The following is a 286,598-nucleotide window of genomic DNA, read 5'->3' as shown; positions in this document are numbered from 1 at the left end:
TCAACGTTTGTGCTCTCCTGCAAAATGAGTTACTGCCAACAGCTGCGCAGACAACAAGTGACCATTTACCAGAAACTCACACTGAACTGCAGACAGGAAGTCAACGCAAAACAATGGGCCCTAATAAGTGACATCACAAATACTTTGATGGCTCGACCTTCACAAACCAAAGGCAAATCCGTAATAGCTTCCGTTTGTGAAAGAACCAAGCGACTAGAACTTCTCTTACCTCGATTCATCGGTTTAGGGTGCGGCCTAAAAATTTAGGCCTGAGCATCTCAAGGAATCTTTGGCGACAACAAAAAAAATCGACACCTCAGCACTGATTCAGAGGTGAAGAAATCCAAAAATCAGTTAAGAAATTAGCCATTTGTGGCCATGCCATTGAGGAGCTTGAATCCTGCACCATCCCACGTGGCCAGTGAGCAGAGAGCGAGGGTGTCCTCCTCCTGACAGCTCCCCCTAGGGCCCTGGAATACATTAACCACTGAGGTCCACAGGGGTGTTGGGGACAATTACTCACTGCCGCCATGTGACACCCTCGATGAATTAAATTCCCCCTTTAAGTTATAAAGGCAATGGCATATTGTGGCCATCACTTAGCGGATGGGGTATGTCCGTGCCTGCGCATAATTTGATGTAACAATGCGTTGCCACAACTTGGTAACTCGACCCAGCAGCTGATTGCAGATGAGTGAGCAATGTGGCAATGAGGTCGGAGGGCAAAGAGGAAGTGTGGAGAAAAATTGCATTAAAAAGCTCTGTGTATGTGTCTTCATAATTAATAACTTCTAGTCCATCAAGCTGTAATCTAATTATGAAGTATGCCCTCATCTGCCATGAATCATTTCTGCACTTTGTTAGCTAAATTAGTGGAAAGCGTCCAGACACATCGCTGAGCTTTGAATGATTTTTTCTTTGTGAAAAGCACAAAAAAAGTTACTGGCCCAATACAAAATGATTGCTAAACCCCATTCTGCTAATAGCTTTAAAGAAAATGTAATTATGATTTGATAATTGACAAATTAAGCCTGTGGAGCTTACATTTTTTTTTGGCAATGGCCATGATCCATAAAATCAGTTTTTTCTAACAGCTGCATGTCTAAAAGAGGTAATTACATTCTCTGTAAACACATAAAACCTGAGCAAATACACCCAGCAGACGGCTGCGGATTAGGGGTGAGATGGAGATGTCATCCCGTCCTCACGATGGCACATCTGGAAGATAACTCTGGAAAAATATAGCTGGTGATAGGTTCTTTCAATAAAAACTCTCTAAATAAATTCCCACCGTGCGGATTTTACTACGGCTGTGACAACCCAAAGGCTCACGGAGCTGTGCCGAGGAACGTCAACACCTCTACCCAACAAATAAACGCCGACCTCAAAAACTAATTAGGTGTCATACTGAGTTTATATTGAGATTACGTGCTTCAGTATAATATCGTTTTATTTATGGAACACTCCAGAAACAAGGAAAGTCGCCTTTTTTTTGCAGCCAGTGTGGATTGTTTTTGTTTTTGCAGCCGACAAGTACAATGCAGAAAGGTTTGTGAACATCCGTGACGTTTTTCTTACGGCGTAGAAAGATATTTTGCCCAACCCTCTCCCCTCCTCCCCGGTCCTTTCAGGAACCTGGCAATTCCCGTCTTATTAGACTCCTCGGAGCCAAGGTCCTGTCGTTACACGAAAAGACCACCGGCTTCAAGTTGAGTGAAACTTTATACTTCCTCCGTGCTGTTTTCAGCATTAACTAATGATCTCGATGAGCAACACGTCGGCCGGGGAGACAGAGGGAGAGGGCGAAAAAAGGGAGACGCGGAGCAGATATAGAAACCAAATGTAATTTGTGAGTGTGTAACGTGATTAGTTGGGTCCCCAGCCGAGGCCTTCAGTCAGAGGCAGCGGCGGTAAAGATCATAAGACACATTAAGAGACACTCCGTCATGATGTGAAAGAACATCTGAGTTCTCAGCTGCCTCCATTCATTTTCCAAATGACAGCCGATGCGGTTGAAAGCGGTGGGATGTCTGAATGGCATTACGCTTTCAACTTTGATTAGGTGACTTGCAGAAGATGAAGGGAAGTCATTTAGAGGAGGATAAGTGTGTCAGGAGATAATGCCTCCACAGGTTGAACGTGACCAAGAGACACTGGCTCCGACAGAAGCTGATGAAACACAGCAACAACCTAAGAAATGGAGGTGCGTGCATGTTTATCTGCGTTTGCATGAGCTCGGCATGCAAATTTGTGTGAATCGGGATCTGCATTCAGACGCATGCTCTTAGCAACGCAGGTTTTTATGTGTGCGAGAGGCGTGTGCGCGGATGTGCGTACCCGCAAAAAGAAGTTACTTTCTTTGTGTTTCATGTCAGGCATCCGGTTGACAGCCTTTCACGTCGAAGTGGCACGTATTGGAAAAACAAAACTAAGAGGGCTGTACGTCTCTTGGTCACAGAATATTTAGCTAAATGAATGTTAAAAATGAATCACCGATTGCTCATATGCAAAATTGTCAGCCTTTCAAGCTCAAAACGAATTCTCCTACACATACAAATCTGTTAAACGTCATCGCATTGTTAAGCACAGACCCAGAAACACAATTTGAGGGACGGCGTGCACCACCTGGAGATTTACATTTTAGCTGTGAAAGTACTAAATCCTTCAAAATGTCTTTTCAAACTTTAAGAATGTTCTCTGTGCCCTGACCAAAACAAAACACGATGACAGGTGCCAGTTTACGACAACATCCGTCTCTTTATCTCTGAGTCTCCTCAATTTCCCCCGACGGAGAGAAAAAAGACAGAGAGGGAGAGAGAGGAAGAGAGAGAGAGAGGGGGGGGGGGGGGGGCGCACGGGACCTGAAGTGTGTTTAGGAGGAAGATGGCTGTCAGTAGCTGTCAATCGTCGGCTTTTTGATGCCATCGTCTCGGCACAGGCCTGTCTGTCTCCCAGTGTAGCAGCTATCAAAGGCTCGCTCACAGCAGAGACAGGCGCCAGGGCGGAAACACCAGGATATCCACACGTTCCCTCATTTGCACCTGGCACATAAACTTTGGGAAATCTGGGCCTGTGAATCACGACGGAGCCCATCGTTCCCACCTGGCCTTGAAGCAACAAACGTCTTGAAGTTTTTGTTAGTCAAGTTGCTGCATGGGGTGTAATTGTTGGTAAATGTATGGAAAGAGATTTTGACTGCGAGTTTTTTTTGGGCTTTTGGTTACGTGGTGCGGCATTCTAATAATGCGTGCTTTATAAAATGTCGAAAACATAACAGATGGTGAAAGAAACATTAGATACGTATTAAAATTAGGTCCATTTCCTCTTTCTAGTTTGTATTTGTAGCACTTCACCTTTGTTATTAGTAAGTTACTTATAATCTAAGAGATAATAAATCACTAAATACTAATATGCGGTTATGAATCTATAAGTGTATAAATGTACAAAGGATGTTTCCATGAAAAAAACAATGTATCCACAATAGTTTCAAATCAAATTTTCCAAGAAATGTGAGCAAAACAAATATTTTATAAAATGTATTATAGGTTTTCATTTTATCCAAAACAAGGTGGTGGAGTTAACAAATAAAACAATTTGGAATACATATTTTTCACATTACATATGATTTTACTGCCATTATTTACAACCATATGCACAGCATTTAGGAATCCTTCTAGAGTGCGCACTTGATCATCAGTTAGCCATGCATCGAGCACAACAGCAGGTGAAACATTTCAATAGAAAGCAGCGCGGTTGCTCATTTCAAATGGTCCATTGATCAGTGATCTAAAGAATCGCAGAACCTTTTAAATGAAAATGTGACTACACGCTGGTGAAAACATCGATGTATCCTATTGTCCTAGGATGACTGTCTACTTTTTGTTTTGTCTGAGGACAGTTCCCGTACTGCACCTCTGGACTGTGTCCAGGTGGCCGGATGATAACACAGAAGGAGGAGGAGGAGGAGTTGTTGACCTCTCTTCTCCGGTGGGTTTCTCCACTCCGTCCATTTGGCAGGGACGCGTTCAGTCGTCGATGGTGGGATCCCTGCTCAAGAACGCCACTCAATCTCCGTCCTGTGGCTGCGGCGTTTATCCGCCGTCAGGACGTCCTGTCAGCGCTTACCATTTGGCCTTGAACCTGTGCTAAACTATTGAGTTTACCATGCATAAAACATTAAAGATGTGCATCTGAAAAGCTTTGGCTGCCTGTTTATTGGCACTCACAGCTCCATAAACCATTTCCATCGCTTGCCGGATGAGACGCACATGCTCCGCAGTCCTATTGACGGCGTTTAACACAGAATATAAACCATAAAACACAATAATAAACATAAGCGGAGCAAATAAATCTGATTCATAATAACCCCGAGGCGGGATTTATGTAAGCAAAGATAGAGTCTTTGAGCAAATTGATGGTACAAGGTCTATCAAAGCACCAGTGAGACACTAATACAGTCTTATAAACACACCAGCAACACTCTAAAGCAGCTTCATTGCTCCTCTTTGGCTGGCCTAAGTGCTTAAGTAATGTATCGCTTTCATAAGTGTGCAACTTCGTGGCACTTTCTTTCGGTGGAAATATGTCTCCATCCTCTGGGTGGTGTGATTAAGAATAAAATACAAACAGCCTTACTTTGGGATAAATTTAAGCAGTGACATAAAGCAGGGAAAGTGTTAGCCAGTCTGAGGCCGAGCTGCAGCAGTTCTCGCTCCCTGAGAGGCCGCCGTGACAACAGCAGGGAGCCCTGGAGGTATCCATCACCGGCACACAGTGTCCCCCTGGCATCCCAGCTAATGTATCACCTCTGGATTACAGTAATATCTGTCTGATGGATGTTTTCGGAGTGGAGCGGGCCCCCACGTGTTACCACAGACAGAAGCCTCAGTCGCCCGGTGTAGCTCTGAGGAGACGGGGGGGGGGGGGGGGCCTTTGCTCCTGGAGGTCCGATTTACTCCCCCTCCCCCCCACCCTCCATCTCCTGAACGCAACGCCTCCTCCCGGTCATTTCGTCCCACCGTCTTTCCCCATTCTTCAGCTATTTGTGTGTATGCGAGCGCCTGCTCACACGTGTTAGTCACAGGTCTCCGCTGAGAGGCCCAGCCGCCGTCCCGGGGCGATGCCCGGCTTCCTCCAGTCAACTTTACTGCCTTCATTTGGCCTGATGAATGGTTCGCTGCCTTATCAGTCCCTCTGCCAGCAATCTCAAGTGGATCCCTGGAGCCCAACAGCGCCTGCAGCACCGGTCGCTCTCCCCAGCACGCGCTCGTTCTGCTGCTTTCACACACACACACACACACAGACGCACAATTACATACTGATAATACTATTGCAGATGTACAGTTTAGAAAACTACATGCACATAAAGAACAACAATGCACCAATTGTAGAAGCCAGAAACTCTCCGGAGCCGTAACACACACACACACACACACACACACGGCTCACAAGCATACGCACACGTCAGCTAGCGAATCCATCATCTTTATTTCTTCCCCAATGTGCTCCCACTTTTCTTCTGGCTGTACCATTCTCACAAAAATATTTATTTTTGCTGATTTTTTTTTTTTTTTTTTTCTTTCATGAGGAAACACAAAAGAAATCACACCTCTCTTCCTCCCTGGCTCATGCCAAAATAATCAATGCTTTCCAGAGAGGGACTTGTGGCGCGACATGCGTGGAGGGAAGGCAGAAGGATGCAGACATAGCTCCAGGGCTCTGGTTGTAGATAATAAGTGAGGAGCAGTCCTTGGGTATGCTTTACAGCTATCAAACCTCATCATATTTGACATGCATTCTGGTGTTTACACAGTATCCTCCGTAAAATCCTCTCCAGCTATAGAAGGGAACAGGGTGGAGGGAGCACACACAACGCAGCACGTACACACACACACACACACACACACACACACACTGAGAAAAGAGGAGCCAGTTGTTGCCTTCGCTTTCTCTTTCTTTCCCTCCATCGCCCCCTTTTCTCCGTGTCCCATCTCTTATCCACGGCACAATTGGCGGCGTTAGCACCTGTCAGCTGACTGACTTCTTGTTCCCGGTGGCTTATGAAAAAATCATGGCTGCTGGGCTTCAGAGGCTGCTTTCCCATCAATATGAATTCACCACGGTCTTCATGCAACATTAGGCCAGGCCCTGTTTTCGTACAGCGAGCCACACGCTCCTCCGTCTGTAATACACAAGAGGAAATGAAAAGAGTAAATAGTCCTTTTAGAATGTTGCATTCGATCACGAGTGGAACCAAGTCGTCTATGAAAGGGAGCAGTATACTTTGCTCTTAAAAGCACATTTGCTTTCCATCCCCAGATATCACGGTACTGTGCTTTGTACACCTTATTAGGGTGACCTGTTTTAGTTGAAATAAAACAGTACAATTCTCAGTGAAACCCAGCCATGCTTGTCCCCCGTTGTTATACGTATTTCCACATTTAGATGGATAAATCTGTTTATGTACTTTTGGTTTTAGCGCTACAGCCTCTTGTCATGTATTAGGGTTATTCAAAACCAAATGAACCAACGCATCTTTAGTAAAATGACATTGGAGAGATGGATACGGAATTATTATGTTAATTTGCAATCATATAACCCTAATTTAATTTTCAGCTGTTACCAACTTCCACAGGCACACCCATCACAAGGGGACTTGTGATATCTCTTCTTCACATAATTTGCTTCTTCTTTTCTAATAGTGAATAACAAATAAATAAATGGGGATGTGTACGATACCAAAATGATGCTATACGTTGAGGAATAAAAATATATGTCTGTTTAACAAAAATAGCCACACTTCTCAAGGGTCAAAGGTCAAAGGTTTGAACACTACCAGAAAACTTGACTTCTATTTAATTCTAAAGTTCTATTTATACCTAAAACTACAATACCAAGAATAAGTACACAACAAATCTGACCCGACTTTTGCCAAAACTGTGGCAAGAGTATTAGCGTTTCACACAGCGCAGTAGTCACAAGGCCTTGGAAGTAGACGATATCCGTTTGCATTAAAGGGTCACAAGCAAAAGAGTAACCGACTGCTCTGAGCCAAATATTAATGGTCAAAATCACTCGGAAATGTGGATTTCAAGGAGCTAATAAAGCACCCAGTCATTTGGCTTTCAATTTACATCTTTCTTTCTTGGACCTGCTGCAAACCTTCCGCTCTCCTTCGTCTCTCCGTCTCTCTCAGCCCTTTAAACATGGTGAAAGTCAATTAACTACACCACTTCTCCCTGACATCATCGCGCTAACACAAGCTGCTCTTGACCTTATGTTTGTGTGTCTTGAGCGTATGGGAGCGCCGTGCGTCTCCCTGATTGGATTAACTTCAGATGTGGTCTGTGTCCGGGTCTATTACAGAGGCAGTGTTGTGATTTCAAAGCCCCCCCCCAGCAACCCCCCCAACTCCCCTCCCCCCCTTCAGCGCCACTGTCCCACCGCTCTCCTCCCTTACACCCCCCTGAAGGCCTGTTCTCCCAACACGCCATCTCCCAACAACCCACACATGGAGGATTGTCTCTCACACACACACACACACACACACACACACACACACACACACACACACACACACACACACATACATGTCTGCTCATGCCTCCAAACAGTCATATCCCATGTGTCTCCTGCACAGTGATGGGATGCCTGGAGAAAGCGGCCATCCCTGCAACCGCACCCTCCGTCTCTCTCTGTTCCCGTTTTCCAAGTCCGGAGGGGTCATCTCAGACAGAGGGGCTTCTAATCAACTCAATTAAGCGAGTCTGATTGCCACGGCAAATTGGTCTGGGTTATAAAATTACCATTAGCGCCTCGAGTGCGATCACAACGGGACGCGGCAGTCAGATGAGAGTGAGACTAATAGGAAGGGAGGATGAAGTGACTCTGGACACAAACTGAGGCAGAGATTGAGTTGGTCTCTGTTAGGGGGGGGGGGGGGGGGGGGCGAATACAAATGTGACTTTCTGCACACGAAACATCGGAGGAAGTAGATTGTTGAAGGGAAATAGGGCAGTTGTATATAAGTAAATATAATATCGAATGTAAGTATTCACTCCTGCAGACGAGGCATTTTTCCTGTGAAACTGACTGACAGCCACTGCGAGCTGATGTGGGAGCAGCTTTTACTGTGTACACAATGATGTAGCTGGCAGACCTGCTGGCTTAAGAACCAGTGGCTCACCCAGTAATGGTTTCTGAGGATGCGACATTTGTCTCTACTCGTGGCTCGCTCACTGTGTCAACACCTTTCATATAGCCACGATTTCCTCAGTGTGGCTCACGTGCCCCGAAGCAGCCCGTTTGATCTTCTGGAGGACTGTCAACCTATTGTGCGACTCCGTGGAAATTGAATTATGTATTTATTTACACGCCAGGTTAATAGAAAAGATGCCTAGGTGATTTGAAAGTCAAACAACCACACCTGCCATTCATTTCCGTTTTTTTTCCCCCTGAAGCAGATCCTCTGTTTTGTTCGGATACACAAAGAGAGGATGATAATGAATTGAATGACTTATCCTCCACATTCGTGCTTCAAAGTACTTTGTGGTTTAATACTGCAGCGATAAATCCAGATTTCCATGATTGAAAAGCAGTTCGGCGGGAATATTGTGCCACATCCTCATCTATATTCTGCAACTCTCCAAGTGGCCTACATAAACTGATGCTCTTTGTGTGCATGTTTGTGCATGTGAAACACTCGTTTGGGGTCTTGCACAGCAGCACAGTGGCCCAGTTTGAGCAAAATCAGTGTCACTGCATCTCAAACAGGGGCGCGCCGGTGCCTGCGCACGTCGCGCGGGCCTCCTCCGGAAAGCTTTTAAACAGGCTTGTCATGACGGGAGACGCCGCTGTCAAACAGAGGACAAAATCTGAGGGCGTCAATTGAATGCCGAGAAACGCCTGTCAGTCGTTTTGACGTGGGTCTCTCTACTGTGATTAGCATCACTTAATATTCACGCGCGCGTATCCGCCTGCCGAGGCGGGGTGCCAAAGTGACTGCTGTGATTAGAGTGCATCACAAGCAGCCTCCCCATTCGCAAACAAACAGAGGATGTAACAGCCGGGTGACATTACAAGCGTCGTCGATACGCGTCGCTCGCTGCAGTCTGCGATGGTGTCACAGGTCAATTCAACAAGCGGAAAGTGATATCGCTCCTCAGGCGGCGGCGGCGGGGAGGCCCCGGCTCTCTTTGTGCCGCCGGGCCTTCCGACGTGGAAAACGCTGTGGGTTAGCTGAACAACACTGCCACTTGCTGGTCACCTTTAGGTACTGAACCACAACAAAGTACATGGGAAGGCAGTTTGAATAAACTCTGGTGTTGAAAGGCCTTTTTTGGGGGGGGGGGGGGAGGATAGGAGTTAGGAGCAGGAGTTTTGTTCCCTCTGGGTAAGGCTTAAAAAACAAAAATACACGGCAGACAGACCTGGTTTTAAATCTACCGCATAGATATTTCTTCTCTGCGCGTTTGAGAGGTACAGTGTCTTTCCTCCCCGGCGCTAAATGCATCAAAACAGGAACCTCTTGAATTATTTCTTTTCATATTAGCAGTTGTATGTGTCAGTTTTGTTTTTCTTGTTTCTCTAACACATACTTTTTTTTTTTTCCCCACCTCCGAGAGTGTGTGTGTGTGTGTGAATGCGTATCATTGTGGCACTCTGACAGTCACGGCCAGGGGGGGCGGGGGGGGGGGGAGGAAAAGGGGTAACGCTCGCTGCAGATGGCAGCACACATTTTTTCATTCCTTAAACAGACACAAAAAGCAGCTGAGGGACCAGGGCCTGTCTGTAGAATGTGCCGGGGAAGAGTAGGTACTTGGCACAAGTAGCAGAAACAATTAGCGTCACATAAGCAGAGGCCTGAAGCAGCTGGAGAGAGAGAGAGAGAGAGAGAGAGAGAGAGAGAGAGAAGGGAGTGGAGGTGGGGGTGTGGGGGGGGCATCTAATTTTTACCACAAGCAGAACTGTGTGCAGAACTGTGTGCAGAGACCCCCCCCCCGCCACCCCTTTTATTTTCTTTGTCCCAACTTAAACATTATCTTTTAAAGACAGTTCATGTCTCAGATCATTTAGTTGACGGGTTCTTTGTTGCCGGCGTTGTTTTTGTTTGTACCAGCGCATTCTTAATTGGGGAAAAGACAGAGGAAGCTCTGGGTCCTTGGAGAGACCTCACATCCCACTCACATCCCCAAAAATCCCTTTTTCAACAACCCTGGCTACCGTCTTTCCCCTTTTGAAGTTGGGGAGAATCTGTCGGGATGTGAAGTGTGGCTCGTGACGACACCACGCCGCACCGTGTGCTCATTAAACCCACGTTACAGATACGCACAAAGGAAATGGGTTTTTCTTTTGGAAAATCAAAGTTGATACATACTTCCTGGAAAGCATTTAAAAAAAATAAAAAATCTAAGTCTGAAGGAGTGGGGTTTTTCTTAATTCTGTAACACTGATAGCTCTGTTTTTATGAAAGTATAGCTGCTGCACTCACTCTGACAGGCTGAAGTGTCCACGTTGACCTCTCCCTCTGCAGCTGTGTGTCCAGTTTCTATATATATCAAACATAAGCAGTGTCTATGAAAGCATAGCTAGCACCATAAATGGAATACTTATCAAGTACACTAATTAATGGATGTCAGTTATAGGGGCAATATCTAAAGTCCACTAACACCAACATTAGTCACGTTATGCTACCGGGTCATAATGTCTCTTTTTAAAGCCTCTTTCTGCATTTGGGAACTAAAATGTATTTTTACAGGTAACACCTGAAGTAATGAAAGCACAAACAAATGTAAACTTTAATTGAATGTTTAATTGGACCGCTTTGTCAAACATTTCTTCATACTTTTAATTTTCTTTTTTACACTATTACTATGCTTTTTTATAAATAACAACTTTATCTTTGCTTCTTGAACACTCACAAACAACAACTGTAATGTTTGGGGGCGCAGGGATCCTAGGACCTTTGAAACGGATTGTAATCTTTGTGCTTAGCTGTGGAATGTCACGACCTTTATAGAATAAAGCAAGAACATTTGTATACAGAGAAACCTACTGGACAAAGGTAAGGTAAAGGATCTCTTGATAGAACGAAGGATTGGACCAGGAAATAAAGGAATAAACCCTTCCGCCACTAAGAGGCAGTATTGTACGACAGTGATACAACTTTTAACTGAAATATTCAAGAGTGGTTGGACTCTCTTTGTAGACTCCAATACTTTTATGAACTTTAGATTGAAATGTAAAACTACTCACATCAGAATTTCCACAGAGGATGTTGTTTTGTGAAATACACAAGTCGACATTTCCAATGTTACGAATGAATCGCAGTGTTCACAGTGTTGCGTAAGAGTGTACATTCAGGCAGACCTTGAACAACAAACCAACTTAAAACAGGCCAAAGTATGCGTGTGTGCTTGTTTGAACTAAACATTAACTGAAGGATCAATTTCCAGTGTCCAGCTTCAGGATTTAAAAAAGAGCAAACTCGTCAAATACTAAAGATTATTTGCATTTATTTAATAAAAATATACCTTTTTCTTGAGACTCTCTTTTCATTTGCAGTGATTTAATATTGTATTTCCTTTTAAACTTTTACATATTTTTACCGAAACTTTCCTAATTGCACAATATACTGAAAGAAAATCAATAAGTTGAGACTCCCACTGAAAAGGTTAAGCAAAACAAACAGATTAGTGTTTAAATAGGACCGGCTGAGAGATCCAGTGGATGAAGCTGTTCAACCTTTCTTTAACAAAGCCCAGAACCCCACCGCCCCCCAAAAAAGAAGGAAAATGGCTAAAGCTATCAACATGATTTGTTGCATGGGTCTGGCTGCTGTACTAACCGGTAGGATGTGATGTTTTCTGTGTGTAATGTGGCAGACGACAGAGATTTATTGCCTCGGTAATACCGTGTCTGATGGCGTGCTCTTTCTCGTCGCTCAGGTGTGGGAGCGTCTGCCTTTTCGGGGAAGAGCCACAGCGGAGGGAAGAACAACACTGTGCTGCAGTACGTCGTTAACAACTCCCTGAGGGAGCACCCTGTGCTCACCAAACTCAGACTGGTAAGAGAACCAACATGAACTAGTGTCTCATCCTGGGATAGAGATTCATTTATTTTTTGTGTCAATGTGGTTCAGTATGATGCGGGTCGGGCCTCTGGATCAAACCTCCTTGTTACATCCAAGTCAATATCGTTAAATGGGTTCCTTATGAGATTCAGGATCCTTTCGATCGCCTTTAACTCAGCATTGGTAGGCGCCTGCTAACATTCATCAAAATGCTGAAGAGCCACCAGCTGGTTGATGGTGGCTTTGACGTTGTTGCTGAACTTTGGATTCAAGTTTAGAACTGGAGGGATTTAGCTGAAGACTTATCTTTTCCCATTTTCAGTTCCATCTTAATTCTATTATTTTCTACCAAACAATACATTTTAAATGAACTCAGTGATTTATTTTTTATCTTTTCAGAGAACTCTTGAAGACCCATGGAGTAGAATGATGGTTGCCAGTGAACAAGCCCAGTTCATGGCAAATCTCATTAGACTGATAAATGGGACCAAAGCTATTGAAATTGGTAAGATGGTGTGAGATTAAATAGAAGACTAAGCAAAACGGGTCATGATACTGTGACCTTAAACCGCAGCAGAATTGAATTTTCAAAATGAATGCGGTTTGCTTTGTAAAAACATGTTTCCACCCTGAAAACCATCAATATAATATATAAGGACAGATGTGGTGGATTCAAGTCTGGCTCATTTGATTTTTAAGTTTGATTTTTTTCATGTTAAATTTCAAAATGTTAACCAATCAATGTTATTTCAAAAGTGACCAATTGAATTTGAGCAACATTAATATGGTGTCTCATCGGTCTAAAGCAGAAAAGAAAAACACATTCAAAAGCTTTTGAAAGTACACAAACTGAAATTTCCCGATGGGAATTTTACATTTTCAAACCATATCAACTTCATTGATGGTTTTCCCCTGACTTTAATTTAGCGGTGTGCTTATTACCGCAGTAAGGTTCTCATAAACAGGAGTTTCATTGCATGTCTTTTCTTTACTCCCATGTAAGAAATGTGATTATTTAGTGTTCCAGCTAACATGTTTTTGCTTTTCTGCAGGAATGTACACAGGGTACAACGCACTGAGCATGGCTTTGGCCATGCCCCAGAACGGAAGAGTTGTAGCTTGTGAAATAGAAGACACCTATGTGGACATTGCCAAGCCCTTTTTTAAAGAGGTGAGCAAGTGTCTTATTGAACAGCATGACTCCGTTAGTCTACAAAGTGAAAGAGAATACTGTAAAAAGTAAAAACTTGAATGCGTACCATGACCCAACCTGGCCGTTGTGTAGCATTTCAGCTTCTGTCAGAGCAGAATTGTGCGGCAGACAGCACTCTGTAGATCGTGCACATCTACCCCCCGTCAGTCCACAAAATGCTGTCGCCTGGGGAGAAGAAAAAAAAAAGTGTCTGCTCAGGCAACTGTTTCAAATTGAGATGCAAAATCAATTCCTGTTTTAGCTTTCCCTTACAGTGGGTTTAAAAGACAAATGATGATCCCCGCCCATCTCTCATGCAGTTGAACCTTTTCTCTAGGCTGGAGTTGAAGATAAGATAGATGTACGCCATGAAATAGCCATGAAGACACTGAGTAAGTGCTTTGAGAATTCTCCCGAGTGCTCATAAAGATGGACAGTCCTTTTTGTATCTTGACTTTTACCTCGGTTTCATCAGATGAACTGATAGCAGCCGGGGAAGCTGGAACATATGACTTTGTGTTCATCGATGCGGATAAGTTCAACTATGACAGATACTACGAAAAGTCCCTCGAGCTCATACGAGCAGGGGGCATCATTGCAGTTGACAATGTAAGTACACGTCTCACGGGCAGGATCAGAAACGTTGTGGCAGTGAGGCGTACAGCGTGAATCGGAAGACAATAAAACAGCTCTGTCCTTGTTCTATTGGAAAGGTGCTGTGGAGTGGGAAGGTCGTGAATCCTGCTCCCGATGACCTCACCTCCCAGGCTCTGGATGCCCTCAATAAGAAGCTACACAGCGACCAGAGGATTGACCTGAGCATGCTCATGGTGGGCGACGGGCTGTCGATTTGCATTAAACGCTAAAATCCTATGTTGAAAAGTTAGATATTTGTTATGTTGTACTTTGGCTATGATATTAAACACACATGAATGCATTGTCTTCTGTATCCTTTAGCTGCAACCATACTCTGCTTAATTATTTTTCCACACCATTATAAAACTTTACAACTTAATCTCTGGGTTTAATGCTTTTACCAGGAAAGCATTCATGAAACAGCTATAAATGAAACAAAAATGCAGCTTTGTCAAAATGACAATTCCAAAATCAATACCTGCGACAGCTCGAGGATTTAAATGAACATAAAACAGAGGAGGTCTTTGAAACCAAACATGAAGCATCAGATTTGTTTGATGCGGTTATATAAATGGCTATATTTGTACCTACAGTACATGAAACTGGGACAGCTCCCAAATCAAAATACTGTTATGCAAAGGAAAAATAAATCTTTTAAATAAGCTTCACTTAAACTCTGAGATAAACACAGTTCTCCATCCATAAATAAAAAGTTGCTAAGTTAACAGAATATATTTTTTTCTATTGATGCGTTTAAAATGGTCAAACTTAAACTATGCGAACTGTGAAACATTGCTAACCGAGGCAGAACTCCATTACTTAAAAAACTAAAAAATAGAAAGTAGAAATGTAGAACACAAACAAGGAGGGCATTATTCAAGTCTATAAAGGCCTGAGGGGTTAATGGTAAGATTTGGTGTTTTTAATATACCAGCAAAATAAGAAATAAAAATGAAAAGAATGAATGTGAAGAAAATCTTAACATATTGAATATTTCTGTTCAAATAGTGAAGTCTTTCAAATACAAACCTGAAATACCTCAACGTTGTTCCTATAGGCTACATGCTGCCACACAAAATGAATATGTCCAGAACCTCTGCTTCAGGCTTCTCTTATCAAGATAGTTCTTCTAGCAGGTTAGTTCGGAGATCACGGGGATTTATATTAATGGAGTTAAAACAAGTTAAACGCTCTGACACCACTGTACCAGGATTTGATTGATGTTTTTGTTTGGGGGACTGACATCAACAGTTCATCCGCAGAGTTGGCGCTCATTACACCGTCAGCTGACGCGACACCTTTTCAGCACCGCGGACAGCTCCGTGCTGCACACCGCGCACATGGCGACGGCTTTAAAGAGAGACCGCCCCGCTGCACCGGAGATTCACCCGCACAGCCCGACCCACAGCATGGCGAGCAGGTACTCCTCCCATCACGGTACCACTCGAGGTCTACAACGCGAGCCCTCGGGCAGGAGCCCGATCGGCCCGCCGTCCGGGAGGCGTGACGAGAAACAATTGATGCGCGGCTTGAATGACCGTCTGGCGGCATTCGTCGAGAAGGTGCACCACCTGGAGTACCAGAATCACCTGCTGGAGAGAGAAATCGGGGAGATCAGAGGCAAAGCCAAGCCCGCCTCTGTATTGGAGGAGGAGTACGGAGCGGAGCTCGGGAAACTGAGACAGCTGGTTCGCGATATCACCCATCAGAAGCACCGGATCGAGCTCGAGCATCGGCATTTGGAGGAAGACGTGTCCATCTTGCGAGGGCAGCATGAGCGGGAGGCGCGTGGCCGATCGGAAGCAGAGAGCCACGTCGCGGTCCTCAAAAGGGACATCAACGACGCGTATCGGGCGAAGCTCCAGCTGGACAAGAAAGCGCAGGCTCTGGTGGAGGAAATCCACTTCCTGAAGGAGAACCACGAGGCCGAGGTGTCCGAGATGTTTGACCAAATCCAGAAGCCGCGAGTGACCGCGAAGCACCTGGAATTTGGCGACCCTGGCGTCACTGCGGCACTCCGGGACCTCCGGGCACAGCTGGAAGGTCAAAACGTGTCCGGCGTCCAGCAGATGGGAGAAAGCTTCAAATCGCAGTTTGCGAGATTGACGGAAGCGGCTGAGCGCAAGAGAGAAGCGTTGAAAGCGACCCAGCGGGAGATTCAGGAGAACAGGAGGAACCTGCAGGCCAAGGACGTGGAACTGGACTGCGCAAGAGGCACCCGGGAAGCCCTGGAGAACCGACTGCATGACATCGAGGATCGCCACCAGGAAGAAATGATTCATTACCAGGTGCGTTTTCTCTCGATCTAATAACGCCATGTTCAGTGTTCCCATGGTAACCCATGTTCTCCCTTCCCTCGTTGCAGAACGCAATCAAAGACCTTGAAAATGAGCTCATCAATTGCAAATTTGACATGTCCGGTTACCTGCGAGAATACCACGACCTGTTGAATATGAAGATCGCTTTGGATGTGGAAATAATGTCTTACAGGTATGTTGTGCTGATAACTCAAACACTGCATATTTAAAGACACATGCATTTGATACCATCTCTGATATTTCTCATTAATGACGATTACGTTGTTCAATGAATATTAACATTGCTACCTTGCAGGAAACTTCTGTGTAGTGAGGAGGCTCGGCTGTCCATGATGCCAGACACCCACGTGTCCCTTCCGTACATCTATCACCAGTCCCCCGTCTACACCCTGCCCTGCCTCAGCCGACCGGGAGGCCCGCACGGACGGGCCGAGCCCCGGTACAAGTTCGTGGAGGAGATCATAACGGAGACCACCAGGGAAATTGAGATGTCAGAATTTGAGGAGACCGGATCAGAGGATACAGAGGTGGAAAAAGATGAGCAGGTGTGTAGCAAAAGCGAGAAAGGGGGCAGTGAGGAAGAGAACGATAATAAAGACCACGGAGAGGAAGAAAGTGAGCAGGTGCCTGATAGTGAGCAGAATCAAGTAGCATCAGGAGTGAAAGTAGTGAACGGAGAATCTGGCAAGTTGGATAATGGTGAAAAAGGTCAAATGAGTCAAGAGTCAGAGGAGACTGAAGCGGTTGTTAATGAGGATCCGTCTCATTTTGGCTTAGATCAAAACAATCAAAAAGAAGTTCTGTTAAGTGAGAGCCTTCATCACGAAGAAAATGAGCAGCATCAAATTATAGCGGAGAACGCAGAAGAGAACCAAGGTGCAGTGACAATAGTCACACCTGAGAAAGAGCTCCATTTAAAACCAGAAGCCTCTGCGGGGGATACACTTTTGAAAGAAACAGATTGTAAAAAAGCAGATGCAGAGGAAGAGGGTTCGACCTCAGCTCACATGAATAAACCCGATGACGAGACCCTTGCCAAAGGGTCTCAAGAACCAGACACAACTGCAGAGCTCGGCACTATTCAAGTGCAAGATGAGGTTCGTGCTTCAGAGACAGTGGAGAAAACAGATTTCACAGAAGAGACAAAGAGCACTCTGTCTGTAAAGACAGACCAGATCTCAGAAAAAGCTCAAGTATCCTCCAGTGCAACATGGGAGAGGGAGGAAGAGGAAAGGAGTCACGCAGACACAAAGGGAATCAGTAAATCTGACGCTGCACAAACAGAGGATGAGGTGGCAAAAGGCGTTCGAGAGGGTAGCAATAAAAATCAAGACGAGGCATCTTCCCCTAAATCCGATGGGAAAAGTCTTCCTGATGCGGCGGATCAGAAGCCCGACAACGGGAATGAAACCCAAACAGTCCAAGCGGTGTTGCAGAGGGAGCAGACAACAGACAATTCAGGAATCAAAGCGCTGCATCGGGGTACAGCAAAGGGCAGCCGGGCTCAGGTATCAGAGTGGTCTGAAGGTTCAGAGAAAAGAACAGATCCTCAAGAATGAGGACAGTAGCAAGGCAGAGAAATTAGGGTGAGAAAAAGCTAAAAGGTGAGGGATTTACACATTTCCACCTTAAGTTTAACGAGTCAGTTGACAGGCAATTATCAGGGACAGCAACGCTAAAAATAGAGCATGTCTTAACGACTGATTTCTAATTCAAAGAATGAACGGAGCAAAGCAAAGACAAGGCTGTCGTTTGTCTTCCGTATGACTATTATAAAAAGGAGCATGATTCTTCTGATGACACACTGCTTTGGCTTTGGACATTAAATGTGATGCAATAGTTTTGACTCACCACTTCAATTATTGAATCATGAATGTAAAAATTGTTACTAGTATTTGCTTTGGTGTGTGAGGAAAATAAACATCAATCCACAGAATATCGCTGACCTCTTCTATTGCGTGTGCTCACACAGATACGCTGCTTCTGATTGATCCACTGCTCCGTCACCTGCAACTGTTGGGTTTCCCCTTCTCTGGCAAAACACCTTACTACAGCCTTGCTGCTAAGCCATTGACACCAAATGCTAAGGAGTGTTGTCAAAATGAGTGCCGTTGTCAGAGCTATTTACCTAAAGACCTTTTAAAAAAAAAAAAAGTTTTACGCAAGCAGTTAACAAAAATAAATGTGACGAATAGTTTAAGGCTACTTTTACTTTAAACCAATGCTCATCAACATCACATAAACGATACATTTGTGGAGTTCAAAGACTTTATTGATAATGTAGACATACACGTAAGGACCTCCCAGACTTCCTGCGGGCTCTGTCACTGCCCAGAACAGGAGAGCACATTCCAGGAGTGCACAAGGGCAACTTTGTTACACCTCTTCCAGACAACGATGATTTGGCATTACTGTGAACATTGCTCATGTACTCTTTAGCTGTCTGTTACTAGAGAGGAAAAAAATAAATCTAACTCTGCATAGTCGGCCAAGTGTACAGTTTCCTTCAAACTATCAGACCAAGTTTAAGGGAAGGTCACATGTGCAGCTTTAACAGATCACAAACCCCGAAGGCCGGCGCAGAACATTACAGAGCTTAAGTTTGTCCTTGTGTGCAGGAACAGGAAGGGTGCCGCACTATTTAGGTAGAAAGACACTAGTGTACTTAACAAGGTTTGGAAATTAAAACCGAAGACAAAGGAATATCAGATGACAAGGATGGTAAAATCAGAAAAGTGTGGTGAGCATTATCATACCTAACAGTCAAATGATGTAGACCCCTAGGGACTAATCACAAGAAAGCTGCGCAGAGTAGATGACAGGCAAAGGAATTCTATTGGATTATTATGGCAGTGATGGACAGAAAAAAAAAAGACACGTTTCATAAATAATATGCCAATAAACTGTCTCCTGAATAGATGCAACTACAAAGTAAAAAGCCACAAAGGTAAAATATACCAATGACAGAAGCACCAACTTGAAGAGGTACTTAACAAGTTGAGTTTGTTGTTGAAGCCTTTAAACCAATCTCTCCAAGACATCCCCTTGAGTTGGACATACATTTAAGGCCAGACTTTTCTGATATTCCAGAGTCCCTTGCAGCATGTTGACAGCTTAGGCTTCCAGTTCCAGGCCCAGACCCAGCTTGTGGCCTCCTGCGTTGATGTTCTTACCATCGACCAGGCCAGACAGGGTGAGTTTCACACCTGCACGGGAGGACAAGAGGACCAACATTAGCCTTTAAATTACTCTTCTCAAACATGGGTTGGGAATTGTTTCAAGTGCATTTGCTCAAAAATGATAAGCCGTGTACTCAAATTCAAATGCATTTGCCATCAACATTTTTTGTAAATATCTTGCAGCTGGCCATGAACCTGCAGAAAAACCACCTTACCTGGTCTAAGAGTCTGGGTGTAGCCAACACCAACCAGGCTATTGTTATTCACTTTAGCCTATGGAGAAAAGTAAAAAGAGAAAGTCAGTTCTGCAAATAAACAACCACATTTTCAATGAGCTCATTCTAAAAAGCCTCTTCTCCACTACTCACGCTGACGGAGGCGTCCTTGTCCAGCTGGTATTTGGCGGCGATACCGAAGCGTGTGTTGTTGCTGCCAGCGGTCCAGGCCAGGTTGACCGACGTCTCCAATTGGTCGCTCACCTTCTGGTAGATGGAGCCTCCAAACTCTGCGCCGTCATTGCTTCAAAGACCGTAAACATACGAGAAAGCTCATAAAACAGAAAGTAGTATGTATTTCTTCCCACACACACACGTATACTTATGAATATTCTTGCAGGTATGCTGATGATTGGCCGTCACTGGTCGGGAGGACGCAGGTACAGAAATGAACCCGACCTTCGACCATTTAATAGGACTGATGATCTGGTGGTGATCTGGTTTATAGCCAAATATTTTTGATTGAAATATAACTAAGAAGGCTCATTCAGTTTATGGAATGAGAATACAGACAGGTGGTCTTTCAGTCTATTATTATAAATAGTGTTTTACACCCCTCTGACTAATCAATTGTTTGAACAGTAGCTGGAATTTTGAAAGTTGAAAATACAAATCGTACCTTTCTATATAACTTCACTTCCATACATCATATAACCAAGCCCATAAAAACCGTATACAAGGAAATCCCGACCTTGTGTAAACAGTCTACTTACACATTGGTGTGCAACTGGAAGTCTCCCGTCTTGTAGCCAATTGCAAAGTTGTTCTGGGTCATCTTGGATTTGGCCGTGTCGAAGCTCATCTGGTAACCGGCGAGCCATCCCTCGTAGCCGACGACGGCAGCGCCGTGGATGGTGGGGCCGGCGAAGTCAAAGTCGACGTCGCAGCCCACGTTAACGTACTCGCGCTTGTAGGCGGTCTTAACTTTGCCACTCTTCTTGCTGTTGATGAGAAACAACTTTAAACGGACGTCAAGTCAGATAAGACATCAATCAAAACATAAGTGCCTTGGGTTACCTTTTCTGCACCGTGTTTAGTCAATTTGACACAATAAAATAGAAATCCTGTTAAATCAGACCGTGGCAATACGCAAACTTCAAGAGCCGACAAATGTGACAAGGCAGAAATCCTAGTGATCATTCAAGAGCAAGATCATTAACTGCGTAGACACTACTTATTGTGACTGCATTGCGGCTAAAAAGGAGTTGGCCCAGAAAACTTGTTTCTTCTGGGATATACAGGTTATATTTTTTTTTATATTTGAGGAAGAAACGATGTTGTTAAACAATTACTTATAAAAAATTATGAGACTGCAGCCTTGATTGTAAGAGCAGGTGGGCACAGTGGTAAACATTGCATACGTGCAATACACCAATCACAGTAACGTGATACAATAGACATGTTCCATATTGGGACTGAGGTCACATGGACGACCACCACGCTCGTCAGAAGCATGTATATCAGGTTGCCAAAATTACTTTGGTTGTAGGCAGAGGAAAAATCATAGTAAATTACCGTTTCATGAATTATACATTTACATACTAGAACCATCATCTTACCCAGTATTTGGTGAGAAGGTGGTGTCAAAAGTCAACTTCAGTCCCTTGGCAATCTGTGAGAAACAACAGAAAACCATTTGCCATTAAAATAAATTGATGTTGACGTGGTTATTGGGTAGAGTCTTGTTAAATAACAACTGAACAATGCAGGACTATTTTCCTGACCTGATCTTCAATAGTGATTTCTGTTCCCAAGGTGTTGTCAGTGTTCCACTTCTCAGTGAAGGTAAGGCCATATTCAGCCCTCTTGTACTTAGTTTCCAGGTTGCCCGCAACTTTGCTGGTATCAGTGTTGGAGGAACCGGTGGTTTTGAATTCCTGCAAGTGACAAATTTGAAGACATTCAAAAGAAAAACAGTGGCTGAAAAACCTGGAAGTCATAAAACAATCATTCAATTAGGCAGTGTGTAATCTAGACAACTGAAATATGGCCGTTTTGATTGAACAACTTTGTAGATTTCATGTTCACATTTCCAGTGAAGTATTCTTTAACCAGAGCAATAAACCGGTGTAATAAATATCAATTGCATTAACTTTCAAACTGCAAAATCTACTTTAGCCTATGCCACTTTAATTTGCCAATACATCACAATGGTCTCTATGAAGTATATTATAGTTTCTATTATTAATGCAAAAGGAAATGAGCTTACCACTCCACTGGCTGATTTCGTCTTCACATCAAGCTTTACCAAACCAAATCCTGAAAAAAAAACAATTCAAGTTTGTTCAACTTATTTCAAAGCTTAGAATATCAATTAGATTTGGGATTTTTACATCGATGCCACTGGTTTTAACTGTGTCAAACCTTACCATAGCCTTTGTTAAAGATGTCCTTGGCAGATTTGCCCAGGTCAGCATAGCAAGGAGGCACAGCCATCGTAACTGTAGACAAGATAAATACATTTTGTTCTCCTACACGAGTATAGTTTAACCCACCAGCTTGTAGAAATGCTATCTTTAATTTCATGATGGATTTTGCGATTCAATTTGTGCATAAGGAGTGGGACATAATGACTTGACTGCTGCAAAATGAATAAAAAATAAATAAAAATCAAGATCCGTAAACGACATAAAGGGCGTTTGGCATTAAATGCTGGAATTTCGGTCTAATGAATCTACCAATCGTGTACGGTGAGGTTATAGTTTGAGCCATGGTGGAGTAGACAGTGATATATATAAAATATGGTAAAGATGATGCATTTATTCTTAAAGAAAAGAGGCCTGATTAACACAAAAATGTATATTACCAGTGTTGTTCCTGTGGTTAGTACACTGGTCGAGTGGAAAGCTAGCTTTACATTAGTGTGCATTCATAACCAAACCATTGCCATCTTTTTAATAAGAAGCACGAGTGTGTCGTCACAGACTACTGCATTGCATAGGACTGCCTGATGTAGCATTATTCTTTTAACTTGCAAACTTTAGAGTTCGTGCGCTAATATCTATACTTTCGCTTTCACAAAGTTGGTGCCACGTAAAATTCACCGAAGCGAAAGGATACCAGTTCTACAGGTAGTCTCAGCAGGACAAGAACAAGTGCTTGACGGCCGATGGGCAAGGTTACTGAGCCAGGACGAAGCCATTTTACCGTACTGAGGTGCCTATTTCAAGCGTGGCTCTTATAACACTAACGTAACTCCTGGAAGGGAATTTGGGCATGGACACGTAAGCGTGGGACGGCACATGTCGGTGCCAATTAGTGGGACGAGTAATTAACCGGTCGACTGGAGTTATCTTCCAGCTAACTCACTACCGCTAACTAGGCCCGAGGGGAGGGAGGTTAACAATACGATTTCTTTACTTTAATAAGTTGTCAAAAGTTAATATAATGAAGTAGCTACGCAGAATACAAACAGCGTTATCAGCAGCATGACAATGTGCGGCTAGCTGACATGTTACGCGCTGCCTTAACCTGTCATGTGTCAGACGCAGCATGCCGAGTGCGGCTAGCTTAGCGTTAGCTAACTTTGCTAGCTTGCAGAGTGCCGGTTTGCGTGAAGCGAGTCTAAACACTAACGTTATTCTCGCTTGTCATAGAGTTGAATAACAATGTCAGGCAGAATATACACACATATAGAGAGAGCTCTCTTACCAGTAGAGGGTGAGGCGAGTCGTTAACTAGAGGGACTTTATCAGAGATGTTTCTGCACGGCCGAAGCAGGCGTCACCGGTAGAAGGGCGAGCTGAAGGAGACTGTACCGCAACGTGATCCAGACCTATCACAGACCGGCTCAGGACCCACGGCAGCCGCACAGGTGCCTGTCTAGAAATGGTTACACCTCGTGGTGGCGTCGAGGCTTAAATCTTCTTATTTACTATCAACGACCAACCCAGTATACGTAGGTTTGTGGCGAATCAAGGGCATTTTCTAGAAAGTACTGAGGTTAAAAAAAAAGAGGAAGGAGAGTGCCGCTAGTGGCCACAGGACTACCACCAGCAGCCGCAGCGTGCTGTCAGTCAGATTTCAGCTGTCACTGCATGGGGGGGCTTTACAGCAACTAAATAATGTCAATGTGGGGTACCTGGTTCACTTATGTCTCAGTTATGACTAACAATAATAATAAAAGGGGCAGTCCCGTGACAACTAATGGATCAGGCAACTTGAGACACTTACTTACAACTAAGTCTGAACTGCGGTCAACTCAGCAGACATCCGGGTTTCCGTGGACAACTTCGCAGACATTTACATTTTAGTGAACTTTAAATTGACGGTAAACGCATTCAAACGTTCCTGATCGTGAGCGATTACAGAAAGAGGAAGGTTTATGAAGTTACTTACATCTCGTCATTAAGAAAGACAATTCAACTTAAATGCGCCATAATAAAACACAATAACACCAAAAAAGAAAACAAAATATTTTTACTGTACCAATTGAGAGATTTCACAATGTAAATTCTTTATTTGTAAAGATATGATAAAAGCTTTTTAATCAATAATGCCTGGCAATTCCTCTGGTATTTGTGTTACACAAATACACAAGTATCCAACAAAGCAAATTTCTCTTTTAGGTCCTATGAAAGCAGTTTTCTTTCTGTCTAAAATACAATATAATAAAATCTAATTTCCATATTATGCAGTAAACACACTCAGTTGACATTGACATTTTGAGACCCAGATGTTGGCTGATGATGTTCAGATCTTGGCATTTCAATAAGTTTACTGTGAATGTCAGTATAAAGGTGCACTAAAATTCAAGTGTCTGCTGAGGTGACCGCAGTGAATGTAAGCAGAGGAAGAGTTAGGAATAACCACTTAATTTGAAATAACACACGCAAATAAAAATGTTCTTTTTTCTTTAAAATTACTTTAAAAGGAATACATTGCAAAGAGTGCATCATGTTCCTTTTTTTCAAAACTAGCTCAATAATTGATAGATGTATGAGAAAAAAACATTACAACATGGCTGCTCTAAGGACATATAAAGAAAACAGGTGGCTCAGGTCTTAACAACTGATTCTGAAGAGAGTTTAAAACTGCATTAAGGGACTTACCTCTGGTGACTGAAAGGTAAGTATTCATTAATCTCCACAGCACATCCGTGATCAGTGTCTTTATTGATCAGATCATTTGCAGCCACAGTAAACATTCTGTGAATTTTATCATCAGAGATTGAAAACCTTTGTTATCATTGGTTTGTTTTAACTGCACAAACCTTACACACGTATTTGACATGCATGGTTTACATATTTTGAGCCAGAGAGACACAGAATAAAGATTGGATCTCCAGCCTGATGATGCTTCACAATAGCTTGGTTGCATAAACAAGATGACAATATATACTCTTACAGTGATTTTTGTGTTTTAGCTGTTTAGGTTATAGACATAGAAGTAAAGGTAAACTGCTGTGTCAATGAGGAAGCTGTCATTTGTTTGCATTTGTTAGAGACTTGTCTCCTACTAAGCAGGCAGTTGCATCACATTGGCTGATGAAATAAATATTACATGCAGTCACAAGGTATTTTGTAAGCATTTTAAATAGTTAGTTAATCTGGTGAGTGGATATTCCCTGCCAAACACTGGAGGCACTGAAAAGACTGATATAAATATGAAAATGTATAAACAAACACAAATGTACAAACACCCGGCACAGGCTTTGATGAGTGGAGTTGGGTAATGGTTTAAACTGGAATAAGGATGTCCGGTCAAATTGTGTTGTTGTTTTTAAAAAAACAGCTTCTTCTTCTGACTCAACATGTGTAGCAAGTATATTTCCCCCTTTCATCTGTTATCTCATTTGTTCACAGCCTGCAAAATGTTGATTAGCAGCAGTGTCGCCAGAACATTTCTGCAAATAGGAAATTATTGGTCTTTTAAGGACACCAGAAAAAAGTTGAAAGTATTGTGGGCCATGATTAGCATTGTTGTCGGCTAATAATTAGCAATTGTTGTCGGCTAATTCTTTGCAGTCAACTATTTTCTCCTATATTCTCGAACTCGTTGACTTTATCTGCCTTACCGAGGAGGAACTCTTAGTAAAACACATCCACAGAACACACTGGAGATTCGGACTTTTCAATCCACAGAGATTTATTGGAGCAACAGAGACTTGAATAAACCGAGCTCTCTCTCAGACATTAACGAGGCAATGATACAACACGTTAGTTTGTAAGTTTACACATTTGTTTCAACATTGAGTGAAACTCTCCCTCTCTGTCCTAACCGCGCAACTCTCCTTCTGATGTTTTCCCATCATCCCCCTCCCTCGTCCTTCACTAGACCACCCGCCCTTTCTGGCATGTCGATGGCGGCCTGGCTTCCTCATTCTTGTCCGTTGACGCCATCTCTCGCTGCCGCCCCCCCCCTCCTCCGTTCTCTCTCCTAGAGCCTACACACACACACACACTGATGAGACCTGTGCCCCACTGCTAGTGGCCCTACACTATCTCTTACTGGGGTTTTCAGTAAGCTTTAGTGTGGACACGACACTTCGGGCTCCATATCTCTACACCCTTGCATGCTTGGAGTCTTATTATGTCTGTCTGTGATCAGACATGCCATTTAAACGTCAACCAACTATAATACTGTTGGAAATGAGAAAGAAAGATGCATGATTGGATCTTTAAAAGAAGCAAAACCAAAATGTTTACTCATATCTTAGCCGAAAAACAGCTATGAGTAAACATTTTTTTTAACGTTACATTTTCTTTTAGAATGTAAGACAACTTCTCATTTCACACATTTCCCTTTTGCACATGACGATCAAGAGTCAGGTTGCTCTTCGCTCTCTGTGTTAGAATAATGCTTAATGCTTTATAGCTTTAATGCTATTGAATAATGATACAACAGTTACACCCAAGAGTTGTGTTCTCAAATGTATACTGAAAAACGTTGCAAACAAACAGGGAAAGGCTTCTTTCTAAACATACGCAGAACATTATAAGTAGGAACAAGGTGGAACAAACAGGGTTTACGTGTGCTCAGCAGAACTAGTGAAAAGCCAATGTGCTGTATGTGACATTGTTGTCATTTGCTTCAACCTGTTGGGAAAACAAGAAAAAATGGAAGAAAGAAAAGACTCATTCAGCAAAGAAAGTTTGAAAATCTAGAGAGACCAATAATAAAATGAACAACTCAACATTATATTTACCTTTTGGACCTTTTGTTGCCTCATTGAAACCACAGTGCTATACGTCACATCCACATTCTGCTCAACACATGACCGCTGGGTAAAAGAAGCGAATGATATGGGGGAGAGGAAAAAACATGTTCTGTTTTTAATTAACTTCACATAGTTTTGTTTACTTGCAATTGTGAATGGTATATGATTCATGATCATCTCTGCTGTCATGGATTACCTCGCTTAGAAGCTTCTTCGAGGGCTTCACAACACTGTATGTTACTTCCTCTTCAGCCTGCGCAGAAAAAGAACAAACCACAACTCAGATAGTCCTTAATATGTTCATAAATGTCCCGTGAATTTACTTTACCACAGATTCAATGAGACATCACTTTCAACAAAAAATCATTGCCAAGAAAATAATCAGCCACTCTCAAATATTAAAAATAATATAAAACAGGTTGGGACACAGCTCATTTAATCTGATAATGTTTACTGTGATATCTATTTCATCCCATCAACATATTAGGTAGGTACACCTGTAAAGATATAGTATTGTTCTGTGAAACCTCTGCAAAGTCAAAGTATAATTTTTTTCACTTAAATTATCACCCTATCAAGGCAGTGTATTGATCACTCTCAGACTTTATTCTTTAATTCCTTTGTCTTTTTGGTAAAAATACATTTATTCATCTTACCTCTTTCATTGCTGGAGATGCTGATTTATTCTGCTCTAAATGTGAAACAGTAAAGACTCTGATTACTGTCAATGCAAATAAAAAATATAAAGAAAATAATAAAATGATTGAATTGTATTCATTAAAGTTCAGCTGCTTACTGTGTCTTTTCAACATGAAGCAGAAGAACAAGGCGGCCATTAGAGTGAAGATCAGTGCGCTCGTAAGGATCAGGCTTTCCATTAGGCCAAATGGAGCATTTCTACGTGAATAAAAACATAAAATGCCAAGGAATTAAATAGAATTCATCAACCGTATTACACACTACAACATGATTTATTACCAACCAGTCTTCAAATGTATACCATATATTCCATTTAAATACATATTGATTTCCCTTCATAACTGTTATATTCACCATTAAATGGACACAGTTCTCGAAATACTGAATGCCAATTCAAAGCCTTCTAACCTGTTTGGTCCCTCTGGAACTGTCGGAGGTGTCGTTCTAGCTGAAGCGGAGGAGCGTCTCACTGTATTTGGTGCTTTAAAAAAAAGAAAGAAGACAAGAATAAGCTAAACAAAAATATTTATTTCACTTGTCTAACATGTTTCTTTTGGAAGGATCTACAAATGTTTGGACAAAGATATTCATGACCTTTTTTAATTATGTTATTATTATTATTAAATTGTAGTACTTACTTGTGGTAGGTTGCTCAGTAACAGATAGGTGCACAGGGACCTGGAACTCTCCACTGACACATAAATACCAGCCGCTGCTCTCCAACCTCAGACTACTCATAGTCACGCTGAAAACGTTGGGGACACTTGCATTGATGGTCACTGTTGTTCCATCAATGATTCCAGACGGTGCAGTCACGCAGGATCTGCCCACCCTGCACCAGCTAAATTCTCCAAGGTTATGCCAATAGTGGCAATTGATGGTTATATCACCTCCTTGAAATGCTTTTTTCTGTTGATCATCCACGTAGAAACTGTGTTGACCTTCAAGGAAAAATGGTGGGGGGTCCCAAAACAAACATTGACCAAGGCCAATAATGACACTCCTTAATTTTTTGTGATTGTAAAGGACTCAAAGTGCTTGTATGTGCTTTAAGAGTCTTACCTGTGGTGACTGCCAGGTGAAAATAATTTCTGACATCTGCTCCATAAATCTCCACAGCACACCAGTAATCTGAGTCGTACTTTGTCAGATCATTAATAGTCACAGTGAAGATTCTTTTGATTTTATCATCAGAGATCGAAAACTTTGTTGAGTTCTTTTGGTCGGTTCTAACTTTGTAATTGCAAGAGCTAAAATAATATCCTTTACACAAGTACTTCACATGGTTTGTATATTGTGGGAGGTAACAACACGGGATAGAGATTGAACCTGCGGCCTTCACTGACACTTCACTGACTGTTTTGCTGTGAAATCCTGCAACGAGAAAATATACAGCCATTTACTGCGTATGTAGCAAACAACATTTATCTTTCACCTAACAGAAATCCTCATTCCAACATACCTTTCCAGTAAGCCTGACTTAACAGACAAATAGAAATACCCTGTGACTGACCTGTGAGTCCAGTGAGGATGAGAAGAACTCCGAGAGGAACATCCATGTCGGTTAGTGAGTCCAGAAAGACAAAAAACATCATGGGCTGCTGCATTGACTAATTTGCTACTTCCTGAATTTCCTAAACACCAAGCAATTGCAACTGTAAAATCTCTCTTCCTCTTCCTTTTTAGATACGCTTAGCCGGAGTAAAGTAGTTTACATTGACGGAAAACAAGTTAAACACAAAATAAAAAATACGAATGAAAATAATATACTGATTTCTTTTTTTTCCATTTTCCTTTTTTATTTGCACAATAATAAAGAGCAAGACCTATTACATTGTCTATTTTAATTTCTTTGAGTCTGACATTTCATGAATATAGATGTTAAATATGAATGTAAATGTTAAATGTAACATTTGAAATGTGAAATTTAAATATTAAACGTTCAGTCTAAATGTCCGACTTGACGACTAAATATTACAATACTTACGGTAATTGACTCAGAAAGACAAGATGGCAAGTCCGAATGAATTAGCTCTTGTTATAGAGCAGGGGTGTCAACTCATTTTAGGTAGGGGGCCTCATACTGACCACTTTAATTTCACGCAGGTCGGACTAGTCAAACATTTACATTTACATGAAACATTTACATTTATTTATATATTTACAACTTGGAAAAGTTATTGCATGAATTTACATGAATTTCTCTCTGAATGTTGAAAGATACTCCAAATTGAGAGTACAGCAGAATGACTTCATCAGCTCGGCCCTCACATGCTCTTGGTCTGTAGTGTGCTGTAGATCACACTTCTTTCTACTGGTTCGGTCTGAGGGAAGACAACAAGCACAGAGAGGAAAATAGTGAATCATTACTAAATAATCCTAAAGACAACATTAATTTTCATGTGTTATCAAAAGTCATTGTAATGAATCCTGTCCTTTGTCGCATGCTATGCTTGATTTACCATAAACACAGTAATAATATACTGTAAAACACTTGTAAACATGAATTTAAATGAATCCCATGCCATTTGTTGTGCGCCGTCCTTCGTTACAATGGTGCTGTACGTCACACTTCCTTCTGGTTCGGTCTAAGGGAAGACAACAAGCACAGAGCGTGGAACAGTGAATCATTACTGACTAATCCTAAAGACTACTCTAATAAATATGTGTAATCATAAAATCGTTTTAATGAATCTCATACCTTCATTACAATGGTGCTGTATGTCACACTCCCTTCCGGTATATTTTTCTGCTTGATAAAATGTGCAGTCAGTGATACGATTTAAGCAGATTCGTTTTCAGCTGCTGCTCTCTTTCATACTGTGTTAAAAAAAACAAGTTCTCATCTGGTTTACCTGGTGCTGCGCTGCTGCATGTTGAGTATCATCAATGGTAGCGTAATGTGTGTCAGCATCACTCCCAATTTGTGAGCCCTGTCGGGGATGAATTAGAAATTTGACACTACTACCATTACATATTATGTCCTGTTAGAGTTACTTGCTTTTCTTGTCTAACAGCACACTCGTCTGGCTCATTTGAATCGTCGTTTTGAATATTTTCTCTGTTGGAGTGTCGCCTGTTGCATTATTTATATGAACAAGAGAATGAACAAGAGAATTCATACAAAATATGTTATTTCTGCTATGGGTTCACAAGTTAAACAGTTGTTTTTCATACATGGTTTATAGACAACACAAACTTATTTCATGTTATATCTGACATACAGTAAATAGTTTAATTTAATAATAGGAAAAGCATGGCTACGTCTTACCAGAGTCCTGTCAGACCGCTCAGGCTTGGTCTCTAAAATTCATAAATGATAGTTACAAATGAAAAATAATAACCACAATAATAAGCTTTTAAAATAATGTATAATAAAATAATAATGTTTTTTTTTAGCAGTTTATAACAGACTTACTAGATATCCTTATCATTGTCCTCCATCCAAAAAAGGCCATGAGAAAAACCAACAGCAGTAAAATGAGGGTGGTGGTGATAATCATAACCTTGGTAAAACTAAGAGAGATAAGCAAATCAGACATACATTTAACTAAATAAATGCTAAATGGTGTCTGAAATACATTGTTTTATCATAGATTTGAATAATAAAACAAAAAACATTTACATTGCAAATAATCATAGAGTTAGTAAACAGGAATCATAAAAAAAAATATGTACAGTAAGTACGTGCAGTAAATACAGTAAATAGGATATACTGTAATATGTTAAACTGTTCAAAGTCAAAGAAAGGCATACAGACCTTGTGTGTTCTCCCAATGTGCCATTCAGGGTGGAGTTTGTGGGATGAGCTGTGTGTGGCTTTGCACTCGTACACAGAGAGGAATGCTGCGTAGTAGTTGGAGACGTTCCTGAATAAATAAATGTGAAAAATTTGATATTTGTTGCGTACGTTGTGTCCACTTGATGGCTCAATTCTTTATAACAGGGCGCTAATTTATGAAAAGAATTGGTTAATGTCTCACTTGCTGTTTTGGGGCTGATTGTGGTTGCAGTAGTAGCAGGTAACTCATGAACAGTCACTCGCACTGGCATCGCAAAGTTTTCGTTGACACAAAAATACCAGCCGCTGTTCTTGGTCCTCAGTCCACTCATAGACACACTGAAAACATTGGAGACACTTGCATTGATGGTCACTGTTGTTCCATCAATGGATCCAGGCCCATCGGTCACACACGTCCCGTTCAGCTTGCACCACTGTATTTTGGAGGGATTTTCACAGCGGCATCTGACAGTCACACTTCCTCTTTCAAATGTGCTGATTTCCTGCTGGTCCACATATAGGCTCGGCACACCTTGAAAAACAAACATTTTGGTTTTTCCTAAACCCAAAATTATTTAAGACAAAGGATTTCAACTGTGCTTTATACAGTCAATGCATTTTACCTGTGGTGGTGACGGAAAGCTGAAGTTCTTTTTTTACATCATAAGACCTCTTCTCCACTGCGCACCAGTATTGACTCTGAATGTCCTCATCCGTCAGGTTGTTGATAGTCACAGTAAAGATCTTTTGGTTTGCGTCGTCAGAGATTGAGAACCTTCCTGAAGTTATGTTCTTTTTTTCTTTTGTTGTCTCAACTTTTATAGAGCAGGACCAGAATTTCCAACCTTTACACAAGTATTTCACATGGTTTTTGTAGATCTGATCATAGAGACATGGGATGGAGATGGATCCTCCGGCCTTGACTGACACTTCCCCCACTGTCACAATTTCGCTGTGAATTCCTGACAAAAAACATGAACTGTTATTTTACAGCGGTGAGATCAAATGCATTTTAATAACCATTAGTTAGAAGATAGAGTTTAAAAAAATAAAAACACCATATTAATGATACATATCTGTGTCTTTTTATAAATTAAAATTCAGGACTCACACAGCAATATAGCAACAACATCTTAATAACTATAAACAGGGCCCAGATATAAGTATCGCATTTCAAATAAAGTTTAGCACTTACCCATGAGTGCAGCAAGTATTAGGTGAAAAACATACTGAGAAGTCATGCTTGCATCAATCTTCAGAAAGAAATGACACTTCTGTATTTTGGTGGTTGATACCAACTGTGTTGCTTCCTGATTTCATGCTTTTATTCTTCGTCCTGTATTCAATTCGTCATATTTGTTTGTTTAAATATTTGAATATGGGTGGGGAAAACACACAGAGGTTACGTCACCACCAAAATAAATTGTTACCACTGACTCATCATGTGTTTGAGAGCAATACTGATATAAAGGTCTTTATATACATGTATATCGTATCATATATGGTATCATGCAGGTGTCGTTAAGTCGCGAGCTCTCATTGGTTCAAGGCGGTTGAGTTGTCATTGTCGACTTTTGATGACGTAGTTATGTAACTTCTGGCGACGGCGCGAAATACTAACGTTGTCGAACAGAAGGATATCTCTGTTCCCGGGTTGACTTTAGTGAGCTGGTGAGCTTTCGCTGACCGACTCCACCTCCTCAGTGATGGAGTACGGAAAGGAGCGAGTGGTGGCGTTAGTAGACATGGACTGTTTCTACGTCCAGGTGGAGCAGAGACTCGATCCAGCTCTGAGGAACACTCCCTGTGTGGTGGCACAGTACAAGACGTGGAAAGGAGGCGGGTACGGACGTTTATCTTCATGAGCAACGAAAATGAAATTGCTTTGTGGGAGACTGTCTTAAGATCAAGATTTGTTGTGCCCTCCGGAGGACATCAGAAAGTAAAACGGTGTTGTCTTGGTATCACACTGATGCAAACATCAGCCCTGTCTCTCTTAAATGGTCCTACCGTTATGAACATGGGCATTCTGAGGCACCTCATGAAAACCTCAGTTATCAAAGATTTCTCTGTTGTTGTCATAGGACCGATATAGGGAACTGAGAGTAAATCATTACCCTCGACGGGTCTCTGAGAGGGTCTCTTTTCATGGACCATTTAGATTGCTGTTCATCTCCCACAGATTATCCACCCCCTCCCCCCGTGACTTTACTATGGACATAATCTGACAGCTTTTTAGCATCCGTTTGTCAACTTAACGTCCGCCCTTGTCAGTATCATAGCTGTGAGCTACGAGGCCAGGGCCCATGGTGTCACCAGGAACATGTGGGTGGACGACGCAAAGAAACTTTGCCCAGATCTCCAAGTGGCACGAGTGCGCGAGTCTCACGGCAAGGCAGACCTGACGCAGTAAGTGCGGACGGCCTACTGCAGATCCACATCACCGATCCTGTGACCTGAACGGTATAAAACCTACTCACCCCCGTGCAGCTACAGGGACGCGAGTGTGGAGGTGATCGAGGTGATGTCTCGCTTCGGCATGATCGAGCGAGCCAGCATCGATGAGGCCTACGTGGATCTCACTGCTGCGGTCCAGCAGCGGCTGAAAAACGTGAATGACAAACCTGTTGAGCCTCACCAGCTGAGGGCGACGTACATCCAGGGGTACCCGCAAACTTTACCTGAACATGAGGCATCTGCAGAGGACGCTGCCCCGGACAAAGGTGGGTCGTGATCAAAGTAAGGATTTCTCCACTCTTTGCACTGGAAGGGTTTCCCCTGGACGCGGGAAGCTGTTTAGGGTGGAATCGCCTTAACGACATTGTGTTTGTCCTCAGAGGAGCTGAGGTCCAGAGGTCTTCAGCAGTGGCTAGCGTCCTTGCCTTACCCTCTGCCAGGGGAGCAGAGCACCGCGGAACTGAATCTGACCGTGGGGGCACTCATCATCGAGGAAATGAGGGCAGCCGTGGAGAAAGACACAGGGTACCGCTGTTCAGCAGGGATATCACACAATAAGGTACAGTGTTTTGATCCCCACATAGTACTGGTGTGACGCTGTAATTATTATAACAACAGTAGTTATCTTTGCCACAGTCATAGTTTACCGCCCACCTCTTTCAGGTTTTGTCCAAATTAGCTTGCGGTCTGAACAAACCGGATCGACAAACCGTCCTGCCCTTGGACTCGGTGATGGAACTTTTCAACTCTTTACCTGTCAGCAAGATGTGAGTTCAATGTACTATTGCCATAAAGAAAGAAAGTGTAAAACAAAAGTTTAATTAAGAGTACTGATCAACCTGTATTTCACCTGTGCAGCCGGAACCTGGGCGGTAAGCTGGGTGCCTCCATTACAGAAACTCTGGGAATAGCGAATATGGGAGATCTGACCCGCTTCTCTCAGGCTCAACTGGTCCAACACTTTGGAGAAAAGACGGGGTAAGACGAGCCAATAATTTCCATTTTATAAAAGTCGAATGTTTGTTTTGTGTGTTGATAACAATCAGATTCCTCTCTGCTTTCAGCCAGTGGCTGTACGACTTGTGTCGGGGGATTGATTTTGAAGCAGTGAAACCCAGACAACTTCCCAAGTCCATCGGCTGCAGTAAAAACTTCCCCGGGAAGACATCGCTGGCTACAAAAGAGCAGGTACTGACTACCAGTCCCGGGTTTCCCTGTGTTAAAACAAGTAAATGTGAAACTGTTGATGGGACGTGATGAAACTTTGGAAGTACATTGATCCATCTAGATGTGCCGCATGAACAATCTTTTAGAACGTTCCCTTTTTTGGTGAATGATTTGCCGGGTCACTTCTCTAACTTCTGCATAGGTCCAGTATTGGCTCCATCAACTGGCCCTGGAGCTGGACGAGAGGCTTACCAAGGACAGAGAAGTGGCGAGTGATTAACTTGTTTACTACGTTCCATTATTACGACACCACTACCTCTTTCTGGATTTCACACTGCTGTTTTATGGTGTAAATGTAACACTTTTATTCGTGTTACTTCCCTTCGTCTTACACAGAATGGCCGGGTGGCTAAGTTGCTGACTGTTGGTGTCCGTCAGCTCGGGGACAAGAAGACGAGCAGCTTCTCTCGCTGCTGCGCTTTAGTGCGCTACGAAGCGACCAAACTGTCCGATGACAGCTTCGCCATCATCAAGAGTCTCAACACGGCGGGAAACCACCAGGCAGCATGGTAATCACAGACGTAACAACTATAAAAAAAAATATAAATACAAATATAAAAAAATATTATACAAGCCAGGTGGTGGTGGGGGAGGGGGCGTGTGACTGATGGTACTCTTGTGTCGCTTCGTGTGTGCCCCAGGACTCCGCCCCTCACCCTGCTGCACCTTTCGGCGAGCAAATTCAGCGACGCTCCATCAGCGGGCGGCATCGCCGGCTTTCTTTCCGGTGAAGCCGCTTCGAGCCAGAGTCTTTTCTCCCCCACTCAGCCCTTCGGCCACCGGCCACCCTCTGAACCCAAAAATGACCCGGCCTGCAAACAGCCCGGCACCATCCGGTCCTTCTTTCAGAAGGCCGCCGAGAAACAAAGACACGAGGCGACAAAAGACGTGGACGAGGAGGACTTGGATTTCGGCTCCACACCGTCTTCCTCCTCTCAGAAAACCTCTCTTCCTGATAGTCAGTTGGAGGCAAATACTAATTGCCCCGTTTCGTCCCTCTCTAAAAGTGGTCCAGCCTGCAGCCAAGCTGGCATTTCCTCTTTCTTCCACAAGAAGAGAGTTGAAAGAAGCGCCGAGGTCCCGGCCTCGACGTTCAAAGAGTCCGAGAGGGGCTGTAAGCCCAGACCCGACGAAGAAGACTTCGAAGACGCCGTCGCTGCTGCGTCGGGCCGCCGGGGCAAACCGTCGCCGTGTGAGGAGTTAAAGGATGAAGCTGGCATCGACGCGGAGATAAACGGCCATCCTGCTGCTGTAGCCAGAGAAGACCTGTTGAGCTGTGAACACTGCGGCAAGGAAGTGTTGGTCTGGGAAATGCCTGAACACAACGACTATCACTTCGCCCTGGATCTCCAGAACTCCCTCTCCTCGTCCACAGCTTCGGCGCCCGTCTCCTCCTCCTCCTCCTCCTCCTCCTCTGCGTCCACTGTTTCACTTACTCCTCTCAGAGCCCAGTCCTCACGGGGGAAGACAAAAACCGGAAGCCAGTCGGGACCTCAACCGAAAAGGCATCGATCCCAAGGGGGAAGCTCGGGCCCTCTGGATTCTTTCTTTAAGAGGAGCTGAAGGTGTGCTCTCGAGCTGCATTTGAAAGTAGAATAAAGTACAAGCTACCGTACATGCATATTCAGTATATCACAAAGTTCATGCGTTTGTGAAAGAATGGAAACACTTGTAACAGGACTTGCTTTAAATAGTGTATATTTATGCAATTTGTCGCATAACCCTTTTTATTAAAAAGAGAATGATAGTACTTTGAATAAATGGTTTTGCAGAATATGTTAATGAAACTTTTTACACCACGTAGTTGTATAAATAATGTTGTTGTACCGCGATGTGCCAGCAGATGCCACTAACAAGTTGTTTGTAGCTGGAATCCTCACTCCAGAGTCGATATCACGTTTTCCAGTGAGCTCAAATCACAGACGTTTGTCTCCTGCAAGATGAGAGGAAACTTATTTGATTTTTTTTTCATGGGACATGTGATTGCTCACAGGATGAGACCAGTTGTACATTAAGAGGTGGTTTGGTTCATCCTTCGGCACCACGGTGCTCTGGAAGTGCGTAGAAGCAGCTCAGCTATGTGTAAGTATATGAATATGCGCTGCGGGGCGAGGGCTTCCATTACCTTTGTTATTTCTTTACATGTGTTTGCATTCCTGATCAGCTGGGGAGCCGATATTAAACAATAAAAAGATAACAGCCAACTCGCTTTGTGTATTGAGTCATGGCTTTGTGACATCCAAGCCAGTAGAGGAAAGGCTGTGTGTATGAAGACATGGCTGAAAAACTTTTGCAATCCTTTACTTTAAAGAAAAATTAAATACTTGCGAACGAGACAATAAAACTTTAATTCATGTACAACATGATACACAAATTAGATCTGTACATAAAGATTGCAGTTCACCCATAAAAGATACAAAAAATACACTAACAGAAACTGTATTAAATGGGATTTCAAAAATGTGAAAGCGTGTTTGTGTCATTAAGAACATGAAAGCGTTTTGATTACATTGTAAAATCTGGAACTACAAAAGATCTATAAAATACTTCTCAGATGCAAAGGAACAAACCTGATTTTTATAAAGGCTATATACATTTTGGTTGGTACATGTGTTCTCTTTTTTTCCCTCTTGAGTGCACACAAAATGTGCGTAACAACAACACTGGTGCAACAAAACATGCCCCACACTGTCCTCACTGCTGTTAGTGGAACCACAGGCTATAATAAGACAAGAACACAGAAGTAGCAATTAACATTCATTTCAAACTTGTCCTCTAAATATCAAAAGCTGTTTTTGAGGAAAAGCACCCAGCACTGTTTGTGTAGTAAGTCGTACAACTCTGGGGTGTAATGGTACTCAAACAGTAGTTTAGGCACTGAGTAAAACCTCCTCAAACTTACTGACATCAGTAACTGGAACAAAGAGGCGACAAACATAAGAGAAAGCTGCATCAGTAAGCAGCTTCCCATGCTATATGAGCCGGGTTTAAACATCTCTTTGGGAGAAACACAGTCCCCTCCGCCCCCCCCCCCCCATACGTATTAGTCTGTCACGCTTTCTAAACTGACCTGAGTAACTAAAGCACTTGAAGACACTGGCGGCAAGAGCATTACCATCTCACTGCATTATTGGGAGGCATTATTTGTTATTTAAAAAAAAAACAATTAAAGAAAACATTATTCTGACTGGCATTTGTGACACAACGAAACCACTTAGCCCGTTTCCGCAATTTGAGTCATCCTGACAGGCCGACGGACAAACTGGGTCTAGTTCCAGTACCCTCCTCGTTCACTGACTGCGCCGGTGAGCTTTAAAATGACCTGAAACGAGGAGATTCACCATTACCTCACATCACTTGTGGTTACTTGGACCAGGGTAGCGCTTTGAAACACAGCGAGGCTTACACTTAGCCGTCAGGCACTGGGCTGGTCGGCGGGCTGCGGCAACCAAAGACGATGGCGGCACAACGTGATGTCCGAGGACCGCGCGCGCGCACCTGTTTGTAAACGATTGTCTGCCGAGGGTACGTCGACACTGGCATGTTGTTGTGTTTCAGTGCGAGTGCGCGCGCGCGTTAGGAGTGCGTTTAGGTGTGAACGGGAAGCGGCACTTCAACGTAGCGGCGATCGAGCTACTTCTTAGTTTTGTGTTTGTGTGTGTGTTGTTGACACTCGATCTATCACTTCTTCGTGTTGCTGGGGGAATGTGTTACAGAGGTGGCTGGAGGGTAAAACGAGGAGGAGGATGCTGACAACAAAGGCTGGAGAAAACGGTGCATGAAACAACGTTCTTCTGTGACAAGAATTCACTGTGCAGGGAGCAGGACCTTCGGAGCAAGCGGTATATGTTTATAAAGCACCAGGTATTTGGGGACGGCACGGCGTTTTGGGCCTTCTCCAAGACACTTCAGGCCTCGTCATCCTCGCTTTGGGATAGCCGGTAGTGGGCTTTGGGCTGCAACTTGGTGACGTGGCCGATACCTTTGGTAACGCCCTCTCTGAAGAGCACCTTAGCGCCCACCTTCAGGTATTCTGGGTGCTTGATGAACTTGAAGAGAACCACTGCTTTCTCCCCCGTCCTCAGCTCCTCCTGTGGTTCGGCCATGTATTGTAAGAAAAGAAAGAAAGAACTTAATTAGCTGTGTGTAACATATTGATAGATATGATGAGTCCAGGTTTTGGAGGTAGAAGGACATCCTTCAGATGGGAACAGTTGTAAATGTAGGGTGGACCAACCTTGCCGTATACAGCTTCCACTGTGGCGGTCTGTCTCACATTGCCAATGTGCACAGTAACCTGGAAGCCCTTGTGGAAGGTCTTAGCATGGAAGAGCAGCACAATCTCAGCCTCAAACATCCAGCAGATGGTGGGATCCATCTCTGGACTCACCATCACCATGCCCTATGAGCGGAAAATACAATGAACCCCCAGTGCTACTAAAGACATTATGAGAACGAAACAAAGGAACAACGTGTCTGACCTTGCGTAGTAGGGAGCGATCAAAGCTTCCCAGGGCCAAGGTGGCGGCCTGGCCGGCCCGGAGTACCCTGCACCCCGAGCGGTTCCTTTGGATGCTCCCGATGGTCAAAATATTGAATTGGCCTGAGTCTGTTGGCCCCACGACAAGATGATCCCCTTCACGGCAAATACCACTGCACATTCAAAGAAGACGCGGGGTCAGACGGAGTCCATGCCAAACAACAAAACCAGGCGATAGGACGAAGACGAAGTACGCGATTCACACACTGACCTGTACAGAGTGCCTCCCACCACAGTCCCCACCTCTGGCACCGTGTAGATCTCGTCCACCTGTATTGTCGCACACTCACGTCAATCGTATCATAAGTCCTGTGCGTGTTTTATGTGTGTGCGTGTGTATTGGCAGTGCCTCTGAAACAATGTGTGCGTGGCGGCAGACGCACCTGAAACTCAGTTAGCTGTTGCATCAGCTCCTCCTGCTCTTTGCTGTTGCTGAGGGGAGGGATGATGTTGAAGAAGACCTTGAGCAAGTCAAGACTCTCGCCGGACACACTGGACAAGGTGAAGATTGGCGTGATGCTGCCACAGAGAACACAAGCATGTCAGGACAATCGCACACACACAACATTGGCTAGTCTCGATCTTGTACTTTTAATTATTACACACACACACATCTGTGTAAAATGGTAACCAATTCACGTACAGATGGAAATATGTGTGCGGTTGTTTCATACCTTGGTGACTGTGCAAACTGCTGTGCTGCTGTGACGGCATCGTCCGTGCTGCTAACAACCATTGGCACCTTGTTACAGCCCGGCTGCTTCAGGACACGCTCCAGCTGCCGCACAGTGCGCTCCACTGTGGCGCGCGTGCAGAGGTCCACCTTGCTGATGACGATGAAAATGGGCACCTTCAGGGCCATGGCGAGTCCGAGATGCTCCCGTGTCGTTCCAGCTGGGAAATAGGAAGGCGGAAGCAGGTCGAGTGGGACGGCTCAGTGACGTTTCATCCGCTTTTGTTCATTGCGGGTGTCGTGCATCACATTTTTGTACTGATACATTTGCATTGGATCAACAGTCATAGATCCATCCTCCTCTGAAAACACCTCTTTTGACACCCGAGGAATTCCACACACTCGTGGGAAAGGACAGTTGTGATGATGCTGCTAATCTGCAGGTTATTACTGTCGGGGTCAAGAGAGCTTGTTTGCAAACTGATGAGACCGGGGGGGGGTTTACCACGATGGCTGTTACGCCACAGTGGAAATAGATCAGTAAAAGTCAACTTCAAAGACCAGAGTCACCCCTTTGGCTGAGCAGCAAGTTGTTTTGCCAGCTCTGTGCTATTTTCAGTCCATCGAAAGTTGAGGCGCATAGCAAAAAACGAAAGCCCATCATCCCTCATGGAGGTGCCAGGATATTTAGAGATGCATCACAGAATGATACAAGAGCCTTTGGCTTTCTGGCTTGCAGCAGATAAAACTTTAGATGAGCCCTGTGCGTTACACCGATCCGTTTCATGGTTAAAGAGGTTGCTCTCGGGTTGCAGACAGTGTGTCCCCGTTCTGTCTCATTGGTGGTCATCACCTATTTCTCCCAGTATGCCCTTTTTTAAAAAATCAAGACACCTGCACAAACACATCAAATCATTCATCCCTTTCATTATTTAAATACAAAAAAAGTCATAGAACCACTTGTTGGTTAACTTTGTTTTGAATGAAGAATACACTTGACACCAGACGTTTTGAGTGAGTATTACTTCTTTTGCTGATAACCTTTAGCAAATTTAGTGAAATCATGTTAAAAAGTCATAAAAAACACCATGTAAAATGCCAGCCGAACAATCACAACAGCTGAATATAGTCAGTGATGCCAGGAATGCGTTACTAATCTGACCACCGTTTTCAGTAACGGGTAATCTAACGCGTTAGTATGTCCAAACCAGGAATCAGATTAAAGTTACTTGTCCAAATCACTGTGCGTTACTATTTTGTCATTAATAGTCAAATATATATTTTATTTTTTGCGTCTCTGGGAGTGAAGCCACGTAGATGCGACAATTAAGTCACGTTTTCAGCATGAGGGTCCCATCACGTGTTTATACACAGACCTACCACGCAGCGACACAAACAAATATGGAGGAGAGAGAGAGAGATGCGCATTTTCGAGTTGGAAATACAACCACAATATGTCCGTGAATGTGCACACGCGTACCAGCGGACATCCATCCGCCCCGCCGGCGGAGTGCGTACGGCCCGTCGGGTGACAGCTGCGCCGTCCACGACCCGTCCGCCGTACCGAGAGCCCGCCCCCCACCCCCCCCGACTAGACTAGATAAAGTGAGTGTTTGCATAACCAGTTGTCATTTTTATGTTGAGGAGGAGGGTGTTGTCGGCAGCTGCTGAATGTATCTAATAAAGTAACTTGTAGTCTGTAAAGTAACTACGTTACTTTTTAAAAGGAGTAATCACTAGTCAGTAATCCGATTACTTTTTCAAAGTAACTGTGGCAACACTGAATATACCTTCACCTTATAACTCCAGCACGCTAAGAGCTAAAGTTATACGTATTAAGTGCTGCATCGAAGGCTCAGGTGTCTTCTACATGCCGCCTTGCCATTTGCATGGTGTTAACAACATGCTCGTTGCTAAGCCAACTTGCTGTGCCCGACGAAGCCCGAACCCGCCCCAGTCATATGAGAGATGGGACTCCGTCAGCATGGCCAGGCGGTTGAGGACGCTACGTTAATTTGATACCATCTTACTAATTATACATTAGCTTACAAACTTAAAACACATCCCTCATTCATTTTCAATTGCACGCAAGCAAATATTTTGGCAACTAGTATTGTGGGATTCCAGCTGTTTTGAAACTAACCAGATATAAAAAGAGAAAAAACGTTAAACTTTATGCAGTGAAGAGTGAGCCCAGAGCTACATTAGAATGGATGGTATTTGAGATATCCAAGTAGTGCGAGGCGGGGGGGGGAAGAAGTGTGGCTAAAGCGGCGGTGGTAGGAATGGTCTGTTACATAAGCTCAGATAACGCATGATTGCAAAGTCACAGCTGGCAGAGCCTGCAAGTGTACACAAACATAGGCTCTCGGTCAGACCAGCCCCACAAGTGTCCATTACCGGTCTGTGACCCTGTGACAGATCCACTTACAGCTCGTCTTATCAGTGTAGTATAGCGACTGGAAAGAGTGCACACGAAGCAGACACGTTCGGTACGTTTGAATTGATCAACACTTACCAATGCCGGTATTTGCGCTGACGACCAGCATAGCGAAATCCGGGCAGTAGCTGGTGAGGCCGAAGATGGTGGTCTTAAGGTACTTGTGGTGACCGGCCAGATCAATGAATGTGATCATTTTAGAGGCACTTTCACAAATCTCCTCTGCTGTCCGAGACTCGCTGTAATTCACAACCTAGGAAAAAAAGAAAGAAGAAAAGCATTAAAGTTTGGAGTGTCATCATACAAAATCTCATGACAATATATTCCTGTTATTTTTTGAGAGTATAATTCCGTTTGGATATCAGTTAAGTTAACATTTCATGCTGTTACACAACATTAGTATTCCATTGTAAGAAAAAAGAAAATGTTTTTCTCCGCAGCATTTTACCAAAAGCCTTTTGACCGATCTGTTTGTATCGATTTAGTAAATCAAAAGGATACCGTTTTCTATTCTATGGCTTTGGACCTTTTCTCACCTCTCCTTTACTATTAAAGCCAAGGATCTCAAAGCTAATGCTTGAAGTGCGTCCAGTCTGAATCTCATGTAGATGTCTGAAGAGGTTTAGTCTCGTTCTCCCTCGTCCATTGTCCAGCTCGCCCTGCGTCAAAACCCCCAACAGAGTGGACTTGCCCGAGTCCACATTACCCAGTACAGCTACTCGCAAGTCCAAGAACTGCAGGAAAGACACAAAGGAGAAATGAGAAGGGATAATCGGAAAATATGAACAGATGAACAACAAACAAACAAATTAGCTGTACTGACCTGCTGATCATCCGGTACTTTACGAATGAGAACTTCAGCAATCTTTCGAGGCACATCGGAGTCATAGTCCACCGCTTGTTCTCGGAGAATAGTGATGTCGGCGCCAACCCTTGTACACAAAAGAAACACAATTATATAGGTAATTACTAAATTATTACTTTTTATTTATAGTAGGAATATGTGAATTTTACAATGGCTTTGGTTGTGTTTTTAATGCCACATATATCGCACTAGGGTAAAAATAAAAAGTCTTCTTGATATCCTGACATACTTCTCTGCCAGCTTATGCAGCGTCATCAGTGATGTCCTCAAGTCCTCCTCTGAAAGCCCCGCCAGCATTCCATTATCCTCAACGCCGATTTGATAGACAGCTTCTCCTCGACCCTCCTGCAGCCGCCATTTCATTTGTGTAGCCAGGTGCTCTAAGCGGTACTGCGTGGGGTTCACCAGCTTCAGCTGGACACGGGAAAGAACACGCTCATCAGTGCTGAATAGTGTAAAGCCAATCAGTCGTTAATAATTCACGTGTAAATAACAAGAACTAGGGAGTTGAGGGCATATACATTTGAAAAAGGCGCTGTTAGTTCAGTACACATATCAGGGGAGGCAAATGTGGTGTATGTTTTCTCTGATAAACCATGTGAGAACGCACTTGTGGCCCCCTCTCAGCATCTGACCTACACCCAATGAGAAACGTACTATACAGCTTATTATAATGATGATTGACCTTTACTCATGAACTCCATGCTTGAGTCTTGATGTGGTTTAAACTCACCACGATCTGCTTATTGTTACGGTGTTGTTTTAAAAACAAAGCGTATTTGCTTACCTTGTACTCTATGTTTCCCTCTTCAGCCTAAGAGAGACACAAAGAGAGGTAGACAGAGACAGAACGGGAACAACAGAGGTCAGACTGCAGAGAAGTGAGACAACAGGCTATTGATTTACTAAAAGACACAAAGAGGAGCAATACGCTGAATAGAATATGGTCACGTAGAGCTTTACAAAGTGACTGCCTGCTTAGGCCTGAATAAAGGCTACTTATCATGGTTTTTTGCACAATACGCAAACGTGTGTCAAAGGCGTTGTATGTTTAATATTCCAATTAATTAATTGGTCAATATTCCTCGACCTGGGACTAAAATGTTTGCTACTGTGATCACAGCAGTGAGAGAGGAGCCGGTCACAGGAAGCCATGGGATATGTTGAGACTTGCCCCCTTTGTTTATGACCACGGATGCTGTGAAGACACCACTCATCTCTTGAAAAGGAAAACTAACGTTACTAACAACGAGGTTGAGGGTTTCTTAGAAAATGATAGATTCAGTCAAAGTTGAGGTTATTAAAATGATAATGAGGCGACCGAAGTAATCCAACTAGTAGTCATTAGCACAGTCCTTGGCTGGGGGAAGATAATAATAACATTAGCTGGATATAGTTCGACCGAGCAACACGCCCCCCCCCTCGGTTATTTACAAACACAGCTGTTCCTCTTCTGCTAGCTAGCCAGATGCTAGCCTACGGAGTCAAGCTAACTTACTTTAAACAACACAAGCACGATGACCTCCGTAAAGCTAATGCGGGCGACATGTTGTGGGTTTCATTGCCATGTCAGCATTTAGTTTCACTTTGAAGTAAACGCTACGTTAACGTTACGTGTCAATAGTGTCGACGCGTCGGGAGGGAGGGGGGGGGGGTGAACGTTAGTGGGAACCAGAGGGAAGGGAACGCCACCGGATATACACGGTTATTATTGTTTACATATAACAAAATCACATTGTTGTGGCTCTTAAATAGCATTGACATTAGCTAAACTGTGCTAACGTTAGCGGCACGGTTGTGCGCGCGAGTCCTGCCTTACCTCCGGAGGTAGATATGGGGCGTTATTGTTGGGTTTGAAGTTGCGTGAGAATCGAGCCTTGGATATCTTTTTGTTCTTTACGCAAGCTTTTTTGTGTGCCACGCCGTAGTCATTTCCTTGCTTGACGTTGGACGCACCGCCGTGAGATCCATTTCCTGAGTCAAATAACTCCGATACCCGCGCATCCATCGGCTTATTTGGGACCTTAACTTGTTAGCCTACCACTACATAAAAAACACCGCTCCGTTATTAAAATGAACCTCGGTCCGGGCATGCAGGGGGTGGTATTTGAGGTGGAATTAGCCAAAGAGTGGTAGCTTACTAGCCCTCCAAAATAAAAATAAAAACAAAAACAAAAGCACCGACCGCCCGCAAACTATTCAAACCGAACAATAACAGCACCGTCCGAAACCAGCGATCAGACTGTGCGGTTTTCAACGTCACAGTCTCACGTATGAGAGGGTGTGCTTGATTTGCTCAACCGGAGAGTGCAAGTGAGCGGTTTTTTGATATAGACAATATTAAACTCCGCCCGCCCGGCTAAGTCTGTTTAAACAGCGAGCACACACTTACAGTTGCACCGTTTTGCAAAGCTTTGCATCAGACGAAAAATGAAAACATTGTATGGTAACTTGCTTGTAAAGGATGATGCAACGTGTCTACTATCACAGTGGAGTATACATATTTATAGCTATCATTTTTTTCTTCTTTAAAAACAAAAAGTTCCAACAAACAAAGGGGAGAGGACCAATGGTTGCAATGCAACATTTAGTTATGTTGACTATCTTGATCAATAGTTTTTCATACCAAATGACTATGTGTGCAGTATGACAATCACTCTGTTCTACCAATTACTTATAAGGTAGACTATGTGAAAATATTTCTAAGAAACAATTTGGTTACATTTATTTAACAAATTTGATTAGCACATTTCTAGAATAGAAGAAGAGTCCCGATGCAGAGTCTGCTCTTCAAGTACAACATTATTTGTCGTTTTTCAACAAATTATTTTGCATTCACGTACATTCCCTTTCAATCACATGAAAACTGAATGTAATTTAGAGAGATAATTAAGAAATACGCAGCTCAACATGAATGCTTAGAGCATGGGACATTTCATTATGTTCAAAAATGTGGAGCTTATTCAAGGACCCATTGAAACACTTTTTTTACAGAGTTTCAGGAACTGTGATTGCAAAGAGACTGCTATTTGAGAAAAGTCAGCCAACTCCCTTGAAATCCACAGTGTGGCATTTCTGAAACTCAACTCTGATTGGTCCGGGAACATCTGGTGTAAGAGCTCAGCCCATTTTCTCCTGACTGAGAGAACTGTTTTGGAATTTTTACAGCTTGAAGTTCCATTAAACTCCCAAATCCGCACCCGCATGCACACACCACACTTTCATAGTTCTGCTCTTCGTTGGTCAGCATGAATTATTCACTGGGATTTCTGCTCTGTGTGGCACTTCTGCACCAGACTGCGAAGGCCGTCCATATGGATAAACTAGCAGATAACAAGATCTGTGGAGATGCAGAATGCTCACGTAAGTCAAAGGAGAATCATGATGCAATGTGTATTCTGAAAACTGAAACATGATAAAACAATAAAGCAATAAAATGCATACTTTTTTTCACTCATTTCCCTTTCCTCTTTGTTTTTCTGACCTTTATAAGATGTTCTCTCCATGGCCACAGCCTTAGATGACTTCACAGCTCCTGACTGCAGGTTTATCAACATTAAGATGGGTCAGAAGGTCTATGTGTATTCTAAACTCATTCCAGAGGAGGGCGCCGGAGTCTTCTGGTCTGGGAGTGTACGTGACTGTTGTTACATGTCTTTCTTTTTAATCAGGAGTGTAGCTTAGAATCAGTTGCAAATACAAGGCACGATGTGCGGCAGCCATGACAAACACATCAGATTTCTCCATTTGGTTGAATATTCAATGCATATTAAATTGCTTAGTTATTTGTACTGGCAGGTTTACAGCGAGCGGTATATGCACCAGATGGGCGTGATTGGATACTTTCCTGCAACAGTGGTAAAGGAGACACAGACGTTTACAGAAGACGAGGTTAAGATTCCCACAACTGTGAGTATGATACCTGAAGTGAATACTCTCATTTTCTGAAAGACAACAGGTTGTTGACGACATTTCTCTCATGTTAAAAGACTTCTCCGTTTTGCTATTTTTTCAGAACATGGACTTCTACTGTGAATAAGACACGGCAGACTGAAGTGTGGCTTTTTGTGGCAAAGTGTCAGGTAGCCAGGTAGTCACACCACGTATCAGTACATCCCGTGGTGTTGTCTCCAACTGGAACAAAAGCCTGACCACTCTCAGCCCCCCCCCCCCCCCCGTAGACCCACAGTCTGACTGCGAGAATAACAATATATAAGACACAATAAACACTTTTATCCATGTCGATACAAAATGTGTATTATTATGGAGAAGATAAAAGGGTAATGGCAGTTGTATTTTACATTTCTGCTGCCCCATCGAGTTACTTTGATACTGCGAATATACTCGTTATCAAATTCAAGTCTTGAATTGGCAGCAGGGAGAGATGTTGGCTGCCTATCTTCTCTTTTTCAAAAGACATGTGGTGCTTTGAAGAAATAATTGCACGTGAAAACGCTTCATCACACATAGCCAATTATTCATGCTAGCTTGTGTTTAACGGGTGATTATTTTAAGTATTTAGTTTTTACTACCAATTAATATGCAACGGTCCCATCCAAAATCAACAGGAGTATCTTAATGTGCAGTAAAAAACATTCTGATCTGTGTGAACACAGTATGTGTTTTTTCACCCAGACTCAAATCATCGCACTCTCTCTACTTTCCAGTTTATTGACATGACTTTGCATGCAGCAAAGGTAAATCAAAAAAATCTAGAAGTCACAAGGCTTCCACGGTGTTCAGTGTGTTTTCTTTAGTTATGCTTCTTTTTTTGTCTGTATATTAACGACGCGGTGAAGTATTGTTGGGTGGGTCACACAAATACTGTTAACCCATTATTTCAGGTTATGTCAATTAAAGTATCACAATCTCCATTGCTCTGCAAATACTGTTACAAAGGATAAGGTTGAATGGCCACTCAGTGGCTATTAACAAACAGCAGCTATATATATCCCCTAATTATGACAAGGTTAAGCATTATTGGAGGCCATTTCACCTGTAACTTTGCTTAAAGCTCTGTTTGATGATTGATGTTTCTTTGAAATATCATCACTGCATGTCAGGCCTTCTTAAAAGCTCGCACAGGCTTCGAACTGCCACGCAGGGTAATATGAGCGCAACGCTCTACTTCTAGCTACCATGAAGTTACTTCACCCTTTCTAAAGGCCTGTAAATCTATGTTGGTCTTTCCGTGTCATACAAAGACACTGCTTGGAGAGAATGATTGTGATTAAATATGGCATGACATATCGTCAGTTATATAATCTTTCCAAAGAAAGATTTTAATCTCTTTTTGATTGGTTCTGATTCATCAGTATCGCCTCTTTGTGCGTCATAGCAATCACCCAGAAACAGTGGTGAATGTAACATTTCAATCAAATGTTCTCCTATCTATCTATCAGATCCAAAGATGTTTCATTTCAATTAATACAGACTTCTAAATTTCGGGGACATTCCTCTGAGTTGCTGTTTCATTTGCCCTCCGTTACATGACAGCATGCATTGATTTGTCGGGTCCTTTTCATTAGTTAATTTCTGTCTGACCTGAGACCTTTTTAGAGAGGCCTCCTTTTGAGTTTAGGAAATAGGTCTGTCACACATTACGATCAATGGCCCGTCCCCTTCTAAGCCCAAATCAATATGAACCTGTCTCGAACGGGGACATCTACCACTAAACTTCACTCAACCAAAACAAACCCGGGGCACGTTTGTGGGGTCTGTTACACCAGGTGGAGGAGAGGGAAATACACGACTGACATATTTAAAGCATTTCTGTAAGTGATTTCGGTTCAGGAAAAAAAAGCATCCGTCTCAATATGCGTTGGTATTGGAATTAAATTGGCATCATTACACGGTACGGAACTGGATGCGAAATTGTTAATTACCAACCATCGTCCCAAAGCTCCTCAAAATGTCCTCAACATACACAAATCAGAATAAGTTACTCCTGTCGATCATCAATCTGCCATCAGACAGCTGTACTTTTATGGTGTTACCATGGTGACTGGCAGGGATATCGTGACGGAAGAAATTGATGCATGTGCAGATGAGTGTGTGTGTGTGTGTGTATATATGTGAGCTTAAAGGAGCAGCTGCCTGCCAAACAGAGGCCACAGTGGGAGCGATTTTTTTTTTTTTCTCGGTGTCAAACCCACAGCTCCAAGCCCAGCAGCACAGTGCCACGTGAGGCTGAGAAAGCTTCAGCTCCGGTCAGCATCTGGGTGGGACATTTAAGACTAAGGAGTCCACTCCTTTCTTTTGACATTCTTTTTTCTTCTTTTGACCAAAAACTCAAAGAAAAACGTCCTCCTACAGTCAACTTTCTTCTTGATTTCTAACAACTGTCCCGGATTATTTTTCAAATAATACGATGTAATTATAACAATGCAAAACAAATCCACTCCAGGGCAGTGTGCTGGAGTGAAGGGTGTTTACTCTGGATTTATTTAACATCCTCTATGGGATGGAAGACTTTGTGTCATGCACGACTGCAGGAAAGTGCATGCAGGCAGGTGTTTGTTGTGACTGACCTAAGCAGCAGTGCTTCCGCGGTGCTCGAAGGGTTAGGGTTTGTCGGGGCAGGTTGGCTTCAAGTATGCCAGAAAATGCCAGCTGGCTGCTTGTTTGAGCTAAATCGATCAATCAGTCCGCACGAATCAATCCCTGCTGCCGCCCGGGGATCAGCGGCGTCCTTTCTCACTCCAATCAGTATCCTCTGAATTTGAAAATGTAGTTGTCGATCCAGCTTTGTGTCAACAAATGTGTGCCACGTCACGTTTAACCACGTCATGACGCGAGATACGACAATTGTAACAAGATGACAAGTAGTGTTTGGACGAGAAGAAAGTGCAGCTTCAATTCTCTTTGCTCGACTATCTTTCCCCCGTTGTTCCCTTTTCTCTCTGTTTCTGTCATATAGCTGACTCATGCACAAGCTGGTGTACTTTCACTCATTTTCTCTTTCAGAGAATCAGACAAAAGGAACCATTCATTTCATTTCTTGTGTGTTCAACCCTCGAAATTCAGAACACAACGTTATTTCTGTTCTGGAGGAAAAGTGGCTTTCGAGAAGACATTTAAAACCTGTATTTCTGAAATGAAAGGAACACCATAGTCCTCCCAAAAAAAACAAAAAGAGGTGTGAGAGCGGATTGGCTCACCGGGGATGGTGGAGTTGGAAAAAGTTTAAGAACGCCATTCCTCAGTGTAAGTGAGTGAGATATGGCTCAATGCTCCAATTTTCCTCTGCATTGTTATCGCACATGAAAAAACCCTCTCCCTCTATTCCCCAGACAATAAAATCAACTTCCTGCTTTTCTTCCCCCCCCCTCACCCCCCCTCTGTTTTGCCTGTCGCCTAGGTTACCAAAAGGATTGTCGATCAATGTGTTTTAACTACAAATACTACAAATAGTGCACTCTATTCCATTTCCCCCTCTAATCAGTAAAACATTAATATAATATTCCATGTAAGAAGTCGCCTGCAATTAATCCCAAAAATACTGACATTCAGGCTTAGTCATGTTAAAAGGTGTATTGCAGATATAGATGTTAAACTAAATACTATAAAAAGAATTGTGCAAGGCTACCTCAACAACCTGTAGGTCTTGGCGCCCTCGTTGTGAACGTCTGTTGTTAATAACGCACTTAAGGGGGATATTTTACAGTATATAGTTTACGGTTCCTTTGAAACATATCCACGTGTTACATAAACAATGAGTCAATGTCGGCGGGCTGTTGGCAGACGACGTTCTGTATTCCTCCCGTCATGCATGATTGTGACTCAGAGGAAACATTACACATTTCCATTTTTTTATTATGAAACAAAAATAATTGTTTGTTCACTTCTTTGAAACGTTGCCCTTCAGTATTCAAACAGCGACAGAGACATAATGCTCTCTCTATGACACACGTTTTTCAGGACTTTAAACATAACAAAAGCTACTCAAAGCCGGGGTCCATTTTGCCCGAGGAGTCTCTCTTTGAATCACGCTGACCGATTATCTGCAGCTTTTGGAGTCGCAGAAAGCTTTGATAAATAACCTTTTTGTCTTCAAATAATTTTTCTTTTGCTTAGAACCCCACAGCTATGAATAGACCGAGTGTTTGTCATGACAACCAATTACCCATTACAAAAGCAGTGAGGCTAAGTAAGGCAATTAAGTGTTGAAACTAAATTGCGTGTTGCAGGGTTCCTCGGCGTGCTTCCGCTCACATCTGAGAGTGAGATGCTCCAATGTGACGTGTTGTATGGTTACACGTGCTTTGCTCCATACCCTTTCCTAGTAGTTCATCCGGAAGCTGAATTTCGCTCACATCCTTTTGATACGTTTCGTGTTTTTTGAAGTAGCAATCAAACAGCTATGTCCTAAAAATCGAGTGCTGCGCGTTGTTATTTTAATCAAGCAGCGGGAAGAATCGCCTTGCGGTTCATTACTTTGAGAGAATGAATTGTCAGCGTATCACTCAAAATTAGAGATATACTTAAATCACTAGTGATTGAATAACAATATGCAAGCTCTCGTTCGTGGTCTACTACGGTGTCGGCACATGCTGCGCGTGGCTGCAGTTTGTCCATTAGGTTTTTGTCCTCTCACCAAGTTCATGTTGCCAGAGAGCGACATGACTGACAACGTTAAAACACAACCAAAACAACGGCTGTAACACAAGGTATCATTGTGGGGGGGGAATGGTCAGGTTTCACCCCAATAGCTAAATGTCAAATTATAGAAACCAGTGAGGGGGATAAACACAGCGCAGGCACAAACAAACATTAGAGGTATTGTCGCATTAAGTCGGTGGGTTACCTGCGTCACCGTGTGCACATTAAAGTGAGGTGTCAGAATGAAACAACATCCTTCTTTGAACAAAGCATTTTTTTTGACGCAGCCCTGGCAGGTAGGTGTGCTGTCCTCGTGCGCATTTTGTGGCTTTACACAGCCTGTGGGCTTTTTATAGACAACCAAGTTTAGTTAAGCCTAATGGTCCTTGTATTGATTGTTCTGGGGTATCCTCGCAAATTGCCAGGGTCGAATGAAGAATGAGATTCTCATTGAGGATCTCTAAATGCATTTCGGCTTGTACTTTTATTGACCCTACTGGAGCAACCAGCAAAGGGTTTATTTACACATTTTCCACCCAGCCTATTTTTACAACGGCACAATCGATCCGTGGAAAAGGTGTTAAGGGAAGTATTGTTTGTCATCTTCTGCGCATTTGATTGGTTATGGTGAAGTCAACGGCTTTTAATCATTCTTCAAGATAAATTGTATATGCAAATGAATGGTCTTTTTTTTTTTCTTTCAGCGATTCAATAAATGAGGCTATGCTGAGCAAATGAATCAGGCCGCGCAGGACAGAACTGCTAATTAGCTGCGCTGACTTCACAGTCAGTAGGCAGATTTGGCAGGTTTATCCCTTCGCTGCTGTCAACTCGGTGCAGTAACCGATCCATAAGGAGACAGTGGCCACCACTAATCCCAGGCTGGATCAAACCATCCTCACATCTGTGTTAAGAGTCTGATGAAAGGTGTCAAACTTCATGTTCCCGTGAGAGTCACAGCCACAGATTAAGTGTGCGCCGCTCACGCACAAAGGGTATAATCGGTGAGAGCTTTCTCGGCTCAGTCGCATGGAAAAACACGCTCATCCACATGCATTATGCACACATCCAGTAGATTGTTTTTTTTTTTTACACAGCATTTCTCTTTTCGTCCAACGTAACCTTTGTTCCCAGTAAGTGATGCTTGAATGTCAAGCTGTTGTGTTAATGATTTCCTGAATCCCTGGAAATGTTTACTCCTCATCGCCTCTTTTTCAGAAAATCTACTCTTTCATTCAAAGAATTACGTCAGAACTTCAAACATGGTTTAATAGTCATTTCGCTAATTGTTTGGCGCATTTGTACCGTGTGCCCTTTGTGGCCTGTGAAATATATCTAGTGTTTGCTTTCTTGATGGACTGTGCTCTTTGGCTGCTGGTATACAAGGCAGTACTGGAAAGAGGCTTGGAAACCTCTAAGATACCATTACCATTAGCCCTAATGTTCTTTTAAAATGGAAAGAGCATCAGAGCCCACGCAAAGAGGCCGCTGTGCACGCTGCTGATGCTGTTTGCGTAATACAGTCTCATAGTCATCATGTCCTGCTAGCCAAGGTCACTTGGCTTTTCCCTACTTACTAAAGTCAGTCACATTAGCCTCCTCTGATGCTGCCCGGAGTTCATTTAGCATTTTATAGCAGTGCAGTCGCGATACAATATCCTGTTGTTAAATATTTAACCCTAACCCTAACCCTCACACACAGTCTTACACATTCGGTTTCTAATGAGGCCGATCTCCCAGACATCACCAGTAAGCCCCGCCTATTTTGAGAACACTACAATTTCAGAGGGAGTCAGGTCTTTCCACAATTTTTTTGCAAGTGTCATTTTTGAACGAGGACACAGACCTTTAACGGGGTTTGCGACGGTGACATCCGTTTACGCGGAGATTGTTTACTGTTGCGCCTTAAAGGTCAGGCTGTATCATTAGAATTAAAAGGCATGCAATGTTAAACACTTCACCGTCAAACGTCACAACCTGACCGAAGCTGATAATTGCACATACATCGGATTAAAGGTGGCAGATGACTTAAGGAGCTTTTGAAAGAAAATGGGGAGAATGGCTTGATTAGGAAAATTTACTTTGAGGTAATCTTTTCAACAGTGTCCAATTAAAATCATCAGCAGAAAAAGTGTTTGATTCTGGCAGGTTGGGGGCACTCGGCACGATACACCAGTAATGGCAATCAGACAGCTGTAGGTGTGACATTAGCATTACACTTCTGAATCCAAGCTGGGCATGAATGCTTGCCTCCCAGATGAGAATTTCTTATTCACAAACTTAATGTAGACTCTAAGGGGCCCACTGAAATCACTTAATAATAATAATAATAAGACAAAGAGCAGTAAACTCCTGGTGAATGGGCTCCACTCAAAATACAACCCGAACAATGTTGTGCTAACTAAACAAATGATCAAATGCCCAAAGTGCCAATTTGACAATATTACAGTGACAACAATCCCATTATTACAGCTCGGTGCACCGATGTAGAAACACAAAAACATTTGAAAGAAAGAAGTTAAATGTTGTGTGGAAAGCCAATAATACAACTTGAATATTTGCACAAAGTATTTGTGTATTTTGTACTCAAATTGGAAAAGTAAGTCATAGTAGATGTCCACACTATATTCATTTCTTCTGAAAGACAGTTACATACGTTTCTTTCTTCAATTCGAGTGAGTTTGCTAATTCATCAAATCATGCTGAATGTTTTTTCACCCTCTTCCTGTTGATGATCGTGATTCATGGCTGGCGTTAATTTGCATGTCCTTTCATTCCCTCCTAGGTGGTGCATTCATTAGGCAGCACAGAACACTCACCTCCAAATAAGTAATACACAGAGGGAAATAATTATTGTGATTATGCATAATCTTTGAACCGCACAGTTGTTTTTCTTTTCCAATTAAACTAAATGCATATTCACAGTATGCTTTGAATAACAAATCAGGTGCTACCATTGCTCAATTTCTCAAACTTCACTGACGTCTGCCGGGAAAAGCTTTGTGAGAACTGCAATGCTGCAGGCTGCGATTGTGGATTGTTTGCCCACAGAGCATCAATAATACACAACATTCTTCCCCAAACTGATCCTGTGTCTTGACACAAACTCAGCAAGTTTGTACAAGGTTTCATAGACAGCGCTAGGCATAGAGAATAAATAATGTTTTTTGTGGAGAGGAAAACAATTGCATACCTTTTTCTCTTCAGTTGGTGAATAAAACATGACTGGTGGTGGGACAACATTATCATGAGTTGTACGTGTGCTCACCCTTTTCAAAGTGTGCATTTGAACAGATATCGATTGTTTTGTCCAAAAAATGGTTTGCTATCCGAGACTGATTTGTAGTCGAGCTTACCTCTGATCTTCTGCACGGCGGCCAACATTGGTGCTGTGCGTTTTGTATCAGTGGACACCTGGGCACAGCGCCACGGCCGGCTACTTCCAATCATACCGGAAAACCCCACGCAGCTTTAGATGTGGCTAAAGGAGCGTATTGTTATGGAAAATAGAGGAAGAGTTCAGCTAAATGACATGATATGCTATAGCGTGTTTTCCTATCAAGTAACAGACACTTTGTTTATGTCTGAGACAAAGCTAGCAATCAAACTGAAACATATCCTGCATGTATCGCTCTGTGCTCCGCAGGTGACGACATGTATAATGAAAAAGAAATCAGCTGCTGGATTTTCTTCCAGTAACTTCAGGGATTGTCATGGTCACAAGATGGCGGCAAGTCACACAACTTGAACCATCATTAACCCTGCATGCGACGCCACGTAGTAAAGATGAGTTTAAATGTTACAAGTAGCCACCTCAGCCTGCAAAGCTACTTGCGTCTTTTAACTTATTGTGTTTATTTCTGTGGTGTCAAATTTTATATTTTGGTTCACTCTTAACACTCTTATACAAAAAAAAAAGAAAACAGTTGGTGGCTTTTGCTGTGATCAAGGTAACGTTTCAGACTAAGCAGAAGCAAAGACGGGCTCATTGGTGATGCGTGATTTACCAAGCAAAGCTTAACAGCTGTGTATCACTGTACCTCACAGTCCTGAATTGAGTAATGAGGTAACCTGAATTACCCATTACATTATTTCCTTAGACTCCCTCAGTCCTGCAGGAGGGATGTCACCAGCTCATGCATGGCAACATGACATTTTTAGGGTATGGAGGAAGGAGGAAGAATGATTTTTCAGAATGAGAGAGAGAGAGAGAGAGAGAGAGAGAGAGAGCAGAGTGACATAAGCGTTGGGGTGAGTGATGAGTTAAATTTTATCTTCCTCTGGTCTATGACAAATCAAGCCGGTGTTTCCACCTGAGCTGGCCCCCGCTGTCCGTCACGCCTCACAGCACATCAGGCCCAACATAACCTCCTGCTGTCCCTCTGCTCCTCCAGCTGGCCCGATGGAAATAACAGATACGTAACAGCGTTACCGCCAAATGTGCTTGTAGAGTAGCTGCAATTAAATTCTACTGCCTCACCTCGTTGAGAGATCACTGTTGAATTCTCAGGATCAGGATGTTTTACATCTACGGTGCAAACATATACTTCACATGCGTCGATTGATGCAAATAGTAAATCGTTTTGACCACTTCCAGGTTGCCACGGCTGAAGCACATGGCTGAAACAAGACTCCTTCAGCAGTCTGCTCAGACCACAGTTGAAGCCAAATCGAATGACTGAGTGACACCAGGGTAATGACATGTCATCACTGGTCAACTCTCTGTCATTATGCCCGAGACGTGAAGTCTGGGGTTTTTAATATCTGTCTACCTGTGAAAGCCGGCATCTTATCTCACAGAGCCAGAGGCGGGCAGCGGCGTCCCACGACATAAACAGAGTGGAGCAGAGAGACACTGAGAAAAAGACAGACCATTAGCGGGGCAGCTACCGGCACTATCCGCACTGCAAATCAATGCGGATATAGTGCCCACAATCCCCGACTCACTCGGAGACGTCCCGTCCCACGCCGCTGGCTGCCACTGGAGCAGTAGAGTACAGAGGCTGCCTCTCTGAAATGACATCCTGACTACAGGGAGGGATAAGAAAGGCCCTTTGCGTCTTTTTTTCGCTGTGTATTTCGTAATTTATGCAACACTGCTATAGACGGACACTGTAAAACGATGAGTCTATTTGAAGGTCTCTACTTGAGGAATCACAAGTAAATTCACCCACGCTTTTCCCATCAGTAAGTGTTTAGCAAGTGTTGTTTAAATCAGCATCTGAATGAGGGCAGCGGAACGGGATCCATCTTTCATTTTAAACTATTCATCGTCCTTTGCATGTACAATGCATACATAAATGCACAGTTGCTTACTTCTTGAGTAATTCAAGATGTCATTTAGCATGAAAAACACAGTGAGAGAAGAAGCCATAATAGTTACCTATAGCAAAGAATTCCACTCAGGTTGAAAACTTGGTGGCAGAGGCTTGGTCTTGGTGTTTTGGTGTGTTGCACATGCTCATCGGCTTGTATGGTAGGAACGTAACACACAGCTAGTAGCTATAATCTCTCTTGTTTTTGCAGAAACTCAGGAGAAACACTGACAGGCTTCCTGCATTCACTCCAGCCTCGGGCATAGTGAAAAATTAAATATCCATGGTTTTCTGCTCCTCCTCCAACACTGCCGCAGATACTCAGCATGGATTCCAACAACTCCTTTTATGTTATGTCAACCCAGCATAGCCTTCTAAATTTTTTAATAAAGGTTTATTTTGAACGGTCATGCCACAAGAGCAAGGGCTGCCATTTGAACATATTATTGCTATTATTACTCATCTGTTTCCTGCAGAGGATGCAAATTGCAAATCAAAAGATCACGAGCCTTCTTTGGAGTGTTATGAAGAATCGTCATGAAAAACAAGATCCCAAAGCTATTAGGTAAGATGAGGACTGAGACATTTCAAATGCAGTAAACGTATAATTGGGATTATGCAACATTTGGTTATGTAATAAAAACAAATGCATAATAGTTTATCTGGTATTTCCCATCAGGGTTTGTACTCGAATATCTTATAATGTGACTTTCTTCACCCATCTACAACAAACCATTACATGTCAAGCTGTTTTGAAGGTCAAGAATGAATATGTAGGATCAAGCTTTTATGTAAGATATTACATTTAAATTATGTTTTTTTTCTGACATGAATGAAACATCCAAAGATCATTAACATCAGGGCACAAGAATACCTGTTTTTGCTTCTGGTGCATCAGGACAAAATGCATTTGAACCCGGCTGAGAACTCAAAAATAAGAAATGACATATTTTCTGAAGCCACTTTTCAAAACCTCTTGTCAAGAAATGCCGTCTTAGCAATTCTTATCACCAGTAAGGTTACAAATCAATTTCATAGTCTGCAAACTCTTGTGAGACAAAAATACAGACAACTTTCAAACTGCTGTGGTAGCGACCAGCCAGTCACAGGGCTGCAAATCCATGAATCATTCCCTCTGTTATTTTCTAATTTACTAAATTAACATCATGCCGGATTGTACTTGAAACTCACTATTGGGACCATAAACTCATGTTTACTGAGCAAACAATTCCCCTGTGATGTAGCTTTATTTTTTGCATCTGACATGTTTTTGCCCCCAGAAGCTTTTCAAAACATGCAGGTTTACGTCACCACCACATTGGCTCCCCATTTTAGAGCTGGAGGTTGCCGCTCCTGGATTTTCACCATGTCAAATTTACTATATTTCCTTTTCCTGTTAAAATGCACAGGAGGTATATTGTGTGAGTGTTCCACTGCACAGTGGGAGATGGATCCAAACGCCCACTACCATCACAACATCAATTCTTACTGATTTGCCTGGGAAGAAAAACAAACTGTCTTAACAGCAGAGGGTGTCGTAGCAATGGACACGTGAATCAGGAGTCAAAACATAAGTGTGGATCAGTCACGAGGATTCAACTGCATAGATTGGTGTGCTGATGGGGAAGCGAAGGCTGCTTTCTTGCCTGAGTTAAATAAAAAAATCCCCTGACTGTAAAGTCTCTGGAGCGAGCAGAGGAGGTCTGTGGAGAGCATGGCTACAATAATTAAAAACCTTAATTATTGACTTCTATCTCAACCGATCCACATGCATTTGTGTTCCCTTTTTATCACACTTTGTATGTGTTAGTGAAAGTGAGTCATTATTGTGAATTGTTTAATGAGGTGCATACTGACCTAACAGAAATGCAAACCTTAAATAAAAAACACATTTTTTTAAATTCTTTCTATGTGCATTTTTAGCTCACATTTCACTGAATAAGTGAAATGACGTGCAACTAATACTTTCTCCTCAGTATAAAATAAATTTTCTCCTATAAGTATAAAAACAAAAACACCCCACGTACTTTAGGATAAAAACACATGGACGGATCGGAAAAGTGCCACGACTGAAAGAGGCTCGGGGGGGGGGGGGGATCTTTATTAGAGCCAGGACAATGATCCTTCACTTGACGTGCCCGCTGTTGAGTCCTTCTGGCTGAGCTAAACATCCCATCAAATCTGCTCCTCTTCATTGTACGTGTAGTGAGGGATTGAAGCAGAAGAGCACACCTCCCGACAGTCCCGACAGGGAACCTAACACGGGATCATTTCTCGCACATCACTGTTACATCATGCTACAGCCCTGTAACCCAGGCCGGTAGCACAGAGCAGCAGGGACACAGGTAAAAGGCAGGGGGGCCCTTCAATGAGCAGCGTTTCAAAAAAAAACAGAATTTCACAACCTGCTGTCCACCTCCAAGTGACCAATTATTATTCTTACATTCCATTATAAAAAAGAAGGTCGGGCTGGTCATATTAGAGATATGGCATTTAAGGGAGGATCGCAAGCTCGGTAGAAGGCCATGTAGCAGTTTTGTGCCTGGAGGAATTGCATTTCATTAAAGAGGTATCCCCTAAACGTCACCATGAGCTATACACGGCACGCTCCATCCTGTTGGGATGTTATGAGAGCCGTCATCCATTGCAATGAAGCCAGCCTCAGACACCAATCAATACAATTCCCATCAAGTCTGAGGGCGATGTGAGGAATTCTCAAAAAAGTGCAGAAAAGCTCATCCGGGGAGGAAACGACGGGACACACCCGCCGGAGCCCATTGGTCCAACGTCACGGGCAGAAACTACCCGAGCGAGTAAGGTAAATGAATTACAGAAGAGAAAGAGGAGGAGGAGAATGAAGAGAGATAGGAGGCTGAGGAGGATGCAGGTTTGGTCCAAAACGCACGACCTCCTCCCCGCACTAGAGCAGGAGCGGCAGCGCCTCGGTGAAACAACAACTTCCAGTGGTCTCACCGGCGAGGAGATGCGTCCGCAAAGGCTCTGATTCGACCCCCCTTCACTTCCTCACCCACCTCCTCACCCACTCCCCCCCCCACCCCCCTCCATCCCCCTCCACCCAACACACCCTCCCACATCTTAAGCGAGGAGGCAGCCCGCTTCGACGGTCCGGCAGACGGGACGGATCGACACAAGAGCCAGACACGATGCGTGGATCTCCCCGGTACCACGGGACAGGTGTGGGGTTGCTGTTGGCGGCGGCGGTGCTGAACGCGCTGCTGCTCGCAGCACGGGCTGCACACGGAGCTCCCACGGACCATCTCCTGGTTCAGCTGCGCGAGGACGCTCAGGACGAGGCGCACCAACTTGCAACACAACATGGGTTCCAGAGCGCCCGGAAGGTAAGGGATGCTCGGCTCACATTGGCACGCATTGCTTGCACTGTAGTTTTGTTTTGTTTTGGTCCCCCCCCCACCCACCCCACACACACCCGAGGAGAAACAGTTTTACGCAACACTCTGTTGCGGTTTCATTCGGGTTTGACTACAGTTTTGCCTAATTTGATGACGTCATTCATACTCGACCGCAGGACCTGGTGAGGTTTCCCACTGGCTTCTGGCCCCGGGGACTCAAAGCTGCACCCGGCCTAATTCGTTTATATTTCCCAAACAAAAAAATGTAAGAAGAAGAAAGAAAAAACAAAGAAGACAAAGCTTGAAGATTTGTTTGTGTGTGTGTGTGTGTAAAATGTGCATATTTTTTACATTACATACCTCATAACATGAAGTTGAGAATTTGATACATTATAATCTTTAAGTCTTTAAATACCATTAATGGATCCGGAAAATCTGTTTACGGTATTTGAGTTCATCTTAGTATCTGGATTGTTGAAAGGAATGAAAATTTCAATAGACCTTGTGACATTTTCCCCTGAAAAATCCTTTCGTATTACCCACACGCAGAATAGGCAACATGGTGTTTTCAGATTGCATAACGTGATACCTTTTCTGCAGAAGCCTGGGACAAAATGTCTTATTAATAAGTATAGCTTGTCAAATGCAGCACACATCACAACAAATCAAAAGCTGCATAACAAGGCATTTATGGCAGACCGGTTGAAATAATTCCCTGACAGTGTGTGTGTGCCTTGTCAAATTTGTAGGTGAAATTGGCCGGAGCCTCAGCCAGTGAGGCGTGAACAGAGGGTTGCCTGCACTGCTGTGAATGAGATTCTTCCTCTATTTTTTTTATTTTTTATACCTCGACCATCCAAAAAGAAACGTGTTTCAATCTGAAAGTAATCTCTGTGAGGTGGCGAGCATCACCGGTCCTGTTTGCTAGTTCCATTTCTTGTTTTTCTAGATCACCCACCACCCCTTACTGCCTCCCTGCCTCCCAGGTTATGTAATCTGCTGCTATATTTGTCTTAATGGGATGCATCATTAAACAATGTCTGTGTCGTTTGAATGATCATCTATTGTTGCTTTATTAACAAGACCAGGAACCCGAAAACCGAGGCACACACACGTGAGCACAGAGAGGGATAAGCGCGAGAGGACGAGATGTTACATCAGCATATCTTTTTTTGGGGCAACAACGGTAGAATTTAAGAGCAGCGGAAGAAGGATAATCCTCATCCTTCCATGATAATTTCTTTTTCACATTAGATCCGACGAGCGCATCTGAAAGCGTTTATTCGGAGGATTGACCCGGGCTGTTACGAGCATAAGGGGGTCTTTAATCTGTGCACAGTGCTGGAGGGAAAGCCTCGGATGATGCATCTCATTTCCCTGCCGTTGTGATTTATCATGGTTGATTCCAGCTCTGTTCTCCAGTGCCGTGATACGGAGCCTTGTTAAAAAGAGAGGGAAATTGTGGAATTTCACCTGCTCTCCTTCTCCTCCTTTTGATAATACTAGAGAATATTCTGTTTGTGCTTGTGGCCTCTGTGTTTGTTGTCATCTCTGCTTTGGCTCCCGGGCTATCTGTGATCTCTTGTTTTATTTATTTCTGGTTGTCTTACAGCTTCCCTTTGGAGAGGGGCTCTTTCACTTCTATCCTCAGGACACGTTCAAGAGGCAGAGCAAACGCAGTGCCCACAGCAGACAGCGGCTCCAGAAAGACCACAGGGTAAGCAGAAAAGCCCGCTTTGTGTCCACTGCTTGCATGTACATGGCTCCCCATTTACTTTAAATGATGGCGCCTTTTTTTTATTATTAGATTAATGCCCTTTTACAGTGCGTTGCAGCGACAGACATAATCAGGGCAAACAGAGCTGACCGGGTACAGTGTCATCACAATGTCCTGGATGAACACAGGAACTATTGTAAAGAGAAGCCAACATCATATGGATAGACATATTATTCTATATAGTCAGAGATAACATAGCATGGGGGTGATCTGAATACATTTCAGAAGGTAATATCCGTAATGAAGTGTAGAAAATGAAAATGGTGCACAGATGATGACGACGACGATGAAGTCAGAAGCACTAGTGCCTCATAATTGTAGTGTTCATTATAACATCAGTCAAGTCAAAACACTGTGCAATGCGACTTATTCAATACCCGGCTTTAACTCACTGACTCAAACTACCTTTTACAGAGGTGCCTTTTGCTTAAAACGAGTTTCCTTATAATGTCCCATTTCTGTATTGTATGACTATAAAAGTATAAATATGATGGGCCTAGTTGAGCGGCTCAAGATTAGACTGAGAACTCATTGGAGAGACCTGATCTGGCCTGGGAATGGCTCTTTGTCTCCAAGGACGACCTAGCAAATGTGTCCTGAGAGAGGTCTGTATTATCCTACTTGACCCCAGCGACCCAGCCGACAGAATATGGATGAATGAATGGATGAATATTCTATTCCGAGATAATTATTTCATACTGGAGGTGGATCACAATTTGCTTTGTCTGTCAAACCAATAGTCCGAAGATATTTATTTTGCTATAACAAAACAAGGAAAAGCAGCAAAACCTCCCATTTGCGAAGCAGTGGGTGATTTTACACTTTTCGCTTAAATAAACTCAACGGACTTTTGACATATACTTCATAACACAAGACACTAATACATGGCGTGTCTCCAAGCTTTGTTTCTAAATAAAACAGTATTTCTCTGTGCTGATTTCTGTCTATTTAGCCCGTTTGGAGGCGGTAAAAGTGGAGGTCTTTCTGCAGACAATCAACTAACCTCTCTAATTGTGGTTGTGAGAGGTGCTAATGAAAATAAATGGGAGCCACTCCGCCAAGCTAATACAGTTAATGGAAATGAGACAGCCTGGACACGGGCAGGTCTACGCTCCGAATGCTGGGTTTTTAATCAGATGTTTGACATGCTCATATGCTACTCTGCAGTTATTGATTCCTGTGCATCTCTGGAATAGACGGGGTTAGTCCCTCGGATTTAATGTTGCTTGTTTGTCATGCTCTGCAAGGCGGACTGGCAGACAAATCTCACTGTTACAACTGGAGTTCTGTCAAAGATATTTTTAATATCCTTATGCATACATAGACAGAGATGAAAAAAAACGAAAACATGAAAGGGTTGGAAAAATGATCAATGTCTTTTAATTGTTTACAAATGGAATACGTTGAACGTATTAAGCAGCAATAAATCTTATTCAGATCTCAAAGAGTCTCAGAGGCTCCGTTATACGTTGCACTCTACCAGTGGAGCATGTTGACCCACTTCTGACTCTCCCACTTGCTTACCACCGTATTCACTGCGTCTTCCTCTATGCTTCCTCGTCCTCCTTTGTCCTTTCACATCTCATGTCCCACATTGATTCAAACGGGACGTCTATTCATCCACACAGCCGTGCCTTCACCCAAACAATCCATCCAGCTATTCGTTCATCCATTCATCCGTTGTTCCTCCCTCCCTTCATATTACTTTTTACATCGTGAATACATTAAAATCTCTATCTGCCTACGAGAAAGTAGGTTCAAAATAAATAAAGGTGAAAAATAGAATACAATCTTTGTGAATGTGCGGCATCCCCTGACTGAGAGACACGCCCGGGAAGGAGCCGGAGGAAAATGAGGACGAGGAGAGAGGATATTTCCCGGCACAACGCTTTGATTTGAAGTGAACCGGAGCATTTTTGAGTTGTGAGCGGGCAGCGGGCGAAGACAAAGACCGACGGTGGCGCAAGGGCACTGTTTGATGTTGTGACTGAGCAGTATGACATGCCGTCTCGGGGGAAATACCAGCTTTTGTGCCAAGTGATGGAATAAATTGATGATGGATGGAGAGATGGTTGGGTGTGGATAATGTAGAAACTGCTGTAGTTTCCTTCTGAAATCTTTTGTGGACAAATGTAACAAGAGGCCAAGTCAAAAAGGAATTCCTACAACACCGAATATGGAATTACAGGGGAGTCATGTTTTTCAGAACAGACGTGCCATTTAAATGACCGTGCGTAGAGAGCATGCCATAAAAGATAGATCTGGATGAATAGCCTTTGGCCATTTTAAAAGGCCATCTTAAGTTATCTGTGGTGGTAAACACAGCAGACAATGCTCGTTTCTCTCTCGTCACACTTGAGTGAATTCAAAGGTAGGAAGATGTAGCCTTAGTGACGTTGATGTGGAAAGACATTTAGTTTGGTTTTCATCATTAACATTGCTATTTTGGGAATGAAAAAACAATGACATGAATATTTCACAATGCAATGTTTATTTTATATTCATATGGGTTTTTTCAGTTTTTTTTTAAAGGGCCTAAACCTTTAAATGAAACCATTGTCCTTGACCTTTTTTGACAAGCAGTTCCAAGGTAGCACATTTCCAACGGAACGCTTCACATCAGGCCTGGTTTAGGTATTACCAGACCAAGATCAAATGACTCATGCTTCCTTTTTACCTCCCCTCAATCTCTTCAGTTCTTCCCAATGTGTGAAGGTGCCTATTTGATAAAACCTCCCAGGAAACGGGATGTGATTTCCAATTACAACGGCTGAATCAATTGACTAGCGTTAATTGCTGTTGTTGTCATAACTACAGGCAGAGATGGAGACAGGGAAATATCGGGAGTGTATTGTTTCCTTGATTTCTAAATGTAGCAGAAATGAAGATGCAACATTGCCAGAGACACACAATCATTTGGATGACAGCAGTCAGCCAATCGAGAACCAACATTTCCTGACATTTATCCCCATCATTTCGGTCTTCGGGCCTGTGTTATCATCTACAGCTTGATAAATGGTGTTGTGGCAGCTTTCAGTGAGCATTTGTGATCCAAAACACAGCTGTTCCACCGGCTGAAAGTATCTTTGATGATTCAAAGAAACATAAATGTATGTTTGAGTGTGATTGCTGATGCTTTTTTTTTGTTAAAAAATGTAATGGAAAAAAGACCTCAATGTCTGCTTGTGTAGCAGGTGAGCCCCAGCTGCAGCCTCTCTGATTAGCAGGAGGAGAATAGCCCTTTTTGATTTACATCGTGTTCTGTCTTTGTGGTACAGCAGAGCACAGCTGGGTCTACTGATTTCCAACGCACAGAGCAGCACGTGCCGACATCTCATCACCCCTCATATTAGATCCTATTTCCAATTCCTCCTGTGTGCTCTTTGTATTCTTTGGAAGACGTTGTGAGAGATCATGTGTTGCCTTTAAATAGACCCTGACCCAGTATTTCTTTACCTTTTGTCCCCAGGTGAAGAATGTCGTTGAGCAGGAGGGTTTTAGTCGTCAAAAGCGAGGCTACAGAGATATCAATGATATTGAAGTCAACATGAGTGACCCTCTATTCACAAAACAGTGGTACCTGGTGAGTAATAAGCCAAGCAGCCGCTTGCATGCCGTCTGACCTTCAGCACCAACCCAACCTTAATTACTCAGAGGCTGAGCACATTCCCCAGTACTTTCAGAGTCAACGTTGTTATTCATTCTTTAATTAGTCCTGCCGATAGCGTCCACGCCATCTCATCGTTGCATTCATGCCACCTAGTTTCCTCCTCCCGCATTCACCCTAAATGGCAAGCGGGACTTCTATGTCACGCAAGTCAGTCATCCGGCGTATCGTATCTCTGACATTTTACTTTCCCTTCTTCTCACCTTCACTCTCCCCTTCCCGAGCAGTTCTTATCCTCAAAGCCCCCCCCCCCCGACACACACACACACACACACACACACCTCCAGGTTGACTGCTTTTCTAATGACGACTCACCAGGGTGTTGTGAGTCATGGATGTTCTCCATATTGTCTGAGTGATTAGATAAACACAGGCCAAGCAGACGGGACCCCTGGGCTGGATCTTAATGTGGCTGAAGCGTGGCAACTGGGCTACACGGGCAAAGGAGTTACTATCGCAATCATGGACGACGGTGAGCGTGATGTGAACACTCACCTGTGCCTGCATGCATATATATCATTATTGTCCACATCTGTTTAATACACAGTATAATGATTAGCAGGAAAAATATTGCTTATTGCTTTCCAGATTGCGTATGTGGACAACTGAAGGTTTGTCATGAAGAAAATGTAATTGTTCCTATATAATTGTCATCTCACTATTTCTGTGTATCGGTAAATGACAACCACCAAATATGTTTTTTTAAATAATTAGAACCAAATGTGTGTGTTTTGTTAATTTTTTGAAACTGAAAGATTTGTGCTAATGTCAGGAGTTTCAACCAGATTTGACACACTTGAATGCAAGGACTACACTTCCTGTATTGAATGATCTTTTAAAATGGTATATTTATGACAGCAACTGGCAGAAACGTACAGCAAGTCCAATGGTACAAGTAAAAATACGGTGTTTAAATAAATCTGAATCTGAATTTAGAACTGAGTATAATTATCCTTAAAAAACAAACACGCCATTTTTTCACAAACACAAAAATATAATTTGCATGATATAACATTACAACAGTGTTAATGATTTATTTGAAAATTCATTCAAAATGGACATTTACTTGATTTCAAATTAACTTTGTATCATCATCTTTTTTTCAGTTTTTTTTAAGTTAAGATCAAAACTAAATAAATATGCAATTTGGTGAACCAGCAATGAGACATTTGAAGTCACACTATCCTCTAACCTCACCCTCTTAATATCAATGTTTAATGTCAAAATTACCTTTCAGGCATCGACTATCTGCATCCGGACCTGGCATCAAATTATGTGAGTACGCCAGTGTTATTGAACCTCATACCTTCATCAGTGCTGTTGATGACAAAGCAGAGGTCAGGTGGCGGATTGCGTGGGCTTTGCGTGGTTTGCCGTCGGCGGAGCTTTCCAAGTTACCTTCATGGCGGCAGAGTGTCCTTGTATCCCCGGAGGATGCAGGGACAGGCGGACGGCCAGCCAAGCTGTTTAATGGTAATGCGCGCTGCACTGTGGCAGGCACAAAGGCAGGCCGATCTGTCACAAGCGGAGATAATGCCAGGCTAGTTGGCGCTGCATAATGTGACGCTCCAGAATACTGATGACAAAAAAGAAAAACCTTAAAAGGACAAGATGGATAGCTAGGTTTGGTTTGATTTCTCCATAATCTGTATTTTCTTTTATTGAACTGCATTTTGCCCTCGACGGCCTGCAGAGAAAGTAAAGGGCTGTGAAACAGTGGTCCTTTTTAGTCACAAAATACCACGCTTTATAGTAATAATTTTGTTTGGAAATGTGTGTACCCTTCGCTCTCATTTGTAGAAGTAAGATTCAATTTGGCACAGTGGGATCTCCCTTTTGTTAACAGTAGCTTGCATAAGTGTTGTTCTGTGCCTGCCCGTCTCTGTCTACCTACTTCTAAGTTTGCCTATGTTCCTTTCCTATGAACAGAGATGAGCCTCGGCCCAAAAATAACACAGTCTCAGCTGGTGATGAGGGAGCATGCTCCATCATGCTGTGCACAGATCCATAGTGCATATGAGCGGGTGCAAGAGAGAGAGAGAGAGAGAGACGCTGTGTGTATGTTTTTCCTGCTTTTAATACCGTCGTCATGGTGTTTCTCAGCCATCAGCTGACATTAAACATAAAAACTATTTTATTGTGGTTAGATTTGAGTCTATTGTGTTGTGTATCAGCTTTGGATAACGAAACGTTTGGTGTGGCCATCATATTGTACCAATACCTCACAATATGACTTTGCAAGTTAATTGTACCATTTTGTGTATCCTGAGATAAGATATTGTGTAACTTGGTAGATCGATTTCTCGGCACATTTACTCAGTAATACTACTTTGTTTGTATAAATAAATATATACATACAGATAATTGTATTATGCGACTAAGCAACCTATTAGCAGATATACAATATTTCATTTAACAGTATTTAATATTAGATAGAGCCAGTAGAAGACATCTCGGATAAGAAAAGACAATTTGCCATCAATATTAGCACTCTGTTAGTCTACCATAATGTATTTGGAGGGAAAGCAGCATTCAGCGGATGACTGATTTCTGTTTCAAAGAGAACTGTTGCAAATGCTACTACACTCAAGGACGTTACCATGACAACTTGTTATGATTGGACATTACTATAAAGTTGATCTCATGTGTGGCTTTTGTAAGAGAGATGGAGTGAGAGAGAGACGGAAATAGTGTGTATAAAATCAGATTGAGAGATTTATAGTGCTATGGGCTCATCAAATGTTGTAATATAAACTGTTGCGATCGATGTTCACAGGCAATTCTTTAGCAGTAGATAAAAGGACACATCCGTCTTCACTGTAAGCGTGGGCCTTGGAAAGTACTTTCTTTCATGGGACTAAAGGATGTTGCATAGGACTTCAAAGTAAAGTCACATTCTACAGCAAACCTGCAAACCATTCAGGATATCAGCACCAAATGGAAGAATAGAATGCCACGATAACCTCTGTCTCCATTGTTAATAACATACACAATAAGATAGAAACAAAACACATCCAGAAGAACCGGCTTGACCCTGATTTTAAACAATTTTCCTCTTTGGTGGTGGAAGAAGCACTAAGATCATTTAGTGAAGACACATCAGTACAACAAACACTCAAATTCACATAAAATTCTTATATTTAAAATCCTTTAAAATAAATAAGTAGAGCTAAATGTACTCATTCTACAGCACAGTAGCTCCTATGAATCATGTGATTATTAGTTAGCTAAACCCGAGGGTTGTGAGATGATAAAAGCAAGGACTTGTTTCACCTTCATTCATCTTTGCTTTCTTTGTGAGATATTCTTTGGCGTGTCTTTCAATCTGAAAGGGAGTCGGTTGAAACTTAATGAAACGTCAGAAACCATCAAATACAATAATACAAAAGTTAAACTTAGCTATACCATTTAGTTATTTCTATTCCAAAACATTCATTTCAATTGGCTGCAGCAACTTTGAGTGCATTTGCTCTCTCAAGTACCAAGACTCTCAAGAGCCTGGTGAGCAGAGGAGGCTTCCCGGGAATAGTTGAGGTTGTTGAGGCAGGGCACGATCCGTTATTGTTAACCAGCAGTCGCTCACGGGGCACCAGAAGAAGACAGAGCCTGATGGACGGGGGAAGATATGAGCTTGAGAATCACAGCAAGTGATTCATGAACAGGCCCCTGTGTCATTCATATTACCAGGACTGGCCACCATTTAATGAATGAAAAAATGAAAAACACACTCCTGCTCCTGACGTGGGCAAAAAATACATCTTCTCCCGTCACAGATATTTCTTTGTGAATGATGATAGTTATAAGCCAATGTGTATATAATATATATTTGACAGTAATCATAAATGAGAGGAATAGTTGACATTTACGCTCCTACTTATCAACCTTAAACAATCACAAAGGTGTGAACCTCTCTCCTACTTTTCCTCAAGTCACATTGTGATAATTACAGTGTTTCTCCATAGGGTCAGTGGACTGTTTTTTGTTCCGTTTTGCTTTCTCTTTGTCGCCGAATGAGTCATTTACTCTAAATGTCAGCCGGCAGAGCTCTCAGGCCTCTGCGTGGAAACAGCCCCCAGATGGATCTGATGTGTTCAGTTCAATAGCTAATGAACACCGCCGTGGCCTCGCCATGCTCACGACCACGCGAGGCACCTGTTACTTTGTTACGGAGAAAAATAGGTCCCACTACAAAGGGACGTGAGTGATAGGTGAAAGACAACATAAGTGCAGTAGCCTGGATAAGCTTTGGAAGGGTGTTATAGAATCTTGAATCAAACTGTATGCGTGTGTGTGTGTGTGTGTGTGCGTGTGTATGTGTGAGTGATCCTGCAGACATGGCTGTTCTGGTAATTACATTGGCTGCATAAGCATCTCTCGGCCAGATGTGTGTCTCTTGCGTCGTGTTTCTCCGGCTTTTCCGTTACCGTTCATTCTGATGCTATTACTTTTGGCCACGTGGAATTAAATGCTGGTGATTGGGCCATTATTTTCCCCACTTGAAATCCCCGCTGTGACCACACATTATTTCAGTATCACCGCAAAAGATAAGATTTGCAACCTTTGTATGGCCCATACACAGCTAAATTCTTAGCATTAGGCTAAAGTGTTGAAGTGCAGAGTTGAAAAAATTGCGACATTATATTATATGCAACACCAGCTTAAAGTTAAAATTGAATTGAGTAAATGTAACTCTCAGAGATTTGCTGTGTACAATCAAAAGGAAAATATTTTTGCAGAGTACACAGGAGATTGATAACCACTCTCATGTCTGTAAATCCAGTATGGAGCTACCGCTAACGCTAGGTGGCTAACTTAGCTAGCATAATAAATTTGTTTTAGCACCAAGTATGTTTGAACATACAAGGAATTGGTGAGGGATGAAAAAGGGAGACTATAAAGATAGATGTGTTTGTACCATTTTGACAATTTTTTTGTTTGGATTAAACAGACTGGTAAAAGGATTTTCCTTTGTCTTTTTAGACATAATGACCAGTATAACTACAGCAGCTTTACATGAGCCTGTGTATTATTAGTTATATATATATATTATATTATAGTATATTATTATTAATACAGAAACGGTTGTGATTTTCCGGGGTCGGGGGCTGAGCAGATAAAGCACAACTCGCATAGTTTCACTAGTTTGCGAGCAAGTTAGTTATACTTAGCCTTGGTGCACCTAACCAAAAGATCATCTCCATGGCAGAGCAGGCCGTGATAAGGTCAGCCCATCCCCAGGAAATGCTCCTCTCTGCTTTTTTTTTCTCTGTTTTGATGCTGTTGTTCTTATAAATTCCTCCCAATTGGTCCTTTCAGAATGCCGCTGCCAGCTACGACTTCAGCAGCAACGACCCGTTCCCATTTCCCCGCTACACGGACGACTGGTTCAACAGGTAAATCTCACTCGGTCAACCCGCTTGCACACACACACACACATACTCGCCGTGCGTTCCCTCTCCCCCGGAGTCCGGCAGCTCGCCTTTATTGATTTTCTCTTCACAAAGTTCCATTAAGACACAACGGTGCAGATAGAGAGAGCCGTTGTCCAGCACAAACACAATATAACGCATAATACGTTTTTTTTACACGCTCCCTCGCGGGAGATAACGTTGAAAGGGATGCCGGACTTGTGCGAGTCCTCCTTTGTCTGAGTGGCAGTGTTCACAGTGGCGACCTCCTGCCTGATAAAAACCGTATCTGCCCGCAATCTCCCAACCACATCGGCTGATCCACTGCCACCCATGCCGGGACAAAAAAAAGGAACAAACAGGATTATATATATATATTCTCCTCCTCCCCATTGCCTCCATCTGCTCAGATGTACAGTATCAGTGCGTCTGTGCGTGGGAGTAAGAGGGGAGTATTTCAGCAGTTGCTGACTGTCGGGCGCAACTCGCTGTCTAATCAGCTGGTTGTTATAAATAGCCGCCTGTCTGTAGCAAAGCATGCTGGGAGGGACGGGTTGACTCTCTGCAGTGTCCCTGTGGAAAGAGGAGGGATGGAGGGATAAAGACATTACATGGTGCAAACCAAACACTGATACGTGCAAACATGTTTAGTCAAACTCCAATTGATATTGGATGAATAAATGTTTATATTGTTGAGCTAACTTGATCTTCTATTAACAATTTTCTCCTTCTTGTCTGAAACAAAGCCAACTGAGTTGCATCTAATCTGGGAAATCTTATCTCAAACTTTAAGCACAGGATATCCTGTGTAAATTCATGCAAATGCATGCAAATCCCTTAAGGTGCCCTCTCTGCTTTCTGCTGTCACCAGTCATGGCACACGATGTGCTGGAGAGGTGTCTGCAGCAGCCAACAACAACATCTGCGGTGTGGGCGTCGCCTACAACTCCAAAGTGGCAGGTTTGTGTCATTTTCAAGCCCTACTTTGGACAGTGTGATTAATTAATGACGGTAAGCAGTGAAATATATAAGCAAATAACCTTTCTGACAATGGGCTGATATATTGCTTAATGTGGAAAAACAATGCTGCGTTGTTTTTGGTATTGGAGCAGTCGACTTTGTCCTCATAGAATTACCGCAAATGACTGCAGAGGTCAGAGAGAGTCTACAGAGCAACAAAGAAAAAAATACTTCATCTGCACTGGTCCATGTTTTCTCTTCATATAGATTTCTCTTGTAATTCACTCTGGGACACACAGAGTTGTTTACAGTGGTAAATGTGCACTCCGTAGAGGGCAGATCTCAGCCAGGTGTGTCTGCAATAGCGCCTGCTATATTCTGTGATTTAATGACTACAAGCCATTATTGGCTAACTAACTACCTGTCTTTACACTAATGGGTCGTAAAGTATCTTGGACCACATTTTCTTCAAAGTCCAAAACAAGCAATAAGATTGATCCATTGGCTCAGAGTCTCATATGATGATTATGATGAGATGAGATGAGTCAGAGAATCTTGTTAAAAAAAAAAAATCAAATTCAATAAGCTGTAAGCTGATTTGCCAAAAGGTACAGCTGTGTGTGTACTGGTAGTTATCTTTTAGAGGTCATCAAAACACAACAGAGACACAACAGAACATGACAGTCTAGATATTGTAAACCTGCCCAGCTAAAAATAGTTTTTATTAAAATTAACCATTTTATATGTGTCTAAACTCCTGTAACACTATAGTCAACCAATCGTAGACCAGTCAGATTCACATTGAGAGGTTGCTCTTTCAGGTATCCGCATGTTGGACCAGCCCTTTATGACTGACATTATCGAGGCGTCATCCATCAGCCACATGCCCCAGGTCATTGACATCTACAGCGCCAGCTGGGGACCGACCGATGACGGAAAGACGGTGGACGGGCCGAGAGAGCTCACGCTGCAGGCTATGGCTGACGGTGTCAACAAGGCAAGGCAACATCCTTACGAGCTGTGCTGAGGGGTTAGGCAACTCCAAATGCATCAATTCAGCATTTACTTCTGTTGATTTATGTTTATTCTTTTTGTTTGACGGATGTCTGTCAATAAGATTTCTTCTAATTGATTAACTACCCTATCCCCACACACACACACACACAAAATAACAACTAGCGAAGAGTCAGGCTTTCGGGAGCTGATTAAACATTCTGTCCGGTTGAAGGGCAGTCTCCTCTGACACACACACACACACACACACACACACACACAGTAGATGTCTCATGCCAACAATGACACTGCCAATAACCTGCTTGATTACTCATCATGCACTTGTGGGTGGCTTTGAAATGACCCCGTCTCAGCCAGGTTAGCCGTGTTAGAAGCAAGGCTAACTGTAATCTCTGATCGGGTTAACACAAATAATCAAGCAGCCACTTGAATGTAATGTCTCTTCCATTCCAACTATTACACATGTAGCTTATTGTGTAGGCTGAATATTGATGTGCAATTTTTAAAAAGAGAGAAACATCTCAAACTGAATTGCCAGGTTACATTAACAACTGAGTCAGACGGAGTGGCTCCGCGGCTGCATCTTGTAAAACGGTGGTTTTACAAAACGGGTAGCGATAATGGAAATGAATACTACTGCACAGCGCGCAAAATCAAAGCACTTTGTTTGGATTGTGCAGGCGACAGAGAGCAGAAGGCGAAACAACTCAACATGCTCAAACCGCTCTGTGCAAATCAAACAGAGAGCAACATGAATAAGCATTAAGGACGGACATGGCGCTCCTGCTCCAGTTGATCTTTTGTTCTCCCGAATCTGTCGTCCTTTTGTGGAGACAGGTGCAGCATTTGGTGAAGAGGAGGCTCTCTGCATGGAGCCACAGTCAGTTGTTTCATGTTTCAGGGCACTCTTACAGCCACAAAGATGACATCTTACTGTGTTTTGTAAATGCACACAAGGCTTTATGCTGCATTACAAGAAGGATGCAGGAAATAGACATAAATGCTGCCCCATTCCTTGACTACAGTAATCCATATATGCGAGTTATGACTAAAAATACATATCAAAGTCAACTTGTTGTGTTCCTGTTCAACCAATCATTATTAACATTATCATCGTTACATATTCTTGTATTGTATGCACAAACCCAGTGGCTTCACCTCAGCTGAGGTCTTCAGAGGTCATTGTTAGTTATCAAGGGCTTTAGAGACTACAAGTACAATTTTGTGTGTTTTTTTCTGTGTGATTCGATGGAATCGCTCATAAAGACAAAAATGTTTTAAAAATAATATATATCGACAAATTCGATAATGCACGAGATAAAAGCAAGACTAAATAAATGGGTTTTTATTTCACAAAGCTCCTCTTGGATCCTCTCAAAGGCTATTTCAGAAACTTGGAGAGTCAATCTGTTACAGCATCTAATCTAGCGACATCATTCTGCATATTTGTTCTTCGATGATGTACATTCTTAGTTAACTGGAACACACTGATGAATACTGCATAGTTATAGCCGGCTTCCCAAAATGTAATGATCGATACTGTGATGACAATCTTCCTTCAGGGGCGCGGAGGAAAGGGCAGCATCTATGTGTGGGCATCCGGAGATGGCGGCAGCTATGACGACTGCAACTGTGACGGTTATGCCTCGAGCATGTGGACAATCTCCATCAACTCGGCCATCAACGACGGACGCACCGCCCTGTACGACGAGAGCTGCTCCTCCACCCTGGCATCCACCTTCAGCAACGGACGCAAGAGGAACCCAGAGGCCGGCGTTGTGAGTGTGTTCGTCTGCAAATATGTTTTCACGACTGAAGTTAAAGCTTTTGGACAATCCGTGGAAGGCGGAGTTGCCTTTTCTAAACAGGTACGAGCACTGTTAGCATTCGAAGGCGACGTTATTCTGGTTGGTAACATTTTGCATCTTTCAAAGATGTGTCCTCATTTCATGGACTGGACGGTAAATGGCTTCCTTTCTGTTGCTCCAGTAGGCACTGTATCCTTGGCCTTTCAGGAGATTGGATGAAATCAGGGGGGAAAGCCTGAGAAGCTGTTATGCTTTGATTGCTGGCTGGTTGGGAAAGATGGTGGTTCAGGAATAGCTCCTCTGTGATTGCCTTCCTGGACATCCAGATGCATCATTTTGCTTTGCAGAGCAGTAGCCATGACACACTGTGTGGATCATTGCGTTTTAAATCACAGTAGACGTGTTATTAAGCGAGCGGGAAAACATTAGTCACCTTTTTTTTGGTCTTAATGTTAGAAAACATTTTTTTAATCCTGACAAGGGAAACCATTAGCCAAAGAATAACCTCCCACCAAAGACTTTTTTAATGTGGTTTGTTTTTCTGTTTAAGTGAAAAGAAAGAAAAGTGAACCAGCGGGGCACCAAAGTCAATCGAGTGACTGACCTTAGTGAACTGGGCTATAGTATTGAACCAGAGTATTATCTCAGCAGATCATTAGACAGAAAGCATCAGAAAGAACAGAGAGCATAACCTTGGTCTTTAGTTTCACAAAACACACAGCACAGCACACATCGAGAATACAGGCCGGCGCTCTACACCATGTGTGTAAAAAGTATTTCCCAGTGTACAAAAGCAGCAGTGTTTGCCATTATGCAAATCACCTTTGGCTGTTTACGGAGCCACTCATCTTCCCTAGGGTTTCTCCAATTTCATTCAATCTGTTATCACTTCTAATTAAGCCCTTATTTAAATAATGAAATACTTGTTCAGTAAATAAACATAACTTGTCTCCTGATGTGTGTATAAATCAGTCCAGCCGCCAATATACACTCAGTCCTCTGTTATGTCCTTTTCTATCTTTTTTCTAAAACATAAATAAAGCAAGAGGACTACAATGATTATGCACACGTCTTTAAATTGCTTAAACTGCTTTCCCAGATAATTGTATATTGAATGTCTGAGTTTGTAGCTTAGGGACTGTACAAAATTGATTAAGTGGGGGAGTTGGACAGAGGTTCAATAAAGGGAAAATATCATAAAATGTGCAGATTTGCAGAGTCTTTAGAGACTGAACGATTGTGTGATTTACTTATTTCAGGCCACCACGGACTTGTACGGGAACTGCACGCTGCGTCACTCTGGAACGTCAGCAGCAGCTCCAGAGGCGGCTGGTGTTTTTGCTCTGGCAATTGAGGCAAAGTATGCATCCGTATTTGTGACTTTTGATTTTGGATGGACTGCTTTTATAGAAGAAGTGCAGGTCAGAAGTTATAATTACACAATATATTGCTTTTGACTACTCAATTGGAATAATATTGGATTTGAGTAGAACAGTTATGGTTTTTTCCGAGTACAATCTTGAGTTTTTATACTGCAATGATCTATTAAACTTCATCTGACCTCAGATCTTTTATTCTAATTTGCTCTGTGTGTATGAAATCCTTAAAGGCACAAATCATTTTTCAACTTTTACATTTGCTTATTTATTAAAACCGCTGAGAATGAAAAGAAAAACCCTGCATATCTGTGGCTTTGGTCAAGGACACAAATAATATTTGGATCAGTTCTCTTTATATCTTTGGATACGGCTTGATAAATATAGTTTATAAGCTCGCCCAGCTTCATGTTTAATGTATTAGTTAAATTATTCATGTAGCAGAGGGACTATGATAAAAGATACTGTGGGAAACATGTACTAGACTAATGATTATAGCTTCTTTTATGGATACACAAGAAAGTGTAAATTGTGTCATTTTAACACTGTGGTACAATTTGAAATTCATCTTATAATCCTTGTGGATTCAGAGCTGATTGTTCCTTGTGAATCACAAAATAATGGAAAACATACTGTACGCCACTTAAGTCAACCTGCCCACACATAATCAAACGAGTTGGAAGAAAACCAAAGCTAGAGAATCGCTGCCTCTCATGTCCCAGAGGGAGGCCTTTCCTTTCTCTCAGACGCTCCATTTCTCACATTAATGGCTGACACGACATAGCTGCCATTAACTGACACCAGTAAGTGGAGTTGAGTAAAGAAACGCTGTGTGCTCTGCACACACAATAATGATGTTGCCGTTAGGAGGAGCGGATGCTCACCCCGTCCGACGGCAAATAGCCCGCGCGGCTGTTTCGCCTTTTTACTGCCCAAACACACTCGAACCGACGGCAGGAGCGAAGCTGTCACTACACACAGCCGAGATAATAGAGGGAAAGACAGACAAAGGCAACCATCTGTCTCACAGTGCAGTCACTGGGATGTTAAACAATCGAAAGCATATCTCTAATGCAGATCAATGAATCTGAAATGTTTTAATATTTGTCGTTAAATGTTTGTTTTTATTCTCCTGCTTGCTTCCCCACTGGTTCATATTGTGGCAATATTGTCTCCCCTCTCCTGCTCTACCCTTTCTTTATCATCCGTTTGTCCGCCCCAGCCCGAACCTGACATGGAGAGACATGCAGCACCTGTCAGTCCTGACCTCCAAGAGGAACAAGCTCCACGACGAGGTCCACCAGTGGAGGAGGAACGGCGTGGGCCTCGAGTTCAACCACCTGTTCGGATACGGCGTGCTGGACGCCGGCGGCATGGTGAAAATGGCCAAGGAATGGAAGACTGTGCCTGAGCGCTTCCACTGCGTAGCCGGATCCATTCAGGAGACCCAGTGAGTCATATTTCGACGTGTCCACTGCGTGGTCCCACTATTCATGTGCTGCTGTTCCCGTCAAGATGTTGAGAGGAAAAATACTGCTGAGCACAAGAGACGCAGTCATCTAATTACTGAGAAATTCAATAAAACTACTGTGATGGGAGTGTCTGCCTCACATAATGACATATTTAGATGAGCTGCTCTGTCTGGCTGATGCTCCTGTAGCTTTGTTATGACATGAACTGTCCTGTCCTGACAGGTGTTATTCAAAGCATTGATTTTTCTTACTTCTAAAATGAATGATCATTGTGAACAACCTTAACATAACGGAATATAACTGGCTATTGCCATCTGATTTTAGTTTGAAAACATTTTAGTTTGTTAAAAAAAGATCAAGAATCAAAAACTGCTTCACAAAATGAAAAATATGCTGAGTTTGCCTGTGCTCACCTTAAAGCAAAACTGATATTTTTGAAAGAAGAAATAACACATTCGTTCTATCATACGACAAAAGATTAATTTATATGTGACAAAACAGACTTTATATGGTGTGACCTGAAGCTTATGGCCTCAAATCTTGTCACAGTGGAGGCGACCTTGAAAATATACAGTGAAGCACACAGTAAACACAAGGTCACAAGGACAATCTTTGGAAAAAGTGTCCTTGTTTTGATCTGGAGGTGGATTAGTTTTTACACATGGGTTTTAAACCGGAGATATATCCCACATGCTGTAATGTTAACTCTTGCTGTCAGGCCTTTAGGTAGTGTGGTCTGGCTTTGCGCCCCCCCCCCCCCCCCCCCCATATTCCTTTCCTCCATGCACTCACAGTAGGGGTTATTTCCCCGTGCACATCCACAGCCGGCCTTTCACTTCCTCCTCCCTTCCTCCTTTTCCTCTCTTTCATCCTCTTCATCACGCCCCGAGGCTTTGAGCTAACCGCGTGCGATGTCTTGGTGGTTTTCCCGGGGCTAACCCTCTTATTCGTTCTCATTAGAGCGCCACAAATGCCCCCGGCGTGGCGTTCCCCGCTAAGCGTGTCAATTAGATTGACTGACAGTCAGAAAAGGGATTCCGGGGGTGGATGTGATCACAAGTGTACAGTATATGTGTGTGGGACCTGACAAAAAGCCTGCATATCCATTGTGAAAGGGTCAGTGTGTGGGTGAAGATAAAAGGAGCAGACTGAATGCAGTGCATCCATGCTTTTTTTTTTTTTTTTCTTCCTACCATCAACACCTCCTATTCCTTTAGTCTCCAATCGGTGCTCCACAGATGACGCAGTCACGACAACACGGTGTGAAATCATGCCCGAGCGCACGTGTGAGGGAACGCGTGCGCGCGTGTGTGCGCCTCCTTCTGAGAACAATACCCGGGACAAATGGAGCATCCCTCGGGAGTCGTACAGATTTTATTGCGTCTCTCACGACTCGCTCTCCCAGCAGCGTTATTGCAGAGCGGTTATGTGTCTTGACGTTCCATTGCAGAACGTGACATCAGCCAAAACCTGAAATAGGTGAAAGAATAGCTGATAGTAAAGAGGTAGCATTTGTGAGTGAAATCAGTTGATTGTCTCCACAGCAGCGCCACCTACGGGGGCCTCGACTGCTTCTATTTTGGTAGAGATATATTTACAACGCGCACACCTCTGTGATAGTGCATCACCAGAGAAAAGCAATAGACATTGATATGATCAAGCTCGCAAACACGCTGCTCAGCATTGATCTGCGAGCTGCTCTTGCTGGCTGCGGCTTCCTTAGCTGTGTGTGTGTGTGTGGGGGGGTGTTTTTAATCTAGACTGGTCGTGCCCTTGAGAGGGATCACTCTCCCTTCCCTCCGATCGACTGCTGTAATCACTCTCCTGCATTATCTGATGGGAACCATACGCCAGCTGCGCATGAAATCATTCTGGGGGTTTCTAGTGAGATCATAACAGAGTTAGTTATGGGCAGAGTCATACGTTCTAATAGAGTAGTAGTAATGCTGGTTAAACACATACGTTACATTTGTAATGATAATGAAGATAATGATAATGAAGATCATAAGATCATCGTTTTTTCACTTTCAAGCTGTCGCTCTGTACATCGCCTTTGATTTTATGACAGATGGCAACCTCCGGTTCTGATAAGTTAATGCCAAAGTGACTTAAGTGACTTAAGCTTGCATTATTTCTAAAAACCAAAAGGGGGTTGCAAAATGTAGTGTGATTGTATAAAAGTCACATGACTTATTTTCAGTGACACATAACAGTAAGTCTTCGTTAATGCAGCATGATGTTCATTTTATAAAGGATTGAAAGTAAATGCTAAAGCAAGGTGTGCTTTAGGGTTTTTTAACTTACAACTTGAACCCTTTCACAGGGTGTTTTCAGCTCAGGAGAGTGAAGCAAAACCTTGTCATTCAGCATTCGGTCGTACTTTTCTCGACCCTCTCGTGTCACTTTAGGGTTGTAATGAACTCAAAGATGGTTAAACGACAGTGTCCAACGTCACAGTGAGGGACGACTTCCACCTTTACAGTCTATGTATACAACCCCTGTGTGAAGTAAGATGCTTTCAGTAGAAGAACTGCCTCACGTTTGGTTACTTTCAATTACTCAACAGGCATTATAGGGTGTAACTTACTGGGAAACAAGCCACTGTGAATTGTTTCCGTTTTCCTGGGAACAGTGATTTGCTTCCCTGGCCCTCACAGATCACCGCAACATTTTGCAGACATCTTTTCGCCACGTCTCCCTCACTATCCCTGCTTCTGTGAACTTCCTCGATGTTGACCCTCTCAATCCAGCCGCCCCAATTTCCCACCGCCGGCGCTGTAGCCCGGGCCTCTAATAACGTTATTAGGCCTCCTAATAGCCTCTTGCCCCCGCTGCGTTCTCATTCGTTCTTTCCATCTGGGAACAGCAGTATGTCTTCTCTACAACAAAGCCACAACACTACAAAGTACCAACCTGCTTTTTACGCTTCAAATCAAATCCATACATGAACTAAAAGAAAATGACCTCCTTATGCACGGTACAGGAGCTACAGATTAGAAGTGGTCCAGTGCACAACATGCAGTCGATGTGGCCTCAGATTTATAGTTGGTTGTATAATAATCACTACTCTGGTGTCTTATTACTATTCTGTTATATGTTTAGAACAAATTCTGAATTAAACCATTATATAGTTGGGCAGTTTTACAAGGATGAAAGAAAAGAATGAATGTGGCCTTGAATTGTAGAAAAGTAATTTGTTCCACCACTAGAGATAAATTGCTTGGCAAAAAAAGCTGACATGGCATCATCTCCCATGATGTGATTTCAAGGAGCAGCTTGTTTCATGGTACTCAATCAGAGTAGGATGATTAGATAGGAAAACCTGGATGAGTTGTTTATTTAAAAATACATGAGAGTTGGGAGGGATACAAGTAAAACTGGAAATCAAAACACCACCTGCGTCGTAGCTATATCACAGGGACGCCCAGATATCGTCTCTTTAATCCGCCTTTTCACTTTATTCTTTTTATTTGACACTAACACTGATATTTACCTTTCTTTTCACTTCCTCAACCCTATTCCTCCTCCTCCTCCTCCTCCTCCAGTAAAATCCAGACCGGCAACAAACTGGTGCTGGTCATCAACAGCGAAGCCTGTCAGGGAAAAGACAACTTTGTCCGCTACCTAGAGCACGTTCAGGCGGTGGTCACCGTCAACGCCAGCCGCCGCGGCGACCTCAACGTCAACATGACCTCGCCCATGGGCACAAAGTCCATCCTGCTGAGCAGAAGGCCCCGCGACGACGACTCCAAGGTGGGCTTCGACAAGTGGCCCTTCATGACCAGCCACACCTGGGGCGAGGACCCCCGCGGCACCTGGGTCCTGGAGGTGGGCTTTCAGGGGGAGGAGCCACAGCGCGGCGCCCTGAAGGAGTGGACTCTGATGCTGCATGGAACACAAAGTGCCCCTTATATAGAACAGATAGTACGCGATTATCAGTCCAAACTCGCCATGTCCAAAAAGGAGGAGCTGGAGGAGGAGCTGGATGAGGCCGTGGAGAGAAGCCTGAAGAGCCTCCTGAGTAAAAACAACTGAAGCCGCAGCCTGCATGTCGCCAACTCACTTCACTTCCTCTCATCTTCTTCCCACTCTGCGATCTCGCTCCAGCCTTCTCTCTAAATCTCCTGCTCCCCCCCCCCCCCTCTCTCTCTCTTCCGTCATCCTCCCTTCTGTCTACCTCTCCTCACTCTGCTTTTTGTTATCAGGTGTTTCAATTAGGCCCCAACCTTCAATAAGTGTCTCTTGTAATCAAACCATGATAAAAAGTGTAACCTTTAAGGATCTGTTCTACATAGAGAAAGCAGAATATATCACCAGACTTTTTACATTTTACAGAATTGTACATTGAACCAAATATAATCCAGTCTCTTATGCTCTTTGCTTTATTGCCCAGCTCCTCTCTTCTGCCAACTGTTGTACAGTTTGTGACTGTAAATGATTTTCTGTGTCATACTACTTAAAGTTGAATATCTTGCAAACAGAGCAGTGATACTTCTTTCTGTTTATATTTTTATGTGAAATGCACTGTTTATATGAACAAGGAAAGGAATACGTGTATTATTTAACAGCCTGTGTTCCTCCGTTCATATTTCATAATCTTTGACGTATGCTAATAATAAATATATTTAGCTGTTTATTTAAGCACTTGACTGATTTCCAACACACTATCAAAGACACTGAGTTAAGGAAGCCTGTCATTCTCAGCCAATGAGACGTAGAAAACGCAGATAGGGAATCACAAAAGAATATTAAAAAGACTATAAACAACATTAAGTAAACTGGAGCAAAAGCAGCTGCTGTTGTGCTCTGTTCTAATTCCGTATGATACAAATGAAAGGGAATGCATCGTAAACAGCAGAGCCTGAGCGACCAAAGCTTTATAGGCAAGTCAATACTGTAATGGAATTGCAGTAATACATTGACTATAAATGTGTAGCGCACGTTTAGGAGACCGAGCATCCCTGCATCTTGGCTGGCTCATGATGCAAAAACACGTGATTTCATGAAAGAATCCAATTCACACGCGGTAACTAGTTTTGCAAATAAGTCTAGAAGTTTTACAGTCAACATCTAAATAAATGCGTGTGTTGCTGTGTATTGCTGGATGTGTGAAAAATGGTGTCATCTATTTGCAAAATAAATTAAAGCTGATAGCTGATCAACTCAGTCTTGCTGCCACTAAAGGCACAACATAAATTAACTAATGTGGGAAAAAGAGAGCAGAAGGCAAACAGTTCTTCATGGTTAAAACTGGAGAACTAAGCAAATAAGTTATTGTGAAACAGTATATAAATAAAGAGTTTATTCAGAAGGTAGTAGTTCATACCGTCTATGAGTAATATGTCAAAGTATCTCAACCAATAAACATTTGTCTTAACTGAATTAAATTGATCTAATGAATAACGTCATGGTGATGGGATGAGTACTAATCCATGTTGCTCAATTCAAGTAAGTATGTTTACTTAAAATCAATTTCACTAGGTCAAGAGTAGATTAAGGCCTATACTTGTGCAAAAATGTAAGGTTACGATGGACTAATAATTATATATTTTTTTAAACTTTTTTTAATAGAAAAAGCAGTTTGCAGCTATATGCATCAAAATGACATCGTAAACTATGCAAGATAATTAAAAAAATACAGTGCATGGGTGCTTTTTGACCCGTGAAATATGTGAGTGCGTGGTGCTTTGTGCATAAAGCAGACCTCGGTATTGATGTCAGAATATTTTTTTTTATTTTTCAATATATCAAAGCAAATTAATACACAGCAAAATTGTGCTGAGGGCAGGCAGTGGCATCGAATTGAACAAATCAGCTCAAAGGGGAAAGTTTGAGTTCAAAGACAGAGCTCAGAAGGGTGGCACAACTTCTTAGCTTTTTTTTCTTTTTTATATTGTGTTGGTGGCACGGAGATTCTTCTTTTGATTTTCCCAAGTTTTCAGACAGTAAAGGAGTCGCAGGATGGATGTTAAGGCGAACAGCAGCAACACAACTCGTGGAGACGACCAGAGACCAGAGACTGCAAGCAGCTGGAAGAGCAATGCATTTCACAGCAGGAATGTGTGGTTGGTCTTCGAGCCCAGTTGGTGTCTTTCGGAGGAAAAATGCATCGGTTTCACTTCACGGTATTTTGAGGAAGAGCGCTATTCATCACTATTGTTGTCTTGTCAGAGGACCTGAACCGCAGAGGACCCTGGTGGAGTTGACTGACTCCTCATGCGACGTAGTTTCAATGCTTCTTCTTGCTGGACTTCTCGATCAGGGTCTCCATCACCACGGATGTCTCTTCGTAACCCTTGACCTTACGGCCGCTGGAGAACTTCTCCACCGACTCCTTCACCTCCAGCTTCTCGTAGCTCATTGCCTCCGGGGTAATGCTGCTGGAGCTGGTGCTGGAGCTGGAGTTGAAGCTGGAGCTAGAACTGGTGCTGGCACCGCGAGGCGCAGGCTTTGGGGTGGGCCCGACGTCGCCCCGGGTTTTCTTGGGAAGATCTGCAGCTGGGGTGGGATCTTGAGGGCCCGACGGCGGCGGGAGTGGGCTTGGATCTGCAGAGTGAGGAAGAGGATCTCCACTCTTATGCTTTCCTTTACCGCCCTTGGAGGGTGGGGTGGGACTGGGAGGCCTGGGGTCAACTATGGGCTTAGGAGGCTGAGGCGGAGGCTGAGGCTGAGGCGCAGGTTGAGGCTGAGGCTGAGGCTGAGGCGCAGGTTGAGGCTGAGGCTGAGGCTGAGGCTGAGGCTGAGGTGAGGGAGTGATGGGTGTGACGGGGGTGTGAGGATCATAGCGAGGCCTCTTGTCATCTCTAATAGTCACCGAGATGCGGCCGCCTGACGGCGTGGAGGTGTAGAAGCGCGGATCCGGGTAGCTGCCGTCGCCAGTGACGAGGACGTAGCGTCCCTTTGTGTAGAAGTCAGCGACTGGCTCAGGCTTCTTGTACTTTCTCATCCTGTCTCTGACGATGTTGCACAGAGTGTCAAAGGCCTTGCTGATTTGAGCTCCGTCTGGGACATCCTGCGGAGACACCATGAACAAGGGCATATCCACTACTTTCTTCCCCGTCTCCACGTGCACTTCCAGAGACGGGACCCCCTCTGTTTCTTCATCTGGCGCCTCTACAGCAGCTCGCCCATTTCTGTCCTCGTGGCCACTGTTAATCACGTCTTTTGGGGTAATCTCTTTCTTCTTGAGAACTTTCTTTGGGGTCTTCTGGCGGGGCTTGACGCTGGTGATATCGTGAATGACCTGGGTGATATCTGGACACAGATGAGGCCATAAGTCAACTATCTGAAGCTGTTAGGCTAAAAACACTGAAATTGTGTATGCAGCAACTGACCAAAATCTTGCTAGAAATAATTAACACATGTCTTCAGTTAGCTTTATATGCTTCAATGGCTAAAAGAGATGGGTTGTTTTTAGCAATGGAAGCCGATGTTCATTTAGAAGTTATTCTCCACCAGCTGTGATGTGCTCATGGTGCCCTCACCTTTTCCCTTGCTTGATGTCGTAGGTGTGTAGGGGAAATCAGTGGGGAACAGGGTAATAGGTGTCCCAATTATTGCTGAATTCAACCTGCAGGAAAGAGAACAGTGATATGTCACCAATGAATGGACTCAACAGCTAAGCAGTGCACAGAAATCTGCATTGGTAATTCATATTTTTCTAGAAAACAAAAACAAGAGATGAAAATACTCTGCATATTGTTGTGCTAGAAAAGAAAAAAAGTTGTTGTTGTCACCCAGTGCCATCTACTGGTTGATTCTGTATTCTACACTAACAAAGCGTGTGAATGATAGCTCTACACTTACAATCATATTACCAATAATGTTTAGGACAAATTCTGATATTCTTCAAACTAAATTGCTTTAAGCGTGTCGATTTTTTATTTTTTTTTGCAAATAAGTTCTTGTTAAGAGGTACAAGACGCACCTCTTCTAACACTTTGGATGAGTGGAGAAGGTCGACCAAAACAAACTCTCTTATAACTAAAAAGATATTCAACATAATAATACCAATTGCATTTTTTTTATGAGGCTATTATTGGGATTAAGAATAACTTTTTTCTTCATAAGATCATTCTTAAATAATGTACAGCCTCATACTGCAGCTCCAGCCTTGAGTGAAGAGCTTCGTGCCATCTTCACTCAAGCCTTCAATACGCTCCAGAGTATCCTCTGTGTGTGGAGGCAGTCTACCTGTTGTCTTCATTCTCGATGATCCTCTTGTACCTCTCCAGCTCATTCTCAAGCGACGTCTGGTACATGGCCAGGTGACGACATTCACTGGTGAACTTCTCGAGGGAGCGCTCAGCCTCCTCGATCTCCTTCCGCAGGGAGTCAATTCGCTCATTGAACGTCTGGATCTCGTCGTCGTAGCGCTCCTGCGTGTTTTTGATGGTGTGCTCCAACACAGCAGTCTGTAGGGGAAGACAAGATGCAAGATGTTAATTAGGGAATTAGAACTTTTTAAAAAAAAGGGTAACGCCCTGAGTTGTTAATGAAATCAGAAAAATGATGAGAAAGGTTGAAAGTGAAATCGGCGTTTGTCTCTTTTTCATCATGTGGTGGCCATGGCTGACATCTTGTGGTGCGTTTGCAGCATCTTGCTTTCAGCACCACAGTACGGAGGCTGCATGGTGAAGTCTATTCTATTCATCGCTCGGTTACTACTAACTTATGACATTCAGCAAAATGAGAAAACGATACGAATAAGGTGCCCCTTTAAGCATCCTAAAAGCCTATGCAAACTGAAAAACATTCAATGCTTGAAACACAGTGTAATTAAAATACTTACAATTGTTTATCATTTTTGTAGTCTGCCTTCCACCTCTCATATCGGTTTTTGAGAAAATGATACGCAGTTTAATCAAAAATGAAAAATGAGCCTTATCTTTTGTTTTACTATCCTATTCTCAGGAATATAGAGGATGGAGGTTTAGTAAAAAATGACTTATTTACGTATTTTAATGCAATGCAATTACTTATAGTGAAACAGCTGTAACTGTATTGGACGGTGTTATGTAATCTAATCAGGGCTGGGCACTCAGTGTGCATGACACAGAAATAAAAAGACAATCAGTAAATTAATCATAAACTATTTTTTGTTAAATTACTGACATTATTGAGGACAGAAGTTTGGAAGGACAGACAATGGAAATCTTGTTCAGTGTGGTAGTCTTTGCATATTGGCTGAGTGGTAAAAAAAAAAAAAAAAGAAAGAAAGAAAAAGGGAAACATGCATGCAAGGCATGTCATTAGCAGGAATCCTCCTGTTGTCATGGTGACAGCGTGACCCACCTCGGTCTGTAGACGTTGTTTCTGGGCCTGCAGCTGACAGAGGGCGCTCTTATATTCCTCCAGCTGACTCTGCAGCACCGGCACTTTCTTCTGGGCGTGCAGCTTCTCCTGTTCCTTTAAAGACGGAGCGCAAATCCATAAAGACAAACTCTGCGTCTTTACAGCATCACAAAGACACTCAGGGCCATCGGTCGTGTCTTCCTCAGTCTCACTGTATCAAGCTTAACTGATTGATTTGTGATATTATTTTATTATTAATATTATTTGCCTCAAGCAGTGATGTTTTATGTTTCATCTGCTCTTAAAATTGACCTATTGAGTGTGTAGAGGGCAGATCTCAGTAATAATGATACATTTGGCTTTTGTGAGATCTGGTAGATCTTTTATAAATATTCATTGTTCTCAGTAGTCTTTGTTTACCAAGTTTTAAGTATTTAAGTATGTATTGGATGAAAAAAGTATTGAGTTTTGCATCAATTTAAAATCAAATTCAAACTGACATTTTCAATTCCATGATTGAGATGCATCATAACTGCTAATTCCATTCTGATTTGTTCTCTTTAAATGTCCGAAGCACACACCTGCCATATTAGGAAATACATTATTAGAGTAAATGTGAAATTTGTGAAATTAAATGTAAAAATGTTCATGCAATGTGCTTTGTTGGTGTCAGTGACGCCAGCTCAAAAGGATTCTCTCCTGAATGCACAAAAGCCAAAATCCTTTATCTCTGCCTGCTGAGATTTAACTCAAACTCAAGCAAAAAAACTAAATCAATCAAAGCAGCTCTACTTCTAAGAAACATTTGTATTGAGTCCCACACAAAGACTTGTCACAATTGGTCAAAAATGTGCATGCACAGCTTTTCTCTTTTGCTGCTTTGCTTCATTATGAGGCCTGATGCCCTGTACTGGTGTACAGGGTCCGGTGGACTGTCTGACTGTCTCCACTTGTGAATACACAATAAATCAGACAATAGCAGGAGCAGGCGAACAAACCGAGAAGCCGGTAACCTCGTCAAGGCTGGACACGTAGCCAGCGCTGACTCACATGCAAGTATAGCGTCCTCTCCCCGCAGGGACTGCAGCAAACTCACTCACACACACACACACACACACACACACACACACACACACACACACACACACACACACACACACACACACACACGCACACACACACACACAGTGACAACATTAATGACCTCACCTCGGTGATGCCCGCTGACGTATTGGGAGCAAGGGGGAGTGTGTGGTTGATTTGCTTTAAAATGTTTACATATGTCTGGATCTCTGCCAGGTTCTGTAATAGAAGATGATATAAAAAAGGAAAACATGAATTATACACACAAGAAGGTGCTAGAATTTCTTGACGACAAAGTGAGTTTCATCTGAAAATCCATTTGTACCATTGTGATCGCGGCCCCGGCGATAAAGATAAAATATAAAATATATTTGCTCTGTCTACAGATGGATACTTCAAAGCACGGGAGCACAAGTCCAATATTCATGTGGGACAACTCCTGATTTTCACCCTCATAATATAGAGACCGCAGTGCCCTTTGATATGCTATCTCAATTTTGAGTCCGGGTTTAATATATTATCATACATATATTGCCGGGTAAAAATAAAAAAGGATAAATTGCTTCGGCAAGAGAGTTTATTGAAAATATGCCTGATGCATAATGCAACAGCTTCATTTGTCTCAGCATTTCTGTGGCACCTTCACGCCACAGAGAAAAGGTCATATGTTAGCTTTTATATCTACATATGTGTGAAGAGCAGTGCTACATTTTCCCTGTAATCCGTTTCTCTCTCAAATCACAGACGGTATATTGTTGCTAAAGCGCCTGGTACATGCTAACACCTTGTTAGTTGTGGATTCGTTGCCTGAGGCCTGGAGCGTTCTCACACAAAGAGGAAAACACTCTCTTAGTCCTATTTGGAACAATCCGTTGATGCGGATTCACTTCTCAACCCACTGTGATGTGTCTGATGACTTCATCCAACATATATGTGGAGATCAAAGATACCGTCAAAAAGAACAATATCGGGGAAATCTTTAAGATGCGATTGCACTTGATAGAGCGATATGAACACAGATTAGCTAACTATTGAAAACCTCAGAGAGTGGTCACATGGTCCCGTTCCTGCCTGCCACCAATAAGGACTGCAACAACATGAGCATCCAAACAGTTGTGTCACTTCTACTTTATCTTTGCTCTTACTTCAAAGTATATTGATTTTTATGCTGCTAACACATAATTACAGGATTTAAAGCCAAAGCTTATTTGCAATACCATCTCTTTGCAACTCCATCTTGCTGAACTGTCATTTACACGAAAATCATTTTCAAGTCTAAATGCTACTGGATTTTCATGTTGATGAATGTATGTATCGTTAATACTGTCAAATGGAAATACATATATGTTAATGAAACAAAACACACTCCAATTAACTGAAAATACAATATCAGTGCCATAAAAATGGTCCAAATCTTAGAGAGAGGCCCTGCAGCAATCCACAACCCCGTTTATGATTACTCTCAAGGATGTGTTTATTAAAAAGGTTATTTTTATTGATTCTGTCAAAGCTATTCTTTTGAACACGTCAATGACGATGTCCCATTGAGATCTTATTGGTTTCCTCTCAAACATCTGTATTGTATCGTAGGGTTTATTCTAGGAGTCTTGTCTTTTGATCATTTACCTTCTTGTGTCGGTCTCTGGTGGAGTTGACGTCGTCCTGCAGGAACTGTGATTGGATCTGATATTCCAGGTTTCTCAGGAGAGCGCTGTCGGCCTCCTGCAGGGAGAAGAAAGGAGGAGCCGAACCGTGGAAGGTTTAGTGTGAAGTGCATTAAGTTCATTTAGAGCCAAAGAACACTAAAGAGACAAACTCTTCAGTTTCATCCTGGCCGTTTTCTCTCATGTCCAAATGTTGGAGAATTTGGATGAAGTATGACTAAGGTGCCCCTTATGTTATTTTGTCTGATTGTGTATCTGATCCTTACCTTGTTCATTTGTTCCAGTGTACCCCGAAGCTGCTCTTGAAGCTCACATTCATTTCTATATCTGGAACATAAAACAACTGGATTATGTGTTTGTCTAATATAAAAGCAGGATGAGGTATCATTGCATGTTCGAGTTGTGTTTGAATCCAAATCATGATCTTTAACTTTAACCAATTAGCACTTTTTTGTTTGATTGTTTTCAGTGATTTGGGGCAATCGGCCCATTCATTTTCAGTTTTCTTTAGGATAATAAACAGGTTACAGTTTTCAGAATAAAGACATTTTACACCAAGTTGTATGACTACCTTATGAATTTGAAGATTGCATTCACTCCATCAACACGCATCATGCTGATCTTATCTTTTTAGAATTACTTTTTTATCCTCAATCATTTTCAATTCTTTAGGATTTCAGTGTCACTTCCTCTTAATTCAGAAAACACTCACATAGATGTCTAAACATTCCATTTCCAAAGAAGACGACACCAGCCCAACTCTCTTACTTGCAGGTGAACTCATCCAGCATTCGGCAAGCATCTTTCAGCTCCCGCTCCAGCTTGGCCTGGTCCGAGGACAGCTCTCGGATGCGCTTCCTGTTGACCTCAGTCTGCTGCGTGAAGGCCTCCTCCAGGCCGCTGGGCTCCTCCATCCGCTGCAGCGTCTCCAGCTGCTTGCGGAACACGGCGTTGCGCTGCTCCAGGACTCGCGCCCTGTTGATGTAGCGGGCGAAGCGGCCGTTGAGCTCCTGGAGGCTCTCCCAGCCTTGGATGGCCGACATGCCCGCAGACGACTCCGCGGGATCCTCGTCGAAGACGTCCGAGCGCTCGTACTTCTCCCGGCGCACCTCGTGCGCGTAGCTGCTTTTGTACATGGCGGTACACGTCCCTCTCCACGTGAAAGGTTGGTGTCCTTGGGGTCCCCTTTGCACACCTTTACTGCGTGAGAACTTGGGTGCTCACCCTGGGCCGTCTCATGCTAGACTAAACGCTGCACGGCGCTGGCCGCTGGCGAAATAGCCCACCGAAGCCTCCCACTAGACGATGGCCGCGCACGTTTTTGGAGTCCGGGGCCTTCCGCGGGTCATTGTTGCCCTTTGTGGCAGAGATTAGAAAAGCCAGGCTGTTGATGACAAAGCAGAACCACAAAAAACAAACAATTGGCCGCCCCGCGAAAGCACTGGGCGGTCGCACACCATTATTGTGCGTCTTTTGTCAGCTGCTTTCTAGATTCCTGTTTGATATGGCAGATTGGCTGATGGTCCACTGCGGCACAGACGGGAAAATTCGTGGAGTGCAATTTGTGTGGACTGTGGAGAACTATTCCTGCCAGAGGTGGCTGAGTGTTGACACACTGAGTGTGCTGAAAAACAAAAACAGTGGTGGTTTGGTTTTCAAGTGGGTGCTGACGACGTGTGGGAGTGTGATCTCAAAAACATCACACGAGACACCCTAAATTACATAAATGTAGGCTGGATGAAAGCAGCAGGACCATCCGACAATTCAAACCAGTGTTTAAATGTTGTTTACCTCACGACTTCCGTCAATAAAACGGAAAACATCCGATCCTTGAAGTGGGATTCCAAAAAGTACACTCTTCCTAAACATGATGTTATTTGTTCTGATAGAAACAATCAAAGAAAATAGATAAGTGTGTGGCAACGTGTGTGTTTTGCTGGGCTTTGGAGCTGTTACACCTCAACACTCGATAACCATATACATGCCGCCTAGTTATCACCCCTTTGGTTCTTTTGGCCCACATGTCTGTATTTTGTTATTACCCCTATCATAGTGAAAATTATGGAAATCCATAATTTTCACTATGATAGCATTTAGCGGAGAGGAGAGTTGGAGAGTTTCATAGGAACATGATGAAGAGACAGAAGAGCTCTCTGCAGCCTGCGGTACAAGGTCAGTCAAAATGTTCCTCTCGACACATCTAGCAGGCTGTAAAACGGCTGAATGAAACACATGTCAAATGGCTTTACATCAGCTTTTCAGCATATTTTGAACCATGCAAAGCCATGGCCCAAGGGCACTGACAGCTACAAGTGATGATAAAAATGAGATGACAGTTTTTTAATCAACCATAGTTCATGTGATGAGCTTCAGCTACTCGTACCTACCATTACCTACAGTTGTACATAATAACTCAAGGTAGGTAAAACTAAATTGCACAAGAATAAGTGTTTGAATTTGCAATCGACAGACACAATCAAGCATAAAATGCTAAATACTTAATGACAAAATCCTCCTCTTACTCATTTGCTTCCCAATTTATATCATATATTACAACTATAATCTTAAAAAAAAAAAACTTGACAAATGACATTGAGTAGATGCATGCTGTCAGTATACATCAGTCTGTCTTCATGGATGCATCGTGGCTTCACTACTTCACCCTTCAGAGCCCCAAATCACACACACGTCTATACTCTGATGGCCCATGGTGTCATATGAAGAGCCAAACTGCCAAACTGCTCATTAGAATTTAATCCAATGTCAATTTAACAAACTCACACATGCAAATCTTTGTGGCAAAGCCTTTGCGAGCAGCTTGGGATTTTGTATCTTGCCCGAGGACACATTTGCACTGGAAGAACCGAGCATCCCCAGCAGAACAAAGATTTTGCCAAAAAAGATTTAAACCCTGTACATATATTTGTATGGACTTGGTTTTATTGCTGCTTATCCCATGATATTGCCTCCAATAAACAATGTCAATGTATTTGCAACCTCAACTGGAGGCCACAGATTATAGGTCTTGTTCATATTCTCCTTGGCCGAGGAGAGAATCTCACTGCGACCGTTTCCCATTTATATTCATTGGTTACGAGTGGCAGTAAATCCGAGGCGCGGTTAAGATTGAAGAGCTGTCCAGAGAAGGAAATGAGAGAAGGTTTATCCTTCAGCCTCTGGGGCTCCACCGACGGACCCTAACGGGGCCCGAGAAGATGTAGTCCCTGATATTTACGGGGTGATAAAAACGAACAAGGAACACGCAGGGGGCAGTTCGCTCCTCTCTTACGAGCGGTTCAAATTCTAGAAAAATAAAACTTTTTTTTTTTATCATCCTTTGTCAATTGTAGCTGACAGAAGGAGTTGTCTGCTGGTTATTTTGCGTCTCTTGATATCTGTAATGATCTGCACCGGTGCACTCGATGTGAGAGGACACACAAAGCTATCTTGCCGGCTGCTGACAGATGATTGTCAGAGGCGGCCAGTAGTGTTAGCTTTCACAATCACAATACACAATGAGAAATTGATCTAAAAAGGACTGCTGCCCGGCGCCTGTTTATCCGCTGTTCAGGATGGTTAACCCCAGAGATTCGGTGGTGAAAGCTTTATACCGCTCTGTGAGAGAGGGGAAAGATAGTATTGTGCATTATCATCGAACCACTAATACAAAAGTATATATATCTATCTCTGTTTCGGGTTTATTATGAGCAAAGTTATTCCATCCGACAGCCACTGTGCCACGGGGAACATCACATGTTCTTTTTTTCCATCTCAGATAGCAGAGAGAAGGGCACTTGATGCACTGCATAAGACATTTTACACATATATGACACTGATATTATGCAACGGTTACGCTAAAGAAAAAGACACCACCCAAAATAATTTCACATACTGAGCCACTTGCTGCTGGAATATTATTTCCAGCATTAAGAATGTATTCTAGTGTTTGAAATAGTTTGTTGAATGAAAATGATAAATGATTTGTTTGTCAATCCCTATGTTAAAGAACTCTATCAATATTAAGATGTTTTTTTTTGGAAGGAGTGTGCACACGACGTATACTATATATGGGGTGATGGGATGCAAGGGATGTAATGTCGGGGTTGGTCAAAGATGGCAGCACAGGGGTCAACGATGGGTTGGAGGCTGGTGCAAATTGAGTATTGTGACCTGGGATGTGGGAGTCTTTGGATAAGCAATAAGAAATGTGTTGGCTGAATGGAGGACGGTTTGGGGGTAATGGGTGGTGCGGGGGACTAGGAGCACGCAGCGGTAAATGGGCTTCGTTTACCGGGAGCCGATGGGGCAGAAACAGGAAGAAACAACGGATTGTCGACTCCACTGTGGATCCTTGTTTGTTAGAGTATTCAGTCTCACTCTTCCATTACAGTGTAGTAAAATGACATACAAATACCAAGTAAATACATTATGTATACATCTAGGCTGCAAAAATACACATCAAATATCAGAATAATTAAACATTATTAAATACATCCATATCAATAACCTAGATATTAAGTTGTAAATAGAAAAAGATAACTATATACAATTTGAGTACATGTATACTGCCATCTACAGCTAGAAATGGAAAACACTTTTAGTCTATCTGTAAATTTGAAGATTTGTGTTCACAACAACACAATAGGAAAAAAAATACATCAGTGCTGCTAACAAACACCTGTGCACACAAAACAGACTTTATTAAACTACATTATCAACTACAGCATATTACATCAAACAATACACAGATTAATTGAAAACTCCATGATGGCATGATTATTGTAATGCAGAACTACTCTATCTAACACACTCTGCCCAGGTTTATGTATCTATTATCATAATGCATGTTTGTTTAAGTGTTACTTTGGTATGTGCGTGCATATCGGTCCGAAAATAACAATTACTTGTACATGCTTTTGTGTTTATGCGTTGGCTTTTATTTTGACATGCCCGTACATGCTGCGCTTCGCGTCTCTCCTGGAGAGGATTTAACAAAACTAAGAGGCTTCTCCCGCCTTAAACGGTACAGACCCCACACGAACACGGACCATTGCGTTTTTTGGGGATTTGAGGGGGGAAGAGTAACTTCGTGCGTCCCTCCCTCCTTACGTGCGCCTCACTGCGACGTGCCGCGCGCTGATGGAGTAACTCCGCGCGCGCCCTGGCGGGGGGCTGTCCAATGGTTACAGCGCTTTGGCACACACCGCGTGCAATCACGCTTGGTTTTAACTACTGTCCCGTGAGATGTCGCTGGAGCGGCACCGTTTGCTGGTAAGTGTCTTTTAACATGTTTTGATTCATTATCGACTTTCATTCCTGGGAACTGAGTTGGACCGAGTAGCCTCTGGCTCTTATAAGTCTACGTTTCAGATTTAGTTTCTTTGAGATTCACAGACTGTGATCTTTTTTTTTTCGCTTCGTAGAGCCAAGTTTGGTTTTAGAAACTACTGAATTTAATTCAAAACTCAAAACATATTTATATACATTTGAGGCAGTTTTTGCATTAAAAATGTACCTCTCTTATGAATTTCATGCAAACGGAATTATTTGTAAAACCAAATTCTTTAGGATCGTGGTTAAAATCTTTTGAGAACACGATTATCTCTCTGTGCACATACTAGCCATACGATCTAAACACAAATAATAATATAAGTAATATATAGATGTATATGTATTGTTTTATTTATTCGAATTTGTTTGGAATTATATTTTTGCTTTACCTCATAGGGATTTAAGCGACCTATTCTTGCAAACCCCGTCACCACACTAAGCCTCGTCTGTAATGTTAGCTCATTGTAACGTGAAAACGTAGTAATAAATGAGAGTTCTTTACTAGACTGGCTTTCATTTTTTGTCCAAAAAGATAGAAATAGATAGAAACGTCACACAAGGAGACGTCACACATGGCAGCATGATCGCCTGAAGCACTGAGATGGTGTTCCTTGTTTTGATCATCCTTGTCTCCATGCACCCTGACCTGAACCTGCATGAGTGATGCTGAGATGGGAACTCTCCTTTCCAGGTGCAGATGTGCTGCAATTACCAAAGAAGAAGCCTGTTGAATGCACAGAAACAACACATTTAAAATCTATAATATTGAACAATTTTCCTTTAATATGTTGAATGACATTGCGGTCAAACACAAATTGTTCTAAACCCAAATAAAAGTGTGTGCTAAGACATGGGGGACTCCAACTTCAGCCAAATACCTTACAAAGAGACACCTGGGAGCCTCCCAGCAGGTGCGTGGGATCATTACACGGACGGCTACGATATGGACTACGGCGTCCCTCCTGATGAGATCCCAGACACCACGCAGGGTCAGGCATTCTTCGTGGCCACCATTGTCATTGGCGCGGTGCTCGTCTGCATCATGCTTGTCTGCGGATTTGGAAACCTCATCTTCATTGCCACGCTGATGCGTTACAAAAAGCTGCGCAATCTCACCAACCTGCTCATCGCCAACCTGGCCATCTCGGACTTCATCGTGGCGGTGGTGTGCTGCCCCTTCCTTGTGGACTACTACGTGGTGAAACAGCTCTCCTGGGGTCACGGTTTAGTGCTGTGCGCCTCCGTCAACTATCTCCTGACTGTGTCCCTCTACGTGTCCACAAACGCATTGCTCGCCATTGCAGTTGACAGGTGAGTGTGTTGTTTATTTCCCGTCTCGGTGGGTTTATTTTGTTCAATCAAGCGAGCCAAGATGGTTCTAGTCTATAGAGAATTCAATCAATAGCGCTTTCTAGTTTTTATTCTGAAATCTTATTCTCCCCTCTTCGAGACCCCAAGGAAAAAAAAAACATTGAAAAAGGGTTTGCGTCATCATTGCTCAAAATTGTTGTGTTGTTTATTGTTCATTTTATTGTCGTATTCAAGAGATCTTGAGAGATTGAGAGAGTTGCTTTTCCAGCGAATCAAGTAAACTGATTTTTAAGTTTAAAGCACATTTTGAAGTTCAAAGCACATTTTGAAATCAATATTGATGCTGAGTTAATTAAAATATTAATTGCAGTGGTTATACTCCTTAATGGTTCATAGCGTCTCATTACATTCGTACTTGTACATGTTAGAACCTTACTACAGAGGTGTTATTGTGATAACATCATACTGCTGTTCAGTATTTAGAAAGAAAGAAGAAAAACATGATAAAACAAGGGCCAAAAGGCCAAGAAAATAGCTTGCATAGTGGAAAGAAACAATGTTTAACTGTTTTCTATCTTACTGATGGGCATTTTCAGGTAATTTGAGGGTGAAAATAAAAGAGCATTTCATTGAGCCTTTTTCACAGAAAGTATCCGACACGTGACTGCAGCAAAAGCCCAGGCGACGGCACATTTACATGCCTCCCGAATTTGTCACCTTCAATTTGTCTCTCCTTTGAACCGGAAGCTGTGACGTCTTTGGTCGACACGGGTGGCGCTAGTAAAATTCCCCGTGGAAAACGGGAGCAGATGGTAAAGCTCTTCTGTGGATATCTTCCATATATCTGCCTCGTACCTAGCAAAAACAGAAAAGATATCAGCCAGCTGTAGCTGATTGCTCCTCGTCACATGACGTGTGATCCGTGCTTCCTCGCTCTAATTGATTGATCTGAGTGCCTGCACCTGTGCCGTGGTTATTAAACGCCCTGAATCTGAGGTTTCAGTAAACATTGATGAAAGTCTAAACAACACAAATGGTTGCTATTGATTTTTGCCTTAAGCGTGGACCCACCTCTACAATGCAATTTCTAATTATAGTATCCTACGCTTCAACCCAGGTGTGCAGAATTCTACATGACGCGTCGGCACAGCAGCACTATTTTTGCGCTGTGTGAATGTTTTTCACATTCCCATTGCGACGCTGCCTTGTGGTGCACACATGTAGACACCAAACTTTCACCGATCCATAATAAGAGGTAAGAAGTACAACAAGTGCTTAGTGTGATCAATAAAAGTCCGTCAATACACCAGACTTTGTGTGAGTTTACTACTTAATTTATAACCATGGGACTATTCTAAAGTAGTGCAGCAGAAGCTGTAATTAAGTTAGACAGCAAATAAATAAAATGAATAAGAAAAATAATGCACCCAATTAAGCACTACGGTGTCTTCTAGTGATTATTCGAGATCTAACTCAAGATCGCACTGTATTACTACAGTATATCAATGGAACTGTAATAAGCAGGATGCTGTATAGTGATATTGTTCATTAATATGTAAGTCTTAAACCTAAAAGTGTGTGTGAACCTTTTCGGAAGTAACAGGGTACAGTATACAGGGACGGTGAGTATTCAAAAAAGGTGATATCAGATTTATACGTTGGTTCATATATTTACCTCTAGCTATATAGCTGAAAGAGGAGAACATAACAGAAAACCTCATTAACTTCTGACTGCCACTTGTATGAATCCATCTGAATGATCGAGAGCCATTTTGCGATTTCATTGACTTCACAGCCCTCGCGCTGCTCTGCGCGGTCGGTCTGATTGAATTCTACTACACGTGTTTGTTTGTTTTCCTGCCTCTTCATTTGCGACATTGTGTCCTTTCCCCTCCCCCACCCCCCCTTCCAGGTACATGGCTATAGTCCATCCTCTGAGGCCTCGCATGAAGTACCAAACCGCCTACTGCCTGATCACGGGAGTCTGGATCGTCCCCATTCTCATATCCATTCCCTCCGCCTACTTTGCCTCCGAGACCATGTACCCTCACGGCGGCACCACCCCGACCACGCACAAGTTCTTCTGTGCTCAGATCTGGCCCGTTGAACAGCAGGTCTACTACCGGTCCTATTTTCTGTTCGTCTTTGCTTTGGAGTTTGTGGTGCCAGTGAGCGTCATGGCGATGTGCTACACCCAAATATCCCGCGAGCTCTGGTTCAAGAATGTCCCCGGGTTCCAGACGGAGCAGATCAGGAAGAGGTTGCGCTGCCGGCGCAAGACGGTGTTGGTCCTCATCGGGATCCTGACGGCGTACGTCCTGTGCTGGGCTCCTTACTACGGCTTCGCCATATTGCGAGATTTCCACCCGACGCTCATCTCCCGCCAGAAGAACTCGCTGGTGGCCTTCTACATCATCGAGTGCATCGCCATGAGCAACAGCATGATCAACACTTTGTGCTTCGTCAGTGTCAAGAACAACACGGTCAAGCACCTAAAGAAGATTGTACTGATCCGCTGGAGGTCTACGTATGCCCCCAGTAAGATTGTGGACGAGATGGATATCAGGACCTCCTTCGTGCCGGTAACAGAGGAGATTGAATGCATTCACCTGAGGTGAAGGGAGGAAAGTAGCTGTCCCTTAGATGTTACACTTCCACGCGTGACAGGGGGGATTTTGACGTGGAACATTTCTCTTGTGTTCCCATCAAATTTTAGAACCGTCAAAGCCAGACCAGTATTTTGCACTGATGCAGGTTAACCCTGCAGATAATACACAACTTCCATTTGAGTTGCTATGGGAATGTAATTGTTGTGCACAGTATGATTACACACCGTGTTCTTTTTAAATGTTGTCGCGTGTGTATAATAAAGAGTACATGTAAGACTTGTAAAAAAAGCTACTACTGCCCTTACTAACATGTCGTCATCCCAACTGGTCACATACGGATCCTTTTGGGACCACTGGGCCCTTCCTGTTGCACAGTGTAACACAGTCGTAATGAAGAGGAAGCAACACAAAACACTTGCTTAGGCAACTATTAAGGATTATGAAAAACATCACGGTTGGGCAGAAAGGAAACTCAGTCAAACACATGCTGAAATTCATAAGACACATCACAAATGTGACTTCAAAATAAATCAACACTGATCTCAAAGATGAGAACTGAATCCTTTGTCACCACACATCCAGAGCATTTCTGTCTGGGCGCCTCAAAAGGAAGCAGTTACTGTATGTTTACATATTTGCAACTATAAAGGTTAAAGCGTTAATAAAAATTCAAAAGGCGTCCTTTGATCAGAAGTGCGTGACAAAGCGACAGTATTTGACATCCTGGGAAAGAGAACTGGCTGATCCAACATTATACCTGAGGTTGATCTTCAAAATATCGATTGTAATGACTTGTTACTTAAAATGAAATGAAAAAAGAAAGTGTATTTTCTTCATAGTTGATGCATTGCATGCTTTGTATTTGAATTGACTTTATGTGTGCTTACTGTAATAAACAATCAGACAAGAAAGCTGCCTTCATTTATCCAACTCTATATATCATTTTTTGTCCAAAATGAAATTTGCCTTTAACATCCACACCCTCGCTCGTTATTCGTTGTAAGTCTGCAAATGCGTAATCCTCCAGAGTATTGTGACCATCCTGAACTTTAACATAGACAACGCGTATAGACGCGAATAGACACAGAAATAATGGATTTTATGCATTTCTTCGGAAATTTAAGCTTTGACGTGGATTTAATGGTTAACTTATAACAATTTGGTGGTCAGAGGTCAATGAGACCTTACAAAACTTATCAAGTCAAGAATTAATCTGCTAATAGACAATAGGAGAAAATCATGAAATTATTGATGAATCATCTTGTTTATGGTTTAAATTAGTCATTTAGGGTATGGGGACAAATCTTTTTTTCCATGTCAGTCAAATACTGTTTACAGGAACACACTCAGAACTTATAGAATCATTAAAGAATAAGTATGTATTCCAACAGCTTTGTTGGGTGCCTGGGATTGCTGGGTCCTTAGATACATTTATTTATTATTTCACAATGGATTATAAGAAATATAGAAAGGGGTCACCTTTCATCAAACAGCCTCAGGTTTTAGTGTCATTCTCTCAGAATTAATATGCAAGGGCTTCTTTGAAGATCCTATATGTGCACTGCCCCTAGATCGTTCTAATTTAAAATCTTGAAACCAACCTGCCAGCTCATGAATTTTACATGTCAGTGTGCATCAGCCGTTGAATTAAAGTCGCCACTCTTCTTTTTGTTATAAAGCACTTTGGTAATATCTTATATCTTGGCCTCATCTAAAATACATTTAAAATCAAAAGTCTGAAAACCTATATATTTATAAATGTATTCAAGTACTAAAGTGTCGATTTATGCAGAGAATGTTAGAGTTTTTAGGATATTTTGGAGAACTTGTATCAGTGTTTAGTCGTACTTCTAATCCTCTATCCTCGGTTTTCTTTTAATAAGGATTTGAAATGGAATGCCCCCCCCCCCAAAAAAAGGAAGAGTCATGCAAAATATGATCTGTCTGCAAACATTTTGTCCCTTGTCTGTATATGCATACGCACGTGTGTGTGTGTGTGTGTGTGATGTTCATCTGTGAGAGCAACAAATCCCCAGCTGACTCACAGTTTGACCTGCCATAAGGAGCCAGGCTCTACAGAACAAAATGTGGCATCACGGTTATTTATCACCCTCCTTCCATCCCTGTGGTTGGCTTTAACTCCGCTAGAAATGAGGGTGAGAGTTTTCCTTCAACGGCTGAGCAGTGAGACTTTCATCCGAAGCGGATCTACCGGGAAGACCGTGCAGCCACATTTGACATTAGCCAGAACTTGTTTCTTTCTGTCTTTCTCCTCGCTGAATGTGTCTGGTCAATTCAACAAAGGACTTCAAATGAATCCAGTGATAGAAACAGAGAGAGCCTTCTCATCCTTAAATGGGAATTGCAGACCAGTAAACCTCGCAAAGGCTGGCCTGGCCGTCTCTTGTTTGGATTCCGTGCAGTGTGGTCCCGCAAGACACTCAAAAGGGTCCCGAAGGTCTTCAGCATCTCTATATTCTCTTTATACCCTAATATCTGTATGGCTTTTATAACTACTACCAAAACGCAGGCGTGATCCTTACGGCGGCTCAAATTACAGGCCTCTCCATCCCAAAGTCCCCAGCTGGATTTTCAATTTGAAAGAAAACACTTAGACACAGCGCTCAGAGTTCAAAACTTTGAGTATAAAGTTCAGTGTTGCCTTTTCATAGCTCTTGAGTAGCATATTTTTATGTCTACCAGGAGAAGTGAGGACGCTACCAACGAGGTGGAGAAAAACACAAATGTCCCAACTATCTGACATTCTATTTGACATTCTATGTAATTATGCCTCCATAAAGCAGACTTTATAATAAATCACAGTTCGGTAACACAACCAAAACAAGCAAGTGTCTAAATGTCTAAATATTGAAAGAAACCCAATATGCTTTTGCAAATGCATTCATACGTGTGTGCATCATTCCTCCATTTCACCAACACACATGAAACAATTATCTCTTCAGATCAACAGGTGTGGAGCTCTTGCCAGGAGCTAATGTGTTGCGTGGACTAATGCATTTTGGACCTCCAGGGCTGTTAAGACCACCATGTCTCTTATAAAGCAGTTTAATGTGATGTTTGTGCACTTCTCTTAGTTTCCTTGCCTACAGCTTTGCAGCCGTGAGACACCGTGTGACAGAAAATCGTTGCCGGTCATGAATAATGATTCACTTGAGAACAATTTGATCAATACTGTTCCTTTAATGGATTAAATGAAGCCCTGTTCATTTGTCTACTGAGATTGTGTTATGTGTTGTTTATTTTCATTTTAAAGAAAAATCCTGTGTCCTGTACACAATTATCTAAAACCTTAATTTAGAAGTCATTGCATCCACACACAAAACGGGGTGATCTTTTAAAATAGTAAATTCCCAACAGAACAAATGAAGTAATTGGGTAAGCTAATTTACACTTTTACACTTTCAAGTCTCGCTCATCAAAGACAAAGGAGAAAAAGTTCTGTTCTATGTTAAAAACTGTGAAGCCAACATTGGCAGTTGCACAACGTTAACCAGCATTAGCACTTGTATGTGGAGGCTAGTGAAGGTGTAAGGATGCTGCTTTTTGTCTCATAATGATCGCACGAAGGTCCGTCAAGTTTCAAAAGAGCAGTTTCTGTTGGAATCTGGTTTTGAACGAGTGAAGAAACGCGGTCGATAGAGAGAAGCGATGCGATCGGCCGGCAAACAAAACATGGACTTGTGAGGGAGATGGAGAGACATGGGGAAAAACCCAGACGCAGCGTCGCCATGAAAAATTCATTGCCTGCTAGTTCATTGTGATCTGTAGGCCATGAATGTATTATTTCAGTCGTTTGAGCTGTTTGTAAAACAACGGCAGATATAAGAAATAATCTAATAAGGAGAAATATAAGCTCCAGTGATTTGGCACTGTGGCAATGTGACATGTAAACCACTTTGAAAATCTGACAAAGTTACAGGACAAAATCAATGATGATGCATCTGTGTCATTCTAATTACCAAGGCAGCATCATATCGGATACAGATTCCCCAGCAGGCATTCCGCGCCGCTTGTGTCATTAGTTGTTAGTGTGGCCCAACCCTCCGATCACTGGGCCGGGGACGTGATGACAGGCTGTCAAGCTCCAGAATTTACATATAGTATCAAATTCAGTAGTAGACTAACAATGATGACAACAGTAGTATTGGTCTCGGAAATAGTTACGTGACCGGTAATAGTAACGATACTAGCAGTGGAAGTGCTTTTTGAATCGCTCTGACAGAACTCTGGGGAAAAACATTTCTTTGAAAACAAGAGGCGGAAATTGATGAAACAAGTCAAGGTTATGAAGTTTGATTTTTTTTTTCAAAATACCAAGGTATTGCAAGAAGAGGCTTTGAGCAGTGCAGTTCTCCTCTGCAGTAATCCACTCTGAGCTGTCTTGTGTCATTGCACAAAGCTGAAAAGATGTCGGACTTTTTTCTCCTAATTTGTCATCCGAAGGTCGTGCTCGGAGGTATTTCATTCTGGAGCTTGTTCTTTGCAAGAAAGATGAAATCACTTCAGTTGTCCTCATTTATGCCATTTGTATTGTTACAAACAATTGATTGTTGTGTAATGGATTGTGTCTCCAATCAGTGTACAATCCTTGAAAAGTTAAAAGTGACAGTTCCAGTAGGAAAGAATCTTCCCCTGTTTCTTAGCTATTTGTGAAGCCAGCGAACCAGAACCCTTAAACATCTCAACAACGAGCACGGACACACATCGCAGGGACATTTAAAGAAAGAAGCATTATTTGACCAAATCGACTCGAATTAGACCCAATTAAAAGGTGAACCTGGTGAAGGTGATGTCTGCAGACTGTCTGAATCGACAAAGACAACGTGGAGCTGGACTGAAGGAACCTCTCCGGGGGCCCAGGTGTCCGCAGACGGCCGCGAAGAGTCTCTGCCACCGGGCATCGGGGGGGAAATAATGACTCTCACATGTCATAATCATGACAGATTGGCAGGGAAGGGCAGGGGTTGTCACATGATGGGAAACACTTTTGACAGTCAACCCGAATTGGTGACATCGCGGGCCCAGATTGACTCAAGCTTCTGTTTGTGTAAGGAAAGAAGGGAGTGAATTGTATGGAGGGGACCACAGTGGCATCATCAGTGTCAAACACGCAGTTTAAGCTCGATGAATCCGTTTGTGCTCTGCACACGCACCAATTAATGGATCCAGCCTCCGGGAAATTCAGTCATCCATCATCACAGCAATTATGCTGTTATTCTTCTGTTGCAGACAGCTGTTGCTGCGAGTGATCATTTTAGAGAAAGAATGGTTTGTAGTTGGCCCGGCAATGCCCGAGGCATCTGACAGTTCGTTGGTGGATTGATGGGTCGAAGCAGTCGATCTACTCTTAACCAGCATTCGATTGATGGACGCGTGTGTGTAAATGTACAGGAGACAACCAAAGCAGTATTAATTGTCAGTGTGGAATGTGTAGAATTCAGCGAGCTTCACGCCACAAACAGACCAGACCACCTTCGGAGTGGACTCGTCCTGTTTCCTTTTAAGAGCTGCTCCGGGAGCTGCCTCCCTCGCGTCTCCCTTTGTTTTGTTTTTTTTTTCTCTGTGGATGTTTGCAGCAGCCCTGCCTTGTCTCTCCCTGTCTCATCAAAATGAAAACATAATGCGCACAATGCCGAACTCACGGCGAGAACACTGTTTTCTGCAAAGCTCTCGGTGAATTCAGGGCACTTTTACCCAAACTAGTGAGCTTCCCCTGTTCAGCAGGGCATCGGAAGGCATGAGACCTAAACCCAGTGGATTGCATGGTATCGGGTTTCATCCGAAGGTGTTGACTTTGCCTGAGTACATTATCAATGGTTTGACTTAATAAATCACAAAGTACCAGAAATATAAATGATGTCATCTTTAGCACATCATCTTTTAGCTGGAGAGTCAGAACCTTTGATGCTAGAGCAAACATCTGAACACACCGAAATCATTTTAAAGGCTCTTCATGGGTACGATCTGCGGACACGGTGTGTGGAACATATTTTGGAATATTTTCCAGGCTTTCAGTCTGTGCAGCTTTGAAGGACCACCACCTGGGCAGAAACTGAACAGCCATCTGACAGCAGGCCTCCGATCCATTATCAAAAACCAATGTTTTTTAAGAGCAGACACGTAGAAAAATGTATCTTCTTGGGGAGTCTCCAGGCAAAGGGGGGGGGGGGATACACTTTGTAACACGCCAGTCAGTAAATTTCTCTCGAAAAACGGTTTGGCCAAACTCACGAGTCAGTCAAAGTCTGCTAAGCAAGGATCCAGCCACATGACAGTATTTTAAGTTTTACGGTCTCCTTCCTCTAATTTAGTTAAACGGCTGTTGGAAAACATTCACAATTGTGCAGCACCACTATCTTCAAGTAATATGTTCACCAATGTGTTGTTGCTTAATGGATTGAGTGCTAAAAAAAGGCTTTTTATCAACCCTTTGGTTCTGTGATCACATATTTGATTTTTGCACTAAACTTTTCTGAAAGGTACATTGCAATGTTACATTTTCATTTGTCTCCCTCAGGTTTTGAGTGCTAGAGTGTGTGCATTATGTTTACAAGTGTTTCTATCTGTTGATTTAAAATATTTTTTCCAATTTCTAGATCCTGCTCCATCTCCTTATTTTTTCACATTTATATTATTTTTTGCATTTTTTGCATTTTGTACATATTTACTTTATTGTAGACTTAAATTGCAAAATTTCCAAATAAGGGATCAGGTTGAATATTTTAACAAGGAGTACTTTAAATAAAAGAGAAAACAGTCACATTGTTTTCGAAATAATTAGTCACTTTTTACTTAATTTATTATGGTATCTGTTGTTGAACATTGGTGCCTCCTCCTTCTTAGGATGTTCTGCCGTGTTTCCCACATGAAAGAGCTGCTGTTTCTGCTTTGATCACCACTTCTGCTGGTGGAGACACTGGGATGACATTTCAATTGAATTATTTGTTTGATATCTTCAAATGTGCGGGGACCCCCATCCCTTTCTATTTGATGAGAACGGGAGGTCTAGAACAGGGATTACTTGATGTAACATTTTATTTTTGTCTTTCTGATCCATTCATAGCTCTTTGCTGGATCTGAGCGCCTGGTCAAGTCCTTGAACTTGCTAATATTGAAACAGTTTGCATGAACATGCATGCGCTAGCTTTAAAAGAGCCACATTTACGTCATCTTAGACTGATAACTGTTACATTACATTTACTCTCACTCGCTGCTTAGATTGATCATTAGTTTGAGTATCCACAAATTGTTCATTTAAATGAACTCTGATTGCTACTCAGGGTACAAGAACACGACTATGCTGTGATTCATGTTATTATCATTCTACACAAGATTTACTGACTGGTTCTATTTTTTTAATATGCATCATAGATGTGTGTGTGTGTGTGTTCCTGTGTGTGTGTTTGTAATGTTTTGCAAGATAAATTTACCATCAATGAGTGGAATAAGATTCCACTTTCCAGTGGGTCTCGGGAAGGTTAGGTTAATATTTAGCGCCCCCTTGTGTCGAAACAGTAAAGCACACACACTCACATGCAGGAAGCCACAATGTTGTCTGGTTTTTTGTTTGCAAATAGCAATCATTTCTAAAAAATATATTTTTGAGTTACTAAATTGGACTGAATTTCTTTTCAGCTTACTTATGAATCCTAATATAACAATGACAATAGAAATGTAACCCAATCCTCGTACAGTATGCAAAATAATGAAGAATAATTATATAATGAGTTCAAATGGGATAAGAGGTTTGATTAGACAGCAGCTGAAGCAAAAGCAAATCATATTTGGGCATGTTAAGCATGTATCCCCATAATGTTACCAAAGTAATTCCACATATTTTAAGAAATAAAGGTTTCAGTAATACAAATGTAAAGTATTGTAAAGTGACCAAATGTGACCAAATGAATTAGATCATACATTTCAAGGGCTTTTCCTGATGTTATAAATATGATAAATTCCAGACCAAAAATTGCCTAAGACAAAGTGAGGACATATTCTTAAAGTTGAACGTGGCATTTCATCTGTAAACTGTAATGATTTGGGAAATAATTATGACATTTGGCATTATTTTACCCACCAAATGCTTTGCTAACATAAGCGGTTGTTCAAAAGCTTAAAGTGTACTTCTTGTGTTTCTTTATTGCCCTGAACATTTTTTTTCACATTCCCAGATCTCAGAAAATTGTGTGCTAATTGTAACTTAAGGTTGACCTTAAAACATCTTCACAATAAATATAGAGACGTTTTTTTTTGTTTTCCTTTGATGCAGTCACACTACCGTCATTTTTGCCGTTGATACATTCTCTCACGGATGCAGCCGGCCTGCAAGCCACAAAGAGACACTGGTGTGAAGGCGGAATATGATTTGCTCTCAGGAAGCAGGTGTGATTCTAAGATAGCTTGAAGTATAAAACTTTTGAAAAGGTTAGGTAAGAGAGGAGGAAATGATAAAAAATCATCTGGGCCAGAAGAATAAGCCTCCAACCAGAAACGCGGTGGTATTTTTTCCTTCTTACCAGATATTATGTTCAAACAGCGTGTTTCAGTGTCTGACTTTCAGCTTCCCCCTAAAACAGCTGCCTTACTGTCTGCAATGAACAACGTAACCTACTTTGCAAATAGACCACAGCTCACCATCAAGTAATGGATGCAATGACTGTGCAAGTAGGTGTGTTCTTAGATGCCACAGTTAGTGGACATTTAAATATAGAACAGTGGCCTTTGCAAAGTAATGAGAAGTAAAACTTACTACTGGTAAAGCTTATGTTACAACGAGGCGATTACACACGTAGTGGCTTGTTACAATAAGGCTTCATTGAACTTTTGAACAAGCTATATGAACATCATACGATTAGTTTGAAAGTGTAAAGAGCAACGCGGCACTAATTCAGTTTTACCTAAAAGCCTCTCTGGCACATTTTATTGGGGCCAAAGACATTTCAATGTAACATTTTACAATCAATAACTTCAACTCTCCCGGCGCTCCTGTTATTTTCCACTTTTGGACACTGCCTGTATCGCTGTGATCCACTCCTTTCTTTCTTCCGCCTTAGCGGCTTGGAGGAAGTAGTGGGTCTCATCCGAGGTGATGATCTCGAAGAGGTTGCCGTCAACGTCATACTTTTTGGCTGGAATCCAGAACAGATGAAAGAAAAGGAGTCAGAGGGGGGGGGGGGGGGGGAAACGTCGGTGAGAAACTATACTGACACTGGGCACCAGTTAAAATGTCCTGGTCACAGTGGGGGAAGCCACAGTGTTTGCGTGTGTGTGTGTGTGTGTGTCCTGTGACGGGGGTCCCACTCACCATCTGGCACGAACTCCACAGCTGTAACTACCGACCCGCGGAGATGGATCGAGCCCAGAGGATCGTCCCCCTGACCCGGGGGGAAGACAGACAAGATAAGCCGCAGAATAGAAAACATGCCAATAAAGGAAAGTCATGTTCGTACACGTGTTTACCTTCGTAGGGTCATAATAATGCATAAAAGCGGGATCATCTCTCAGGACAAACTTTCGCACCTTCCAGTTTTTTCTCTTATGTCCCTGTGAAAAAAAACAACAACAACATGCTTCATTGGATTCGTTTGAATATTACTGGACTACAGATATAGCATTTAGCACACTTCCTTTTTCTGTGATTATCAGAAATGTGCTGCCTGTATTGTTCCCACTTTCAGCAGGCAGGTGGTTTTTCGCATGCACGTATTTTTTCTTTGTCTTCCTATCCACACAATGTGAGAATTGTTGCTAGAATTGTAAATTGCATACAGCGTATGCATGAATCCGTTTGATGCCTTGCCTGCATTGTGATTCACCTGTTTGAGTAAACAGCCCTGTTTGATGATGTTTCCTCTGAATTCTTCTTTCAGAAGCACGTCTTCATCACTGGAGTAGCCTTCGCAGAAGAACCCACTGTCTGCCTGCGCACATCACGCATAAATACGCAGATATCATGTCTCTGCCTCCCCAACCGTACCAAAAGACACGTTTTAAACTTACAAAGTAATAGAGAGCAATGGTCTCATCTAAAAAGACAGTTTGTTCTCCGCTCTCTGCTCCCTCCTTGGACAGGTCACCCGCAGGCTGGAGAAAACCCTCGTTCAGGAGCCCCGTTGCCAGCATGAGGGCCTCGGGTCTATTTCTCGCTTTCTCCTTTGAAATCAGCCACTCTACCACTGTTGCACCTGGGGAGAGAAAAAAAAAAAAAAGGAAACGGCAAAAATGTCAAGGCCATTAGAGAGTAAAAGAAAAAAAAAAAAATCCTCCACAACTGTTACATCAAAAAAGAACAAGAGGACAATACCGGTGAAGCAGTGGTTGAAGACACGGTTCTCCTGCTCCAGCTTCAACTCTTTCACTCCATCGTCTTGGTCTTTCATCAGAGCGTACAGTTCCCTGAGGAAAAACAAGTATTTACGTGGACATGGTGGACATGTCTTGCCTTGAGACTCCATCCATCACATGCAATCATCTGTCAAGCTCCACATTTCCTCCCACATCCGGTGGGTGGACTCGTTGGAACCGTGGTGAACAAAGACGTTTGTGTCCTTTTTTTTATGTGCGTCTCCAAAATATATATAATATAAGGCTAACAGTGAAGTAAAATACAAATATAAGGCCACCTTACAACCGACAGTGGTACAAGTAAAAGATAAATAAAGTGACAGGAGGCGTCCCTTTACTTAATAATATACATTATTACAGAGCCAAACATCTCCACCTGTCTAATGTTTGACTCAAAGCTTTTAGATTTTACAGCAACACATACGCCAGGTTGACTTTGTCAGGCAGGCGGATGGAGCGTCTCGTGGACTTCCGGGCAAATTTTCTTCCCCCATCGAGGCAGGCGATCACTCTCTTGACGTCTTTGACCCAACACTCTCGCTCCTCCACATGTGAGGCTTGGAAGAAGTGATCCTGCTTCCTGTCAGTGGAAATCTTGAAAACCAGCTGAAGGGAGCATTATTCGTCAGTCACGTTGTTTCATTGTGTTAATATAAATACATTTCTTTAGCGATCGTAGTGTTGATCCTGTACAAAGTTTCACATTTGCAATCCTTCCAAGATCAGCTCACGTCTTTCGGGCAGCTTACACTTGACATTTTCTCACCATCCTCTTGCCAAAATCCTGGCAAGGATTCACGAGCACGGCTCCCTTCAGAGGGATCATTCCCTTCGGAGAGCGGTCCGTCTTCTTTTTGTAGAATTCCAGCCCGTCGTCTGACAGCACCACCCACACTGCCTTCCAGGAGTTTAGCAGCGTACCCTGAGGAGCAACGAGGCTGTCAACAGGAAGCCTCAGGCCTTAACTGAATGTTTATTTTGATTTTAGCACTAAAGTTTCACTTCCATCAGTTTGATACTGCCAGCAGAGTCAACTTTTTTTTGATTTTGACAGGACGTTAAGGTATTCTAAATGTTATTGTTAACGTCCAGTGTTCATACTGTACTTCCCTTCATGTAGTACTTTGTATGGTTTTAATACCAACTCTCCAACAAACAGTGTTTATGCAAAAAGCATATTTATGAAGCCAAATACTGTACATAAATATGTCATTAAAGACTGCAGGCATGCAAGGACCCAATTTCCACTCGCAGCTTTGTTTCCTTGGAAAGGATGAAACCTTAACAACTGCTAACAAATATATTGTTTGAAGGATGTTTTTGTGGGACAACATAGGAAAACAATGAAATAGGATAAACTAAATAAAAAGAAGAAAACAACTGAAATATTGTTTCTAATGTTCCTTTCGTTAGGATGTTCGGTCTCTAGAAGACAAAAAGTCATTCAAACAACAAAACTGAAAGTGTGAACCAGTTCTAAATGTATTTATGGGTTCATTGTGTTTTAAAATTGTTATGTTTTGAATTTCGTTTCTAGATGTGGATTTCAAGCTATAGAGTCAGGACACATTACAAAGACACACACTGCTTATATTAGGACATTGTATTTGTTTAAAAATGGATTTTGTTTTCATAATTGAGAAATGGTCACGTACAACATACAAAATACATGACATGTTTTCTCTCTGGGTTCTGGGCAGAAGCAGGAAGTGAGATGCGCTTTAACCAACAGCTTTTGAGTGAAACGCACGTCCGTCTCTTTCCGTCCTGGTTCGACTTTGAACAACAGCCCTCTCAGTCAAGACATTTTTTAGATGTTTATTTATTCACGTTAGTTACAATTTGTTCCTTTTGTTCCTTTAGGAAATATCAAGTGAAATGAAAAAAAGGACAGGTTCCTGTCCTACAGATGCAATGCAAGGTGGATTGTGTGTTCTTTTAATTGTTCTTACCTTTTTCACCAAGTATCCCTCTCGGATCTGTTGTGGCTCCATGATCTTTGGTACTTTGAACTTTTGTCACTTGTTCAGTGAGACTAAAAATTGCATCCCATCTATCTACTCTCTCTCTCTCTCTCTCTCTCTCTCTCTCTCTCTGTCTGTCTCTCTCTCGCTTTCACACTTACACACAAGAAGGAAGTTGTGCCATTGGGTGTGTGACAGCAATGTGTGGTAAACCAGCTTCCTCTTCTCTGTAGTATTGTTAGCGAGAGATACTGCTCAGCTGATGACGCTGACCTTCCTGGAAAAATAAAATAAAGTTGTTTGATAGTTGTTTGATAGAATCAAATTTTAAAACAATTATCTTGAACTCACTGCAACAAAATTCATCTCATTAAATTCACTATGATATACCCCACATTTAGCCTTCGGGGAACAATTGAGAAATTTCCTTAACTGGACTTTTTATTCTCCATTTATTTATATCTGCAACTTCCTCTTTATTGTTTCGAGCTTTACTAGTAAAGGCAAAGTTGTACATTTTCTCTGCTGGCTTTGTGTAAGATAACTAACCATGAAATAAACTTGAGTCACCCAAGAATTGCACTTTGGTAATCCCAAAACCCTGCTGACCCACTCTGTGCATCAGAAATCTAAATTTAGCCCGAGTATGAATAACTGAGTGTGTGACTTTAGAGGGTTCATCACATCAGCTGACCTGAGTCAGACAACAGTGGGCCTATTTCTGGAAAGTCAAAGATGTTTGCTGTGGCAAAAAATAAAAGAAGAACCTGCTAGAACTAAGACTAGAACAGTCGCATTCAGCAGTAGTTTAGCAATGGAAACACAAAACGTTGAATTGGTTTATTAATCATAAAGATGGAGAGCATTTCGGATTTTGCACAGTTGTCCTAACAACGCAGACTTGCAGGACTCTTGCGTTGAGTTGCAGCTGATGCCAGTCACTCCTTATCAGAAGGACACTGCCTGTGGTTTCATAAATTGTGGTCATTTTATGACAAGAAAGGAAGCTGTTGCATTTGAAATGTCATTTCTCATGAACCCCATGAGTAAAAGAAACACTGAGCTCTGCTGCATGTGACATGGCTGGAGGTTTGACTGAATCAATAAGAGACACGTTCATAGCAGTACAACGCGTCATTCTTGTGATGCTGTTACTGTTCCTCTAGAGGGCGCCAGAAACACAGCAGCAGCAGAACGAGCCGGAATAAATCAGGTTGAGTGTACGACATGGCATACTTACCCTAAGAGGAGGGAAAACAAGGGTACAGATGGGAACAATTGAACAAAAACATTAAAAAGTGATGATTAAAATAAGATGGTACTTTATAAGACTCAGAAAAGAAGATTGATCTGCATCAGCATCATCATAAACCGGAGCACCAAAAAGAGACGATATAATTGTTATAAGATATCTGGTGTGTTTATTAAGCCTTTTTATTGGAAGAAGGTTTAAACTAACTTCGTGATTTAATCCACTAGTTTTATGATGAGATATTCCGTGAAAAGGGACCTTTTAAAGATGATGTCATTCCTATAAACGTGGATTAAATGGACATTCTTTGTGGCCGTGGCGTCCGTCAAAAGCAACACTGTGTGTGTGTGTGTGTGTGTGTGTGTGTGTGTGTGTGTGTGCCTCATGCATTTCTGTGAATACACATCAAGGAGAGCCTGTAGTTTATGAGATGATTGATGAATCTCTGGGCAGTGAGTTTCATTAACTGTCATCATAAGAGTTATCTCTCTGTGGGGCTCGAGGTACGGAATCATAATTTTTTCGGGGTAAAAACAGAGATGGAAGAGAATACGACACATGTCTCATTCTAACAAAGAGCAGCTGTCAACAGGGACATTTTTAGAGAGAAAAAGAAAACTGCACCGTCTTCTTTGCATAAAGGGCAATAACATAAAGTCAAAGAAACACTGTTTTATTGTGGCACATAAAGCAATATTTTGATGACAAAGATACATCCTGTGAAAAGATAGAAGACAGATAACTTAGCGCTGGGCTTGAAAAGGAGACGAGTGAAGTACTGTAAGCATGATGAAACTGAGGAAACAGGACATCTTCACAAAGAAAAAGAAAAACTCTCTTATTCAAACTCTTCAACCCTTTTACGAGGTGAAATGACTTCTGGACATCCATCCAAAGCACCTTCATGAAAACAGGAAATGCTGCGTCCAGTTTGCACAATGCACAGTAGGTAAATATTTGTTGCATCTCACCGCCAAATGTCTCCCTCCTTTTTTTTATGTATAACTGTATCACTTTGAAGTTAAAGGTACAAATTAAGTTCTGATTTGATTTTTTTGTAAATAATTGTACACACTTAAAATCTTGTATTTTTTGTTTCTAATTCCTCAACAGAGAGCATAGGAACTGTACTTAAAGCTGCTGATATCAATCATTTTAAAGGGACGCTGGATCATTTGACTACTCGGATGTCAAAGGGTTCGATCCACTGATAATTATCTTCACTTCACCCTGTCGTTTCTGTAGTTTGAACGGTTACGCGCTTCAATCTTTTACAGCTTTTAACATTTGCACAGTGTATTCATTCACTTTAGTCATGAACATCATTGTTTACGTCTCTACTTAAGTCAAACCTTCAAAGCAGAACTACGTTTTTATTCCTGCAATTCAGTATTTTCATTATGTTATTACCAGATGTCTTCAACCCCTCCTGATACAGGCACCTGCACAAGATGAGTTGCTGCGATCCTCTCCTTCCCCTTATTGAACACAGCAATAAATACTGCATGTGTTGTTCCTCCCGCCGGCCCCCCCACCCTTTGCCGTAGCTCTTGTTTTGCAGCCCAGGCACTGAGACATCTTCATCCCAAGTCCTGTGTTCCTCACAAGCGCCATCAATAATTCTGCTAAAGAGTGCACTGAGCTGAAAACGGGAGGGGAGGATGTTTGGAAAGAGGTGGGCATGGTGGAAGGGAGAGGGTGGGGGGCAGTTGATGGTTTTTCAATGGCGCACTCAATCTCTCTACTCTCCTTCTATTCCGATTGTGCCCCCCACACTTCCTAACACGACCTTCCGGTAGGTTGTTTATCATTTCGTGCTGCATGGACGACAGGACGGCCTGCAGACTTCACACCAAGCCGGAAGGTTCTCAGGAGGGCTTTTATATAGTTATGAGAAGTGGTCGTTATGAGTCAAATCAAAAAGGTTTGAAAGTCACTGTGAGCAAAAGATAGCGGATAAAAAAACAGTTGAGGGATGGAATTGGAATAAATGCTTAAAACACATTATGTATATTGAAAATGTACAATATACTGTAATTCCATTTTATCATTCAGAAATGCTATTGTTTCTTACAAAAGCAGACACGTTTAGAAAGACTTGTTTTTAGGTGCTAACAAGTCTATCTTCTTCTGATCCAGAACTCTATATCATGTCCTGCCGTGGCGATTCTTTTCTTTTCTTAATTGTCTGTGTGGGTGTGAAATAAAATGAGAGATAAAGGGCAAAGACATCAAGTGCAGCCTGAATTGACAAGAAACTGAAATGAATAAGATGCTGGAGAAGATGGTCCACTAATAAACCTGCAGGCCAGTTCGGAAAGAGGAGGAGGAGGAGGAGGAGGCTACTTCATCTTGCCAATTAAGCGAAGAGGATAAACAGTTTCACTGGGGATGGGAAGAGGCCGACGGTGCTGTGAGCCCTGCATAGGACTAAACTACACTGCTGCCACCTCCATCACCAACCTCGAGTTGCAGCCTCAAGGAACAAGCAGAGTTATTTATTTTCATATTTGTTTCTAATCTTCTCAAGCCATTGGCGCTCCCTTCACAAGTTTAGTTCTCAGGCAAGACTGTGCTGATGTGATTTAATGTGTCATTATTTTCCCTTTTCTAATGCAGATAAGTCTTCTTATCTCTCGCCACACACTCGCTTTGCCGCTGGCTATATTTCTGCCCATTGTTTTTGGATCGGACGATGGAGTGCACACATTGGGTTGCGGCTTCAGACGATCTTACGTGGCTTTTCGTAGGGTGACATGCCACTTGGAAGGATTGAGGCAGCCGCGTAGCGGAAACATCAAATGCAGAAGCTGAGAGACTTTGATTTGGTTCTTTGTTCCCTGGAGATTGTTTTGATTTCTCCGACTTTTACATGAATTCTATTTGATCTCTAGCTCCATTACCTTGTGGATAATGCCGCTTTGTTATGCCATGTTTAAAATTGATGCTTACATTCATTCTTGTTGCTGCACGCTGGGCCATTGTCCCTTCATCTGTACAGTACAAATGCCTCATTGTCTTTTTTTTTTTTGCTTGTGCATTATTTTGCCTCATCCCTTTATCTCACTTTGTTTGAGAGGCACACAAAAAAAAGACCACAGCCTCTGCAATCAGTGAGATAGGACTTTGACATGACACCTCTTTTACATTTTACACATTCTATAATAAAACAAATTGATTTGGTGGGAATATTTACTTGTTCCGTCCAAGTGGAAACTACTCCACACACAAACACACTGTGTCTAAGCCTGTATCACTGTCTCAGTGTTGTTGATGATCTGGTTTTCATTAAAACTACGTGTAGGTGGCTGCATGAGAGCAACGGCATGGAAATAGCGCGTGGCGAAGTGAAGGGCCGGGCCTGCTCCCGCTCTGGGGGACGCAGGGCAGCAGGGAGCGAGATGGCACCAGACAACAGACTGAGGCAGGATATAAATCAAATCTCTCTGGAGACAATGGGGCTCACAGCATACCCACACACACACACACACACACACACACACACACATGCACAGTGTTTTCTTGGGTCTTCAGTAGCTCAGCCACCAGGTTCATGGCTCCTAAACTTGTTGGAAACAAAAGCGATTACAGCAGTAGAATAGTAATTGGAATCGAAGGCATGAGAGATTTAAAGTAAATTGGTGGGAATAATAAGGTGTTATCAGTCAGGTTTGCCCAAGCTCGTCGGGTTCAGTGATATAGCGTGCATTATGTTGTATCTGTACTGAAAAAAAAAAGCTAAAAGAGTCCAACAAAAGACAGCGGCTTGAAAATGGAATTTCATGTGAAGGCAAAGTCTCCACAGATTACAGCCTCGTCTAAATGTAATCATCGGATGCTGTGACTTCACGCCCTCCGTTGCTGCTGAGGTTGAGTGTGTGATTTGGTTTCCGAAGCCAGGGGCTGACTACAGAGAGGACATTAACGAAAGTGTGGACACCTGAGAGGCTCGGGGTCTGTTTAAATGGCTTCATTTTCTAATCTCTCTCTATAAAATTGTATGTTCACACCAGGAGTCATTCTAATGTACTCGAGCCCTCCTACCGTGTGGAAGCTTTGGCCTGACCGGGCGCATCATTACAATCAGGTCCTCAGAGGTTTTAATATGCGCCAGTATCAGCAAACACAATCCCCTGACTCCTCCATCAATTCCAAAGCCGCGATGGTCACTCACAGACTTCTGTCTTTTTGGCTCCATTAAGATTTCACGGAAGGTCAAACAAACCAGCGGAAGGTTGCTCCTCACTTTCTTCACAGTGGGGACGATAACGGTTTGAATCCAGCCTTGGAACCTTTGTTGCATGTCATACCTCATTTCCAGTCAATAAATGAAAAATATGTCGAAAATTAAATGATTTGATCCCCTGATTTTACAAATGATATTTGCTCTCGTGAAATTCCAGTTAACACAGTGTGCATTGAACAGGCTGGCTTCAAAGCCACAATCATCTGAGATATGTAGTGTCAAACCATGCATCATGATGTAGGAAATTGCAAACTCCAAATGTTTACCCACAAGGATTCATCAAACAAACAGAAATCACAGCAAAACACTTAAAGCCACACATTTGGGCTTGAATGCATTTCATTCTTTATTAATTGTTGATAAATTATGAATAACATGTGTCTGAAACACATCATATGCCCTGCATTTTTTAAATAACAAATTCAAAGATACAGTCAGTTTGTTTATGTGTCACAACAATTTGAAAATTGAATGGAAAATAATATAGCTTTAATAGTTTGAAACACACCTATAAGAAATGTATTCAGAGTTAATAAGCACTAAAGGGCTGTCATTACATCGGTTTCAATTTGCCCGTCATTAGAAAATGTCTTTAACGACGTTAAAGTTTGTGCTGGTTATTTGACATGAACCATCATGTTAAAAATGATAAAAATCATGGTGGTCCACAGCTCTCCTTCTCTCTCTGGGTCTGACAGGCGCCTTGTAAACAACGCGTAATGAGAGCCAAATGAGTTGGCGCATGCACGACAGCTACCACCTGCCATCGACACACAGTGATTGGCAACCACCCGTCACTGGCCGGGCCCTTGTTTGAGTTCATCCTCATTCCCAAAATCTATCCTTATATGCGTGTTGCCTGGCACTTACCAACCAGGCGGGTGCCCGGGGAGGTTAAATTGTTCATTGTCGGATTTACGGAACACAAATTGTGGCATCAAGCCAGCGATCATTTTATTAGGCGTTTAAGCAAAGCACCGCAATAACTATGTCGTGTTCACACGGCCCGGGGTTGTAATTACTATGAAAATTTCAAGCCGTCCATGACAACCTGAGCCTGATTTTTTTTTTTGAGAAACTTAATGAGACACAAGACCTTTCTCATGCTGAAAGAATAAGCCAAAACATTTGTGTTTAGCTTTTTTTTGTATTAAACCGGGGGAGCATTAGAACAAAAGCAGATCATGTGGATTTGAGACGCATTGAATGCCTCAAATAGAAGTTTTTGTAAAATTGCCATTTATTCTGTAACATCAACAAATAGACAAAGACGTGAAAAACGACGTGCTGTCATGAAGATTAATGACCTACTTAATTGTGGTGCCATTTCTTTTTGTACTCAATTATCAAACTAGGAGGGCAAGCCTTTAGGTATTTTTTTCCCATCAAAGCAGGTTTAAAAATGAGAGGCTTTCACTTTTTAACACGGGTAGAATCAACAGTGCACATGCTATAAAAGGTCAGGTGTGACTGTAAAAGCTGAAAATATCTCAATTAGCTCATGAGAGAAAGTAATATATTTCATGTTAATCAGAGCAGTGTTACCTCTGCATTCAAAGTCAGATGTGAAGCTGCACTAATAACTATTCAAGCTGTAGAGAAATGCTTCCGCGTAGTAAAGAAGAGTCAAAACTGGCATCTTTATCATGAGGAACAATGCTGACTTCTTACAGATAAAAACCCTGCTACTTTTCTTTGATATAATCCACATCTTTTATTCATTGAGAGCTTCCCGGGAGATTTGTGCTTCAACCAAGTGCTGCTTGCCGAGCCATTTAGCACTAATTCTCCCTGAAATAGCTGTTATTGTTTGTGCTTTGACAACAATACTACATCCTTTAAGTCTGTTGGCCAACAGGTCCGTGAGACAAACACAAAAGGATTTTAATTAGATTTAACATCTCGCCTAAGTCACTGGCTGAAGCCCTTATTGAACCGGGCGGATGAGTTATTATGATTAATTAAACTGAAGGTTTATGGGCAAATTATTCCAACCTACCTGAAAATCAATAAAGGACACTTCAAGGACCCTTTTCATGGGAAGTAGCCTGCATTGCATAATAACGTTTCTTCTTGCCCGGTAAGTAATTACATTCAATACAAGGGTTGAGCTAAGTCATTTACTTTGTGTAGAGAAGCATAAGCCGCTTTAATGCCCGTCTCACATTCAAATATGTGTCTCAATCCCTAATAACCTTCCTACCTGAACTTCAAAACTCTTTGAGACGTAGCGCATCTTCAAGGACGTCTTTGCTCGGGGGGGATTCGGGTCACGCGGTACACATTGGCCCTCGCTGAAGGGCTCCTCAGCTTCCCTCTGGTGATCGGCCCCCTAAGGTCTTCACGAACAACTCAGACAGCACATTTGGTCAGATAAAAGATTGTTATTCATTGTATTTTTAGAATGATACCATTTCAAAGGCTTGTTTCCAGGCATGGTACATGTGTCTCCCTGCAAATGCTTTTGACCTCACAACTCCTTTTACTTTGCTCTATTTATATAAAAAGTTAGTTACTTAAAATAGATAATATCATTCATTATATGTTTTTTCCAAAGGATATACTCAAACCATGAGTGAAGCTCTTGTAGTGTGATCTTTGCTGTTTGAAAATTACAAATCAAACAATAGTTTCCATCATGGTCCCATTATGATAGTTTAGTTAAGTTTCAATCAGACAGACAATTCATATCACACACTTTTGTGTTGATCATTTATTTTTACCTGAGGTATTCATAAAAGTCTCTCATGATGTAACTTTGGTGTGCAGGACAATGTACATGAATTGGGATTTATATTACAGCATTATATTTTGAAATACGATTTTATAAGCTTTTATAAGTGTTTTTGTTTTATAACCATTTTAATTTCATGGATATTTGGTCCAAACAAGAGCCATTTCATTTTCACCCTCTCAACTCTTGTGTCATACAATCATCGGCAGGATTGGTGCTTTGTGCCAGAGAATCATTAGATCAGTCTTACACAAGATCATAAGTGTAGCATAACATTGGTGATTATTGAATGTTGAATTGATTATTGAATGTGTTCAATTGAAAGAATGCAACCTCAAAATTGCAATAAACATGAATTATTCGCTTTTTTAAATGAAATACGTCTTTCTCTCTTGTGAGTTTACTCTTGTACGTAAGCTTTTGAACATTAAACGTTAAGTTTCAGGTTTTCACTCCCTTTCACGGTAAGAAAGGGCCAGTTGAGAACAAATGCTGATGTATTCACATTCCCCGGGTATAGAGAGTTTGGAATTTGCAGATCAGAGCTTACATTGGATCAGTGTGGGATATGATAAGATAAATGTACTTTCCAATCTTGTGTGCAAAGTCAGCACTTACTTTCTAATGCGCTTGCCACTGAGGTTGTTTTCAGTCGGGTTAGCAGAATTTACAGTAAGAAATAGACAAATGACAGCTGATCTTTTCAATCCAGCCGGATGAATAGATGTTATGCATATTGTCAACAATTGCAAGCTCACTAAAGTTGCTTCAAAGTCGTTCTCACTCACACTAACACTAACACAGTTGTAATGGCATGATGTTACTGTGAAGCATTCTCCAAAACGGGTCATTGGAGAGCAATGGGCAGAGCTGGAAATGTTCAGTTTGCCTCATTAAAGAATCGCTGTTGCAGGTATTAGACTTTTGGCACTTCTACTGCAGCCTATGTATGAAAAATTATAATGACAGTCAACCTTTTTGTTCCCCTTTTCTTCTGACCTTATTATAACCCAATATGTTGAAATTGAACCCTTTCCCTTGACATAAACTGGCCCGGCACAATTAAGGAAGATGACAATATACATGATTAAAATGTCAGGTCCAATGTTCTGCTGTGTATGGATAATTGTACTGTATATGCCTTTGTTTGTCAAAGACACATTAGCAAACAGAAACATACAGTATGTTTTTCCGAAGAGAGACATGACTTTCTGTATGTGGTCAATTGCACTCTAGCTCCCTCTCAGACTCAAATGGTTACAAAAATAAGAGAAATACAAATAAAGGTATTTGGTGCTTTTGAGGTATATTGCTATGGGCAAGTACTGTCATCGCCAATTTGAATATGAGAGAATGATGAAAGCCTGTTGTATATAGTAATGTTTATGAGATATCTAAACACAAACATCCCTTCCTGTTTGAAATTTAAGTAATCAAGGAATGCCAAAAAAAAGGAGGCAGGGAGATAAAGTAAAAAAACAAAAAAGCAACATTCTAAACTGGAACATTCTAAAGTATTTGTTTTTTGTACATACTGATGCATGCAGTATGCATTAAATTGGGCATACCATACATAGATTAGCACATGGGAGAATTAAGACAAGGTGTGTGTGTGTGTGTGTGGGCGTGGCCATCACGTGACAGCAAGAGGCAGAAAATGCTGGCTTTGTGGTTCTGCTTTGCTATGGTGGTTAATGGTTCTGAACGGGCTTATGACGGGATAAATGATTGATTAACTAGCTAGCTCCAGGAATTCTGATTCGTAGGGATAATCAGGACTGATTACACCCATTCTGAGGTGTATATTATGCTATTTGGCGCTAAACACCATCAACCTGGACTGGCATTCGCTGAAGCTTAAGAGAGAATTGGATTAGTTCCATTTTTAATGATATTTAATTCATTCGATGTGGCGAGTAGAATAACAGAGTGAGAATGAAACGTCTGCACCAGACGAGATAAAATGTAAAATGCAATCAACAAGGTACAATCTCAAGATGTGCGGTATTGAATCGAAACGTCATCGGTCGGTCCTGATCGCGGTCACAGCGGACTGGGGGAGACATTTGGATAGAACTCCTCAGGACAACTTCGGGTGGCGCCAGAGCGCAAGAAAACAGAGAGAGAGACAGAGGGAGTGATAGAGAGAGAGTGAGAGAGAGAGAGAGAGAGAGAGAGAGGGGCCAAATCAACACAACTACACGCTTAATCTGCCGGGGGAATCGCTCCGTGGCGCTGTCCGACCCCGCGTCCCGCTCCACGATGTGCGTCTCCTTTTCCAGCAGGCGGTTGGATTTGCCACCTGTCGGGGGAATGTTGAACGGGTTTCCTCGCTGATGACCGCGCGGACCTCTCTCACTATCTTTTTTTTTTTTTTTTTGGGGCATTTGGAGAAGAAAAAAAACGTTAACATTATTCTATGCGTCTTATCGCCTGCGTTAGAGAAATAAACGCGGAAAACTTTGTCTGCCCGGCTGCGCAAGAGAAAGTGACAGCGGCGAGATTATAAACTCGAGTTTCTGAGCTCCCCTCGAGCTTTTGAAGATTAAAGGGCTGACGACGTCTGAAGGACATTAAGAAGTGGATTAGGCATTGTGTAGCGTAGCCTACTTCTTTCTCATCACTCCTACATCGTGTCCTCTGAATATCTGCGCAATGACCTTTGGCGCACTTGGAATGCCTCGGCTGCGTCCGTGAGGTAAGTTCATGTTTGTTTTATATTGAGGTGTTTTACATATTTTTTTACCCCAGGTTGTAGGGACTAATTGCATTATCTCAAGTTGGGTCAGACCGCTACATCTATGCCGAACATTTAAGAGTTGGCGTTTGCAACAACAACAACAAAAAAAAGGCATCCTTGATCGGCGTCTGTTACGCGCACGTGCGCCATCGCAAATGCGCGTTTGAATTACACCGTCGACATCTCGCATTTGTTTTGACAGGCGCGCAGTTGGTGGTGCGTTATCCCTCACGTTGTGTGGCTCCGGTTATTTCACGCGCTCAGCACGTCAGCCTGCTCGAGCGCTCCGTGGCACACGGAGGCTGCAGAATGGGCATCAATTCAGAGCCGGCGGAAACTACACCAACTAAGACACTCGTGTTTGGGTTTGATAACGAGGGCAAAGGGCTGCCATGACACGTCTTTGCATCGCCAGTGGTGTCCGTGGGAGCTCTGTTCCCCTCGGAGGGGCCTGCTATCTGTTTCAGGAACAACGCTTCACTTGGATCCAGATTTTCTTTAGCTCTCCCCCGAAGCCAAGGGGGACCAGAGCGTGGAGTTGCTTGATAGATCCCCTAAAATCAATGGAACAGCGAAGAGCGTGGCATTCATTCTGCGAAAAGGGAAATCAGCATTTCTTAATGCTCACCTAGAGAGCGTTTAAATAATTTACAGTCAAGTTATTTAATAATGCAGTAAAGTCGGGAAACACTTTGACGAATTGAAGTTGAAGGATTTTAGCGTGATCCTAACCAAACCAGGGGCACAGATAGCACTGTCATTGTATTATTCAGCAATTCAGTAATGCATTGTCTCATGTCTTGAACTCCAGTCTATTGATCTATACTGTATAATAGCAGGCAACACAAAAGCCATTGTAATGTGTTTAGTATTGAGTGGCATGGATGAACGAACCCTCCATGCACTATGTTCAGTGGATCTTCACTATATTATGCAAGTTTAAGTTTGCAGAGGACAATAGCACACGCTCATTGCAGACCCTGACCCAATCTTAATTTGACTTTCATTCTGTGATTGTATCCTGCAGCCGATGGATGGCTAACTATTAATCTCTGGATTAATTAAGTGGAATTATATTGATATCGATGTGGGTGTGTACGTGTGTGGTAGAACAGAGAAAAACTTGAAGGTCTTTTCTCTCTTGTCCTCTTAGACGTTATTTTATTCAGTCTACTACAGTTGCCATCAACCTTAGGTTTGGTAAAGTGCTCTGGAACTGTCCAGGGAATACATTAAAAGCATTGCTACGAAATGCCTTCGTCAAGTCCAGGTTTGGACCACTTCTTTTCAGAGGCTCACATTTGGGCAATGAGAGATGAAGAGTAGCGTGGCCACACACACCATTGATATTCTGCTTGTGTCCTGCTCCATAGGCAGCCCATTGTCATGGCTCGCTCAGTGGGATAGCATCTGATGATTGAGGGGTACGCAGGAGAGTTGAAAGCCAGCTCGGATGGAAACTAAAGGTTCATTTGCTGAAGGTTAAACACGAGTGGCCAAAGGAAAGGCCGATCGTGTGTCTGTGTGAGAGTTGCATTGAGATTAAGTAAATCCAGCCCCCAAAAATTAAAAAAAAGGTTTAAAGTATGGTATTTCAATGACAGTTTGATGACATGCCCTCACTTTTGATGCCATTTTTTAACTTTTATGAGTGTTTAAGTATTAAGAGTTGAATTGCAATTTGATGCATATACCACAGAATTCAACCTGCTTCATCAAACACCTCATGGCCTTTGTAGTTTTCTCTAATTGCGCCCTAGCTGGCATTTCCAAGCCAATGCGATCTGAACCCAACTTTTCGTAGCGTTCCCTCACGTCAGGCGCCGCGCTGTGCGTCCACTCATACCCTTGAAGATCCGTGGCCAGCCAAGAGCTGAGATTATTCTTCCTGAGTGCATGAAATTGCGATGCTCTGTAGCGGTGTCTAAGGCCAGCGAGAGACGGAGCCTCCATTGCTCGCAAAAAGAAGAAACGGAGCACAAAGCAAAGGAGTGAGCGCTAATGGCTGCCTGTGCTCTGTGTCAGGGAGAAGTGATCAAGGCCTATTTTTTTCACGGAGGGAAAGGGTGTAGAAATGGGCATAAAAGAGCAACCAGGAGGGTGGAACAAAGAACCCCCCCCCCCCCCCCGACGGGTCAAAGAAATGGGAGTAACCTTTGATAGAGTTCCTTGGAAGCTGACACTGACTTGCAAACGTTCACAAGTGGCTGCAGTAGTTGGATGTGCACGTTCACGTTAGGTAATTTGCTGCCGCTTTGTGTGAAGCTCTTGTCTGATTTACAGATTTACAACCGAAACAGCTCCTAAAATGTAAATCCATCGTGCTTATACATTGATTGACTTTTGTTTGTGTTTTAAAGATTACACTGTGTTGAAACATAACACTTGTGATTCTGGCGAATGTATTGACCGATTTACATACTGTGCTTCTTTGGCACATGTTTCGATAGTTAACTGACTATAGTCATTACATTTTAAATCAACCAAATTAAAAGAAATATGAAAGTGTCTTACAACTTTCAAGACTGACAACAGCTCGGTTTCATGGGCTGCTATGACCTAGAGATCAGAAATACAACGGAGAATAAAACATTTCATCTTAATTTATAGCCAAAAGGCTGTAGCTGCATTAGGTCTTAGGGTTGAACAAAGGCCGTGGCTGGCAGCGGTATGTTCCCCACGCTCCCACTCCCACTGGAGCATGACGCATGACGAGTGAGAATTATTTTATATAAGTTAAGCAACAGTCTTAATATGAACAGGAAGGACACTTTATTTGAATGTGAAGAAACCGATCACACAGAGGCTTTGCACATCCGTTCTCTGGAATAACTTCATCACAAATATTCCTGTGATGTGGCCCGCTTGTCAGTGTTTGAGTGTGGATTACGGTACCTGCTGGGTGGACGTGTCTTGAGACTTCAGATCGTAGTCACACTCATTAGCTGCATTTAACAAAGCTGTGTTTGTGTGTCTCCTCCATATGAAATTCAACTGATGTGTTTGGGTAATTAAGTGGCTGCACAATAATTATTCCCCTTCATTGATTTCCCCATTTGGTCAAGTGTCAAACTACAATACAAAGCTGCCAATTAGACCTGCTGCAAAAAGCTAAAATTGAGCATTTATCTCACATATATTTGGACCTTTTTTATCCTTTTTATCCTTTCACTCAAATTAGTTGGAGGCTGAAAGCTGTTTTTTGATTGCTTGACTTGCCCTTGAGTTAAAGTTCATCTATTGAAGCAGCGCATTCGTAATTTAACTTTGAGGGTTCTATCTGTTTATATTGTTAATTTTTGCCTGTATATATTTTTTTATCTTATTTTATTATTATATTGCACCAATGGACAAGTCAAATTCCTCTGTAAGTGTAACAGATGTGGCAGTAAATGGCTTCTGATTCTGATTCTCTCCCTTATGGCAGCTCCTGTTTTGAAACTGTTCTAGAGAAGCAAATATAGAGCCTACTTATACCTCTGATTTGTATGGACATTTTTATATTTTCTATTTGTTTGCTGATCATTTTTTTAATCATTTCAATTATTAACATAAATTATTCGCCACCAGCTCAAAATACACACTGCGGTAGCATAAGCCAAAAGCAAGGAGGGATGTGAATTATCAAGCTATGATGATTGCTTGACCTAACGTTGGCTGCACCATTTTAAAGTGTGGACCGACAACATAGTGACCATGTTTTAATTTCACACTCGAGCAAAAGTATTTATCCCTCGCTTGTTTGGCAGAAAATGCTATTTTGTTCTGTATCTGAATATTGTGAAATACAGTATATTACATGAAACAACCAGATGGAAAGCGGTTTGGGTTTTTCCAAAAGGAGGAGACTATTCACTGTGCCTTTGTCACCAAGCGCAACCTCTTTCACATTACATCTTATATATATATATATACTTAATACAAACATATTGATAGGGACTTTAAATGAAATCCAGTATGTTTAGTCACCCGAACGGTTACACAACAATATTCAACAGAGCGACTGCACTTCACGCTGCTAACCATTGTGCTGTTATTTTGTACTGTATATTAAGTTTGCCACCCTGGGCTTTGTTTGCTATTTTGAATCCTTGTTAACTCAAGAAAACACTCAATCAATGCGCCGGCATGAAGAACCCTACAATGATGCTGGGGCTGAAATCTATGATCTTTAAGCTCAGAATGTACAATGCTTACAGACATCTAGGTTACACTGTTGGCAATATCACACAAATGCATGAACACATCAATACCAAGGGCAACCTGCTAAGGCCTGTGAAGGATTTCAGTCTCAGAGGGATGAATCCTGAAAGCATGTAAGATCCGCCCCCCCCACTTCACCAATGAAACATCTGCAAAGTCTCATGCTATCCATGTCTCTCTCTTGAACACACACACACACACACACACACACACACACACACACACACACACACACACACACACACACACACACACACACACACATACACTAACACGTACACAGCTCTCTCCTTGAATATTTCAAGTCTAAAAATAGTGAGATGCACACAATTCCATTGAGCTCTTTGGCAATCGCATGTTTTGGGAGCACACTACGTGTTTTCAGGGTGACACTTGATTGATTTTGCGTTAAGTCCTGGATGAACTAAAGCTGCTGGGATTTCTTTTCATCACCACATGATGTGTACAGTTTGCGGTAAAAAAAAGACACGAAGGTCACACACAAGCCTTGAAGCTCCATGTGACCTGAAGAGATGTATAAAGACATAAAGATCCCGTCTGATCTTTCTTGTATACAGTGGAGCACTGCCATTAAGAGGTTTTTTTTCCTGTACCAAAAGATCTGTGGGAGCTAATGGAGCAGCAGAAAGAACATTTTAGTTTAGTTGTAGTGTAGTCCTGTCTCAAAAGTCTGTCCTGTCTGTAAATGTTGTATTGCGTGCAGTTAAACTAATACTCATCCTTTTTGGTTGAATTAGTCAGGTCATGAAGGACGACTATAAACATTCGAGTTTTAAAAATCATCGTCAGTCATTTAGTCTTGCCAAAATATCACCTTGTTTCTTTGTTCCAAGATGTCTTTAACTTAAGTCTGTGTGACTGTCTGTGTGAAATGTTTGATATTGTCACTGATGGTTAAGGATATTGTGTTGTTGTTTTTTTGCGGGGGGGCTAAAGCCACCAAATGTGTTTAAATACATGCAAGTAATTGTCAGAATGACCCACTGAGTATTTGATGCAGTATCGACCGAGACACCATGCAAATGGTGCACGGCCACCGACTGTGCTGCATACTACAGTTGATGATACAATCGTAATGTGTCTGTTTGCTAGATATGGCTCCGGTTATACAAAAATCAATACACGTTGTTGGTTAAAAAGCGGCTCTCGTGATAAGCAAATGGGAGAAAATAATTGAGTAGGGGGGCTCCATCCTGGCTAGGACTTTTTAATAAAAATAACTAGAAGCTGACACACCAGCCTCATTTAGACAGAACTATTTTAACATGTTCAATCTTTGTCTCTGTTAGAACTTGGCTCTGGGTGTCTCTCATGCCAGACACGAGGCCACTCAATTAGATTAATACTATTGTGTATAATAATACGTGTCAATATGAACAGGCTCATAAAACATCCAGTACAATTGATGTTTATGGAATGAAATAATGCAATTATAAATCAGCCTGGAAGCAGTTTCTGTGCTATAACCTATTTCTCCCTAAACTTCTATACGGGCGATATAAGACCTTAATAAATACTGTTTAGATTGTCATCTGAGTGTCGCTATAAGTCTACTATCCCTCAGAAATCTCATTCTGCAGAGAGGATTTGGGTTCAAAGAAGAAATATTGGGGGCTTGAACCAAAAGGAAACAATACAGGTAAATAGTAGGCAACTAGGTAGGCTGAATAAGTTGGGTCTTTATGGATATTTAAGTAATAGTGTGTGGGTCGTTGAGATGTGTTTGTTTGTTTGAATTTAGAATAATTTGCTCTGGGCTGGTACACCACTTTTAAAACACAAAATCGTTCATATAATTTCCCCCTGAGTGTATTCCAATTAATTAGGGCAGAATAGAATATCGTTAGTTAAGAGGAAATTATTTGATGATAAAATGAATACTTCAAAGCCTTTTCTGAGCTCTATTTGTGGCAGTCAGATGTTACGTTTGCATCATATAAAGTGGGTGGAAATATGATACTACAAACGGCTGAAGACTTTACGATAGTTTTATTTAATTGCAGTCTTGTTGTAATCCATTTATCTGTCAGATTTATTTCCTATGCTGAACAATAACATTAGAGTTAGCTGGTGGTCAAAATCCTCGTCAAATGTCAAGACCATTCAGAGTTTTTTGATTAGAAAATCTTCAAAAGATTATTTGATGATTCGATTTTGATTTCAGTGGTTGTAAAACATCAAAAACTCAAACTATTTAGAAAAGCTAAATAAATGCCATTGTAAAATGTACTAGCACAAACAAATATGGAAAAAGTATTTTTTTTTTTTGCCAATTGGAGGCCACATTGATATCTCAATCTATCCAGATTTGAAGACTTTCTACACCTAGCAGGTGTTCAGATAATAAGTGCATTTCCTTTTTTTAGTGTCTTTCTTCTTCTTCTGCAATAATTTAATTTCCCAATTGATAATGGCTTTTAACTTTTTATCTGTGATTACATATTTATACAATACCTGAAGTACATACTTTTATAAAGCATATTCGATATAATTGCTGTCAGATCTTTTTTGGCAAAAGGAAAAAATATTCTCCTACTTTGACACTGAATATGTATTTTTTTATTTGTTTGAACCAACAACCAATGCTGCTGTTTTTTTTCAAAGACAGAAATGGTCTTAAAACATTTTCCAGCTGGAGGGACTGAGTCAATTTCTCTGCATGAAAACAATATCCAACTGTTGACAGCATGCAGAGAAGAACTTCTTAGCATATTTCTTTTGAAATGTTTTATCCTTCATTCATCTCCAAAGTAAAACATCTCAGAATGTGTATCACTTTGGTTGTATACAACACACCTTGAACATAAAACCTTTGCATTATCTGGATCTTTTGCTGCACCTGTGGAAGTGAGACAGATTTTGTACAGCAGTCTGTTTTCTGCTTTTTCTGCTCACTAAGAAGAGCAAAAAAAATAATCCAAATATACAAGAGAGAGATTTAAAATTGCTCAATGAAAAATTCCACGCTGCTGTCAACATGGCGGCTGAACATGTGGCTAGCAGCTAATGGTGCTAACAGTGCTGTAAGAACTCCTTGTTATCTGAAGTCGGCTGCAAGTGACAAAACATTATTTTCTAGTACACCGTCGGTCCTTGAAATGAAAGATTGATTCAAGGGAAATAGTTTCCCCTGACATTTCGTTGGTTTTCTAGAATTTTTCTGTATTTGTTCACATAGTTCTCTAGGAAAAGCCTTGGATTGAATATTAATCTAATCATGCTTGCGACTGATGTGGCCTAAAAAATCAATTACCCATTCATCATAAGGTGACATCATTGTTTTGATGTTTGCTGATAATTAGGTCAGATGAAGTAGAGCTTGACTTCATCAAAAGCAATGTAGATCCTCATCTGTAACACGTAACCCATCAGTCGCCCAACAATGAGCAGTTCAGTCTTGTAAACACGTTTGATACTATTTACACTCCAGTTATACTCTTTTAACAAGCATCAACTTACAACAATAGCAAAGACAATATTTGATTGACAAAAGTACTCGACTCGACAAAAGTACTCTAGAAATTCTACACCCAATATTAGATTGTGTCTGTAAAGCTGTAAATTGAATTTTAACTGAACCGAGGGAAATACACCCAGATTTTTCCTTTAGATTCCCTTGTGTTCTTGCATTTTTGAATTGAATTGTTATGCCTATGGACACGCCTGTGGAGGTTTGATCAAAGGGAGACACAAGTTGCTGCAGCCTGTCAATTTAGTCACCTTCACCTAATTAACCTTTCTCTCCATTTCGGGAGACGCTTGCTGGTGAGCTGGTGGCCTGAAACACTGTGGTATATGCCATGGAGCCCACTAACGAGGGTCCATTACAGGCCTTTAAACGGCTGTAATACCTACAGACGGCTGCCGAAAGGGGAACACATAATTAGATGCATATTCCCTGGAGAGTTTCACTGAAATAATCCATATGAGAAAAGAAACCACTGCTGTGTCTGACTGCTGCCCGGCATTCATATGCGACATTTGGTCAATGGGTAGCAATTTCTCACAGGTGATGGACAACTAGTGTTTCTTCAAGCAACACAGCAATGTTTTGCATGTCCAGCGAAAAGGATATCCGGTAGTGTTTTATGGTTCAATTAGAATAAATCATCAATTACACCAGAATAATCTAAATATGTGTATACCTCTTATATATATTTACGAGCCGTACCAGAGCCCCACTTTGAGTACTGGCCAAGTGCATGTTGGACGTTTACTCTTATTTTTGAAGTCGTTCCTCCTTCCGCTGGTGTGCTGTGGGACGATGGGGACAAGGCGGTTCAAGGTAAACATTGGACATCCATGGCCACAGAGGCCTTTCTCAGGATCCATTTGGTATCTTTAAAAACCCAATGAAAATGATGAAGCCAGTAATATATTTGAGGAGAACATGGCATTTCAAGGCAAGCTGCAGGGTTTCTTCTTAGACAAATGAATTTCAGCTTTTCAGCCCCCACTTTTTCTTCAAGGAGACCTCATCATGCTTTTCTCTCTCCAAGCGATAGTCACTGTGCTCCCTAGTTCACACTGCTTTTTCCTTATTTTGAAATTTGATATCAAATATTGTATTAATCCAGCCTAGCGAGGAGCTGAAAACACTTTTTGAAAGTGTCAGGCTCAAGGGGATGAGGAGGGATGGGCCTTTAATGAAGAGGACAAGGTTTTAACTTGGGAAAATGAACACCAGCTAAGAGTGGGAATTACTTGCCTGTCGCTTTGAAGTTAACGCGAGAACCTCCATTGAATTGAGAAGTAAAAAAAAGTCCTATTCCTCTGCACTTTGCTCTGCTTAACAAAAATTCTTAATCTTTTGTGTACCTTCTGCCAAAGTGCTTTGGGTGTCAATGCTTCTGCATCTTGTTTCTCGCATGAGAAATCTGTTGATTTTGCAGTATGTGGGCTATGGCAGAGGGGAAGACTGATAGAATGGAGCTCTACTGTAGCATGCTATTTTACGCATCAGTGCACTGCATGGGGGCTAAACCTGGTCTTGTGCTAGGCGTATGCTTATCTTCTGTTGCTCGTGGTTGACGGCAGTGTATAAATGCACATGGTCAAGGCCCATTACCTTACTATTCAATATAGAAAATGACTTTTTGCTTCAGTAAAATAAGTGAATTTCTCGTGAGAGTATAAACACTTTTCCTGCTACAGGGATTGGAAACGCAGCTTACCAGAACAGTCCGTTCCACATTTAAATATGTGATCATAAAAAAATATATTTCGCAAAAGCCACATAATTGACCGTAATCCAAATGTTCGGTGTTGCTTTGTTACACGTTTACGACACCTGCACACCTTTATCTGCAAGCACATTATGCGCATGCAGCTGACATTGTAGATTGAATAAAATATGCAACTAAAACTAACATTGTGTGCTCCCGGACAGCAATTCAGCATATTGTACAGAATACATAACTAGAGATTTGCAAATATCTCTCCAGCCTTGGCAGGGATTTAAATGCATATTACTATAAGAATGGATTAGGTTAAACATCAGCTCTCCCTCCCTACAAATTACCCTCCAACTGCATCTTGTGTATTTCTTATGTAATCCCACTTGAGGCAGTGGGCTGAGAGCTCATGCTGAGTATGTAACAGACTGTCTGAATGGGTTGGTTTGTGTAAAGTCAAGGCCTCCAAGAAATAATTGATTGGCATCAAGTAGGAAGTACAATGATGTCATGAACATAATTAAAGAGACCCAGAGTGAAATGTTTGTGGCTGCAGGAGTCAACACTTTCCAAACTGTCCTGAGAAATGTTATCTACAAACGTATTGTAAGGCTTAATGACTCTGACAATGAAATCACTTTCTAAACCAACATAAGACTTAAGACATAAGGCTAGTTGGAGACATTGGTGCAGCTCTCTCTGTGTAAGGTGCTTTGTTTCGTTTTATTCTGCTTGTACTATTATTATTTGTAATATGTTATCTGTTGTCTTGTCTCATCATTAATTGGTTGACTCAATTGTATTTCAATTACTTCAGATTTATGTTTCAAAAATGGAATAAAATTGATTTAGAGAGAGATCCGGCCAGTGAAATGAACTGTGAGCTGAACTGCAGTGTTTTCACAGAAGGAACTTCACAGGTAGCAGTATGAAGAAAGAAAAAGTCCTCTGTCATGTGTTTTTGTGGTTTAGCGTCATAAATGACTCATTTTGAACATTATCAACCTCGTGGAGGAAACTACACAGTGAACAGGACAACGTATATCTCTGCATTGCAGCAGTGCAGCTTCACTACTGTAGTACTTCTGAAAACTTCCAAAAGTCACATTTCCACTTTCCAATGGGCATGGGCAGTCTTTTCTGAATTTATGCTCTGAGGAGGATATCTATTAGAAAGGGGGGCCAAAAAAATCCAGTGGGCAGGCAGAGGGAGTAAATGGCTTGGTGACCTCTCATCCCATTGTGAAGGTTATCACTTTCCCGGGCAGAGTTAGAATATCTTGCAGGTGCCATGACAATTTCCCGACCAATTACGGCACTTTCCCTCACTCATCACCACTTGACACTGTCGCCCCTGGATGAAGATGAGGATCTTAACTACTATTAGAATTCAGCTTTCCTGCCATCATCCCTATTACTTTTCTCTTAGACAAACAGAGCTGTACCTTTTTTTTTTTACGCATTTACATCACTGAATGCTTCTGAAACAAATTGGTTGAAATGTGTTTGCGCTACTCGCCATATTTAGATTAAAACTGCGGGGCACAAGCGACTCAAGGTGGAGGAAAAAAAAGGATTGTGGAACCAGCAAAGTCCTCGTGCTCCCCAGCTGTCAACATGCCAGAACTCAGCCAAAACCTCAAGTGACATGATAATGTACATACACTGTACGGCAGGTGGAATCCATCATCATTTAATGCCTGTATAAAGAGACTGCAGAGGGCCGTGTGCAATTGCAAGCCAGTGGGATTCATTCATGTACATTAGCTTTAGACAACCCCATCAATTAAATGTGCCCCCCTGTCTTCAGAAGTCATCCCATCATCTCAAAGATGACATACACCCCAAACCCCTCACCCCTAAAAAACAAAAGCATAGCCAGTCAACCTTTATCAAAGCGCCACATTGCACTTGTTTGCTCTTGTAAGGCTTCCGCTCAGCTAGAGGCTTCATTAATAGTTTTGTGAATGTTGTAAAGCGGGGGGGGGCAGACTTTTTATTGGCACTCAGCAGTATTGTGCAGTAGCCAAACACACCTTGTAACATAAGTAAATTAGCTGTTAAATGTGAAGTTGCGCTGATGTCAGGTTTTAATTGAAGTCCTCCTTTTCTCACTTTCAAGGTGAACTACTTAAATGAAGAGTAAATCATATACTATGCTGGTCATTTCTTTTGTGTGAAAATGACAAGACATGCATTCACTTTGTCTGCCCCTGTCAGCTCTTTTTTTCTGGGTTGCTGTAGGCTGGAGTCCTGATTACAATGTATTGCCAGTCCACACAATTACAGTTGAAGAATTGAAATGAGTTTGTATCGGGGAAACAGTCTGTTTTCTGTGCTCCCGTGCCCCTAAATAAACGTCTCCCAATTTAGCAGCTTTTGTTTATTACCGCATTGTGGAGCATGATAGGTTATCCAGTAAAATTGGACGTGTCACACTGGATTATTGATGTTTTCCTTTATGACCTTAAGTTCACGTGGTAGAACTCAGTCCGGTGCAAGAGAATTCACTGTGGTCTATTCATGTTTATACAAACGAAATGCTGGCCTTTTCCATTACATGTGATCGATTTTCATTTGCAGAACCAAGGAGAAAATCTAGGCCACCTTTCAAAAGGCCAAAAAGGCCTCAATAAAGAATTAATGTCCAGCATTCCTCTTTTACTGGAAGTGTTTTAGTGGAAACGCCAGACATTTTACAATGAGAACTACATATGTTACACAATATACTGCTCAAACAAATAAAACCCATATTTTATTTTGGAGTACGGCGCAGCGCCACATGAACATCTTATCGGCGGTGTCCGTTTCATTCAGTAGCGGGTAGAACCAAGGTCTTGTTGTGGCATAAACCTACGGGGTGCAGAAAATGGGGACACTGGCATACAGACTTCATGCACTGCTGTTGGCTTTGTATTAGTATATTACGCTTTTGCAGCCCGGTGGTGGTCTATAATTACCTGAAAGGTTGATGAAAATTACTGCTAACGTAATCACTGTCCATGATTGGTAATCTCTGTCCTCTGGTTGAAATGGGGAAAATTCCTCATTGTGTGTTTCAATTAGGCCCACAACATTTAAAATTTCCATTCATCTGATCATGAAAGGGAAATTCAATACAATCCCATAATTCAATTATATCCCTGCAAGGCCATGTTTTTACTGTTTATTGCAGCTGTCATGTTAATAACTTGAAAGGGGTAATATTATGATCTTATTTGAAATTAATCACACAATGGTAGTATGCACAGTGATTAACAGCGGTGGTTCTTTTTTATACTACCTCAATATGGAACAACTGATTTAATACATTCCTATCTTGGTGGTCTTAAAAATGGTGAGCCACATCAGCAATTCTGGTGTGCTGATGTTAAGCAGGTATTATTAGCCACGCTCAGCAACGTGGCTTGCTTGTATTTGCTCATTTTTAGCTTGGTTTTATTTTGCAGTTATTTGTTGCACACCAAGTTATGAGAAAGAATGAAATATTCACCTGATGATGGCGTTGAAAGCAACTCGGCATATAAATAAATCTCCACCTCAAAAAGTCAGAAGTCCATCAAAGACGGCAGAATTCATCCTCCAGAGAGCCTTCTGGTTCACTATTTTATAATAATCCATTCAATAGTAGTTGAGATATTTGGACCAAAGTTGTGGACTGACCAACGTTGCTACAACAACAACAACAACAGAACTACCTGTACCAACTTCTCAAAGCGTCACAGTAAACAACATGAGTTACTGGGGCAGGAAGGGAGACAGAAACCTGAATCCTGAGTCTTTCTGACCAACAATCGTAATGAGCGAGGTGTTTATACGGGAGAAGGACAAAATAAGTTAAGATATACACGAAAAAAGGGACAAGGCGGGGACCAAATAGAACCCATTGATGACTATTCTTCCCAAAGCACCGTTTCTTTCAGCATTTGGTTTCAGCACACGTTTCACAAAGGTCATCTGTGTCCTGGATGCAGGAAATCAAATCACCAAAAACTCAAGTAAGAAAGCCACACTTCCTCGTGGAAAGAAATGAATACCAATGAGGTCACCCCCCTTTCCCAATCTTTTGTTTCTTTCTCAGGTTTGGCCACACACGTCTCTAGATTTACATGAGATCAATGATCTGGCAACTCGTTTGATCTTTTTTTTTAGGTTGAAGACAGTTCCGAGCTGTAAATAGAAACACGGTGCGGTGTGTTTGCACACTGCATTCTGGACAAGAGCCAGCATTGATCATTGCTGGGCTGAGAAAGATAAGATACAATACAATACATTGCATTAGTCTTTTCCTCCGACTGACTGACTGGGGTTTAATGGCATCTTCTATAATTACCTGGACTAAATGGAAGGATGCCTCTTTCATCGCTCAGTCATGCTGCCTCTGCTTTACGCCGTCTGTCCATCATTCTGTTTCCGAAGCGGCGGCTTGAATTTGGCTGTTTTCTCACTAGAGAGCTTCTCAATGGCTTTTACTGTCCATTAAAGCACATCAGCAGAGACACGTGTTAATAATAAGGAATATCTCAGCTTAATGGCTACCGCCAAACGTCCACGGCTGTCACACTACAAGTTCACATGCTGAATTAATTCATAAAGGGATGCTGCTTTAAGCTGCACTATATGCTGATGAATGATCGCATTACGGTAAATGTCAGCAGATGTGCTCCAACCGACGAGTAGTAGTTGCTGGTGAAGTGTCGAGTGTGTTTTTTTGCATTGTGTTGCTTTTCTAGGTAAACAAGTACAAACAGAGTCATGATGTTGTTAAATCCCAGAGAGCACAAAAGTCTGCAGCATCAGCTGGTTCTGTAATTGTAGATACTATGGTCTTCATAAAAGTTTAGTCAGTGTATTTCTTATGAAAAACATATGCCTCCCTGTCAGCAGGTGAAATAACAAAAATACCAACTAGACAACCCTCAGGTTGGATGGTTGTGAAAGTCCTTATTGCATTTTTAATATACACGGATGGGCATTTCTGTGCTAGTGCCACATGGATTTACTAATGCCCTCTCATTATCAGCAGACACACTAGAAGACAGGTTATTAAGAGTGTGGTGGAGCAGAGGGGAGCGACGCTTGTGCACCTCATAATTCCTCATTATCTCCATTTCTCTGTAATTACTCTGTAAGTAATGTTCTTTCTCGTTTGGACTTGGACTAATTTATACAGTAATATGACACAGAACTCGAAAACATCTCCAAACTCAGCCACGCTTTGACCCTGGCAGATGCAGAGAAGCTCATCCCCGCCTTTATCTCCTCGAGACTGGACTACTGTAACTCTCCTTTCACTGGGATCACTTGGCAAGAATACGCAGAAACTGCAATACGTCCAAAACAGCGCCGCGAAAGGATCCCGATGAGAGTCCGGAAATATGAGCACATGACGCCCATCCTGCACTCACCTCACTGGCTCCCGGTCTCATTCCGGATTGACCACAAAGTCCTTCTGCTCGCATAGACGTGCACCTCCCTATCTGCAAGGACTAGTTGCTCCTCAAACCTCCAGCCGCACCCTCAGCTCTGCGAGACGCTCGATCCTCCCGGTCCCCAACACCAAGCTGCGCACCACAGTCTCCCTGACCATCGAAGGGCAGCACAGTCACTGGAGTCACCCAACCCCCTTCTTCAAGAAGGCGTTTATACTATTTTTTACTTTGTTGCTCTGTGGCACTCCGAGATCTATTGATACAGAGTGCGTTCTAAATAAAATACATTAAACATTTAACCGTTATTACTCCTTCCTCTGTGTTCAAACATTGGTCCGGTAATTTATTGTTGTGTCTTAAAGGAGTACTTTTAGGACGCACTGATAGTGTATATCCATACTGGTCTCACATCAGTCTATTAAATACTCAGCAACAGCGATGAGACAGTTTTGCATCATAACTCCAAGGAAAATAAAGGAGGATTCAACATTGGTTTCATTCTTCATGCTAATCCTTGGTTGTTGTGTACAGCTTTAGTTTCATATTGTTTGTACGAACACGAGCGTGGTATTGATCCTCTCATCAAACCTCACTTTCAAAAACCTTCATACGTTATCTGTAGTTTTTTGGAATGGACGTTAACAACCAATTGTGTCATTAATTGAGGGCCAAATACAAAATAGCTTCAGAAGTAGATTACTACAAAGAGACTACAAAGGCCACAGGAAGGAGCTATTTTGATAGCAGAGAAAAGCACTATGTGGCTTTAAAAGAGTGCACTGCACTTTCGATATTGCACATTTATGTGCAAAATGGCCGTAGTGGGCTATCTGCAGCATTATTTGGAATTTGGCAAAAGTATTACAGGACTGAAGAAAACTAAGCAGTTGTTTTGATTTGACCGCAACCTTTTGTATTATAGCTAAACTAACAGTGCTCCGGGTGAAAGCTTGATGGTCTTCGGACCCTCCTCCCTCCCCGGGCATTAGTGGTGTCATTTGAAAAAGGTATTTTGGAAACCTCCAGAGAAGATGAGATCCACGTCAAAATTGTTTTTCTTCACAACGTAATTCCCAGGGCACATTCTTTGTGCGGAAATGTCATTTTAGGAGAAAGTGCCGGCTGTGAAAGAAACTACTTCCATTCAAGGTCCGTCCATCCCTTCACATTTTATTTCTCTCATATTTTCCCTCCCACTCCCATACTCTGCTCCTTTGCTGCTTCCCCTCTGCCTTTTTCCTTTTTTCATGGTCTCTCCCCCTGTGCCCGACATTTCCTTTTCTCTCTCCCCCTCTTGCTCCCTTTTCTTTTCTCTTGTTTCCTTTTGAAGTGCTAAACAATGAGAGGGCTTCACTCCCTGTTAAGCTCGCAGGGAAATCCAGTCCGAAAGTGCGTGGCACAGTGCAGCGGAGCGGGGATCTCGTCCTCGGGACCACAGGGGCGTTGGAGGGGTCGGAGGCGGCATTAGAAGCGTAGTCGGCATGTGGCGACGGGGACAATGGCTGCACGGGGCCTCGATCCCCCCCAAGCCGTGACTCCTTTACCGGAGCTTGTGACAACTGTCCGTTTCCCTGACAGGATCTGTGCGAGACCACCGGGGTGTAATTGTGGGGACCAAAAGATTTGCATGTCAGGGCCCTATTGATTGTAATTATTGAGTTTCATCGGAACACCACGTCAGTGCGGAGGAGAAAGACAATCACTTGTCCTTCCATTGTCTTTGTCTTCCCCCTCCTGTCTTTTCCATCTAGGCAGTGATGAATGCTATTCATTACCAAAGAATGGAACGGGAAATGAAGCAAAATGAGTGCTTTGGGAAACAATCCGTGACTGGGGCATGTACTTTAGTCTGCTGAGGCATCTAATACATGTGTTTATCCACTCCCACATGTTTGCTTGAAGCTATATCGCACAGTTGCTCATATTTTGCTGTGTGCACCTCCTTTTTGAGATCTGTCCTCTACAATATCCTCTCCTATCTGTCTCGTTCTCTCGTATTGATACACGCAAATCCTCACACCGCATGGTGTTCTTTGATGTGGCCTTTGATGAATTTCTTGAGTCAATCAGCCTTAAAGAGCAAGCTCTATAATTCACCCTCCATCAACCACCATTAATGCAAAGAAATGCTTTCCTCCACCTCATATTGACGTGACTGGTTCCATGTAGGGATTTGTGATGACAACTTGACATTTCACATTTATTTTCACGAATCAAGAATATTCTTGAGCCCAGGTCTTTGTTAAAAAAGGCATATTTGGCTAATTTGCTTTTCTAAAACCTGCAGTGGTGTTTGTGAAGCGTGTGGGTAGAAGATTGCTTCATTCTCGATGGACTCTGCAGTTTCATCTCACAGCTGTTTAATTGTGTTTATCATTACTATGAGGAGGTGAACAAGTCTTAAGGTCTCTCCATGCTGAAAGAATTGCCTACATTCTTAGTCCTCTGCAGGTCATTTAACTGGTTGTTAAACAAACACAATTTGATCATCTTTGAGCCTATAAGCTACTGAAAGAAGGTTTAAGACACTAATGGCCCATTGGTCAGTGATAATTACATTAATGAAACAATCATGATGATTCATTCATGTGATAATATTTGCATGCCATAATACTTTTCTTGTTGACACAGTCAACGGCGCCTTGTATTTGTAGTATTAGGTATTAAGGACTGCACAGTGGTGTTTTTGAGTTCAATGCAAATGTTATATTTCAAATATTACATTTTTAGCATTTATTATATCGGCCCGAGACTGTAGGTTTTCAAAGGGAGACTCAGCTGCCAAAATAAAAGTCTCAAAAGAATCTCAACAGGCGAGCACTGAGCAGCTGCACGTAGGGAAGGTTGAGGTCTCGCTCCACATCACGTAACAGACCATGCCCACGGCTTCCTGACATGCTCCCTCAGCAGGATGCTTATTTTTCCAGCCTGCAGGTCTGGATCCGGCGGTAGAGGCATGAGCATGTGCCTGTTCTATGTGCACAGGTTTGACTAAATAAAGGGAAAACAAGTATGTCTTTATAATGGCCGGTGTCATTATTGGCTGATTAAAGCAGTTTGTCTCTTAATTCTTGTGTATTTTTACACGTTGACCGGTTAGTGTAAGTTTGTTCAATTCAACATTTTCCAACAGTCTATTCCTGATATGTGAAATCCTGTTTAAACAATAACAGTGTTTGCGGGGAGAACAATACAAGAGTCTCAAATAAAAGCTTCTTCATGTTCATTCATTTGTTTGCAAGCAATATCCGAGCAGTTTGTTTATCAGCCCATGGGTATTCTTGCTGAGCTTTGATCTAGTTTGATGATGTCCATAATGACCCCCTGAAGGAACTCAAAGGTGTGTTTCATATTACGGGGGCTACTGCAGGTTAAGTCAGTAGATTGTACCCATTAACTTGGCACAGCCTGTGGTTATGTCTCTGAGCTCTTTAAGGATGATCCTCTCATCTGCTATACAACTACATTAAAGACTCCTGAAGGAAATGCACATTCCAGAATACCTTCTTGTCCAATGATCAGTCCGACCCGCATTCCTTTAATTATGACGCCGAGGGTTTGTGCCTGAAGCCGCATGACGACATTTGCATCTCAACCGACATCTCCAAAAAACAACATTGCCACTAATTAATATACTATAAAATATATTTTATTTTTTTCCAATAATATGAAGAATCAAACCAATCGATTTATAAGTTATTCTTTCCCATTTTGGTGTGTTGTTTTAGAGGGTTAGGGTTTGTGCACACAAGTGGGAGGACTAAAAGTTGTGGCACAGTGTTGTCATCCCACAAGTGGAATGCTCACACGCGTTCAGGTTCATTCTAGTTATAATACAGCCAGCTCTGCTGCAGTACAGCTACCATTGCCAGCTGAACCAATAGTAAAACAAACAACGCTGAGGACGCATAAGACCATCTTGAATGCAACCATTTTTAGAGGAAATTCGATCTACTTCAATGAATCTTCACTATCACTAAAACAAAAAGAGAGAAGGGCACTGCTCATTAGGTATGCAATTTTACACATGTTTTGTAAAAACTAATTTAGCTTGTATGGAAATAACTGATGAACATTTTACCATTGCTGCATTACAACAATTGGCGTCCCACTTCCGAATTACAAGGCTACTCTCCACCTTTGCAAAAGACACACTCAGTGGCTGTTTGTGGAGCAGCTACTGTATGCATCACTGAACAGTATAATGGAGACTGACAGGATACGTGGGAGACTGCAGGGATATTATCTGAGAATGAGATGTGGAATATCACCCAAATTCACATATAAGTGAGAAGATTATTGTGCTTCAGTTCTCCGAGGAGTGCCATGCCTCCATATTTTTTTTCAATGTATGACAAAATATGCTTTACATTGTCCTACAAACAGCATTATGGATCTAATATTTTCCTTCTTTTTTTTCTGTGTAGGTGTGTGTGAGTTTAACTACAGGGCGACATGTGGTGTGATCGCAGAAACTCAAATCAGGTATTTACCATTCCGATTTTAATGTCTGCGTTGCGCGCATGTACAGTATGTGTGTATTGGAAGACTTGGGGTGGGACAAGCCAGGGACATACTGAAGAGGACGGGTTAGACTGTTGAGGTTTTCAAGGCATTGCTTTGCTATGTTTTATTGATGTCCCTGAGATGATTCACCCTGACATTTTCTGGTCTCTGCTCTCTGTCTCAAGTCAATTTCTTGACATCATAAAACATAAAACAGCTTGTCCAGGGTCCACTTGGTAAATATTTAAGTGCCCCCCCCTCCCCCCCCCATATCGGTGCTGACCAGCATCTGAGGCCCAGATTTTATTGTATTTAGAGTGCGAGAACCATACAGCCTGGCACCATAAAACTGAAAGTGGCCAAGATCTGCAAAGAGCTACAGGTAGTTCTACTTAGGTCATTTTCCAGTACCAGCAAACATTTCACATTTCAGGGAATTATCCCTGTATTCATTGTCAAAAATATTCTATTCTGAAAAAAACAAAACATTTATGCACTTGTTTACCATTTCTAAGTGAACTTGTATGCAAATAAGCAGGAGCATCCATCCTTCGTTTAGCCCCCGTCAAAGCTGCGGGCTTCTTTAGGACGCCTACTCCTCGCAGCTGACTGGACCATCGTCTCTCAAAATGCATCGACATAACAGCTCGCTCCATACGTATGTAGGCAGTATCCTATTTATAAAATGCACATCTGCATACCAACTGCTAATATACAAACAACACCGACGGCAATGCTTTATCCAAGTTGCATTAACCTCTGCTCAGGGAGTAGGCGGGGCTTGTGTGAACCTTAACCTTAAAGGCTCTTACATGTTCTGCTGTTCAGGGTTCTTTGAGACACTTTGTCTCAACAGAGTCTCCAGACCTGTGCGTGAACCCCGCCCCCCTGTTGTTAAATCAACGGACAAATATTTCGCTGCAATGTGCCTTCTTTTGTTGTGAAGGGAGTGATACGAGCAGCCCATCTTAATCAATATCTGTATCCCAATTGGCCGATGGATGGAATCTAGAAGACCAAGCAGTTGATAGAGCAGGGACTGCTGCCTTCATGGAACTCACATGGAAACGCTGTTTTTTGCTTATTAATGAATTAAACGGACACTTTTACACATTTGTAGTCTCTATAACCGGAATGACGTACGTGATTGACAACCCAATGTTACCCATGTAAGACCGAATCCAAAGTGACAGAAATAAATTGATTGATTTTCTGCTCAACCGTCTTCTGCTGGAGGGGACCTCATTCAGACTCAGATTGATATAATTACTGACACAATTAGTATAAAAGTAGTTTATCACACCTGCATCTGATGAGTTTCAGATGAGGTTTTTCTTAAAAAATGTTTGCAACACTGATAATTAATGCAGGTTTTCCTAATTTTCCCCCGGAAAAAAAGCCTTTTCATAGCTGCCAGATGCAAGCACTTACATTTTTTGCAAATGCAAATTAAGACCCATATGTTGATCATCTACATTTCCCTCCCTTTGTGCATCTCTGGTTTTAACTATGCCAATCACTCTCTCAGTTTCTTCCATTTCCTCCCCGTGGAAATAGGAAACGGTCTAAACTTTAGCTTTTGGTCCATCACGTGTAAAGGTAATAGGCCCGGTACTTGTGACAGGCTCGGAATTTGTGTATGAGGTGAAGAACAAGAAGGAGTGATAAAATAGATTCAATGCGATGAGAGGAATAAAGAGTGCAGGGAGTGGAGAATGTACCACAGCACAAAGGCAATACATCCAAGGCTGAGCAAGTGGTCGGAGCTTAATGGGCGCTGATAAAGTTGAAATGGTTGTATTCATAGTCTTCGTTTGAGCACAGACATCATGCTCAAATGTTACTGAAATGGTGGCCAAGATCAGACATTCAACAAACAATTCAACCATACATGTGTAGGAACAGGAAATCACAGCAGAGGCTGCGCTATCGCTCATTGGGGCCAATCAAAGGTATATAGGCCTCCCTGCACTCCATTATAGAAGTGTCAATGAAGATTATTAATCATATTCTAGGAGAGACAAGCGCACAAAGAAAATATCATTGTTCATTATAACGGATGATTTTTGATAACAAAGTCTTAACGGAAGAAGACTCTAGAGAGCATCTGCCCTAACCAGCTGCAAGACAAACCCCCCCGTGGAGTCCATGATTCCAGGGAGACACGTAGGTGATGAAATGTTAAATCTAATGAATCTGCATGACTGGGCAATGACGGGCAGCTGGAGGGGCGGGTCTAACAGCCGCATGGGCATACTTTAGGCAGAAAGAGAGAGGCCGCAAGATGATTGGCTCTAATCAAGGTGTGTGGATGTTTTTTTGGATGCATGTGACCAGCCGATGGGAACCGCGGTTATCGGGATTGAAATCGTTTAACACGGAAAGCAAGGAGATTGTTACTGAGCGTGCATGAGAGAGGTTAATGTAGGATGCATGAGGCATAAACTACAGGCCTAAGCATGCAAACGTGTAGTGTTCCTTATTGAACTGCTTCATTTTTGTTCTCTTCGTGGTGTTTTTATTGGAATAGAGGAGGGTGAGAAAAGCGTGCCTTTGAGGCGATCCAATTCAGTGCCTTTTTTTATTCTGCGGCTTTGCTGTAACACTAATATAATCTCTGTCATCACTCAAGCTCTGAATGCGTCTCCCTGACAAAACAGTAATCAGTGCTCTGCCTAGGAACCCTTAATGGGATGTTCAAAACTGCGGAATGTTCATGACTGTTGTTTCATTTGTCTTCAATTTCATTTGGATGTGTCCGGTAGGAAGAACACAAACTGCAATTCCGGGAGGCTGTGCGCTCTGACAACTTAGCCTTTTCACTGTGTGTTTGTGTGTAGCGTCTTGGATGTAGGGCTGCACATCTAATCAAATCTTTATCAAAATCTCAAGACGGCCTGCTGCAATTCTCTAATTGCAAGAGCCGCAATGTTTGTTAGAGACAAAACGTGCGTCTAGATACCATTTTAGATTCATTATAGCCTGAGATGCCCCGGAGAAGCCACCCATACAATGTTTTCAATGTATTTTTATTAAAATGAGAATAATTATGTAAAAATAGTCATTACGTCTAATATTGCAAATCCAATCGCAATTGCGTTATGGGTAAAACATAATTGCAATTAGATTATTATTATTTAAGTTGTTTTGCCCTACTTGGCCTCCTGTGGTCTGTGTCATACTGATGTGTAGTGCACTGTTCAGGAAACATGGACCGCATGTGTTGTGTGGCTGCAGAGCACACAGCAGGATGGTGTCTAATGCTGTCTGTGCTTTTCCCAGACATTGATGTGCATTTAGAAAATATCTGCACTCAGAGCATCTGAGTTTCATCCCTTTTTTGTTTGCAGTTTGCATGAATCGTTTTCAAGCAACAACAGCATCTGAGAGAGGAAAAAAGCACTGTGAATGTGTGTGTTGGCCAGTAACATTGTGTACTTTACGTAGAAGAAAATACTTTCATTGTCTGTTTTTATGTAATGTTTTTTTTTCTTTACTAACAAATAGCTCATCCCTCTGTACGCCGGAGTGTCATGAAGCCGATGTTTTTACCAAGCTCTGCAATACTCAGTTGTTAGGATGTGACGAGCGTTTTGTCAAGGTGACAGTGTCTGAAGGACTTTCCACACATAGTCTGAATAAAACAATTCCAAGAGAGAGTTGGCATGAGACCAAGCCGTTGAATCCTAAAGTTAGTTAGAGGTGAATGACAAGATGAAAGAGCATTTAATGGCCCTGTAAACAAGTACAACATCATTCTACCTCAGACCCGACTGTCATTTTGTAAAACTCAACATTCCCTCTTGGCTTTTTTACGCATGTTAGCGGCTGCATAACAACATATTATCACATATTGTCTTTTAAGTCATAAAAGGGACACTGGATGTTTTTTTTTTCCTTTTTTCAACTAAAACATGCGCCAATGTACGTAGTTTTAATTTTCTGTCCAATTTTTTCCATAACAGAAGTCGACCGTCACTCGTAGTTGCTTTCGCAGCTGTTTAACATTTAAGGAGCATATTTTTTTCAATGAAGCCCATTTCCCCGTGTCGGCTCAGCAATGAGCCGGTGTGTCCGTGATGAAAGGGCTTTTTCAGGAGACACAGTATCTGACAAGTAATAAAATGCATGAGTCCACTGCCGAGCCCAAAGCTATGATTAGGGCCAAATTCCAATTCACATCATTTGCTGTTCCTCTGACAGCTGTCTTTCTCCGGCCCTGATTTATCTCCAGTGTATTCTTGATGTTGTGACTGTAGAGTTCTTGAAAATCAGCCCCCTCCACCACCTTCAAATCCAATCTCCGTCCCATCACTGCTGTCTGATTGCCTGTGAAAGGCGCTCGTAAATGTCTGAAATTACATATTGTTCATCACACACATGCATCACACATGCATGTACACACCAGCTCCCCCAGGAAAAAGCTTCTCATCAAATTCTCCACAGTGGCCATATTGTGAGGTCTTAAACCTGATGCTATAGGATCCATAATACTTTTCCCCAACCACTTGCATTAGGAAGGGAATGTTTATAACGACAGTGCACACTCCAAAACTGTATTCGGTTTTCTTTTGAGACATCCATGCTACCGGACACACGAGTCAATGGCATTTTTCAGAAAATCTCAGGTTAATTTTCATAGCTTTGGTTTTTGTCACTGCTGCTCTTTGTATCTTCGATTATTTCTTTATCCTAACCCCATATCAGCCCAATCTCCGATAGCATCTTCGCCACCCATCTCCTGTATCGTATCTATAGTGCCAGACACAAGAAAATGCAGAACAAGAAAAAGTGAGGTATCGAGAGAAAATGAGTCACAGAATTAGGGCGGGATGGAGAATAAGTGGTTTTATTTTGCAGTGAGAAGAGGAAGAATTCAAAGGCTCTATGTGGATGCCGTTAAGCTCAATAATCACACAGTAATTTAGTTGTTTTTCTGTAACCTTCTTCACTGCGAAAAATAACGACTGTGTCCTGTAAAAAAATGCAATGTTTAACTACGTTTATTTCACTATGAAAATAACAATGATTTAAAATCATGAATTGCAGCAGGGCCTTTATTGGTTACATATATAACATATAATGCACCTTGACAGTCTTGTTTTGAGTATATATTGATTTGCACTTCATGACTAAGCCATGCAGCTCCCTGCACTAACAAACTGCGACACCAATCAGTGGGCTCACAAAGTCCTCACTTTGACACTTAACTGATCCCAGTTTGCACAAACTGTCATGTTTTGATAGATGATTAGCACTTGATTCGATTGCGCTCACTTTTAAAGTTAAAAGTCTCTGCAAGCCAGTGATAGAAGACAACTTCTTTTTAGGTGCTAATGGACTCTCTGGAGGTCTGGTTGCCCCTGGTCACAAAAGTAATAACCTGTGGTTGCTGTCAAAGAGCTCCCTCTGCAAGGTTGCCAAGGTACAGGATGAGGAGAAAAGGCAGGATTGGGAGGGAGGGCGGGGGGGGGGGGGGAACGGGGCGTGGGGGTAGAGGGAGCATTTTCATTACAGCCCTCAGTGTGGATTTCTATAGCCGCTGGGATTCCTAGTAACCACTCTGGTACTTGTACTGTGGTCCCCATGTGTTCCAATTATCAACTACTTCAGCTTATATGTGAGCAGCCCAAAGAAATCCCATCGCATGAGTGTCTGCTGTCACACAGCTGTGAGGCTACTGAAGGACATAATCACAAAGAGTATTATATAAATAAATATGCAATTATTTTTTATTAAGAGTTGCTACTAGTTATTAATACTAGACATCAATCCAACACCAGTGGATCACATAATTACTGGTTTTTGGTGTAATGATCTCACAGAGAATGATGCCCTCTGGAGTTCCAGTAAATTCTTAGGAGCATTTCAGCATCTTATAGCTCAGTGTTTGGGTTTTCTGTTTTCTGCTTCAACACAGTTGAGCATCTAGCAGCTAAACGGTGTCAATAGATCAACATTGTGTTCACACAGCTTGTTTTCAGCTGCTGCTTCAGGTGTTGCAGGTCTAGAATGGCAAAACATATGCCCATAAACTGTTGCATGCAACAAGTGACTTTGCTCATGTTCCTTTTTTTTTTTGTGGTACCTGACCTGCGGTACCATCGCATCCCAAATGTACCGTTGAACATCGATGGAGGATCTGCCACACTAACAGCCGTGTCTCACTTTCATGTCGAAAACCACAGCAATAACGGCCATGACGCATAGATCTGCAATTTAAATACTTGCAAAGTGGCTGCAATCTGGTAGCAGTAAGATACTTAGTACCTAGTTCTGCAATGTCCTCCGGATTGCACAGGACATTTTCACATTGGCTCTTAGAACCAAACTCTAGCTTATTTCCTCCGGCAAAACGAGCAGGGAAACACAAACATGTGGGGTTTTGAACAGACTAGTCACAATTATTGTTAAAGCCAACCACTGCGCACTGCAGACTGAAGCACATGGATATTCTATGCTAAACTTGTTTTCTTTGACAAACACACACACACTAGGATGTTTGGCTTTTCTCTGACTTCCCCTCCCTGTTCTTCCTCCTCTTGCTTGTCCGCCATCTGTTGCTCTGACCTCTCAATAACCCACAAGCTTTCAGTGCCAAACTATGAATGTCCCCTGGCACTTCTTCTCCTCAACGCACTCGACGCTCCCTTCGGCATTTCCATTTGCACAAAGCCAGTTTCAATTTTTATAGTAGGTAATAGTGGCGGGTGCCAGTAGAAGCCTGGAGTCCGAAATAAAGTTAACCATAGAAACCAGCACCCTGAGCAGAACAATGTGTGTCTGTCTGTGTGGGTTTCCTCGAAGCTTCGGCTCACTCAACCACGGATCTGTGCCCACTTTATGGGCAATCGGACCATCTGAACTAACTACCCACCAGGCTTTGGTGGCTTGTCATATTGTCATTCCATGGACATATCTTACTTTTAAAATGCATCAGCCTAATTAATAACAGTCTGTTAGAGAGATAATTGTCGTGCTAATGAAGACTCACAGCAGAATACTCACCGTTGGGAGTACATAGTGCCTGTTTTGCTTCGAAGAGAAGGCTCTCATTACGCACCATAGACAGCATTAACTTTTTCACTGTGTGGGAAGCTGCCTTCTGCCCACAGGTATATATAAATAGCTAATGCCATCACACTCTCGCCAAGTGTGCGTAAGTACCTGTTTTTTGTAGAAAAGTTGGTTGGCGCACTGGTGTTTTTTTGGTCCTGAATGTGGCCTTATGCAAATATGTCAAGTTACAGCTCGACAAACACTGTTAACAGTTGCATGACTTCTAAGCAAATGCAGGGGCTGGTGCTCTTTTGGGAAATGCATTATAAAGTCCAGGTGTGTATCGAGATTTTTGATACAAATTCACGTCTTTGTAATTGATAAAAACAAGGACGCAAACCAAAATTAGGAAATTATGTAAGCTTTGATGGCCTTGTCTTGTTTAAAAAAATCATATTTCTTAAATGAGGCCCACAGTTTGATTGCAGGTCCAAGATTTCAGTCTTTTAGCAATTTTGCAGCTTTAGATCTGTGTGTGTCTGTGCATATAGGTGCAAACGCAGTTAAATGTGCATGTTCAAACTCCCATGAGATTACCTAAAGGGAGCTCACCGGTCAGAGGAATTTGGAACTGAACAGCTGTGCATACACACAGTCCAGGGAAATTACACTTTCACAGGAAGAATTGTTCAATATGTCACCAGTGGATAAAAAAAACATTCAAGATGAAGCATGCATTTTTGTTGTCAGAGTCTTCCTACATCTGATTCCTCTCTCTTACAAGGCTTGTTGCCTCACTGGCGCTGCTTTGATGAGTTTGTTGACAACGTACTTTAAGCGCTCACCTTAAAGAGCCAATGTAATATGAAAAACGATTAGAAAGAAGGCATCCATCCAAGGGGCTGTTTTCATTTTCTGCTCACCCAGGTATGCCCGTGCTCTCCTAAAAAACAGCCCATTGGATCATTTATTTTGCCGTTGCTTCAGAGCTTGCGCCATCGGTTGACTCTTTGTTTAATAAGAGGAAATCATTTGCCTTTTCGTTCCAGATCCGTGTCAACGTCTTCAACGTAATATATACTAATTGTGAATATTAATAAACGTAGGAGGTATGTCCGCTAAATGTGCAAGTAAAATGAAAAAGGTTTGTAAACATATATAGGAAATTACCTAAGGTTGATCATGTAAACGATTCATTTAACTGAAAGATAGGGTTAGGGACCTTTAAGCTTTTGCTTCCCTCTACTCCTTTTCTTGAACAAAAGGTGACTTTTTCATTTTATTTTGTGGTCTATGTCTATGTTGATTTTTAAATATCTTATTTGTTAATGTCTACATGTTCAAGAAATAAAATGCTTCAATCAAACTGGGTGATTGTTTGAGTCACACGTTTCCCGCAAAATGTCTAGAAAGCAAAATAATGAGGCAGATGGCACGCGATCCGTTTTCAAAACATCCAGTCCCTCACTGACGACAGGTCATATTCAAACATCGAAATGGTCCCAAAACATTTGAATGCGTCAGCAGCATTCAATGGACTATAAAAGCACCTCGCATTCAAAGAAAGATTGACTTTTTCTAAGTTCAGGGAAATTCAGTTTTGCAATAATGCAACATAACTAATAATAATTATCTATAATAATTATACCCTTCTTCATGATTGAATATAAATACAAAGTGGGAATTCTTCATAAACGGATCCTCATGCTCTTGTGGTTGTACCGGACAAAAGGCACAAACAATGATACAAATTTGAGCATTTTCAGAAGAATAGACAGTTTCTAAAAAGTCAATTAAAGCGCGCCTGGTCCAAAGTATTTTATGCCTGTGTAATTGGCCTTTTTCCTTAATTTTTTTTTAGATGAAAAAGACTGTCTTCATATTCCTTTTCATGTCTACATTGTTAGGATGGGCAAATACACTGCAGTTATTTGAAGAATGATATTATGAATAATAGAATATTGAGTAGTGAAAGGCCTGTTCATTGATGGAAGTGTCCGCGGTTACTGTTAATTTCTTTCCCCCCAGTTATTCCTCGCTCATTTTTTTTTTACTGATTTATTAACTGACATTTTGCACGGACATGTGCTTTCACACTTACTGCTTTTATTCCAAAAGACAAAGACGAACCTCATAATATTTCAAATGTCTGCCTGGTAATTCATCACTAATGCGACTTCGTTGGGGGCACTGAGAAGAGACAGGTTTCCAAGTGCAGCATATCCCTTAATCACCCTCCTCTGAGGAGCGTCTTCACTCCTCCCTGAACCCCTGGCCCCTCGTTCCACTGCAGCAACGGGGACCAGACCAGAGGGGGGAATTAGTGCCGTGGCAGGGGCTGATTATTAGAGCTTCTGCTCCAAGCCTTCTTCACACCAAACACAAGCTGGAGCCAAGTGGAGGTAGTGATGACTTAACCCAGATTAGCTCTGCATACTCATCCGGGGGCCTGTGCGCATGCCGGTTAGAGGGCTATTTCTATTACACTTTTTAGCTTAGAATGTTAGCTTGAAATCCATAATCAATAATAATTGTAAAAATACAGCTACATCTTTTTTTGAAGCAGCTGCCAACAAACACAAACTGACATCCATGCGCTGTCGAATGAATGAGATCGTGAATTCATTGTTAAGAAGAGATTTGGAAAAGATCCATACAATGGACAATGGACCAAATGCTGCTAAGTGGACCTTTTGTGTGGAGATTCTTGCCGCTCTCAAAGGTCAAGAATGAATATCCATCCTGCTCTCAATTATGCATGTCAGTAGTAATATTTAGAGCAGTGGTTCCCGACCTTTTCTTTTGTCCGAGATACACAGGCCTCATACCTTTTCATTGGAAACTGGTTTATTTAACGTGTCATTATATAAAAATGTTTTATATCTGGTTTTATATCTGGTCCTTCCTTTTTTGTATGTTTGACCTCTACAGACGACTGGCCACGTTCTTGAGGCCCTGTCCTGCGCAACATAGTTTTTTTTTTACTTTGGATATTTTCAGTAACGTTTCTCGGGTTTATCAGAACTCTCAAAATACTGCTATTGATTGAAAACGGCTTGAACTTCAGTACTGTTCATCATCTCTAAAATAAGTTCAGTTATCCAACTATTAGCCAACAATTCTTTATTGCAGAAAATGAAAAAGGTTCAATGAATTCTTCATTTACAACACTGAATGTAAGACACAAGCAAATCAGATGTACTGTTTGAGAAAAGTAACATCATTTTTGCGGCAGATTTGTCTGAATTTTTGTGTAATTGCTGTTATTTATTGAATATTAGTAGCAACCTTTTATTTGGGATTCAGCCACCACAACATCTAATTAGAGTTTATTGATGGGAGGCCTTTTGTTCCTGGTGAAGCTGAAGGGAAGAAAAGGCCACTGATTGTTGCAAAGTGACAGGTGAATCATAGCGAGCCGCCTCCGGTGGTATTATTTCTCAGCTGCACTCCTATTGAGCTTCGGTCAGACACACTGCGGGTCCTCTCTGCCCGAGACGATGTCCACACACTCTGTAATAAGTTATGGATTAGTTTGACCTTCCTGAGTGGATTTGGTGGCTTTTCTTTCCCTTCTCGTTCATTGCATATAGGGAAGACGGTCTGTTAAATATGTCACATCTATCTGAGGGTGTGTGCATGTGTGTGTGTGTGTGTGTGGGGGGGGGGGGGGGGGGTGTGGGTGCATAAGTTGTATCCAGCAGGTATGAGGTTGGAGGATGGGTAACGGAGCTTTAGACAGGATCACCTTTTCTGACCGGTGTAATAAGATTAGCCTACCTGCTCCACACGTCATGACCAGAGGGAGGCAGAGAGGGAGGGAGGGAGGGAGGGAGGTAGAGAGAGACAGAGACAGAGAGAGAGAGAGAGGGTTGAAGCGGGGTTGCTCCGTGCGGTCGTCTTGCCTTAGACCCCCGGATAGGATGCATCCCCTCGGTGAGGCGCTTCTGTCTCTCGCTGTGTCGGGCTAAAAGACGCCAGGGCAGCACAGCGCGGATGTGCCCGCGCGACAACACTGCAGCTGTCCTGCTGGCTGATATTTGTGGTTTCTTTTCCCGTCCTAAAGGATTTTTTTGCAACGCGCTTCTGGAGCGCAAACATGGTAAGAAGTTTCCTGATTATTATTATATTTTTTTTGCGACTGGCGTTATTCTTCAGGCGCGTTACGATGCGCCCGCGTAGGGTTCAGCCCAAATGTCTCCTTGGTCCTCACTGCGTAATTGTCTTTTTCACCCTGAAATGGAAGCCGGTTCGGGGCGATGCATTGCCGATATTGTCACAGTATTATGTCAGTTCCCGGCCGTGAAATGACCAGTTAATCCATCGGCGAGACGCAGTCGTTCACCTTAACTGTGATCTGCGCCCGCTAATCTCCGGAGGGTGAAGTTTCCAAACACTGGTTTAGCGCACGAGCCTTCACTTTGGATTATCTAAAGGATGATATTCCCATCGGTGGACTGTATAATGCACCAGCCTCACCATCAAAAAGTATTTTTTGAATTTTTCAATGAGCTATTACGCGAGTCATTTACCCGCACGTTCAGAGAGGAAACCTCGGGGAATGCCATTCACCGACTGAGCATCCACAGCTGCATTTGTTTATTATTTGACTTTTTCATTCTGCCTCATATGCATATCAATAAGGGCACTCGAATCCCCCCCCCCCTCCCCTCTCCCACCGGGTATGAGCGGGGGCGCGCCGCAGGAGGCGCGCTGTGTGCCGCTTCGAAACTCAATTCAGACACACGATCTTTTGACGGAATCAAGAGTGAACTTAATAACATTTAATAACACCTTCAGTGGCCCATTGCCTACTCGACAGAGCCCTCGTCTCAGATATTACTTGGATGGATGCAGAATAGGACCGAATAACCTCACAGAGACCTGTAGAAGGTTCTGGTGGAGTTGCAGGTGTCTTAAAGTAAAGGCATGCTGTATTTCATTACATTACATTCAAAATGCAGCAACAAGGATGAAGTCACTTCATTTGAATGCTTTATGTTATCTAATGTCTTTGCCCAATAGTAGCCTGGGCTCTAACAGAGTACTGTAATAGGTGACTAATTAAACTCCAAAGACAGGCAGCTTTGACAGGTCAGAGTTACAACTTGCAGACATGAAACCAGTCACCATGTACAAAGCATTTCAACTCTATGTGACAGCTTGCTTTGATAACACATGTCTCCATTGTTGAAACATCTGTTAGCCGAAAGGCTATTAACACTGTTCAGCCAACCTGAATGAATAATTAAATATTGTTGATAACGGCTTGTATCATTTTGGTACTAAAGCTAAACTCAGCTTGTGATCTTATTAATGCTTATGTCTAATTATATTGCTTCTGCAGACCTTTTGACGTAACATAGCAGCAAAAGCAGAGAAGTGAAGGCTGCTTTTCACTTAGGTGTGTTAAGTGGCTTGTCCTGAATTGACCTGGAGGAGGATCTGCAAATTCTCACAATTCAGATCTGCAGTTAAGGATAATTCTCTTTTTAAGGGACTTTGATGATTCATCGATTATTCAGAAAGGTTCCTGTTCAATTTTCTGTGTTGTGGCTTTAAAAGCGTAATGGAAAACTGTGAGACCCTGTTAGCCAAACATCACTTTTTAGAATATCTATTGTTGCAATCTGGATGTTCTATTTGCGGGTTTATATTTCGAAGGTCATAACATGGTGTCAAATTAGCATAACTACACCGAATTTTCTTTGAGGTTTCCTTGGATGGTTCAGTTTCCATCATATGCCATGCATATTAAGTGTCTTCACTTAACCTTTTGTGCTTATTTCTGGACTGTTGTGAGATCTTTAGCTCACCTAGAGCTTAAGTACTGGCAAATTGTGTATAACCTACAATTTGAATTGTTGAAATGGAAGACTGGAAACTCATGGGAATCTTCCCTTTAAGTATTAATAAAGTAAAAGACTGTAGAGAGGTCGTAAAATACTGAAGTGAGCCAGGGGGCATAAATTATACTAAGAAGCCACAGAGGGTCTTGTTCATACCGCAGGATGGAAAGGAAATCCTTCGGGGGGGTGGTACAGGTGCAAGTGTGAGACTAATCCTTCAACTGGGTGGTTGGCTTCCCCGGTTCAGTTATTTTTTGATGGAAGAGCAGAATGGCTTTCCATGTTCTTCTCCCTCAGCATTATCTTTAAATATTGACACACAATGCTCAGAAATCCACACCTGCACCTCATCTTTGCATTGGTTCGGGTGAGTAGTCTGCTTTCATTTAGTCTTCACCTCTTTATTAAATGCGCTCACAACAGCAAGATGTGTGTGTGTGTGTTAGGGAGATGAAATGGTAATTAACAAGGGCTGCAACAATCCCATGGCTGACTAATGATCTAATCTTGCCTGTTGCATCAGCACTTCACACAAAATGCATTCTGCTGCTGAAGCAAATCATTTTGCAGGATATGAGAGAGGCAAAAAAAGTCTAAATTCAAGCCTTTGGAGTTCTGTCAAAATGAGTGACATTTGTTGCTATGGTCATCTTTAACAGGTCCCACTAAAGGGGGACAACTAATGACGTAAATCGTTAGAAACCAGTAGAAAATGCATATTATCTTTTTGTGAATTTAGATACAGTATAACAGCAGGACCACATGTGGGATTTAATGAACTGGGCTGATCATAAGGAAGAGAAATGTAACCAGTGGAACGGTGTTCTACTATGATGACTTCTTAATATTTTGTCTACATCCAATAGAGGACTAAGGCATAGAGGAATACGCTAAAGTATCAGGCTGCATGGCAACACAGGGAGTATTTGTGGGTTGGATCTGTTCATTGTTGCTTTTGGTCTTTTCAGTACCATTGTTTCGAGTATGGCTTGCCTTATGGTATAGATATATATATAAAAGTATATCTCGATCATGTTGTTTTTAGAAGATGGGCTATGTTTTCAGTAATGCGCTCTGAAAGGCTGAGTTGTTTGAACTTGATTAGTATTAATTGATTTTCTTGGCCACACGGTGTCTGTTTTAACGAGCTCTAACACATCATCGACATATTGTCACACTTTGAAGTTGTTTTAGTGAATGTGTTCAAAGTCTATAAGAGTGAAAATGGACTAAAACAACATATTCCCCCTTCAGATGCTGTGAGTTTGTCTGTATGGGTTTCACCTGCAACTTTGGATACCTACAAGATTTTTTTTTGCAGTACGGTTTTACAAACTGAAGAAAAAACAGTATAAGTTGTGAAGATGGAATTTCATCATAGGATACAGGATTTTTTTCCCTACAGTGCATTACTATCATAACTTACTTATCATTCTGCAAATATGTCTTTATTCATGAGCACAATGGACACCTCGGGGTAACCATTTCAATATCATTTGATAAGAGAACTCGTGGGTTTGCGATGCCTGAGATGATTTAAGCCCAAGTGAGAGAAAGAGGAAACGGAAGCTTTTGTGATATTCGTTTTCTTTCTTTTTTTTACCTTCCTTCTGGTGTTTCAATTTCTAGTGATGTTCTTTCACATATTCAGAGGAGATGCGGCGCGTCGCAATCCTGTGTAATGATTTACCACCGTCTCCCTCCCGGTTTCCACGAGGGGAAGGGCACGTACTGCACAGCAAGAACACCATTATCGGATCAGTGACAGATATCCCAAGTAGTAAACTCTGCCAGCTGTAGTGGATTGAAGTGTACGAATGGCAAACAGCAGTACCGACCCAGTATAAGAGGCTGCAGTGAGCGTGGAGATGAGTTAAAGACACAGGGCTGGTGCTGGACACTGAAGGATGATCCGATCTGTTTGCATTCATCAATTTTAACAGTCATACATCTCTTCAAGCGATGGATCTTTTCTTCCTCCACCATTTGAGTGTGATTGTCTGCATCTCTGCCCTCTAATCGCTCTTTCTGACATCATACATTATACAGCTTTCTTATACGTTCTTTCTTAATGCTATCAATGATGGACTTTTAAGGAGTTCTTAAAAGTCCATCATTACAAAGATTGACATTCTTTGGAATGTCAATCTACTTATTACGTGTGAGAAAACTAATTTGATATATATATATATTATGCAATATCATCTTTAAGCTTACAGGATGTTTTATAGAGAAGTCAAACAGTAAGGTTAGTGAAGGCTGGGATTTTCTTCTCTTTAATTAACCATTAAGACAATTTAAGATATTGTAACTAGCTAGTGAACAAGTCAACATCTGTTTAGAGTTTCTTCCTCCGTTGGAAGGTATTTAATGGACACGCTAATTAGTTGCCCCGGTTTGGGGAATACATGAATGTGTCTTGGCCTGTGACCTATTTTTTGTTTTCTTTGTAATAGCAAGTTTATTGACCAGCCCTTCTCTCCATGCAGAATAGGGCGCAAAAAAAGTTTGAAGGTTTAATTTAGGGCATTTGCATTATTTATTTGTTTACTCTGACTTTAGACCGACTCGGCGTGTTCCAGCTGTGACTAGAGGGTGGCTGGCGCTACATCTGGGGTGTCTGTCATAAAACTGCAGAAACTCTCCTGAGTTAAACCCTGCGGTTCGCTGCGTTGAAGGAAACATTGTGCCAACATTTCAGAAACTTTTCAGTTTAGTCTTTAAAAAGTATGAGTGTGAGAATCCAAAGAGGCTGTAAGGGCGGAGTAGCCGGTGTGTTGACGTTTAATGAGTAATTTGTTGTTAAGTAAATATATAAATACAGATAATATGTTCATTCCCAGCCGGGAAATCGCTAGTTAATCCATTGGCGAGACGCGTTCACCTCAACTGTGATCTGTGCTCGCTGATCTATGGAGGGTGAAGTTCTCAAACACTGATTTAGCGCACTGGCCTTCACTTTGGATTATCTAAAGGATGATAATCCCCATCCATGTATTAAAATACAGAACAAACATAATCTTAGAAAATATTCTATTGCTATTGCATCCAACGTGTCTTGCGGGGGGGTCAAGGGATGCCTGTCAACATCAGTGGCGTGCATGAGGGGGAACAGAATGGCAAGAGCGCCAAGCCCTTGTTGAATTTTCCAACTCTTACAAACCACGCTGTTTTTTTTTCCAAGCGCAGATATCAGTTTCCAACCACCCTCAAAGTTTCTTACTCTGACCTCAACACACTTGACCGCTGCTGAAATGTAAAACCGCTCTCATCAAATATCTTGACATCGCCATGATCGCCATACGTCAACATTTTACCCAAAGTCATCCGTCCTTTACTTTATACCTAACACAACTCGCCTCAACCTTATGTTCAGCTTTTAATACCATTGATGCAACAAACAAAAGTATTTCTTTGCAACCATTTGACAGGTTTCCTCTCAGAGCTTACAGTGGTTTCGGCTGTCTCATATTAATCACCAGATTTCCGATGCACACTAATAACTACTCTTTTATGTGTCAGTGAATCTGTAGAACATGAGGCTGAGGGTCAGAGATGTTTTGTATTGAAGTTTTCGGGTAGTCCCTTACTGTGCTTTTTACTGTGTTTTTGAAGGATCACGGAGACATATTTTCATCAGAATGTTACTCACAGGGCTTTGTTGGCACATAAAAGAGCCATTTCAATACAAATGACTGCACTCTGTCTTTTATACCAGAATCCTTTGAAGCATTCAGAGGAAGTTAAGGAGGTTAGTGGATTGCGTTATGTGGTGGCTCACATGCCACTTAAGTGGACTCTTAAAAGGAGAAATGTGTGTTTTATATTTTATATCTGTTCATCCCACGACATATGCAAAGCGTCTCCCAAAAAGTGAGCAACGAAAAGTAATATTCTGCTCTCTGATCTAAAGAAGATATCATTCAAATCCATTCAGCACAGCGCTTTTGCCAGATATAGATTTTTAAAAATGGATTAAGTGGATGTCCTGACCTTTGACAAGCAGATAGAACAATACGATATATTCATCGATTGAAGATCTGCATTGCAGATAAGGGGTAGATAGCAATGAATAGTATAAGAATACATTCAATGCTCAGTCCAATCCCTTACATATGTTTTTAAAGGCATAGCTGCAACAGGAAATCAATAATATATCAGTTTAATTTTTTTAACATTTTTATTGTGACTAAAATGTATATTTATATTTGAAAAAAAATCTTGTCAGCGCTCTGGTGAAACTGATATGTCAGTGTGTCACTGTATTTAAATCTCCTCAAACATAGTTTGGTATTTTTACTTATTGGCCACATATACACAGACACAGATATGCAGATACAACATATCTGCACATGCTGATATGGACTGGCTTCTCCATTGTTATAGTGAAAAATATATGTCTTTCACCTGCGTCATAATTCTAATCATTCCCTTTTGGATTTTATTTGACTATGAAAGAACTATTCATTACAGAGAGAAACCGTGTGACCATCACAGCCAAGCTAGTGTTAAAAGTCACCCCCTGATGTCTACTAAAAGTCATAAAAAAAAGGTTCTTTTGTCTGGCATCAGCTGCATGTGTTTAAGTCGACTTGTCTAAGTGGTTCCTATTGTGCAGAGCTATTTGCCTTGTGACACGGATCGGGTGTTTTTAGTGCTAAGCGGACAGCGCAGAGTGGTGGTGGCACCCACATGGACTGGGCTCAGCGAGGGTTTAGAGATATACAATGTGGTCATGAGATGACTAAGGCAGAGGGATTTGACCCTCCGAGACCTGTGCCTCGTTCACGCTGAATTAGAGAAAATTAGAGGTTTAGTGGACCACCGGGCTCGGGTTGACATTATCTACTTACTGCACTGCATGTGGGTTTACTTTCGATCTTCCTATTGCAGGTTCTCCAATCGTCAATGAGAGGGAAAATCACAGAGATATTATGGTGCGAAATTATAGTCTTTTATAGTATGTTCTGGTGCTGTTTAGTGCGTGGTCCATTTTCTTTTAGTTGGATTCAGACAGTGTTCTTAGATTTAGTCAACAAAAAAAAACTATATATTATTGACTTCAACAGAAGATGTTACTGAATCCATCATACACACGTTTCATCCTATCCCTACCTTCCACTATTACACGCTCCTAAGTTGCCTCAAGACCCGCGGCCATCACTTTTTCTTGACAGACAATCCAGCTGGATAACAGCCAACGTCTCATTACTGCTTATTACATGCTTTCCTTCATTAAACGTGATGGCCTTTATCAAAATGTCCGCGGTGTATGATTAGAGCCCCTTGCTGATTGCAGCTTTACCATAACCCTTTCGCTGTAGTCTGCTAAACACGATTAAAAGTGACCTAGCTGCTTGTTACTTTGGACGTATGCTGTACGCTCTGCCACCATTAACAACGAATACATGTGTTTACGGCGGCCACTCAGCGGCAAATATGAAACGTGGGCTATTGTGGACCTGTCAGGCAGTATGTGGCCTTCAGACCCGAGCTTTGTCTTTTGCCTAATTGGCTCAATACACGTGCAGCTTTGTTGATGGCCACAGAGCAAGGGCTGTTTATTAAAGCATTGTGTACGTGACACCTACACAGACATTTTAATTTCCGTGTAAGCAGCCCCCCCCCCCCCCCCACCCTCAAAGCTGTAAATCTAGGGTAAACAGTGTAGTTAACCATCATACCCAACTTATTGACGTCCCTCCTTTACTGAATTAATTAATCAATGTCCATTATCTAGAATACCGCTCATTTGTCGTCCCATGGCTATTTTTTGTCCGTGAAAGAACATTGCTTAAACAGGTGCATAGGGTTTACCGAAGCGCCTCAGCCCATCACTGTAATCATGAGAGCACTCGAAGCCCGCAGTAAATGTCTTTCATCTACTGCCGGCAGCACTGCTAAAGCACATACTGTAATGTTGATTATACACTACCCATTTAGGGTCAGTGCTTCCAACCAAAATACACAGGCTCACCTCCGCCCCCTACGTTTTATGTCGTTTTTTTTAATCAGTACCAGTTCCCCATAGGGAACATACTAAAAGCGCATCCCCTTGTCAGAGGTAGGCATAAAAAAAAAAAAACGGTAGTTACATAATTAGGGAAACCGAACGAACACCAACTGCATAATAGCTAATAGCATAATTTCTGTCAAGTGAACATTGAGGATGCTTGTTGCACTGAGGGTCTCTCTCTCCCACAGCCACATGCACTCAGTTAAGAATCACTCATCATAATAGCAGGAAAATCATCACATACAGGAAGGCACCTGCAGCGCTAGTGATTTAAGAGCATGAAGTAATTTTAAGTTGAGTTCAATGTGATCGGGGTTCATTAGGGAAATATAAACGGATTTTAAGTGTGCATAACGCCATGAAAAATGGAAAATCCACTGCGTGTAAAGGTGATTATTCACGTCACAAGGTATTACAAAGATGACTCTTAAGCAAGCGATAGCTCCAATCAAAGGTGACTGGATAATTGCTGTCGGCCATACCTTTTACTTTCCTTTCTGTCCATCACTGACCAGCCGTCGTTTGCAGTTTACTGATGTCATGTTCAGTTCACATTTACATTTGACAACTTTAACATTTAGTTCTAATGGTAAAGTTGAGGTTGCCTGCAGCCGGTGGGGAGATTGTGAAGGGAGAGTCTGGCCTGGCAGTGCAGAGCATGAGTTCCATTGAGCTCTCACAAGCTTCTTTGTCTCAGTGATCTGACCTTACATTGATCAGTTAATTCATTTTCCCGGTATCTATGAACCGGGAGAACGATAAGACTTTAGCTCAAACTGCTCGACTAGATGTGCTTCCTATGCCATTCTTTTGTGTATTTGAATGCTATCTCTGGCTTGGTCTGTTAGGGCTAATCACTCCCATCATGAGTGCACAGGGTCTCCCTCGCTTCCTCTGATTACATCTCACAGGAGGCAATAAATAGGTCAACGCTGGTCTATGACCCTTAACTAAACTGCTTTAACATTTACTTGTATTTAATTCCTCAATATGTTTTTTAATGGGGTTTTTTTTAGTGTGGAACCTGGTGCAAATCCAATCGTGTTTTGGTCTGTGTGTGACTTTGCTTAAAGTGTTAAGGGGTTTGTTTGCGTTTCCTCGCTTGGAGTTACACGTTAGAGTTGAGCTGCTGGTGTTACATTACGGTGACAGCTACATTACATGCTTGATTTTGCTCGCTGTTGCCAAGTAAAGATCACATTACAGGCCCAGGTACAGACATTGCACTCCTGTGATGTCATCGGTTGGGACTTTTTGGTAATTACCTGTGATGACTAATGCACCATGGTGCTCTATTTTGTCAGACCAGAACATCCCATTGCAGGTTTTGTTAAGAAACATTCTGTGATGAGATGCCCTGAATTGCACCCGCTCAAAGCCGAGCCCCCTGCCGCTACTCCCTCAACCTCTCCGAGCTCCAGTGCCAACCTTGACAATAACTGCAGGAATATATAAAAATGAGAGAGATGGGTCGACAAAATGCATCCGAAGAATATCTTCAGTGCAAAAACTGGTTATAAAGACACTGTTCCTGTTCAAGCAGTTCCAACCTCCCCAGGTAACAACTGGCACTATTTTTTAACAATAAAAAGCTTGAAATCGCACAAAACTGAATACTAGCATTAGTATTAAAATGCTTCGCTAGTTATTGGTGGTGTCCCGAAAGAACACACATGCTGCTTTTGCTTTTGAATGATTTTAAGACAAAGATAAAGACCCGCTCTGCTTTACAGTGCTGATCCTGAACCCTGTCTTCTGTTTCGATTGCCAGGTGGTTCACTTTTACGCCGTGATCTGTCAGCTTTGGCTTCTGACTTTATCTTTTAACCTCTTGTTGGTTGTTAAACCCATTGGCATCCTGCATATCTTTTTAAACACACACTAAAGCCCTTTCTGTCTTCTCTCCAAAATACCTTTTGTTTATTTTTTTCCCAGAAGTGTATCTCCTCAGAATGTGCAGCTGGAGTTACCAAGCGGCTCACATTTTCAGTGACAGCTCGGCGTTCTTGCGGCGGGGGCGGGACTTAGAGAAGAGTGAATTTGCCGCGTTGGCAGTCCTGTCAGAACCTCGACACATAAAGGAGTCCTTGTGACGTGTTGGGTGCTAACATGCCCTTTCTCTTTGTTCCAATTATATTAGTTAGTTCAGAAGCCTTTTGAATTGATTTGTTTTTGCAATAGATAACCCAATCCACTGCTTATTTTAAATTGTTCCCTGTTCCTGCAAAAAGACAAAGCGTTCTCCCTGCCTGTGGTTTGTTTGAAATGTGAATACAACAGGACAGTCCGCTGCTGTTATGATTCTAATTGGGATGTGAAGAAAAAAAAAAGTCGTCCTTGTTTTGCAGTTTGTTCGAGCACCCTGGCATTATGGGTAATATAGTGTCAACTGATAACTCATTTATGAGCCCATGTGCCGCTGGCAGCATCTCAAGGGTTTTATGACTTCAAACATTGCATTATTTACAGTGCTGTTGTTCATTCGGTCACTCAATCAATGGGATGACATGACTGTGCATTGTAAACGGTTGATGAGGATGAGCCACTCGAGATGCAATGTGGTACTTTTTCTACATTAATGGGTCTGCGATGTTCATAACCTGCACCAAGGGGAGGATGCTGGCATAAGATTGATGAGGTAGTCAAATCTCTTGAGAAATTACTTTTGTCTTTGGGTAATGAATGGGTCGCTTTGTTCCTGAATGTTCACCTCAGTTATAGATTCCAACGAATTCAACTGCCTTTGCAACTTAGATAAGCTTATTTTGTTATAACGATGGTGAGTATTTCATTGTGTATTTTTGAAAAATAAATCTTCAATTCTGTTGTAAATTATGAAGTTATCCATTACTGCTGTATCGAAGATTTGCCATTAAGATTTAACACATTATTTATTATATGCTTTATTAATCACATTATTATCTAAATATGCGGTTTCAAAAGCTATGTTAATTGAAAAATAATGTGTGTGTGTATATATATATATATATATATATAATAATATTTTAACATAATCACTTTTTACTTTTTTTGTCCAAAGCCATTTGCTTTGTTAGCTCAGAGAGACTACAATAGCACGGCTGTAAGCAGGGAAGTGGAAAATCCAGCTAGTCCCGGAGGTTTGCAGTGCAGATGGCATCCTCCAGTGCAGTGACACATGCTGGAGCACCTCGGCAGCCCCTGAACTAACGACATTTCACCTTATTAGTCTACTGACGTTTCTTCCCCAGGCTTGTGAATTGGATGACAAGTTTCCACTTTTGAGTCGCTGACCTCTCTTGTTTTTGCTTCTCGCTCAGAACACGTCTCTTTAGGGGGTGACCACGCACGACCTTAAGCAACGGCCTACTTAGAGTATGGTGTAGGTATCTCTGTTTCTTCATATGGCACAAATGTCTGCATTAACGGTGAAAAAAAAGTATGCAGAGGAGCATTTTCACCCTTTACTGGATCTGAGATGGAGATGGAAAATGAAAGATTACATTCTGCCATCAAAACCACTGCGTGAGTCTGGTACAGGCTGACTCTGGACTCGGGGCCAGGCCCGGTCAGAACCATGCTGCTCAGCTGCCTCATCCAGCGTCCGGCTGTGGATTAGCGGCGAGGTGACTGCTTGAATGTTGTGTTCGTACAACTGCACATTTATAAAAAAAAAAAAAAAAAACAGAGAGCATTTAAAGTACTTTTGTCGCTAAGTGGCTTGGCTTTTACTGACTGCTCAAAACACTTGAGTTATAATAACAAGAACAAAATTAAACTGCCTAGAGAACAAATTAACTTCTGATTGGGGTATTTACGTGATTGTATAATCACAAAGTTAATTTCCACAGTTAATAACGGCTACAAATTAGCAAATAATTCGTAACTTCTCCACCAAAGCAAACAAGTGCATCTGTCTGCTGTTCATTGTGACTGTGGCATTACGTATTTACAGTTGCCACGATCAATGCCCTCTGAATGATAATATTTAGTTTCATGCTGTTCTGGACATTAAAACATAATATATTTTCTTGGCCTTGAAGAGTTAAAAGTTGTGATTTCTGTTATGGAGACATCTCTGACAGTCCGTCAGCACCAGAGCTCCTGAACAGGAAGAGGTGGGATAAAAAACTCTACGCCGGGGGAGAGGCGATCGAAGGAACTCAGCCAGCGAAAGAAAGAAAGAGACAACCTGCTTCTTTTTTTGTTTCTTTTTTTTTCATGGAGCACAAAACCCCTTCAACTTTGGGATAAAGAACGCCATCTTGACTTTTTGAGTAATCTGTGATTGCTTCCTTCACCTCTCCCTCTCACTTTACCCCAACCACCCTCTCATTGTTCTGGTCCAACCCCCTTACGTCATTGGTGTGATTACAAATTATAATGGCAAATACAGGCAAGCGTCGTTATTCGGCAGAAGCATTGTGATGTTTAGATTCTGGTAAAAAAAAAAAAAAAGGTGTCGTAGCCGTTGACGTAGAGCAGAGTTGGGATTGACCTGTTGCCCCGAGAGCGTAATGAAAGCTTTGGGTTCGCCGCTGTGACTGACGGGCCGCGATGGAAAGGACAGCGTTGGCCATGGAGCCTTTTTCTCTTTCAGCACCCAGTCAACAATCTCTCCAGTTCCCGCTGTTCATTAAGTTGGGAGGAACATCCCCGGTTGTCCTATGTAAATGAGACACAGCGTTCCCATGTCAACCGAGAGGAGTTCTTGGAAGAAGCTGTGGAAAGAAACCCCTTCCCCTCTTCGGGGGGGGGGGGGGGGTGTGCTTTTTCTTTCTCACGTGAAAAGGATCAAAGCAATCTCACCCAGCCCCGTTAGCAAAGAGAGAGATGCGTCAATGTGGGGAATCAAATCTGCTTCAAAAAAAGCAACGCCACTGGGAGCCAGAGAGATGAGAGAGGCTTGCGAGGAAACGGGGAACCGGTGTGAAATGGCTCTCGTCGCGCTTTAGGGGAACGCAGCCGTCTCCTGCTGTTGACGCGAGACGTCCGTTGTTTGGGAGCGGGCCGGGTGCAGCGGGGTCACATTCGTTTGGGTGGATGCTTTGCGATATGCACAGTAAGGGGAGAGTGAACGAGTGGAATCACCGAGGTCTGATCGGCGTGAGTCCGAGATTCTACATTTTCTGTTCAACGTGCTTTGATGCGACAGTGTTGATTCCTGTGGTTCCCTCCCGTCCCTTTTAGCATATGCTACAAAAGCCGATTTCACAGCTTATCACCTGCTCTGAGGAGAAGCCTTGAGAGGAAGGTGTGACATCAAATAGCTCAGACAGACAGAAACACTCCCCCCACCCCCCCACCCGCTATTCCTCCTCCTGACACCTTGCAGAGTGGAGGCTGTGTGCCTTAACAACGAGTCTAAACATACAAATGATACGCACTGGATTGTTCTTGATCTTCCTTCCAGCTGGATTCATTCAGCCACCAGCTGATACAGTGAGCTCTTCCTCTTGGGTTCTGGCGACCTGTGATATTTTTTGACACAAGGATATTACTTTTCACTTAGATGTTTGGTGGTGTGCCATGAAATTCCACCAGAATTGTAAATCTCCTTGCATATAGTTGGTGACAATGGAGACTGTGTTTAGCTTCCAATTGTCAGAAGTTTCTTGTGACTGCATGTTTGTATTTAGTCACACTTACATTTTATTTATACAACACAATACTACAGACCATAAACCTCCTGGAGGTTTTTAGTTGAACACACATTAGGTCATTTCAGTCTATATTAGTTCCAGCAGATGCATCTATTATCTGATTTAATGGGATTACTGGTTTTCTGGATTGGAGCAGTACATTGTCGCGTGAGTGCATGTCTGAAGTTGTCATTCGTTCGTAACAAGAGCTCTAAAGTGCAAAGTCAGGTTTAAAAAAAAATAAAAAATTGACCTGCCTGGAAGGGAGCAGACACAAGGTCAAGAGAACATACAGATACTAGAATCAAGCTACATCAAGAATAACTACTAGACAAGCGACACGCATGGTTTCACTGGGGTTGCAGGTGATTAGAAACAGGTGGGTTATTCGGATTAAATCTGTATTTTTGAGTAATCCAGAAATAATTGCATACATTTTGATGCATCCAGATAATCCAGAAGATTATTTGATTTTCTGGAAGCGAAATTGGATTGCCAGATTAATATGTTCTTTGGAAATGTTTAGCGTGATGTTGAAGGTAGGTCTGTGTGTGTGTGTCTGTGTGCCTGTGTGTCGGTTACAGTTTGTGCGTGAGGATTGCTGGGAAACAAAAAAAAAAGAAAAAACCTCCTCTCCCTTGTTTTTTTTTTTTTTTCCGTCCAGGTGGACAGGCAATAAGGCTCGAGAGAAGATGCGACGGGGTTGGTGGCTCGTCAGATGGCTGGGGACCGGAATGGCAATCCTCTCCTTACTGACCCACAGCTGGGGCCAGGACACAGAAGGTATGAGCAGCCAACGCTGAGGGCCGGCAGCCTCAGGCCTCCTCTTCCTCGGTTAACTACAGCCGCGCTGCCAGCAGACGACATTTGTAACGTGGATGTTATTTTCTTTGTCAGTATGTCAGCATACTGTACACGAGCATATCTGATGCGTTTTTACTGGCTAATGCAACAAACTGAGGGGACGAAACACTTGCACAATTTAAAAAAAACCTCTTGCCAAATGGACCCTAAATTAGATTAATTTCCATCAGCTAATTATTTCGAGGAGTGAACGTCATCTGAAAACTCATACCTACGATTATGCAGCGTGTATGTACTGTCCTACCCCCCACTCGGCTGAATCAATGTTAGACAGAGTGAGATTTTGTTTTTATGGGTATTATGTGCCTGTTCAATCAGTAGATAGTTGTTTTTGTTGTTGTTGTTGTTGTTGAGCTTTCATGAGAGTGTGATTTCATTGAAGCGGAGGAGAACCACAAAGAAGTTGCTCTCACGTGCGTTTTCAACAACGTGATACAGGGATGCTACAGTGCAAAAACTCTTGCTCTCACAATATTCTTTCTATACTCCCTTTCAAATTCACACAATGTTTTTCAAAAGACATTAGTTAGACAGAGGGCCTAAATCCAGCTTACTTCCTACGCAGTTCACTGATAATGCTGAGAGGATTCTCCTTGTACTTTCTTGAATAAGTTCCCACATTACTGAGGGAATCTGAGCACTTTTTGTCTCATCTCACTGACTTTGTAGCAGATGCCAGTTAAAAGGGAATTTCAGCTGCATGAGATTGGCAGGTCTTTAAAGACGGTGCTGAGGGGAGGCTCCACATGCACAGAGACATGCTTAATTCTCCTTTGTGACAATTTTGTGCTTAATTCAGGTCCATTTTGAGATCCAAACCCTTTTTGCTTTTATTTTTCTATCCCTTCCCTGACTCCTAGCCTCCCTTTATAAGGTCACTAATGTGAATACATTGTTGAGAAGATCATAATCTCTGTTTACTGTCTTTCGATTCAAGATTTGCTTCAAATGTTTGAAAGGATTTCAGTGGAGACGGGACTTTGTGACTGACTGATCCTTTGTTGGTGAATGACTGCATTGTGGTTCCCTTTAATGAACCAACCCCCCCAGGCTCTGACCACATTAATTGTTACATTAGTTGTTGTGTGGAGTCAGGATGCCATTTAACCCAAGCGTAGCAGAGCTCAATAATGGCCCCGTGGACTATGGGTTTGTGGATAATTTGATTTACAGCTTGAGAGTGTGTTAATATTCAAATAGATTAGTCTTTTAAGAACACATTACTTGTAAAGAAACAAGTTGCCTCCTTACTTCTTCCTCGGTTTTTAGATAGAACTCAAGCTAATTTGCTTTGCCCTTTGCTTTATTTTGCCTGTATTGTGATTTCTGGCAACGTTGTTCTGAAGGAACATTTATCCACTGCACAGTAGTTAGGGAGGAGGTCAGTATGGTTCAATACGCACGATTGTGACCCCAGTGAAAAAAAACTGTTTAAATTAGACTCACCATTTATTGTGTAACTTTTAAACCATTAGATTTCTTTTCTCTTTTCTGCAAATGCCTAAATTATGCAAACGCAGGTAGGAATACTCTTCAGTTCTCATCTTTAGCCATCAAATGGTTCATGTATTGATATGCAATCGAAAACTGTCAGAAATTGTCCCGTGGCCGTAAAGGGTTCGTTTTATTCTGATTGGCGATGGGGCTGCAGACTGTAATTTGACAGGTGGCAGACAGAAATAATTAGGAAAGGGCTCTGGGTAGCTGTGTATTAGCCGCGCATGCAAATGAGCTCCGCTTGCTTCAGTGTCTGCCAACGAATGACCACAGTGTCATAGCTCTGATGAGGGAGCACAAGGATGTACTCCCGAGTCCCTTTCGGGGGTCGGCGTCACCCAGCGATGAACTTGTTTGGAGCAGGGATGATCCCCCCCCTCACCTGGACACATCCTGCATCTTCCGGCCCATAAATCTCCCTGCTCTGCTCACCTCAAGGTGCTCTTGGTATTTGGCTCTGACAATTTGTTTGTTGTGTGTTCATCAAATCAAAAACTGAAAATAGGCGCCAGAATTAATTTAGCTGCCACTGAGCCGAGGAGGGATAAACACATGTATTTTCACTGGATATCCCAGACTATTCCAGATTTAATTAGCAGGGAGTAAATATGAATATCAGGCTTTGAATTAATTTGAATGTGGACACTGAGAGAAAAAGGCTGACCTTAAATGAATGGTCTGTGTTATTGTCCCTCGTGTGGTTACTGCAGTCACGCTCGGATCTTGAATATCAAAGACAAAAGTGTTTTTAATAATAACAACATAAAAACAATTTTTAAGATAAGAATTGTCTAAGAAAACAATAATAATAACTTGGTCTTGTATAATAGGAGGAAGCCATTTGTGTTTTTCTCTTCCAAATCACACTTGCTCTTAATATCTCTTCTTCATTAACGTCCCCTCCACAAGCCATGCTTCCATGTTATTGTCCTCACCTTGCGTCATGTGACTCGGTCTCCATTGTACTGTAGTCTCTCTCACCGGAGATTCGCCTCGGTCTGTGCACATGCATGTAAACCAACGCGTTGTGCGACATGTGTGTCCAGCGACCCTCGCGGCAGCAGCGGTTCAACCGAGAGTAAGGACAAACTTCAATTTAAAGGCAGAGGTGACAGATGCACACTGACCATATCTCTAAATCCCTGCACCTCTTAATCCAGCTGTAGGACAAAGGCACGTGCACACGAACACGCTCGCTCGTATTTGGGTGTGTGTTTAGAGATGAGGATTAGTTAATAGCTGCGGACGCTTCTGCCATGTGACATCAGCCTACCTTCCCTTCTGACACTATTCCCATCTCTTGGGCATTTCCCCCTCTCTTCCATCTCTTCCCATCTGCACATCCATTCTGACCCACAATTGTTTGTCTATTTTTGGGATTGTCTGATTAGGGGCCAGATGTGCAGACTGTGCAGCAGAAGCCCGTGGAGCTGGGTAGCATCAGAGTGACAAAGGGGGAAGGGGTTTTAATCCCCCCGCCAGCAGGCTGTAATCAGGCCCTGGGTAGCAGGAGAAGGGAGGGCAGCAGGAGGGGGGGGGGCAGGGGTCACTCATGGTAGGACTGCCTGAGGTGTGTACCTGGGGCTCAGTACATCAGCATGTGGGTGCTTAACTGTTCACCGGGAGTGTGATTTCAAACTTTGCCCTCTTGCGTGCGTGGTTAACCTCACGGAGGCAAACAGAGGCAGCGGTGACGAGGAAGTTCGGATGAGAGAGAAGGAGCGGGAGCTCTGCGGGGGGATTACACATCAGTGGAGTAATCCCCTTCTCCCTCCTCTCCATTATCAGCCACTAATGATTTAAATGATGCCGCAATTCATTCCCACCTCCATATCTCTGCAATCTCAGTTCCTTGAACACTTTTGCTTTCTTCATTGCAAATTTTTTTTCTTTCATTTCTTCAATCCCTATATCTAAGTACACACACACACACACACACACACACACAATTGCAGCGAGAAGCCCCGCGGAGGGATGCACGCTTTTTGTGAGTTGTGAGAAAGAAAGGGTGAGAGACCTGGGCAGTGATTGCAATTTTTGTGCTTTTCCTTCTAAGGAGGAAGTGGTGAATGGCTTAGAGCTTTTGGTCGTTGTTTTGCGTGGACTTGGGATTTAAATTCTAAGATTTTACCTACTATCATCATTGTTTTGTCAGTTCTGGTGTTTTGGGGAATTTTTAGATGTTTCAAACACTGTTTTTTTTAAATGGGAAAGTATCATCACCATTTAAAATCATAAAGACGGACACAACTAAAGGATAATACAATCAAATACAATAATACAATAATTTTTTGAGTTTTTCTATCCATAAGAATGTCACTTATACACATATAGTAAACATGAAATACAGAAACATTCTGAAGTTCTAAACCAAAACTGATCCACAATATGATCCGTACAAAATCCCTCATACAAGTATTTAATGGGTACAAAAACGCACTACTGTGGTATACTGTGAACAAGGAGAGACCTTTACGATGTGACCTGTAACGCACAGCTTTGACAGCCGCTCCCAGTGGCTCCCCTTTACTACAACAGAGACCGCTCATCAGTTTCGACCTGCTGTTGGCCCGTGAGCTGCCATTACCCGCCGACATGTAGGGCCGGACGGCTCCCCTCTCCTTTGCCAGGGGCTCCTGGAGCGCTCCCAGGATGCCGCTCCAGACATGGATCCATGCAAAATGAACTATCAATCCAACTGGGAAATTAAAACAGTGTCCCTGTTTGCTCAAGCTGCACTCATCCCTGGCCAGGGCTGTCCAACCACTGCCGGTGACAGCTCTAACCTTCAACCTTGACGTTTTTAAAGTAGATGCTTGTCAAACCCGAGGTCGGAGATGCAGGTTGGGCCGGATACTGACCTTAAATACCCAGATCAGGTATAGATTTTCTGCAGAGCTGCTGCTGCTCAAAAACAGAATATTTCTTAAATGAGATTTAAAAGTTGTCTTTGTAGAAATGACACTTTTTTTTTTATTAATTTAGTTTTTACAAAGTTAAGTTTTTGGAAAGTCACAAACAATGGTGGTCACAGTTACGTCTTTACCGTGAGACATAAACACTTAAACACGTTTATTGTATTGCAACTCGCTATTGGCCGATATCCAAAGCCCACGTTTCAAAACTAGCATCCGTTTATACATTTTGGACATTCCACCCTCGGTTGAACTACTGTTAAAAGCTAAAAAAAAAAAAGAAAACATGCAGATGTTCCTGTCCTTGCAATAGTCTGATAGACATTTCCTTATGATCCCATGGGGGCATGATATTTATGCGATAGGGCAGCAGCGTTTATGGTTGCATATGGACATTTAGTACGGGACGCTTTATGAGTGGAAGCAATGTGTGTCGAATTGGCAGTTTGCCGTCCATCTCAAGTGTGCGAAATTAGCGCCTACTTTCCTCCACGTAAATAATGCGATTTCTCGAGAACACCTCTCTACCTCCATCTTCTTTTTCTCAATCTCCTTTATTGACAAATTTAGACAATATTAGTGGCTTCCCACATCTAGCCAGCGTGTTTTGGTGTTTGAAGGTACAAATGATATGCACCTGCTATCTAAATGAGGTGCCTCGCATCCTTTGTAGGTTTATTGCGAAGGTGTGCCAAATTGATGGAGACAGTGCAGCCTCCTGGACCACATTGCTTGTTAGATTGTATGTCCTTTAAAGTTTGTTTCTTTTTTTAGATCTCCACTCCCAGGGACCAGCGGTTTGATTCATCGGGTTCCTCGGAAGAAGCTTTTGCAGATGAAGCCACAGGAAAGCACAGGCTATTGAATGTAGTGTAAGGGCAAAATGGAAAGTAAATGTCAGTGAGCAGAATTCATCTGGCCACTGCCTCGTTGCTTTGGTAATATAGCGGTTGATAAGCTGCCTTGTAAGGGCTTGAATTTTGTTGGTGTTGGTCTCAGGCTGTTATAAGTTTGATAAAAATACTATGTTTAAGTTCGAGGTGCTTTTATTTTCTCTGACTTTATTATCACTGTATGGCTCACAGTTTGATTAATTGAATCTTTTCCGCTATTTCCTATCTTTAATAGTCCCGTAATGTTAAAATGCATGTTAAAAAAAGGCATATTTTATTTTTGTATTTGCAGCCTGAGATAAATGTCATAGTTTTGGAAAGGAAAATGGCAGCTTTGCTCACAAACCGTAATCATTTTGTAATTGAAGCTTCACAGCTTCAGGTCAACATTGATTAGGGAGATGATCTCTTTAGGTAAACTCATTCCTAGGTCAAAATCTGAAGATTTTGATTGTCTTTGGATTAGGCCTCTCGAGAACACAGTGCCCTGTTGAGTGACTGAAAGCTGCTTGCTGCATTTTTTTCATGTCCGTTCAAAACCGACTCTCCTCTGACCCTTCCCGATGCTCATTTCATTTGGAACGAAGAGATCAGGTCATTAAAAAATGTTTTCATGAGATGTATTGAGCCAAAGCCTTTTGATCTCGAGCTGAGGACTTGAGGACAACCATGCAAGCTAGAAATAGTACAAAATAGAAGTACAAAATGTAACATTGCTTTCTTTGTTGAGGATAAGTAATAAGACTGCGACTCAAAGTTGTTCAATTTGTAGATAACTTTATGCAGAATAACTGCACACCAAAGTTATTCTGCAATGCTCCTGCTGTGTGGGATTCGGAATAAGAAAAGTTCAATCAAATGATTGGCTTTGAAGTTATGTTCCTTTTGAAATTAAAAACATATGTATGAACATCAAACAGTGTGCAGTATACTTATCTATCTGGGCTTAATTATTTGGGCTTTACTACAAGCCTTTGACTTGTGAATGTTCTGAAAAGCAATCCTAAAGTTTAGGATCATAAAGATATATTCCATAGTAGCCTTTTTTATTAAAGTTTATAGTGAGGCAGGTGACTGTACCTAACCCCTCCCCTTGGTCGGCATATCTTCTCCTGTCAGTGGTAGCTTCGGAAGAAAAGTTTTTCCACCCCTCGTTTTTTCATTTAAACATCAAGCCAAATGGCACATTGAGAGTCGCCGCCAACCATAACAATTTACCGCCGAAATGATCTGTTAGTTGTTACACTTGTTTGTCTTTATTTCAACATTTATCTTCATTCATCACACATTCGATACATACATATTCTTATGAAAAGCTGTGGCCTCCTTTGCCGCTCCACGGCTATTCTTCCAGTTTTCTTTTGAAGGATGTAGCTTCTTAGGAGCCGGTCATGGTCTTCTAGATAAGGGGGTTAAGCTAAGTAGTTTTCCAATCATGTATGTTATGTGATATATGTGAGATCTGCAGGTTTCTGCAAACATTGTTATCCTGAGTGCTGCAGGAGGGGGTTGCTGAAGAATTGGTTGGACCTTTTTTCTTCTTTTTTTTGTTGTGAGCCTTGGGAATGTTTTATTCTGGAAGGCTTCCTAATGGGAGGAAAGCTTGATGTAGGAAGTCGTTCAAAAATATCCCCCACTGCTTAAAAGATGTAGATTTAGCAAAGGGGGCTGGGATTGTTTCCAACTCTGCAGTGAGAATGACTGAGCGGACCTTGATGCTCGCATCGTGCACGTGCACGCCTCAGTTCATCGGGTTAACGCGTTTGTGCCCGTCAGCGCTGCGAAAGGAAGCACTATTCTTTTTCTCCGGTTGGTTTTGCCTTTTGCCCTCAAAGCCGACTCTTCACATCACATGCACACATTCGTGCTACAACAGACGTATGCAAAACCAACAAAACACACTGTGATCGCTTTAAAAGCGTCTGTAAATGAGTGCAAGCAACTTTTACTTCACACGCACAAACACACACTCTTTTTACTTTTCAAAGAGTATATTCTCTCAGAGTAGATTTGCATACTTATTTTGTGTTGTGTTTGTTGTTTATGTCTCCAATTCTTCAATCAGACACTATTAAAGGAAAACCCTCATCCTGCTATTTCTTCAGCGGATGGTTGCAGGTTTTAGAATGGTGATGCTCTAAAAGGGAACAGCTTGAAAATAAGCACTGCAAATGTGTTAATAGTTATTCATGATTTTATATTGTGGAAGGTAGTTTGTGCTTACCTACATATGTCCTAGTTCTAAGAAAATCGTTTCATGGAGGCGATCTCATATGGAGCCAGATGAGGGTCTGTGAATGTCTGCTCCCTCTTAACTCCTCGTAAAAGAAAAGCATGACTCTGACAAAGAAGATGAAATGTTCCATGCTGCAGGATTTCATATCCCTTCAATTGCTGATTATTGTGTGTGTACATTTACACTTTAGAAGCTGCCCCGTTGAAACAAATGCAGCAACATGACATCCTACGGTCGATCTCTGATTAAAAGGCACTTTCAAGCCACCACACAAGTAAAGGCTCTTAGGCATGCATATTTGATAAGAAAACTATCCACTGTTATGTACCTGGCAACAGGTGCCTATTGCACAAGTTAAGTCAGGCAACAGAAGGTGGGTGTGAAACCTTAGAGCACGGGCTGTTGCTGTGGTGTCATTGACCATGTGTCCGTCTTTTTCTCTATCTCTGATTACAAGTAATGAAAGTGGACACCACCTGCAAGCAAGCTGCTTTAGAGATAATGTCTTCCCTGGATGCGGGGGGGAGAGCAATTCAAGAAAAACGCCTGTGCTCCTTCACGCAGTTTTCTTTCCCCTTTTCAAACCACATGGTACAAGTTAATTTACACAGACAGAGCATTTTTGTGAAAGCTGTGCGTGATTCACTCACAAAAAACATTCCTCAGGCTTCCCTGAAACTGTGTCCTTTTCTCCCTGTTTTTCTAATATCTGGTCTTTTTTTAAATAATGATCTTCTTTTCTCTTTTCCAACAATGTTCCTCAACCACTGTTCCACCCTTTTCTTTTCTTCCATGCTTCTGCTCTGCTTCTCTCCGGCTCCACTAACCCCCGACCCCTTCAGGCTGGCAGTACGAGGGTAAGAGGGCTACTATCCGTGGTCTGTTTTCATTCGTTCCATTACCAGCCCCATACTCTCCTTTGCCTTTTCCCCCTTTTTTTTTTTTTACCTCCGTCTACCACTCCTGAACTTTCCTCACATCAGCAGCAGAGCGCCTCTTCTTGTCTAGACTAGACACCTCGCTTCGTCCTGTCTGCTCCTCTCCACCTCTCCTGCTGGCCCATCTGGTGCTGTCTGTCAAGCTGCAATTACCCGTGTCCCATGGTCCCATAGCTTCTAGCTGCTGTGACCTCTGCCTGTGAGGCCGTCCTCGTCAGTGCGATGCTTATGATGTTGCCACACGCTTTGACCACCCTGTTTGTCCGGCGTCAGTATCGTGCGGTCCACTCTTGTTGATGCTGAAGTAGCCATGACAGGAGACACTGAGACAACACTTGAGGTTCATTTATTAAGACCGATGAAATATTTACAATGTCAGTGTTTACTTTGTCAGTGGGGTTTTTCAATATTGCTTTAATATGCTGTTGGGTAGAAAGGCCGGAAAAAAGGCCTACTAACCAAGTTGTGAATTATGTTTTGGGAGCTTTTTTTCTATAATTGCTGCTTTTATGTACTATATAGACTATACTACTATAATATATACTATAAAATTGATTGTTTTGCCAACAAACGGTAATCTAAATTTAACAAGTTTACAAGGCACATGTTTTTTTTATTTGGGTTTGTGTTTTTTCCATTCAGAAACAGAAATGAATGCCTTTCTTATGTCTTAGTTGTTGTATGACGTTATGTCAAAGGGCAATATTAAGCTGTCAAGCCTTAAATGTTTAGAGTCAGTAGGGATCAAATAGCATAAGGATAATCCCATAGACAGCAATCATTAACTCCAAGCTTTGTCTCAGACCTTTAAAACCTGCGCTCCCTACAATGCAGTCATTTTCATAAGCCGACATGCAGCACAATAAGCTGTTGAGATTGCATGGTAAAATAATTAAACCAAGCACAGAGCGGTTGAGCTTGTATGATGTTAATTAGCTTTTTTTCTTCATTCACGTGCAGAGTGTAAGCTGTCCCGACCGGGGCCCCCTGCAACCATAGTGACCATTAACGAGGAGAGCCCCAATGGTATGTATGAGACACTCTTTTACTTACGTTTGCTCCACTTCATTCTGTGTTGCTCGGATGCTCAAAATGTATTCACTCAAATGGCTTGGATTACTTGCAGGAATTGTTTCTGTTGCGCTGGTAATGCAATGCATATTAATGCCCCCCCCCCTGTCGGGGCTGCTCGCTGGTGTGCAGATATATACATGATCTCTCGGGGCAGGTGGGTTATGGGAGATGTTTTGTCAGACATATTGGAATGTCATTCGGTCGTATTTTAGATTAAATATGAATAGATTTGAGTTGTTCTTGGTTTGTATATGTGCTCCCAGTAGTGTGTGTCTGTGTCTGAATAATACAGATGGTTTTTGGCATACGGATGTGACATGGGGCTCGATTAATGAGTTGTGCGCTCCCCTGGCAGGTTGTCTTCTCTATGGTTTACAGCTACAGCCGTACGGCCGCAAGTCCTTTTTAAATTTAATCAGTAGCATTAATAGCAATTGTAGGTATAAACAATTACTTTTGGACTAGTAAGAATTCTAAACCAACAGATACATAATGTAATTTAATTAAACATATCCACAAATCATTTTTCAATAGAAGAAAAGGTAAATTCCCCACATCAGCTATAAGTCATGGCGATTTGAAATGTTCATTGTAGCTCTGTGATGCTAATAAAATCGGTAAAAAAGTTTGACCTTTGACTTCTTCTGTGAGAGGTGATAAAAATGCTCTAAAAGTCGTATTTTTCACCTTTTTACAAAATGATATTGATATGTTCAACATGGGAAAGTTAAATTGGAGATAACTAGAATTGGAAAAAAAATGGTTTGCAGGTATATTACAATGAACATTTTAATTTATGTAGTTAAATGTGATTTCTACTTGTGTAAATGATAATTCTAGTTGTGTAAATGATAAATCGGCCGCGCAGATTTAGTGTAAATGGACTTTCCGTAGACATGAAGCGCTTTACTTGTTCCCTCCTTTGGCTTCCTCTGCCGTTTCCATCATCTGCACCCTTTTCCCAGCTCTCTTGCCATCTGCATTCTTTGCTGAAAAGCTTGTGTGTGTGTGTGTGTGTGTGTGTGTGTGTCACTATGTGAGCGTAAGGGGGCTGCCTGCTGCTCGGGCAGGAGCTGTATGTTCATTGTGGGAATGAAAAATGCATCCCCTTAAATGGAGCAGGTGTGTGTTTGTCTCACTCAGTTCTCCCTGCAGATATTAGTATTGCAGGTTAAGCGAGTTTAATGAGCAGCTCTGACTGAAGGTAGAATCCAGAGCTTGTTTATTAATACAGAATACTTTTTCACAGGTAATCCACTTGCCTGCAATATAAACTTTGGTCACGGCTCTGTGCGAGGGCTGTGGGGAGAAAGAGTCTGTGTGCACATGATGCACCTCGTGCATATTTGTATCCCGAGAAAATGATGTTCGGGTGGCTCTGTTTCAGATGAGGCTGCCACTCTTCAATTTCAATTCAGACTGTCAAACCGTCTCACCTACTCCTTCCTCTCTCTGTGTGTGTACAGCGATGATTTGGGGCTTTGATCGATTGCCGGGGGAATGTGTGAGATGGAGGTAGCCAAGCCTGCATCCGAAAAGCCTCCCCCCCTGCCCCACATGCGCCGACGCGCTGTGTGTGTGTGTGTGTGTGTGTGAGGGATTTGCGATAATCCTCCTCATAAAGCGCTCATTTACCTGGGATACGGGTCTCCTCTGGCTCCGTCGTCCTCTTATTTATCTCCCCAGGATGAAGCGGCCCAGGGCCTCATCCTCCACCCTTGGGAAGAGTGAAAAACAGGCAACCAGCCCCGTATTGACCAAAGCAATTATCCTTCTAAATGTGTTTCATCTCTTCTTCTTTTTTCTGACACACAGAAACCACACAAATGACACGTAACAATTTTCTCTCCATTTGCCTTTTAATGTTGGTTCATGCCACGGAATTGGAAAGCAAACAGCATAATCACTTGTCTGTCCGGCCTGGGTAAGAAAAGTTAGACAAACAAATCCATTTAAACCATCCCCGCTCCCAGTGGAGGAAGTGTGTTGCTTTGTTGCTTTGTTAAGACTCACAACTGTCTAAGGCTCTGCTTTTTATCATCGGTTGCTTCATCGAGGGTGGATTCTTACGTGACTTTTTTGTGGCCCGGGGGTTCATTTTGAGGTTGTGTGTTTTATTCTTGGATGTTTTCCCTTTAGAGAAACAGATAGTCACGTAGGGATGGCAAACCAGTTGCTCAAATGAAGCGTTGCATGTTTAATTATCCGAGCCGCTGCCAGACACAACACATCCAGTTTGACTCGCCTGAAGCGGAGATCTTTATTGGCGAAGACAAAGCTTCTATTCCAATAGGCTCTTTTGTTTTTTCAGTCTATGAGCTAAATGCAGAAGCAGTAAATCAGATTCCTATCTCCTGGAGAGGGGCGGCAGGATATGAAGAGAGGAAAGAGAGCAGGGTTTTTTCTCATTGACATGAAGCTTCCTACGACAGCAATGGGAAATCAGTGTGTCCATAAATGAGCGCGCCGTCTCCCAGCTTTTATCTTGTCTCCACAAATTCGTGATTTGTATCAACTGTTGCCTGAAGCGTGGAGGCATTCTCTTGACCCTCTGAGCAACAGCTTAAAGTCAGAACAAGTGTTGCTGAAGGGCTTTGTTAAAAAAAGGCTGGTTTAACATTCTTGGTACGCGGCGTGTCACCATGTGGGTATCACCATGTGGCGTGTCACCCTGTGGGTATCACCCTGTGGGTATCACCATGTGGCGTGACACCACATATCAAGAACAGACACACCTTTATGCATCTTGAGAGGCTGATAAAGCAAGTATTTGTTTCATGTCAGTCACTACCATGAATGCTGTACCGTAACTAACTCTTAGCTTGGAGCAATATTTATAATTATATATTTTTGTCCATTTGGAATCAAATTGATTTATTAAACATATGTAAGGCCTGATGCTTTCCTACTAATGAAGTGGTGGTGCATGGCAAGTCTAGCTTGCCAGTGGTGCAGCGTCAACCCAAAGCTGCTATAATGTGGCTACACTAGACTTAGACTAATCGTTTTGTCAAGCAAGCGATTTGAGTCATTTATTATAAGCCTCTCATAATGGCTACAGTCATCACCTGTCTTTAAGCAGTGCAACCGAGAAAGTGTGGAAAGTATTGAATAGTTATTTAAGTCCAGCTAAGTTATGTCCTGCCGAAACTTTTTGTTTAGAAAAGATAGTGATGAAACCTGAGATACGGCACTTCTTGCATCACCTTCACAAAGTCTTGCATCACCTTCTGTCACTTTATGGCCTTTTGTTGTTGGAAGTTCTTAGGCCAGTCACTCGTGCAATAAAGTGCACTCTTTTTGGAAGTAAACTGTAAACACCTTCTCATCTCAGCCTCTTGACATTAATCCCTGAACATCTACCAAAGTCAACTGGACAAAGCTATTCTAAGGAAATTAAGATAAAACCGTACCAGAGTCTGTATGAAGACAGAGACAAACTTAAATCCTCTGCTTTAGCTGTTTTCTCTGGTCCATTGTCTTCTCACTTTCAGCTTCTTGTGTCGTTTAAGATTCCCTGCTTCTGTTTTTAGACCCAAGACAACTGGTCACAGAAGAGCCGTGCCACAACATTAAAAACCCAATGGAGCGAAAGTCATGGCAAACAGAGAAAAAGGAGAGTGCATATGCTAAATACCATGCAGCCCGTTTAAAGGTCTCTCATGGGCGACCTTCTTGAGCTAAAATACCAGGTCCTGCTGGTTTGTCTCCAGGATTGAATGGCTTGCAGTTGTGTGCTCGCTGGTTTAAACAATTAATGGGTCAGGCTCTGTGAGTGTTTTCCTCAGACACCATGGACTCATTAGCTTCTCTCTTAAAGGTTAATTCCACCCCTCACTCAATAGCTGAGTCTCATTTCAGCTGCTGCATCCTTTGAAGGACCCAGCCTCCGTGGTCAATGTGGGTTGGGTCCCTGCAAAACGAGATGTTCTGGCCTAGTGGAGGGGTGGGGGGGGGGGGGTTTCCTGTTTGCGTCATCAGCTTTTCCTCCCGTTTCCAAGCAACCTGCTGCAGTAACAGTAAAAGCCTTACAACGGGGCAAAAGGTATAAAATGCAGCCAGAGATGGTGATATTATTTTGATTTAATTTAATTTAGGAAGACATGCTTCACCTCTGGAGCATGGCATTTTTTTAGAAAGAAAGAATAACCTTTTCCAGTTTAAATTAAATTCAAATTGGTCAAGTCACGTACTTTTTGCTAAAAGAAATTCTGCAATCCAAAGGAAAAAAGGAAAACATATACTGCTGTATATAATGTCTACACAACTGACACAAGATATTACTCAACCTAAAACCTAATGATTGAAAGTTAATACAACTACGGTCGGTGATGACTGGGTTACCCGAATAAAGAGTGACAATTAAAAGCAGTTTGCTCCCATGCCTTATGTGTATTTATAAATCATTTGTTACCAATTCATCCATCCGAAGATATTCAAGTGAATTCCGGCCTTTCTTGCCTTCACTCTACATCGTCTAACTCACGTTTGGGTTATTACAAGCAAATAAAACGTCCGCCGCCATTTTTTGTTTTGTTTTTTAAGTCAATACCAAATTCTTATTGTCAATGAACCACGTTGACCGATAGTGATTGTTTATTGGCCAGGTAGAAGCACAAATACCAATTATTTGAATAGGACTTATTCCCTCTGTTTGCATATACACATAGAATTGGAGGTCCAACAAGGACAACAACGCTGAATAAGTAACCAAACAATGACCTGAAAAAAACAACATCCCTTAAAATGGGAAAAAAGGGGAGCCTTCAAAAATATCTCAAATCTGTATTACTTCTTTCAGAGAGTGGATATTAAATTAGAATCTAAAAGCAGCATGTCGTTGGGGATGCGGCACATTACAAAAGACAGCGAGGGAAGCAAACTCTAAGTATTTTTTACATGCAAAACCAAAATTCAAATTAAACAAAGTATTCACATCTTAACAGGAGAGGAAACATGAGGGCAAATCGGACTGCAGTTTCCCAGGTTACCAATTTTAATTTGATCGGGCTGTAAATCGTTTTTTTGTGTTCTCACCCACGGTTTACGCATTTGAAAATTGCGTTTTTCTTCTTCTTGTTTCGGTTCATGCCGAGGTACAGTGTGTGTCTGTGTGACTATGTGTGTCTAAAATGATCTTAATTCTATGACCAAGACCCGCTGTGATGATTGCTAAGTCATCGATATGTAATTAGAGCTTAGCTGAAAGGTGGGATTAGTGCACAACACCTGCTCCATGTGGATTAGAGCGCAGAGCGGGGGTAGTACACTCAGTGATGTTGAAAAATGCACTTCATATAGTGAGTGCACTGTGCATATATAAGTACGTCATTATTGTTGTATGCTTTAGGCACTTTACAAGCTATTGTTTTGAATAAGTAAGTTATGGTAAATTGGGTCTGGTTTGCAGATACCTCAGATTTAAAGTGGGTCCCAACAGCCTTTACTTTCTCGTCTAGTTGCCCCTAATTAGACAACTAGTGTGAGGATGCTATTGTTTTTCTTTAGAAGTGTAAAACGTATTTAAATGTTTTTTGCTGAAATAAAGAGAGCAATTATAGAGTATTGTGGGGATCAACGGCCAGCATAATTGCCTCTGTTCTTGTTGTAAATCACCTTGTGCTTACCCTCATTACGATACAAAACAGGCCTTTCATGTTTTGCTGCTCTATATTATTTGCATGAACATAGTTGGATTCACTGGTTTGAATATCAATGTGAAATGCTCCGTCTCTAAAATGCAAATAACATCGGATTCAAAATGCTCACGTCATGCAGAGAAATTAGAGAAAAAAATGTTAAGTAGACAGTCCAAAACCACCAAACCAAAACCATCTCGGCTATTTTCTTTTTTTTAAAGCTGATAGAATGAAATGCTTTTTTTTTTAATGAGTCCGGGTGTAAGCACACTACCCTAACTGCATTATTTCTCTGGTTTTCCTCGGAATATGGAAAGATTGTCATCATAGAATAAAAGTGTCATCATTAATTTTCTTTTTGTTTTCACATGCCGCTAAAGGAATCTTCTGTTGGCCTCTAAATGAGCGAAGCACATTTTTAGTCTCGTAGCGTCTCTGGCTGCGCGTCCACTTGGTCTCTACTCTGCATGAGCAACACTACAATATAAACAGCTGCACAAATATGCTAGACAGAGAATTTTTTTTTTACCAATAATAAAAAGGTGAGGTTTTATGACAGAAAATCAGCCTTTTATATTGTAACTCAAATGAGGTGATGAGTTTTTTCTCCCCTAAAGCTATAGAGCTAACACCGTATTAATGGCGTCATCAGTAGACTTCCTTGAGCTGCTCCACTGAAGCAATAATACTGAGTTTGTGGACTCCATGAAGATACTTGGTGCAATTTAAAAAAAAAAGCTGGCCTTTTTGGGCTCATTACTGTCATAGCAATGAAACTAAGGTTAACCAAAACCTCCATGAGTCTTCAAGAGATGCACACAGCCCACCGGCAGCAAGACCAAAGACGTTCTTGTTCTGGTAAAGTCCCTTGTTATTAGATGTTGATTTTAAGGTGCATTCTACTGTACATTATACCTCAACTTGTAGGACATATTTCCGTTTTTATTGCATCCCTGGTATTTAAGGTAGGTATTTATTGGTATTCCATTGCAGGATCTAGACATGCACTATGGATAGGTTTGAGTGTGTGTTAAAAAATAAATTTGTTCTTAAATCTTTAAAACAGAAAGAATTGGCACTATTTACATCACTAAAAAATGAAAACATCAGAAAACTGTGTTTTGGGATTTATTTGTGTGGTCAGCTGGTAATTTGCAGTCCTCTGTTAATAAGATATGGAGCGTAATTAATTACCCAGCATATTGTAATGAGATCGCAGATTAGTTTAATCCTCACTTTAGGCTGCACAGACATTTAAATTATTGGTCATTAATATTTCATGTTTGGATTTCAATTTCAAGCAGCAAATTAAATCCGTTCTGTTCAACGAAAGCAAATATTGCTGTGGAGATTGAACAATGGATCTCTTCTTTGTAAAATGTTGATGGCAAATAGATGTGATATTTTGGTTCTCTGTGGGACAAAGTGCTTTACAGTTTGCTTCTGACACTCGGAGCAATTTGATTCTTCTTTTGTTAGTCGATTAACCTACTAACCTGATTTTAACCAACAAGCTGCTCTTCTTCTTGAGCTGGAGCTGCCTTCATTTGTCAATTTTTCCTCCAGATCTGCCCGGCCTCCTCGACCTTTGACTTAATGAGGAAGGGATCAAGGAGTTTGCTCACTGCTGTTGACATGCTGTTTGCTATTTAGGTCAACCACTTTCTAAACTTTCTTTAAAACCCTTTGGAAACGAGAGGACCCCATATGGAGCCCAAACAAGCAGGAACCAGTAGCATAATATTGATATATTTATTCAACAATAACATATAAACTGATTGTTAGCCATTATAGCACTTGGGTTCCCCTTTACCCCCTCAAGCATAAAGTGTACAAATAGACAAAGTAGTTCCAGAGTTATTACACTTTTTATTATGGGTGTGCCATTTTCGGAGCAGAGGCCAAAAAAGAGGCTAAGGGGTAGGAGTCCAAAGGGTAATAACTATTGAATGGAAGCCATGGCATTTTGTAGAAGCGCTTATAGTCCCAAGTCCCCTGCCTTTTCATCTGGCGGCACCAGCAGGTTAAAAATCTCTTCAAGACAGATTTGGAACTGGTCTATATGACCCTCGGCCTTTTTCTGCGATTTGTTTTGCACACAAACCTCTGACTGCATCGCAACTGCTCAGCACCTACGGCTGTGCCGTGGCCCGCGATCCCGGACCGCGTCCCTACATACGCGTCAGCTGCGTTCTGTGAAACCGCTCGAGAAAATAAAATAAAATAAGAAAATACGCACCTGCAGTTACAGACACACCCGGCGGAGATCTGCACTCTACTGAGCGGGTGTTTCTGAGGCATCGAGGCGCTCGCTACTATCTACAACACAGCTACAGCACACGCTAGGATTAGCCGGCCTTGCGTCGGCCTTTCTTGATCACTCAGCTGTTAGTTTGGCATACGACGTATCCACAGCTCGCTTAGTACGTTACAAACTAGGGGGGCGGGGGGGGGGGGGTGGAATGACATATGAGACAAAGACAACAGAGGAACTCAGAGGCAGGCTGGCGAATGTGACGCCTTCTGTTCCCTTGACATGCACACAGAAGCCGGTTTGCTCAGAGGAATCGGGTTAAAGCAGCAAATTGTAGTTCTCATGCACTACAGTGACGTGGTTAGTATTGAACCCACGTTTGGTCAGTAATGACATTTCTCACCTGCGGTGCTTTTCCGTCTATGAAATGACGGCTGTGATACTTAAAGGCCAATTGTGATACTGTATGTGGCATTTCGGTATTTGGTATGTTATATATTATATTTTATAACACAGGGTAGATGAAGTCCAGCGCTCTGATTGGTTGAGAGTGAGTCACGAGGGGTACATTATTGAGCGATACTGTACAGTTGCTGTTCACGTTGACCCGAGCGTTCTTTATCACTGTGCACTCAAAGTAACACGTTTTAGCTTTTAGCTCGGTGGCGATTGCTGAAAACCGCCAAATCCCACAAATGAGCGAGCTTTCACAACCGGACAATTAAGGTGGACGTCATGAGCGATGTGAATGAATGAGATGGTGCAGGACCCAATGCTGTTTACTTGCACGTACGGGGACTATATTTCCTCTACACTGATAAAATGCGATACAAAAGGTTTGATGGCTACAACTATTTTGTGCTGAAAGGCAGCTATTTACTTACCACTTATAATTTCACTGGTAACTGTGTTATAAAAGCAATAAGGTACTTGAGGCAGTGCTTTAATGTAACTGCTCGTGGGTTGCCGGCCCCCCGCTGCGCGTCAGGTCTAACTACACCCTTGTATTATTACATTAATGGACGATAAAGTACAGCCTCTCGTACCTTATTGTTTTAATAAAGTATATTTTTTTAGGTAGAAGAATTGGCACATATTTTAAGAAGAAATGTTTGAAATGCAAATGGAACATTTAGATGGACGTCATATACGACCTTGCTTGTCAAAGTCTTCCCTGTGCCCACAGTTTGGAGTGATATATTATTCCAATGTAGAGTTGCATAGAGAACGGCTTAAATTGGATGAGTCATTTCCAATACCAACAACTTTCAGGCTAACGTTCTAGGAATGCACAAAGTCAGTCTCCCATTTATTATCAATGGAGCAGCTCCAGGCCGTACATTTGAGACGACATCACAGATGAAAAAACTTGGATCTTGAAATTTTGGCTTTGTACAGCTCACATTTCTGTGAGCTTCGGGTACTAACTGAGACTATTAGAGACATTTCAGTGCATGCTTTGGTGGTTTATTCAATGCCCCAATTTCTGGATTTTCACACACCTCTACCGGTGAAAACTCATGCCTTGTCCTATTTGGTATTATGACTACTGTGGTGCACATATTAACCTTAATTCAAAACCAAATACTATCAACAGTATCCTGATGGCCTTTACTCTTGGTGTAAAACAGTGCAAGGGAACAGCTATAACTATTCATGTGAGTGTGCTAATCCTAAACAATCTCAACATTATTTAAAGGAGCTGAGCTACCTTTCCTCTATTAAAGACAGACCCTTCCACTGCCTTAAACCTGTTCATGCAATGTAAGATCACCAAAGCAGTTCAGCAAAGCTTTCTAGTATTAAAGCACTGATACAATTCTATTCATAGATACAAACAGTCTATTTTCTTTTCCTCAGGGCTTGCCCTGCACACCCTTTCTTACTCAAGCTAATCAATTATTTTTCTACAGGTTTGAACCTGTTTTAAGGGCTTTGGGGGAGTTTAGATGTCGGTTCTACAATGCCTGGCATACTCCCTGTTTGTCACCCTGGTTACCGCCACATGTATGATTAACACTTAACAGAATAACAGAATAGTATTCAAAAACAAGTTGTGATGTCCTATGCATGTAATATACATTTTACAAAAGACTTTGAGTGTAATGAACATGCATCCTCCGTCCACGCGCTCAGCTGAGAGCGTTGTCCTCTGTTGTTTGAGAGATAATAACAAAATAATAGATGACAAAATAAGGCAAGAATTTCATTAATTGCACCGACAAGAAACAACCTTATTAGATAGGCTTCAAGGAATAAAAGTAACAATGGTGCAGTAAGCAATAAAAATGACAGTGAAAACAATGCATTTTTATTGCTGTATTCCTAAAACGCAGTAGAAGCCTAATTCTCCTCCTTAATATAATGTAGGCAAAATACGTTATGCGTCTTGTGTTGTTCTTCAACAGCCTTACTATCTATTTTAATAATGTCTATTTATAAACAGTACTGATGGCCTAATTCAATTTTCAGCAACATCATTAAGACCATTGTCCAATGTTCCTTTCTGCAGGCAATCTCCTGCAACAAAGCAACTAAGAATGAGTGGTTGGATTAGCAATGAAACAAGTATACTGTAGATCATTTAACATAGTGGCCTCTGTGATGGTTTGACTAATGTATGATGTTCAGTGTATTTCATTCCATGAACTCATATGACTGGCTGCCTGGATCATCCTTACCACACTGTTAAGTAACCACCTGCCTAGTAAACATAATTATTTCATTTAATCATGATTATTATAATAATTCTAATAATGTTATGGAAGTTGCACTGTCAAATCTAATTTGCTGGACCAGTTAGCTTCTTTGGCTTCCACTCAAAAGGAATATTATCATTACTCACGAGTTATGAAATGTGGCTTATGTGGGTCAAATTGAATCAAACAATAATTTGTCACATTTGTTCTTGCAGTAGAATATTTTGGCTGCAGCGGGGCATCTGTTACCAAAAAGCAACACATATGTTTTGATTTTAATGAAAGTTAAGGGCTGGTGATAAAAACGTATTTACAAAAGAAGACGAGAGGGAGCTGACTTCCTGTCACCTGCATTTAGTGGAACTAAATATACTTTTTTCACTTAAATCTGTCAACCTTAAAAACAACTAAGACGTATCCCCACGGAGAGCTAGAGACACCAATTTGTGTGGAAACCATTTGTACGCGCCGCTATTGGCCAGCAGCCACCTTTTTGTTTATCATTTGCCAATCCACCTGGATGCTGCAAAGCCTTGAACAAGATTGTGGAACATTATGAAAAGATGTGCTGTCTGCAGACCGTAAAGTTCCTGGTGCTCGATGCAGATGAAAAGAGCGCGTGCGTTTACGTGCGCGTTCATTCAGTTTGTTTTCGGATTGGAAAAAGTCTTCCTGCTTGATTCCTTTTTAAAGCTTTTTTTTCCAGCTTGTGTGCATTATGTATCAGACAATTGCAGCCTCTACAAAACGTTACAGCTAGAAAACTTGCACAAACACATTGGCCTTTTTGCCCTTGCTGCTGATTTAAGATTGAACTGATTGTCAAGTTATTCTCCAAGCATATAATACCCAAGGGTGTACCTGCAGGATATCTTATATCTTCCATACCATTAATGAATAAATTGAGCTCTATGTACTCACTTGATGGACTTGACCTGTGCTTCAATCGAGTGATTATAATTATATCTGAAAAGATAAAAAATAATGAATCTTCAGAATTCCCTGGCGTAAGAGATTGCTCCAACACCATTTGGGAAACATGTTTACTGAATAAAACAGCTGCATCTTTTTTTTTCTTCCTCCTTTTGTCTTATCTTGACTCTAGTTTATTTTAGCAAACAGGCATACACAGACAGATGTTTTTGTACGTCAAATGATATCAAACCTAATTAAGAATTTGGAGTGCTTAGGCGTCACTGGTATTACATCCCCCCCCTCCCTCCACTCGCAGATTGCTGAAGTGGACTTATTTTGATCCTGGCAGTGCATGCTGCACATTGGGCTCCTTGACAGCTGCGCTGTTTTTTTTACGTTAGGCGCATGAGTTTGTGCTTGAGTAAGAAAGTTAAACACAACATTGTAAGTGTGATTTCACACTTTCCGTCATGGCTTAGTAGTTGCCGGTTGACCACCCCGCACATTGTGAGGGCACGTTCAGTTTTGAGAGGTCTCAGGTTTAGAAGTTGATTCATCCTCCTCTTCCTGCGCTTAGTCACGTCAGAAAGCATTGCTCAGACAGCAATTATGCGCCGCCGAGGCCCCGCAGTCACGGCTGCACAACTCTGATGGAAAGGGGTATGGGCTGCAGGATATTTTTTCATATTGATTCAGTAATGCAGCCTAGATGATGTACTTCTTGACCTGTGAGGTGGAAATATGTACACATCTAAAAAGCACTGAGGTGGTAGATGGAAGGGATTAAAAAAAAATGAAAGAAAAATGGAATCTGCATTACATTCCTCAAACCTTGATAACCTTCATTGCTGCATTTATTTTCCATTTACAGATCTCATTAACTTTTATTCTATGATTTTAATGTGAATGAATTAAAAAGTTTTTACCGGCATAGATGCAAAGCAAAATGTGTTCGCTGCTGCCCTCACTTTAAAGTTTGATGCCATTAAACATGTATTTGTGTCAGTAGGAATGTTTTTTCACTGATTGTTCATCATCAGGTACCTGGACCATACACTCCTATTTAACTCTTTCCAGAGTCTAGGTATTAAAGGCTGATCTTATTTGAACATCCAAACCTTCACAGCCTGTCAGTCAGCAACTTGTCATGAATGGATTACCTATTGACCCGCTGCGTTCTTTAAAAGTAATCCGTAAGATGTTAAAATCACGTATGAAATAAAGTAGCCAGTGATGATAGGATAGAGAATTAATCTCTGGTTTTATGGCCAGAAAAAAACTCAATACCATATCCAGAATAAGGGTAATTAGAACAATCCAAATGGAGTATTACAAAGAAATTGCTGTGAATTATCAGTGTGAATCAAGTGTTAAAGAGGTGGTTTAAAAACATGCGTCATGGAGATATTCTGAAGATACCTACACAGATGTTAGACCTATACATTTTGCCCATTTTGCTAAACCACTGAACAAAAAAAATGAAATTATTGAAGCTATATATCTACAATTCTCATGCATGACAGGTACGACATGCATGAAAGAATATGACCAGAATCAAATTGGGATGTTTTATATGCTTTATGGGCCGTAAGCACCAGGTTATTTCTTTTGGTTTGATTCCCCGTGGCACCCTTAAACTTTTATGACTCAAGATCTTGGATTTTACTCAAAGCATATTTCAAACGGGGCCCCATGCTAAAACCATTACAGCTTATTGCAAATAATATATTATTTCATACTTGACCTGGAGCCGTATCAGAAACAGGCTTCCACACTTATCTGGTGCCATCATCTGCTAATGCCAACTTTATTGATATTTGGGATAAAAAGAAGTAAGCCCTCTGTGGGGGTTCGTCCACTGTGAAGGGCACATCAGAGCCTCCTCTGACCGGAGATGAGCCTCACTCACAGGCTGCTAAAGAGAGAGAGATTTGATTTATTTAAAGATGAAGTGCATATTCAGGGGAACTCAGGGTAGCACTTGTTTGTAAAGGTCGGACAGACCCCGGCATCCTATTGACTGATGAGGACAACGACTTTGCTGCGTGAGATTGATGGAGGAAATGCCAACAACAGCGGGCTGTAAATGCAAAAAAGCTGACGTTCAATTATCTCAAGAAAGAAAGAAGCCCCCCCCCCACCCCCCCACCCCCTTGCCCTTCCTTGTAATATTATTAGCGGTGTAATTTACAACCCAAATTTTTCAAAATGTAGCTAGCAGCTCATGTTACTGATGCAGACATATTTTTGAAAAGCTTTCTTTTAGATTATTGAGGAATCAACAGGCGGGTGGGGAATGTGGTGGGGGGGGGGGGGCGTATTTGGACTTTTAAATTAAATTCTTAGTAAATCCATTTTTCAGACAGGGTTTTGAGTAAGACAGATAATTATCTGTCTTTGTGATTGCAACACACAAATGCATCAAGCCCTGCATGCTGCAAACAGGGAGCTCGGTCATTAATAGTCGCATAAAAAAAGCAGGAGTGGCTTTTATAATTACAAGGCAAAAGCTTCAATCCATCTGTGCTCCTTCCAGAGAGCCCGAGTGACTCTGCAAAATGGATGAACGCGCGTCATGAGAGGATGAATTTCAAGATGTTATGCAGTCATTAAAAAAACCCACATTAAAACCCCATCGCCCCTGTTAGGTTGCGCTTCAGGTACTTACATTATTTCAACATCAAAGTAATTTAGAAAAGGAGAAAATTTAAGAAGAACTTGGTTTAACACGTGTTTTTAACTGAATGCTTGAAAGTGGTGGTTTTGTAAACATGGTTTGAGTTCTTTAGCCTAATACCCACATTCCTTTATTACTTTACATTTTTTTGTTTTCGATCTTGATAGATTTTTATTATGCAGGCAACTAACCAATTTCTTTTGATGAAAATGTGGGAAAAGGACTTTTCCTCTTTTCAATTTCTTTACTTAAGGACGGATTTGAATTTCATTTTTTAATCTGAATTGAAATACCTCATCACTGCTCCCGGTGGCTTTTTCATTTTTAAAAAGGACCCCTAGTCATTTCATAAATCAACCAATTTGGCCACTAATGAATAAAACAAGTCGTAGATTGAACAGGCTTTGAGGGACTGATCCCAGAGGGATGCTGTGGCAAAGTCTAATGATTCAGAGCTGTCGAATATAAACCAAGTGTTTGTTCCCTCAAAGGTGATAATTATCAGCCTATATTACATGTGGAATACTCTAAAGATATCCAAGTCATTATTTCTCTTCTCCTTTAGGGCTGTTAAGTGATCAACCCACAAGTACCTTTTTTTGTTGCAGAATTGCTTTGCACACAGCTTTAGACATTATCCAACCTCCATTCAAATGAGCTCCATGGGAGCATTATTCTAAAGTGCTTTTCTTGTTTTGTATTCATTATTTAAATTCTAGTTGATTGTTAGTAAGTAACATGACCTTCATTGTTCAGTGCATTTTTATTGTATTTCTTTTTTTCATAGGGCCATGCATTAACTTTTTAAGCCCTAACATCTCTTTTTCACAGGTACTGTTTTGGTGGAAAACATGCAGATCAATGGTCGGGCCCAAGACCCAGGCAGAACCATCTCGCTGACGCTGCTGGAGAACTATGACTACTGGGTGATCCTGGAACCGGCACGGCAGAGGCTCTACCTCAACAGCACCGGGCGCATCCTGGACAGAGACGTGCGTAAGGCGACTGAGGAGGGTTATGTGTATGCAATCACCCGTGTGTCTTTGTGTTTTTAAATAAATGTATTTTCCACCGTTTATGAATAGATGTGAGCTCCATTAGAGAACGGTATTTCACACAAGCTGTTAGTCTCCTGTGGTCACTGGTCTCATGTTAAAGATCAAGTGTTGTATGCACACAGTATCCCTTTAATGGTAATCATAGGTTCCGTTGAAACGTAGTAATTAGTCAACATTATTATAATTTCAGATTCTTGTGGGAGGCCATCCACATGATGAAGAAGTAATAAAGCATATCGAGAGGTTTTAATTGGCTGTTTAAGGCGGTATTTAAAAAGCTTTAAAAAAAAACTTTGAAAGAGGTTCTTAGGAGCAGAAATTGACAGCATTGTGTTGATGAGACACAAATGATTCAGCGTGTCGATGCATTATTATACGTACTTTAGTGTTATTATTTGTTTTTAGGAATCCATACAGACTTTACTCATTTACATAAGTGGTTCCAGCGGTTACAATATTTTAGAGCCACCCCCAAATATCTCAAATAGGATTTGTGGTATTTAGATGTTGACTAGTAACTTAAGTTAATGACCCACATGCATAAATGGCCAAGAAGGATCAGTACCAGATATGGTGTTAATATGCCATAAAGTCCCACATTCTATGAGTGCTCCAGCTAGTACATCCACGATTTCCACATTTTGTTGTGTTGCTCCTTTTTGTTGTTTTTTTCCATTTCCCATGCTTACAAACAGTAAATGTGAGAAAGATGACAAATCAAACACGTGCCTTGGACATTAGTAATTAATAAAAAAAGTTTAGCTACAAAGAGAAAATAATGCATTCTTAATGCAGCACAAAGTTCAGCCTTGATTATTAACCACTAGTGCTAAATATAGTAAGTGAATGAATAAATGCAGACACAGTGTCTCTTTGTAAAATGTTCAGGTCACTTCTCCAGGGAACCCAAACAAACCTGCAGTGAATACAGATCAGTTTAAATGGAAGTGAGGATTTCTGGGGTGTAAAGTGCTGCGACTGCTGTGGGAAAAGTTTTTCTCTCTTTTCTTTTGTGTAAGTGCGTGCTTATGTTGTATAGACTATAGGGGTGAAGCTATACTTGAAGCTGCTAATGGGAATATCATATACATATGGCCAATCGGCAGAATAAATGACACCAGGGAGGGAGCAAATCAAACCGTTGGCAGTGAGAGGAAGAGAGGAGGAGGGAGAGGTTGACCAAGTTGTGTTACACCATCACGGTTTCTAGATTTTGATAATGTCTAACAAGCAGTGGTGGCAGGGAGACAAGCTGTTGCTGCCCAGCATACATTTTAAACAGAACCGTGGCAGAAGGCCGGCAGCTCAGTTTGATCAGTCATTTGAATAATTTATTACATTCATTATTTAAAATGCAAAATCCGGCTGCACTGTCAAGCTTGAAATGATAATCAAACAATAAACAATAGCTGTGATTCGTTTACAATCCTATGATCCAATAATACTCACACACCAATTAATCCTGCTACAAGTAGATTGAATCAGGGTGAATTCAATGTCCGAATATAGCTGATGTGACCAGTGAAGGTCAGTGCCGCGCCTTTCATCTCATCTGATTAACTCTGACGACTCTGGACTAAATTACTCGTCTTTCTTTTTCTCTTGTTTCAGCCGCCCAACTCCATCAGCACCATAGTGGTTCAGGTCCAGTGCACCAATGAGCTGGTTGGTACTGTCATTTTCCACGAGGTACGGATCGTTGTGAGAGACGTGAATGACAACACGCCTCACTTTCAGCAGCCACGCTACTACGTGGCCGTCAACGAGGTAAGGGGCCGCAACTCCCCGTCTTGTGTCTCTCTGTGAATCAAGACAGAAAAATGTGGATTGCACCAGTTTTGCTTTTCACCGAAAAATGAGCCAATTCTGCCCATTTATGTCAGCATCCCCGAGTCATACACACTAATAAGAGCAAAGTGCCATGCTCTGCTTTTTCCCCACATAACCTATTTCTTTTTGGGATCATCAAAGTCTGAATTATTATTAAAATCACGCATGGTTTTTCGACTCTCAACATGGTGCTGAAGAGTCAAATTAAGTTGTTGACTCAATGTTATTCAGGATCGTGACAATCTGAGTGCCTGCATTTTTAGTTGTTGGTTAGGTTTTTGGTTGACTATACATAACAATGTTTCATTATTGATACTTGAAATAATATCACAATTCTGTGATACTTCCTTGCAGGATTTAACATTTAACATTTGTTCTTTTTTCTCAAGTACGAACATTTGGTCTCCGCAGTACGCATTTGTGCAAACCGACAGGTCAGGGCGGCGTTCAAAGGATTTACACGCAGGCCGCTTGCAGTCTATCAAAGTACTCTGAATCAACAGTTTATGTGTTTTGCAACTAGGAGACAATTCCCTGCTGGGCTCTCGACAGCCGCGACTGTTGCCTCCGTTGTTTGTTTGTTGTTTGCACTTTTTGCACATTGCGCCCCTTGCTGTCACAGTGTGTTATCTTAGCCATATGCAGCCTCCCCAGCAGTGCAGTGAGTCATCCTACATGGCTGTCGACTTCTCCCCTGAACACGCGCTCGCTGCCTAGTCCTGTCCACCGCGGCTCAGGGCTCTTGGGAAAAGTAGCAGTTCTCATGCTCTCTTTCCGTTACTCTGTCATCGTGTAAGTCGTCGGACCGCTGCTGACGGCAACGTTTGCTTTTTTTTTTTCTCCTTTTTTTTCTCCTTTTTTTTCTTTTTGTGCGCTAATGGACTTGAGTGGCAACAGTAATAGCTATATGCACGACAGGCCCTCTGCTGTAAGTAGATGTTGTTCTCCCAGGGGTCTGCTGACGTTTCTTTCTCCCCTCTCTCTCTCTCTCTCTCTCTCTCTCTCTCTCGTGTTTTTCCTGTAGCTCACGCCGGTCGGAACGACAATATTCACCGGCTTCTCAGGAGACAATGGAGCCACGGACATTGACGATGGGCCCAATGGACATATAGAATACAGCATCCTTTACAACGGCAACGACCCGGTATATGGACTAGTCACAGCATGATATAACACTGTTCTGCAAGAGTCGTGACTTATTGCTCTCATCCACCTCTCTTCCTGTCTTGTCAAACGGGACGCTCTCATTTTCTCTCAGGCATCGAACAGAACAGTGAGTGTGGCTAACACCCTTTCAGGATTCATTATTCTGGCAGAGAGGCTAAACTATGAGGAGACAACTCGCTACCTGGTTTTGGTCCAAGCCAATGTAAGTGACGTATGATTAACCTGTTGATAAGACCAGTAGGTTCTCAATTTCACCAAATTGTCTGTCATTTCATGAATTTTGTGTAAAGTAAAACACCTGGAGACAAAAGGCCAATAACTCCAGATACCCTGCTGTAATCACACATTTTCATTTGGAGCATCAAATTGAATCTTGGCCTAAAAGAGTTACAGTGTTTCCACCGTGTTTCAGAGTTATTTTAGGGGTTTGATAATATAAACATGAGGTCAATAGTTTTCTGCTTCAATGAGTCCAAGTCCTGAGTGAACTTTTAAAGGAAGATTTTTTTCCAAATATTTGCAAATTGACCTTTGTTTTTTATTTGTTTTAGTTTTCCCAGTCATGGGTTGTATTTACCCTTCTTCTTCCCAGACATCAACAAGAAGTAATTTAAGATTTCTCAGTTTTCAAGGAATCACACAGACACGGTTTTTAACTCCCATGTAACTAATACTAATTCTACTCACTAGTTTTTCTTCCATTCAAAATGATTGAAGCTATCTTTAAGATATTCTGTGATAACTGTCTGTAGTTTGCATTAAACGAAGCAACTTTTCTAATCAGAATTAATTATGAATACATAATTAGGGATTTTGCTTGAGCGAGAGAATTTTCTGCAAAAATAATGTAAAACACTGTTGGATGTCCCAGAACCATTGATTAAAGCTGAAAGTCTCAATATACAGAACTTTTCGTCACAAAAATGAAATTAAGAGTTTTCATAATTCACATAATTACACTTCCCCAACTCTGACAAGATAATCATTTGATTGAACTTGCAGTGGTTCCATATTACAACCTATGCTATAAAAAGGAAGCACTGTAGAACAGATTACCATTTAGCATCTTTTTTTTTTTTTTACCCTTTTCCAAATATCTCCATTCCTGCACAAGGATCAAAAACCCTAACCCTTTTAATCTGGCTGGATGTTCTCCAAATAAAAAAGATTCTTGTCTTATCTTGCAGGAGGACGTCAGAGTAGAGAAAGGAGACATGGTTTTGACTATAACTACGTCCTGCTTGGAAGCAGCAGTACCACATGGGGAGATCTTTAATGATAGCTGCTGAAAATACGTGTTTTATTTATACCAGAACGATTTCACGAGAACGAGTCGTACTGATCTGGTTTAAAATGGTCTCGTGTTGGGTTTAGTGTTTAAATCATGCAATCTTTCATTTAAATACAGATGAATGTTTTATGTAGAAAAACATCCAACCAATTAGGGTCTAACTTCAAACATCTAACCTGAAGCTTTAACAAATAAGTTATACTGTAGTGAAAAAGGCCTTTTGTTTGCATGTTTTATGTCCAAGCGTTATCAAATTGTATTATAAACGGATTTATAAGTTATCGTTATGATCAGAACGGGGATATTAGGAAGTGATGATGGTCTGCAGTCATAACGTCTCATTTCCCATTTGTGCTGCAGAAAATATTTCAATCATACCTAAAGCATTAGAAAATGTTTTCCACTACCCTGTCCTGAAGCTTGACAAATGAGGAATGAAAACAATCAATGCATAATTGTGAACCTCCATAATGGCAAAGAACTGTAGCATATGCTCGAGAAAAGCCGCAGAGATCTGTCATGCTTTTGAAATATTGTATCGATTTTAGCTTGAGCACTCTGTGTTCATGAGGCCCAAATCAACAAATTGTCTGGTAGTTTGAAGGTTGAAATTGAAAGCATTTCTTCATCTCCCAGGACCGCGCTCCGTACCCGCCCAACAGACGCAGTGCGACCACCACGCTGACCGTGGACGTTCTGGACGGAGACGACCTGGGCCCCATGTTCCTGCCTTGCGTTTTGGTGAACAACACCCGCGACTGCAACCCCATCACCTACCGCGTTGTCATCCCCGAATTCACTGAACCGGTAAGAACCAGGCAGACAGGCAACTGTGAGCACACTGCTGTTCCACAAGGTCGTTTCAACACAGTCCTTCCTGTCGTTTTTTTTATTTTTATCTCCAGTCGTCCCGAGTGTGCGCGTGCCCTAATCATTTAAATCTCTGAGGCATTTGTTCCACAAATGTTTAAACTATGCCAGCATGTTGAAAAGGGTAATTGTTGCCTTACACCTTGTTTTAGCCTCCACACATGGAGGCAGTGCAAGCTTTCGGTGTTGTGTCTCAGCATGGTTATGCCAGGGGTATTTTCTGGTCTGCTGGGCAAGCAATTAGAGCTGAAGGCTGAGTTGACCTGGGATGACAGCCAAACACACCACTGGAATTTTTATAGATGAAAGAAAAATAGAGAGAGAATTGAGATAAAGAGTCCGATGGTGGCGCACCAATAGAAACGCCCAGGTGTCTATGAGCAGTTTGTCTACTCCGCATTTCTTTGTATGACAAGATGTGCACTGATTTTAACCAAACTGGTCCCTGGTGAATTATTGCATTTGACTTGACTATGAAAAGTCATAGTTCCCTGTGTGTATTTTTCATGTATTCCTGATTCTAAAGGCTGCATTACAGTATTGTGGTGTATTTTGTGAATGTAATCATATCCACTATCACTGGTAATTATTTATAAAAAAAACTAACGAGCTATATATTGATATTTGATTTTCTCCATGTTGCCCTGTCTTATCTTGGGAACTCCAGTGGACAGACGATCTAAAAGCATATTTACTCTCTAGTTGTGGGCCTTTTAACTGTACAACGCTGTCCACACAGAAGCCTGGAATAATGACACAACGGGAGACATTTGTATTGGTTTAGAATAAGATTGTAGACCGATGGCCCACACAGTGAGAAGGGGAGCAGCCATTGTGTCACAATTGTTTGTTCAGATAAAAGGTTTGCAGACTGTTAAGTGCGTATCTGAGATCACCGGGTGGACAAACCAAAGCATTTTCATTAGTGTCAGTGGCCCTTTTTCCAATTTTACCCGCTCCTGGTAAAACAGGATGGTTTCATCCCCTCAAAGCTTCCTTCCATAAAGGTCTGATGTTACATTGATAATACACCCCTTCAATATGTATATTTATATACGGTTATATTACTTCACAGTTAGAGTTTTTCTAAAAATATTAGATGTATTTGTCAATTCCAAAACTCCAGTCAGTTTTTTTGTTGGTATCTGATTTTGTCGGTCCATTCTTCTGTGTAACCATCATGCCAACATATGTGCCAATGGGGAGATGTGCCTTCTCATAATTGATGGGTGTATTGTAATTAATCACCATGGCTAGACAGGCATTATTAAGTTGATCTGTATTTATTGTTTTCCCTGGGGGGGGATATAATGTGGGCTCTGGAGTCCCCTTGATAATGACTACTGGAGGAGGGTATTATAGCTAATCATCATTGTGCAGAGCGAGGGGGATTTGATTTAGCGCACCTTCAGACATTGTAAAAGGGAGAGGGATGGTTAGGGAGGGGTGTAAGGATTACGCCAGAGCCGAGGGATAAAAATGTGCCCCCTTAGGGAGGGATTCTTCCTGCCAAAGAGCTGTTAGCCATGTGTCGGTCTACGCTAAGCAAGCCTCTCAGCACACTCAGCCCTACTGTAGCTGCCATATTGAGGCATTTTGAACGGTTTCCTTAAGAGTTGTGCTAAACGTATTCCCAGTTAGCCATTTGTTGGCACAAAGGAGTAGTAGCGGAGGTGGACAATTAGTGCTGATGAAGTCTGGGTATGCATGAGCAGGAAAGTAGCCTACAGCACCACAACAGATTATCCTCAATATGCAACTACTGGACTATTTAAAAGCATGTATCTGAGAAATATATATATATATATAGCATTGGCTTAGTAATCAAATACCCTAATAACGGGCTAGTGTGCTACTAAGTATTACTGGCGTCTTAAAGGATTTGGTTCTTTAATTGGATATCAGAAAGGAGGGGTGCACTGTTCAAAGTATTTCAGTATCAATACCTGGGTTCTGGGTTTTGGCTGATAATGAGTACCAATCGGATACCAATGTTTAATAATTAGTAAGCTTTATCCCTCATTGTGAAAAAAAGTAAATACATCGGCATAAATTAACTGAAAATTATTCATTAAGTGAATGATATCTAATACCTGGCCATTGTCACAGTCAACTGATTCAGTCTTTTAATACCCAATTGTAGCAGCTCCTCTCATCCCCTTCAGGAAGCTGAAAGCAGTTTAATGAGCCAAGAAAAGAGTCCAGTGAAGCTTCTCTGCCGCACGGTATTCATCCGGAGGAGCAGTTAAAGGCAATATACAACATGTCAAATAAGATTCTGCAGCAGCCAAAATATTGATATACACCCCACACAATATGTTTCCCAGGGCTGATAATATCCCACCCGAGTGGAACTTTCCGTTTCGTTAGACACTTAAATGTCTGTTTCTGCATAATCTCACTCTAATAGCAGGCAATATCTGTGCAAATCAGGGCTACAACTTCACAGTCAACAGAAAATAAACAGGTTTTCATTCGGCCGTGTTGCTGTGTGCTTGACTGGCTCTCGCCTCGTTGCAGAGCAAGCTGAACCCACTGAACGTGACCCCTGCAATCCAGGCCGTGGACATGGACAGAAACATACAGCCTCCATCAGACAGACCTGCAATTCTTTATTACATCCTGGTCGGTAGGTTCGCATTTATCTACATCCGATGTTCTCTGACTCGCTCGGTAAGCCGTGACTTGACTTTGGGATTTTTGTTCTGCCGTATTTTGATGGTATCGTTAAGTGCACTGAATCAAAATATGTGAATATCTATGTTCTTTATTGCAGGTCAGCCGGTCACATATCCAGCCTTTTTCTCCCTAAATAGAACCACTGCAGAGCTGCGCGTCTTGCAGCCTATCAGCAGAGATTTATATCAAAGGTTCACTCTCATCATCAAGGTAAAAAATACCAGACTGTGTTACTTTTTTTCTGTCAGAGGTCACATGACATCACGCATGCTGCTCAGGATGTATTGTGTGACTTTGGATTGAAGCTGAACCAACTAAAAATGTTAAAGGCTTGGATATCCTGGCATTTGCTGAACTAGGTGGAGCTTGATTTTCACAAAATGGAAACACTCCTGCTGACATCAAGTTGAACTTATATCTCAAAAACCGAAGCATGCGCCATCTCCACCTAGATAACCTCGGTCCTGAAGGCCATTAACCTTATCTGTAGCTGTTTGGAGATTGGGCTGTGGAAAAATATGTTATGACTTATGGACTTAACAGGAGGATCAGAGCAGAACCGGGGATTGCCTCGATGCTGCTGGTGCAGGTGAACACTCCATGCAGCCATTACTAACCTCTGAGCGCTGTGTAACCTGATCTGCTGTCTGCTGGTATAGCTGGGGAGCAAAGAGATGAGAGGGAAGAGCGGATTTTCAACAAGAGGAAGAAGGAGAGGTGTGATTGATCATATGAGAGGCATTTTGCATGTCTTCGGGAGGATTGTGCGTAGCTAGGGGAACGGAGACAGTTCAAAGGGGGAGCAGGAAAACACCAAGATAGATGGAGTGGTGTGTGTGTGTGTGTGTGTGTGTGTGCGTAGGCGAAGGCACTGGTTGAGCCTTATCTGCCTTAGTCATGAAGAGGGGGGTGAAGTTTTGCTCAGGGACTCCAAGGGGCAGTGGAGTGAGAATAATAATTTGGTGTTTTGAGAGGGCTCTGATGCAGCGCGGTATGCGGTGCTCATAGCTAATGCTTTAGGAGAAAAGAGTGATGGAATGCAGCATCTCAATCATTCTAAAAAAACACATCTGTTTTCCTTCAAAAGTCCTGATCGATCCTGACAAAGCCAGAATGACATGGATGAAATGAAGACAAGTGACAACAACAGAGGGAGAAATAAGAAAAAAAAGGTGCAGTTTGACACTCGGATTGATGGAGTCAGGACTCTAATGAACACTGAGTTCTCAGAGCCGTCAATCTCCTGCGGATTCCTGTGTTGGATCTCTTTGGAGCGCAGGTCACTTGGCGCTGCCTCCTGTAAATATGCAATAAAGGGTCAAATCACCTGGGAACACTGTAAACCTACATCCTGTCTTTTCTCTCAGAAGAAATGTGTGTGTGTGTGTGTGTGAGCAGAAAATTGCCAGGCGCACAAACTTTGTCTGTCAACGACACCACTTTTCCCTCTGGTGTTTGTTTGTTGGAGCAGATAGGATCTTTGGCTCAGTGCAGTGTGGGTGTTCTTTATTATCACTCAGATAAGAGAAAAAAAAAGACACGATGGGAGAGGAGAGGCTGGCATAACCTAGAGATGCCAATACAAATATGAAATGGAGTGAAACTCAACCCAGTGTGCAAAAACTGCACACAAGTGTAGCAGGGCTCTTCAATCATATGATAAACACACAAGAGGAGAAAATACAGAGGTTTTTTTTTTTTCCTAGGTCCCAGCGCATTTAGCTGTAGAACCATATTCTCCTGTTACAATCGGTTCCTTGCAACACAAGCCCAGGGAAAATGTGCAGAATTAGTTCCAGGTCAAGGCTTAAACTGATGTCGCCTCACTCTCCCTTTCCATCTGTATTTGTGACTCAAAGCCTCCATGCTTACGCGGCACGTATGTGTGAGAGCCAACAGTGGCATATGTGTGCAGGGAAAAGATTGCAGTGACAGCCTGGACAGACCACGTTCATTCATGCATTTTTCTGAGTGTACAGCTCTGGAAATGTATGAGCAAGCTGTTTGGTGCATTTGGTACATCCAGGGACCATTTGTGTTACTACTATTGTGTAATGTTTCATAGATTATGATTGTGTATTGATTCTATGTAGTATATCTTGGAGAACATTGCTATCTTTTTCATGAATTGACTCTTTCCTTACAATTCCATTCTTTTATATTATTTACGTCAACTTGTAATGTGAAATTTGAAAAGACGTGTTTCACGGCCTGTCACTTTTCGGAGAAATATATTAACCTGCCGAAGTGCGGAAAAAGGGTGTGAACTGGGGTTTTTACCATATCTGACTGTTCCTTGTTTCAGGAGAACAGACTCACTGTAGAGAAACGCACAGGATTGGGCTGAGTTGAGATAATGGAGGAAGACGTCTCCTTAAAGAAGTGCTAGCAGCCTCGTTTGTTGTGGTCAATTCTGGCACCGACTCCCCGGGTGATATTTCCCTGGACCATCACTGGAAGCCCACTGGACAGTGTAGCAAGAGCCACAAATCACTGTCTTTGCCCGATAAATGATGGTGTTTGCGTTAAGTGCTCCGCTAATTGCAACGGCCTAATCCAAAGTGGGACCCTGATTAAATTCGGTCAATGCAGCTTTTCGCAATTAGAACGACACGGAGCAGTGATGTCTTTCTGTCCCTGCATAACTTTCATCATCCAAACCCCCTAATAGCACTTGGTAATACACGTCGAGCAGTAAATGAACACTTACTCGGCTTGATGGTGTTTGACTTTCTCTTTTATTTTTCCATTTCAGGCTGAGCAGGACAACGGCCACCCCCTCCCTGCCTACGCTGACCTCATTATCGAAATCCTGGATGAGAACAACCAGGCACCGTATTTCCAGTTTGCCACCTACCAGGGCTACGTGAGTGAGGCCTCCCCGGTGGGCACCACCATCTCGGCCAGCGCCAACCTCACTGCTCCGCTGGGAATCATCGCTCTGGATAATGACATCGAAGAGGTAGAGAAGAAATAGCCGTTCACTGTACACGTGTCCACCCATGTGCGCGAGGCGGTTGTAAGTGCATTGATTAAACATGGATCGACAGGTCCACGTTTATTTTTGTGTTTTTGTTGGGCCCGCACAAAACGTAACACACAAATTCACTTTTGTGACTTTCTCCTGCTGTATTCCCCTCCTTGTTGTAGCTGGCTCCGGGTAAAACACCTGTAGGTAAAAGGGGGTTGCCGCTGAGGCGCAACTCCGCATACACACACACACAAAGAGTGTAATTTACAGATGTCCCGAACAAGTTTTCTTGCACTATTCCAAATCTCAAATTTAAGTCCTTTTCAATATTAAGTTTCTTTTTGACGGATGAATCAATTATTTATGTTTTCCTGCATAATAGAGCTGCACTCTGCACACTTGATGGCTTAAAGTGGGCCTCAATTTATGCCAGTAAATTCAATTAAGGAATGTGACTGCTTAACAGCTCTTCATTAAACCTGCATTGCAGCCTTCATTGGCTTTTTATAATTTTCAATGTAAAGCGTCCTGCAATGTTTTGAGTAATATCTTTGGATTTAATTCCATTTGCTGTGGGTCAACAGCATTTGTTTTCTGGAAAGTACTTCCTTTGCTCACTATGGCAAAATGTTAGTGTGCATATCATTGATTGATAGTAACTGTCACAGGACAGGAGGCTTCTTCAAAATGAGCTGCAGGTGGCCTCGGAAATAGAGAGAGAGTTGCCCTGTGATTTGCTAGTTGCATTAGTTTGATTCATGATTTTGATTTAAAAGTGGCTTCATCTTTTAGCCCGATTCTATGCTTCATCGCTTCAGTTGTTCTTACAAAACAAAATGGGGCGGCATCCCCTGGGGTGCAATGAGTTACTCTACACTCAGGATCATTACCGGATAGGCTTTGCCAGTACTGATCCATTAAAAAGCCCCTCATCAGCTTCATTCACACTTTGAAAACTGACTCGGGACATCTCTGCTTTTAATTCATGCATCACTTTGCAAAAAGTGCAAACAAACTGAAAGCACCCATCACTGCTGGAGACCTCAGCCATTTTGTGAGCTTCCCAATGTGGTCGCGACAGCAGAAATGATACGTTTTCTGTTGTTTCCAAACGCAATAAAACGGTGCACTAAATGCCCCGCAGCTGTCCGGTAATGGTGGGTCTGTTCAGGAGGATCTAGCTGACTTTTCTATCCCCGAATGGGAGCGTGTGCTTGCAGTGTGTTGCTGTGCTGTGTCACTTGTCTTCATATGCAGACGGCTGTTTTGCTGTGGTTTCTGCAGTCCCAGGATTCTCTTTGGGTGCTTTTTTTTTGGTGTGTAGTTTGAGGAGGTGGTGGTGGTTTCATTTAACAAACGGTGTGAGGGTGCGGGTGCGTGGCTGTTTGTGTCACCAGCCACAGTGAATAACACATTGGATTCCTCTCCACCCTTCACCGCACTGATAGATTTATATCTTTAACGGGTGGAAGCAAACAGTTGCACACACAGTCAGAACAAATGACTACTACCTCGAGTCCATCTTTCAAACTATCCCTTCACTCTGTCTTTGGAGACGATTAACAAATCCAAGTGGAGTGGAAACCGAGATAACAAAAATCAATACAACACCCAGTCCTGATGTTTACTAAACTCTCTTAAGAGGACTCGCCGATCAATGCGGATCGAAGCGGACACCCAGCATTGTTCCACAGTGGACTCAAGGCGGATTTGTTTACACAATTGAACCACGGCAGTTAGGCCAAATCTTTAACAAAGCATATTTAAAAAATACATAAATAAATGCTGTGTAAAAATGTTACAAAAGCTGTAAAAATATGCTTACTGTGGACGAAAATAACTCAAGTAATTATTACCTTTTGTATGTTCTTTATTGAGACGTCATGTTCAGAAGACATTTGTGCTTCTGTCATCAGCTCTTACTGTAAGCTCTCAACTCTTGGGCATATCTTAATATACTGTTTGATGGGGTTTTATTACACTACATTACATGTCATTTAGCTGACGCTTTTATCCAAAGCGACTTACAATAAGTGGATTCCAACCATAGAGATACAAACTCAGAAGAACAAGAAACAAGAAAGTGCAATTTCATCAAATAAGCCGATTTACAAGTTGTTATAGATAAGAGCCATTATAAGTACAATTCAAGTGCTACAATTTGTTGGGTTTTCTCGGCCCCCACGTAATGATGATACGCTCATGCACCATAGTAATGTATTTTTTTTTTTTGTATATCTTTCTGTTGGAAGACGAAAGACCCCATGGTTAGGATAACCCTGAATGACCACACCACGATCTTCAGCCTGACCCCAGCAGGGATAATCCGCTACCTTATGCTCATCAAACCTGTGGACCGGGAGAAGCAGATGGCCTATAGCTTCACGGTAGGTCACGGACTCTGTGGAACCTGAGACTGAACCTGATCTGCAAGACAGCACTGGAGCCCTTCCACCTACATCTCCTGCTCTGTGTGTATTAATAGAAGGTCCGCTGCATACCAAGAGGCTCTAGGAGATCCAAAGCTGACCTGACATTTTTAGAACAAAATGATCTTCATAATGACTCAAATGGCACTGAAGTTCTACAGCCACTTGAGTTTAACAAAATTGATCAAAGGGTAAACAAAAGGCACCTCACACCTCAGGAAGCGAAAGAATATCTATATTATATAATATATGTTACTCTTACGTTACGCAATGTTGGACTAGATACTGTAATTAAAGAAAAAGAACAAAGCACACGCAAAAGAAGAACACGTCTTCACCAGTTTGAGAACGCAACGAGTATCTAAATTGGAAATAAATGACAAACAAGTTGAGAAAAACGTTCATACAAAAAATATTAAATATCCGCCATGGATAAACAGGTTTTACAGAACAATATAACAATATAATAGCTCGGCCTCTGTCCATCAATGTTATCTTCTTGATGCATTAAAAAAAATGAATTTAACTACAAATACTTTGCACTCTAGATTATTTTATAGACTGCGGTTTTGTACTATAAACTCAATGTATTCAAAGGCCTGGATTTAAAACAGGGCTGTGGAAAGTAATCCCACGGAAACGGTAGCTTTGTAGCAACTTTTAACAACCAGCCCAGTTTGGTTCATTGTGTTGTAACTGTATGTGATGTTCTTTTACAAAGTCCAAAAAAATACATTATTGCCAGCCCTGCTGTAAAGGGAAGTTTTTATGGAAGGTTTGATGATTATAGTCATGATTCAAAGCCCACAATAATTTTATACAGGTATACCAATGCATGTAAGTATACATACATAATGTATAATGTATGTATACATACATTATGCATTGTTCGATCCAGCTTGCACACTGGAGTCATAAATCATATTTTTATAGAGCAAATGCTACACAAGCTAATAACGAAATAGCTATTCAGTATGGGTTTGAGCTAAATTGCGGCAGGCATTTTGAGTTAATAGTCTAAATAGCCTATATTATCAGATATGACAAGGGAATGCAATGCTTTCCAAGAAAATAATGTCGTAGTCGCTTTGAAAGTTGTGCTATACAGATATCTGAACATGGTGTTATTTGAGAGAAATATTGCATTAATGCTGGCATCAACTCAATTGTATAATTTCTCTGCGTATCCTGGACTGAAGGGAGACAGAACACATATCCAATTAAGATCAAAATCAGCCTTCAGAGACTATTGCGTTACGTTTTGTGTCGTATCTTACTGTGTGTGGGCAAGGAAGAGATTTGAGAGACTTGGCGTCCCTTTCGTCGGGTTGGCTGGAGAACAGAGAAACTGTTGTCATGTGTTTCCGTGAGACACCTTCACTGTGGAACGTGTGGCTCCCTCCTGATGTTCCACCAGTGTGTTGTGGCCATTGTCTGCCGGGGGAGCGGCGTTGGAGCTGATGACACCCACCGACTGAAGAAGCTGTCTTTGGGTGCGGATAGGAGTGTCTTGAACAGGTGGTAGAGAGGAGGACACCAAAATAATGATTGTCCACATTGGATAACCTCCGGAGCACCTTGTCCATCAGGATGGTCCAGCTTCGATGTCACACAGGAAAATATTCCTGCCAACTAAGAAAATACTTTACAACAGATCACCTCCGGCTAAATCCGTGTTTAATTGAACCATTATCGATAACCATTTAACCGCTAAACTGCTGTTTTAATTTAATTTAAAACCTATTGTACATACTTCTGTTTCACTCCTATTTCACTAAATATACCATTTATACTCACATTCACTGTGTATAGCTTGTAGTTTGTGCACTCTATTTAATTTCTTAAATGTACATGTTCTCCGCTGGGCTCTTATTGTGTACGGAATACTTTTATGTTTACTGTGTAACCGTACTGGCTGCTGCCACACACACATTACATGTGTCTATCTATGTACAAATGTGCAAATGTTTGTGGAAAAGCCATTTCCCCAACAGAAACGTGGATTTTTCCTGCTGCTGCCGCAGTTGTTGTTCCTACGATGCATTGGTTGTTCAACTAAGTCTATTTTCTTTCTCCCTGCCAAGTCCAGGAGATCCGAGCTGGCAGGGACAAATGAACATGCAGTTTGCTCAGTTTGCAAAACTGTCCTTCAGGCAAGCTTTATGCTGCACAAGATATCTATTTTCATCTCTTTAAAAGGCACTTCCAATTAGGGATATCAAATATGATCATGTGCATAGGCAAAGTGTAACTGACTTCATCACGCTGGTAGAAGCAAGTAGCAGTTGGACCCGTTTGTCTTATCAGACAAAACAGCCCTGAAAGCAGAAGCCTGAAAAATCAGCTCCCTGTGATTCGTTTAAACGGACGGACTTAGTTGACTTGTCTCCAGTTTCTAAAGCTAAAATACGTCTTATCCTTCTCGCGTTCACAGATGGTGGCGTCAGATGGCATCCAGCAAAGCATCCCAGTCACTGTCAACATCCTAGTCATTGACGCAAACGACAATACGCCCACGTTTGCCGAGGTCTCCTACAGCATTGAGGTCTTCACAGACATGCAGCCGGGGGAGACGGTGCTACAGGTAATCAATCCAACAATCGTTCCCCCGCCTTTCTGCTTGCGCTCTGCCGTTCGGGCTTTACGCCTCCGTCTTTGTCCCAGTCAAATGTGTGTGCGTGCGATTCACGACTCACACACACACACACACACACACACACACACACACACACACAGTCTTTTGTTTCCGAAATAAATAACCACAACGATCCGGCGCCCAATTACAGTTCCCTCGGTCTCATCTGCAGTCGTGACAGGGAAGTCAGAGAGAGTGTTCCTCTCGATCCATAATGCTCAGGCTTTGGAGACATTTTACCCAACAGAACAGCTGCTCTCATGACTGAACTAATTGTGGTTTTTGTTGTCAACGATGAACATTCATCTGTCTTTACCGTTGGGATTTTAACAGGAAGAAGCATATCATGTAGAGTATTGGGGTCAGACTTATACTTATACTTACACATTCTAAAACCACCTGAAGCAAGCTTTCATGTACATGCAAAGGACACCTGTAAGTATTTGTGAAGGCACCTATTAACATACTATATACACACACAGTCATCAAATTGGTAATTCACTCTGTCCTTTCATCGTCTTATTTAGCAGTTGGAGCATGATCTTTTTGTCCTTTAGTCGATCTGTCATCTCAGCACAGCCTCTCCAACAAAAAAATGTCAGAGCCTGAAAAGGTCAAGTTTGATCTAAAAAATCAGCTGTTCCCTGAAATGAGAGCAGGGGTCAGGGGGTGTCTGGTATGACCGCTCAACCGGTCTCTATGAGCATTTTATGAGAGCCGAAGGCCCCAGGAGGATCCTGCTGCTTTTGGTCCGACGTCAGGAGTATGGAAGAGCCCCTGGGCATAAAAGCTTCAAGGCCTGAAAGATGAGACGCCAACTACACCAGAGTTTATAATTACAAGCAGCGGGACGTCCTGAATAATGGTTTTGAAGGAAATTGTGGCTGCTTAATTCATTTTATGAAAGTCTGTGCAAGAAATTACATGTATTCATGTTATGCGTTCTTCATCTTTAGAAGATGCCGTTCCACATCTGTGCAATCGCTCTCACATGAAAGGTAGCATGAAATTGAATCCGTTCCGTACAAAGTTTAAACTGTAATCACCAAGGGTTTGAGAATATTGCAACCAGTAGAACAAAATTGGTCAGATGGCAAGTCGGTAGTCTGTCTACTTTCAGCTAAATGCCAACCAATTGTTCCTATCTTCACATGAAACAAAGGTCATTTTTCCATTGGTTGACAACAGGGCACCAACATGGACTATACTGTGAGCTGGCAGCTTGACTGAAGTCCCTCACAACCCCCTATGGAGAAATGTGTGGCGGGTTCAGTAAGCCCGTAGATGTCAGCTGTGCAGAACTCCTACTGAGTCTGGTAGGAAGCATCAACATATTATCATTTCCATAGCTTACCTCTCCTTTCTCCCCCTCCATCCTTCCAGTTAACAGCAGCGGACGCTGACGAGGGACTGAATGGTCTGGTGACCTATGAGATACTCGCTGGTGCACAGGGACATTTCATCATTAGTAATCGCACTGGACGCATCACCGTGGCGCCGGGTGTCACTCTGACTGTGGGACGGTCTTATGCACTCACTGTCAGGGCCTCTGACAACGCACCAGAGACGCAGAGAAGGTATTAAACAGCACTCCTCTCCTTTTGTGCGATATAGAATGACGATGTCTTCCTTCAGTGTGATTAATGAATTACTGTATTTTGTGTAGCAGAAAGCATAATGGTTGTGGTGGGTGCAGTGGAGCTGCCAGCATGTGTTGTTTACACGTCTTTGAGATTCTGGCTGACGTGGAACGCTTTCACCCGGGCTAAATCATGAAAGAAATAACAATTCCGACAAGCTGTTGCTCCATCTAACACTGATTCTTGTTAGAGGTGTTTCACACTTTGTCTAATTTTTAGCTTTTGATTGTTAATAAATAATTAAATAATGAATCGGCGGCCTCTTTGATTTCCCCAGGCAAAGCCAAGCCGGGCAAAGACACAATTTACTTCACAAAATCTGCCTTACACAATGATTGAGAAACCAAAGAACCTACTCAGTCTACTTAGATATTTACAACTGAGAACAATCGGGGCAAATTTTAAACAAGCTGAACAAACAAATCGTGAATGAAAGGATATCCCATGTGAATGCTACCAAAACCTCTTGAGTTTTTTGTTGTTTTACTATGTTTTACTATGCTGCGGGCAAGGTACTTAAGTGTGGCTCAACACTTTGTAACGGTGCTGCTCAGAGGGCTGATGTGGGCTCTTCTCTCCACCAGGAGCTCCATCACTACAGTGTACATTGAGGTCTTGCCTCCCAACAACCAAAGCCCCCCACGTTTCCCCCTGCTCACCTACAACCTGGAAATCAGCGAGGCCATGAGGATTGGGGCTATTCTGCTCAACCTGCAGGCGAGTCACTTAGCAGACAAACAACGCAGATAACGAGACGTTACGAATTGAACTGAAAATGTAGTGACCTAGTTAATACTTTAATGTACATTGCAGTTTTAGGCAGCAGCACATTTCTCACACACATTTACAGCTTACAGCATGCTCACCTTCACTCCAGTCCAGCATTGTGGTTTCTGAGTTAGCAAAGCTGATCAGCCTTCAACTTTAATGGCACCGTTTTATCTTCAACATCCTGTTTTCCCTCTCCTTCCCCAGGCCACGGACCGAGAAAACGATCCTATTACCTACCGCATTGTGAGTGGGGATTCCCAGAAGGTCTTTAACCTCTCAGAAACGTAAGTCCAGATATTCTTCAAGTACATGCGGGCCATAGAACGTAGGCTCATGGAAGGTATTCTCACCAGGACCACTAGAAATACACAACGTGTTGAGTATTTAAGTGGATGGATGGCAAGGCTCGTAGATGAACAACGTTTAAATAACAGGCAACGGGAGTCAGCGGGTTCGTCTCCGTGGCGTTCATCTGTGGTCTCTGGTTTCCATAACAACATGCAGGTTACTGTAAGTGAACCCAATTGCATTTTGAACAGCAGAGCTGTATTGAGAATGGATGGATGGCAAATAGCTTCGTTACATTGCAGTGTCCTGCTAACATAACAAACCCCTGGCCAACAGTTTTTATTTTTATAATAAGGGTACTTCTTCAAACCCGGACAGGTTGAAAGGTTAGTTAGGTTGTTTAACAACAAGACAAAGCCGATGTGTTCAAATCGCCGTGTTGCCGTGTTGCCACAAGGACAACTCAGCTAAAAGTCTTTGACGAGCTTTTGAGTTTCATGTTGTTCTCTCAAGTGCAAAAGGCAGCGCATAGACAAACAGAAGTGATCTGTTGTACCACAATTTACACCCGTGTTGGCAACAGAAGAGACCCTTGAGACAGAAGAGGCCGGGTCTGACCGTCATCATTAGCTTCCCTCTGATGATATCTGCCAGTGCGAGTGATGGTGGTGGGAATGAGAGGAGAAGGGACTGTGATGGTAGGGAGTCGATGCTGACTGGCCTAGTATTGGTTTGGGCTGATTTATTAGCCAATACGTGACTTTGTTTTATGAAGGCACCATCAAGACTCATAATGAACCAAATCTGCTTTAAAAGTATGTACCATCTGTGTTGCAGGAAGAAAAAAGAACATCAGAAATAGAAAGAGTCTGTTGTTATTTGTGTGGACATAAACAGCAATGACATGGACAAACATAATAACATTAGACATACATTTTTACCCAGCGAGGGCGTTTAGGTCAAACGCTACTAGAAGCTCAATGGCAGAGATGACCAGAATCCCATAAGAAAAAGGAATCAGGATGCAACTTTATTTGATAGAAAGTTAGGTCTTCTTTCCTCATTCTCTGCAGCTAAGTTTCATTCTCAGCCTTGAATGAAAAGAAAGAAGTCGAGGCATGAAACATCAAAATATTTCTGGAGAAGGAAATTCACCCAAAATATCTTGCCTTATGTATCATAATCAAAATCAGTATTTCTAAAAAAAATAAAAAATACGCTAAGCCAAATCGTCGGAAGTAAGATGAAGTCGTAAAATATTAAAGTGTTCTATGCTTTTTTACCATCAAATAAGCCAACGTGGAGGGAAGAGAAGTGGGGAAACTGAACTGCAGGATCCTGCCAGACACGTTTGTGACTAATCGATTAAAGACACTTTTCCCTGCATCATCAGTCTCCCAACCCTAAGAATAGAACAGGCAGCAGCAGTGTTTCCCCTGCCTTTTGTTTATCTTCCCCGGCTGAAGTGTTAAAAAAGTTTGTCTCACGGAGGCACGTTTCCTCTATGGCGTTACCATTTCAGTAGCGGTCTGAAACTGTCATGCCATCAACTAATGTGAGTCTATGATTACTGCTGTTACTGCTGTAACTTGTAACAGAAAGATAAACCCCCTTCAGTACATTGTCTGTATGGCAGAAATACTACAACTGCATCTCAAGGTCTTAGCACCCTAGCAATTTAATAATGTCAAGCAGGTGCTGATTTAGTATATGATGCGTCAAAGAATGATGAGCGGGGGGGGGGGGGGGCTAGATGAGTGTGCAGTATACAAAGCCCACCTTCCTGTCTCATTTTTTAACCGTCAGAACTTCGATGTGATTCAGTGAGGAGATTTTTCGCATTTGCTGCATGCTTCGGCTTCCAGCTACATATGGTGCTGGCTCGATGCAGCCACTATGAATGATGAGCCTCTCAAGTCGATAACGTCTTATAGCTGGGGAAGGATCTTCCCAGGCGAGAGGTCGTGCTGCTTTGGATTCACTCTCCATAATGGAAGCGAGCCGAGCTCACCGAGAGTCATTGTCTCCTATACAGACAGCCTTTAGTGGGGCCATGCTAAGTAGGAGGCCACAACACATCATACCCAAGTCCACGGTATGAGGTGTTTTTAAGTATTTTGAATAAAATCCCAGGTCTGGTGGGTTGAGACTCACGTCTTCTGTAACATAAATATTATGATCAAAATAGATCCACTATATATATATATATATATATCCAATATAAAGTAGCCAGGTTTATATTAGCTTAAAGGAGATATATAGGGATTTTTTAAGAGATATTTTAGTCAATGAGTAACAAGAATCTGCTAAATGGGTTTGACATCATTTATCATTTAATGATAGCCTCCACTTTGAAGCGAAGGCCTTTTTTTGTACCACCTCAAAGTTTTGAGAAAAAACCTAAATGCCACGCCATTTTCACTTCTGAAGTATCCAATTGGCAGCTGATTGTTCAGTTAGCAGCCAATGTTCCTGCTTCACAGATAAATTGAAACTGAAATTGAAAAAGAGTTCAAAGTAGTAGAAGAAGGTGAACTTTTTAAGGCCCCAGGAAACCAAACACTGCACATTCTGTTCTGATTAAATTGACTCAAAACAAGGATTTTAAATCACACACATTTGAGATTTTAAATATATGTAACAGATTTGTCTTAAAACCACTTGAGGAATAACTGAAGTTTATCTCATAAAGAAGTAATTCACTGCTGGATAAATCATTTTTTCACAAAATAAGGCTGGCTGTGTTTTGCGCACACATTGTTGTTTTATAATTGGTGCTCCTCCTTAAAGTTGGATTCAGCGACTTCGTCCGAAGGAGACGTGCCTCTGTGAAACCACTTCTGTTTCTAGCAGTGCCCGTTTTATACACCGTGACTCTCTCGGACTGCCACTGCGAGGCTCTTCGCTGTGGTCGACCTCTTCCTCCTACGTGGGTTTCGTGTCTGAGGTCCAATATCGAGTCCCTAAGCAGAGTGAAAGAGCCATTTGGTGTGACTGGGATGGATAGCCTCTGAGCTGCACCATTGTCGCTCTAGACGCTGCTGTTAACAGCACCCTGTCAGGCTGACAACCTCTTCTCATTCGCGGTGGCTTGAGAGAAAAGAGGCGGGACGTTATCACACATGATCAGTCAACCTCCCAGACCCGGGCCGCTGAAGTGGAGTTGAGCACTCCAGCTGTAGCAAGGAACAAACTCCCCAAGCGAACCAAGAGGCATTAATCATTCTAATCTGTCTCATCATCACCATCAAGATCATCATCGTTATCACCGCGAGGATGACAGTTATCTCTTAATGTCTTCCGTATTACATTCACAGCGAAGAACCATATACCTTTTGCTTATTGAGCACAGAGTGGCCTATTTTCTACCGGCATGTGTAAATAAACATGAGCCCAGTGGCCAGGGAAGGATGCTGCATAATCATTGTGTTTTTTAGAAAGCCATTTGCCCTCTTTGAACCGCCTTTCATCCGACCTTTTATATTGAAAGCAATGTGCTCATTGTAATTTGGAGCATGTGTTTTGCAAAATAGACAACGTTTTCTAAATTGTTGTTCCTGTTATTTGCCTGTCAGAATTTGAAGATGAGGCTCTACGGTCTTGACGGGGTATGAGCCAGTGAGGCGTGAATGACGCAGTGGTCAGGTTCTACTTGCGCAGTTTCGCCAAATAAGCTTGTAATTAGAACCGTGAAGGAGCAAAGGGTCGGCAGGGACTTGCAACAGGCATTAATCTTGCATCGTGCATTTCAGTGTCTGTGTCCTTCCTCCCATCTGTGGCGCTGGCCTCTCCTGAGTGCGGTGGGGGGGGGGGGCGGGGGAATTAGCTGTCTGTGCGCGTCGAGGCTCTTGCACTCGCGTTCCTCGCGTGCCTGTGTGTGCAAACAAACAATTATTCAGCGTTCTGCTTGGGAACGCATCCACGCTTTGCGTTCGCGCCTGTGCCAAGTTATACTTGGGGAACGTGCAGGAGGGTCGCCGTCTCTCCCGCCGCCTTCGGAGAGGGAAACATGAATCTTTCTGTCTGTAGTTCCACATGCTTTGGGAGCAAGAGGCAGGCTGCTGAGAGAGAAAGATAGAACGGGAGCATTTAAAAGCCCACCTGCTCTAAGCCAAAAGCCTGTCCTCCTCTTTCAGCGGCCCACTCTGTAACTCTCTGTTGGCTCGGCGATAAAGAATTAAAAACCTTTGTACAAATCTCTTTAAGTGAATGCTTTTTCATCATTAGACACAAACAAGCAACGCGGGATAATGTCCTCACAGAGCCCTTTAATGTGTTTCTCTTTGGGATATTGCTGCATTATTGTCCCTATTTGTCACTATGTAATAACAATACAATTGTGTCTTCCGAACCCTCGCTGCAGGATTGGCCTGCTGCTTCTGAGGAAGCCTCTGGACAGAGAGGTCACCGATCAGTACCTCCTGGTTGTCACAGCCTCCGATGGGAACCCTGGAGGGGTGAGGCCCGACCCTCTTTATTAAACATTTCTTATGGCTATATGGTCGTCAAACATTTTATTAAGCTCAAATAAGATCTTCATATACGAGCTTGTTTTTATTTTTGTTATTTTGTGATTGAAATACAGCTGTTTTGCACCACTGATGTTAAACTGATGTTTGTTTTGAACGGCCAAAAGATTGTAGCATAAAGGACATTTCAATAATCTAAATAACTTGATGACAGATATCAATGCGTAAGGCAAAGTGGGTGGATCGTGTTCACTGACATGGTTCTAGAATTAATGAATGGATAGATGCAAACTAGTGGCAAAGTAGCACTATTGTTAGGCCTAAATCTCAAAGTCTAAGGAGTACAATGATATATTGTAATGATACTGCATTCACAGTCTCTGGAATTTATCCTTGGGAAGCAACAGACACCACAGCTGAAAGTGAATTCAGTGCTGGCTGGTCCATTTCCCACCAAGAGCAGATAATCGTATAAACACTCTTAATTGACTTAGACTTCACCTTAGTTGGTTCAGTTTCACAGTCCGTCTCTTTGCCAAACAGAGGTGAAACGTGTTTTTCATTCTAAGATGCAGTGTGATAGGTAATGAACATTAGCTGATGAGCTGTCACATTAGTGATGTTGATTGCCCCCCCCCCCCCCCCCCCCTCTCACTCGTGCATGCACAAACATGCAGCTCTGTTGGCAGTCTACGTCTGTGAGTCAAACGGAGCTATAGAAGGATCACGCTGCCTGTGTGTGTCACAGTTTCCGTGAGGGCTGCATAAGTGTAGGAGTGCAAGGCGAGCCAGGTAGAATGTGTGGGGCAGAAGAGATGGGAAGTGACTGGTAAGAAAAGGAAAACGAAATGAGAGAGTTAACGTGGGGGCATCACCTCGCAGAATAAGCTAGCTAGCGCTATTTGTCTTAATATTAATGGACAGGTTGTTCAAGCCACGCCCTTTACCTTCATAGCGTTTATTATGTGTGTGTGTGTGTATTTGTGCGTGAGAGTGTGTGTGTGTGTGTGTGTGTGTAAAGCATCTCGTTCACGGGGTAAATTACTGTCCCGACTTAATGTCACAGCCGGGCAGAAACGCTGTCACAACAGGGAGGAAGTGAAGTGACGGAGATGGGTAAATGGAAGGGGGGGGGGGGGGGGTGTTTGGAGGTGAGGGGCTCATTCAGCCAGACAAAGTGCGGCGAGGAAGGCTGGAGACGGGGAAACGATCAAAACAGGTACAGGAGGAGGGCACCGAAAGGAGAGAGCGGCAGAGACGAGGAGGGGGACGCCCGGGATTTGGATGTTTAATTAGCGCAGAACTTTAGTAACCATGGGAACCCTGACACAAGGATGGAAGCAACCCGCCTTTCCCCGGTGCTCTTTGAGTATTGTTGAATCTGCAGTCTGAGGCTTCAGCAGTCAATTATTTCAGTACTGGAGTATTCCACGGATTATTCCATATGCTATTTGAGTGTTTAAAAAACATGCTGGTTTTAATAAGGCACTTGTTGTCATTTGTTGAATTTGAACTGTTTCTTCATGGAGGGAATTGGGCTAATCTGCATGGCCAATTCAACATTTATATTCTAAAGAGAGCAAGCTGTAATCATTACCATCAAAGGGCCTCAGATCTCAAACAGGGGGGTGTTGGGGGGGGGGAGGGGATGAAGCCGTTTCTCTTGCCCTTAAAGAAGGGACTACATAAGAGCCCGATCACATCACTCCCTGCAACATGGCTCCTGGCCAAGGTTGTCACTTGAAAGGCAAAAGCATCATCAGCCACCTCTAGATCTTTTAGACAGTGAGGACAGAGGACAAGACTGCTACATCTAATTTATGTTAAATAAATAATAGCAGCTCATTAATCACACTCCCTGTCAGAGAGGTTGGCTTTTTGGGCTTTTGATAGCAACACCCCCGCCAGAATGGAGATGCTAATTGGGTTTCAGTACTGTGTGAGATTGAAAATGGGGAGCGCGCGTCCTCTTGTATCCAGGTGGAGAGGCATCCAAAAGGACTGATCATATATACGTCTCAGAAGCTTGAATAAAGAATGCAACAAAGGTGTAGGAATCCCTCACAGACGGGGGGGACGACATTAACTGGGTCGTTTCATTTGGCACGTCGCTACTCGGCGTCTCAACTTCAAGGGTTTCTTCAAACAGCTGTCTTTCCGACTCCTAATTCCACCCATCCTCCCCCCCAGTGTAGACCATTAATGGCATCATTTGCATGTAGCTTCTTCTCAGTTCACTCAGCATTTACAGAATACAGATTCAGCGATTTTTCTACGTTGATTTATGGGAGTGCAGTAGGCGAGTGCATTGTGTTATTGGATCAAGGTTACCAGTAGATGCCGGGGGGGGGGGGGGAATTTGCTTTGCCCAATGAGCTTTGAGATAAAACAAACCCAGCACGTTATTCATGACAAACACAAAACCGTTTAATTCAGTGTAAACATGGGTAGAATATGGTCAATGACATGCTCCAATGCCGTGAAAAAGTGCCAGTGAGTAACGGGATCCTGAATCCTTCAGAGGGAGGAAGATGTGATGGATCTAATCTGATGTGTCTATGCCCCAGATACGGGCTCCCCCAATCTTACAACATTTTGGAGTTTGCTCTAAATAACTTCCACCAAAGCACCTACACCAACAGTAAAGTCTTTGTTCAATACACAGAGGGTTAGTACCACCATATGTTTCTGCAAACAAAGCAGCGTTCAAATAAGACTTCATATTACTGATAGTAATCGTAGGTGTGTTGTTCTGTACATTATTTAGCTGTATTATTCACCTATGTACACTATTCATTATTTATTAGTGGCGATGTCAGGAATATGACATTATTTTGTTTCAACAAAACTAAGAGCCTCTGGATGGGGTAACCTCACTTTGCTAATTTGAGAAGACGATAATAAGACGAAATAGTCGGGGGATTCCCAAACTGTAAGACTCATCCTCTTGAACTTGGATGGTCTGTGCAAAATATCAAGGCAATCCAGCCATGTTAATAATGATATCTGATTTAGATCATGTGAAATTCTAAGGAAAGCTTCATTATCTGCAGAACAACTCTTGCTGTGACAGCATGAAGTTGATTTGGTCGTGGCTTTTGGAATTAGTGACAACTGAAAGGGATCTGAGTAAAAATAAGCATAAACCACCACCAGGGAAATCTGCCTACAGAGTATATATGTTGGTGAGAAATAAACAGTGTACACTATATTCAAAAGTATTATTTCACAAAGGAACTCGACTTGTCTTTTATTGTGGTCTTTTTTTTCTTCCTTTAGACATCCACTGCTACTGTGAACATAGTCGTCACTGATGTCAACGATAATGACCCCGTGTTCGACCTGACCACACCCACGAATTTCACTGTCCAAGAAGAAAAGGCCAATGTGTTTGTTGGACAAGTCAGGGTAAGTTTGATATCTGGTTTTATTTAGAATTTTGTTGGACAGATTTGTCACACCCGAAACTGCATTCTGTTCCCATGATTCAGCACAACTGAGCCGCCAGACTTTTGTAATTACTTTTAGATTAATTGACTTGATGTTTGTAAGTGAATTACTCATAAAACAATAAAAGTCATCCTCTGCACATACATTGCTCACTTACTAAGGGTCCAATAAGGCTAATTCAATCTTGTTTTTTGTTTATTGTAGCTATTTATCTTATCTTTCAAACATAATAGTGAACCTAAATCCCCATCCTTTCAAAGTCAGGGTTTCAAAACACAGTTTTGAAGGTTAATGCAGATAGACCTCAGTTTGGGGATTTGGGAGATGTTACAAAATGAGTTTTTACATTTGTGTCGTTAAAGAGTTTGTTTTGAATTTGAAGGTTGTCATTGGTGCAGGTTAGCAATATTAAAAAAAAAACGAACATCTTCATCTTCATCATCATTTTAAGTAGATAGTAGTTTGTTTAACTATGAATGCTTGGACTTCAGAAACATAGATTTTAAAGAGATTTCTATGCTCTTTCATTGCTTTCCATGTGCTCGGAGTTGCTTATATGAGTTACATTTGTTGCCTTTCCGGATATGTGCTCTGACATTAGACATTAGAAGGAATGAAATAGACCACCAGAAAACATTGCAGAGTTTATGAACTGTGAAATAAGACAAAAGGACACGTGAAGGAAGCTTTGTGTTAGAATGAGGTAAAGCTCATATTTTCCTCACAAATGCAGCCAGCAGTGAGATTAGAGTTTAACCCGCCCCTCCCTCCCTCTCTCTCTCTCTCTCTCTCTCTCTCTCTCTCTCTCTCTCTCTCTCTCACCCGATTCTGCCTTGGGAGGTTTTCTCAGCTGTTACCTTGCCAACTTGAGCTGAGACTGCTTTTATGGGACATTAAGTACCGTAGCGCAACACAATCCTGCTTTCTATGCAGATGCACTTAGAGAAGCTACAATTTAACCGGTTGTGGATGATCTGTTTCATAAAATCTCAAGTACTAAGCACAAGCCCTCAAACAAAGGTAACATATTGTCAACAAACATCAGTGGACATAGTGATCAACCGATTGGATAATATGACAATACCGGGAGTTGGACATATTGTTTACTTCTTTTTGTCCTAAGTCATTGTGATGAATGGCCCTTTTGTCTAAATTGTTGTGCTGGTTCTGGGAAAAAACATCATTTTAAAATTCTTAGCAGCATATTTATACAACAGCCAAAAAGTCTCTTTGTTTTATAACGTTTATAGCAGAAATTCAATGTCGACCTTCATAGCCTCATCTGGAATATTTTAAATAATCGATTAATGACCTCTGTCTATGCATTACATCGTCTTGCCAATCGACTTGCCAATATTCTTCATTCTCTCAAACTCCAGCCACTTTTCTGTTTGCAGAAAAATGCTGTAAAAACTTCAATAAATTGAAAATGCCTGTGTTTATTTATTTAATTCGCGCAATCTTGACCTCTTTTTTTGCACATCTCCCATTCTCATTTATTTTGGTTCGATGTATCTTTAAGCCTTCAGTGAAGCACAAAGAGCTTCCTTGGTTCAAAAGGTGCAAAAGGAAAACAAAAATATTGTAATTAGATGAGAAATGCTGACATATAGAAACTTTAGATTTCCTTCCACGTTGAATGCTGAACTCAATTATCTTAGTTAAAGGCCAAGTGAAGGGACAGAATCAACCAGCCGGAGTTCAACCCACTACTGTTGCCTGTTTCTTGTATATTCAGGTTTGTCCCCTTTGCTTAGCCCTTCATGCTGGAGAAATATTCTATTCACTTACTTTTAGAGTAATAACAGGATATCATGCTCTTCAGGATGAGGCTTCAAAACGAGACAATTTTTATATGTCATATTTGCTCAAGTGTTTATGTGTGTGTGTTTATGTATTTGCAGTCGAGGTGAAAGGTAATTTACTACACAAAGGTTCTTGGTATAGTAAATTACACCATTTCAGTCATAAAGACGTGTGGCGTTGAGATTTAAAGTGCCAAAAACTCATATGTGTATAAAAATCAATTTCTTAATGACATTTTTTTTAAAGTCTTATTCATCCTCAGTGAGTCACCAAAAATAGAGTCCACCTTTTTCTCCGAACCTGCAGAGTTCGGGTGAGAAGAAGCAGAACCGAGCCAGACGCCGTTAATAATGCTCTGAATTTTTGTTACCGTTGTGCAATCACTCCAATTTGCCGCAGCGCTGTTGGAATACTGTTCAGACTCCTGTTGCAGCAGAGCAGAGAGCCAAATGCAGTGAATGTATGAAAGCACACATTCACACGGACATTTGATCCTATCAGAGCGTTATCCACCAGCTGATTGTTGTGATGTGACGCTGTGTAAAAGTCAAGTGGCAGATGGAGGAATGGGCGGAGATGCAGGCTGCTTGAATTAAGATGTGATTTGTGTATTCTGTGTCATTTCCCCATGCAAATGTGACATGTTACTGTAAAAATCGGTTCACTTCTTCCTGCAGCAGCTCGAATGTCGCTGCAGAGAGTCAGAATAATATCTCGAAGCTTAACCACGAAGCTTTTTCCAACGGTGAAGAGGACAGCAGTGCAAATGCATAATGTTATTAAGTAGCTTAATGCTAGCCCTGAAGCCTTGTGGATTATACTTACAGTAATTGGAACTGGTTTGCACCTGTTCTTTTTTTGAGACTGGAGACGATTAACTAGGGTTATGAAAATTGACAGCAATGCAGTTTGTGCTAATAGAATAGTTTGTTCCGAGCAGGTGGACGAGCCCAGGGTCAATCGATTGGCAGTCATGTTGGACACGTCACGGGAGCGTCATGCTTTTTGCTAATTGGAGAGGCTATTGAAAATATTGCAATCATTCAGATTCCTTAATGAACTGACATTTTGGGGAGAATCCACCCAAAGCAAAAACGAACACGTCGGATGTGTAAATGCAATTAGAAGACGCACTGAACGTTTTTGTAAAGACTGCAGCCACCTGTTCAAGTTGCTTCCTGAGGATGTTCCCGCGATAAATGCAATGATCCCTCCCACCAGCTCCCACTCCAAAGTACACTCACCAGTCGTTCTAGCTGGATAGCCCTGAAAAACATTCCACACGCACGCCGTCACGGGCGAGGACGAGGACTTTGTGCCAAATAGTCAGAAAATACCAAATTTGTTTTGCGATTAAATTGACTCTCTCCACCAAGGCCATTTATTCCAACATGACCACCCATGTTTGTTTTGTCCTCCAACATTTGCTGCAGGTGGTGTAGGACGTAGTCCGCACTCCACTGACCTTTATGATCCATTATATTGACCTTTGGAGGCTATGGCAATATATAATTCCTTTTATTATTTTATTGCCTGTGAATTAATTGGATTTCATCCCTTACAAGACAAGAAGCAGTGTGGGCGTTCTTTTATTTAATCACTTCAGAGGAGTTGTGATCCGTGTGCACATATTGACATGATGTGTGCAAATGCTTAATCCAGAAGTTCAATTTTTTGCCTTGGCTTTAAATCTTTGTCAGGCACTCCGTGTAAAACAAATTGGGGGTTAGCTTGTTTTCCCTCCTCAGCTGTTCCTCATTTTGCCTCTTTGTGCTGCCTCGTCCTTACTTTGGGTTGATGAAAAATTGCCAAAACGGAGAGATGAAATGTGGCTTCGTCTCTGTCTTTTTTTCCCTCGCCCTTCCTCCCTTTGTCTTTCTCACCGTCTCTCTTCAATTACAGCGAAGAATTACCATCACACAGGGGACATTTGGATAATGAACACACACACACACACACACACACGCACACACACACACACACACACGTATAAAAATGAGGCATTATGATTGCACGTCATATTCACACAGAAATGAATATTTCTCAAACAAATAGTCTATTATAGCCTTCGTAAGTTCATTTTGTATTATTTATGGTATTGCTCTTGTTATTTAAAATTTGTAGAAGAAAAATGTAGACTTTGTATAAAAGGATCAATATCCAAGATGAATACCAATGAATCTGAAGAACAGGAAACAAGACCAAAAGTATATCAGTTCTTTCCGCTCTGTTGCAGAACTATAATTAAGGCTTTAAGATGAAGCAAGGCTCTAATGGATCATGTAATGGATCACATCAAACTTAAACCGCACAATTTGCTTAATTAGCTCGGCATTTTTGTTTTTAAATGTTTTTCCAATGGGAATAACACAATGCTATTATTGATCTATGTAAATGGATGCTCAGTGTTTCCAACAGGTTGCCAGCTGCATCAGGAGTAAAAAAAAAAAAAAAACGGGCTCATTGATGACTTTTATTGACATTCCTTTCAGCAAACCACTAACTCACATTTCTTCCAACATATCCAGTCTCTTCGTAAAATAATGGCGAATGTAACATTAGCCGACTATTATGCTTCGATCGGTGTACTCAAGCGATATTTCAGACTTGTGTCTTGATCCAGTTTCCGTTTGCACAGAGCAATGAATTACACACACTGTAGTTCACTTTCTTGCATTGGGAGCTTAACAAAAGTCAATGGTAATTGCTTGCAATGATCTATTAGCAAAAGAAGGTAATGTCACCCGTCAAATTGCCTTAAACTGAAGTCAAAGAACACACTCAATCAAGTTATTGCTATCTTGCTATCTTTTTATAGGCCTACACTGAGGTAGGAAACATAAGTCTATTTCTATCATTAAATCTCTCTTTCTCCCCAGGCTACAGATCCAGACGCAGGGGTGAACGGACTGGTGCGCTACAGGATCGTGAATCAACCGGACTTGTTCACAATCAGCGCCAATGGTAGCATCTACACAAGAGTGCCTCTCGACCGGGAACTCCGGAGCCAATACGACCTGGTGGTGGAGGCCTCCGATGGGGCAGTGGATCCCCGACGGACCACTTTGACCCTCTCAATCCAGGTCACGGATATCGATGACAACAGCCCAGTCTTCTCCCAGCAAACGTACGTGGCGAATGTCCCCGAGAACACCCCAGTGGGAACTGTGGTCCTCAAGCTAAGCGTAAGTACTCATGTGCATGTGTTTTTCTTAAATGTCTTTTGTCTCCCTTTATGTAATGCAGCACGGGTACTTCAAACAACAGCTGTAGAAATTGGCTTTCGCCATCTTTCAACGTCAAGTGTTTAGATGACAAGCTTTTCCAGGCGGGACACATTAACACAAAGAGAAACAAACTACTCTGCCTTATGAACACAAAGAGAGAAACCATTCTTTTCTCCTGCCCCCGACGGCTCTTTGGGCTTCTTTAAAACTCAAACCAAATACGAGTCAAAGTTAGATTTGTCGAATAATAAGCAACCTTTGCCACCCGTCCTTGAATAAAATGAATATGATAAATGAATATAATAAAGTAATATCATAAGCTTTACATTAAAAGAAAAAACAACACTTTGCTCTCATGTTTGCGCCGAAGTGGAGTGAGGGGCCCCGTGTGCGCGCAGAGCGAACACGGAGCCGAGTGCCGCGTAATTGCCGCCATATTGTGAGTGGCGTTTCAGGAAGAGGGATAAAGCGAGGCGAGCGGATGAGAGGCAGGGGCTGAGGGCTGAGGGCGAGGGGTGTGAACGATGCTGGCAGTGTGACACCATTAATCTCCGTGACAACTTTTCTTCAACTCTGAGCAGACGTGGGTGGCTGGATGGACGCCCAAAGAGCCAAAGTGAGACAGACGTGGAAATAAAGTAGATGAGTTTGTTAACCTTTTACCTGAATTTATTTATTTCATTGTTTGTGATTAAATTCAAGCTTGTGCGTGTCGCGTACACAAGGTTCAAAAGGTTTTCCATCATCCTTAAACCGCATCTTATTATCTTTCATTACGGGAGCCTTGCAACTTTCAGATGGGTGATTTTATGCAATGAGCATGATGAACTTTCCCTTCTGGTTCAATTTAATAAGAACCTATTAATAATTGATGATTAAAGTAACCACCGCAGCATAAAAACACAGAATTAAAATAGAAACATTAACATCCGTTTTTTGCAACCATAGCACACAGTACCATTCAAAGTTTGGACACCTTTTCCCATTGAATTCAATGGGAAAATGTGTCAAAACCTTTTACTGGTACTGTATACAATTCCACATTTTGACACTGTAAAATCCTCCCTCCCTCTTTTTCCGCCACCCAAGTCCACACTTGCTCTAACGCACTAAAAGTGTTTCCCCCCGATCATCGCCGTCCGCTTCCTCCTCGCAGGCGGTGGACTCGGACCTCTTCTCCGTCGTCACGTATCGGATCAAGACCGAGTCGGCCAGGCAGCTGTTTTCGCTGAACCCTGTCACCGCGGAGTTAGCTGTGCTGCAGACCCTGGACTTCGAGGACCTGGCTGCTATGGGCATGGGGGCCAATTTCACTTTCCAGGTGGAAGCCTCCGACCAAGGTGGGGTCACGCCCCCGGGGCAGGCCACCGTCACGGTCCGCATCACGGTAAGAGCCTCCCGGATGGTTGGTCCACCGCTTCCTCTCGGCGGCGTGTTCTATTCTATTCCTTCCATCTATCCTCATTGTCCCCGAGGCGCAGCGGCACCGGCGGTGAATATCAGTGACTCATTAGCCGAGTTTTACTGTAGAAGCAGCTCGTCCGAGCCACGGTGCAGAGGGGGATTGGAGACATATTGTGCAGAGCAGCACCTGGCCTCCTTTTGTGATATGAAATGCAGTTTTACTCCATTCATTGCAAAGGCTTAATGCATTTTCCTTTTGAGAAACATATTTTTGGCCTCGCAACCCGCCGGTCCCGGCAACATCGTAGGGACAAAGATTGTTTGATGGATAGGTTTTTCAGCCTCGCACACAGTGCTATTCCAATCTGAATGACTCATTAGCTTGTTGACAGCAATTATGTCAGGGTTTTTTTTTTCCAGCAGCTTGTATTCCCTTTACAACCTTTCGAGAGATTAACAGCTAAATCCAAAGGAAAGGATCAGACGCCTCATGTTATGCATGCATGTGTGTGTGTGTGTGTATACACGCATTTGTGCGGTTAATGGGTGTGTTTTCGGTGTGTGAGTAATCCAGGCGCCTCAAAATGTGCGCATTCACATCAATGTCTCTGTATGAATTCAGTCCCCCCTCAAGTGGCTGTCTCAAAGTTTGCAGAATTAAGCCTCCTATATTACACTGACTGGGAAGCTTCTAAGCTTATTTAAGCAGGCCCGCTGCATGAACTGCCAACCTGTAGCGCGAGTTTGTCCTCTGATAAGGACAAGCTTTGTTGCAGTGTTTGCGCTGTCACCCAGGCGCTGTGTTTGATAGGATAAAGCCTCGCAGCTACTGATATCCGTGTCTGCTTTTTGAAACGATGAACATGAATCCGAATGAGCCTAATGGATTCACACAGGCTCCTCGGGGACTATTTGGAGCTGATTCAACTGATTCCAATTCCTTCCTTATTTAACACCTTCAGAGGGTTATTTGAAGTTGTTTGCGTTTGATTTTGCCTTGTGTTGTGTTGTCGATGTGTCTTTTGTCAGATGCTCTGCAGTCATGGATTGAGTGTCCTGTCTGTGTCTTTCTTTTCGAATGATTCTCCAAAACACTTTTCATCTATTCTTGTTCTTCAGAATTGTAAGATACCCTGCATGTGTGTGTGTGTGGGGAGGGAGATACTGTATGGAGCGCCTGCATGTATTAGGCAATCAGGACTGTGTCTGTGAATGCATGCTGTGAACACTTGCAGCACATTGACCAAGCTCTGTTGTTCAAAGTAAGACCTGGATTATAGATTTTGTGCAAGGAAACACTGAACCTGTGTATAGATCAAAGTGAGGCTCTCCTCCACTGAGTTTATATGTTTTCTCCATGTTCAAGTTGAAACACTGGAAATGAAGGAGAAAAGTCAAGAGATAAGAAGATCAATTTTAACCATGTTACCACAGAACTAATTTATTTCTGAATAGTGGTTGAATAGGTTTTCTTCTAACAAAGCCATGCAAAGGGGAGACATAGTGATCAATAGTATATTCAACATGTTACACACATATTACACAGTGTTCTTTCAACACAATTAACTAACTGCTGATTAAAATGTTGTGATTGTTCCCCAATACGTTAATGAGCACATGCCTTAATGAAGAATTAGTTAAATGGTTAATTTGCACATCATATGATTTTTGTTGTTGTTGTGATTTGCATTGTTAAGTCCATAAAATGAATGAGTTTATTCAGTATCGGTGTGACTGCTGTATACAGTATACTAGGAACACATTCAGCTTAGACACACAGTTTCTTAAAGGACATGGACAAATTCTGAGGAGATGGGGAATTACTGCAGTGGGAAATTTGGCCTCAATCTCCAATAATTTGCATGAAGTGTAAGCTAAAATCCAACAAAGCTGCAGCTGAGAAATCTCTGGTGCAACAATTTTTCTCTTTTCACATGGACACAGAATCTGCAAAAGCAGTAGAATAATAAATGTATAAACGTTTGACCCGTGAAATGCCTTTAGTTGATTTTATACATTTAATCTGCAGTGAAGCTGAACGTTTTCTTCTTTTCTCAAATATGTTTCATAACTGCAATCTAACAAAGGTCACAAATATCACCAACCTTGAGACACATAGTCTAATGGAATCTCTTTTTTGTTTTTAGGACATGAATGACTTCTCCCCCATCTTTACCCAAGATCTGTATAAGGGCTTGGTGGCACCCAATGCAGAGAAAGGAACTGTCATCACAACTGTTTTTGCTGAGGACAAAGACCCACCAGTGAGTATAAAAAAACACACACACACACTTTAACTTAATATTTAAAACAGGCTTGTATGAATCTTCTCTCGGTCGCCTTAGAGAGCTTCATGTCTCCTCAGACCCTTTCGCACCACTATATCTGAGCAGGTTCTCTTGGGACTGGAGCTATGAAGATCCTTTGTTCCTTTATGTTGTGGAATCTGTAAAGCAGCAATAATGGCACAATGTTGAAACTAGAATTTTTATGGCAAAAAAGGAGAACTGGAGAACATTTTTACGGGCTGAGAATATTTATTGCTTTGTTTGTTTCAATATAATATTTGATATATTTAGGATAGCAAATCTCCTCCAGGCGTTTGGTTCCACATTATTTTTTTTGGCAGTAACAAACCAACTTAATATTTCATTACACTCGGTGAATTATTAGTTTTCTCTTTCATCTACTCTCTCTGTTCTGTTGAATTCTTTTCCCTATTTATTTTACCAGTGTTTTTCTCTCACAACCCAAAGTGTCTCTTCTTATTTAGTTTCACTCTCTGCGAAGAACAAAAAGAATACGAGTAGCCCAGTGATTTTACCCGGCCTCGCAGTAATAGCCTCCCGCTCTAAATGTCCCGTCTGGTTGGACTCTGCGCTCGTTACCATCGGCTCTCCTGCTGATGGGGCCTCACCGCGGCCTGGTCCAGCTCATGGACTCTTAGCAGCGCTTGAACGCTGAGGCATATGGATGCCTGTCAGTCCCAGCCGTGTGTGGTAAAAACAACTCCTAGAGCGCAGTGCATGTCACTTCTCCTCCAAGAGGGAGACTCGCCCTCCCTCTTCTTCTCCCGCATGGACAGCTCCTCTCCACGTCGCTGTCCGTGCAGCTAGGAATTCATTTATAAAATATTAAATCTTCCCCTAGTATTTTTTTGCCTGAGCTGTTCTTAGGGAGGAACACTGCAGGAAATATCTAACTGAATATTAGGTGTGCAGAGTGAGAATTAAAGGAATTAAAGGAATCAATTATTGTCCAGCCCATTTTTAGTTGATGTATTGAACAGATGGTGTGGCTACTGCATTAGCAAGCCTGTTCTTATCTCTAAATTTAGATCACATAATAACCTGTATGAGATGTTTGCTGGAGCAAAGGTAAGACCTTTCGATAGGACTCATGCAGAGTCATTAGAAAGAAAAGTTTAACTATTAATGACCTTCTGGTGGGTCCAGTGAAAGCTCTGTGGCCATAGGTGGTACTCCTAAAGGGATTTCTTTCTCCTCAGTCTGCCCTGTTTTACGCTATTGTGCCCAGTGTATATTGTGCTGTCTAAGCCTCCTCATCCTCTCAGGGCTTAGTGATACTGATACAGAGTAAGCTCGCCTGTTTTTAGATGACAAAGTAGATGTGTTTGACAAGGAATACCTCGTCATAATCATGCTTGTCTTGTGTACCTTTTTTTACATCCCGTCTTTGCCAGAGATTTATAAAGTTTGTCATTGTCTTTGTAGCATTTCCTCTCAGTGTTGACATAGTTCCGTCATTAGTGTGTTTTGCTGCCTTGATTAAACACATCAATTCCCAAATTTGTTGAGGATTGTCTTCCATTTGTTATCTAAGTCTGTATACGTCCTGCCAAAGAAGGGAAACAGATTCTCAAATCCTCAAGGAATAATTTCCTCTCTCCAGTAGTCAAAGAATGCGATAGCATATAATTCTAATATCTTGTCCTTTTTTCAGGAGTTTTCTTAGATCTATGGAAGAGGCCTGTGCCTGTGATTTATAATGAAACCACGTTGAACAAAGAATCTTTGACAATGATATCAGAGCCTTTTTCTTTCGGGAAGAAAAATGTATTAATCAATGCCTGTGACATCCAGAGTCTATAAAGGCCCACTATATGTTCTTCAGCAGCAGAAGGGAGTAGCTCAGCCTTATAAGCCCTGACTCACTGATTATGAGGAAAGAATAGGAAGGGCTGTATTGGGTCAGAAAAGGTGTTTGGCTGGTGCTGCAGTAAAAGATGCTTACTCTTCAAGTCGTCGAGTAAGACTCAAAAAAACAACGACTGCCCGCCTCACTTTGATTTTAGATCATTTAACACGTCTTCATCGAGCTCAAGTGCAATGAATGACGATTTTTTCAAATGAAGATTCATCAGGAGGACATGTGACAAGAGGAAATCGTCACTACGTTGTCATTAGCGCCGCAGGCAGCGAGTGAGACAAGACGAGGAGACTCTGTGAAATGGCTTGACGGACAGAAGGATTAGATTTCCTAACAGACGCTGCTTAACCCAGTCTCTTATTGACCTGGATTCTGGAGCTCAGCGCATTCTGTTGACAAGATGCCTCCCGTAGACACCTTACAGGGCTTAGTTGAGTGCTCACTAAGTACACACACACACACACACATTATCTCTACACAGGCTCATAAAACCTGCACACGCAAAGAAAGAAGAAGAAGGCACTCCTTCTGGCTTCCAGGCGGTGATTCAAACATGGGCAGTGTGTATTTTGTCTGAGGGTTGTATTGATGTACTGAGCATTATTTCTGCTATTTTGAGTTTGGGTTAGCAATATCTATCCCTCTGCGCTTTGGGAGAAGGGTCTTTCAAAAGCACATTTTGTACCTCTCAAGCCCATAACCTCCATGTCAACATCCTTCTCAATGAGAGGGCAGAGCACCATGGAAACAACTGTTCCAGGAAGAAGCTTGATTCTTTAGCACAAAAAGTTGTAAAGTTTTTTTTATTTTTATATATAATATAATACATCATATTAGAGAACTACTGCTATCATAGACATTTCCATTTCTCCACTAGTCTCGTACATCACATCTCCCCTTGTTTTATACAGCCCTTTATCCCGGTTCCTTGGTTACTTGTCATTAACTATTTCACAAGCCATATAAAGGGCATGAATGTGTCGACTTGGTGTTTTTCTTCCCACAGCCGGCCCAAACCTTGCTTTTGTTGTTTTTCCTTGGCACATCATTCTTGCTTCTGAGGTTGTTCATCATTTCATGAACTGGCTGTCCTACACTGAAGAGAATTGGATTCTTTGAATCCAGTGTTTTGCTTTAAGGAAGAATGACTCATTTGAATGCAGAAGGAATAGGAACAACATGTCTAGATGTGTTTCTGTATTATGTGGAAAATATCAATTATATTATTACATTTTATATTTTATTATTATATATTATATACCAATTCTTTTTTATTAACTGGTTTGCTTTTTTCCCGGATTCTCTGGTTCAGTGAGATGCAAACAAATGTTAGAAATGACATGGGCTTTTGCCACTAAGTATTCCATAATATATAGTAAATCCTTGAGCACCGCAGTTTTAACTTCATCTGCTGCCGTCACTGTAGATGTCTCGCTACTAAAGTAACTGTATCGCCTCTTCTGTGTGAAATGCTTCTTCTTTTTTTTCATTAATTGCCGTATCCCGTCGTCCTTACATGACATTTTTGAAAACAAGTTGAAGAGCTTTTAGAGACGCGGCCCCTTTTTCTGAAAATCCCTTTAGTGATTTCACTCAGATAGTTTTCTAACCTCTTAAAATCCCATTTGTGTGAGTAAGCCTCCCTTGGGATCAGTGCAACCTCCGGATATACCCCTCTCTCTCTCTCTCTCTCTCTCTCTCTCTCTCCCCCACCCCCAGTTCTTGCCCCGTCCCGTGAGAGCCAAATCAGTTTAGGCAGGGGAGCACAGTATCAAAGAGAAGGCGCCCAAAGAGATGAACCAGAATAACACAAGTTACCGTTGTGATTACCATTCACGAACTGTGATTAATCTTCATCAAAGGGTCAAATTAAAGTCCAGGCTCTCGCTAATGAATGTAAGTGTGTCACCCGGGAGACAAGAGGAGTGGGTTTAATGGAGAAGGTTTTTGTTCCAAATGAAAGGGACAAAGTTTGAATCAATGAATGACAGTGAGAGTAGATTGGACTGTTTGATGTGGAAAGACGGGCATTTAGGATCATTTTTGAGATGAGCAACCTTTACCTACTTTAATTACTTCAATTGTTCATTCTAATTGTTTTACTGTCAGACGCATACATACACGTAGTCAGGGAATTAGTTTAAAAAACGTTATTTAACAAGATTGCTACACCTTAATGGCTTTGATACATTTCACACAGAGCGCTTTCTTTGCCATCTCCACCGCTTCATCTGAGAATGTTTCCGGGTAAGTGGATTGATGTGGTTCATGTTCTTCTATTTTCTCCTTCCTCCAGGGTACTCCAGCCAGTTTTGTCCGCTACAAAGTGGACGCAAAAAGGTCACCGTATAGCGGGAGCATCTTTGACGTGGAAGAGGTGACTGGAAGAGTCGTCACCAAGGTCAACCTCAATGAAGAGCCCAGTGTCACGTTTCAGGTGAGTTCCTGTGTGTGTGTGTGTGTTGCTGCCAAGATGCAAACAATGTTCAGTGAATGTTATTCAGTCAGAGAATCTTGACGGATTGATTTGGCACAGAAGGAGCGGCTCTTTTGGAGAGTTCTCAAGGCAACAAAGCTGATCTTCCTCAGTAGACACATACTGTACATTAAAGCACAATAAACAATATTAAGCAACAATTAAATCCTCAATGGCCACATTATTGCACATGAGGAGGGGTCATAATGTCTCCCCCTGCATACCCAGTGATTGTGTCTATTGCACTTTAGTCCATGGAACTCAAGAAAAAAATGTTAAACAAAATATCTGAGGTTTCAACATTTGACATGAGCCAATACTCATGATGGAGTTTCTATGGTGGTGTAGGTAAGTATAATAATGATTGATGAACAATATATTATATTATTTTCTAGTGATAGTCATCTGTAAATTAAATCATTTTCATCATTTTTTCGTCTGGTCGATGTTGAGCGGCAGCATGTTTTAGTCTCCCTTTAGTTGCTCTGAAGATCAGCGGGTCACAAATGTGCACATTGACTTTTAAATCGAACAACAGTTTCAGGGAATTATTAAGAATTGTCACGGTGGTCATTTCTTTGCTCTTCTAGCGTCTGTGATCACAAAATATTGAGTTTCTCTATCGATTGAACAAATTCCCGCCCAAGTTACCTTCTTACCAATCGAAAGCGTCCAGTATCTCTCGTGCTTGGGTGCTCCATCCCTTTTTCTTCCTCTCCTCTCCTCTTCTCTTTTTTTTTTTTTTTTCCTTCAACATGTATCCGCGCTCACTCTCTTGTCGACCGTATCTCTCCATCTCTGCCGACGCGCTCCCCCCTGGTTCCCCCGGCGCTCCATTCTCCACAGTCTGTGAATGTAGATCAATACGTTCGCTCTCCGGGAGCTTCGCAGGCTGCTCGCCAGATCATATTTTGCATATATATATATATATATATATATATATATATATATATATATATATATCCAGTCTGGTTCCCAACATGTCTAGCGAAAATCACTGGGAACCTCAAAAAGTTTATTATTTGTGTAGTGAGTAGCCGTATGGTATAGAATGATAATAAATGTGTGTGTGTGTGCTCTTTCCTTCCCACTGCAGTTGTTTGTGATAGCATATGATGATGGGGAGCCTGTGAAGTCCAACAGCTCTTTGGTGGAGATCACTGTTCTTCAGCCGTCCCGCATCCCGATTTTCACCCAGGAAGAGTACAGGTATGTCACCTTGACACACTGTTGATGCAGCCGCCTCAGCCTGTGAAATTCACACATCAAAGAGCATCTCGGGATGTACTGCCAGACAGGGAGCGATGGTGGGAAAAAAAAATGGTAGTAGTGGGCAAACAATCTAAGAATAAGGCACACATTTACCTCACATCTTGCATTAGGTTTCTGCTATACTTTGATTATTATTTTGTCACAATGCCAATTACATATTCTCACTACATATGCTCAACTGTTGCAAATGGCTGTGATGTCAATATTTTTCATATTTTCATTATTTTTTGTGATAACGACAGCGATCCGGGCGTGATTCTGTGTCTCCGTCTTTTATCACACTGTCTTTTCACAGCGTTCCCGATTAATGAATCTGGAGAATAAATATGCATAAGAGCTTCGGGGTAGAATCTGTAGATTGTCACTGCTGTAAACCACATTTGTATCTCTCCGAGGGAAAAGACGCGAGTCTGTTAAGAGTCTCATTCGACAAGATGGAGGGCTAGGACTGGTTAACAGGCAGAGAGACACTCAGGATGAGGGAACATAACCCGCGGTGCTCCGAGATGACTCCATCACACGCGCTCGGCTGAGTTCGTCTGTACTGATGGTGTTGTGACTCGGGAGGAGGCTAAGGAGTCTATATATTGGATTAAAAAATAAACACAGGTACTTAAATCTCTCCAGCTGAGCTGCTTTGGGGGGAAAAAAATCCTCCGCGTCGAGTGAACAGCGGCGTTAAAACTGCGCTGTAACTTTTACCTGTCTGCAGTGCTCAGGAGACTCTTGCCAGGCTGAGAGGCTTAAAAAGTCTGATGCCACAATGCAGTCCCCGGGAGAGTGAAGGAAAGCTCGTTCTAAGTGGATTGTTTTTATACTAACTCGCATGTCGGTCCAAGTAGGGAGTCTTGGCAGACTTTATGACACAATTTGATTTACCTCTCCGCGTAGGACAAGGAATGTAAACCCTGGCCGACCCGTCGGCACATCAGGCCAGGTGTGCGTAGCTCTCTCTGTGCTCTCTCTGCCCATCTCACTTCCCTTCACAGGCCGTGGGCCTGTTTGTGTCAGTGCGTGGCATGTGTTTTCCAATGCCCCGCTGCATTGGAAAAGTTTGTGCGGTTTGTAATCCAGCACTTTGTGTGTGCGCTCACGTTCCCCCGTTGCTCAGCTTCATCCGGTGATTGATACGCAGACGCAGCGGCACAGCAGTTGAAAGGCCACTGATTAGTACTTTGAACGAGTGCTCTGTCTGACACACACACACACACACACACACACACACGCGCGCGCATGTAGCGCGGAGGGTCGGGACCAGGGCCCAGACCTTTGCAAGGTGTCACATTGATATTGGCGACCACACGCGGGGACAGACCTGCTGTAAATTGTGGGCCGTGAAAGCATTAAGCAGGTGCTTGAGCCTCTCCTGTGGACAAGGCTCTCTCCAGCGGAGAGCCTCCAATCTGCTCGCTCCGCAAATGAACTGTCTCCTCGCTCCTCGCCGCTCCATCTCCCCCCACGGTACCCCCGCCCACGAGGAGCCTCCGGAGCGCAAATCACTCTCTAAACGTCCACGGAAGATCTCGTCGGTCTCTGCAAAGGCAGTTAGTTATGGCGGCGATCAGGTGTGCTATGACTACAGCTCCAGAGCACACAATTAAAACCACTCTGCAGGGCTTTGGCTGACTTAATGATTTTTGCTCCTGCTTTATGGTCGGTCTCCTCCATCTGTCAAAGGGAAATAAGGGCCGCCTAGTCGTTGTTATCTGAAATAAATGGATTACGCCGTAGTTGCTGCTGCCGCAGCATGGTGACACTTGCTTTTGAGCAAAACACCTTGTGTTGTCTCTGAGGAAATGCCAAGGCGATGTTTAGAGTTTCACAACCTCTCTGATGTTATTTTTTACCTGCATTAATGTTGTTGCTGGTATTAACAGCGCAGTGAATGACAGGGGTGTGTGAAAAGGTTGCTTCTGGTGCTCCAACAAGAGACAATTGTCCAGCTTTGCACAGCTTTAAACCTCACAGTTAAGTTATTTTGGCCGACCACATTAATCACACATGCACATAATACATTTTGTCGTTTTGCGTTGACGTGTGCGCTACCTGCCCATGTTACCTGAATCCAGTTTTTGTTTAAATACTCTTTCCAGCAGTTGGTGGACCATAAAGGAGATCAATACTAAATACTATTATTATTGTCAATTGGCAAGAGTTGAGTTCCATGGAATGGCTGCCAGATGTGTTTGTGCAAACCTTAAGCTACAACGTGTCAATCGGCCAACAGTACACTATGTCTAAACAGTAGGTTCTATAAAGTAATAAGTGATTAGCCGCGTGTTGCTACACTCTCTGTTTTTAATGGCCTTGGTAACATCATGATTGGCTCGAACTACAGGGAACAGCAGCATTCAGATTTTATTCGCCGCATTCCTGGGACACCCAGACACCTTGAGATCCGCTCCAACTTTCAGTTCTTTCAAATGAGTAATTCTTTATTTCTTGCCTTTGTTCAAAGATAATTGGACTAAATGGCACTAAATGCATTTAAAATTCACTAGCAATTTCTCTTTCTAATGACCTTATTTTTAGCAGTTTCATGCAGGAACTATTTTCTTTCAAATTTCTAAGTGGAACTTTGCAAAGGCCATTTTGTGCCAAATGGGAGATAAAGGCAGACATCTTTATGCCTGATGTATACAAAATTGGGAGACTACGCCAAAACAATCTACATTTTGGGACAGCAGTACAGAAAAGTGTCCTACAAATATTTGGCGTTGATTTTCAGGTAAACTCTCCAATTAAGCGACGATGAAGTCAATACTTTGGTCGTGAAGATGTGTATCAAAAAGAGTCAGTCGGGCAGCTCCACAAAATGTTGATTAAATAACGGCTAACGGCTCATTTAAATGGGACTCACAAACACAACCCTTTGGCAAAGACTTCAGCACTGGGCACTTTGGAAGGAAATGAGTATTTACCTGTGTGTGTGTGTGTGTGTGTTGTTTGAGATGAGGAGGGCTAAGCCGCTATCTGACACAGACACACTATGTGAATTCCCGTCTCTTGCACTGAGGCCACTTTTTTGGCCGGATGTTACAAACCTGTAGTCTGAGCAGTTTTCCGTGGGGCTTATCTGCCCCGCAGCACTTCCCCTTCTAAATCTACTCTAAATCACCTGAGACGTTTGCCTCACTGCTCCTGAGTATATCATTTTGCTCTCCTTTTCCTTTCACACCCCCAAGCTTCTTCTCTGCTTATATCTCTACCTCTATGTCACTTTCTTTCTCACTCCTTTTCTTTTCTAGTCACTTCACAGTCCGTAGCCCTTCATTTTCTCCTCAGAGACCGGGTTCATTTTCTTTCAGTGTGCCTGCATGAGTGTATTTCTCCACATAAAGTCCTCAGTTGATTGGTGTTATGCTCAAGATGAAATGACATTTAATCTATGTCCATATTATTATATTAACATAACCTCTGCTTTGCGTGTTTATATCTACTATGCAGTACATTATACATGGTAGCATAATGTTTGTATCCTACTGCTGTAAAATATTTCAAAAGTCGGTCTTTTTGTGATTAAAGAGGATATTATTTGGTTGTGAAATTCCTTTCACACAATTATTATGCAGAACACCACCGCCATTATTAAGCAATGCTTAAGTCGTGCTGCATGGTAAACAGTGTCAACATGGAGTTTTACTGGAATCATCAACATCCTGTCACTCTGTGTGCAGAGTGCCACTAATCACTTAATTGGTGGCGGTAAGCTGAAATAACTGCGCAGGCATTTCGTGTGTTCTTCCATACAACCACCTGAAAGCAAAGAATAGAACATTGTCCTGGGTGCAGCCTCCAGTCGTAAAGTTGCATTTTGTACATAACGGAGGAACCACTTTTCTCGTTGTTATTTATTCTTTTGGCCATTATTGTGAATGTCAGTGGTAATAGCTCAACCTGTGGAATATTACACAACACATCTCTTTCCTGCAGCTTCTTGATGTTGACAGACCATGGAGACTGCCAGGGTAACTTTTATGACCGCAGTGTGACCATTGATTTAATGTTCTCCCCAGTTCGCCTCACAAATGGCTGCACTTGAAGTAGACATATCCTGTAGCTTGAAATGCCAGCCACACAGGACTCTAATAAATGAATAAAAAATTATTAATGGACAAATTAAAGAAAAATGAAAACTTGTTCTCATTTTAAAATAAACATCTCAACCCCCCCCCCCCTCCTTGTCCCCTCCATCAACTCTTCCTAAAATGTGGAGAAAAATAGCATTTATTCCTTTGAGGGAAAATAAACCCTTTCCGTATCTCATTTCTAATTCACACAAGGCTGCAATTCTCACATAATTAGGCAGATGACATGCTTTCATAACGCGCGGCTCCTTTATTGGCTGCCTTCTTGCAACTGTTGTCCTGCCAGACGTTTGCACAAGTGATGGAGAGGCTCACAGCCTGCTCATTTACGCTCATTGCCAGGTATTTAAAGGGTTCGCTGCGAACCGTACGGCTCGCTCTCCCACACACTGTCGTCATGCCTCATTGAAGACATACATTTAGAAAAGATCCCTCAGCCCTCTGTATTTGATTCTATTCATCCAGCCATCTGTCATTCCATCCTTCCTTCTCTCCTCACAGCCATACGGTGTTGAGGGCTCTCTTGTACTTCGAGGCAGGTTTGAATCTGCTGACCTGAGTCTTGAACCTCTAAACATCGTGAACGCACTGACCTTTCACTCGTCTCCGCTAAGTAGGCAAGCATCACTTTGCTGTCTAACAGCCGCCTAGTCGCACTCCGATTGCCCATTCCACATGTCAGCTAAAGGTCGCCGCTGAATGCCATTGAAGAAAAGCAGCTTGTCCTGTTATTAAAAGTTAACTTTCCAGATAATTACCAGTAACTTTCAACAGTATGTAGTTAAGAAAACGATCCAATGTAGTGCATCCTGCCTGATAATGATGATGTTTGTGTTTCGTCTGAACGACTTCTTCTAGCAGTACTGGCTGAGCCTACATTATCTGATATATATACCGTATAACTTGGAAGCCTTGGTACCAATGCTGCAGAGGAAATATGAGAGACAAGAACAATTTAAGGCTTTTTATTTACACAAATTGCAATGTTTGCATCACTTTCCCTTTCAGAGAGGGCTCCTATTAATTGTGGCAGCCAGTCCAACACACACTATTGGCTGATATTTCAAACAGCATGTTTTCTAGTTGGAGATCTACCCGCGTCTGCCTGTGGGCCAGGCCTCCTGCTATTGGTGTGATGGAATTGATCATGTATGCAGGATGGCATCAATGCCCATGGCACAGCGTATATCACTTTACAGGCTTCAATGGCTGGGCCAGTTTGGACCCCACAATAATTCCCCGGGGTGCAGAGATATGAAGGCCAGGCTTCCCCACGTGTACTCAATGACCCAGTGGATACTGGGAAGCGGCGTCCTGTGTGCCGACATTGCTAAGCTGGCACAGGTTGCTGCCACTATCTGGCTGCACAGTAGACATTGTTTCTCCAGCTTTGCTTACGGTTTCCCTCGTGCCCTCCGGAAGATATTTTTGATTGAAGGCCCCTTTATTTCTCGTGGAACTGAGAAAAATGGCCGAGCGCGAATACAAAATAAACTGTGGGTCTGGTGTGGAAAGATAAGTGATTTGAGGAGTAGCTCATGGAGGAACATGATTAGACGGTTTTGAACATTTGGTTGTTTTGTTGAAAACAGTGATTTAATGTGAAGACCTGCATTAATTCATGTCAGGAGTTGGATGTTTGTGCGCAATTCTTTTGGGGGGTGAAAAAACCTCTTAGCATGTGAGTCAGCATTTCAGGCACATGATGTGCTAATATCTGCTAGTGTTGAATTTGATTTACAACTTAGAGAACATTTGCCTTGAGGAGAGAATTGTTTATCTGTACAGAATTTTAGGACTTTACGGAAGCCTCGATTGGCAGAAATAAAAGGTGTAATAATAGTTTTGAATTGAATTCGCTAGGGATAATGTGTGTGTGAAAGCTGCAGGGCTGTCATACTTAGCATAAGCTGCTCGATGCTAGAGAGCTCGAAGGACTAATTTACATTAAATGCATGACATAAAGTTTTGGATGAGCATTTGATGAAGAATGTTGGTTTGCCTCATTTGTGTCTCAGCGATTCTGAATTATTGAGCATTGGCAATTTAAATTAAGAAATTGCTACATTTGCTATAGTTACTGAAATGACAAAAATGCTTAAAATATGCAGACGTAGCTTTCCTGTCAGAACTAATTAGTGAATTCAGATGCTGATTATAAGATACTGACAAAGAGGATAATTGCAATTACTATTGTGTCACCAATTGTTCTCATTGTTTCAAATATGCAAGAATGATGCAAATCCTATTTAATGCCACTGCACAGGATATGTCAAAGATTGGGAAATCACTATTGTGGATATTAACCCTAAATCAAAATACGAAACATTTTGTTAGTTCAATTGGTCCAAACATTAGAAACGGTAACCATGATGAATGCTTAGGTGCAAGAAGGTCAAGGATAATTCAATAATAATCAAATGAAGCAATATTAGTTTATCATTATATCGTTTACCATCTAGGATTCAATCTAAAAAGGTAAGTAATAAAATGCAGAATTCTTCATAATAATATGAACAATCTTCTCCACCTGCCTTGTTTTTGCTCCTGAACACCTTAAATGGTGAGTTCACATGAAGCAGAAAACTAATATCTCCACATAACCCCCTTGCTGGGACATTGTGGACTGTTTCCCTTCCTCCCTTTCGCATTGTGCCAAACGCAACCTATGATCTGTAAACACACCACAGCTCAAACAATACAATAACAACAAATGAAACAAGTGATGATGCTCTCTTTATCTAATTGTGAACTTTGATTTGAGTGCATAGCAATGTTGTGAAAAGGTAAAATGCATTGGACAAGGATTTAGATTTACTACATAAAAATTAATAGACCAGTTTCCGGTTTAGTTGTTGCAACACAATTTCCAAAATCTGGAACTGGGATATTTTGGTTAAATGCAATACTTAAGTAATTAGTTTCTGTGTGTGTAAAATAAGCATAATAACATTCAAGTTAAAAGACTGTGTCATGTGTGACTAAGCTTCCTCTGCTTTTTGCTACAAAAATCAATTTTCCATCTTCTAGGTAGGAACAAACAAGTTAACACGGGAGTGACATTTCCCTCTTTAACAGTCAATGAATTAGGCTGATTCGTAATTGCTGATCGACATGTGCCTTGTAACGCCGCCATCAGTAGTCAGGCAGCGATGTGCTGCAACTCACAGTCAGAATATGTGGCAACCACATCTGCACAACGTTGTTGATGTCCGCTAGCGTGCGCATTCAAGTTAAAGGACGCATGTCCGTCTTTGTTGAGTTCAACAATGCAATCCTTGCGTAGCGAGAGGCAACGCAGAAAGCGAGTCGACGCGGTAACAGAAGCCCCCGCGGTGCACGACAAGGTTTTCTACGCCTCTGCCTTGTCTCGTAAGCATCACTCAGCCATTGGCCCCGGGGCGGAGAGCTCGCCGACACCTGTGTGCCGCCCGCGCTCCTCAGCGGCGTGTCATCCCCCCACCTCTCATGTCGACACCAAGACTGCTGCTGCGTGTAAACATGTCGCCATCGTCTCTCTCTCTCTCTCTCTCTCTCTCTCTGGATTTTTTTGAATATCAAAGGGACGAAAAGTGTCTCTGGCCCCGCTCAGGAGTACATGGCGTTGCATTATGCATAATTGACTGGTTGAATTTGCGCACCACAACTCTTGAATACAAAACTTATTTACCTTCTCTGATTTCCTCCCGTCTCAATAATTGGAGATCTTTAAATTGCTGTTCCTCTATTTCATTTTACATGCTTAAACCTGCGTATCCTTCCATTTTATTCTTTTAGTCTGCTATTCTATCCGTGGGTATCTACTGCATGTAACCGTAATGTCATCCTCTCTGTGTTCATGTGAATACATCTTAATACTAATCTGCAATCTTCATACACCTCTACACCTCCCTTGGCATTTCTCAGTAGCGTACAACCCTCAGGTGGAGTTGCTTTGTGGGGAAGTGATAACATGTCAGGTCTGCCTCTTCCTTGCAATCACATCACGCAGCTCACTGCAAGCTTCACACAAGGGGTCGGTGTTTGGAAAATATTTTGTGAAAGGTCCAGAATCTGTGTAGATAGCCTCTGTCATAGCACCTCATGGAAGAAGTAGCAGATTGGTTGCTAAAGAGCACATGATGATTTGTGACATTAGTCAATTGCACAAATTTTCTGGTATTAAATATACAAAACAACACTGATTTGAATCATAACATTGAAATTTGATTTTCTGCTCAATTATCACCAAATTTGGTCCGAAACCAGAGCCAAAACTGAGCCAGAACCAACATCCAGCAGGAAAACACTGTACTCATTACGAACAAATATCCGAATGCTTCACTCCGTTTGAAACATCAGAGTCTTGGCTACAATTTCCCCACATGGAATTTGGGAATGCAGCAAACAGAACTCCAACAAGTTAGAAAATATGTTATGCAAATTAGTCCAGATAATTTGCACACGCAGTGCTTATGTAGACTTTTTCATTGAAGCTAACAACAAAAGAAGAGTTTGAATGTGTCACGGACACAACGCGGAAATCAATATACTGATTGTCAATCAATATTTTTTCTGCTGCATTTGCAAAGTTCTTAATTATATTTTTTTCACCCTATCGAGCAACTGGAGGTGTGCTAATAAATCAAATATCATGAATGCAACCCTCCCAGTTAAAATATTGTGGTGAATTGTGCTGGGATCATAATATGTTTTTATATGAGGCCAGTTTGTTACATGCATGTGGAGTTTCAGTGACTTAATGTCACAATTTCTATGTAGTCTGCCATTTCTGGTGATGATTTGGAAAGTGACTATTAATAACACAGCGAGTCTCTAAAAGAAGTATTTTGGGAGCATTACTTTTCTTTGTTTGGAGAATCTTTCAACCCATAAAACCCAGCTGGAGTGGATGATGCTTGCCTCCGCCTCCGCCTCTGCCTTCGCCTCACTCAGGCTTCACACTGAGGCCCAAAGTGGTTTTTCTGGCAGCAATAGCCAAGATCAGGTTGAGCATAAAATCCTGCTTCGGGCTTCAAACATGCTATGCATGAAATCAATACCTGGCTTTGACCTTATTTGATAAACATGCAGGTATAGCAGATACAGCAGACAATTGAAACAACATAGTTGAAACGCATGGATATGTGCATAACTGTTTTTCAAATCTGCATCATTCCTTATTGTCTCCTCAATCTCGCATGTGTAACCTCCCACAACTGTGCACATATATATTTTTTATATATAAATATATATATATATATAAAACCATCAACCCTGACAGAGACATTTTACCTGACCATGTTTTTTGTAATATTTAGGTAGTAAATGTGTTGCAACTCTGGGGTCAAAAGTCAAAGCAATGGAATGACATGTTACAGCGGTCTAGATGGCTTTTTCTCCCAGAAATACCCCATAACACTGACCATATAATAGAATCTGTCACAGATTACGCTTTGAATATTACTCCCATCACGCTGTCACAGATTTCCTGCTGCTGCTGTGAATGATATTTAAACCCTGTATGAAAACTGCAAAATAAACTGTACCACCATGCATTGCGCAGACGTGCGCGCAACACACGCAGAGACGAGAGTACAAAGGAGATAGCAGTCGCAGTATCACAAGAGGGTTGTCACAGTGAGACGACATTATCAGCTCAAATTCGCCCGTGCTGACACGTACCGCCGAACAGGGTTCCCTGCCATTTATTTATTTACGTGACAATCATGCAGGAGATTTCCACCCATTTTAAGCGCATTTTATAGCTGTTAAAATTTGACCTGTCAGTGGAAAAATCCAAAAAGTCGAATCATACGGACTTGCATTTTTTTTTGGGGGGGGGGGGGGGGGGGGGGGGGGGGAATTAAATGTGTATATTAATATGTAGTGTACGTATCAATACATTTCTGTCAACTCCACCTTTAAGCAGCTTGTCCTGGTCAGGCTTTAAGACACAATTAGATAAGCAGCACATCTTCAACTTGCTCCAGCTCCCTCCTGTTTCTCTCCAGCACTGTCTGGAAAAGATCTGATTCTTCCATAATATGAAATGCCTGCTCTGGTGTCTCCCCCCCCCCAGTAAGTGGTCTCCGATACCCACCCGTCAGAAAGTTGTCCGGGGAGCATCCTCAAAAGGAGCTCAAACTAGTTCTGATGGTCATCTTCAACACAAAGGAGCAATACAAAGGTTTTCTTGAAGCATTAAACTACTTGCACCAGCCGCCCCTGCAGAGAAACCTCATCTCCGCGGCTTTAATGTCATTCTTGAGGTCACTTCCTATGGCTCTTAACAACAGCTCTCAGTTGAGGCAAAGGCTGAGCTGAGAAATCAGAGCTGCGCTTCATATGTCTAAGCAGTTATTGTATTTATTTATGAGTCATACTACTTTTCTCAAAATACTTTTTTTTTTTTGTGCAGTATATTGTTACCTGGGTGAAGTTGAAGTGAACAGAAAAAATTCTGAAAGGAGCTGCAATAGAAAGAAACTACAGACATTGGAATAATAAGCGCCTGTTTTTTAACACTTCTATTGAGCTGTTATTTAAACATAAACATAAATGTATGCACTGTAGCTTCTATTAGAACCTTTTTAGTCATCTCATCCACTCCCTTATGATTTGTGGTTTGTGTTTCCCAGGTTTCCTCTGGTTAGTGAGCTGGCTCCACTTGGCACTCTGGTGGGGACAATTCTAGCTGCTGCCATCAATCAAACCATCTTCTACTCCATTGTGGCAGGAAATGAACTAGGTACAGTATGTGCTGAAGCTCGTATGAGCCTTATACCACAATACAAACACTCCTACACACTACCTCACACTCACTTAAATGATATAGCAAGCCTTGGGATTGTTGTTCAAAGCCCTCTTGTTCCTGTTTTCCATTCATCCTTCTGCAGCAAACTGTTTGCAAACAGCAAAACAAGCAGCGTCAACTTGTTAGCTCCGAGTCTTAGTCCAATATAAGACCCAGACCATATTTTTTGTATTCTTACCAACATCAAGAGCGCAGAAACCGAAAATTTCCAGATGCATGTTGGTGCAGCGTTTTTTCCTGTTTTGTCATCTGTTGACTGCTTTTCACTGAAATGAATTCTGAAAAGCGTAATTACACCATGAGAAACCTTGGACTTTCACTGTGAAAGGACCTGCCTATTACATCTGAAGTAGGATAACTCGGCAAGATTCATTTCTGTTTTTTCTTTTGCCTCACACACTAAGATACGATTGTAAAAACGCAACTGAGGCAGCCTCCATTAGATTTTCATTCTATTTTTTTGTATTGTCTAACGACAGCTTGTTCTACCCAGTCCTGCCGCTGCAAACCCTTTTAGTTCAGCTCGAGTACATGTGGGAAGAGGGGCAACTGTGTTAGCATCTGGATAATTAAACTCAGCTTTGTTGCAGGTTCTTTGTGTGAAGTCTCCTAAAAATGGCTCCATTGAGCTGCACACGGAAGGAACCAGATTAAAGAGCCCGTGAAGGAGCATTAATGCATTCAGTCGTGATACATGCAGAGTTACGTTTTAACAGTATGGACGCAGAGAGATGTTGCCGCCGGGGTTGCAAACAAAGCCAAGCCATGTCTCTCTGATCAGAACACTGCTGTACGTCCAGGAACCAGTGTGTTCACCCCTTATCTTACTTATCTTCTAGTTTTGTCTCATGCCCGCTCACCTCTCTGATTGTATTTGTTTCTAGGTCATTTTCGGGTGAACAACATGACCGGCGTCATCTCCACAGCGAAACCTTTGGATTATGAAAATGTGACCAGCTACGTCCTTCGGGTCCAGGCGGACTCTATGCTGGTCGTCATGTCCAACCTGCGGGTGCCTTCTAAAAGTAAGAAACGGCCTTCCGATGAAGTGGTGAATGAGGAGGTTGAGCTGTGGTACTAGTGTGTATTTGAATTACTATCAGGAGAACGTTGAGTCGCAGTGTGTATCGCCGTACCTTTTAGCTGCCTTTCTTCACTGCACTGATCAATTTGTATGCTGGCAGGTTTACCGCAGCCTGTAATTGGTTGTTCAGTTACGTACTCGTGCTTTTCGTCTGACCCTTTTTGACCACAATGGCACTTTCCTTCATTCCGGCTAATGTGAATAGTATTATGTATTATTAAAGTTTTACAATGCTGCAGCACCCGCAGTTATTTTCTATTCTTTTGTGCAATAGTTTAATGATGTTAATATTTGACCCACCTCTGATCTACTGTCAGAATATCAGAGCGCTAGCTCTGTGTAGAGTTGATACTTCTAGACAGCTATTAGTATGAAAAGTTAGAAACATGTCAACTATGTAATAAATGTATCAACCTATAATGTATCTACTGCAACAGGTATTTTTGATTGTTAAAAAGAACCAAATGCAAATATGCAGAGACATATCTCTATCTTTAAATCTTGTATCAGCTTAAAAAGCAGTGTATTATAAATCACTAAAGACCTATCCAAATTCTTCACAAGCGGGTAATGATCAGAAATAGCCCATTCGTTTTAATTAACTAAGAACGGGCCCAAAACAAGGTCACTTGATAAAGCATTAATCACTGCGTGTTCTCACTGTCAGTGCTAGCCCTGTGTGTTCCCATTCTGGAGGCCGCTGGGTGCCTGATTGTGCGACCGTGCCGGTTCGACAATGACCACGTCCAAGGGGCAAAGCCCTCTGTCACAGTCTGTCCCTGGCCGCGTTATCCTGCCCCCCCCCCCCCCCCCCGATCTCCAATGCCGCAGTGCCTCTCTCTCATGTATCTTTGTAGTCGGAGCGCAATGGGGAAATAATGTTGCATGTGTTCTCCCCTCCCCATTTAGGATGTTGCACCCAGTAGTAAACCCCCTCAGAGAGCTTTGGAAGTACTCGAAGAGAGTTTGAGAGACAAGTTCACGCTTACTTTGTGTCATGCATGGCTGCTTGCTGTGTGAAGCGGGGATTAATTGTCAGATGCAGAAGCGGTCAGAACGGAGGTTAAGGCTCCGTTTGATAGTCTGCAAAAAGAGTCCTTCAGACAACAGGCTTTTTTGTTTTGTTTTTGGCAGTGCTTCAGCTGGAATACCATTAGGCCTGTGTATGGACCACTGACAAATGTTTTGTGAAATGCCAACAAGAATGAGTTTACACTTTACTCTCGATCCATTCGAACAGAATAATCAATGGCCTGCTTTACCTGCGTCTCTCTTTCTAGCTTCTCGCATCTGTCTGTCACACACTAATGATGCCAATCCACAAGTACACACAAAGCAGTCACACACACACACACACACACGCACACGCGAGCACACGCATGACTTGTCTGATAGATGTGAAGTAGAGGACTGTTGCTCTCTGAGAGGGCATTGAAGTCCCCTGGGGTCTGCAGGCTGACATCATCTCTCGACACAGTGTTGAGACACCCTTTCTTTTTGCACTTATATTACGGACTGCGGATGTTGACTCCGTGACTCTTATCTGCATTGAGTTTAAATTATCAGAGCGTTGTTGGACTGATTTGTCAGGTGGATTTATCTTAGCCCGGTAAAGCCTAGCACACTGTATAAGTACGCACAAGCCCGCATGCTATTACATTTGTATGCACAGGCACACATGTAATATGCCAGAGTACGATTAGATTTAATTAAACATAATTTTAAAATCACAGACTCTGACACTCTCAAGCTCACTCGGCCTTATAGCAGCAATCCCTCCCCTTAATGGACTGGTCTATTTCATGCATTTTCATAAGTGTGAAAGAGAGAAAGAAGGAGGGCTGTATTTATGTTTTCATACCCTGATACTCCGGGGATGAAATACAGCCACTTTCTACAAAGGGAAGGGAAAAGAAAGAAACTCTTCAGACGTCTTTTCCATCCCCTAGAGTTCTCCCTCTGTGCCTCGCAGTGCAGCTTCTGTGCCTGTAATTTGATGTGCTGTGTTTTTGTTTGTCCGTTTCCCCTGGTGCATCCCCAGCTCCAATGCCACATGGCTTTACATTTTTGTAGGCCACCAGGAGAAAAATGCTCCTTGACACAGCATATTTTTCCCCTAAACTGCATTGTTGGAAGGATGCTGTATACGGTATATTTTATGGCCGGGCGTGTTAATGTGTTACAAATGCGGTAACATAGCAAGCATTAATAACTCGGACGATGATCTTTGCTCATGCGTTGACAGCATTTTCTTCTTTTTTGGAGCATTGGGAGGGACTTAACACTGCTGCACACACGGAGAAAATAGAGAAAGGTACTGCACTTAGTAGTCGACAAAAGCAAAGCTACTTGTAACCACTTCAAACTGGAATTATCTTATCACCTTAGTATCACGAGTCTTTGACTGATAGACTCCAAAGAAAAAACTATAGTCTTCACAGACTAATAAGTCCCATGCACAGTAAATTACAGCTGTGTACTTTTTTGTGTGCCAGACCACTTCACCTCACTCTAACAGGGACCCTTACTCCTGAACTCAGACTGTTCACGCTGTTTCATGATAAAAGACCTCTGCTGGATTTACTCATTATTTCTACTATTTCAGAGAGCCGAGTGAAGGCTCTCAGAAATTGGTAAAGGAAATGCAAACTTGCTCAGGTGTCTTTCTGATGGTGGGTGAGAGAAGTCATCAACACACTTCAAACGCACTTTTTCTTGATTTAAAATATTTCCTACAATCCAAACAAAATGAACCTCCTCATTATTGACTCAGAGTTGTAAGCTTTACCAAGTATTTACTCACGCTTTTTTGTGAGAAATGGTTGAGTAAGGACAAAGGGAATGTGAGTGTGAGCACGCAATTAAAAAGTACTGCTTCAGAAAGTTGTTTTCAGCTGGAAATTGCAACAAAAAAAAAAAAGATCTGTAATACAAACTGCACTCTGTTCCCTTCCAGGCAAATCGAAAACAGGCAAATAGCCTCAATATTTCCAGATTTTAAAAGCTTGGTGAATCTCATTTCTAAATGACAAAATAGATGACATTTATTTCAAAATTCGTGAAAAAAACGTCCATCAAAATGGTTTGGACAAATTGTCAATGACACGTCACAGAATGTTATTTGAAGACGCTCTGTGATGTTTTCAGCAATGATTAACTTTCAAGATATTCTGTGGAGTGATTTCAAGCTCCCTTCTGAAGTTGTGGACTGTTTGACAGCCATGAAAAAATGATACATGACATCTTGAGGCTAAATTATGCAACATTTGATCAACGCCATTTCGAACGCCTTCAGAGAGAAGTTTTTTTTAATATTTTTATTTTTAAAGCTACTGGCTGTGACGTCATGAACTTTCTGGGAATGTGTGTCCTAATTATTTTTCTTTGAGGATGCAACTAACCTTGGTTATCAATTGCTTGAATAGTTGCACATTGACATAAACAGACTGGAGTCTTTTTTTTTGTTGTTTCACATGAATTGAAATGTTGCATTGCCTGAAAAAATCGGAATAACCCTCAAAGAATTAAATGCATTCTGTTGCTATTTGAATTTTGCAGCAAACACAGCCAAGGTGTTCATTGAGGTGCAGGATGAGAATGACCACCCGCCCGTCTTCACCCGGAAGCTATACATAGGCGGCGTGACGGAGGACAGCAAGATCTTCAGCTCGGTGCTCAAGATAGTGGTAAGAAAAAAACCCATCAGCCCCGGTCTTTCTTTTGATTGGTTTGTACCTGAGCCCGCTCCGACATCTTTAACACTGGGTGGGAGATTTCCTGCACCACAGTGTCATCCCCTTCCTCTATCACTCTCTACATCAGAGTGAGTTGAACGGTGTAATCCGAGTGTGTTCACAGAAGCGTGCTGTCTGACTATCAGCCCGCTCTTCCGGGGAGGTTTTCACTTTTTCCTCCCGTGTACTACGCTGTGGTTCTATTTTCTGAATGTGTGGGCGTGTGCAAGTGTGTCCTCAGGCGAGTGTTTGTGTTCAAAACCCTTTGAGCTACACGCGTCCTTAATGTCTCCCTCGAATGTCATCACTGCAGCCGAGAAACATTTATGAGTGAGTGTACGTGTGTCATGGCAACAGATTTGGGACTTGTCAAGACTTTTTTGTGTCTAGTTTGTCTTACTATGGCGTTTTCAATGAAGTATACAGTGTTCAAATCCAGCTATCCAACACTAATTAACACTACCCAACACAAAGTACTATGTTTGTAACTGTTGTCAGGTGGATTTAATACAAAATTCCCTGAATTCTCCTTGTGTCCAGCCCCCAAATCCCCTAAATATAAACTTAATAAAGTCTTTTCTGCCCCTGATTAATCCAAAAATATCTGCTTTTAATGTCAGTGGTCATGGGTCATCAACCAGAGTCGTTGGAGTTGCTTACATTATGGAAACCAATGGTGTCTTCCGAATAGTTAAGGATAGATGGAGAAGGTGTAACATACAGTAGGTAAGCTGAAGTACGAAGGTCATGAAGAGATTCAAAGAAGTATTCAAGACCTTCCAGCAGCTGTGAAATTCAGCCCAAATCAGAAGAATACAGAGATGGGAGCTTTCACTCAACCTCAACCCCCCCAAAAAAGAAATGTAGGCTGTCTAATAGTTAAAGGATGGGAATACCTTGTGCAGGTTATATTAATTTTGCCGATGGTCTCAAATAAAAGTCATAGGATACTTTTTTCTGCAAGAAGTGAGTTTATCCTGTTATGTTATATAAATAGAAAATAAATCAGTTATGAAAAAAACATCTCCACAATCCTACAGTTAAGCTATGTGATTTGTTCTTAACTGCATTTGACATTTCCGGACATGGGGTCAGCATATATTTACAGATCTCACGTGAAGGAACTATGAAGGGATTATAGGAAATACCCATAAAAGCATGGCGACATGGCGGCACGGTGGCGTGGTGGTTAGCACTGTCACAGCAAGCGGGTATGAAACCACCCAGCGGCCTTTCTGTGTGGAGGTTGCTTATCCTCCCCGTGCCTGCGTGTGTTCTCTTCCTTTTTTGTCTTCCATTTAAGTTGGTACACACGTATCCATGTAGAATTAACTGGCAAGTGCTATCTATAATGTCTCCTCTGCCTAGGATTCTTTGGAGCGTGACTAGCGTGAAGTGTTTGTACTTGACTTCATTAGTAATAAGGCGCCGCTTTCTCTGGAGAAATACCGTCAACATTTGACACATTCTGACACTAACTCAAAAATAGTAATGACAAGACTGCACTTTGCAGTGCCAGACAGGCTTCAGTGGATTGGGAAACGCGGAGTAGAAACCATTGCATTGGCGAGGCAAAAGTGTGTAGTTTAGAAGAAAGATTTGATTGCATAATTATACCCTGCTCCTTGTGGCACTTTCATGACCCTTTAATCAGTAAGTAGTTGGATTCATGGGTTGCCAATCTTTTTTTTTTTCAGCACTCTCTCAGGCTCTTTGTAGGCCTTTTTTGTTCATATTTTTAACGTGAACCATCTCATGTCAGCTCGCGAACAAACCTTAGCCTGTGACTTTCTCCTCAGTGTCTCCCACAACAACCCCTCCCTCTCCTCTTGCAATAGCTGGAGAAAAAAAGAGAGATTGCTCCTATTTATCAGTGTCACTTACGAGGACAAGCACTCTGAAAATGTATGCCAGTCAGGATGTTGCATCAGAGATCGATGGGCAGTTTTCCCAACAATGACAAACTTCACGGTGATCGAAAATTATAGGTTGTTTTTGTGAATGTTTTCTTTTTTTTTACCCAGTTGCTTTTCTAATTTTAGGAAATCATATTTATGTGTGATTTTTGTGTGAGTTTGTGTGACAAAGAACTGCAAGAATGATGAATCACACAAAAAAGAAACCCGTCTTCAGTATTCTCTGTTCAGACACATTGCTTTTCCGGCTCGATCCACTGATGTCACAGCAGGTGTTTACCATCGGATGTCGTAGACTAAATGCCTCCTGCCATCTTACTGGTTGGGCAGTGGCCAGAAGTCAAATATGACTGGAACCAAAATGCCACCATCATGATTGGTGGAGTCCAGCTGGGGCTGTATTGAAATTTCAAATCAGCACTTTCTTTAAATGATACAACGCTTTCTCTCTTAGTTTTTTTATCCTGTCTAATTTTCTATTTGTGTGCTGCATTTATGTTACAGGCCAATGATAAGGACACTGGGAATTACAGTCAGATGGCGTACCGGCTGATTATCCCGCCCGCACCAGAGGGCCAGGACAGTTTTGTCATCGAGACATACACAGGTGTCATCAAGTCGGCCATCATGTTTCGAAATATGCGCAGGTCCTACTTCAGGTTTGAAGTCATTGCCACGGACGATTATGGAAAAGGTCTCAGCAGCAGTGCCGAAGTGGTGGTGAGTCTCCAGTATTTTGCCTTAAAGAGCTTATATGTATGCCGATCAATACAGAGGGTGCACGGGAATCGGGCTGTGTGCACACTGGACCTGTTGATTGCATCTGTTTCCAGTCTTTGTGCTAAGCGAGCCGAGAGCTAGCATTATATTAAACAAACAAATAAAACATGCAATGTGAACTTTGGGTGGAGTTTGACCATGAAGGTGGTGTCTAAGGAAAATCAAACTTAATATATGGGGAGTGTAGGCTCCAGTGTTTTTTAGCTTCACCTAAGTCAGGACATCTGCAGGCCAATTTTCTCTCTGAAGTCCTGCTGCTTTCTATAGATGCAATATCAAGTCATGTTTTTTTATTTATTCATGAACTAATCTTTTATGCAGCAGAATTGTTGGCATGAGAGTCTTCTGTATATCAAAAGAACTTGGCAATGAAGGAACACCACTGTGCCTTTATTTTGAAACTATTTTGTTCATTATGAGACTATATTGGGCTTTTTTTCGTGTGTTTTCTCATTGACAAATGTTTTGGTTCCTGTCTATTGAAATATTCACAGTAGGAACAGAACAAACAACATGTGGCCTCTGCCAATTCAATTCAATTCAATTCATTTTATTTTGTATAGCCCAAAATCGCAAATTACAAATTTGCCTCAGAGGGCTTTACAGTCTGTACACATGCAACATCCTCTGTCCCGAAACCCTCACATCGGCACAGGAAAAACTCCCCAAAATATGAAAAAAAACCCTTCAATGGGGAAAAAAGGGAAGAAACCTTAGGGAGAACGTCAGAGGAGGGATCCCTCTCCCGGGATGGACAGACTGCAATGGATGTCATGTGTACAGAATCAACAATGTAAAAGATGTACAATACATGCAATTTCTCTAACTGAAATGATACAAGTAATTGCAAGTAGCAGAAGAGGTGTACGGCAGGACCACTGCAGGGACAACCTCCATCAGATCGAACCACCATCCACAGAGGCTTCTGTGGGGAGGGAGAGCAGAAAGATGTTGGTTTTTGATGACAGTAATATGAATCATATTTAAAGTAATGATGATGGCAGCAGCAGGTGTCAGCAGAGCCATGAGCCAGGAGTTAGAACCGGGGTCCGCACGAAACTATGATCCACGGAGACCTGCTAGGCGAGAAAGCACAAAAAACTCCCGGAAAGAAGCTTAATTAGTGATGTACATTAATAAAGCATGGATGATTGTGGGAGGAGATCATCTGCCACTGGCAGATGATCCAATTAGACTTTTTTCTTTCAGCAGTGTGCATTAACTTTGTACACATAGCGCACATTTGCTGCATGTGTATTTTCCTGAATGAGTGTCTGTCATCTTTGTGACTTTTCCTTTTCCGAATAATTTCCCCACGCGCACTCTGTGATTGGCTCAGCTTTGTTCCCAATTCAATGCTCATCTTTCCTGACTGTGAGAAGGATTATTTTTCGTTTCAGTGAAATATGTCTGGCTAACAAGCCTCTAAGGAGACAGAAGGAGGGTCTGGGACATTGTCTGGGTATGGGAGAGCAGCGAGTGCGTAACCATGGTGCTCGTTAATTTTCAAGGGGAAACCTAATTTCTCAGGAGTTGCATGGGAGATTTGGCTTCGGTGCACATAGGCTGTTGCCTATGCACTTATATGTTGTATCAAAAGCCCCTTAAGTTTGCCGCATAGCACCAATGCAAGCAGGCAATTACTGGAGCCCATATGATTTGACCCAAGTATTATATAATATTCCCAAAAATGATTCGACCAAACTCCCTCTACGACATATGATGACCATTTTTTTCTTTTTTTCTGCTGTCTGCCAGTTGTCTATTACTTCTGTCTTTGTCTCACGCCTACTCTCTCTCAGGTATCCGTGGTCAACGCCTTGGACATGCAAGTTGTCGTGTCCACCGTCCCACCAACTCTAGTGGAAGAGTACAGGGAGGACCTCATTAGGTGAGACAGCATTTGCTGTTATTGACATATGAAAAAAAAACTAGTTACCAGCGACATCAGTGTTTGCAATATGGTGGGAACACATGTTTGTGTTCATTTCAATATAATGCGAGCTACTGTGTGATAAGAAGGGGACGTATTTAACTTTCAGTAGATCACCGTTACTTTGATTCCGTCATTTTAATCTTGCTCTCATCCACACAACATATCACTTGCAGTACATATCCGTGACCTCTAATATTTCTTTTGTTGATTGGAACTGGATAATTAATTGCATTTTTTTGTGCAGCACTATTATAGGGGTGACCTTGGTTGCATATGATTCAACTGTCCCAAATAACAATTATGAAGAAACAGGACCCAATGAGAAAGAAAAGTAACATAGAATTTGTCTGTTATTCAATAACCATTGACCAACCAAATAAGATCCCAGATTAGTCAGTAAGGTGGTGTAGTTTATCCTCTAGAGTCCGTTTTACTGGTCCAAATGAAATAATGATGGAGATTCATGAAACCTTTTGCAGCTTTTGGAGCTTGTGTGTTTAATTTATTTAGTCGAGCTGAAAGGCAAATGGGTGTTAATAGTTGTTTTCTAGGGATTCCTGTTACTCTCCCACACAAATGGCATTGCCCCTAAGGCTGAAAAACACACCGATTATTAAGCCCTTAGCACTGACGACATTTGAGAGGTCTATGATTTTGCTCAGTGTTTTTGATGATCCCGGCCCATTTGACATGAATGCACAAACCGTTTATCCACCTTGGCAAAGGCAGACACCAAGGCTCTATTGGCTGTAATTTGAGGTGTTGATTTCTCCCTGCCTGAACAGGATTATCAAAGCCTTCCTCTGCCAAGAGCCTTAGTTTTGAAGCAAAAAGCAGCCCAATGGGACAATCATTTCCAGAATGGAGTACTTCGGTGGCTGTAATACTACTTCAGTCAAAGAGATGCTAGAAATTATTAGAACGGATAAAAAAACGTTGCTGCTTTCCTTATTTGTTGGACCTGTGGTTTTGTTTTTATTTCAGAATTTTGGAGCGCCACATCCAGGACCAGATTCCAGGTGCCAAAGTGATTGTAGAGGCAATCGGGCCACGTCGTCATGGCGATGGTTTTGAACTAGAGGACTACAGTAAGTCGGACCTGATGGTGTACGCCATCGACCCGCTCACCAACAGGGCCATTTCACCCAAGGAACTTTTCAAGTGAGTGGTTGCATTTTATTACAGGGAGTATAATCCCCTATTTGGTTCAAATTGATGTCCACATGCCCCTGCTGTGCCGCATACCCTGCCCATACAGTGAGTCAGCAGTTTCCCCTTCACTTAGTCTGCCTTTACTTTCTTTATGGGACTGTGTTTGTCCTGCAGGTGCAGCCAATCTTCCATATGTCAAAGAAAAGGGGAAAATATCAGAGACAAAAGGAGGGGGGGGGGGGGGGGGCAAAGTGAAAGTGAAGCAGGGAGTATTTCCATCAGTCCATTTAACCCGAGTTTCAACGAGCCGGTAGAAAATGCCAACAACACATTTTATTCCTTTCTGTTTGGGGACTTGGTGATGGAGAGATTTGGGCTTCGGTTTGACCACCGAGAGACCATGTTCACATGCTATTAAAGCAACGAAGAAATAGTGCTTACACGATACTTTGAAACCCCTTCAGAACAAAAAAAGAATCGGCGCTGGCACCTATGAACAATCTCCCCTTTTTTGTGTTTTCCAGCCCTTTCTGTCAAATCGATCAGACTCAACTCCATCAGACCATGAGAGTTGCCAATCAATAGGAAACACCCTCTTTCTGAGTTGTTCCCTTCACTCTCCACCTATTTGCGCCCCCGCTTGACTTACATTGAGCTATCTGACACCTTCTTGTGTCTTTATTTGTCCTTATGTGCTCGTTTGCCAATTTTTTTTCTTTTTCTGGGGCTTTCAAGAAACCTTCCTCCTTGTCTTTGAAATGACTCTGACCATTTGAGTTCATTTTGAAACGCTCCATTCAAATGAGGTTCATTTCGAGGTGATCCATGTATGCATTGAAATACCAAAAACACAGGAGTGCGGTGGCACTCCTGTGTTTGCAGGTATGGCATCTGTTTGGCACTTTTAAGAGAGCTTAGGTCATTTTAAAAGAGGTGTTCCAATCCCCTGCTTTAACTTGAGTCTACTTCCTTAGACACAGACACTGAATGAAAAAGCGTTCAGACGAGAGGAGATAGAGCTTTTTATGTATGCAGTGTTCGACAATGTTGTCGGGGTAATTGCGTCTAATGCATCTGTGACTTGCCTGTCAGATTACAGGGGGAAAAAGAGAGCGACAACAGAGTGTGACCATTTGTGCCTTATAGTGCATTATAGAGTGCCACATTGACTACAGCCCTCCAGTTGACCTCTCTAGAAGATGGATTGCCAGAGAAAACAGTTCCTAACCATCATCATTTCTCATTTATTTACCTATAGAACAATCAAATTGACATTAATTTGATGGCGCAGTTTGCTGGATCCTCGGTTTGAAAGCCTCTCTAGTTATTGTTGCAAAGTAATGTTGGGAGAACAATGCGTAGATTGCTGTTATCCGTGTAAATTTATAACGATGCAAACAGTGATGCTAATTGGATTTTTGGTGGAAAGGTTACAATAATGATTTAACTTCTTTCAACAAATAATTTGCATTTAAAGAGGTGCAGATATGCGTGATGATTCTCTGTAGGTTCATCTCTAGCGCGCAACCCCTTTAAATAGGAGTTTGCAAGATTACGATTATTCTGCTTTTCTCATTATGTGTTATAAATCGCAGATTTCTCGATGGGAATGTGCTGGAAATCAACAAGGAGTTCCAGCCGTATCTGGGGGAGGGCGGCCGCATCCTGGAGATCCGCTCCCCAGATATTGTTGCCAGTGTGAAGAAGGCAGCCCAGGCTGTGGGCTACACGGAGGGGGCTCTCCTGGCCCTGGCCATCATCATCATCCTCTGCTGCATCCCTGCCATCCTCATCGTCATGGTCACCTACAAACAGTGAGTCCTCTCGCGCCAGTAATCCTCACTGGCTTTTGTAATCAATTAATTTAAACTGTTGTCAGGAAGTTAAGGGGGAAATATATTCCAATCAAGGAGCCCGCTGTGTTGGGAGATGTTGTTTTTCAACTTGGTTGGAGCAGAATCTTTTGGTCCTCAAAGAGTAATTGGCCGTTTTTTTCTTATTTTATTGTTCCGCGTAGCCTCTGGCAGGCAGAACCACAAACATACAAAAACAAATGTCAGGTTTCTAAGATGTATCTAAGATGCTTATTTGCAAGCTGTTTGTGAGTGCCTGTCTGTCTCCCTCTCCATCGCTGCCTCTGCGTCTCTCATCAGACATGCTGACTGCGCACTCTGCTGGGCTAATCCCATTGCTCATGCTCTGTGAAAGCAGATTAATTAACACTCATTTGTGACAAATAACTACGGCCAATTGTGACCGTCACAGTGCGTCGTCAAGCTACTTAATCATCTGTGCCTGAAACATACACAATAAACACTGTGTCGTTCCAACTCCCTCATCCACACACACACACACACACACACACAGACTGCTATGCTTAAAGGTGAGATATTTGAACGGGTCTTATCCTCTCTAATCATTAGTGTGCTTCAATGTGAGGGACGTGTTAATTCGCAGCAGGTGGGCGGGGGGGTTGGGGGGGGGGATTTGCCCCGAAGTGAAGGCACAGTCCGAGCAAGCGTCAGAAAGCTGTTGACGGCGACGTTGGACCGAACACACGAACTGTCAGACAGATGGTGCTTTGTTGTTGGCGTCATTACTTTGGTCAAATTAAAGGGTTTATGAAATCGGTTCAGTTGAGTTTCAACATAACTCTCGATTGCCTTGACTTACGAATGAGCGTAATATTTAAAGCATGATTCTATTCGTTCAAGTGGATTAATAAAGTTTTGTTTGTGAATAAGTGATGGTGATTTGGAGCACAGAAGATTTACTAAGAGGCAGCAGCTACTTTTGCATGCTGTCACTGCTGTAGTCTTATGTGCTTGGTACTCTGTATACAAATTGGAGAGAATGTTAAGAGTGTTTCTTTCTTTTTGTGGTGTAAAAGATTAACTAACGCTTTATATTACACGTTGTGTCACCTCCCATCATTCAAATTGCCTGGAGATTATGCAATCACTAATTTTTTTTTCTCCTATTCCTCCCTCTTTTTGTCTCCCCGCTTTTCTTCTGAATCAAAACCAATAACCAGGTTCAAAGAGTAAGTAATCATTCTGTGTGTGTGAGAAGTACAGTTTCTCTCCCATCTTCACTATCCATTCATTTTTTTAAAAGGAGTTGTGTGAAGAGAAGTAAATAATACGACTGTCAGTATTATGACGTCAACCACGTTGTAGGTTGCAGGATGGATGTTTATTTTGGCACTTTGTGTGGAACATCTAAAGGACATTCTAAAGGAAAATCAACCCCAAGTCAACAAGACATTTACCGTAGTTATTTAGTAAGCTCCTCTGGCTCATCTATAATGTTGCACCCCCATCAGCTCTGTATGTTCCTCATAGTTACACGTTCACTAAAGTTCATCCTTAACTACATGAACAATTTGCTTTTGCTTTTTATGTTTATGCATGAGGTGTTTTTTCTGTGGACTCCATCTTGTTGATTTGTAAACGTTGACTCTCTGCTCAGGCGACAGGCAGAGTGTGCCAAAACTGCCAGGATTCAGAAGGCTTTGCCACCTGGAGGGAAAGCGGCTCCGGCGGTGGCTCCCGGTGCAAACCTCTACGAGGAGCTGGGTGACAGCAGCATGTGAGTCCACCCTGACCCTTCCTCATCCACCTCCCCCCCCCCCCCCCCCCCCCCCTCCCCGCCTGCTCCCATTCTACGCCGGTATACTCTTGCTCTGCAGGTTCCCTTCTTTGAGCTTCTTCTCTGCTTTCATGTTAAATGCCAGTACTCCTCCTTTAGTGTTCATCCCTGCCTTCCACGCCAACTGTTGTCTAGCATTCGCAGTCATTTCCCCTCCGCTTCTCCAAAATGACTACTGGCGGCTCTGCACGTTGACGCAGACAGCCACTTTGTGCTCGAGAGATATTCCTCCCTACATCAATGGATCGCCTTGTATTTCGCTTCCTAACCATTATCCACTTTAAATGTCAGCAAACCATGGTGTACGCTGAGCAGCACAGCTGGGGATAGCTCTCGAGCTAATACATGAGCTCTTCCTGGGTGCCTTGGGTATGCTTTTTGTAATACGCTCATTCCAAAGGGTGTTTGGTGTTTATCGAATGTATAGTTTACCGGGAAGAGAAACAAATACAGTCGGGTCTGTGCGTTTGTAGCTGTTTTTCATAAATTACTCTAAAGATTCCTTTGAGCTTGCCTCTATGCCCGGTGCTTTGCAATCGGATTCCATTTTGAACACCAAACCTCTAATGAATTTCTAATACTGCCTGAATAAATTCATGTTAAATATGTAAATGGGATCAAATTGAATTTAAACAGCTGCCCCACTGGGTCTAATAATTTGTATTTACTGAATTTTTTAAATGAATACTGTTAATGACATTTTATTCGCATTATATAAAAGAAAATGAAAGCACGACAGCAAGCTGGAAAGAGCTTGCGTAATGTGTATAACAGATGTTGACCAACACCCAACAGCAAGCAGCAGCTTCTGATTCCGGAGCAGAAGAGCCCTCGTGGGGATTGCATTGCAGCTGAGCAACATTTATTTGGAGGTTATATATAAGCGTTGTTCCTATAAGAAAACCCATTAAAAGACTTTCTACAGAGAGCTATAGTGTGTAGGTGTGCGGGTGTGTGTGTGCGTGTGTGTTGAGCTTTTTTGATAGAGCTAGGCTCCAAGAAATTAGTGCGAGGCAATGGGATGTCCCCAAAACTCCCCAAAAACCCATCGTCTGTGTGTGTTTGTGCCACCAGGCTGACATACGCTGCAGGTACACACAGCAAATATCATCTCAGTATTGACGTATTCTCGAGCTTACGTTTCATCCACACTTCTGACAGTTCTGCTTTAGTCTTCTTACCATCTGTCTGTGTTTCTATCTCCTCCATTTCTATTCCTCCGTCTCTCTGGATTCAGACTGCAGTAAGTAATCCTAGAATAGATAACCTCTAAAGTCTATGATCGATATTATTTGTATGCTATAACACAGGGGAGAACCATAGTTTTCCCAATTCCTTGTAACTTTTGCTGAGCATACGCACATACTATATACAGTATAGGCTTTGTTTTGGTATGTAAAGAACTTAATGTTCTTTCGAACTGGGAGATTTTTCACCATTAATTCCCTTGTGCATTAATTATATATTTAGCCGATTGTCCTCTGTGGTGGTAGCAGTTAAAAAGTTCTCTTAGGCTTAGTGGAAGACTTTATGTTCCACGTAGTCAGGAAAAGTGAATTATCCTACTCTCACTACGGCTGTCTCCCCTCTCCTGTCCCATTTAGCTCCTCGTAGCTTTTCTGCTCTTACCTTCACATATCTTTGTGTTGTGACTGATTGCACTAATCCATTCAATATGGGTTAAGCAAAACTTGAATTATTCAGAATAGGCGTAGAAAGTCATATTTTGCACAAAATACAGATTGTGCCGACATTCTCAGTAACAGCCACAACACTTGAGAGTCATAATCAATTGAGACGCAGGAACAATGATAGCAGTGTTGCTTTTGCCCTGATCTTTTTCCTTTGCTCCCCTCACCCTTAAACCATAACCTTTCACCTGTTTTCAAGTCTTTTTTTTCTTCTTCACCTCTACTTTTCACTGGGGCAGGGTTAAAAAGTCTGTCATTGAGGAGGCCGACCACCAAAGGATTCTTAGCACCTTGTCCCGTCGCGCCATTGCATCCCGCGGCAACGGAGCGCTGCATGTCGACCTGCCCAAGTCAGAGAGCAACGTGACCTTCCTCTCTGATCGCAACCCACTCACCACTCACAACCCCGTGTACGACGACAGCAGCCCCGAGGTCTCTGCGCGGGGGGAGAGCCCGTCCGAAAAGCGCTTCTCCTTCTCCCCCCCCGGCCCGGCGGGGTCAGACTGCGTCCGGTCAATGCCTGCTCGCATACAGGGAGGGCCGCGCGGTTACGAGTCGCCCCGGAGACAAGCCCTCATGGACCCGGACGACTGGGAGCTCCGGCTCCTCAACTCGGCCGCGGGCGGCGGCGGGCGAAGGCCGGAGAGCTTTGGCGCGTTTCGCCTGAGTGGCGGTGCGGAGACCAAGTTGTCAGGACGTGAGCAGGTCAGGCATTCGGAGCAACAGGCCCCCCCGGAGCAAACCCTCAAGCACAGCGGTGGCTTCCGAGGCTCCTTCTCCTCCATCCTTGTCAGAGACGAAGACAGCGACGAGGTGCTGGAGCTGACCTCAGAAACTCTGCTCTCCATCATGGATTACCCCTACGGCCCCCCTTACGTGGGCAGGGATCTCCCCTCCGGCGTTACCGTTAATCAGGGAGGTGACTCGCGGCCCCTTGCTCGCCGGAGGTCGACCCCGCCCGTCCACGGGACGCTTGGCTCCAGCGTCGCCGGCTACGCGGCGGCTCAGCCGTGTCAGATCACTGTGGAGGTCATACCAGACCCACCAGAAATCCCCGCGCCGCCCCCGCCACCGCAGCATCCGCCCTCGCCGACCACGTCCCCCCCCTCTAGTCCGCCGCCCTCTCCCCCCTCGCCCCCCTGCATCCGTAAAGCTCAGTATTCGCCTCACCCCTCCCCTCCTCCCGTCCAAAAACGGGTTACGCCCCCACCTCCGCCGCCTCTGCCTCCCCCGCCTCTGCCTTCCCTGCCTCTCCCTCCCCCGCCTCTCCCTTCCCTGCCTCTCCCTCCCCCGCCTCTGCCTTCCCTGCCTCTCCCTCCACCGCCCCCACCCTCACCCACTAACGGCAATCAGTCGCGCCCAGTCGGCCAGTTTGTTCCATCTTTTTTGCCGCCCGCCTCCTCGCTCCGCCCCGTCTCCGAGAGGAAACACCCCCCTGCTCTTCACGCGTCGCAAGCTGACGCCGGGAAGAAGGAACTTAAAGGGATCCTGAAAAACATCCAGAATCTCGCCGACATAGAGAGATCCGTTGCCAATCTGTACAGCCAAGTAGACAAAACTAGCAAGGTGCCCAGGTTTAACAAGAAACCACAAGCGACTGAAGAATCAGCTGCTAACAAAATGCAAAGCTCTGATCCCTGGGAAGAGCAGAGCACGCCAAAAACAACCAACTCCAGCTGCGCGGTCCAAGTCGGCTCGGAGACAAGTGCGAGCTGCGCTGAGAACGGAACGAGTGAACTCAACGTGGCAGCAGACGTTCAGCAGACAGGCCATTTGAACTCCAGCAGCCCAAACGCCGCGGAGCACCCTTCCTCTCAATCCACAGTGTTCTGACTTTTCCTCTCTGTCTCCACATATACATTCATACGTATCCATATTCGTGTGGTTTCTCACTGTTATTATTATTATTTGCTGCACCGTTGGTGGTATTTTGCCATTAGCCATTAGCCAAGTCGAGTTTTGACTATCAGGGTTTTTCAGACTAAATGCTTTTTTTACATGATCATTTGTGTGGAAATGGAATTGTAGTGCCAGCTGTCAGAAATGTTTACTATAGAATGTGCTCACAGGCTTGCAATAGAACATAAAAGAGACTTGCAAATACGGTTGTTTTGATCCAGTTTTGCATGTTTTAATTACCTGAACTGCAATAAGATCTGTGATTTGATAATGTTAAGCATATCACAGAGTTTGTACTATAATTTATAGTTAAAACAGTGTTATCTGTTATTCTTATCTGTTATTTCTGAAACAAAGCCGCTTTGATTATACTAAACACCAACATTTGTGAATCTCAATGCGTCGGGGATCTGTTTCTTAAGCCTTTTACAGGCTGCATATCGCTGATTCTGGTCTGCTTCACCTACAACCAAAGCATGATGGTAAGGAAGCTGTTTCCTCATGCAGAATTCCAATTAGGCAATGTTAAATGTTACTTTTTTTTCTTTTTAACACCAGAAGAATGTCCAATGGGTATGCAAAGACTATGATACCGTATTACATCATTTTAAACTACTGTGTCATATACACCCCTGAGCAAGCGAACATAATACACAGAAAAAAAACTAATCTAGAATGAAGCAACATGAAATTAAATTAATTTGATTACACAAATGCAGGCTAGGGCAAACGCTTTAATATAAAATATAGAGGAGTTGAATGCAGATGTGACGGAGCCAGACACTGCTAAGTGGAAACATCTTATGTCGGCTATAGAACCACATCGATTGGGTTCCCCGGCCGGCTCACGTTGAATGAAGAGAGGCAACCTCTGGTACCTGTCAGCTCACATGTCTGCAGTGATCCTCCCACGTGATGAAATAGTCAATGTAATGTTCTGGCGCACACTGGAAAAAGGCTAATTAAAGAACCAATCATTCGTTAACTAGGACCGCTGCCTTTGGGACTGTCAACTACTGTTACCCTCTCCTTTTTTTTTCATTCCTCTGACCTTCTGCCTTTGGCATTTGTCTGTGTTTCCCTCTCACTTCTCCCCCTGTAGTTGGGTCTAATACTCTCCAATCCATGGTCTCTTCTTGTTAATCTTTCCTTGTGGTTCTCGGGAGATTCTATTACCTTCTTCACACTCATTGCAATGCGGCCTCTGGCCCCCTCTTTCTTCCTTTTTTTCCCCCACTTCTACTCCTCTCTGTCTTCCTCCCACATTTCTCCCTTCATGTGTTTGTTTCATGACCTGAGGCAAATGGTCTTAGCGTTCCTCCATTTCAGAGCAATGTAATGTTTGATTCATCAAACGTTCCCCTGATGGGCAGATCGAAGGCCTGCTCGTTCTGTATTCTATGTTCACCACATGGGGTAATCTCTTTTTTATAAAGGCAAGAAGCTCACCTGCTGGGGTTTTTCACCCATAGAGCAGAATGCAATAATGAATGGCATCCTTCATGTTACATTTAACAGCAGTCTCCTCCAATAATGTTCGAATTTGAAAATAACTTCGTAGTTAACAAAGTATTTGGCCGTAATCAGTATCTATGGACCCACAGATGCTTTTCAACAGGGATCCATGTTGCACGAAAACATGCTCTGCTCTGACATCATATTTTCCTTGTTGTTTGAAGGTAATATCAATACCACTCCCACATTCAAAATAGATATCACTCTCCTCATCCAACTCTCAGCAGAGAGAAGCGTATTTTGCCAAAATGTTGAACTCATCTTTGACCTTTAATTTCTTCTACAATGGCTTGGGTAAATGTGCGTTGTTTTCAACCTAGAAATGTCACACTGCTATCAATATAATACACTGGGTTCTTCAGGATGCCATCTCCCTGTACTTCCGAGCTCAACTCTCACCTCTCTTTTTACAACATTACCTCATCACCCATCTTCCCCAAAATCCCCTCTGTTGCGAACTTCCCGTGGTGCTGCCGTCCACTGGGCAGTTGTTCCTCATGTTTCATGAATCAGCAGCAGCCAGCAGCCAAGCCAACAGGTCATCCATCAGATCCCACTCCCATCATCCACTATGCCTGGGAGGTGTGGCCATATGGCTGCGCCCTGTCCCCCGGTCCCTGCCCATAATAACAGATTACAGCTCCCGCGAGGAAGCTCACATCATTGCTTGGCCATATATCTGAGCGCGAAAGTCGTCATTATTTATGGGCCGAGACAGTTAACAGTTGTACGCTTGTGAAAGCGGGAGGGTTCAGCCGGGCTGCGCCATTACTCGCCATTTCTCATTGACTCTCACTGAATGCACTGCAGATGTATGGTTGTCCTCAGGTGTTGTTGTTTATTTTTGTGATGGCACATTATGGGATAACCTCAGACAATTGTTACAACTTTCTTAAGAGTCAGTAATTCCTCCCTGAATCACAATGTCCTTTCCCTATCTGCTAAGTGATGCTGTCTGTGTGAACACTGATTTTTTTTTTTTCAAACTCCAATCATTCCGGCCTCTTTGATATTTGCATTTATCGTATCTTTTTTTTTTTCTCTCCCTGTTTGGAAGAGATAACAGTGGGGAAAACAGCCCACACCAGCACAATAACATTGTGGCCTAGGGCCTCCTTTTTTTTTTAAACCCAACAATATCTGCAACACTAATTTAACATGTGAAAATGCGCAGTAAGTAAATCTTTCACAAATTTCTTCACTGGTCAGCAGGATGTAGTGCTGTAGACTCAACATTTCATGCATCTGAAAGTACTTGAAATGTTGCTGTTAATTCATATTCATTGTTTGTCTTGTTTCCTCCTTTCTGCGGCACACAGCAGGCGAGGCTACGGCAGACAGGTGAGCATTCCTGTTGTGAGGTGTTCTTATCTTTGTGTTGCGCCAAGACATGTTGTCACTCTCAAAGCCGGTTGGAGGCAGCTTATATCCTATTACTCTTATCTACAACTGACTTGATGGAAAACTCTGAATGAGACTACTAGAAGATCCCGCCGATAGGACTTCTGACACTGACATTACAGTTTAGGTTTGATTTAAAAATCTGTTCTATTCCTCTATGTTCCTGTCAATTGTCATATAGGCATTTGGAGGACTTTTTCTCCTGTGTTGGAAAAAAACAAACTAATCCCAGAGTCCAAACAAGGCAAAATTGTTTGATATTAAAATGTTTTTTGTCACCTTCAAATAATCTATGAACTGTCAGAATCTAACAAACACACAGTGTTTTTTTTGTCTTACTTCCCATCATGCTTGACTTAACATCTTCCACCTTTATCCTTTTGCTTAATTTCCATCGATATTTTATCAATCTTTCCATCTTGGTATAATTATGTATCATAGCATAGGCAAAGCAAGAAATGACACGCCTGCAACGTCTGTTTTTAAATCTGAAGTGTGTCGAGTGAACTCTTCCGTATGTTTGTGTCTCTCCTCACCATCCCTCCCTTTCTTTACCTTATCCTTCTTCTGTACTCATTTTTGGCAGCAACAGCAACTGCTGAGGCCATCTCTTCTGAGACCCGAGGTAGAAACCCTCCTGCTTTCCTTAACTCACAGGGGTTGTAGTCATTCTCCTGCATGCTCGCCCTGTACGCTGCTGGTGCTCTTCTTCTTCATCTTCTTCTTCTCCGAGGAGTGCTGAGTAATTTCTCTCTCTGCCTCTCTGAAATAAAGGAACTCTCCATGGAGTCAGGTATCGAGCCAGGCCAGGACTACTACGCACAAGACTACTATAATTACGACCAAGGGTGAGCGCGCAGCCCACGGACCCACCGGCTCATCTCTCATCATTTGCACTCGGACCAATGAAAACGGTCTCCTTCGGTTCATTTAAAGCTCAAACAAATAACATTATTAGGACTTATTTGTTGTGAAATAGCCTTCCAGCTCCCAATGCTTTAAAATCCTTGGGGAGAGTCGAGCATTTTAAAGCAGCTTAGAATGAAATAATGAGTGTAACTAATGTTTGCCCTTCAGCTGTACATATCATCCAAGCGTTTACCCTTCCTGCTCCCATCAAGTGGGATCAATTATCCTGCTTTGAGTCGGGCACCTGAGAGTGTCTCAGCGCTTCTGCGTGGTTTATATGATAGGCATTGTTTTGGCTTGCCTGTTACATAGCACAGATGGGCCGAAGAGGGAAAACATGGAACTTAAAGCCGTAACAGCTGCTGGTAAATTGTTATTCATTAAACGCTCCCGCTCTACGACAGGTGACTTGCAACACACCGGGGAATTTCATCCAAACGTGGATGGATTCCGCACTCCACAGGCCTGAAATGCTGACAATTGTATTCAAAACCATAAATTAAGAATTGTAATTGCCTTGGTGGTTGCTCAGGGACTTAGTCTACATAATCTTTACAAACTGTAATTACCTCAATGTGTCTAAATCACGCCAACTTTCATTTGCTAAAAGTCGTAATTGTATTTAAATTGTCTGCCGCAAAGTTCATCGTAACAGCTGCTGTTGCCGAGGAGTTTGCCCTCATCACTGGATGTCTTTAACGGGGTTCTATATGCATTGAGCACTCCACAAGGTGGCATTCATCAGATCGTGCGGCGAGCCCCCTGCACGTGCTCAGAAGGTGGTGCTGACACAAATTACCATCAGCGTCTTTCCTTTAGGTTCTTCTGTCATTTGTTATTGTGGAGTAAGAGGAATTAGTCACATGTTCAGTATCAGTGATCCGAAGTAATTGAGAAAATAGAACTGCATTCTGCTCTCCTTGGACGAAAGTATTGGATTTTATACATGCTCTGGAATTTAAAAAAAAAGTACATTGGAGAAGAGCAACCTTAAATTATTTCAAGTTCAAGTGTTGAAATGCATTAATGACATTTTAGGCAATACATATTACCCCACAGGTCTCCATATCAGTATGTCAAGGCATCCTTGCAGGTTATTATGTTAAGTATATTATGTTTTTCACTGTTTATTTTTTTGTAAACTCGTATCACCCTCTGCAACTAGTTTCTCTATTATTTCCTTCCAAATTTCAACACAAATGAATGTGTATCCTATACCGAAATGTGCCAGTAAATTTGCCCTGTTTCATTGTTCACATTTTGTGTGAATCTGTTACTCAGGTACGACATTCCTCAGTATGGCAGTCGGAGGAAGCTGATAGCTCCCATGTATGATGAATATGGAGAGGTGATCATGGAGGACGATGGGTATTTCTACAGTCCCCAAGGCCCTGAGGTATTGGCTTTCCTTTGGATGTGAATTTCATACTTGAATTAATAATATCAAGATTGTTAGTTATTGTCTTAATAGAATCTGTGTTCAATGTATAACAGAATGTGAAGTGCCATCCCTGATTCATCATCACAGAAAGTTGCTGAATTAAATATGACTGTCTTAGGGTCGAGGCAGAGGCAGGGGACGTGGTCGCGGTGGACCCAGGAGGGTTGCATTTAGGGACACGCCACCAGGGGATGAAATCGAACACGCTGAGCCAGCAGTCGCCAGCGAGCCCTCTAAGGCTGCCAAGAAACTGAAGTCTGTCATGAAACTCAGCAAATTCCTGGCTGCCGGCAAACAGCCTTCTGATGCCAGTCCTTCTGGCTCATCTCCATGGAAGAGAGCCAAGATGCTCAAGATGTTTGGTGCTGGGAAGAAAGACCAGGATTATGCCAAACTGATGTCAGCCCGCCGTATTGACAGCCAGGAAAGTCTGAGTGGCATACCAGCAGTTTTGGGACCTATTGATAGCAAGTCTGATACCCGCAGCCGACTTGGCAAAGTTTTGAAGAAAATCAAATTAGGCAACAAGTTGCAGTTTCGGAGGAAGTCGAAAAGTAGTCATGACTCGGCCACAGGCAGTGAGAGAGACGAGGAGGAGTCACAAGTAGCCAGCGAGGATGACAAAAAGTCTAAAGTGTCCATTAGTGTTACAGAAAGTGAGCCAGAAGCAGGGACAAGTGGAGTCAGCAGGGTGAAAGACTCCGATGAAGAATCCTCGGAGAAGAGCAGTATTGACAGAGATTATCTGAAAGTTGATTTGGACCGGGATGATGCCAATGAAAGCACTGTTGACTCAGAGGAAGAGCCTGATGAGGACCCGGGGGATTCTGATGAGGAAAGCAAGTCCAAATCTGAAGGAGAAGAAACAGAAAAGGAATCGGCCAGTGAAAAAGAATCTGCGACTGAAGGAGAATCAGATTCGGAGAAAGACTCAGAGTCAGAGAAGTCATCAGCTACAGAGAAAGAATCTGACACTGAGAAAGACTCAGAGTCTGAGAAGGAGTCGGAATCTGAGAAAGAAACCGAATCAGGAACAGGCACAGCGACAGAGAAGGAAACAAGCACAGAAAAGGATTCAGGGACAGAGAAAGACACCGATGAAGAGTCTGAAGAAGGAGAGACTTCAGGGAGCACTCAAGAAAGTGGGTCTTCTGCACAGTCTTCTATGAAATCATCAGCTGACAGCAGCAAGCAGAGCAGCAAGCTTAGCAGCGCTTCAGGGAGTGGCAGTGGCAGCAGTAGTGGCAGCAGTAGTGGCAGCAGTAGTGGCAGCGGTGGTTGCAGCAGAAGTGGCACCAGAAGTGGCGGCGCTAAAAGTGGGAGTGGCAGCGCTAAAAGTGGGAGTGGCAGCGGTAGCGCCAGCAGTGCTGCCTCTTTATCTGGCTCAAGTATTCGGTCATCACAAAAGACCAGATCATCGGTACGCACAGTGGCTTCAGAGAAGTCTAGTGGAGAACTCAGTGAGGGCGAGTCAGGAACAGGGACAGCCAGTGAGGCAGAGTCAGTGTCCGGAAGTGAAGGCTCTATGTCTCGAGGTTCCAGCCAGAGGAAGATGTCTGGGTCAGAGTCTGGTGAAGGCTCTTCTTCCGGCAATCAGATAATGGACCAAAGTTCCCTGGTAAGCAGGGAGAGCAGAGCTGGATCCAAATCCACCACAGGCAGCCGGCGTTCCCAAAGGTCCGGTCTGAGCCGCGGATCTGAGGATACAATCACAGAGGAGAGTGAGGAAGAGAGTGAGGCTGAATCGGATACTTCTGAGGAGAGCAAAGGGGCAGTCAGTGAGGTCAGCGATGAGGCGTCGCTCTCGAGGTCTAGTGTGGCGTCCAAAGACCCGGGGCCTTCTGCTCCCTATACTGGTCCACCATACAGCTCAGACATCAAGAGCATCGGTGACACCTCTGTAGAAACATACGGCGGACTGTCCCCCATCACTGAGGTGGACGAGGATGCCATCTCCTCTGACAAATCCTCGACCAGTGCCGGCAGTGCTTCGAAGGACTCGGGAGAAACAGAAGCTACTACGTCAGATGCGGATTCTGAGTCTGAAGGAAACTCAACTTCCTTCTAGAGAGATTTATTGTCCACCGTGAAGTAAGAGTGAATAAAATCAATTACTCTTGCACGGAATTTAAGAAATATTGCTTGCCTCTGCAGGGTGTTTCAAACGTCCACTTTTTTCTCATTTCCCTAAGCAAGAAAAAACCTTGGTGGTTTCTTGCTGTAAAAAATCGAGTTTTGCTCTTTCTTACACGTTTGACTAATCTTTCTCTCTGATGTTTCCTGAGTCTTTTTATGCCTGTGCGCTTTGTATACTATCCGATTCTTGTTTCTGTTGTGAGATTTTGCATGTTGCTGTATCATCTGTTTGTTTGTCTTTCTGGGACAAGAGAGAAAATTATGGCGAGAATTCCCTGTGAATACCGTCATTTTGATACCTGCTTTATTTCCCCTTTAAACGTACGTATACTGCACCTGCTGTAAAACCAATACATATTCTTTGTACTCTCCTCCTCAGCTTGGGAAAAACACGCGGATTAAACTGGTGGTAGATCGGGAGAAGGAGACCAGCTCCACAGGAGAGGAGACCACCACTGAGACTCAGAGAAACCGACTTCCCAACAGTCACGGCAACATCAACGGGAACGTATACCTCGCACACAACGGGACTATCGTCCGAACGTGGCGGCCACCTCACGCAAACAATTTGAAGGGCGGGTCCCCGTGCCGGCTCGGTAAGCATTTTAAAAAACTAGACAAGTTGGGGGTGACTCATGAGGAGCCCTCACCTACTCCTGGCATTGATGGCACGGAAAAAGACACAGAAAACGGAGCTGGTACATGTGCTCCCGCTAGCGTGGACATCAACCTCAATTGTCGGGCCTCCCGTGGCTCCCTCGGATCCACCGTGACAGATCTTAAAAGTTTTGGGTCCAAAACCAATATTGCCAAGGTCTTGATTGACAGAAACAGCAGTGGCCGTTGTGTCGGTGAGGAGCAGGAGACTTCTGTTGACAGCCACAAGGAGAGCAGCGAGACACTGGGGTCCCACAGTGAGCACACATTATCAGATGAGGAAGAGTTGTGGATGGGACCCTGGAACAGTTTGCACATACCGATGACAAAACTCTGACTCACCATGCGGATAATACAATACATCTCCTTTTTGTTATTTTCTTATCCTTACCATGTTGTCTTTGTGAAGAAAAATATCTTTAAAAAATGATTGTTAGCCTCAAGTGGATAAGCTCCGATAGCTGTCCACGACAGGCAATTGCACTTAAAATCATATTTGATATAACCATAAAACATCAAAGCTTCATTTTTATGTGAACCGTTAACTGTAATTTCACGTCTTTATTGAAGACAGAAGATTGGCGTCTTTTATTGAATGATTCCATGTTAAACTTTCTTTTCTCAGTTTGAGTTTTTTGTTTTTCACTAAGCAGATCATAAAGAGATTGTAATTCATTTCACTAAAGATATTTATGTAGGAATCATGGTGAACGTATGAAGAATTTGTGATGATAAAGTATATTATAAAGAAAATTATTTTGTTAAATGCATTTTACTTGCAATGGATTAAGATTGTCATTGATTATTTTATGTTGGGATCACTTGACAATGTTTTTGGAAATTTCTGAAATTATATGAAATTATTTTTGTCTATTTTGTATCTAACAGAGATGGTGAATCTAACATGACATTAAAGACAAAATACGCACACGACTGTTATTCCTCTATTTGAACAGTGAGATATGACAGATTATCAAGTTTCTTTTTAAAAAAGGACATTTTGAACTAGAGTATGTGGTATCTTCAAACCCTTTATATGATGCAGATTCACTCTTCTCATGAACATTATTAACAAACATAATTAGTCTAAAGGGAGAAAGGACTACCACATTTTTCTAATCTATTTCAATGCGTATAGGGAAGCATAGTGGCAGGATTTGATTATTTCTGCTACTTTATCCCATCCTCAATGTCAAGGTGCTTTAGAAACATGGCGCAATTTAATAGAAAAAAATCATTGTTATAATATATACCTTGGAATTTTATAATGGGGATGGAAGTTGGAAATAAGGTCGCACACAGCAATATGGACATAGCAGTAACTCAAAAAAATGTCTGCAGAGAGAGTTGTGTCAGAATAAGTTTCTTTGCTGTGCAGTGGGCTTTCTTTATAAGAGAAATGACAAGTCGCCACTCATGGGGATATGGATAGTTACTATACCTCTGAAAAGCAGTGGGGAGTTTGCACGGAAGTACGGAGAAACTGACAGCCTTGTTGAGCCCCGTCTCTCACCTGTCAACAGAAAGTGCATGGAATAATAAAAAAGATGGCATTGATTGCAACCAAAAAGCAAAATACAATAGAAATCTCAAGCACCTCATTGCAATTTACACATCAAACACATCCAGAATGACATTTGCAAAAAGTGTCCTGCATTCGATCAAACCGTGACTGCCAATCAAGTTCTTTGGAGGCTGTGGTTCAGAAATGAAAAGGAACTTTTTTAATTCACCAATTGTGTCTTTTCCAACTGTTTAAAAGTGTGCCATATTGGCTGCATACATTTTTGGATGTGCACAGATAAGAACAGCATCTCTCTTACACTCACTGTCAAGAGCCACCCACTCCGGCTCTTCGTGCGCCCTAACAGGAACTGCCACTGCTGACAGGAGCTCCGCACTCTCTGCTGCGCAGTAGACTCAATCTTTTCGTCTAACTTTCCTATAAAACTTCTGTTTTGATTTTTAAAATCTCTAAATGAATTAAAAGAAGAATCTGTATCCGTAAAGTAAAAATATAGCATTAGCTAAGTGACCTTGTCTTCTCCAACACAAGGACACACAACACCAATCTTGTATTCAATGTTGAATTGGATTAAAGCCGGTGCAACAAATAATGGGAGCGTTTCTCCTGTGCATTTCCTTCTGTCACAGGATTATGTCCAAAGCTTTTTATTTTTACTCTTCGCCCTGATCATTTTACTTAGTAGATTAAATTACAGCATTAAGAATGCAAATAGCTCTGCTGTAATTATTTTGTGGCCCCAGACAGCCCACAATCTAAAGTCTCTTCAAAGAGAATTTTTTTGTCATTTGCATTTAAATATTTATAAAAAAAAGACTGTGAAAAGATGATGAAATGTAAAAAGAAATGATATTTCTAAGCAGATGTGAAGTTGCATTACTGTTTACTGTCACAAGTGTTGTTTGTCATAGTACAGGCTGTAAGAAAGAACAAACAAACATAATGATAACTTTATTTAAGTGAGCCTTAAATATATATATAAATTCTACATACTTTATATATTATTATATATATTTATTATATATTTATTTGTATGTTATATATTACCATATTTTAAACTCCATGCAGCACAACATGCTGGAACCACTGAGCAAAAAGAGACAATTTACGAAACAACATTTTCATTTCATTTCTGCCCCGGAAGAAAAATGGCAAAAATATGTTTCACTAAGAAGTAGGCCACGGATGCTTATTGCTTCAGTAAACATTTCATTTATTTAGTTGACATATAAGTGCTGCACTAATACAATTTCCGTCTTCCAGTTCGTCTTCATGGGGATGAGACAAAGACAAAAGTTATGCGAGAAGTTTTCTCTCTCTTATTGCCTGTCACAGTCAAGTTAGACATCCAGAGATATTTATTCCCTTCCTCGATATTCATTACATTTTAGTTTTGCTGCGGCAATGTGACCTGTATGATCCCTTTTTTCTCATAACGTTCCTTTAAAATGAAGTTTGGTTGGGAATAGATGAAAGAGTAATACAGAGTTGTAATATGAAATACACTTAAAAAAGTACAACAGTTTTTCAGGCCTGCGGGCCCCGCACGGCTGTGTGGATGCTGATCGGCTCGGCCTCCCCTTCGGTCCAAACTTGCTTTTAAATATTGTGAAGTACCTTTGTTTGTGACCAAATACCTACAGAGGCCAGCATGGCTGCGTGCCTTTAGTCTTATTTGATGTAACGTGATTGAAGTGTTTCCAGTTAATCCCAGGATGGACAGTTGAGGTCAGTTTCTACGAATGAGTCTGCAGGAACACAAACCTCAGTTTCTGTGTCTCTAAATGGTTATGAGAGTAATAGTAAATAGTAAATCCCATGCAGGTTATTGAACTGATCACAATTGTGGCAAGCAGTATTTCTGTATTATAGAATTTTCACCTTAAGGTTGATTTAAATGTTTTCAAACATTCTGCAAAAGAGTTTCTGCCACAGTTTTTGTTTATGTGAAGCAATTTTCTTGAGCAGTAATTCTGTACTCTGTATAATAGACCTGTGGACGTAAACCCTGACACAGAAATACTGCTGTGCTTCACAGAGATTCATGAATCTTGAAAGGTTTTATGTAAGGTTGTTATTCATGCGATGCATGCACCAAACAATGGAAGGGAGTCCTGCTCCCTTTGCCAGCTCAGTTTGTTTAATGTAAATGGTCTGCTGAGATCTTCTTCCTGCACCTTTAGTTTAATGAGTGCAATGAGCATGTACATATGTTCACTTCAGCCAAACGCGTCTTTAGCAAGTGAACACATTCATTGGCTTGCTGAGCATGTAGTTTCGCTGGGGCTGATAGAGCCACATTGCGTCTGAAATGTGAGATTCAATTTGACGGGGAGAAGAAGTACGAGCAACTTCACAGAAATGTATCAATATTAAATCACCTTGTAATCAAATATTCATAGTGAATGTAAAGTAGAAACAGAAGCTCCATAGAAACTAGGATTCGGATTTCTTTTCTTTTTTTACAGATACGAAAAGTGTCAGTAGTCTGTTATATATCAACCCCTGCTGAGTAATAATTCCCTGTTGACATTATATGGCACATTTTTCTTGCCATTTTGAGAAATACTTTGTGCTCAGAGTTATGAATAATTTGATTTGCTATACAGGCAAACTGTCCAATTTTAAAACACTCATCACTTAAAAGTCATGTAAATGTCACAGACACTGCGTTTGTAGAAATATTGCATGGACAAATGTCCAGAATTACACCAAAATCCCTTTAAGGACTCTAAGCTGTGTTTATAGTACACACAGCATTTAGATTGCTGTTTGATTTCTTTGCCCACGTTTGTTGATCTTTTTACCCAGAAGGTGTGAAAAAAGCAAATAGTAGTCACTTATCACACGTATTGCTAGATCTCATAAATGTGGAGAGATGTTTTATAGCTGAAGCCCGCACATGAGCATGCAGGTTTGATTTGATGTGTGCACAGGAGGAGCAGCTGATATGTTGTTGCCCCTTTCACCTGCTTAGGAATGTAATTCTCAAATACAGGTAAGCTCTGTTCTCATTGCAAGTCCACCGGCAAGCCTCCCGAGTTTTACCTATTAGCATAGCCTATATAGGATATCCTGGCCTAGAGCAGCCAATATGGTAATCTACCCATGACTCATTCTAAAGGAGATTATCACAAATCCCCAACGGAGGCAGGAGAAACTCCTCATAATACCTATCCGTCATCATTGCCTATTGCGTGCCCAGACCTGGAGGGCAGGACTCTTCATTTCCTCCTAAATAAAATGACCCATGTCATTACTTCAGTCTTGGAGGTCACACATTTGTTCACTTTTACTAAATCATCATGAGGATAGGCATAAAATTGCAAAAAACAATATAACCATTTTCTATTACAGAGTCCGAGAAATGTGCGTTTAGTGAACACACACACACACACACACACACACGCACACCACGGCTACTGGGGAAATTACGGCTCACGCCATGCATCTGGGTGAGTCATTATTTTTGTTATGCAGTGAACTCTGCCTTTTTACTCGTTAAACCAGATCAGATCTGCCCTGCAGCCGGCACAGGGACAGATGGGAATAGTTTAATCCTGCAGGGAGAACTGAGGCTGGTCACAGGTTGGTTATTACAGCGGAGCCACATTAGAGGGTTCTGTGCAATACTGTTTATTCCAAACACCATCTGGCATAAGGGTCATGTATTTGATAAACAAAGCTTTAAGGTGAGGGCTTTTTTTTAAAACAGGCTTCATCTTTTAGGATTATGTTGTAATTTAATGTGAGTGCTGATGGTTTACTTGATTCTGGGTTTTCTTCAGCAAACCAGAAAAGTACAGGCTTCTGTAATTACTTTCAAATGAACTTTTAAGTGCTGGACTGTTCCCAAAGTCCTAAAAGTCAATCTCCAAAGTACAACAATGGCTGCACATTGGGGTATATTTTTGTTATCATCTCTTGCCGCTCGGTCCTTAGCAACCGTATTCTATTTTCTTTCCGGATATCACTCATAGTTGTACGCAGGTTTACTTTCTACGATAACAGCAGGAAACATATAGCGTCAGGTTCTTTCTCACAATGATATTTCATTTTAAGTACTTCCCCAGCTGAGATTCTTATAAAGTTTTTTTTTTTTTTGCAGCTCTTGATGATTTATCAACCCTGCTGACGTGATAGTATTGTAGGCCTTTAGTTGCCAATGCTAAAGTCATTAAAGCTTCCCCATGGGCCACAACTTGATTAACTACCCTATGTTCAGATTCTTGAACATTTTGTAAATTCGCATCAGTGCACTCATAAAGCACCTCATTTCTTCACTGGTGATCTATTTGACTCTCACTTTGTCAGGTCCGACCTGCAGCTCAGACACCTGTTAAGATTACACTTCACCCAGCTTCTTCACATTGAAGCTCAAAGCCCTCGTGTGTCACTCTGAGTCAAAACTCAGCGGGAAAAGCCATCCGAGATCCACTCTGGGAACCCATGAACCCAAACTGTTAATCCTACAAAGAGACCTCTTGTGAAATGCTAAATATCAGGGAAGAACACCATGACATCATACCTGTGCAGGTCTTGCATGAACTTGTTTTTGCCTCATGTAAACCAAAATGTTGCACACTAACGTCCACAAGATGGCGCCTAAAACTCACGAGTGCGGCTTGACATGTTGAAGGGACATTAATTGAAGATGCACATACGGGGTATTTGACTTGAACATTCTCCTGACATTAAAGACCCTGCAGCGTGCCTGCGTGTCTGACCTTGTGTCTCCTCAAAGTGACGACATGATAACTGATTATTATTTTCAATAAAAACAGGAACATAAAAATACAAATAAACCAATAGTTAAATATTTCAGCTTTATGAACTAAACAGTTATCTTCTGTCGTTGCTTACGTTATTGTTTTTATATTCAGATAAAAATAATGTAACCTTGAAATTAGTTTTATGCTTTTGCTCGACAATTATGGCCACGCTGGTCCTTGCTCATGCCTGCCTAATTAGCTAACATTTTTTTTCGATTTGATTATTATTTTTTTCTTTCTGGCATGTAGAAGACAACAGATCACTCCTATTTTAGGAGAGTGGTGCTTAGGCAGAGGGTAGATTCAAGTCCATCATCATCTCCTCGTTTCCTGCAGCTATTTAAGACTATGCCTTTTCCAAAATAGGCGCCCGATGACCGCAGACAAAGCCATCTAGGGACCTGCTTTCAAACTAATTTGAGGATATTAGGATGTCTGCGAATGTTTTGTTTTGACATTTCTGTACCTTCGTAAACCGTTGTGTACAAAGCGTGTGCCATCGGACTTAATGCCACCAGAAGTCACCTCTGTTGTTTTAGGTTTCCATAACTATATATTGTACAGCTTGAGTGCTTTATAATTTCTATGCTGCACATTGTTATTTTGGAAATGTACTCAAAGCCCAAAGTAAGGTTTAACTGACAGACAGGTCGTAGACACACACACACACACACACACACGGTGCAGCTCAGTGAGCCCAGTCCTTCGACATCCCGCCCAAAGGTTATATTCTTTCTGAAATGTTGGGTGTGTAGTAAAATACATGCTCCAAACTGTCTGGCTCTACTAATGAAGGGGTTTCTGACTGGTAGTCCTGTGTTTGTACCATGTATCGTGCACCGCTCCATCACTGGATACAAGGTCAGAATATATCTCATCCTATATCTGCCAGCAGTACTAGTCGGCAACGAGAGCTCAGTCGATTAGACAGAGTGGAGACATCGTTCCAGCGTACGAAGCCACTGCCGTAAAAAAAAAAGATTCATAGCTTTTGAGGGATAGAAATATAACTTAATGATTTTTTTTAGCTCTCATTGTTTATGACTTTATAAACAGCACATGATGGCGTTTTGCACAAAAAGCCTTTCTTGTGTTATTTTGAGACGCGGCTGTACGTGGCCAGACTTGTCAGACCGAGAGCTTTCAGCACCCACAGTGTTAATGCACAATGTCAACGCTGTAGGGAGCCTTGTTAAAAAGCAATTAAGCCAAAATGATTTAAACATTGTGCGGTTTGGACATCGGCGCGGCTCGAGGTACACACTGTGTTGTTGTCTTAAAATGAGAATTTCACTGTCTGCTCACACTGAAAACCGCTATTTGTGTGAGTGTAGCTCTAAACCACACTTTCCCACACCCGCCAAAACCAAACCGAACCACAGACTTCAGATGAGTATGCTCACCACACACACACTCACACACACACACACACACACACAAACACACACACACGCAGTATTCACATGAAGAGTAATTGAGGGGTTTGACTAGTTTTTGGTGCATTAAAACAGTAGCTGTTTTAAATGACAGGGGCTGAGACATACTTGCATTGATGTCTGTGAGGCTGGTAAAGATGGCTGATTACTCAAAGAGGACGTGGCATTCAGTAACTCTTATTATATTCTTCTTCGTTCGTTGGAGTTTGACTGTACCCGAGTGTTTAAGCTGTTCCTGGCATTCCTAATCCGAGGCTTTCTTGCCAGGTACGTTGAGGATCAAGCCTCCCTGCAAACAGCGCTTTCGCTTGGTCTTATTTTTTATTACATTACAGCTGACAGCTGAGAGCCTTCAACAGGCAACCCAGAGCCGTTACGTTGTTCGCCCCTGTTTCCAAAGCAACGGCTCATCCCGTATTCCGTGTGATAGTTTGCCATCATGTGTCTATCTCCCAGCAAGTCAACCAGAGTTAGGCAAGCAGCTCCAATTTGAGTTCCATTGTCGGACACGTTTTTAGCCGTTGGCAGATTGTTAGCTAACACTATGTGTGCAAATGTCCTCATCACAGCCAGACGGCTTGGATGTGGTTTGGAACATCTGTGTGGTCCCCCAGTCAGAAGAAGACAGACAGGGGAGAGACAGGCTGCGAGGAACAGGGGTAGGGAGGGGTGGTGGGACCCCGGGGCTCCTCTAGAAAAGAAGCCCTCAGTTTTTCCATCGATGCTGTCGCCACCACCACGGTGGCGGTGTTCCCTGTGAGCAGAGCCAGGGGACAGTGTGAGACAAACGCAAGAAATGTATGTGTGTGTGCGCGTGTGTGTGTGTGTCTGCGTGTGGGAGACGAAGAGAAAGCAAGACGGGGACTAAGCAACTTGTCAGTCCAGTCGATGACTGATGAATCTGAAGGTTATGCCTGGCAGTGCATGGAGCTGCTGGTGAGGGCCGGGAGGGGGGGGGGGGGGGAGGGGTTTGAAAAGGAGCCTCGGTCCAAACCTGCGGTCGACTCCCACCACCGAGCAGCAGCAGCACCACAGCCCAGCTCCCTGCCTGTATGCGTGTGGTGTTTATTTACGAGCCCGTTTAACCACGGCGCGGTCCCTGTGGTGGACTGACACAAGATGACAGCAGCCTAAATGTCTTGCCCTTTAAATCCAGCCTAATGGTCGCTTAGCGCTGTGGAGACAGGCACTGGGATAGGCGCCTGGGGTCTTTTCATAGGGGCCCAATGAGTAACACATCAGCTAACACATCTATGGGCCACCATCCAGAGCCTTATTACTACCTGCTTCTGCGGCCATGGCGCCACTGATTTGGCCATGGTTGTGTGTGTGCGTGTGGCGTGGTGTGGGGGGGGGGGACAATGCAAGCATGGGAATATACACTATCCACCGATTACAGCTGCTCTAACAATGATTTGGGAGATGAATGTCTTTTTAATATCTGGGACTGCGGTGTCTGGGACAGTTGGAAAAGCCACTGGATGGCTGGTTATATGTAGAGTTGAAGAAAAAACAACTTAATATGATGTTTGGGACATCTGCGCTCTACAAGAGCTAAATTCTTGATTCTGAACCTACCATTTAATTTTTACAGCAGAAAAAAATGCAGTCCTTATCGTCAATGTTTTTAACATTGCTGTCCAGACCAGAACACAAAGAGTTAAATCCCATTTGTTTTTGTCTGAAGTAACTTAATAGCCGATGTGAGTGTTATTAGGCTAATTATATGCAATATGAGAGCAAACACACACTTTGCATGAAAACAAACTGCGTAAACACACCGTTCATACCTGCATACCATTCTGTGTGGGCTTGCCAGCCAAAGCAATTAGACGCTTTCTGAGAGGAAGAAAAGATTATCATCCAAAACCTTGTGTCTTGCTCAGCTCGTGTGAAAAGAGAGATGTTTATTGTGAGTCAGAATGTGCCTGTCAATAATCCACCTCAGATCTTCGTCAGAGTCATTCTGATCACACCTCAGGGATCTATGGGAGGAAACAAAAAGGTTGGCCACAAATCCCATGGGAATCCATTTGTGCAGAAGAGAATCACCTGCTGGCCTCGCTTTCTTTTCTTACACCAACCTCAACTTGTTGCTCAATGGAACACGCACGCACACACACACACACACACACACACACACACACACACACACACACACACAAGGGCTTTGAGCTTCAATCTGCATGCTTCGGTCCTGTGCAAACACAGATCAGACCATACTCATTGGGCCGTGTCTCTGGCACTCATCGGGCTGTTTGTACTGCAATTTCCTCCCTGCTCTTATCCATGTTTTGTCCACTGTCATTCCAGCGGGATTATGGGATGCTTTCATCATGCAGGAACCTCAACGGAGGCAGTGGGGGGGGGGGGGGGGATGCAAAGAAGGCATGTTGTTTTGCTCCTCTCATCACACGTAGTGTTATCATCACATGCCTTAATGAATGCTGCACAGTTTTCCTTCGAGCTTATTATTATTTTGTTGCTTTTCTCCTGTCCGTCTTAGCTAATACACTGTTTGAAGGGAGTTCATTTTCACTCCACCTTGTGCAACCAGTTGTAAATGCTTAATATACTGCACATGTGCCCTTAGAAACTACAAAAATTGCAGCAAAAATGAGTATTACTGTAGAAATATCACAATCCCGAACAATGTTAACACCTACATGAGTGTTTTAGCAGCTATCACTTAAACATGTTGGCACTCATATGTGGGATTGTAGTTTTTTATCAAATTACTTTTTAGGGTTTCAGCAGTTTTCTGAAATGTTTAAAAAGGCAAGATCACAATTTTCCACGATAACTTTGAGGGTACCGTTGCCCTTTATAGGAAAGTATGTTATTAGCAGCCATGACAACCGGGTGGTTGGTTAAGTTGTCACTGCGTAAGTCTGTGTGTGTGTGTGTGTGTGTGTCATCAATGCAAAATATGGAAATCTCTTTTTGCAACCAAAACTACAAATACTAAAAAATATGTAAAAATGTTCAACACTTCAAACTAGTTCTGCAGAGAGGTTTTTGTGCATTTCTTTGCTTTAAGGTGCATTGTAAAGTTTGTTTTTACGGAAGCATATGGACTTTTCTCGTGTTCCTTTGTTTAATCTTCTCACAAAACCACACCAATGATGTCAATATCCTCATCTGCAAATTCTTAAAATAAGTCATCAGAGTAGATTAAGGCTCCGTCTAGACACAATCTGTGGGTAGTTTTGTGTTTTCTCTTCACATTAGTTAAGGCTTTGGTGAGGTTAGGATTATCCAAAGACAGTGGTTGCAGGGTTTGGCTACTTGTGGCTCTAATCTGCGGGGGACAGTTTAGTAGATGTTAGTCTTTGATGAGGTGCATTCCGTCTCCAGTACTGATGAGCTGTTAGTCGTCATCACTGGCCAGCCTTGGTGCTGTGGTCAAGGCCTGCCACCTCCCTTCTATCCAAGAGCCCCATTCATCCCAAAACAAACAAGACACAGTCATTACAATTAAGCAGCGCTATTAAAGGGACAGACTACTGGCGGATTAAGTAAGGAGAAAATAAACGAATCTTTGTGTATTATAATTGCAAGCAGTCTACTCTTTAATGGTTGAGTTTGTGAGGTTCTGTTTGTTTGTCCATGTGTCTGAATGTACTTTTTAGCTTTGCATGTTGGGGTTTGTGCAAGTCGTGCTCCTGGAAAAACATCTCTGTGACCGAAGAATTTCTACTAACTTAGAATTGCACCGCTGTTGCTTTGAATCTCGAGAGCAAATGAAAACAGGCCAGAGGAGACATTGAGGGCTCAGACTGGGTTCTTAAGGGGCCTTGAGACACGAAGGATTAAGATTTTGGGGGGAGGTTCTTCTAAATGACTGATAGCACAAAGTGAGAGAGGGAGCAAGGCAGGGCAGGGCAGGAGTCTGTGTGGCGGACCAGCAGCAGCTTTACTCTTCAATCAGTGAGATGAAAATTGCCACCCCTGTCAAAGTAGAGGTGTTTACTGAAAGGAGGACAAGGGAGAAAAAGGAATGGAGAGAGACCTTTTGAGAGGGAGAGTTATGCAACCTGTATGGTCCAGGGTTCCCAGTGAGCGGGGCTGTTACATTTTGCCAATCAGGGCAGAAACAGCAGAGATGTACGATGGGTATGATACTGCAATGATGTAGATTGACACATAACCAGATTGCACACCTCTGGATGTGGCTCAAATTCAGCAAACAGACATTTTTTCCTGGGAAAGAAGTAAGACACACTCTAGATTACTTTTAAAAAATGTCTCATCTGATGCTTCTGGGAGCTGTGTAGGGTGAAAGAAGCTGTCAACATCTAAATGTCAGTCATGACCTCAGCCGTTAATCATTTACAAGGGGCTTGAAGATAAGTGATCCCCGTTGGAAGTGGCCTAAATCCAAGCCCTGTGCAGCTTGATACCATGGTGGTCTAAATGGTGATTTATGATACAGTGGGATCTGGCAGCAATTTGGCCCTCAGTGTATTTTGTGCCTTTTGAGATTTTATTGATCAGATGATTCTTTTTCAGAGATGCAGATAGGCCTCTCTGTCAAGATGTCATTGATGAGGCACTTCACTGATGAAGATCCCTGAAGCTTTGTAACCTCTCTGGTGATTTCTTGATTAAACAATATATATTTTAAATGGGAGCTACTTTTCAAATTTAAGCCAACTCTTCAAAGTCTGCCATTATGTAAAACAGTGTTTCTGAAACCCTGGGTCGTGACCCTCCGGTGGGTCGCAGTGGTATTACACGTTGTTCGAATGGGGAAATTCAATATTACTAAAGTGAAAAGTACACAAACTGCTGTGAAAGCCTCTCTAAAAGCTAAATACAGATCCAAACTCAACATTGAGCGTGAATGGAGAGTGACCGTCTCAAGTCAGCAACTCTGTTTGGGAAAGATTTGTAGTGAAATGCAGGCACATTGCCGCCACTAATATTGATCAAATCTGTTTTGTCATTTTGACATGGCTAATCGATATCTGCACAGATTTTTTGTTTGTTTTGCACGGGTTTCACCTCATTGCTGTTTTAAAAACATATGGAGTATAAAACTCTTTTTTATTGTCAAATACTTTAACAACAACTGTTTTTTTTCACAAGTTGCACAAAATTTTAGTAGAAAAAAAGATAATTTTACTGACAATAAAGTATTCTGTCAAATATTTGTCATGTTTTTACAGATAGATCTTTATTTGCATTGTTCCAAGATGGTTGTACATTATGTTTGTTTTTGTCTGATGGAGCAATCTGGTTTATGTGAAAGTGATTGCAATATTTGTATTCAATTATTATTATTATTATTAACATAATTGAGGAGTCACAAAATGTTATTGCAATAAAAATTCAACATAAACAATTTTGTTGGGGCGGTGGGTCACCAACACTTTTTCTCCTCCAAAGTGCGTTGTTACAGAAAAGGTTTGAGAACCACTGATGTAAGAGAACTTTGCGGCCTGCATACGTCAGAGCAATTTGCAATTTGATGTCACTAAGAAAGGCCGCTAGATTAAATGCTCATCCATTTGGATTTTTTTCGGGAAGTGGATCATATTTTCGCGGAGTACATTGTGACATCTTCATAAATCAGCCTAATCATAGGGTTGTGGTACACCCCTGATTTGTTTGTGTCTTTGTTAATGCCATGCACATGTGACCAATGACCTACTTGCATAGATGTGTCAGCGCCAGCGCTCCCTTTCAGCTGCGGAGGCCGGTCCACGTCTGCTTCCATTTCAAGAACCTATTATGGGTGGAACATGCCAGACGTTGTTTGGATGTTTTGCTGTGGACTTGAGCATAAAGCAATACTCGGAGCTAACCCGCTCAAAGTGAATATCATCTCTAATTGTATCATTTGTGCCTGCATTGTGGCTTGAATTTACTTCCCATTTGAGGTAAATTCAAGCCCCAATGCATACTGGCTCAATACGTAATTGGGTATATAAAATACATATTTGCTGTTTACATTTCCCTGTTATTTCATCAGAATATAAGACTTAATTCTCATAGAAGCAAACTAGGAGCAACATCAACAGAAAGAACTTGAACTTGCTTTCGAGGTAAACGCAGCTGGGCACCACATGCCTCGTAGCCTTTGTGCGATCCATGAACCGTTCAGACAAGACACCGTTTTGTTTTACTTCACTGGCTTCTCGTCTATTCATGTCGGTTTCTCTTATCCAAAGATTTATATCATTCACTGAATCTACAGGCTGCACCCGTCATCAGACACTGCGTTTAAGTCCTCTTTAAAGGCATCCAAGGATGTCTAAAGTGGAGGCAGGCCTCGTTTTGTGTAGCTGCTGATGAACGCTGGAATGCTTTTGGTCTTATCGTGAAGTCGTCACGATCCAGCTGCAGTATAGGCCGAAAGCGAGAGGCCGAGCGACGCACAAGTGACGCACAAGCGAGACACAATGTCATCATGAATTTAAAACTTTGAGCCACGCTTTGAGGCATGCTTTCAATTCAACATTTTTCTCTTCTACTTTTACAACTTGAAGTCACACAGAAGCAACTCCCATGAGAGCAACGCTGCCACTTTTCATATTTCGATGTATCCCTGCGGGAGAATTAGATTTTATGGCCCTTCTGTGGCTCACAGTCCCCGTTTTTTATGCAAAGTGATCCTCAGTATCACCGGTCCAATTCTTCGATAAGTCCCTGTGTGCGTACGTCCTTTCTTTACTTCAGTTTAATTACCCATTTACTTATTTTACTATTGTTTCGGCACAACGTTTCTTAGGTATTGTTACTGCAATCCCAAATACTAGCTGGCCACATTAAGAAAACAAAATGAATACAGTCGAACATTGTGGTTATCATTGGCCCAGTCACTTACAGTGGGCAGTCAAACGCAGCGCGCTGGTGACACTGGCAACAACAGAGCGACCGGCTGTCTGTCAAAGTTTCCAGCAGTGGCTTGAAGTCCCCGGTGTGCACAGATCTGGTTGTGATTACTCTAACAGAGACAGTAAACCATGACGCAGCAGGAGACTAATTTGTGGTGGGGGTGTGGTGGGGGGGGGGGGTCTGGCCTTTCCTTTATGGAGTCTCAGTTACGTTCAAAAGACACAATAACGCATAAAACCATTAATGAACCGTGGCGTAAATTCTATCGTCACACCTGTGGACTCTATTAGTAGAACAAAGATGACTTTTTCAAGGTATATTCTTTCAATGGAGTGTTTTTTATGGTGTTAGAGGACACAACCCATTACTCGTAACCTAAGTAATGCATTCCACAAGGCACCTTTTGTGTCCTGTTTATCATGTTTCTTTCATTTATACAGGTTTTTGCGTGTCTGTGTGTGTGTGTGTGTGTGTGTGTGTGTGTGCGTGTGTGTGTGTGTGTGTGTGTGTGTGTGTGTGCGTGCGTGTGAATCATTGTAAAAATCCCCAAACCATGTCGTGACACAATCTCTCTAATTACAACTAACGAGAAAAATTAGGAACATTTTCTTTTTTTATTCAGTTTATTGGCTCACCTGTGTGGACGTTGAGCATTAAAACAGGAGTCCCTCTGTCTCTGACGCAGATCTAAGGCATTGAAGTCCGAATTTTCCACTCCGGTAGGCGGCCTAGTGAGTCAGCATCAATAAAATGTTTAGGAGCGTCATGGCATCTGTGAGCCAACATTCAAGCAGCAAGCCGATAGAGTGGGATCGTCTCACATATCATCTTTCTGGGACATCATGAATGGCTTATTAGGTCACTAAGTCCCGGCCTATTTGTTTGGGAACAAAAACATTTTCTTTTTTTCCCACTTTTTTTTAAAAACCACAAAATGTTTGACATTCTAGAAAAGAGCGCCCTTCCAGTGAGGCTATGAGATAACTAATAAGCGCCGTGATTTCTCAACTCTTCCATACTACACAAACAGTGTTTAGAAGGTCTCCGTCTGCGCGTTAATCTTTAGCTGTTGAGATGTTTTTGTCTCTGCTTTTTTTTCAGTTTTAACTCCTTGGAATCTTCCTCTCTGGGTCAAACGATTCCCTGCTTCACATGCGTTCTGTGGTGGCTCCACTAATGGTGCTGTAATTTTGCATCTCTTTGAAGTTCTCCCCAACCGTTGTGTTACCTGAAGTCTGCTCTTCTCTGAGGTTTTGGGATGGGGCAGGGTAGCTACCCTCTGCAGCCTAATTAAATGTAATTGCTCCATTTTGTAGTGGTGCCCGTGTGGAGAGGGGAAGCCTTGTAATAAGGAAGATTGCGTGAAGGGTCCGAGGATCACAGACGCCAAAGAGGAGCCACGAGGAGACGATCGGAGACGCTTCCCCCTCTGTCGCCTCCTCTGTCCTGAGCAGACCTAGTTATTACCCGCTCCACTCTTCTCATTCTGGCTCTGTCTCTGCTTTCCTATGTTTCTCCCTGGCTCCTTCATCCTCTCTGTCATCATCACTCTGCCTTCCATTCACAGTCGTGCATAAACACAGCAAGATCGTTATGGATATATTCCACCAAAAGACAACGCTTCGTATGCAGTTGATTTGTTGCTCACCGTTTGGACATAAAAGAGATGAAGGTCGCTGCTGGAGGTTTGAGTCCAGAGCCTTTACAGGAAGTGTCTGGTGTGATTGTTATGGCATTAGCTCAGGTGGCGTCACAGTTGTGGGCGCAAAAGCTGGAATACTTTGAATACTTCAGGCACCTCTCTGTAACTGAGTCAGACACCCAAATGAGCCGTTTAGACCCCCCCCGACACCGACTGGCGGAGCGACAGGAGACACATTCTTTCCGGTAAAAGACGAGGGGGAAGAAAGGAAATTACAGGAGAGAAGACAACATGACGCACAGAGCGAGGGGAGCGCCAGCTTGACCGTGACCCGGCGGGATGACAGGTTGACAGGGGATGTGCGATGATGTGTGTGCTGTGGGTGCAAAGGTGACT

General features: G+C 42.3%; 13 protein-coding genes and 1 long non-coding RNA gene across 19 annotated transcripts; 7 read left to right on the top strand and 7 right to left on the bottom strand.

Moving 5' to 3' along the window:
• Positions 1-4,574: 4,574 nt before the first annotated feature.
• On the bottom strand, positions 4,575-11,581 carry LOC119213931 (uncharacterized). Of its 2 annotated transcripts, XR_005119922.2 has the most exons (4): positions 11,254-11,581; positions 10,490-10,546; positions 6,025-6,181; positions 4,575-5,274 (listed from the first exon to the last, which is right to left on the bottom strand). It is a non-coding gene; the product is annotated as an uncharacterized LOC119213931 (long non-coding RNA). The 2 variants fall into 2 exon arrangements; XR_005119923.2 differs by lacking the exon at positions 10,490-10,546.
• Positions 11,582-11,698: 117 nt separating this feature from the next.
• Positions 11,699-14,199, top strand: comtd1 (catechol-O-methyltransferase domain containing 1). Its single transcript, XM_037465183.2, has 7 exons — positions 11,699-11,847; positions 11,946-12,064; positions 12,470-12,575; positions 13,123-13,241; positions 13,600-13,654; positions 13,738-13,871; positions 13,976-14,199. The coding sequence occupies exons 1-7, from the start codon at positions 11,793-11,795 to the stop codon at positions 14,126-14,128; spliced, it is 741 nt and encodes a 246-aa protein (XP_037321080.2). The 5' UTR covers positions 11,699-11,792; the 3' UTR covers positions 14,129-14,199.
• Positions 14,200-14,318: 119 nt separating this feature from the next.
• LOC119213927 (neurofilament light polypeptide) lies at positions 14,319-18,253 on the top strand. The gene is made up of 3 exons (XM_037465181.2): positions 14,319-16,186; positions 16,264-16,388; positions 16,512-18,253. The coding sequence occupies exons 1-3, from the start codon at positions 15,119-15,121 to the stop codon at positions 17,773-17,775; spliced, it is 2,457 nt and encodes an 818-aa protein (XP_037321078.2). The 5' UTR covers positions 14,319-15,118; the 3' UTR covers positions 17,776-18,253.
• Positions 18,254-18,466: 213 nt separating this feature from the next.
• On the bottom strand, positions 18,467-23,531 carry vdac2 (voltage-dependent anion channel 2). The gene is made up of 9 exons (XM_037465182.2): positions 23,322-23,531; positions 22,040-22,111; positions 21,880-21,929; positions 21,395-21,547; positions 21,230-21,282; positions 20,384-20,611; positions 19,764-19,914; positions 19,611-19,668; positions 18,467-19,422 (listed from the first exon to the last, which is right to left on the bottom strand). Exons 2-9 carry the CDS (start codon positions 22,104-22,106, stop codon positions 19,331-19,333), a joined length of 852 nt encoding a protein of 283 aa, XP_037321079.1. The 5' UTR covers positions 22,107-22,111; positions 23,322-23,531; the 3' UTR covers positions 18,467-19,330.
• A 2,238-nt stretch (positions 23,532-25,769) lies between these two features.
• On the bottom strand, positions 25,770-29,168 carry LOC119214024 (uncharacterized). Of its 2 annotated transcripts, XM_037465398.2 has the most exons (10): positions 29,042-29,168; positions 28,591-28,902; positions 28,167-28,469; positions 27,937-28,009; positions 27,626-27,726; positions 27,486-27,520; positions 27,026-27,082; positions 26,818-26,892; positions 26,642-26,707; positions 25,773-26,055 (listed from the first exon to the last, which is right to left on the bottom strand). In XM_037465398.2, the coding sequence occupies exons 1-9, from the start codon at positions 29,133-29,135 to the stop codon at positions 26,657-26,659; spliced, it is 1,101 nt and encodes a 366-aa protein (XP_037321295.2). In that variant the 5' UTR covers positions 29,136-29,168; the 3' UTR covers positions 25,773-26,055; positions 26,642-26,656. The 2 variants fall into 2 exon arrangements, with proteins under 2 accessions (XP_037321294.2, XP_037321295.2); XM_037465397.2 differs by having other exon boundaries at positions 25,770-26,707.
• Positions 29,169-29,314: 146 nt separating this feature from the next.
• LOC119214023 (uncharacterized) lies at positions 29,315-32,830 on the bottom strand. Its single transcript, XM_037465395.2, has 10 exons — positions 32,505-32,830; positions 31,933-32,271; positions 31,512-31,841; positions 31,289-31,397; positions 30,947-31,044; positions 30,800-30,831; positions 30,384-30,461; positions 30,230-30,277; positions 30,054-30,116; positions 29,315-29,852 (listed from the first exon to the last, which is right to left on the bottom strand). The coding sequence occupies exons 1-10, from the start codon at positions 32,548-32,550 to the stop codon at positions 29,796-29,798; spliced, it is 1,200 nt and encodes a 399-aa protein (XP_037321292.2). The 5' UTR covers positions 32,551-32,830; the 3' UTR covers positions 29,315-29,795.
• Positions 32,831-32,832: 2 nt separating this feature from the next.
• Positions 32,833-37,331, top strand: polh (polymerase (DNA directed), eta). The gene is made up of 10 exons (XM_037465392.2): positions 32,833-33,152; positions 33,584-33,718; positions 33,800-34,032; positions 34,147-34,325; positions 34,430-34,533; positions 34,625-34,744; positions 34,831-34,954; positions 35,136-35,201; positions 35,330-35,502; positions 35,635-37,331. The coding sequence occupies exons 1-10, from the start codon at positions 33,016-33,018 to the stop codon at positions 36,554-36,556; spliced, it is 2,193 nt and encodes a 730-aa protein (XP_037321289.2). The 5' UTR covers positions 32,833-33,015; the 3' UTR covers positions 36,557-37,331.
• On the bottom strand, positions 37,323-45,745 carry gtpbp2a (GTP binding protein 2a). 2 transcript variants are annotated; one of them, XM_037465393.2, is made up of 12 exons: positions 45,331-45,745; positions 44,299-44,325; positions 43,741-43,925; positions 43,470-43,578; positions 43,183-43,380; positions 42,725-42,899; positions 40,208-40,427; positions 39,917-40,052; positions 39,745-39,803; positions 39,475-39,646; positions 39,231-39,395; positions 37,323-39,084 (listed from the first exon to the last, which is right to left on the bottom strand). In XM_037465393.2, the coding sequence occupies exons 1-12, from the start codon at positions 45,517-45,519 to the stop codon at positions 38,902-38,904; spliced, it is 1,818 nt and encodes a 605-aa protein (XP_037321290.1). In that variant the 5' UTR covers positions 45,520-45,745; the 3' UTR covers positions 37,323-38,901. The 2 variants fall into 2 exon arrangements, with proteins under 2 accessions (XP_037321290.1, XP_037321291.1); XM_037465394.2 differs by lacking the exon at positions 45,331-45,745 and adding an exon at positions 45,010-45,100.
• Positions 45,746-46,009: 264 nt separating this feature from the next.
• LOC119214025 (otoraplin-like) lies at positions 46,010-47,675 on the top strand. Of its 2 annotated transcripts, none has more exons than XM_037465400.2 (4): positions 46,010-46,874; positions 47,026-47,144; positions 47,310-47,420; positions 47,527-47,675. In XM_037465400.2, the coding sequence occupies exons 1-4, from the start codon at positions 46,760-46,762 to the stop codon at positions 47,548-47,550; spliced, it is 369 nt and encodes a 122-aa protein (XP_037321297.1). In that variant the 5' UTR covers positions 46,010-46,759; the 3' UTR covers positions 47,551-47,675. The 2 variants fall into 2 exon arrangements, with proteins under 2 accessions (XP_037321297.1, XP_037321296.1); XM_037465399.2 differs by having other exon boundaries at positions 47,005-47,144.
• Positions 47,676-60,249: 12,574 nt separating this feature from the next.
• On the top strand, positions 60,250-82,914 carry pcsk2 (proprotein convertase subtilisin/kexin type 2). Its single transcript, XM_037465378.2, has 12 exons — positions 60,250-60,786; positions 62,411-62,515; positions 66,045-66,158; positions 66,606-66,714; positions 67,480-67,517; positions 71,559-71,635; positions 72,522-72,610; positions 73,432-73,607; positions 75,187-75,402; positions 76,692-76,792; positions 78,031-78,258; positions 81,826-82,914. The coding sequence occupies exons 1-12, from the start codon at positions 60,592-60,594 to the stop codon at positions 82,313-82,315; spliced, it is 1,938 nt and encodes a 645-aa protein (XP_037321275.1). The 5' UTR covers positions 60,250-60,591; the 3' UTR covers positions 82,316-82,914.
• A 1,233-nt stretch (positions 82,915-84,147) lies between these two features.
• Positions 84,148-91,457, bottom strand: LOC119214262 (filensin). Its single transcript, XM_037465927.2, has 9 exons — positions 91,090-91,457; positions 90,588-90,648; positions 90,284-90,379; positions 88,784-88,876; positions 87,575-87,688; positions 86,474-86,694; positions 85,765-85,850; positions 85,047-85,534; positions 84,148-84,947 (listed from the first exon to the last, which is right to left on the bottom strand). The coding sequence occupies exons 1-9, from the start codon at positions 91,455-91,457 to the stop codon at positions 84,510-84,512; spliced, it is 1,965 nt and encodes a 654-aa protein (XP_037321824.2). The 3' UTR covers positions 84,148-84,509.
• Positions 91,458-94,998: 3,541 nt separating this feature from the next.
• On the top strand, positions 94,999-100,481 carry prokr1b (prokineticin receptor 1b). The gene is made up of 3 exons (XM_037466572.2): positions 94,999-95,592; positions 96,344-96,963; positions 98,876-100,481. The coding sequence occupies exons 2-3, from the start codon at positions 96,503-96,505 to the stop codon at positions 99,579-99,581; spliced, it is 1,167 nt and encodes a 388-aa protein (XP_037322469.2). The 5' UTR covers positions 94,999-95,592; positions 96,344-96,502; the 3' UTR covers positions 99,582-100,481.
• A 7,990-nt stretch (positions 100,482-108,471) lies between these two features.
• On the bottom strand, positions 108,472-112,096 carry plek (pleckstrin). Its single transcript, XM_037465723.2, has 9 exons — positions 111,890-112,096; positions 110,704-110,859; positions 110,362-110,543; positions 109,897-109,988; positions 109,593-109,777; positions 109,409-109,513; positions 109,053-109,136; positions 108,898-108,967; positions 108,472-108,721 (listed from the first exon to the last, which is right to left on the bottom strand). Exons 1-9 carry the CDS (start codon positions 111,929-111,931, stop codon positions 108,582-108,584), a joined length of 1,056 nt encoding a protein of 351 aa, XP_037321620.1. The 5' UTR covers positions 111,932-112,096; the 3' UTR covers positions 108,472-108,581.
• Positions 112,097-122,269: 10,173 nt separating this feature from the next.
• On the top strand, positions 122,270-270,917 carry LOC119214148 (protocadherin-15-like). 2 transcript variants are annotated; one of them, XM_062566506.1, is made up of 38 exons: positions 122,270-122,831; positions 142,131-142,188; positions 167,359-167,477; positions 175,942-175,956; positions 176,998-177,063; positions 192,127-192,287; positions 193,965-194,120; positions 195,208-195,327; positions 195,442-195,552; positions 197,278-197,448; positions 200,032-200,140; positions 200,288-200,400; positions 202,946-203,152; positions 205,414-205,548; positions 208,025-208,174; positions 209,609-209,802; positions 210,450-210,582; positions 210,841-210,920; positions 215,288-215,381; positions 218,673-218,801; positions 223,529-223,834; positions 225,033-225,263; positions 227,428-227,544; positions 231,747-231,887; positions 233,023-233,135; positions 243,907-244,016; positions 244,967-245,107; positions 248,725-248,852; positions 251,321-251,536; positions 253,399-253,487; positions 254,517-254,693; positions 256,280-256,498; positions 258,156-258,275; positions 264,760-264,781; positions 265,428-265,466; positions 265,616-265,689; positions 267,032-267,146; positions 269,707-270,917. In XM_062566506.1, the coding sequence occupies exons 3-38, from the start codon at positions 167,387-167,389 to the stop codon at positions 270,319-270,321; spliced, it is 5,208 nt and encodes a 1,735-aa protein (XP_062422490.1). In that variant the 5' UTR covers positions 122,270-122,831; positions 142,131-142,188; positions 167,359-167,386; the 3' UTR covers positions 270,322-270,917. The 2 variants fall into 2 exon arrangements, with proteins under 2 accessions (XP_062422490.1, XP_062422491.1); XM_062566507.1 differs by lacking the exon at positions 175,942-175,956 and having other exon boundaries at positions 122,271-122,831.
• Positions 270,918-286,598: the final 15,681 nt, after the last annotated feature.

Source organism: Pungitius pungitius, chromosome 13, assembly GCF_949316345.1.
Source record: "Pungitius pungitius chromosome 13, fPunPun2.1, whole genome shotgun sequence".
NCBI lineage: Eukaryota > Metazoa > Chordata > Actinopteri > Perciformes > Gasterosteidae > Pungitius > Pungitius pungitius.
This window is presented reverse-complemented; position numbering and strand designations above follow the sequence as displayed.

Bases quoted from the DNA above. Each gene is read 5' to 3' on its own strand.
- LOC119214148 (XM_062566506.1), top strand. From the start codon at position 167,387: ATGCGACGGGGTTGGTGGCTCGTCAGATGGCTGGGGACCGGAATGGCA. The intron at 205,549-208,024 runs GTAGGTCACGGA...TCGCGTTCACAG, and splicing joins AGATGGCCTATAGCTTCACG to ATGGTGGCGTCAGATGGCAT. The intron at 256,499-258,155 runs GTGAGTCCTCTC...CTCTCTGCTCAG, and splicing joins GTCATGGTCACCTACAAACA to GCGACAGGCAGAGTGTGCCA.
- gtpbp2a (XM_037465393.2), bottom strand. From the start codon at position 45,519: ATGGATGCGCGGGTATCGGAGTTATTTGACTCAGGAAATGGATCTCAC. The intron at 43,926-44,298 runs GTAAGCAAATAC...TCCCGTGTCCAG, and splicing joins AGGGAAACATAGAGTACAAG to CTGAAGCTGGTGAACCCCAC. The intron at 39,804-39,916 runs GTGCGTCTGCCG...GCGACAATACAG, and splicing joins AACAGCTAACTGAGTTTCAG to GTGGACGAGATCTACACGGT.
- polh (XM_037465392.2), top strand. From the start codon at position 33,016: ATGGAGTACGGAAAGGAGCGAGTGGTGGCGTTAGTAGACATGGACTGT. The intron at 33,153-33,583 runs GTACGGACGTTT...CGCCCTTGTCAG, and splicing joins AAGACGTGGAAAGGAGGCGG to TATCATAGCTGTGAGCTACG. The intron at 33,719-33,799 runs GTAAGTGCGGAC...ACCCCCGTGCAG, and splicing joins GGCAAGGCAGACCTGACGCA to CTACAGGGACGCGAGTGTGG.
- LOC119214024 (XM_037465397.2), bottom strand. From the start codon at position 29,135: ATGCAGCAGCCCATGATGTTTTTTGTCTTTCTGGACTCACTAACCGAC. The intron at 27,727-27,936 runs GTTAGAAGGCTT...TTATTCACGTAG, and splicing joins GTTCCAGAGGGACCAAACAG to AAATGCTCCATTTGGCCTAA. The intron at 27,521-27,625 runs GTAAGCAGCTGA...TTTCACATTTAG, and splicing joins CTTCATGTTGAAAAGACACA to AGCAGAATAAATCAGCATCT.
- LOC119214025 (XM_037465399.2), top strand. From the start codon at position 46,760: ATGAATTATTCACTGGGATTTCTGCTCTGTGTGGCACTTCTGCACCAG. The intron at 46,875-47,004 runs GTAAGTCAAAGG...GACCTTTATAAG, and splicing joins TGGAGATGCAGAATGCTCAC to ATGTTCTCTCCATGGCCACA. The intron at 47,145-47,309 runs GTACGTGACTGT...TTGTACTGGCAG, and splicing joins GAGTCTTCTGGTCTGGGAGT to GTTTACAGCGAGCGGTATAT.
- comtd1 (XM_037465183.2), top strand. From the start codon at position 11,793: ATGGCTAAAGCTATCAACATGATTTGTTGCATGGGTCTGGCTGCTGTA. The intron at 11,848-11,945 runs GTAGGATGTGAT...CTCGTCGCTCAG, and splicing joins TCTGGCTGCTGTACTAACCG to GTGTGGGAGCGTCTGCCTTT. The intron at 13,655-13,737 runs GTAAGTGCTTTG...CGGTTTCATCAG, and splicing joins AATAGCCATGAAGACACTGA to ATGAACTGATAGCAGCCGGG.
- prokr1b (XM_037466572.2), top strand. From the start codon at position 96,503: ATGGGGGACTCCAACTTCAGCCAAATACCTTACAAAGAGACACCTGGG. The intron at 96,964-98,875 runs GTGAGTGTGTTG...CCCCCCTTCCAG, and splicing joins CTCGCCATTGCAGTTGACAG to GTACATGGCTATAGTCCATC.
- LOC119214262 (XM_037465927.2), bottom strand. From the start codon at position 91,457: ATGTACAAAAGCAGCTACGCGCACGAGGTGCGCCGGGAGAAGTACGAG. The intron at 90,649-91,089 runs GTAAGAGAGTTG...TTTATGTTCCAG, and splicing joins CTGGATGAGTTCACCTGCAA to ATATAGAAATGAATGTGAGC. The intron at 90,380-90,587 runs GTAAGGATCAGA...TTCTCCCTGCAG, and splicing joins CACTGGAACAAATGAACAAG to GAGGCCGACAGCGCTCTCCT.
- LOC119214023 (XM_037465395.2), bottom strand. From the start codon at position 32,550: ATGACTTCTCAGTATGTTTTTCACCTAATACTTGCTGCACTCATGG. The intron at 30,278-30,383 runs GTAAACCAGATG...TTTATCAAGCAG, and splicing joins ATGCAGCAGCGCAGCACCAG to AAAAATATACCGGAAGGGAG. The intron at 29,853-30,053 runs GCATGGGATTCA...GTCTTCCCTCAG, and splicing joins AGGACGGCGCACAACAAATG to ACCGAACCAGTAGAAAGAAG.
- pcsk2 (XM_037465378.2), top strand. From the start codon at position 60,592: ATGCGTGGATCTCCCCGGTACCACGGGACAGGTGTGGGGTTGCTGTTG. The intron at 66,159-66,605 runs GTGAGTAATAAG...CTGAGTGATTAG, and splicing joins TCACAAAACAGTGGTACCTG to ATAAACACAGGCCAAGCAGA. The intron at 72,611-73,431 runs GTTTGTGTCATT...TTGCTCTTTCAG, and splicing joins CTACAACTCCAAAGTGGCAG to GTATCCGCATGTTGGACCAG.
- LOC119213927 (XM_037465181.2), top strand. From the start codon at position 15,119: ATGTTTTTGTTTGGGGGACTGACATCAACAGTTCATCCGCAGAGTTGG. The intron at 16,187-16,263 runs GTGCGTTTTCTC...CCCTCGTTGCAG, and splicing joins AAGAAATGATTCATTACCAG to AACGCAATCAAAGACCTTGA. The intron at 16,389-16,511 runs GTATGTTGTGCT...GCTACCTTGCAG, and splicing joins GTGGAAATAATGTCTTACAG to GAAACTTCTGTGTAGTGAGG.
- vdac2 (XM_037465182.2), bottom strand. From the start codon at position 22,106: ATGGCTGTGCCTCCTTGCTATGCTGACCTGGGCAAATCTGCCAAGGAC. The intron at 21,930-22,039 runs GTAAGGTTTGAC...TTTTTTTTTCAG, and splicing joins CATCTTTAACAAAGGCTATG to GATTTGGTTTGGTAAAGCTT. The intron at 19,915-20,383 runs GTAAGTAGACTG...CGGTCTTTGAAG, and splicing joins TTCCAGTTGCACACCAATGT to CAATGACGGCGCAGAGTTTG.
- plek (XM_037465723.2), bottom strand. From the start codon at position 111,931: ATGGAGCCACAACAGATCCGAGAGGGATACTTGGTGAAAAAG. The intron at 110,860-111,889 runs GTAAGAACAATT...GTTGCTCCTCAG, and splicing joins AGGGATACTTGGTGAAAAAG to GGTACGCTGCTAAACTCCTG. The intron at 109,778-109,896 runs GTATTGTCCTCT...TTCTCTCCCCAG, and splicing joins CTTCAACCACTGCTTCACCG to GTGCAACAGTGGTAGAGTGG.